Below are 288,358 nucleotides of genomic sequence, written 5' to 3' on the forward strand. Positions count from 1 at the left end.
AGCGTATTACTCACAACCACGAGACAAAGAAGGCCATGTGATTTAGATTAAAACACAATAAAAGGAAAAATGACTTCTTTTTTTTTTTTATAGCTAATGCTCTGTGTCAAAAGTAACAGGCACTAAAAAGCCAGAGGTGCATTCTTTCTTCAAAATGTCAATAAATGGCATAATGTAGTGAATTATTCACAGCATATCCCTTTTGTTTTTGAACAATCTGTTACTCTTTTCATCTAAAACCAAAAACATGGGGGCAGCACAAGCTGAAAATTGCACTCGTATTGAGTTCTTATTGCGAACATGTGAGCAAACAGATTTGGACATACTGCAGACTTGGTGCAGCAGCAGCATTAGTTTGGTTGTGTCCACCTGATGAGTCCAGTTCTCTCTGTTTTTGGTCTCCACCATTTCCTGGGAAACATATCTGCTTCTTTAGCTTTTATTCTGCACAGACTGTATAGAAAGACGGACGACACGACGGCTCCCCAAAAGTGAAGCCAAAACACCTGGATTAGTGTTCCTCATAAGTTAACTTAATTCGTTATTTGATGCTATAAAACGGGGATGTGACATGATGACTGACGGTCTGTGGGGACCATGGATGTATGAAGAGAAGTGGATGCACTGTTGGAGGCTCCGTTCATTCCTATGAAAGTTGCTCCAGTGGTGCGTGAAGTCAAAAAGTTTGACTTCCCAGGTATGAAAGCACCCGGATCTTGTCGGGGAAAAATAGGTAAAGGTCCGATACCGCAGAACGTTGGAACTGTTATCGGTATTGAAGCGCTTTGTGAAGCTGTGTTGTACCAAATAAATTCCCCCGAGGCTGCTGAAGTTGGTGTCTGGCTGATTTTCCGCATCTCAGGTCTACCGAGCCGGCTGACTGACTCCTGTTAGCCCTCCGCTAGAATGAATGGGAACAAAATGATTTAATTGTGCGGCTCTTCTAGACGTCCCAAATGTTATCGGACCGATAACTGCTGATTTATAGGCGTCTCCTTCACACTGTAAGTCTGTGGAAAAAAGTCTTTTTGGGCCCACGTGACAGACGCCATTGTTGTAATCACACTGTTTGGCCACTATCACACTTCTTGGAGGCTCGGTGGAGACACAGCATCCAACTTTATACGCAGTGTGTGACCTAAAGCCTCAATGGGAAGTACAGCAGCTACAGGAATGGAAGCTTGTGGACATGATTCTCTGTACATCCCGTACACATGCTCAGACACAACCACAGAGTAAAACAGAAAGAAAAGAGCATAGCAGTTTGACGGCTGCTTGGCTGTGAGGCGTCACACACCCCTACAGATGTTCTGGATACCTCAAAGCTTACATGGCAAAAGGCAAAAGCTTCAAACGCTGCAGCGGCTGCTTCTCTTCAAACGCCACCACCTTTTCTAATGATAGGGTTCCTAAATTGTTCCACACAGTTTCCAGGCCTCCGGTTTGTCCAGCTTAGCAGGCCACTGCACCCTTAAACATAATGAACAAACCTTTCAGTCCTTAACCTCTTACTGCCTGACTTTACTTACAATTATATGAAAAAATAAATTGTTTTAAATTTGTGTTTTTGCATTCAAGCAGATGCTAAATTAAGTGGAGATTGTTAATCTGAATATAGCATGGCATCGAATAGTATAATATAATAATAGTGTAATATAATATATACCAATCACATTCAGAATCATGTTAAATAGGAGTCAGTACACACCTGCCATCATTTAAAGTGCCTCTGATTGACAAATTGCCAAATAAAGTTCAGCTGTTCTTGTAGGCTTTTTGACATTTTCTTAGTCGCATCTTACAGCAAAAGCCTCCAAAGAGCTTCCAAAGTATCAGAGGGATCTCACTGTTAAAAGGAATCAGTCAGGAGAAGGGTACAAAAGACTTTCCAAGGCATTAGATATACCGTGGAACACAGTGAAGACAGTCATCACCAAGTGGAGAAAATATGGCGCAACAGTGACATTACCAAGAACTGGCCGTCCCTCCAGGGTAGGGTGGCAAGACATGAAGCCTTTTCTTACGGAGAAAAACATCCAAGCCCGGCTACATTTAGTAAAAACACATTTGAAGTCTCCCAAAAGCATGTGGGGAAATGTGTTCTGGTGTGATGAAACCAAGGTTGAACTTTTTGGCCATAATTCCAAAAAGTATGTTTGGTACAAAAACAACACTGCACATCACCAAAAGAACACCACACCCACAGTGAAGCATGGTGGAGGGCTGTTGTTCTTCAGCTGGAACTGGGGCCTTAGTCAAGGTGGAGGGAATTATGAACAGTTCCAAACACCAGTCAGTGTTGGCACAAAACCTTCAGACAACGACCCAAAGCACGCATCCAAATCAACAAAAGAACAGCTTCACCTTCAACCTTCAACTAATCTGACAGGTTTGGAGCGTTTTTGCAAAGAAGAGTGGGCAAATATTGCCAAGTCAAGATGTACTGATGCCGTGCTGATAGACTCCTGCGCAAAAAGACTGAGTGCTGGAATAAAATCAAAAGGTGCTTCAACAAAGTATTAGTTTAAGGGTGTGCACACTTATGCAATCACATTATTTTAGGTTTTTATTTTTACCCCCCCCCCCCTAAAAGATTTCAGTTTGTTTTTCAATTGAGTTGTACAGGTTATAGGTCACAGGTGGAAAAAGTTCTGAAATGATTTATCTTGGTCTCATTTTTTACATCACAAAAACCTGGTACTTTAACAGGGGTGTGTAGACTTTTTATATCCGCTGCATATGTATATATGCATCTATGTGTGTGTATATATAATATATACATAAAATATGCATCAACCAGCATCAGTGGGATACAGAGGCCACCTCAGCTGCATCAAGACCAGAAGAGGTTTGAGGCGAATTCGTGACAACAGTCTACAAGGGGTTAAAATGACAAATCATTTTATTTTCTTAGGAAAAAGGAAAACCTGGAAACTACTAACGAACACACCTTTCCTGTCTTTGCAAAGTGATTGGCTGCTGTTGGATTGTTTGAAACTGTCAGCTGTCCATTGTTAGAGAAATGAAGAGTTCACGTGTGTCAGCCTGATGTCTGCACGTGTTCAGTGTTAGCTCGACATTCAAGTCCACAACTTCAAAATCTTGCTATCTGCAAGTATCTTGGTATCTTACCCAGAGCCTTTCACCCCTGAGGTTCCTGTGGATCCTGGTCCTGGTTCTCCTGCTGTGGTTCTCTGGTTCCTGGTCCTGGTTCTCCTGCTGTGGTTCTCTGGTTCCCGTGGATCCTGGTCCTGGTTCTCTGGTTCCTGTGGATCCTGGTCCTGGTTCTCTGGCTTCATCTGCTGCTGCCACTTTTTACTGATATTAGTGCTGCTATTATTCAGATCTTAACTACTGTCATGTTTTCCACTCTGACCATATTGATCAGTACAATAGTTGCTGTGTGAAAACACAGTTGGGGATTGGTGCTGTATAAATAAAGACTGACTGATCGAAGTATGGGATGGAAAACATTTTGAGTCTACTTTTCCTTCCGTCTGATCTTTTGGACCCTGAAACCCACCTTAGCTGCACCTCACATTTGAGTTTGAACACTTTGGCTCCCCTCCCCGCTCACCCCGCCAAAATACTGACAATTGTCACAAACACAGGAAACCCACCGGCCGGGGAAACTGTTATCGAGTTATTGGTGCATGGGATCCGTATCATGAGAGTGGTGGTTAGGCCACTGCTGCGAGGCTTTCACGCTCCGCCGGCTCGCCGTTCGGAGGCCGACTACAGCAAACACAACTGCCTGCCAGGCCGGCCACTGGAGGACACATCCAAGCTAAATGAAAAAGGAAAATGTGCACCTCCCTCTGCAAACAGAAAAGATGGTAGTGTTGTGTTTAAGTGCTGTCCCTCTCACCAAACCACACCCCTACCCCCTCACCCACCTACAGCCATTTGCTATCATTATGTACTACTGCCCCCTACTGCGGGACCGCGGCTGTGGCGCCCCCAAGGTCAGTGTCTGGGAGGGGGGGGGTTTGGGAGGTGGAGAGGAAACCCAGGCAGGGGGGCTCTTTACTCCTGAAGAGGCTGAAACAATCGATGGAAAGCCTCCAGTCGCCATAGGCCCCCCCCCGAGGGCCCTCACAACACTGATATTAGTGGAGATGTCTTTCTCCATAGGGAGGAAGAAGAGTGGAGCCTGTTGGGAGTTAATGAGAGAGGTGGGGGGGTCCCATCAGGGACAGTCCATAAGCTTGAGGTCGAGAGTGGATGGAGGGAAAATGGACAGCCTGTCAGCAGCTTCTCATCTGTGAAATGTTCTCCTGTCCACGGAGACAGAAACAGAACTCTGATGATGATTTGACAAGTCTCACAACAATTTGAAACGTCAAAATACGACAGTATGACAACATCTCAGCAGTCGGACAGAGACGGAGGACAAAGAGCCGAATGAAGGGAACTGATTTGGATTCGACGGTGTCTATTCAGAGCATGTGATCATCTGTCTGCTCCAACATGAGCACGAGCACCGCTCGGCTCAAATGTCAAATGTCTCTTTTATTGGAGCATGCTGCCATGTTGCTATTGTAACAGTGTCCGCAGAGAACTCTCGTCTTACTATGAATGATGGGAGCTCAGAGAAGCAGCGGTGGTTTTTGGGGTATTTTCATTTTCAAACATAGTCCTAAACCTGGAATTCAGGGTCACTGCTAAAATCCATGGCCCAACTCCAAGTGAAACATCGCTTGGTTTCTTATGTTTTCAATGTATTTTGTTTGTTTGGGGGGGGGGGGGGGGGGGGGGGGGGTAGATCACTCTGGCTTACACAGTAGTTGGCAGTCATGCACCCTAATGCTGGTTTCCACCCTCCATAAACTGATGTGCTGTCAGACTTATCACTTGCACTTGTTCTGTTTTTATAGGTGTAATAGGTAAAGCATGTTGTCTCCAGGTGAAGTGAAAACTGACTTGGGGGGAAGTACATTTCTGACCTACTTGCCCACTTGGGCAAGTGACAAAATATTAACAATAAACCCTGGATAACTGACCCCCCAACACTGGTGTCATGGTAACACTGTGAATAAAAGGGAGTCAAAACTTGACTCAAAACCTCCCCGACCGTGAACCCTTTAATTAAAAACAAAAGATGGACAACTTCATTTCTTCTTTATTACAGTGGATCTGGCTTCACACAAACCAAATCAGGCTTCAACATCTACCAGTGAGTAACACATAGAAACCACCATAGAAAACTTAAAAAGGGACCTTCTTTGAAGAAGCAGAGGATGGAGGGAGGAGTGCAGACAGGTGGCTGCTTAGGAGCTGGCTTTCTGGTTTCGGTCAAGTCCGGGTGATGTCTGGGTGCCCCATCTACACCGGTCTGGGTTTGGGGACAACCCGTTTTCCAGTGCTGGGCGCCTTCCTCGGTTTCTGAGGCTTTTTAGGGCTTTTCTTCACTCCGTTCACTTCTGCAGGGGAATATTGATCATGCTTAAAAGACACTGCTTTCTTATACATCATTTTATTTGACACTGCTATTGTTTATGTCTCTGACGTCTGTCGGTCTGAACATACTTTATGGGGTGCTGTATCCCCATTGGTGCCAGACACCTTTGGTTTGTAACTACTACTGTTTGTAGGTCCTGCCAGGGCGTAATGGTTGGTCTGACAAGTGTCCAACAATCTTTTAGTTTGGGGCATTTTTATCTTGAATTGATGGTGTCAACTTTAAAGGCAGACATAAAATAAAGGAAAAGGAAGAGGGAAGAAATGGAACAAAGGCTCCCGCTTGAACCTAGGCCACTGTAATGTGACAGTGTGACATCGTTCTTAAGGCTGCTCTGGTCAACGCAGACGTATCGTACTGTTTGATCCTGTTGTGAAATCACACCTGAATCGACCAATCATGACAGATAACTCTGCTCAATGTACCTTAAACAACAATGGAGACAAATTAACTATGGCATGGGCTACATATTTTCATAATAACTCCTGTAGGGGAAAAGGACAGTAAATAAATTAAATGGATTTTGTAAATGGACAAAATGACCTGATCGATATGTGATCAGAGACAAAAAATACCTACCCTTTTTCTTTGTGACTCTCCTTTTCTTGATGGAACTTCCTTCAGTCTCGCTCTCTTCTGCTTCATCTGTTGCTTTCCGTCTCTTGGTGGTCTTCTGGAAGGAGAAAACGAGGAAAAGGCTCATCACCACCAGAGGGTGGGTGAACATACAGTATGGATGTATGTATGTGTGTATGTATGTAGAAGAATTTACTACCCAGCTGAGAGTCATGTTTGTCACACCTATTGTTCAGAACACACAAAGGCATCTGACAGAATGACAACATTTTGTTTTCAATCTCCATTTCTGAGACTTGGCAGGAAATGTCTTGATGGACATCAGTCTGAAAGTTATCCAAACTGCAAAAAAAAGGGACCCTCGTGCAACATACAACAGTCCTATTCAAATGTAAATGTCTTCAAATGCAGACTTTGTTGTTTCTAGCTTAAATAAAGAAGCAGAGGTTGTCAAAGCTCTCAAGGTCTTCATCATAATCCCACAGTGAGAGGGATGAAGAGATGAGGCCTTGACTTGGCAATGAGGCGACATGACATGTCAAAGCCCCCAGAGCAAATGTAATTATCACTGTGCCATCTCTCCAGCCAGCCAGCCAGACCTCTCAGACATGAATCCAGTAAAACGTCCCATTGTGTGTTTCGACCACAGAGCACCAAACAGAATCACTCTGGCCCTCATGTCTCCTGTGCATTTAAATGGTGGGGTCAACAAAGACGAAGGTTTCTTAGAATCAATGCTAGAGCTTTCCAGAAACTCTGGCTTTATTATCTCTGTCCTCTCTGCAGATACCAAGGTGACTGGGGGGGGGGAGCTGGGGAAAGAGGAAGAAAAGGTGGCCTCTGAGAGAGTTGTGCACTTAATGAAGGCAATCAACTCCATCCGTCCTCCTCCTTCCCAGGCCTCTATAATGAAGCTGCACTCTCAGCTTCATCCCCCCCCCCCCCCACCCCCCACCCCCCCCTTCCAGCCTTCCAATTTTTGCCTCCATTTTGACAATTGCTACCTCATGATCACCATGCGGTGCCCGCTGAGGTGAACAGATTAGCGCTATAATTACATACAATAACCAGCGCTGGGGCCCGGTAACCTTTTGGCTGGCAACACCATATCCCCGGTGGCATCTGCCATATGTACAGTCAGACAGAGAGCAGGAAAGAGATGAAGAGGCAAACAGGGAGGTAAAAAACGTAATGGAAATTTTCACTTGAATGTGTTGTACATCAAATCATTGTTAGAATAGATCAAAAACTGCAAAACGTTTTGTTAACTGTTGTCAAGTTACAGTCCAACAGGTCTCAGTGACAGCTTTAGTATTGTTCTTTCCCATGCCATGCCATGCATGCATACCATACATACATTACATGTATACCCTTTTGCAAGGTCATCATTTTATATCTGGTCACAAGGAGATGCATGGCTTTTGTAAATCTGTCTTTGTTTGTACCTCTGAAACATCAGTGACAGCCCAAGTACTATTCAATGTCCCCGTTTAGCCAAGTGCAGTCCAGATGAGCTCCATGTTTTAGCAAAAAATACTTTAGGAGTTGACCTGAGTGGACTTGGGGTATCCTAGTTATTAAAAATCAACTCTTACTGCTGATGGCCTTTATGATCATCATCAACTCCCATCAGAGTTGTTTATGATCTCAGTCTATGTACAAACCTCAAAGAAAGTGGCAATTATTGTTTCCATAGCTTGCATAATCTTATTAGAAAGACTGGAATTATGGGTAGTGCCAGAGCTGCATACATACATGAACTTGAAGGAATTCAGCTTGAACCTGAATTCCTTGATTTTTTTTTTTAACACTTGGGGGGAACGCAACAAGCTGTAAAAACAAAATATTACATATTAACCCCTTGTAACGTTGATACTGTAAACATGTAGGTGACAACTGCCCATTTACACACCTAACAGGCACCAAGTAACTTAATCATTCATTTAGAGTCATGTTTCTTACAAAAAAACCCCACCTGAGGTCCAAAGTCAGTCTCCTTTTAGCTTTGGTTTGGTCCCCCCCCCCCCCACCCCTGAAAAACTCTTCAACTGCTAAATGCTCCACTGTGTTCACCAGCTAGTCGCCAACTGTGTCTGTCTGATGTTTGCTGTGGAGCGGGTAGAGAACAGTAGGCTTCTCGGCTCTTTTTCACTGACAACACAAACAGCTGCCTGCTGCTTCTGGAAACGACTTTGAGAGTGGCGAGAGGGAACCAGAATAGTAAAGTTGGGCATTAGACAGCCAAACAAGTCACATGTAGCTCAGTAAAGCCAAGAGGAGCTGCAGGTTCAGCTGATAATGTACACATCGTCACCATAGACTGTATAAAAGAAGAGGATGTAGCCACTGTGATGTCCCCCATTGGTTTGTGACCTGCCGTTTTGAAGGCTTGGGTTCAGCTCTATGGCCGTCATCATCCCAAGATGGCATCACCATCTTGGCTTTTTGGAACCAGAAGTGTCTTTCGTACCATGAAGACCACTTCTGATTGATTAGCCACAGTCCTGCCCTAAACCATACCCTGCTTTAGCATCTATTCTCCTCTTAATGGGTCCATAATTTACTAAATGAACGTCCTGCTGTTTTGACGAAGACTGTAAACTAGCGCCTGAGACCATAAAGTCATTAGGAAAATGTTCACTGAGCTAATAAATCAAGTGAGATGTAGAGTCATTTTCCCGTAGTCTTCCATACAACCAGACGTCTTTATGCTACCAGCACAGTCGCCCTCTGTTGGCCATTTGAAAGAATCTCAGTCTAACACTCTTCCGCTTTGGCTTCACTTGATTACATGAAGCACTTGAACAAATTGATTAAAGCCTCCTTATAGGGCTCCAGACTGCAACCAATTCTATGGTTATATTCTATACAACCATTTCTTGTGAGAGTGTAAGTTAAAATTTCACGTGGTTGCATGAGCCGCTGGAATTTAACAATCTGCTCAGTTGTTACTGTGTTCCAAAGATGAAGCGCTCCGCAACGACTAAAGGCTCCACTTGATGATGGAGGTGCAGCAGGAGAGAACGGATGAGCCACTCAAGATGAAAAAAAACACCGCTTTCAACCACAGTGGCAAACGCTGGATTAGAAGCAGAACTAAATACACTCAAAGTAAAGATATGCAGCATTTTATTTAATTTCAGAATAACATAAATGATATTGTTGGATTAGAATTACTGATGCATTGATGTGCTTGGAACTTTGATGCTCCAACTCGCAAACTTCCCCTTGCGATAACACCTTATTGATATAATAATGAAAATTATTTATTGATTATATTTTGTATTATTAATGTGAATCTGTAAAAACTACAGATGTCAGATTAACGTAGTTGGAGTAAAAAGCACAATATTTACTCTGAGATGTGGTGGAGTGGAAGTATACAGTAAGAGTACGGTGTAAATGAACCCACTCACTGCTTTAACCACAGCCTCGACCTTCTTCTAGCATAAGGTGTAGAAACTGACCAGTTACCTGATAACTTTTGATTTCTTGTTACTGGACTATGAACCATATGACAAAAATGTCCTCACTAGATGCCTGTCTGATAGTGCTGTTGCCAAATTTAAGGAAGTGATTCCTTCAGTATTTAAGCCAGTGCCATGTCTTCATACAATAGAAGACCCTCATGCGAATCTTGGCCCCTCCCAAATTGATTATCTGGTCAATAGTGCTTCAGCTTCCCTGTGAATGACACTAGACTCCATCGCCCCTCTAAAAAAGAAGATAATTAAAGAAGAGACATGCTCCTTGGTTTAAGTCCCAGACTTGCGAACTTAAACAATATTAGCGAAAACTTAAAGGACATGGCGTGCCACCAAATTAGAAGAATCCCGCTTATTCCGGCAAGACAGTCTGAAAACCTATAGAAAGGCCCTCTGTAATGCCAAAGCTGCCTATTACTCCTCACTGATAGAAGAAAATAAAAACAGCCCTAGATTTCTGTTCAGCACGTTAGCCAGGCTGACAAAGAGCCAGAACTCCACTGATCCTTGTGATCCTTTAGAGCTCAGTAGCAACAACTTCCTGAGTTTCTTTAATGATAAAATTCTAACTATTGGAGACAAAATTCATCACCTCCAGCCCGCAACAGGGTCTGATTCAACCTCAAATTTAGGAACCATGGAAATAGCTGTTGGGCCTGATATGCATTTGGACTGCTTTTCTCCAATTGATCTTCCTGAATTGGCTTCAATGGTTTCCTCATCCAAACTGTCAGCTGGTCTCCTAGACCCCATTCCTACTGCGCTACTTAAGGAAGTCCTGCCCTTAATTAACACGTCCTTACTGGATGTGATCAATCAGTCTTTATTAACAGGCTACGTACCACAGTCCTTTAAAGTAGCAGTAATTAAACCTCTTCTGAAAAAGCCTACTCTTGATTCAGGTGTATTAGCCAACTATAGACCTTTATCCAACCTTCCCTTTCTCTCCAAGATCCTGGAGAAAGTAGCAGCCAACCAGCTGTGCAATTTTCTAAATTCTAATAGTCTATTTGAGGATTTTCAGTCAGGTTTTAGAGCAAACCACAGCACAGAGACAGCACTGGTGAAGGTTACAAACGACCTCCTAATGGCATCAGACAGAGGACTTCTCTCTGTACTGGTCTTGTTAGATCTGAGCGCTGCTTTTGATACCATTGACCATCACATCCTAATAAAGAGACTGGAACACTTTATTGGCATAAAAGGAACCACATTAAGCTGGTTTATCGGATCGATTTCAGTTTGGACATGTTAACAATGAGTCCTCCTAAAGTTAGACATGGAGTTCCACAAGGTTCGGTGTTTGGACCGATATTATTTACCTTATATATGCTTCCTCTGGGTAATATCAGGAAACACATTAATTTCCACTGTTGTGCAGATGATACCCAATTATACTTGTCAATAAAGCCAGATGAATCCAATCAGTTGCCTAAACTCCAAGTCTGCCTTAAGGACATAAAGTCCTGGATGAGCAGCAATTTTCTGCTGCTAAACTCAGACAAAACTGAAGGAACTGAGGAATCTGGGAACTTTGATCAGGATTTGTCCTTTAACTCCCACATAAAACAGATTTCCAGAACTGCCTTTTTCCATCTATGTAATATTGTTAAAATCAGGCCCATCCTGTCTATGAATGATGCAGAAAAATTAGTCCACACATTTGTCACTTCCAGTTTGGACTACTGCAACTCCTTATTGCTGCCCCAATAAGTCCTTAAAGACTCTCCAGCTGGTCCAGGTCCAAGAACTAAGAGAAGAGACCATATTTCTCCTGTACTGGCTTCTCTTCATTGGCTTCCAGTAAAATCTAGAAAAGAGTTTAAAATCCTCCTCCTCACCTACAAGGTTCTTATGGGTCAGGCTCCATCATATCTTAAAGAACTCATAGTACCGTACTACCCCACTAGAGCACTGTGCTCCCAGACTGCAGGCCTACTGGTGGTTCCTAAAGTCCTCTAAAGTAGTCATGGAGCCAGAGCTTTCAGCTATAAGGCTCCTCTCCTGTGGAATCTCCTTCCAGTTTGGGTTCGGGGGGGGCAGACACCCTCTCTACATTTAAGAGTAGACTAAAAATTAAGACAACTATTCATCAGCATGCAAACTCACTGATTAATACCACACTGTACCAATAAACAAGTGTGACAAAATCATGAGCTGGTGTGACCAAATGAGAGGGTTTGTAGTTTTTGTTTGTTCCAGTGTGTGTGTGTGTGTGTGTGTGTGTGTGTGTGTGTGTGTGTGTGTGTGTGTGTGTGTGTGTGTGTGTGTGTGTGTGTGTGTGTGTGCGTGTGCATGTGCGCGCTGACCTTGGCAGGAGGGGATAGTACTCCATTGACAGCACTGAAGTCCAGCTTGCCGTCATCTTTAGCTTGGATGGCCTTCAGTCCAGCCTGCAGGATGGAGCGTAACTTCTCGTATGCAGGTTTGTCGTGGTATCCCAGAGACTTAACCTCCTCCATTAACCTCTGGATCTCATCTGCAACACAACAGCGTGACACCATGACATACCACATGCCTCTATGCCTGTGCCACAATAATGTGATGTAGATGAATAGAAATGAAAAGAAAATATTTCAATGTTAAAGTTTCTGTCACTTGAGTCTCAGACAAACAGATCACATTTAAAAGAATGAGACAAAAAATACAAAAATAACCATAAGATACCATTTATCAGGAGTGAGTGAGTGAGTGGCTTTGGGCTCTGGGTGCTTTAATCTTTTCTGAATAATGCTCATGGTCTGGTTTAACCCTGTTGCCTGGTGAGCTGTCAGCTAGATGGAAATGACAAAGACACACATCCACCTGGATGCTTCATGTATTTCTGTACTACTGAGTCATGAAGCAGCTGGAGGAATTGGAGGGTCAAGGGTAATAATAGTACTTGCAATACTATTATGTATTGTAATAATTAGCCATCAAAAATCTATACTCAGCTGTTACAACACCGCCACCTGTGTGTGTGTGTGTGTGTGTGTGTGTGTGTGTGTGTGTGTGTGTGTGTGTGTGTGTGTGTGTGTGTGTGTGTGTGTGTGTGTGTGTGTGTGTGTGTGTGTGTGTGTGTGTGTGTGTGTGTGTTACCTGGCTTGTCTTGAAGGGAGAAACACTTGGTCATAAACTCAGAGATGTTTTCTTGACTCCTATAATTGAGAAACAAGTAGCACATTTGAAACTTGTCAGTTTAATAATACACCTCGACTCTACTTCAGAGGAAACTGCAAACTTGCTTTCTCTGACAGTTAAGTGGATGTAGCCGGCAACCTGAAGCATCCACTGACAGAACTCCGAGAGAGTCAGTAGTCAGGTGCAGGCGTGCTAGTCCCACCTGATTTTGGAGTCTCTGACGTAGAGGGGGTCCTGCAGCTTGTCCTCCCAGGGTAGGCGTCCACACAGCCACTGAATCATGCAGTAGTATAGGGTCTCCAGGTCGCTACGCCTGCACGCAGCTGGAGGCAAACAACCACATCAGCAGCTTCTTTTACTTCCTGGTATTAACAGCAATACAGTTATCCAGCTGTGAACACAACGTAACTTATATAACATCGCTCAAGCCTACAACAAATCCATTTGAGGACATGTTCCACATGTTGTAAAATACACGTATGTGCTTAGAGTGAGATGAAAAGATTAATATCACCTTCATGTCTGTTTGATAAGTATGAAGCTGAGGTCAGGACATGGCTTGCCTAGCTAAGACTGGAAGCAGGGGTAAACAGGTTTAGCTAGGTAGTTCACAAATGCATGTATCAACAGATTATAGCTTGTGAATTTGATCCATGCACAACCTTTCATCCTGATTTTAATCCAATTAAAGAGTATTACTGATCATCTCATCTCAGTCTCCCCAAAAAGATGAGGAATTATAACCAAAGATGCTTGGCAAAAGTATCCCAAATTAAATAATAGCAGAGGTAATGTTTAGGCACAAATCCCACCTGTCAGTCTATTCTATTTGTGTTGCACGGTTAGCTTGACCGCCAGAAAAACAATAAAATCGCTGTCTTTTAAAAATGGTTCCCCACACCACAAAATGGTACCTACATGTGCCTTTGTGGGCGTCGATGCTGGTGAACTCGATTGTACCGTCGTGGCACCTCTTGGGGTCTTCTTTGTACTCTTTTAGGACACCGCCTGGTGCGTACCTATATGCCAGCCCATAGTCTACTAGGTAAACCTACAATTCACAAACACACCCATTCAGACATGCACAAAGACACACACACACAGAACAAGAACAAGAACTGATTTGGAAATGTAGTTGTAATTCCACTGACATACGGCTTTGATAAAGAAAGAGTCAGTAATAAAAGCAAACCTACACCCCAGTAACTCCAGGGGAAAACATCAAAAGAGCATTGCTACTGAAAAACAACACAACCTCACCTAATATTAAAATCCCGAGGGGCCGATTTTTAAATTGTCATTTATAACTAGCTCTTTCATAACACCACCAATGATACATTATTAATCTTCAAATTAAATATTTGCCCCTGCCTTGTTTGCTGGAAAAAAAGCTCTTGGCTGCTGACATCTAATCTTCTCGTTTCACACTCACACACACGCTAAATGCTTAATTGAATCTAATGAAGCAGCACAAGGGTGTTATGATCAAAAAGTACAATCATCTCCCTGCTTTCAAGGAGCAGTGCTGGTGTCAGAGCAGCATCTTACTTTCCCAACATCAGGAAATTCAGCGCTGGTTGTTGAGGCACATTTCCTTTTCTGTTCCCCAAAATAAACCTGTGATGCTGTAGCTTCTACTGACCTGGTTGGGATCAGTGTGGCTCAGCATGAGGTTGGATGCCTTAATGTCAGCATGCACATACTCATGATCATGGATGTATTCCAGAATGTCCAGCTAAACAAGGACAAAACAGTGTCAGTGCAGGAGAAAATCCACACTGAACGCATTGTAAGCAGAGTGCAACTGCCAGATCTCGCCTGAGGGGGGCACGGTGGTCAGATCTCAGCCAGGTGTGAATTATGTCTACAGTTTGGTCACGTTCCCTACATGGTGAAAGGCCACCCAATTCTGCGTCTTCCTGCGCCCACACGGCAGCATCACCGCAGGGGTTTGTGAACGGGCTGAAGTAGCTCTAATAATTTCTTCAGGCAGTTACATTTCTATTCAGAGCTAAAATTCATCCAAATAATATTAGCATAAACAGGTTTCAAAAGGATCTCTTAATTTTCTAAAGCATAGCTACCAAGATGCATACTGAAAGGGAGACTCTACATTGTCAACTGCCAGTCTCCATTGGTTTGTCTAACAGAGAGCTCCGTTTCTTACTGCTGATACATATGCTGCTATATTGCGATACCCTAATATCGGTCTGTATATCGTCTAGCCCATTTACAGTGCCTTGCAAAAGTATTCATACCCCTTGAACTTCACAATTTGTCACGTCACAAGCACAAACTTAAATGTATTTTATTGGGATTTCATGTGACACAAAGTAGCGCATAATTGTGAAATGGAAGGAAAATGATACGTGGTGTTCAAGATTTTTCACAAATAAAAATGTGAAAAGTGTGGCGTGCATATGTGTTCAGCCCCCTTAACCTCTGATACCCCTAAATAAAATCCAGTGCAGCCACCTGCCTAATTAGTAAATAGAGTCCACCTGTGTGTACTTCAATCTCAGTATAAATCCAGCTGATCTGTGAAGGCCCCAGAGGTTTGTTAGAGAACATTAGTGAACAAACAGCATCATGCTGCAAAAGACTTGACACTGGGGCGGAGGTTCCCCTTCCAGCAGGACAACGACCCTAAACATACAGCCAGAGCTACATTGGAATGGTTTAGGTCAAAGCATATTCAGGTGTTAGAATGGCCCAGTCAAAGTCCAGACCTAAATCCTTTTGAGAATCTGTGGCAAGACTTGAAAATTGCTGTTCACAGACGCTCTCCATCCAATCTGACTGAACTGGAGCTTTTTGGCAAAGAAGAATGGGCAAAACTTGCAGTCTCTAGATGTGCAAAGCTGGTAGAGACATACCCCAAAAGACTTGCTGCTGTAATTGCAGTGAAAGGTGGTTCGGCAAAGTATTGACTCATGGGGGCTGAACACGTGTGCACACCACACATTTCACATTTTTATTTGTAAAACACCACAAATCATTTTCCTTCCACTTCACAATTATGCGCTACTTTGTGTTGCTCTATCACATGAAATCCCAATAAAATACATTTAACTTTGTGCTTGTAACGTGACAAATTATGGAAAATTCAAGGGGTATGAATACTTTTGCGAGGCACTGTATCTGTCAGGCTGCAGTCCTAATGCTAGCTCCTCTGGCTCTAGTTCGACTAGTTAGAAAGGCTACTGAAAAAGTAGCCTAAAAGGATACCCCCAGCTGTCTGACCTTCACCCCCCCCACCCCCATAAGAATTGAGACCATTTGATCATGACATAACCAACCAGTCGAAGACCGAGCTGCAGGACCAGTTTTCTGGGGAACCTCCTTCCACATTCTTCAAACTTCTTCTGCAGGTCTGTGCCAAGCCTATCAATAACCATGAACCTATACCTGGAAGATACAAAGATTACTTCTTTTGTGACTCTGAAGTGTCACACAAGCTCAGCATTGTTGGTATAACTGTGTTGTCATCTCCAAAACAAGCAGTAGACCCATGCTCATGCTACAGAAAAAAAATATTCACTTGAAAATTTCTAACATTTGGCAATGTCTGCACCATAGGCTGTATAAAAACATGGATGTAGTCTCAGTGACCCACAGGTTTCTGAAAAGCCCAAAGTGAAGCTCAGCAGGCGGCTCGAGCTGCTGTGCAGCCTGTGTGCTGCTCTCCATGGTGAGCCAACTGGCTCTGTGTGGTTGCTAGATGTGGAATGTGGGTTTTATTTGTTGGTAATCTGTGAAATGTTCTCAATTTTGTGGACAGTGCTGTAAAAAAACAAAAAGTAGACTGAATGACAGACAGAAACTGAAGCATTTTACAACATCGCAGTCAGACAGACTCCATGACTCCGCTGCAGACTGTAGAGGAGATGGAGGTTGGGTTAAAGTGCCAGGCTAGGCAACGTTACAGTCTGAGCTAATGACACAGCAGCAGGCTATAGCCCCTCGGCTAACACCAACAGCGCTGTGAAATCAAAACGTATTCATTCTAATGTGATCTAACTGTAGACTTAGCAGCTCAAAGTTAGCCCCGTTAAAGCGCCAGTGGAACTGTGCCAGAAGACGAACAGATTACAGACAGACAAAGGAGGAGGGGAGCTGCCTGCCCTGCAGCTCCACACTTCCTGCTTGTCTGCTCACAGCGCAGAGGAGAGAGAGAGAGACCCGGCGCTGTGGGCAGGAGAGCCGCTGACCAGCATGCATGGGAATCATTTACAGTAACGTTATTCTTCTCACCTTTCCCTCACTGTCTGGCTCTCGAGAAGTCGCTAGGTGAAGCCTATCAGACCGCTGGCCACCAGCCACCAAGCCTCCGTCACAGCATCCATCTGCCACTTAGAGCGGCCACACACTTCATTATGCACACATTTAAGCCTTAACTAAATTTAAAAAAAATCACTGCCTGTACAGTTATCATGAACGGAAAACTTTGCTCAACAGACCAAAACCATTTTTTGTGCCAGGCTGTAAACATATTCTTTGCTGCTGTAAAGTTGGCCTTTTTAACACAGGCACCAATGTGGATTGGCTCACTGTTGGAGCCAAATGCACACAATCAGCTGGTGTTTAACATCTGGGCTAACGCACACATTTTTGGCAGAGCTCTTTCCATTATGTGTGTGCCTGATTAGGCAGCAACCAGGGTTTTTTTCTTTATTAGTTTCTCTGTAAATTCAAGATCACAATCAAGTCCATGTCCATGATCGTGGATTTGAACTCCACCGACACCTGACGCTTAACATTTATCTGTACATGAGAATATGTACTTTTCCTCTGTTTTTATGCTGCAAGCATTATGTACTTGTTTGATTGCTTAAATGAATCCTAGTCAGTGTTTCCCCTAGGTTTAGGCAGGTCTAGGCAGGAGAGCTACTCCGGCTGCTACTCGCAGGAGAGTGAGTGTTGCCATCTTCACCACCCTGGTTTCAAAAACACAGATATTTTTGTCTGCTTTTCAGGTGGTTGACGCGACATATTTTCCGACGCTCTGTCCGCTGGTGGGAGTGTGCTCACCTGTGTGTGTGTGTGCAAACTCCTCTGATACAGAGAACAAAGAATTGTAAACGTGCAACCATGTAGAGATAGAAATGACGTGCCGTCGTGTAAATAAGATAAATAACAAGGGTATTTAGTTTGTTTAATAAAAGAACAAGGTATAGAGCTGTTCTGTAGGAAAGGTGACCTTAAATGACTTCTGTTGGGATCTGGCGCTATATAGAAAATAAAATGAACTTGACCTTCAAGGGGGGGCGGGGCACCCCCCTAATGTAATGGTAGGGGAAACACTGCTAGTATTTAAACAGTAGCATGGTGTAAGTCTTGTTTACCTGAGAGGAATAAAACTTGACCTTACCGTTTCCCTCCTCTCTCATGCAGACCTGAGCCCCAGTACCTGGGAACCCCCAGATTTTTCAGCTTGTGAGATTTCATCCAGCTCTGAACTGCAGCACAAGAGAAAAAAACAGACATGTCTATTTTTTCAGGCCAAAATGTCCTCAGGCTACGTGTCTACGTATCTATGAGATGTGTACTATGTTAATCAAAGGCAGGCAGATTGCTACAGCTTCCTGTAAACACACTGCTAACTGGTGCTGGTGTAAGTGGGTGATGGCTATGATGCTCAAAGTAATAAGAGTATAATTCCGTGAGGGGTGGGGGGGGCAGCATGGCTGCAAGCTAATCTGCTGCTGGGACAAATATTTACCAACAACGTGAGATTCCAGCATGAATAAAATATGAGCCTCTGGTTCCTTAGTAATATAACAGTTAATTGTCAGGGGAGATTGACATTTGGATTGTTATTATATAAAATGCAAAGCTGTGGCCTGGGGGCCAATAGCGCTGCCACCAAAAGCTTCCCTTCCTCTGCAGGGCCCCTCCATGTCTCAGCTACAAGAGATTGTCTTTTTTAATTAAGAAAGTTGGCTTTCTTTTATTTGTTTGCCCTGGTGGTGAGAGACTACATTGTGTTGTGATCACAAGGCTAACTTTGGCTTTGTGACATACTTCTAGGTGTTTGTGTTTTAATAAAGAATGGTAAGGTGGCTTACTGAGATCAGGCTTAGCAGCTCTCATGTAGAACTTGAGCTCAGAGAACAGGGGTCCATTGTCACTGGGCTCCTATGGACAAAATAACAAGTACAGTTAATGGGCGCTTAAACCACAAATAGCACTGCACAGTTCAAAAGGTCCAGTGGGACTGATACGTCCATGAGTTTGAAGGTTTTTTGAAGGACATTACAGTTTAGTTTTCTCTGGAAACATCAGTGGCTCAACGATCAGGAGGTAAACTGTAATCTACCAGGAGTGTGCAGCCCCTTTACAATGCATTTATTCAACTGACACTTTCATGCAAAGCAACTTACAATACGTGCATTCAATCATGTGGATACAAAGCGAAACCTGCAAGAATCCCACAAGTACATCAATCCCATCAAAAAGGATGAAGGCATTAGACCAAGGGGCAGTCTGCAGACTTTGTGCTGTCCTGTCGTCAGTGGGAAGCTCTTTGTGGATCCAAGACAGCAAACAGTGGTGGGTTGCTGGCGGCCGCTGTAATGAGGGAGTAGCAAGCCGTTTGGCAGTAGCTGGGCAAAGTGATGGGCGGGGGCTTATGGTTTGACCGGGTCCTGAATATAGGATGGGCCTGAGCCATTTGCAGCACAGTAGGCAAGTACCAGTGACTTGAATCTGATTGGAGCCACCACTGGTAGCCAGAGCAGGGTGTGGAGGAGCAGTGTAATATGGGAAAACTATGCAAATCGTAGGAGGCTCCACAGAATTGTGAGCAGGTCAGAGGACAATGTTCTTGATTTAAAAACTCTTCTCTTCCCCCTGTTGTTGTGGCATCCTTTCACAGAGCAAACTGTGCTGCCAATATAATATGTGATGCTGCTCATGTGGGGATTCTTGAATCCTTAATGTTGAATTCCTGAATCGTTGGGTCTCTCTCTAATTAAAGAGTTTGGTCTAGACCTGCTCTTTATGGAAAGCGTCTTGAGATAACGCTGTTGTGAATTGGCGCTATAGAAATAAAGATTGATTGATAATGTTTAACTTTTGACAAAGCTGGCTATGCCAGCAAAGTAATAGAACTTCTGCTCTAAAACAGAATTAAAATTTGTGAAGTGCACTAGTTCAGGCCAAGAATGAGGTGAAATTAAGTAACTTGTCAGGAATCTGTGTTTCCAATTTAAACTAAACTAACCAAAGAAAAGAAACTGAACTGTCTGGCTATTGCATGTAGGACTAAAAATAAGGAGAGAGCACACTGTGTGAGTGGGTGAACAGCCAGACAGCTTTGCTTCAGTTTCTGCTTTTGACAGCGATTTACCTCGGGATGTCCTAATCAAACTTCAGGTCCTGCAGGCTCATGGATACTTCTGCATATATAATATTTCTGCATAAAACTTCTTTCACATGATTTGGACATTTTAGTCAGCAGATATGATTAATTCACCACCTTAAAACACCTCTTCTGACTTGTTTGCTCTGTTGAGAGTTCACCGTCAGATTCCACTCTGATGAGTTTTGATTACAGCGGATGAACCTGCCAAACTGCTTTAACTAAGTCCAACGCTCCTGACTCCTCAGACTGGTCTTAGCTCATTCCACTCAAACGGCGCACTTGATCTTACCGATTTTACCGTGTCTAGCAGGTAGTATATTGCTATACAGGGAGGTGCGCGTACGAAGCACATGAAGGCACAAGCACGTCAGCAAGGAGGTTGTTGAGTCTTACCACTTTGATGACGTAGGGAGCATCCACAGTCACGGGTTTTGCAGAATTCTCATCAGCTGGAGAACAAGACAAGACATTATTTCACCACAGTAGTTTTCCTTTTCTATTACACTACTGCTGCTACACTTGACAGGCTGCTGGAAATGTCCAACTCTGCAGATGACATCTGGCACAGAATTAAGCTGCATTCAAATACACGAAATAGAGAAGCATTACACATGTTGGTGCCTTAGTTTAATCAGAGAAAAACTAAGTCTGAAGACAAATCTTCTACAGATGTCTTTTAGATCAGGTCATCAGCCTCCCACTTTATTCTTACCCAGATATAGGAGACCAAAGCCCCCCTGGCCGACAGGAGCCCCCAGCTTCCAGGCCCTCTTCCCGGTGTCTGTCAGGACCTCTCCGGGTGGGAAGTCCTCCGCCAGCTTCCTTTTAGCTGGAGCTCTGCCTTTCCCTGCCGCTTTGGCTTTAGGAGGCATCTGAAACGCAGTGAGAGCTAAGCTGTACTCTGTGACCACACCAACGGCTCCTCACATCACCCGGCTCATAAATGACCGAAGGGAGGTTTCACCTACGTAGCTGTCATCTTCTTTTATCTCCTGGCCAAGTTAGCTAATGCCAACCACATCCTCAGTTCGGCCGCTAGCCGCTTGAAAACATAGCTTTAGCACACACTAATTTAGCCGACGTTTGTGTGAGTGGTGGTGGGGGGGGACACTTTGAAACACAAGGCGTTTCCGGACAGAGTAGGTCGACAAACGGGCCTGGTAACGGGACGTTTTCTATTACCGTTAAATGTTGGTTAGCCGTTAGCTGTCATGCTAACCGCGCTGACTCGTTAGCATCGACATCTCACGTTAGCTCCTAACGTACGTGAGGACGTTTAATAAGAAAAGCTCCTGAACAGTAAAAACAGCCGCTTCCACTTTTTTTTTTTTTTGTATTAAAGTATGAGATACACACCTTGGCTTCGCTCTTCACTGCTAACTGTAGGTTAAGCTGTAGGACCAAACTTCGCGCAAAACTACCGACCAGGAAGTGGCGTCACGACACTTTGTTGCGCCATTGGTCCATTTGGCAGCGTAAATGACGACAGAGACGTACGTCCGTGAAGTGTCCATTGAGTGGGGGGGGGCTTTTTCTCCTCATAATTACACGCGGTGGTTACATAACTATATACTGAGGTTAAAATGGGATTTGTTTGTGTGTGTGTGTGTGTGTGTGTGTGTGTGTGTGTGTGTGTGATGAGTCTGAGATGAAGCATCCTGAAAGTTTGCACAGAGTCCTCTTCAACAAGTTTATGCACAGGCTTTATTATTATTTAGGTTTATTCAGGGGGTATTTTGGTGCAGCTGTGGGGCTCAGAGGTAGCGGGGGGGTCGTTCAACAATGGGAAGATAGGTTGTTCAATCTACTCCTCCAAGTCTGCAGGCCGAGGTGTCCTTGGGCACTGAACCTGAAGCATCGTGTGGTGTGTGAAAGCATTGTCTCCTTAGATTCCTCCGTCATGAATGATGTGTGAATGATTGTAGTGTAAAAGCACTCTGAGTGGTTGGAATGACTAGAAAGGCAGTATAGAGCATTTACCATTACCACTTTATGTATCAATGGATTTATTCCAGTATGCGCTTGGGCGGTTTGAAGCGGTTAGGATGAGAGTCAGCACCTCTGAGTCTGAGGCCACTCTGAGTCATGGTTCTCTGCCGGAAAACGGTGGATTGGCCCCTCCAGGTTGGGAGAGAGTTGCTGCCCCAAGCGAAGAAATCCAAGTATCTCTTGTTCACGAATCAGGAATAAAATGGAGCATCAGCCTTAGAGGCAGAGGAGCTCGGACATCCAGGAGGGTCTCGGATTAGAGCATCGAAAGGAGCCAGTTGAGACCCCGGGGCAGACCCAGAACTCGCTGGAGGGATCATCTGGCCCGCCCCCAGGAGGAGCTGAAAGGTGTCGCTTGGGAGCAGTAAGTCTGAGTGCCCTGCTTGACCTGTTGCCACCGCAACCGACCCCGGATAGGTGGAAGACAATGGATGGATGAGTGGATTTATTCTTTTAGCCATTTTCACCTACTGCCCTGCGGCCTGTTCACTCACTGAGAGAACCCCGGCCTCTTTCTCTACTTGCCAGTTTTGGTTCAAACAATCGTCAAAACTTCAAAAAAGCATTTGTGTTCGTATCCTACGGTTTGCTGCGCTAATATTTGTTAAAAGTGACATAGCTGCTTATGCTTGGGCAATTATTCATGTTAAGTTCATGTTAAGTTGCACATTTTGTAAATATATTCATATGTTAGCAATAGCAGTTTATATAGCAATAGTAGTTTATATTTATATTTTATTTTTTATCCTCTTCTTTTTTTACTCTTTGGCATTCAGTGTGGATGGCAAAGTAAGATTTTCATTGTACAGGGAAACCCGTTTCTGCACTGTACACATGATAATAAACGCTTTGAATCTTGAATCGTGAATCTATTAACATGACACCCAAACACATTAGGGTTTGGGTTAACACACTGGATTTACACACAAAGGGGGCAAGCATGAGCTGTGGGCCCCCGTTTTCCCTCTGTACACTATTCAGTAATTAGTTTGTGGCAATGAAGGGCACCTCATTCCATTCATTTCATATTCCTGTCCATACTTGTACATTTATGTCCAGAGTGTAAATATTTATTTATCATTACAACATATATTTATTTACTATTGCTCATTTTCTACTGTTGTTTTCTATATTCTTTCTTTTTTTCTATTACTTGTTGCTGCTGTAACATGTTGAATTTCTTCCTATGGGGGATCAATAAAGAAAAGTCTAAGTCTAGGTAGCTCTCCTGGTACAGTCATTTAAGCTATGTCCTAACTGCAACAGCCTGGGTTCAAATCCGACCCGTGGCCCCTTGCTGCAGGTCATACCCCCTTTACTTACTCTAATAAAGCATGAACATGCTAAAAAAAAATAGTTTGTGGCAGCATAATTAAGCACCAGTGTATTTTGTAAAATGCAGAAAATTATGACAACACTGAGATAATAAAGGCCTTTAAACTAGATTTTAACTCAGGGCTGCTTTACAGGATGTGGCCTCAACATTAGGTTATCATTCAATAATACAGCGTGTGATGTGCTTTAGTGGTGCAAACAGTATTACAAATAAGTTAGCAGTTAATCATACAATTCATTCAACAACTATTTGCTATATAAAGCTGTAGTGGAGTAAGTCACACTCCCTCTGTGTGTGATGGAATCCGAGCTTCAACATTTGTCTTCTAGGAAGATTTAGGCCTGTAAATCCTACTGTCTCATGGCCACAGAGGGACCAAGTCAAGACCAGCATCATTACAGGGAAAAGTTCATATGAACTGAATACAAACGTGCAGTCACAGTGAGACCCATCTGTGGTCACAGTAAAACCTTTCAGTACAGGATAGCAAGTTACCTGAATGAGTTTGTATTTTGTTAATGCCTTATGAACATGCAAATGTGTCTAACATTGGGGCCCGGGTCCATGTGAGTATTTCAGAGTCCACTAGTGTTTTTTTTTTTTTGGTAGATTTAGCATTGCTTACATCTTTACTGTTTACTTGTTCTTCATGCTTGAAGAGTTTCTCAAAATGTGATTATTGCCTCAGGTCCTTTTATTAGTGTGTCAACAGCTGATAAAAAAAAAGGGGAATACATTTGGGAACACTCAGGATGCGGTGACCTCAGCACTATTTTATATTTTATTACATTCATCAGGCATCAGGTTACATCTTGTATTTTCTATTTTTTTCAAATAACTTTTCAACCAACTGGTTGGATTGTCAGTTTAAAGGAAGGGGAGCATAGAGTTCAAATGTTGACTGACAGCCAATCGCATTTTCAACAATTTGTCGTCTCTGTTAAGGGTCATGGGGTACTGGTCGCCAGTCAGTCACAGGGCTGACACAATCACTCCTGCTGACAGCTATGGGCAGTTTAGAAAAAAAAAAAACAGGTAAAGTGGTCTTACCACATCCAGAGCTGTTGAAACCAGGCCTGAAGGTGCCTCTCAACAGCTGCAGTACTGCTTTAAGTCAACAAACAGCTTGAACATCAGGACCTAGAGCTGTGCTTGGATACATCAAATACTGCACCGTCACTGTGGACGAGTGCATCCAGGTTGGAACCCCGAGATAACAATGCCGCTTCTTCACCCGCTTTGAGGTGGAGTCACTGGAGGCAGCCACATCACACCCACCAGCCCACAGCATCCTCACGGTGGAGGAGCACAAGGTGAGGCGCACGGGTAGGGCTGTGAGGAAAGCTGTGGGCCCCGATGGCGTCTCGGGACAGGTGCTGAGGGACAGCACCAGTGGCTGTCTCAGGCTGTTGTCCCCCCCCACCCAGTTGACAGTTGAACCGCTTTTACTGTCAAAAACCAAAAACCCCAAAACATGATTATTCAGGATGGAAGGAGAAATTAATCAAAATGGATGATCACTGCATAGACCGGTCGTATTATTGACCGAATGCATGTTTTTGACCGGCAGTGGACCCTCCAGACCGCTGCAGACTGATGTGGACTGATAAAATAAAGAGGGGAAAACAAGGATAAACTCTGGTGGCTAAATGTTGAGTAATGTAGCGGTTATAGTTTAAAAATGAGAAATAACAGCACAGCTTCTGTGCTCCCAGGTCCTACAGACGTCCGACTGACAGGGAAAAAGACGTGATGCAGACACGGAAAGATAATCCTGTAGAAATACATTAGTGTGAAATTAGTGTCCATGAACATAAATGTATAGGTTAACATTTTGTGACTATTTCACGAACTTCCCTGAGAATGGGTTGTGTATTTCCTCAAATGATGGCCAGGGCTTTTATTTACCTCAACTGCAGAGAGTACCAGGCCTTTATCTGAAGCAGGCTCGTATTGGAGGCAGGTGTATATCTGTCAAACACCAGACTACCCCCCAGGAGACTTTCTTTATGTGACTAACGTCATTCATTTAACCCAAACCATCATCTTCTCCTAAACCTAACCACGTACCACAAACAAAGCTGTGACCATTTCAGCATGTTAACCACCTGTTCATTGTTGTCTTCCTCTCCATCATTATGTCTCATGTCAGCCAAATGTCTGCCTCTAACTTGCTATCTTCCCCGGAGCCTTTCTGTGCTTTCTCATCTCTCAGGTTCCTGTGGATCCTGGTCCTGGTCCTGCTGATGTGGTTCTCTGCTTCATGAATCACTGCTGCGGATCGTCGGCCACTTGTCATGTTTTTCAATAATATCATACTGCTAATCTTTTAGTCACACTCCTATTGTTAGTGCTATAGTCACTGTTAGTACGTTTGTGTTGTCTCTCTCTCTCTCTCTCTGTCCAACCTCCACCCAGCACAGACCCCTACAGAAGCCGCCCACATTGAACCTGGGTCTGTTCGAGGTTTCTTCCCGTTAAAGGGGAGTTCTTCCTGTCACTGTTTCCTAATATAATATCTGATGCTGCTCATGTGGGGATTCTTGAATCCTTAATGTTGAATTCCTGAATCTTTGGGTCTCTCTCTAATTAAAGAGTTTGGTCTAGACCTGCTCTTTATGGAAAGAGTCTTGAGATAACGCTGTTGTGAATTGGCGCTATATAAATAAAGATTGATTGATTGATTGATATTGCTACCATGATGAATATGGTCCAGCACGCTTGGGGCAGTCAGGGGACGGAGCATTTCATACACACACTCTGGGGGGGGGGTCAGTAATTTGACAGCCTGGGGATGAGAACCATTTGCAAGGGACGCTGGAAATGGTTGCAGAAGGGCACCCTTGTGTGACCTTTAATGGGGGGTACGGTATTTGACAAACGGGGATGAGAACGCTTTGGATACTAACCTCCACTGACTGAAATCACACAATAACACTGTGAGTAATTCAGAGCAACCTGGAGTTGAAAATAAATATATGAATGACTTTATTGACGGTCCAATGTTCAGCTCATTTGCATCTAGAATAGCTTTACTTATTTTAGTGTTCAAAAAACATTCCTTTTCTCACACTGGACGTGCCCGCTGCAGACCTTCCACACTTTCTCAGAAACGGCCCATTTTAGCTGCTGTCTCTTTAAGGTAAAAGCCCAGTTTGTGAAACTGTGTAAATCTAAACACGTAACGGCACAGACCAGTGATACTCACCATGGCAACCTGCCTGGAACAGACTTTAACCTGGAAGTTATCATGTCAGTGTAAGTGAGGGGATTACAGATCTCACACACTCACAAAACAAGATGTCACACCTCAAACTTCTGTTTCTGCTACGTAGCACTCGTGCCACGCTGGGCCCTGAATGTTGCTGTAAATGCTGAATTTGAAAAGGTCTTTAAATGTGCAGCGCCTTACCTATTTTTAATGTGTCATTTGACACACGTGTTGGGTTTCACTTGCAACCAGGTGCACAGCTCATGAATAAGATATTGTTTCTTTAGTGTCATCTTTCCAAGGGATCACAGAGAGGAGAGAGCTGCACCGTAGAGGAGGCTACAACTGATGGTGTGTCGGCTCCTGCACACTTTGGTGTTTCTGCTCCCTCTTTCAACTAGGATCATTGCGGTTGCCGAGGCTCCCGGAGGCGGTAGACATGAAGTGAACTGACCCTTTGCTTTCCGGTTCCAAGTGAAAGATCCATGGTGGAGTCGCAGCGATGACCCGCTGTAGTGACAAAGGTGAGCAGTGCGACGACGGAGCAGAAAAGCCCAACAAGAACCAGAGGAAGAGAAATAAAGGAGAAAAGCATGTGTCTTTCCCCCCTGACGAACAGATCGTATCTGGCTTTGCTGAGCACAGGAAGACTGACAGAGAGGGTAAGCAGCTGTTTAACCACGTTAAGTTCAGTACGAATCTGATTTAATGTGCTGATGATGTCAAGATCTTTGGTCCTCTGTATTTAAAGTTGCCCCCTAATTGATAATGTTTGTGTTTTTATATATAAAGGATAATGCACAGCGAGCTGATCATTACTGGACGGCCACTCGTTGTACACTATCCGGCTTATAACCTGGCTCCGCCCTAAATAAATCAACAATTTGACTGAATAAATTATTTGATTGGTTCAAAAAGGATCGTCTTGCTTTCGCTGTCAGAACTGCCTCCGTAGCAGGGGTCCAATCGTACAGCTGGACGGTGGCTTTAAATTTTAGCATTGAAAACACTGAAACAAACCCTGCACTGACAAAAGGACACAGCGGCACTGAAACACTCGCATTGGAGACAGACGACAGAAAGAAGAAGAAGAAACAAGTTCACACACACGTAAACATACACGTAGGCATTAAAAATGTTCTTCAGACAGTTTGTGCATTCGGATGTGCTTCTAGTGTCATCTTCAATCTTCTGATGTCACTCCGTCTTCAGTGACAGTTTTATTTTATACTCTTTTGTTAGTGACAGTGGTTTTCAGTTAATACCATAGGTGAACTGTACTGCACTTAGAGTGTGTGTGTGTGTGTGTGTGTGTGTGTGTGTGTGTGTGTGTGTGCTGCAGTGAGAAGTGAGTGGGACATGAAAGGCTGTCTGAACAATAAATCAACCAATCAGGCATCTCCTCTTTAACCACAGCCTTATGGGAAATTCTAGATGCGAGAAGAGACGACAGATGATTTGACGACAGAAACACATTTTGAACCTTGTGATTCCTTCAAAGGCTGAAATGTTGTTAGTTTAATACATTTTAAGGACGATTAAACAAAGACAAATAAAGACATGCTTCCGGTCGCGTCCGTGCATCTCCAGCTGCCCCCCCCCCCCCCCCCCCCCGAAAACAAAAGTGACAGAAAGTTAGTTCTGAGCCCTTGAAGCACTTTTGAGTGGTTGCGGTGGCTCACTGGGATGCAGACACATTAAAGCAGGGAATGACTGTGTTCCTCTGTTTCAGCTGACAGCTGCCTCACCTTGACAGAGGTAATGGTGGCCTACCAGCAGAGCTGCAGCAGACACCAGGTCCAACCCAGAGCACACATCCTGCAACAGCTCCAGGTACGCTGCCTCACAGATCGCCGTTAGTCTCTGTACGTGTCAGTCAAGCAGCACGAGGCGAGTCTCTTTGTTGGATTTACTGTTGAAGTTGGATTTTCTGTGGGTGGTGCTGTCGTCTATCGGTGGCGATCACAGTGCGCGCTAACTGCACTGTGCATGCCAACGCTGTGCTTAACTGTACATCCCCGAGGAAGTCGAGTAAACGTTTGAACTAAATCACGCGGATGTTAAGAGCTGGCAGAGATCACAAGACTTTCCCAAAGATCTGTATTAAGGTTAGGGTGAGGCAAATAATGGGTATGGTTAGAGTTTGTCACCAGGAAATGTAAGTGTGTGTGTGATACTGAACCCCAATTTGCTAACGTAAAGCTTTGTTGTGTGAATGTGTCCCCCCCGATCAGGTTGGTACCTTGTATGGTAGCTCCTGTCATCAGTGTGTGAATGTGTTAAAGTGCTTTGAGTGGTCAAATAGACTGGAAAGGTGCTCTACAACTACAGTTCATTGACCGTCCAGTCGGACCTCTGTGTGAAGCCTTTATTCATACAGTCTATGTTAACACGTAAAGAATAATCGGTACGTCAGGTTGAACATGAAGTGGGTCTGTAAACCGCATTTGTCTAAGCCATAGCTTTCCTTTAAGTTATCATATGTTAATGTGTTCACGCCCTGTTTTAATTTAGTTCCCATCAGTATGACGTTTGATGAACCCGAAGCCATAACTATTACTACTTCAAAAGAGTTAAGAATTAGTTTCAGTTCAAACAGTGGCAGCCGATCCACATGCCCGAGGTCCAAACTCAACATGATGAAACCTGTGAGGTGAAATATTGCTTCAAAAGACGTAAGTGTAACCCCCGTTAGTCTATGCAACATCAGCAACTCTGCTCATGAAATAACTGTACCATGCAGTGATATTACAGACAGGATCAATATCAACAATATAACCTGGTGCAACTCAAGCCCCATACACTCTCAGAGCACATCCAACTGCAAACTCAAGGCTTTATTAAACAAAGACACCTTCATGTAACAGCGCAAGCCTTCAGACACGCATAGATGATGATGCCGAGCACCAGCACATACTGTAGGTATATACACAGTGAGCGTGTATACACACACACACACACTACAATCCCTCGAATCATTTGACTCATTTGGTCCCATCAGCCTCAATCAGACTTATTGCTGCAGAGTGCTCACAGCATCTCCCCCCTAACGAAAGGCTAAGAGCCGGTTAGCTGCAGGGCTCAACTTAGTGTGAATGCAAATGAATTCACAGCTGAAAGCAACACACAGGCACAATGGAGTTTAACGCTCGATGCTTTGTGTCACGCGAGTTCATTTTGAGGGAGAGGCGATTATCAAGTTACCAATATTTATCAAAGCAGCGATTTACCTGATCTGTTTTCTCTCTTTCTGTAATTCATACTTGTTTCTTTTTTCATTCATTTCGACACACGCATTTACTGTGTGACATCAAAGTGCTTGTTTCGATAGAAAATACTTGCAGTCATACGCTGAAAATGTTAGTTTGTGTTCTGAACGAGGGCGCGACATCACGTCATTATGTTCAAGATTAAAGATTTCGGTTTCCACTCACTAAAGTACACTGCGTGTATTCTGGAGGCTGGACAAATGCATGTCATGAGGATTCTTGAATCCTTAATTTTGAATTCTTTTCATTTCCGAGCCCACTTGAGGTACCAAAAGGTACGGCCATCGTATGTTCCATCAGTCTACTGTTGTCTTTGATGGTTTGAGTTTGTATGATACACAGAATTGGTCATTTGTCACGCTGAATAAGTTAAGAGAGCTTGTCAGCCGGTGGCTGTGAACAGAGCAAAAGAGACCTGGGTTACATAAAAGAGACAGTCTTCTCATCACTACCCCATCACCTGAATTTGCATCTAATTATTCCCACTCATGTCTTTCCATTGGCTTTTGCTGTCTATAATATTTGCCTTGTGTTCTGTCAGAATATACCTTTAGAAAAAAAAGCCTTGTGATTGTTTTTACTGTCTTGAAATATTACCAAAATGTATCAGTATTTGCAGATGTCTTGCTCTCAGAATGTTTGATTCTGGATCATGCAGATATCAGAAATCCCACGTTGGTCTGTAACTCTGCACACACCGTCGTACTCCCGTCGCACTCCTCTAGTGCATGAAAAATCTCCTCCGAAGTGGCACACACTCGCATTCTCTCTCTCCCCAATAAAATAAACTCACTTATTCTCTTGTAGCCACACTTGAAACACACAGTTTGCCATTTTTAATTCATTTTATGTACATACTTACTTAGACCAGCCATGTTAAACCCCCCCCCCATCCCCACCCCTCGCATAAATTTTTGCTTGAGATCAAGGGGAATTATTTGTGGAAAATTAGAGACTTAGCAGTGCTTACATTAAGCATACAGCCGCCGTATTATCTCCGAGGTGCTAATGAACCCAGTTGCATTGGAAACGAATGTAGGTGGTCCTCCTGAAAGAGTAAAATATGTATGGTTAAGCATTAGCTAAGAGGGGCAATGTTTAGACCAAAAGGGCTGCATATGAATGAATCCATAATAAGACGATGCAAAACGAATAGATGAACGCCTAAAGAGCAAATTTATTAAATTAGGTCTTTTCAGGCGAGGGGCGATTCCCCCGAGGACCAGCGTTGAAGACTATTTAAAGCTTCTTTTATTGCACCCTTGGGCCCCTTTGCACTCCTTTGAAATGTTGTAAGTGGATAAAACAGTATTGCTGTTGGTGACATCTTCATAGGAGTGGTAAACAATAATATGTTGGAGCCAGTGGGGTCTAAGGCCGCCACGCTTAAACTCTTGATTTGACTGTGCAAACTGAGAAGTGCGTATATCCGCTTTATGTTTCTGTGTGGCTCACTCTGTCATTAGAAAGGTGGTTTGGATGATCAAGCCCCGTCTCCACACGGCTGTTTTGGCAAGAGGAAGGAGCTTATCTGCACTGATTTATATTCAGAATGAGAAATAACTCCAAAACACATAAGGAGCTAACTGAAGCTTTTCTCATGCCCCCCATCTCAGGGGAGAGGGGCATTCTCTGATTGACTGAACAATCATTATTTTGGTATGTAATTTCAAATGTATAAACACTGAAAACAGAAATGTATCCAAGTGCTTACCCAGCTACAAAATAATGAGTCGTTGTCAGAGATTATAGCGATGACTGAAAAGTTGGAGAATATAAAACCCGAGTTCATTACACCTACCCTTCCCACAATCCAACATTCACAGGGCTCTGTGCAGACAAGTTAGTTAGCATATGCAGACCCTGTACTGTAATGTATATATCCAGTTATAGACAGCACATATTCACAGATATCTACATATGTATATGCACATATACACAGGACCATATGCTGGATCAATGCAGACATACAGTACATGTGCCTGGCAGGCACGCTAATCTACTTCCTGCTACTTTGCATCAATGACTGGAGTGATGCTGTAACAGTAGTTGTTTATTTACAGTGGGATCCACATACACGTTCCCATCTGCTCGTAAAGACTTGTCGTAGTAGAGACCAAAAACACTCCTGCAGCGGTGAAACTTCTGCTCCTGAGTTTGAAAATGTATATTGTGCATCCTCTCTGTTTAAACTGTATATTGTTTTTCATTGTACACAGGTCTCTCTTGAAAAAGAGATCCCAATCTCAATGAGACCACTTGTTTAAAGAAAGGATTAACCCTGGGGCTGATCTCCAGTCAATCTTAGGGCCAACTCACTCACACTCACATCTACGAGCAAATTAGAATCACCAGTTAACCTCCATGTTTTTGGAAGCTAGAGTACCCGGAGAAAACCCATGCAGAAAGGTTCAAGGCTCAAACCACAAACCTGCCGGGCCAGTGGAAGGGTCTGTGAGGCAACAGTGCCAACCACCACACCACTGTGCTGCCTGCCACAAGAGGATTCCCTTCCTTAACAGCTCGTCATCCTCAGCAGCAATGAAGGGAAGTGTACTGAACAGTAAAGCTTTAAATCATCCCATATACACTAATAACACGTAGACTTGACTTCTTCAGTTGCAGCTGACTCATAAGAAATAAAGTTTAGAGAGCACCAAAGCTGCCTGTTTCTAATACTAATGGTAACGTAACTGAACAACACCCAGATCAGTTCTGTTTCACATATGATCCAACAGTACAGGCATTTTTAATGAGGCAGTCTCTTAAAACTTAAGTTTGTTTAACATCCATCCATCCATCCATTATCTTCCGCTTATCCGGGGTCGGGTCGCAGTGGCAACAGTTCAAGCAGGCACTCCAGCTCCTCCTTGGGGATCCCAAGGCGTTCCCAGGCCAGATGAGACATGTAATCCCTCCAGCGAGTTCTGGGTCTTCCCTGGGGTCTCCTCCCGGTGGGACAGGCCAAAGGGAGGTGCCCGGGAGGCATCCTGACCAGATGGCTGAACCACCTCTACCAGCTCCTTTCGATGTGAAGGAGCAGCGGCTCTACTCCGAGCCCCTCTCAAATGTCCAACCTCCTCACCTAAGGCTGAGCCCAGACACCCTACGGAGGAAACTAATTTCGGCCACTTGTATCTGTGATCTCGTTCTTCCCTCTCTCCTCACCACAAGGCCCATATGCTGCTGAATCAGCACCAATCCGTCTGTCCATCTCGCGCCCCATTTTCCCCTCACTCGTGAACAAGACCCTAGACCCTAGACCATACTTAAACTCCCCCACTTGGGGCAGCAACTAGTTCCCAATCCAGAGGGGACAATCCACCATTTTCCGGCAGAGAACCATGGCCTCAGACTTAGAGGTGCTGACCCTCATCCCGACCGCTTCACATCTGAAAACTGCCCCAGTGCATGCTGAAGGTCTGAGGAAGCCAACAGACGCACACAAGCGTCTGCAAAAAGCAGAGATGCAATTCTGAGGTCTCAAGATCCGATGCTCTCCTCACCTCAGCAGCGCCTTGAGATCCCGTCCATGAAAATCACAAACAGGAGGTTCTGAATGTGGTGCATGGGTGTTTTTAGAGGCAGCTCTACACTTAAGGGGTTACTCTCTCAATTTCGTTGTACTTGTACAATGACAATAAAGATTCTATTCAACCTCCTCCGGGAAATCCTACGAGAAATTCTTTCGGAGGTGGGAGTGAAGACCTCCAGGACAGGGGCCTCCACCAGACGCTCCCAGCAAGCCCTCACTACACATTTGGGTTTACCACGTCAGCTGACAGCTCTGCTCCTCTCTTCACCCGAATCTACAAGACATACGGCCGCAGATCCGATGACACAACCACATCATCACGACCACAAGATGGTCTGGTATCATATACACTTATGAACCACCCTGTGCTCAAACATGTGTTCGTTATTGTCAATCCAAGTCCAATAACAAAGCATCACTCTGGTTCAGATCACCCCCCTCCAGGTTTCTCCATCATTACCCACAAGGGCGTTGAAGTCTCCCAGTAGAACTATGGAATCTTCCAGGATACCATCCAGAGACTCCAAGAAGGCCGGATACTCTGAGCTGCTGTTTGGTGCATAAGCACACACAACAGTCAGAGCCGTCCCCCCCAGCAACCCATAGTCACATGGAGTTCACCGGGGAGAACTCCAACACAGTGGCAGGAATAAATTAAATTAAAATTAAGCAAAGTATGATAGAATGTCTAACCATTAGTCATGTGATATTTCTTTGATGAGTTCCAAAGTGAAGATCTATTTATTATTGATGTCACATCACTTCAACTCTTAATTTGGATGAAATCCTATAGACATAACACTGGATATTTGTAAGAGAAATCACAACACTTTTTTCTGAGAATCAGACTTTTATCAAAGTGGGTGGTGTCGGCCTAGTCTTCCCTCTCACTAACTCATGACAATAAATGATCCTTCCACAGATCACGTGCGTCAGTTTGTGTGGCGTTAAAAGGATGAATTTCCTCCATAGCTCCTTCTGCCCACATGTGCTGAGAGTGATTTATTGATTGGTTTAGTTCGGTCTACTGAGAAAAAAAATGGCCGTTTCTAGGTTTTAAGTGAAGCATCGTCCTTCCATGATGTTTTGAGAATAAGTTCAGAATTAGTTGCATGTTGGAAAATCCTCTAATGAACAGCTTAGTGGTTGTTTCCCTTGCAGATTATTCAGTTGAGTGGACTGAAGAGAAATCAGTTACCACAACTTAACTTTCAGAATTTATCCCTGTGTGTGTGTGTGTGTGTGTGTGTGTGTGTGTGTGTGTGTTGGGGGGGAAGGGGTGGTCCCTCCAGAAATGGAAAGACAAGAGAAAATCTGTTTTTCCAGACCACCGCTGCTTTCTCAGCACTTTTGATTAGCGTTAATGTTGCACTGTGGAAGTCTGCCGGCACAACTGTTATGGGCCCTTCCACACACACACACACACACACACACACACACACACACACACACACACACACATACAGAAAGCTATAGTACTCCGTGCCTGCCTAATTCTAAAGAGAACATTATTTTTCTTAAAAAAATAATGCATGCTGATTGTTATTACCTCCGCCCCGACCCCCCCTTCTGTGGAATAGGTAAATGTCACTAAGTGAGTGCCTCACTTTTTCCTTGGTGCTTGTTTGCTGGCTTTGCATGCAAAATAAAAGCACAGAGAGGAGGAGAGGGAGGAGTCTGCTCTTATCAGGACGCAGCAGGGGGGCCGGACATATGTCGCTCCTCTCCTTACACACACACACACACACACACAGTCAGCCACACCAGGCTTTATTTAAGACACACTCGGTCCACAGCCCCACCGACGTAGTTTTACATGATTTGGCTTTAATGCTGTTTGGGAAACAGCATGCAGAAGTGAAACAGGATAAAACCGCGTCTGTGTGTAAAACACTCAGTTTCACATTCTCTGCCTCTAATTGAATCTGGAGCAGCTGCAGTTAAAGTGAATGTGTGATGCACTAGTGGTGGTGCACTATTAGGCTGAATTGAATTTGCATGGTCGGGTGGCCGCACAAGTAATATGAGTGCTTCTCTGAGTAGGATAATATTACAGGCCTGGACTGACTCAGGGCTCACATGGCGGGGGGGGGCGGGTGACCACATTTTGATCATCATACAAGTCAGCACATTTACATCAGTTTACATCTGTCAGGCTCATGTGGCCCTCTTTACTTCAGGCAGTACAGGATCTGCTGAGGTTTAAAGGATCAGTTCGCCCACATTACAAAAAACATACAAGCTTTTCTCACTTACTTCCAGGCTAGACACCGAACCCCAACTTGTCCTCCAACCTAGATTCTTCCTGAATGATTGATGTGTGACTGGGGATGTGATGTAAAACTGCTTCGAGAATGACTAGAAAGGAGACATACAAATACAGACCATTCAACGTAGGTCACGTGATGACATCTTTATACCCACAGAGCAAGTAAAGTGCATCGAATGTCCGCGAGGAACTCCTTTAACTTGTTTGTTAAAAGGTATCGATCCCAGAACAATGACTCTACTGAGGCTCGCGTTAAGGTCCACGTCTTCAAAGAACGGCTCACAAAAGCAGTCTGTGTCCTTGAGGCTTGAGCTCAGAGCACAGAGGTTGGTCGTCGTCTACTGATAAAAAAAGGTCTGCTGACTGCTTTTCCTGTCCTGAAGGGACTGACCAAATCCTCCCAGTGCCGCCCCCAAACTGGTAACGCTGGCCTATGTGTGCATATTCACAAGTGGTTATTACACGTACACGTTTCATTTGGACAAGGTCATTTCCTACCAAAACTCCCAGAAAAGCGTGACGACATGTTCTGAGCTGCAGCCGCTGCCCTGCACACACACACACACACACACACACACACACACACACGTCTGCATGTGTCTGTAATGTATAACGAACTTTTATCTCCTGCTTGGATTGTTTGCTGGTTTAACATTGTAATTTATGGATTGTTAATTAGAAGCATAATAAGCGACATCTTCAGCCTACACCTTTTTGTTCATTGCTATAATCTCTGTTTAACATTGACTCATTATTTCGTAGCTGTGTGAGCACTCTGTCTGCTGATGATCCCTCAGCACAGGCTCCTCCCGTCACACTGTTTGAACTAAACACTGCAGTTCCACAGGGTGAGAGTGAAACATGTACACTGATCACAGTGGCCGGACTTTACTTAACATGAACTTTACATATGCACACATTTATCCATACGCTCAGGACCACAGGACACATGAGCCATATCTCTGGTCCGACAAGCAGAGATTTTGCTGCAGCATCCTCCACCGGTACACACAGTCCATCCCCGGGTCCCCTACCCCACCTCAAGAAAAAAAGAAAAAGAATTCTACAAACATTTCAGGATCATATGAACTTCTATTAATACTAAATGTCGAAAATAAATAGACGTTGCAGAGGGCTACCTGTATTCATCCGTGTGCCTCCATCACGTGGGCTGCCCTCTCTCGATAACGTGTGGTGGGACCCCCCCCCCAAAAAATGTCCTCATGTTGATGCCCTTTTTCTAAGGGAGGCAACGTAGATAAGTCAGAGATTCATTTAGCCACAATGAGCCCGCTGACCGCGAAGTCCTTATTTTAATGATGTCTTAAAAGGAAATTCTGTCCTAAATAATTCTCAATCTGTATTTAGTTCAAACCTGTGTTGAAAACCTGTGTTCTCTGCCCCCCCCCCCCCCCAACCCCCGATATGAACACTGATAAAAAAATCTCACAGTGAGAAATGTGCAGAATAAAAATCCAAAAATTCAGCTTCAGTTAAATGTACAACACACAAATAAGACAAACACACACACACACACACACACACACACCCTTCCAACCAAGCATTCACCTCTCAGCCCTGAATGTGTACTTTATTTTTGACATCAACCTTTTGAGGGGACAGCGTATTTTACTCAAAGTGGCATTAATTAAGCCGCTAAACGCACGCTATCACATATTTCAAAGCGAGCCGATGAACAAAGGCAGTGACAGTGGGAAATACTGTGAACGTCAATTAGAATTTTATGTACGTTTTAGATCTCTCTTTTTTAAATGATAAATGAAGTTGCTAATTTTGTCTGTGCTCTTTCTAGATGCTGCAGCTTTAATTGCTAATTGTTAACAGCGAATGAATACATTTGCATATTAATTAGCTCCCAATTTACATTTTTAATTTGCTGCCTTCAAAGGGTGTGAGATAAAAGGTCGTGTTATTTTAAATTATTTATCCGTTATTGCAGAAAAGATGCTAAAAGGAAAATGTGGGGGTGATTTTTAACCCCTGAGAAAGTGCACGTTAAAAATACATACAGAAAATATATTTATTTCTATTTTTGTCAGTTAATTAAATGGGCCGAGGAGAAAAATGGTGCACTCCAACAGTTTTTAATACAAAGCCACCCAGAGAGGCAGAGCAGCTGTGGACGGCTGAGTGAAGAATAGTGAATGCACCAGAGATGACTTCTGTGGAAGTCAAGTTTGGAAAGCAGATCCCCCCCTTCTATCTGTCTCCTCCTGCCTGTGTGTGAGACGCTTTTCTTTTTATCACTCCATTTTGTCCTCTCTCCCTCCTGACACATCAATTGATTTGGCAGCCAGCGCCTTCGGTTTCCGTCTTTCACCACGAAGCAGCGGCGAGCCGAGAGGGAACGAACGAGTTCAGAAATTCATTAAGATGAAAAACAGCCACCACTGTATTTCTTGTGAGGAGGAGGAAGTGCTGTGTGTGTGCTTCTGTGTGTGTGTGTGTGTGTGTGTGTGTGTGTGTGTGTGTGTGTGTGTGTGTGTGTGATACGGGTAGCCAGCCACTCATTCTTACTAAGCGTCGCTCATTGGCTCGGTGCCACAAACAAACTGGTTTCACAAGCAGTCGCCAGCCGGACGCCAGCACACACTGACACTTTTTTTGTTGTTGCTGCTGTTGTGACGGGCCAAACAGAAATTCACAGGCAGCAGAAACGCGTGCAAAGTTAATGAAAGAGATAAATGGGGCGAGCTGGACACCAACCAGCCGACACGTGCCTTTACCCCAGCTGGAAATGTTCAAACTTTTCTCGTCCTCGCGCTCTGAAGGCAGCTCCGAATCACTCGGCCTACCTGGGCTTCTCAAAAAACCAAAGCAAAAAAAAAAAACAAAAAACAAACAGCATCCCTCAGAGAGAGAGATGCTGATGCTGCAGCCAAACCCTTAAAGCCTTCAGCAAAACAGCCCTCTGCTGCGCGCCGTTCCCGAGGAAACGTTTGGAGATCCCGTCTCTACAATTGTAATATGTGGATGTTGTAATAACTGACGACATGTTTATGACAAATCAAACAAGGAGCTGAAGTGGGTGTCACGCCGACTGTTTAACTGCTTTAAAATCAAGAGAGTTAAAAGTGTGTGGCTCTCTGAGGGAGCATCACTGGTGGCTGCAGGAACCTTTGAAAAAATTCCTAAACTGATTTAGTGCGCAGTCAGTGATGGAGGAGGTGATGACGACGTCCTCAGTTTGGCTGTAGGTCTCACCTGTAGTGGTCCTGCAGAGGTTAGGGGAACCCGAGGGGGGGGCGGTCCTGGTCTTGCCACGCTGATGAACATTTTAGAATATTTGTCATCGGTGTAAGTTTCGGTTGGAAGGAGAGAATATGAGAGAATGGAGCCGCAAATATAATATTGTCTTTCTTACGCAGAGTGCAGAGAAAAAGGATGCGCTGATTTCTACAGTGTGTTTTAAAAACTTCTTTAATTGTATTATAATGAATCACATTCATTTATACCTTAAACTGTATAATCGCGTTATTATTGTATTATATCTATAAATGTGCGCGTGTCAGTGTGTGCGTGTGGATATAGAATGTGTATAAACTGCACATCTGAGTGACACCAATGTTCCAGAAAAGAATGAAATATAAGAAAGAAAGAAAAGGAGGGGAAAAAAAAAAAAGGATTGCTGCAGAGGAATGATCAGATGAAAACACATGATAAATGTGTAACAACACGTTATTGTAATTTTTTTTGGATCAAATGAGTATAAAGAATATTTAATCGAACTCAAGAGAGGTGAAAATACACCTCCACTCCGTCCCAGCACACACACACACACACACACACACACACACTGTCCCTCAGTGCACAAGTGTGTGTGTGTGTGTGTGTGCATGCAGAAACATGCATGAGCACATGTGTGTGTGTGTGTGTGTCTCAGTTAAGATGATTATGGGAGGAAATTCAACCACCTCTACCAATTACACACCAGCCTCTTGTATACATAAACAGTGCAATTTATGTCCCATTGATCTGTCTAATTCTTTCAACAGGAGCACATTATGGCCGCCGTCTTTTTGTCTCCTGCCTCACTCTCCTCTCTGCGGCGCGAGAGCCGAGCGAAGGGAAAGCCTTCCAAGTCCTTTTGTACTCCCCGTGTCCCTTTGAACAATGAATCATATTTAGCAACCAGAGAGGAAACAAGGCACATGCTCACAAAGGAAGAAGCGGCAATTCGGTGAGCCAGCCGAGATGAGTCCGTGCAAGGGAAAAGGGGGTGAGACGAGACCTTCTGGGGCCCAGAGCACAACTACTGGGCACCTCGCGTTCCTTTTCCTTTCTGCTGATGAAAAAATAAATACTGTTTAATTAGATATGATGAAGCGAGACTGAAGGAAAGCAGCCCCCACCCTCCTTTTTTTTTTTTTTTTAACTGCACTGTACATGTAAAAGCCCAACCAGTTGAAAATTAAACTCACATCAGCCTCCTGCTCTGTGTTGGAGCCATGTTAAACTGCACCATCCCTGTCGAATAAAATGAAGTAAACTTGAAATGCGGCGCACGTACAACAAAACCAGCGCAAACTGTATTAAAGCCGATGAACACACAAGTTTTTTCTTTATTAACTTTCAATAGATGTGTCTAAATGTCTAAATGAGCAACAATCAAAGGTCACGTTTTATTATTAATCTGCTTCATCTTGTGTGGCTGCGCTTCGACCGGATTAGACGACGGAAGAATGAAACGTTCCTGACTGGTGCACAAGAAATCTTTGACAACACCTTTTGTCGGCAGGGCCCCACCCACTTCAGACCCGCAAAAAAAAACAAAAAAAAAAAGACCAGAAAAGCAGGGACAAAAAAAAAAAGCCAAACTGAGAAACCAAAGTGGCTCCGGCAGAGTTCAGGTTCTTGCTGTTTCAGAACAAATCGCTGGCACTGAGAAGCTGAGTGACGACGTCATTAACACAATATATATTTCCTCCTCCTAAACAACTGCGGTTTGTAATATCTGAATGTGTAGAACAACAATCTGCTACAATTAAAAGCACTCCAATGAAAGGAATGAACCCAATAAAAACTTGAACAATCTGTTTAGTCCTCCCTGTGAAAAATGTCCACACTCTTCATATTTTTTAATTTGCTCACTTTTGGGGCCCCCTGGTGGTTGTGGACTGTCCCTCCCATTTGAAATGCTCATGCGAACCATCCAAACATCTCCCAGAGCTGCATTCTCACAGCGCAGATCTTCCAAAGAGCGTCTGAATCCAGGCTGGTGAGATTGTTTCAGGGCAGCGGCTGTATGATAAAGGTGCATTTCGGATACATTTCTGCCTTTCAAAATTGACATGAATAACTTTTTGGGTGGCTGTGGAGAGAGGAGAGGAACCTCTGTCATGTCCGAGGTGGAACACACCTCTATGATAAAAAGGCATAATGAATCTCATCTCACCATCAGCTATAAAAGGAAGCTTTAGAAAAAAAAAAAAAAAAAAAAAAAAAAAAAAAATCCCTTTCCAGTTTTTGCTTGACGGTAAAAAAAAAAACCAAAAAACAATCTGTGTTTTCCACCATCCGCACAAATCTGCCACCTCCGGTGATTGATGCAGTCAAATTAGATGTATGTGGAACACTGGCTCTGGCAAATGAACACATCAACTGATGACCAGCTGTTTCTAATTATTATACACTGGTTAATTAGGACGCCATGTCACCATCAACGGCGGCGGTAAACTGTGTGAAATTCATAATTCATGCTCTGGCGTCCAATAAGCCTCCCTGATCAAACCGGTAGAGTGTGGCATGGATGGAGAGGCCGTGCGGAAAGAGACTGGGGAGGGTGGATGGTGCACCGCTGTTGCCAAATGTGTGTGTGTGTGTGTGTGTGTGTGTGTGTGTGTGTTCACGCCTTTTCCTCACACCTCCTGCTTCTACCCCTCTCCCTGTCTCTCTCTCAGCAGGGTGTGTGTGTAGGTGGCAGTGTGAAATGTCTGGATCTCAAAGGTAAGCTGAACGCCTCACTCCATCATTATTAAATATGATTGAAGACTTTGTGACATTAACCAAACCACTGAATCATTCTGTGATGATTTACATTTTCAGTCAAAGTGTAATTTTAGAAAATATGTAATAAGTGACTAAAACATATATATCTGAGATCAGTTTACAATTTTTGCACAAAGAGTAAAAAAAGAAACAAAAAAAAAAAACTCCTTTATGATAAAGCTAACATGAGTTATTAACAAATTCTCTGTGTGATATTTTTGATCCTGTATCTCAATCTCCTTCACACACACACACACACACACACACACACACACACACAGTGTCTCAGATTGTTGACTGGTACCAAGCCAAGTGTGTTGATTTAGTGAAATTATCTTGTTAAACAAAATGAGTGCATATCCTTTGTTTGCCGCAGTTAATTACTTATTTTCATGTGTTTATCAAAAACACAACTTCCACTGGAAAGCTGCCACGAAAACCCTGAGTGGAGATAAGTGCTGGGCTGGCTCACCATCACTGGGCTCCGTGGGGTGGGACACTTCTTCGCTTTCACATTTTTTCAAGAATGCTCTAAAAATTGGTGAAAGATATGAAACAGCACAGAATATAACACTGGTGAGAACGTGACCGACGTCAGTAAGCCGCCAAAGCACCTACAACTTTTACTCTTGACAGAGCAGCTAAATGCAATTGTTGCCCTCACGTTTAAACTGAACCTGAACCGAGTTCAAACCCTGAGTTGCACAGGTGAGCGCTGAACGGACGCTCCTCTATCAGCGATCACGAGTCTAGACGCAGACACATCTGCTGCTCCACAGCAGCAGTGGAAAGTTGTGTGCGATGCCGTGATGGGCGTCACTGTCGTCACGCGCTGATGACATCTGACTGCGGGTGTTGCTGCCTTATTATCTTCCCGACGCAGGGCGGATTAGAAAAATGGGATTTCAGATGGCTCTCCCTTCCACCCCACACGCCCTCTGCCATCGCTCAGTTAAGTGATTATTGTTAAAACACAGGGAGAAAAAAAATCATTGTGGAAACAATTATGATAGTAATTATCATTTCCCCTTCTTGACTGGGGAGATAAGAATTAACCCAGGGAGAGAGAGAGAGAGAGAGAGAGAGAGAGAGAGAGAGAGAGACCCAGTCTTAAAAGTCACAGTTTGATTGAGCGTGGCTTCTGATCACAGCCCAGTAATCAGGATACCAAATCCTAACTGTAAGCACACACGGAGATGGAAGATTTTTAAGAGAGATATGAGGCAGTGACAGAGTAATCAGATTACAAAATTACAGTAACTGTGACCCCATCATCACCATCATCATCATCATCATCATCATCATCATCATCAGTCATCACAAAAACAACAGGATCAGCAGTCAGGTTACTAAAATAAAAAGAAGGACAGAGGGACGCTGACAGCAGCGTGTCTGATGGTGACCGTGGTAACAGAGCTTTCTCCATCCTGAAGGACACGTTGTGTCGGGATACATGGTCAAAAAAGACAGGACACAGTGTAAATACTGGGGGTGTAATGCAGCACTAAACCCAGGCTTTAGTAGGTGCCAGGCTTTAGTGTGTGCAACATAGAAAACAACATTCTTGTCATTTATTTTGAAAACTGTTTTTATGAATCATGACAGTGCTCGAACATTAGCGTCTGGTCAGTGAGAGGAAAAACAAATCCATTTGGTTAAATTCAAGTTTTGCACAAGTCCTTCAGTGCAGGTTCCAGCTGCCCAGGTAGTGGATAATTCCTGGATGAGCTTGTGCGTGGTAATACAGGGCAACGGGACGACTGAGACTTTGGTCACAGATGATTCAGATTCTGTGATTTGCGCTCTAAGAATCAAACCCACGGTCGTCCCACAGCGCCAGTCTCAGTCTGATCCACTGGAACTGACTCTGGAACGACAATACTCCCAAACGATCGACGATCCCACTGTCAGAACTTTGTGGGTGGAACTCACCCACCTTTAGAATTTATGTTCCGCTAGTGCGTCGTCGATGATTTGGTTTCCAGGGTTGAACCAGCAAACAGAAAGTCTCCTTACCAAACTGAACGTAATGTGACGCGCTCTTCCACCCCTTTACATCTACAGTGCCGACGGAAAAACAAGATATACACGCACGATAGAATAGACGCCATGGAAAAAATAAAATAAAGGGGGGTGCAAGGTACAGAAAAATGTGCGACAGGTTAATAAAACCAATTAGAAAGTTCCAAATGGAGCAATGATGAAATATGACAAGTGTACAAAAAGACTGAGAGGTGCTTGGGCGTTGCTGTATGTTACATCTGTATCTTACATATGATGCAGGGACAGAAATGAAAAAAGGAAACAGTGGATGATCTCTGCTGAAGGAAATGTACTCAGGTACCTCATGGGCTTTTGGAGGTAAAGTAATCAGAGTACATTTCAAGGTTTTGGAAGTTCAGTTGTTGCACACAAGGACGGTATTTTATTGATTCCAGTGTTCTGCAGGCAGCAAGTAATCAATGGACACTGAAGCATTCACATCTTGGAAGTCTAATCATGGAAAACTGCATCATCATTATTTCTCTCTCCTTCCTTCTGTCTCCGAACGTTATTAAAAGAAAACACGCTCGCACATAAACTTTGCCTATAAAGGAAGTTGTTTTGTCGTGATTTTTGCTGAAATGTTCATTTCAGAAAAAAGGATAAAGCACATTTAGAGCCGCGCAATTTTGCCTGTTAGCAAACAGCCTCCCAATTATCTTCTGTTTGATTGCCTGCCTCTATCAAGGTGAGCGATTAGACCACCGCTCCTGTGAAGCTCTGGAAGTCGTCCTGAAATCGCTGCACTTTGATTTCATCAATCTGCAGGCAGCCCAACTGGAAGAAAATGTGAGTTTTATGAGCAAAACTTATTTTCCTCATCTTCGTCGTCCAATTCCAATACCGTTTCATATTCAGGCCTTTCCCTGTATCAGATTAGAGGCTATTTTTTTCCTTCCAAAAGAACTTCATAACATTCCTGTCAAATTTGGGGCCTTGCTTTCTTCATTTTTTTTCTCCTTCACTATTTCTTTTTTTTCTCTTCCAGGGAGCATCGTCCTTGCTGGATATGATTTTGTACTATGAATCTACAACCCATCTTGACATTTCTGACAACGGCGGTATGGGAACATCGTGTTGGAAGGCCCTCGCTCATTTGATAAAGCAGGTTGGCTGACGCGGTGGAATAGTAATCTTTTCTTGTGGGCTTTCTCAGGGGGATAATGTTCATCCTAGAAAGTGAGTTTGTTGCACATTACATGGATTGAGGGCCGGGGCAGAGCAAACAGGGTGAGAACCCCCCCCCCCCCCCCCCCCCCCCCCGCCGCCCCCCACACACAGCGAGCGACACGAGCATAAACACATAAAAAGACACGCCTGGCTGCTTCACTGTCGCACCACACACAGCATTAGTGGGCGTAAGTGATTAGCTGTAAGGTGAGAAACAATTTTCTCTGAGTCCAAATGTTACTACCAGCTACTTCTGTGACGTGAGGACCTACAGTACGACTTTGGGATGGTCTGCGGCAGCCCTCCCCAGCTTTGTTCCGTCGTGTGGGTAGTTGTGATCTGATGCTTTAAAGAAAAGAAAAAAAAGATGTGTCAAATTGGCAAAAGTGACATTACTTTAGGATTTGAGTTGTTTCGGGCACCCCTGCGTAGAATAAATGACGTTCTTATGCAAATGTTCTGTGGAAGTAAATATTTTTCTAGTAAACATTCTGCTGAGCATATACTGAGCGTCTGGGACTTATTCACTGCCAATGAAAGTATGTTATTTTACGGTTATGTTTAAATCACTTGCGTAACGTCTCAGTTAAAGCTGCACTGATCTCCACTTGTTATTCTAAACAGGGAATCAGACGACTACACGTGGACGGTGTCAACCTCCTGCTCAGCCTCGCCTTTTTACAGTGTAAAAAGCTACTGTACGCGACGGAGTTAGGAAGGAGCCGGCGAACACGGCGCAGCTAAAGAGGCAGATATTTCTCTTAGGAGGAGGTGGAGACCAAACACAGAGCCAACAGAGAGAATAACATTCCTCAGGTGGACACAATCTTACATCAAAAACATCCAAAAACAGCGTGACCCAGACAACAGCCACACCTCCTCTTAACCCCTTGAAGGTCCTCAGAAATAATCACGTTAAAGATCCTTACACACATAAATGTGTATGCATAAAAACAAGCCATAAAAATGTTAAAAATCTTTCTTTTTTTTTAATCTTTTTAAAATAGTTTTTTAGACCAGCATCAGCCCTAATCATACATATCAAATTTTAATTAGTTTTTTAAAAAATTAACCCTTAAATTGCCATGTTTTTGTCATGATGCGCATCATTTTATGGTCTAAAATACACAAAAAATACATGAAAAAAATTGAGAACTCTGAAAAATTCACCATCTTGCAAAATTATAAGCAATATGCATGAAAAACTGATAAAATATGCTAAAAAATAAAAATCATAACACACTAGAAAGTGCTGAAGACCCTCAAAGGGTTAAACACTAGTGGCTTTTGTAAAAGATGAGGCGGTTTAATTGTGAATTTACAATTTACAAAGCTGAACTCAACTCTCAATTTAATTATTTCTTTGACTTTTAGTGACTTTACACAGTAGGTAGATTGGTCAAATCTCTCCTCAGTGACTTCCATTCTACCTACCTATAAAGCCCCCCCTCCGTCTACCAGCAGGACTATCCCAACCCCAACCCCATGACGACCCATGTGTGCCCCACCCAATCCTCCACACCATCTATAGCATCGAGCTGACCGTCCCATCACTGAACAGGCCTGTTCTGCTTCCTGCCTTGTTTCCTCTCAGTGTGTGATGTCACAGTGGACAGACAGGTGGTCCAGCATCAGAGTCAGCTCCTCCTCTTCCTCCTCCTCCTCCTCCTCTTCCTCCTCCTCCTCCTGCAGGCCTGAGTGAGAGAGGAGCTTTTCTTTCACCGTACATCCTCTCCTTTTGTTCTTTCAGAGGCAGATTCAACATTGTGATGTGTCTTTCTTTGTGTATTTGTCAGTATTTATTGTACTCAGTGTGTGTGTGTGTGTGTGTGTGTGTGTGTGTGTGTTTCAGAGTGTGCGTCTGACCAGACTGGATGTGTGTAATGTGCCTGTGGTTGACTACCCTGCCCAGTCTCTATCTAAAGCTCTGCTGACCAGCCGGCTCACAGTGCTGCACCTTCACAATGCCCAGCTCAGCGGCATGCCACTATACACACTGGGTATGACGCACACACACACACACACACACACACACACACACACACACACACACAAGCTATGCGTCTTCACTGAAACGCCCCTGAGCCTCTAAATATTCACTCATGATACACTGAGATCACGTTTTTGTTTGTTGAATCATTTTTCGCGTGCAAGTGTTCAGGTGTGTCTACATATTTGTAAATGTGTGTTTGTGTGCGTGGGTGTGTGTGTGTGTGCGTGTGTGTGTGTGTTTGTGTCCTGTGGCCAGCAGGACCAGATTTTGACCTGCAACCCTCTCTGCAGGTCTGGACCCGGATTAGAGGTCTAATCTCTTACCTGTCACTTTACACACGGCCGCACACATCTATAAAGGCTCTGGCAGCCAGGACACACAAACACACACACACACACACACACAGACAGACAGACTATATTTCCTTGTCATTGTACACACATCTTTACACACGTCTTGCTTGTACAGTGCCACTCAAAGTGCTTCAACACTTTACATCCACAGTCGCACACTATTCTTTGTCTTCTTTGGGGGGGGGGTCATCATCTTGCCTGAGGACACTTCGATATTCAGGAAACACCAACCTCCCGATTGTTGGATGACCCACTGCAGCCGCCCCTGTGGCTGAACACACCCACAGGGGTGTTTAATATAATAGGCTGAGGGGACGGAGTCAGACAGTAATGAAGCAGTAATGAGAATTAGTTAAGACAAAAACACACACACACACGAAAAGTTGTTTCAAAAGCTCATTTTCATCCTTAGATAATGAACGAAAAATCGCAAAAAAACTGTACTTTCTCAAGTTAATCTGTGATCCCTGTGACACGGGGATGGTAAAACAGTCCCTGGGTCTGACTTTCCGTCGATGAAAAAGAAATGAAAACAGTGAGGCTGCCTCTCAGCTGGGCGCACACACAGAACCAAATGGACACAGTATGCTGCCCACTCTTCCCAACACCAACTTGCTCCTCCAACATTTTCAGCCATTTCCTGGATCTCTTTGATATCTTAGGATACCATGCTTCCCCCCCCCCCAACACTCATCTCTCATCCCGCTACGTCCTCTCTGCCTTGACTGAGCCTTCCACCACCACCACCCCAACCCTCCCCCGCCCTCCCTCCTTCCCTCCCTGCAGGGGTCCCAGCTGAGGATCATTGCCTTCGATCGGAGGGGCCTCTGATTGCGGGATTGGGCGGTCGCGGTAGAGTCGACCGGATCAATCCCACCGATTCTAACATTTGGTTCCCACTGTGCCTGATGACAATGTTGGCATTCCACATGCAGCCCAACAGGCTTGATCAAATCTGCAGCATCGATCTGGATGCAAGGGCAGTGAGGGCCCAGGCAACACGGACACATATACACCACAGTACAGTACACACTGCACAAATACACATGGAATGCCCACACACGCACACACACACACACACACACACACACATATCTTTCCAAAACAGCGTTAAAGATGTGATCAAGCACCATAATGAAAAGGTTCTAACAATGGCGTGCACGCTGACATTTTGAAGGGAGGGCTTTGAAATGTGTCAGGTGTTTTGTAAGGTCTGCCGTGCTGAGGAGTCACATCTCGGGCTTCGACAATGGCTCCTCCGTGTGCCGATGGTGAAGGAGTGCCACTTGATCTTTACTGCAGTAATTGCAGGAAGCGGCGATTCCTGCTGTGTTCTCGTTTTCATGCTCAAGTTCATTCACCATCAATCAGTCTATCGCAGTTACAACCTGGAGGTGCCATGTTTGGCCCTCCGAAGACATGTCTGCACAACGGAGGGGAGGGGGGCTGCCAGTCCCTCTGTTGTTCTGGGGTTACAGGCAGGCAGTCATGTCACAGGGACATGAAGCTCCTGCATGTCCCTGTGGCAAGGACCTGATTCGCTTCCCACCACCGACCACTGCACCTGTCTTATCTGAATTAAAACCAGTGGAAGAGGACTCCTAGAAAAGAAAATGTTAATATTTTTCAACCCAGGTTTAATTCTCAGAACTTTGCACTCACCACCTCCATTATAGAGATTCAGACTCCAGCAAAACAAGTATGATTTCCAGAGTAACTTCAATGTCACATAAACAGTTTCAAAAGCTTGTTTCCAGCTGAGGCCAAAAGTGAACAAAGACACTGTATTCAGCAGGGCACCCAGGTGGTCCAGTGATTAAGGTGCACACTTCCACAGTAAGATCCCTGAACAAGGAGCTTTGTCGCATGGTTAAGGGAATCGTGTCAATTATGTACCCTGAATTTTTGAGCACTCCTTTCTTTTGTTGCTGCTTGTAGTTGGCGCACTGAAGTCAAACAAGGCTTTGCAGGAGCTCCACCTCACCAACAACCTGCTGAACAGCTACCAGGACGCCCTGCAGCTGGGAGACCTGCTACGCTACAACACCACTTTACAGACACTGGAGCTCAGCAACAATGCCGTAGCAGATGCTGGTAGGATCTTCAGCTCTGTCACCGAAGAAATATATTTGCACAGTGCAACATCGATATGTAAAAAGTCCTGTCTTCATCACAATGTGGGTCTGAAAGAGCATTCACTTTTGTCTGAATGCTAAATGGACAGTATTCATATCACGCTTTTAACCAAAGCACTTTACAGCTTTTGCCTTGTGTTCACCCATTCACACACACACACACTAATGGCAGCAGGCTACCGTGCAAGGTGCTGACCAAACATCAGAACCAATTCAGGGTTCAATGTTCTGCCCAAGGACACTTGGACATATGGGAGTTACATGGTAGAGCTGTTTCTTGACAATCCTCTCATCTCATTCTCTGAAATAAAGCACATAAATATATTTCCCGGAGAGTTGCACTATTCCCTTAAACCTGAGACACAATTGTTTAATCACAAAATGCATTTTCATCATTTACATCTACAGTGTTGTTGATTATTGGTAATAATTCGGCAGTTGGTTAAAGACTGACCCCCCTAGCTGTGCTCATGAGCAGCTTACAGGGAAAAGCAGCAAAGCCACAGGTTAGGTAAACTTAGCGGTCATCACACTGGAAGTTTGCAAACATGCACAGTCCAGCTTTAATATTATCTAATTAATATGTTTATGTGAAAAGGTTTATCACAAAGTAACCTTCATAGCTACTGGAGCTCAAATCACAAGCAGCACTGCAGCAGCACGCCCACAAAACATCTGTCAGTGCCATCGAGCTCACAAACAGTAAAACTGAACACATTCCACTAATTACCATAATTTTGTTCTTAGATTAAATGAATTGTTTTGGTTTGTTTGTTTGGCTTTTCACTGTCCAGGTTTGGAAGAGCTGTGTGATGGTCTGAGGCGGCAGACGGCAGGTCTGAGGGTCCTACTGCTGAGGAACAACCAGATCACGGCCATTGGCATGGTCCACCTGGCCAAGGCTCTGGTGAGGAACACAACAGCAGCTTTTAGTATGAAACGATCAATGCCAAAAAGTCAGCAAATATATTCCAACACGCCTGAGCAGCAGAGAAGTCTGAAGCTGCAGACTGGCTGTTGTTAGTCTTATACTTTCCATCCACCAGTTTTTATTCGTGAGAAGAAGCGCTGGAAAAATGGCACGAAAAACTTTTTCACACTTGGCTGAGGGGAGAAAAGTTAGTGTATCACTGAAAGCAAGATGCAATGAAGTATATTGGGAATAGCCTGAGTGTATAAATGAGACGCCACTGAAGAGATGAGAAATAGTGACAGACTTCAACATCAGGACCGTGTGGAGTGATGAGGAGGCTGTAATGAAGACATGAAAGTAACAGAAATGGCTGATATCCATTGTGGCAACTTCCTGGAGAATTGGGGTCACCTGCTGCTCATCTTGATGCACCGACTCCTAACAGCAACCTGACAGTCGTAGGTGGAAACAAGCATTCAGGCCCCTTTTCTTGTGTCGATTTTCTTGAAATTGGGTTAAAATTTGGGATACATTTGAAAGGAAACCTTGCTTTTGTCTAGAAGCAGAGAGTATGTGTGATGCGCCGGGCCTGTGAGATGATGTAAGGACACGGTATCTGCTTCTGGCTGGTGTGCTGGGGGTGAAAGTCAAACTGGATTTATAGTCAGCGCAAGCGGTTATCCTGTTTTCCCGTTGCTGACATCGGAATTCTCAGAATAACTTGGTTCTAGTAATTCTGGGGTAAAAGAATTAGTCACAGGAGCTAATTCATTCCAAAGTTCATCTGAAGCTAACTTCTTTTGAGTAACAGATTCTCTCTCTGTGTTAGTGTCCCTGCATCACAGCTCGGGAGGGGAAACGCAGAGAGAAGGAGTTTAATGGGCCCGTTACTTTGGAAGAAATCCACTTGATTCCGTTCGGAAATGAAGTGATCGCAGCAGTCTGTCAGACTGATACCTGCTCTCATCTATCCAGCGCTGAGGAAATGAAGAGCACTGGGCCTCATCCCAAGAATCCCCGCTCTGAAAACGTCCCGCCTCCACGCGTTTCATTGTACGCTCTTAATAACATGCATTCCTTCCGCCTGATTGGCAGCATAAACTGCACCTTCCTGTCATGTGAGTGGCGATTGTGGAAGTCAAAAGGCTAGAAATTAAAGGCCTTCCTTGTACGCACACACACACACACACACACACACACATGCACGCACACACACTTCCCCTGTCTCCTCCAATGCTACCAAAGAAGGAACAGTTTGATTAAATAATAGATGTGTGTTAAGGAGGCCTGCTCATGCAGCCTGCCAGTCAGTGGGATAAGTAGATGTCCTTGCAGGCCATAATGATGATAATTATGCCCGTAGCTGGTCGTGTCGAATATGATGACGAGGAGAGCTGTTATTAACCTTTCTGCTTGGTGTGTGTACTTTTCCTCTCTGTCCTCGTGGCTTCTGAAGGACTAAGATGAGGGGAGCAGATGTGGGCCACAGTCTACTTGACTTCCAATTGTAAAATTTGGCTAACAATGTCAGATTTAAATTTTTTTTGTTCAAAAAAGTTCTGAAAATGCATTTTTTTTTTCCCTTTTTGTTTAAAACCAGCATGTCATGTGTGAAAGCATACTGTGTTTTTGCTGCTTTCACACTCCTACCCCCCTCAAACTTCTCACTCCAACCCTCCCGTGGTTTACGTTTGACAGGCTTCAACCATGCTTGACTCTCACACACTCTCAACCACGCAGTCGCCTCTTTAATTGTCTGCTATTATCCCTTGTGCATATCCATTCGAGATGCTCTTCCTCCCTCTCCTCCTCCCCTCTTCACCAGAGAAGCTTCTCGCCATGCGTTGGATGTTGCGTTGCCTCTGTGCGCTGCGACTCAGTGAGGAAAAAAAAAAAAAGGGGGGGACCCTCTCAAGTGTGTTTGTTGTCACCGCGGTGCAAATTAACTCAGAAGAAGGCGCTCTGCGGGTCTGTCGTTGCCTTCCTGGCTTCCTTTCCACCCCCGCACTCCCTCTCTCTGAGCAGTGACCAGAGGAATTTAACAAGGGTGGCGAGGCAAGGGGGCAACTGAGGAGTGGGTGGCATGTTCAATTTCAAGCTGTTGGGCAACATGGGCCTCTTGTGCCCCAGACACCCCCAGCTTTACGCGCCAGCTTATCAGCCTTCAACGCTAATGTGGCTCTGGAGAGGGGAAGCAGAAGTTCTGAGCGTGTAACATGAGAGGAAACATTTTGAAAAGGAATAGTAATCACCGCATAATAATAATGATGATTAAAACTTGTCCGCCTGTCCACACTAAGGTAGACACTGAAAGGAGCGCGCTACACAGAGTCTACAGCGAGGCTGCACCATCCCATAAGGTCATTCTAAGTCACTCAGAGTGACGTACTGTCAAATAGCTTTTGGTACCAAAAGCCTGTGAGCCCACTGTGGACAGTGTTCCCGGCTGAGGTGGATGACCTCAGGATCCCTGTTTTGCAGCCCGTGCTGAAGGTCCTGCAGCTCCTGGATTTGGGTGAGAACCTCTTGGGGAATGAGGGCGTCCAGGCGATCAGGGAGCCTCTGATGGTGAACTGCTCAGTGCTGCAGCTCGGCCTGGCCCAAACCGGCCTCACCTGTGAAGGTACAACAATACACATGCAGTTTGTCCTTTACGTGCAGCGTAATGGTCGTGGTTGTATTTACAGCTGCAGGAGACACAAAGTCATTTCATCAGAAGGCCCAAAAAATCGTCCTCTTTTTGCTGGTCTATATTTTTGTATTTCTAAGATAATTTTGTTGATTTGGGTTGAACTTCGTTGACAAATACTTTTGCAAACATTCTCATTGCAACATTCTCAAATCTATGATCAAATAAATCAGTGAAACATGTCTGCTTTTACATCAACCACGTCTGAGACAGGGAGTCACTTCCATTATCAAATAATGGCGATTATGTTCCTCAATAATATTGTCCAATAACCAACAGTCCAAAACTCAAACACTATTTATTTGGAATTATTATTATTTAAAGTTATTTTCTATCAATATGATTTTCAATTATTTTCTGTCAATTAATGAATCAGCTCATCTTTTCGGCTCTAAAAAGAGATAACTAAACGGATGTTTAAAAGCACCTTCAGCCTGATGATATTTGGCCATGAGTGAAGCTGTTATCAGTAAAAACAGAATACTCCATAAGCATTCACTTTTCCTTTCCACACATGCTGCATTTCTCCTGATGGCTTATGATGACTCCCAGATGAATCATTTGAACTCTTCGCCTCCCTGTAATGCTCTTACAGCAGAGAGACGAGTATTTAAATTTTAGTTTTAAAAACAATTGAGAGGCAGAGCTGCTCAGTGAATGAGTGAGCTGAGAGTCCGAGGCCTTCTTAGAGCGCAGTGAGACACTTGGGGGGGGTAAAACAAATAGCCAGCGCTGTGTCTAACACCATGTCCTCGTCGGTGAAGGTGCCGTGGCGTTGGCAGAGTTCCTCGCGGAGAGTCGTCAGATCGAGCGGCTGGACCTCCGTCAGAACGAGGTGAAGCTTGGAGGTCTGATGGCCTTGTGTCTGGGCATGAGGATCAACTGCTCTCTTGTCGGTCTGGATTTAGACCATGAGCCCCCACTGGAGCAGGTAGGTGAAGCTATCACCACGGTTACTGTGTCACTGGATTGTCCTTGCATGATTTATACACTGATGTACACAGAGCGGTTAACAGTAAGATGAGGAAGCTACGCGGACACAATGTTGGAAGTTCATTCTTCACCTTTGTTGGTCCGTCAGTAGCTCTTTGGAAGCTTTGTGGGCCGCCCGCTCCACCTCCTGCCGCCTCATAGATGTTTAGACTTCTGGAAAGATGCCTGCACATTTAGCACATTTTTCTGAAGAATGAAATTGAATCTTGAGCTTTAATTTTCAAGCCAACATGGCCGATACGTCCCTGATGGACTCAGAACCCGGGAAACCAGAGCCTCTACTTGGTGCCGACAGTAGTGTTGAAAATGAAAACTCCGGAGCAGCTTGTGCTGAGACTGTTCTGTCAACAGGCTCATTTAAGGTAGAAAAACATTACCCGATCTGATGAAAGGTGATTTCTGACCTCACCCACCCCCCCTCCACCACACCCCTGCCTGGCGGCATCGGTGCAGGCTGCTGGTGCTGCTCTGCAGGCCTTTAAACCACTGTGGGTGCTTTCGTTTCAGTTTTCCACGTAATTCAGAATGAAGGGGAAGTGGTGATTTGAGGATTACTTATCCTTAACGTCTTCTGTATTATATTCAGACTCACTGTGGTCACAGGTTTGTCACAAGTAAGTCTTATTTCATCGCTTTATTTTCTCTCTCCCATCCGTGGCTGCAGAGGCCTGAGGAAAACGATGCCATAACTTTAATACATGCCCCTGCTGGATTCACAAAATAATTACCCACACTTGCCATCTGTTTGTCATGATTTTATCTCTGCTAACTTATTTGCATATTAAAGCAATAATTAAAATCTCCAAGGAACGGAATGCTTACTTTAAAATTAACTCTGAAGGCGATCCGTGCACAGCTTCCAAAGTTGTTTTATTTTTGTTTGCAGTGGTTTTCCGTTTGTCTGTGTGTTGTTTACACGATTAAGTCTGATTTTTATGAAATGTCTCCTCTGGCTAAAGTCAAGCGGCAAAATGTGCCAGATTTTGGAGAAGCAGCTTTTAAGCGCCACGCGAATGTGTGTCATTATAGCTGGGACTTCTTCTTTTTCCTCACTTTTAGCACATGCACCAAAGCCTCCATATTGGCGGCTCTGTATTCATGGTCCTCTAAGACGTGATTAGCATTTCCACCATTGGTGGGAGTTAGTGCGGCTGGGTATTTTAAGGGAATGGTAATAAGGGAATTTTTAAGCTCTGTCAGGTTTTGGAGTCACACAGCTGGGATTTGTCTTGGCGTGGCATATCCAGGTGGGAGGAGTGACGATTGTATTAAAAAGCAAATCTTTCCATCAGAAAACAGCGGGTGGCCAGATCAAGTGTTCTCGCTCAGTCACATTCCCCGGGTCGCCAAGGAATACGTGAAAATTTCATTCTTCTGAAGGAAAATAAGTGTGGGTATGAATGTGAGTGAGTGACGGAGGGGGCTGTGGCGACACTTTGTGTGTGTTTGACAGAGTCGCTGATATGGAGTTTGTGTGTTCATACGTGTGCCTTTTGTATGTGTGTGGTTTTATGGCGATGCGGGGGGGCGATTGAAGATGCGCATATTTAAAAGGCGAGAAAAGAAGGTGGCAAGGGGGGAGGAAATCTGGGTTCTCTTGTCTTTGTTTACAAGAGTCTGATTTTTCATGTCTGTTGCCACGCTGCTCCATTTGATCACTGGCCTGTTTGCCGTTAATTATTAATTATTTACCCATCTAAAATATTCATGCAGCCTGGCCCTCGTGGAAAGCAGCTTTTTTTTCCGAGGGGCAAGTTCTCTCTGTAGCCACTGCAAGGTGGAGTTGTTTATACATCCTTATCGGGGACTCTTGTCAACCCAGCTAATGAACTAAACTTCCCCCTGCCCGGCGCTCTCTTAATCTGGGATCGGACGGGGGGGGGGGGGGGGGGCCTCGCTGCCTGTTTACCTGTTTGATGCTTAAATATTTGGCTTAGGATTTGGCCAATGTGAGCATCCTGTCAGCTGTTCTCCAGCAGAGGAGTTCAGTGATAACAGTGGAGAGTGTCCTCTCCTGAATGTCGCATGTCAGCGAGGTGTAGCTGTTAGAGGGTGCTTGTCTCACTGAGTGATAATTACAGCAGCATGGTGTGTGTGTGTGTGTGTGTGTTTGCGCAGGAAGGAGAGGCAACAGGAAGGTTCAGTAGCTTGTTTCAGTGCTCCTGTGGAGGGGATGACAGGAACAGTTGTGGATCTTTGACAGGACGCCAGAGGGACAGCAAAGTATCTGAATCCTTAAAGGGTAAAGGCATTGCACTAACTTTACTTCTACTTTGTTCGACACTCAGTGGCCACTTTGTCACGGACACCAGGACACTCTGCCATAAATTCCACCTTTATGATGGTTTCTAAAGTTAATTTTTTTGTTGTTAGAAATGTATTAACTCAATGACATTCAGTTAAAGGCGATGTTGTCCTCACTCTTCACACGCGGCACACCATCACTAACTATGACCTCAATGCTAAGACAGAGAATTCAATGGTCATCTCTATGACAGACTGAACGTCTGACCATTATAGAGACCAAGCAGACCTCCTATTCTGGGATGCTATCCTTGTTATCTATCAGTGAGTGTGCTAATTTCATTTCACATAAACTTATTCAGCAAAAAGCTCCCGTAAGAGTAATATTACCTGGATTAACTTAGCAGACCTGCATCAAAGCCTTCATCATCTCGCTGTACTTTCATGCGAGAAGCTATGAAATTGCAATAACTAATTATGTAGAGGGTCTATGCCAAGAAACATAAGCAATGGATGTATACAATAAACTTCATCAGGAATCTGTGCTCCATTACATTTGGAAGTGCTGGATATGTGTCCCAGACACACCGGAGGACTGATGTCATTTGGTCGAGCACTAATTAGATTGTTTTGAAGGAGTGCTTAAATGTTTCTCAACCCAGATCTTAGTTTTGGTCAGTTGGATAGTTTAAAATCGACCTGGTTTGCTGTAGCAGAACACTTTTATTATGTTAATTTCCATCAATATAATGTATATATTGAACATAATTGCAAACTGTATACTTCCAAAATATTCATGAAACATTGTGGATTCCTGGTAACTAAAATGCGGATTTTTTCAGCCATGCTAGCAGCGTGCCTATTGCTCCAACACTTTGGTCCAATATCTTAGAAAGTGTTGGATGGATTGCCGTGGATCGGATGAGCTTTGATGACTTTTGGTGATATCTGATTTTTAATGTGGTGCATCAATTTTGGTTTCTGTCCAAATACCTGAAAACTTCCCCTAATAGCTAATGATATAGTTATATTGGGGTTGTGAGCGTGTTTGTTAGCAATTAGCTCAAAGTGCAGCTTCTCGGAGCTGCTAAGCGTGGATCTTGGCCTTTTTAAACCATGATTGATCTCCAGTGAGAAACAGCAGTTTGTTTCAAGTACTGGGTGCAAATGATGATAATTGGCAATCTATCAGCGTGAAATACAGCGAACCTTTCCTTTATTGAACCAAAGATCAACACCATAACCTCAAAGGCTACTGTCAACCCCCTGCCCAGAAACGCCGAGCTTTGGACATGGAGCCGTGAGATGGCAATGGAAATGAGACTGGCTGCTGATGTGTGAATGTAGTGTAAATGCACTTTGAGTGGCCGAAATGACCAGAAAGGCGCTGAACACCTCTCACCTGAGTTTAGTGTTTGAATGTCCATGAATGTGAGTGGGATGGGAGTGACATCTAAGGAAAGACACGTGTGTTTGTACGGGTCTGTGGAGAGATTACTGTGTGAAATGTCCTGCACAGAGGGCAGCATTTGAAGCAGCACGGATTCTTATTTTAGGAACAGCGTGAAACAAAGAGGTCTCTTGGTATGTTTTTGGGAAGCCTTCCTGTCACGGTCAGTCCCAGTAGGGTGGCTAGGTGACAGGACTGGTCTGACCATGCATGTAGTCAGCACTCAGGTTTCCGTAGCATCATGATGACACCTTTGCTCCTGGGAACAGAGTACGTGGGCAGACAACAGTAACCAGGCAGAACAAACCTCCAGCAACGCCTCAGAGGGCAGCAGGGACGGGCTCCGAGCAGGCAGGGGGGCTCACGCTGCTACCATATCAGCCACCGCATCAGTCAGTCACCTGCTGGAAGCACACCAGGCAATGCAGCTCACATTGGTCAGAGAGCATAAAGGGAAGACTGTTTTTAACCACTATTTAACCTACTGAGTAGCCAGAGAACATCCCTGATGACCCAGCAAAAGACATTTACCCTGTAAGGGAGAACAGGAAGAGATACTGAAGTCAACAGACTTTCACTCTTCACTCTTCACACCTCCACCTCCAGTATTTAATCCAGAATTTTATAGGGCACTCATTGAATTACTTCAAAATTCAAAATTTTAAGTAAAGACTTTTTTACTTTTGTGAATTTTTCAAAACAAATTTAAATTCTATGGTGAAAATCAAGGTCAGTGAAGTTACCAAATATGGTTTCTTGCCGGTCTGTCATGTAGCTTGATTGTCGCTGATTGGCTCGGAGAAATCTCGTAGTTCTACTGCCTCATGGTGAGGCAAGGGGGGGCATTTTGAACTCCCTCTTAAGTTACCAAATACGGTCCCTCGCCAGATAAAGTGTTAAATATGTTCCCTCTTCGTAATTAAAGCACTGGGGCTGATCCATTCAGATTTATACTTGGATTCTTTTATTCAGTATTTCATAGGGTCAGTTCACCCAAGTTGGAACCTGAGATTTCTGCCTCCAGTCCAACACAGTGGAGAGGAATGGAATTTCTTGTCCAGAACCACTGACCCTGTGATTCTCATCAATCAGAGACAAAACGAGATTTCTTCTGGATAATCAGTTTCCATAGGGATTACTCAGCCAGGAGCCCAAGGCCCAGCCCTCTCAGTAAGACACCAGACACCAAAAGTAAAGCAAAAAAACTTGTTTTAGCTTATTTTTATTTTTGCATTTTATTCATTCAATTAACTGTTCGGTTATATTCTCTGGAAATTCTATTTCTCAACATTGATCTAAAAGCTTTCTTCCAAGCCTTTTCAACACTGACAGGAATATACAGTAATTCTGCTTGGCACAGAATAAATCTTAAAAGTGGACACAATTGGTTAAATATACTTTCTGACCAGAATACCTGCCCCCAGGTTATCGCTGTGTCAGTCACTGTGAGGCAATTTCATTAAAAAGTGGAGGTGATGGGAAACTGTAGCTGGTTCTGAGTTCATATTGTTATCACACTGTAATATACCTTTGGCATATCCACACTGACCACATAGTGTTAACAAGTGTCGATCACAAAATCACAAAAACATCTTTCCACACTGTTCATTACTTATTATCGACAACCGATTGACACACAGTGAACCTGAGGGTTTTGGGGAACCGTGGGAGTCTGGAGCTGGACTATGTTGCATCCTTTGCCAGCTTTCTAATCCAGTGTTTAGTCCAGATTTGTAAAACCACAAATTTCCCATAAAATTCGGAGGGCATGAGCACAATGTCCTAGCTATAGCTACGTAGCTATAGCTACAGCCCTGATTCATTTATACTGGAGAAACAGTTACTGTGAAAACTGCTGCCAGGGAGGTCTGTGGTTATCCACAGTAACCAGGATGCAGTTTCTGAAAAGACATACTGCTCCTAAAATGTCATTGTTCAATGTTTTGAGTCAAGGCTAATCCAAGGTGGGATCTCAAAGCCTGGACAAACCCAAACTATCTGCATGGATGGATTATTATTGGTGTGTTTGGATGAACTGACCATGTAATGTAAAGTTTATTATTAATTTTAATTTTTTATTTTTTTTTAAGTTTTGAATTGCATTGCGACCCTCCGACCTAATCAGCCTTCCAGAGAAGTGACAGTACAACCTCCCAGACAAAGACAAGTTCTGAAACAAAGGAAAAGAAATAAAATGTGCTTGTCAGGTTGCCCAGACTGCTCAGCGAGTCTGAGTAACTGATCAAATCAAAGCAGACCAGCTCATACGAGCATCATATTATCAGCGTACAGAACAAGAATATTCAAAGCCACACAGTTCCTGTTGTGTCCCTGACTAAAATGCAACATTACTTGTTCGGAGAGTCGGCTTTTCCTCCTGATACCTCTGAAAGGGATATAGCTGGATGAGTCACTTCGGGGGGGCGGGGGGGTGTGGGGGGGGACTTTGCTTGCTGAGGGGAGTTGGTGGTGGTGGGGGGCAATCCCCTGTCTCTCGACAAACACAACAACAACAGCAGCAACACACTCCTCGCTGCACTCCTGATGTATTTTCAGGCAAAAACAGGCATATTTGCCAGCTGTGTAATTTACTGCAACTCTCATTTGCATATTAAAGCCTTAATTAGCCCCTCTGAGCGTGTGTGCCTGTGTGTGTTTGTGTGTGAGCGAGGGGTTGGGGGGGGGGGGGTGTAGTGTAATCACTTGGACGTGTAGTCAGGGGAAGGGGGGGATCAGCATTTCAGGGTCTGGATTGGGGCCGGAGGGGAATGGAGTCACTTCCCGCCCCGGTTCCCCCTGGACCGGCTGGTTCTGATACAACACGAGGTGGAGCTCTTTGATGAATAACACTTGACACGTCTCCTTGTCATTTTTAATCACCGCCATTCTTCCAAACCAAGAGCTGTGACCTGCGCCGCCACAGGAAGAAGGGGATGTGGTTTTACATCCTCTCAGGAAGTGGAGGTGACGGGAAAATGGGTGCTCTGTTTATTTAAAGAGTTCATATGGTTACAGTCAAGCTTATAGAAATCAAGTCGTCGCTCACAGTGTTCATTTGGGGTCTTTTCATACATGACAACATATGGAGAGAAAAAATTAAACTCCAGTAATTCTGTTCCGTCCAGTAAAACAATCACCTTGTCTCTTCGCAATTAGTACACTGCTAAGACCAGAGGGAACAAAGGGAAGCCTGACTCTGTCCAGTGGGAACAAATATCGCTGTGTAGCACCTCTAAAGTTCACTTATTCAGTCTTTGTGCTGAATCTCATTTTGTGTATTCTGTAGAAAAACACACAGCAATTTGTCGCTTCAAATTGTTAGTATTCATTCTCCTTGCCCTGTCCTTTTAAATTCAACAATATTGTACAACTGCTCATGTTAATGAGCTCTGATGGATGCAGACTGAAGCAATGGCTTACCTCTGACATTCACAGCTTTATTAAAGGGTTGATTCACCTAAAAAAAAAAAAAAAAATCGAGATTAAAAAAAACGTCCCTTTACATCTAGATATCCAGAGATCAGATTCATCTGTGGTGCTCTCAGCATTGAAGAGTTCCATTTCAAAAATGACATTATTACACGTACAGAACATTTGATGACAGCATCTCTTTCCAGAAACAATGTCCCAGCAGCTCTGGATAATCCACAAACCTTGCTGTGAGCAGTCTTCATTGAAACAGTATAGTCCCTACAGTAGGGACTATTACATTACAATGACCTCCATTGTACGGGAGTTGAGGCAGAAATCTCAGACTTGTCTTTAAACCTGGTCAAAAGTATCTGTATGGTAAGAGACCATTAGAGCTAACAGAGGAAAGATGTTTTTTGTAAGCTGGGTGAACAGACCCAGTGGTCATTGTCCATTACTGTACAGTAATGATGTTTATTTGTCTCTCATCCATTGACCTACAATACACCAAATGTACAGTTTCAGTGGTGAAACTTAGTAACTTAAGCAAAACTTTACTCACTTAGCAGCTTTGCTGACACACACCAGTCAGCGCTATTCAACAAGGTCGTTTTATGCAGAGGAGGCTTTTCTCAGTGGTCATAGCCCAGTAAGTCCACATTCCCCATTCAGACATGCAAGACGCTCGCTCAAACAACTTGGCATAATGACCAAAACACTGGAAGTTCTGCAATTGATATGGGCCTCCTCTGCATAAGGGGGCATATGTATATCAGCCCCGCATAAGTGGGGGTATCGGATCGCATCGCCTTTCAACGGGCATGTCCTGAGGCGCCACGCTCAAACAGTCACCCATCAGCAGCTGGCAGCCTCTCATCTGACTACCATGAAGCCCCATGCGTGTCTATCTCTCTCGCTCCCTTCATCCACAAGCCACATCCCTCTCACTTTTGAATGGCGGGCTGACTGCAGAAATTGCCCCTGTCCACCATGCGCACTGAATATTTAACTATGAATATGAAATGTCTTGGCAAGACTTCAACCACCTTCAAAAGTGAAGCCCCTCCAACTCTCTCGGCACACACACACCCTCCCAGTACCCCTCTTTTTTTTTGCACTCATGGATCGATCATCCCATCCCTGTATGGAGGGATGTCAGGAGAGGAAGTGGTGACTGATCCTCTCCGGTTGGGCACCAAAGCCACCGACTGAAGGCGAAACGCCCGACACTAAAGCTCCGTGGATTATAAGGTGAGAATCCTTCAACAGAGTGCAAAGTTCTGGTGGAAAGAGGAGACTGACAGAGTGAGGGAAAACATAACGGCTCAGGAGTTCTGCTTTGGCGGTTTGCCTCGCTTTCCTTTTCACTTTATTCAAGACCCTCCCTCCGTCCTCACTGCCAGACATGTTTCCCCCCCCCTACCCTCCTTCACCTTAATCCACGCAGGTGACAGCTGTGCTGATAGCAGATCAATACTGGCCTGCGATGATCAGCACTCAACATGTTCCATCCCAGACCATCAGTAGGAACCAATTTGTTTATGGAGATTTAATTGAGTTAATCTTTAAAAGCAGGACACCTGCTAAGTGGGTCAGTGTCTGCTCATGGGTTTGTGTTCTGTGAGCCTCCACATCCACCGTGAGTGATGAGGAAATAAAAGAACGACCTAAATGGGGCGACATGAGTTTGGGCACATTCATGGCCACAGTCAAACTGTGCTGTCTGTGCTCTAGGCCAGCGCTCCTCACCTGATGGCTCCTTAAGGAGGGGAACGCTTTTATTTGTCAGTGACTTAGCAGTGACTATCAGGATATTCAAACAGTGGTCTATTTGTTTGAGCCAAGAGCATTGTGGGATACTGTAGAATCTGGGAAGTCACTGTGTTTCATTTTCCCCACCGGCCATGACGCATAATGTGATGCACATCACTGATTGCTGTGGCACACAATGGATGTGCTGAACAGGCAGAAGAAGTCTATCTATCTATCTATCTATCTATCTATCTATCTATCTATCTATCTATCTGTCTATCTCTATCCCATCTGGCCCTAAAGAATCAGGGCATGTGGCCTCTAGACACACTTTGCTCTACTAGTAAGACATCATCAACAGGGTTGAGCACATTCATCCATCCAGACAGGATGAATCCTTTTAATTATGAAAACGAACATTTCTCTCACGTCACACAGAGTCATGTTGTATGCATGTCTTCGTGGTCCCCAGAGGACGGACCCTGCTGAGTTAGTTTATCCTGTGATTTAAACCCAGCTTTAGCCAAACATTAAAGTTTCGACATCCAAAATGAACTTGTCCTGATAAAGTCAATAGTTCAAGTTGATGTGTTACAGAATGAAAAATACAGTAAACCCTGGTGTATCATCCAGAGGCCAAACTAAAGGTCTTTACCTCCTCTTGTCCTACAGTCTTGTCCTGCGTGTCCCACTTCCTCTATCCTAGCAACATCCTACACTGTCCCATCGCCGCCCCTCCCCCTACTCTGGTCGAGGCACCATGGAGAGGAGGTAATTGGATTTGTTGTCACCTCCACTGGCTGGCAGGCCTGGCCTGTCTGCTCAGCTTAGTGATGAAGACATCAGTGTGACAGGGACCCTGGGAGAGGATCAGCTGGTGTCCTGGACACCACTAATAAAGCTGTGGTCATGCCACGGCCATGCCGCCATGGCTGCAGCCAGCTGTTACCTCTGCCACCTCTCCCCCAGTGCCAGTGCCCATTCCCCAGCCTGGGGAGTGGGGGGTGACATACTGAATGAAGAGTGGGCAGCGATATTAAAGCAGATGCTAGTCCCCCATTCGCTCTGTTGGAGAGGTCAGAGAAACACCCCCCAAACACTCCTCTGTGGTTCCGGGCAATGCTGGCACCAGACACTAGCGTCCTGGCATTCCCTGTGACGCACTGTGTCGCTAGGCATCTTATTAAAGCAGTGACAGGAGGCCAGCCAAAGTCAAGGTCTCTACTTTAGGCTTCATTGCAGTTGTCCCCTGGTTCACCCCATCAGGGATCAATGGGTTATATCCTCAGTATCCCGCAAAATCTGCTCTTTTTAAACAGCCTACTGATTAATGCATAAGGAAATTCTAGTTGATCTTCCTACAGATGCTTGGACAGTTTTGACAATTGCTGCGGCTTACATGTATGTGGATGTGAAAAAGATGTTTATGTGTTACAGTTAGTTACAGCGGAAGTTAGAGTCAAATTGAAGTACAAAAAAAGCAGCTAGAATGCATATATCTCTACAGCATCCTGTGAGCCTGTAGCATCTTCACACTACGCGTCATACTGGAGCATGAACGAGTGTGCTGGACGTGAGGCTGACCTGGCACCTGTGCAGCACAGTGATGACTTAGCATGGCAGTGATGGTTGATGGTTAAAGCTAAAGTTTAGCCTAGCGAGAGAAGAAGAAGAAGAAGAACTGAACTTAACAACCTGAACCACAAATAGACTGAACCACCACTTAATAATGACGCATTCACTTACTGGGGTGCAGACCGAAGTGGCTTTGAGCATGAGATTGATATGAATTTGTTAAGCACGGGGCTCAGAGACAGGGAGGACCCAAATGCATGAGGCGAGACACTCAGAGACAGATTAACAAACTTTTAATTGAACAAGATACTTAGAGAGACAATATACTTACAACTAACAAGGCATGGAAAAACTATGGCGTGGTTTAGAGAACTAGGGACCATTGATGCTCGGACAAGACAAGACAATCCGGCACAAGACAGAGGGAGACGCAGACTATTCATACACAAGGTAATGGGGAACAGGTGGAAACAATCAGGGCGGGGCAGACAATCACCAAGGCGGGACACACACAAGGGCAGGAAACCTAAAACAAGAGGTGAGTTTAGTTTTCAAAATAAAACAGGAAGTGAGCGACGAGACACAAGTGAACAAAAACAACTTAACAGACACGACGAGACATGACAGAAGTTCACTCTTGGAAGGAAAGCATATTTCCCAAAGACTTAAATATTGCATGTAACCAACCAAAAATCATGTACCACACTAAAGACTGGCTGAAATGAGTGGATTGGTTTGCTTTGGAAAGGATATACTTCACGCAAAAACGAAGGTTATATCCAAGAGGAGGGCTGTGTTCAGGTCTCTTCCTTTCATTCTGATCCTTCCTTTATCTCCAGTGGGCCTGACAACACATGTAAAAGAGCGAAAATACAAGAGGAACTAAATGCTAACTCTCCACGAAAACTTAAATGGCCAACAAAGGACAGCCAATAAATGGAAGAATGAAAAAGCCATATGAGAGCAGCATGAACAATGCATGTGCCCTTCAGGAGATGATGGTCTGTCATTATTTCTTTATTTGCTGCATTTATTACTTTTGTGTGTTTTATAAATTTAAATATGATTAATAAGGCGGAGACATTTTAGTCTATAGTGTGTTTCATAAAGGTAGGGGAGGGCTGCTGTCATTTCATGGTGTGGCTGCTTTATTAGATGCTCAGCGGATCAGAATCCATAGAAGTAAAAGAACACAAACAACCCTCAGTTTGTACAATGTGCCATAAATATTTTACATCAAAACGTTGTTATTTCATTTACTTATTATCAGTTTTATTTTTGGTTATTATTCTAACCAGATTAGATCGCTGGCTCTCCACTTTTTTGATGATTTATTCTGTATTTATGGCACAAAATAAAACAGGGGCACCTTTCTTACTAAACAGTCAAAGCCACTGGTTCTCTGAATGGCAGACAGGGGAAAGCAAATGTGGATAATTATTAACCCCGACCCTATTTTCCAAGATGTCCGGTACATCTGGCAACCTATCAGCAGAGATTTAGTTTTCATGTCAGAAAGTAGTGATGTGACCACTCCTTATGAGGATTCACTCTGTCCTGCTATATCACAGAGAAATATGGTAATCAAGTGCCACAAATATTGACAGCGACATTAACATTCATTTGATATTTTCTCACTGCTCGGTGGGTCCCAGAGTAGCAGCTTTTGACACGCTTATTTTGGATTATTTGAGAGATGGTCCGAATAAAATGGATTAGCTAGGTACTTATAGCCAGTTTAATTTGATTGAATCTTGAAAAACTTCATTCTTGATTCTTCAACCAGAGCAGCGGATGACATCACACGCAACAGCAGTGGGGAGAGACTCCGGACGAGATGCTGAATGAATGCGAGCCCAGCGTCAGTGGGTCAGTCATTAGTTTTAATTAGTGCTGTTACCACTGGAGTTCCATTCCCTGTATTGAAACAACACTGACTGGCTGCTCTGCAGGGGGAGAGGAGACGGTCCTGAGGCGGGGAGAGTTCCCCCAGATGGATATGAATCCTACTTGGATCCTTCCCCAATTTTAAAACTGGGGTCTTTGCATGTTTTCCCTGTAGGTTCCGCGTAGGTTCTGTCCGGGTACTCCGGCTTCCTCCCACAGTCCAAATACACTGTTGGCCATAAAGTTGGAATAATTGTTCAATCCCCCCAATTTAGTTAAAGCCTGAATACACAGTTTGCAAAGGTTCATTGTGGTTTAAGTTTCTCTGTGATCTGTTTGGAAGAGTTTGATCAATAAAGTTGAGAAGATAAACACTTTATTTATCAAGAATAAATCACATTGTCACAATCATTTCATGAGAAGAGCTAAAAAACATTTGATTCCAACTTTTATGGGCAACAGTGTACATGCAGGTTAGCTTATCCCTTTAGGATAAGCGGTATGGTAATGAATGAATGAATGAATGAATGAAAATGACACACATCACATCACTAAGTGGAGTCTCCATCTAGCAGTTAGTGAGAACACAGATCAAGACAGGTGGCTGCTTGATTGTCAGCAGTGATTAAAATGCTCTCTGACAGATGACCTGGCATGACTAAGGTGTAGGTGACCTATATTTCATTTACACATACACACCCACCTCACCAATAGGTGTGTATGTCAGAGAACATGTTGAGGGTGAAACATTTCTCAGCTTAGGTAGGACTCTGGCTGTCCGTCTACATTTTAAATACATTTGTGCGTGTGAGCTCTCTTACAAATTGCATATAGTACCCACCAGTATGCCACATCTACACATGGATGAAACATATTTGCATATGTTTACTAATGAGTTGATGAGATTATTTCTGTGTGCTGATGAATAGAAGCTGATGATACAGATTCCTCCCTAGTCGTCTCTGTCCTGAAGTAGAAAAAACAAACAAAAGGCATTTGAAAAGCCATCTTCTACATTCATTTTAGGGTAAGGTAACCGCCATAGTGCACAAAACTCGAGGGTGGCGCTCTGTTTTGCGTGATAAGTATGACTTTTAGAGTTTTAGACAGACAACACAGGGACTAAACTAGTGTTGAGGCAGTCGGTAGAGTTTGCCCTCAGGGAGTCCATTTGGGAAATGTCGTGCTTGTGGAGGTTTTATACTGAGCCATGGATTGCATATTCACCTGTGTAAAAGCCCAGTCACAGGTAGCACCACGGCCACTGTCGACTCACTCAAAGTCATTAAATGCCTCACAGAGGTGGCATTGAGTCTCAAGAGGAGACAAAAGTGACACAGTTGATGGTGACCAATGGGAGGAGCCTGAAAAAAGGGAGAAAGGGAGAAAATGACAAGTGCACCATTTGCTTTATATGTGTAGACGAGTGAATACATTAGTGAGGCACAGTGGTGCTTGGAGCTGGATGCTGATGTATAGCATTATGATGTTCACCGTGTGTTGTGCGGTAGTTAGCACTGTTGTTAACTGTTGCCACAGCAACTGTGGTCTGGTCAGTTCAAGCTTGGGGCTTTTCTGTGTGGAGTTTGTATATTCTACCTGTGCATGTGTGAGTTTTTTTTTGGTACTCCAGCTTCCTCCCACAGTCCAAAGATATGCAGGTTAACTGGTGACTCTAAATTGCCTGTAAGTGTGAGTGTGAATGGTTGTCTGTCTGTGTCGGCCCTGTGATTCACTGGCGTCCAGTCTTTAAACAGAGAAGATACATTTTCAAACTTAAAAAAAACAAATGCAAGTGTAATTGCGAGTACATAAATATAATTCTTTACAATGTTCAAATGAAATGAGAGTGTGCAATTTCATTTGCCTTTGTAGCTCATTCCATTTGAACGCGTCGTATTTGAAACCACATTTTCCAATTTCAGTGTGAACAAGAAATACAGCTAATGTTAAAATAGCCTGCTACATTGTAAGTGCTGTGTTTAAGTGCAACCAGAGAGCAGAGGTAACTGGGCAGTTTTTGCAGTAGAACCCTGTGCTCCCTCCTGTCAGTTGAAGAGAGCCAACAGACCTTTTCATATAAGATGCAGTGGTGGGTAAGAAATGTATCACCTAAAATGAAGCGCAGTGCACTGTGATGCAGAGTCAGTAGACATTAGGGTGGAGGGAGGAGCATGCATATATACAATATCACCATAATCAAACACAGACATGATTGTGGATTGAACAATTGAACCTTTGACCTCCAGTTTTCTAGCTAGATGCTCCACATGGGTATTAAAGGAGAGTCTGGTATCCAACCAGAGCCCAAAGTATTTATAATATTCCACAATTTTAATGTCTGAGTCCTGAAGGGTTCAGATATGGGCAATGGGCTGAATAAGATTTAATGAGAGAGATCTGAAATGTCAAATCAAAAAAATCAAAAGCAGATCTGATTAAGGGAGGGGCCAGTGGCATATAAAATAGTGTCATCTGCATAAAAATGTATATTACAATTTGGAATGGCAGAGATCATATTATCTATAAATATGGTTAAAAAAGAGAACCAATTCAATTCAATTCAATTCAATTCAATTTATTTGTATAGCCCAATATCACAACAGAGTGTCTCATAGTGCTTTACAATGTTCACTGAAATAAACAAGTGTAAGCGAACAAACAATCAATCAACTAAGGATGGGCCCTTGAGGTACACCTATGCTAACGTCACAAGGGCTTGACTTGGAACCACAAGAAACTACCTATCAGAGATGATCATGAAGCCGTTTAACAGATTGCTCGTCTAATCCAGTCAAATAAAGTTTTTCCAGCAGGCTACCGGGTCTATAAAAAGTGCAGCACAGTGTTAGTGATTATCCAAGGCTTCAATAGTATTATTAAGTACACATCTAAAATATACTCACCCTCAGATTTGTGAGGGTTTTAGACTGACTAGCTGTGTGTATACCTCTCCACGGCTAACTGGTCTAAAGGAAAATATTTTGGCTGGGTAGAGAATATCTGGTGTGGAACCTGCAGATAGGCAGCCAGCACTTAGGGAAGCAGTAGTTCACTGACTGGTAAAGATATTACCTGATGAAATAAAATGAAATGATGATAAAAGACCTCATACATATCTAATTGTTTGTTATGATTTGATTAATAAAGCAGATTTTAGCGGGGAGCAAAGAGGGGGAATTGTTTTTCTAGGATTTAATAATTTTAGAGAATTCACTTAGATTTCCATTAGAATTTGCAAGTGAGGACAAGTAGTAGTCAGATTTGGATTTCCTGATAAGATACAGTTTTTTTTTTCGCTGCCGCCTAAAATTCTGCCAGACAATCACAAGATTAGTAGTTTTGGCTGTCTTCCAAGCAGCATCTCTGACAATAAGAGCCTCAGAGATGTTTTGTGAGATACAGGGATTAGAGGGTTGTTTTATAAATCATCTAAAAAATTTAGCTCATTACTTCCAGGGCAGATGTACAAAACAATATATTCATAGCTCTTTGAAAGACTGATAGCAGCAACTTGACAGGCTGGTAAAGAGTCTCTGACATAGATCAATACACCACCTCCTTTAGATTTTAGCCATTCAAGGTTATTTCCAAGTCTTGGACTCTCTGAATAGGCCAGGTTTCAATAAGAACTAAAATATCAGGGCAGCATTCATACCAGGGTATGAACAAAGTCCATTTTTGGTAGAAGGCTCCTAATATTTAGGTGTAGTAGCCTAAGGCCTTGCCTTAATTTAAAATCATGCAGAGAAGTCATTTCAGCGGAGTGGTTGTGTAAGGGATGAGCGTACTCTCAGGAGACAGAGTATTGGCCTTTACAAGATTATTTAAAACAGAACCTCTTGGTCTAGAATGCAAGCGAGACAGGCAAGCAGCAAAATCAATCAATCAATCAATCTTTATTTATATAGCGCCAATTCATAACGGTGTTATCTCAAGACTCTTTACATAAAGAGCAGGTCTAGACCAAACTCTTTAATTAGAGAGAGACCCAACGATTCAGGAATTCAACATTAAGGATTCAAGAATCCCCACATGAGCATCATCAGATATTAGATTAGGACACAGTGGCAGGAAGAACTCCCCTTTAACAGGAAGAAACCTCGAACAGACCCAGGCTCAATGTGGATGGCTTTCTGTCAGGGTCCATGTTGGGTGGAGGTTGGACAGAGAGAGAGAGACAGAGAGAGAGAGAAAACAGCAACCAACATACTAACAGCGACTATAGCACGGACAATAGGAGTGTGACTAATAAATTAGCACTATGGTAACATTGAAAAACATGACGAGTGGCTGACGATCCTAAGCGGTGATTCATGAAGCCAGAGAACCACAGCAGGAGAACCAGGACCAGGATCCACAGGAACCTGAGAGATGAGAGAAGAACAGAAAACATGCAACGTTCCCAGAAAAGATTAAAATGATCTATTAAAATAAGTCTGCTGGGACTGGAGCCATGTATGCAGACTGAGAGGTGCAGCATCGGGCTCAGACCAGAGGTATAAAAACTTTAACCAAGTTAAAAAGAAGAGTTGCTGTTGTTCAGATTGTTGACGCCTAATGCCATTCGTACCTAAGTGTATCACACAAACTGATGTAGTGGGATGCTTATCCAGCAGGCTGGGGATTTTATCAGCTACATCACTGACTGTTACTCTGGCAGAACAAGAGGGTTTCACTGACTTTGCACCAAAATTCCTTATTATGGAATCCCAGGTTATCGGCATTGAGTTGGAGAAACTGAAGCAAGTGGAGCAGCAGCGATGGATGGATGGATGGATGGATGGATGGATGTTGACCGTGTTCTCCACCTTAAGTGGGTTCAAACTGAATTTGTATGAATCTTCTGGACAGTTTGTGTCGATTCGACCCAAACAGCCAGCTGCACAGATGGTTGCACTAAGCTTGCTAGAAACAGACACACTGACTGTGTGTGTGTGTGTGTGTGTGTGTGTGTGTGTTGAGGACCACCAGGTCTTTGTGTCATTTCCCTCAAACAACAATGAGAAAGTCTTTGTGGCCCTACATGGAAAGTCAATAGGATTCATCCTCTGGGGCCATGAATATTTGTCCAAAATGGTAGAACAATACTTGATGAGACACTAGTGTGCATCAAAGTGGAAAACACTCACAGAGCCATGTCAGTAAAAACACAAGTGTTCAGCTTGTTGTCTTGTTCGTGCACACTTCACAAATTCCGCCTCAACATTTCAAGACTTTAGATTTAAAGAAAGAAAGAGAGTAGTCGTCAATATCAACACTCGGTTTAAAAAAAAAAAAAGATGGAGTGTAATCTCCTGCAGACAGAACAGCCAAACAGCGTTTTACCTGAGCTGATTTAAAGAGAAGAAAAGTTCTAAAGTGTGAAGCTCAATTAGGCAGAATTAAAGCGGTGCTGGCTTGGGAGAGCATGGCCAGGGGTCTCTGCGGTGGTCTCTCCAGATAATCAGCAGCCCAGGGCCCTCCATAATCACACGGAGGAGTGTAAGCTTTCACACACCGCTGCTAAAGAGAGGGATTAGAAAGTGACACAGGCTGGTAAATACAGGCTGGGATGGTGTGCGCACCGGCAGGAGGGGCAATGGAAGGTCAGAGAGTAGCCGAATGTCGCCGGAGCAGTCGTCTGTTTATTGGAAAGAAACTAAACTATAAAAAATACCAAATTGAAAGCGTCGTTAGGAAAAGTTGGGGGACTTTTGATTGCAAAGCCAGACGTTGGAACGTTCCCATGCAGTGCTAAAAATGACTACAGAAGAGACGTCTTAGGTAGCATGATTGTGAAATTGACTTTGAAACAGGAAATTCAGCAGCACTAAAGTCACTGATTTCACCTGCTCCTTTCCACCTACGGAGCAGTATTTGCAAGTAGGATCGAAAGGGGATTACCAGCTGCCTTGGGGCCGCAGTCTGTTGTTTCCTTGTATCCAAGACCAGACCTGCGACCCCAAACCTGGGCCAAATCCAAACTATATTCGCATACTACTAGTTTCATTTGCTTAAAGGCTAAGGCTGATGTTATTTCATGTTTAGTGTGTGAATGCTGTGTGGCTTGTTGTCTGCAGTCCGTTGTGTCCAACAGCTGCTTAAATAAGACACAGTCATTTTCTAAAAAATAAAATAATATTTAACAAATTATATTTTGTATATATATATATATACACACACACACACACACACACAAACTATAATACACACATATACATACATATATATATATACATCCTGAATATTTCTCAGCCCTTTAAGCACATTTGACAACAACTGGGCCACAAGCTAAGCTGCTGTGGATCATTTTTTTTATATAGAAATTCTTCAACCAAACTGCAAAAAACCAGAGCAATTCAACAAAAGACAAAGCCCCCACCAAAATCAGCCTGTAATGCTAATGAAAAGCTGATTGAATTGGTTGGCTCACATGAGATATCAGATCTACACAAATACACTGACAAGAGTAAAAGTCATTTGCTGCAAGTGTGTGTGTGTGTGTGTGTGTGTGTGTTTATGCATACTGAGTCACAGGGATATTTGATGTTTTCCTCACACACCACTTCTGAAGCGTCTCATGTTCGGCCTCCCGTTTTCATGCCCATGACTCTAATTTTGACACTTTATTTATTCATTCTTTAGCATTTCTCTCCCGGTGAACCTCGATATAATTATCAAATCACAACTTCTCAGATGTGTTGATATTGTAATTACCAAAAATCACCCCCAACCTGTACAGGAAGAAGACTGCAAGCGTAGCTGGGTAACAACGCATGTGTATGTTAAAACAGAGAACGGCGCCACCCCCCCACCACCCTTTAAACACCAGCCGCCGTTCGAATGAATACTTGGGCTCTAGGATAGTGCACCTATTATTTGTGTGGTTTTGAAAACCATGTTGAATTCTGTGCGCTGTACCCGATGTTACACCACAAAATTAGAACCGAACAAGATGGAAAATATCACAGAAATATTAGAAAAGTGGCAGCTTTCATACCTTAGGATTACAGAATTTATAACATAACAATCAAGTTGAAATATGTCATGTAGTTGCATTGAGTTTACAGTCACGGGTTTATCTCTTATTTAAAGATCACCCAGCTGGATTCATTCTAATAGATTTCTTTTTTTTTTTTTTTTTGTTGTGCTGAACCCCCCTGTATTGTCAAAACTTCACAGTCAAACGCCTTAAATACGACGTAGCTTTGTTTCTCACTGATGAACATGAAAACATATTCTCTCATCTAACACACACAGACACACACACACACACACACGTCTCACACATTTGGTATACAACAGTGACATCTTCAGTCGGAGGGATGGAAGCCTGCAGACGGAGCGGAGGACGGACGAGCTTGGAGGAGGAACAATAGAGAGGCATCTTGACGCCGCTCTGTGTGTCTGTCCGTGAGGAAATGCTGGTAATTGCTGCCATTTATGGAAAAGGAAAAAGGGTTCAGTGAATGTGCTCAAAGTGCATTCATTAACATTCACTCAGCGTTATTCCACCTCCACTGACTAACAGTCAGCGCTCCCATTGTTGTACAGCACGGACTGTTTAAGGCTCCTGCTGTAGGAAAGCAGCTGATCCTCATTTCAGACTCCTTTAGTTTCCTTATTTTTTTTTTTTTACGTTTTTGTACATTTACACAACCTTTTTTTTTTTTTTAATTTTATCTTTATTCATTTTTCTGTGTGAGTGTATTCAGTTTTACACCACAGTTAATTTACATGAATACATGTCAACACACTGGACAGCTCTGACTGTCAAATGTCTTACAACAGATCATCCCACATCCAGCATTTATGTCTGGATACTGACTCTGAGAAAGGATATGATGTGTGTGTGTGTGTGTGTGTGTGTGTGTGTGTGTGTGTGTGATATACATAACACATCTTCCAAACATCTACAGTTTTATCATTTAAATGCAGGGACTATGTGCACGCAGACACACACGTATTATATTTTCTTATTTACAGGCTTAGAGGATATTTAACGATTTGGAAGTTCGGTTTCTTTTGTGAACTGAAAAAAAAAAAAAGGCTTTCAAAGGAAAACATATCCTTCAAAATAAGGCACTGAAAAAAAAGTTTTGGTTTGATATTGGTGCTGAAACTCAACAAATTATTTCACACGACTGCTTCCACACACAGTAAATATGGTTTATTTATGAGTTATTAATAGATGGTAAGTAAGAGTTATTCATGTATTTGTTGATGGCTGTCTTTCCCCATATGAAGCCTATAAATGTATATATATTTCTAATTTGTAATTATTATTATAAACTCATATTTCTAAAGTTTTAAACCAGCCTCTGAATAATTTGTTAATAAACGCTGTATAACACACTTCTTCATATCTGTAACCATAATGTTGATGCCTTTCTACCCCAGTTATGGCTTCATAGGAGGAGCTTTAATCACTGACAAACACGTGAATAAACTCAGGCTGTGTAAAATGGTCACTCTACTGTGGTATAAAGTGCATCCATGGAAATATCAAATAGACGTCAAAATAAAGTGTTCTCCCCTCACCTGTGGCCTGCCGGGCACAGAACCTCCACACTGGCCTTGCACTCCTCTTTGGAGTTGCTCGGGACACTTTAATTAAGCTTTTATTATCTTGCTGGCAAATCTTTTTTTTTTTTTTTAACTTTTCACTCTGAGAAAGCAGTGTTTATTAGTTTATTCTTTTTTTCATAGAATTAAATCTAAAAATCGTGGATATTTTTGTGTATTGTGAATATTTGGCAGTTAGTGTGTTCAGTTTTTCCCCCATCAAGACAAAACCTTTTTCTTCATTTATTGTTTTGTACATTTTGGTGATTTAATATGTACAAATTATCTCTGTGTAAATTAATATTTAATTTTAACTTTCCCACCCCGACAAGAGGCAAAATTCAGGGAAAGGCAAATCCTGGAATTCATTGGGAATGTAATATATGTGAGTCAGTAAACGTGTTGGCTGCACAGTTTTATGAGGAAACACTGAGCCGGGGACAAAAATTAATAACTTACACACCTCCAAATTTAAAGCACTTGCATTGCTGATCAGCCTCAACAATATGACTTTAAAAAAACACACAATACACCACTCGCATAACACTTGAAACTGGCATCTGAGATGTCATTTACATATATTAGCATATAAAGTAATTGGCACAGATGCCAAGGAAGCAGCCGCAAACAGATTAATTGTCATCGAGCAGTCGTGGTGACATAGTTAAAAATGAGCTCCTTTTAAGGCACCAATTATCAGAGAATTTCCAAAGTAACCTTTTTTCATCAGCAACTCCCTTCCCCACCGTTGTCATCTCTAACACACATACACACACACACACACACACAGTGGAAGACAGACATGTAATATGCATAGTATCAGCATCCTAAACGTATAAATATTGTAAATAGCTGTCTGTCGTCTTTCAAGTTGTGCCTTTGAAATGAGGCCGCGCTGCATCCCGCTCTGAAAATGAGCACATGTGCCTTTGTTTAGCCTGAGACGAGAACAAACGGTAAATTCTCACACACGCTCATTGTGAGAATCCGTAATGAATTTTCACAGATAGAAATAAGAGTGCCTCTGCTGGGGCGCCCATATGCTGTTTTCTTCTCTTTTCTCTTTTTTTATGAGCACATTGTGAGGCTCCGCGAGCCCTGGTTTAGGCGCAGGTATGGTTAAGCCCTGCGTGCGTGTGTGTGTGTGTGTAAATGTTGAATCTGAACCTGCGCATTCACTTTTGACATCTCCTTCCCTTCGCATTGCTTCATCTCTTTGCGCTGATTTTTGAAATAAGACTTTTTTTTTTCAGCGTGTACTGAAGACACGCCGTCCTGCGTGAGCTTTAGTGTGACCTCCTGAGCCTCCACAGTCCTCCTGAGCCAGGCTCACAGACTGGAGCCCAAGCTCCTGTCCTCCCCGCTGATAAGAAACGGGCAGTGGCTCCATTTGTACCGCTGTCTTCAGGAATGCAGAGCTAACAAATGAGCTGGTTTACACCGCCCGCACCTCAGAGAGCCTTTAAACGCTTGTTCCCGGCAGCACCGTGCAGCCATCTTAACTAATGCTGAGACAAGGGAGAGAGAGAGAGAGACGGAGAGAAGAGATGGAGGTAGAGGGAGAGACATGGCAGGGGGGGAGAGGGAGAGGGAGAGGGGGGCTCCTGCGTAGAAACACTGGGAGAAGACGAAGGAGCAGAGTTTTCAGTTTTCAAATCACAACCTTCCCAAACGTGCTGCTGTTGGAGCAGACGTTAGGCAGAGCTGCAGACAGAGTGGAGAGCTTCACCGGACCAGGTGTGTTGGTCAGAGTCACTTCAATGGCACGATCCATGATTGACATCATTTTTGAAAAGTATTACCGTCACTAACGGTGCACATTTGAAAGTCAGCAGGTAGTTCTGCTTCACTAACAGCGTGAAATAAAAACCCACGTGGTACTATCAGGGTATTAGCTGTCTTCTGCTGCCACCTTGTCTGTCTGTCTGCTTTCTTTAATTTCATCAGTGTGTCCTTGCTTTTTTTTTTTTTTGGACATTTACTCAAGTAGTGAACTTTAAGCTGCCGGCACTTGACTTCAGTATTTCTGTTTTCACAACATGTCTGACAGCTTTAGTTACGATTTACTCTGCAGAGTAAAATCACACGCTGAAGATCATCCAGTAAAACGCGACGAGGGCTCGTAGATCGACCTGCGGCGCCGTACGTAAAGCAGTTCACGTTAGTCTCACCATGACTAGATACTTACATTAAAATGCCGCCCTTATGACAATCCGTCAGTAATGATTATCTAGTTAATTATATGCATGTTGGCTGGGGTCAAAACTGCTACAAGAAAAAAAAAAAGTTTTTCCTTTAATGAAAGCACTAACATGATATTCATTGATATATATTTTGATATACACTGATGAACACACACAAACACTCACCAGAGCGCCACATTTGCTGCTGATGACAACAGTCCTCCCAAAATGATCTACTTCCTCCTGTTCATTCGCTGAAAACTACCGAGAGCAGCAGTTTGATCACCGAACCTTCTTTAAACATGAAACTACATATTTGTGAGGTATTTTTTTTAAAGATTTTCATCCTCAGGCTTTGGAGCAACATGGAGTAACACCAGGCTGATACTAGATAACTCTGACTTCCTGTCACAGGGTACATGTCTGTGATTTGGGAACCGTTTAGTTGCATTTAGTTTCCTCTTATTTTCTAATCATCTCCCGACCCCCAAGTTGGTAAGTGCTGCTATAAAAAAAAAAAAAAAGAGCTGCAGTAAAACAGGCATTTACTCTGCTTCTGATTGGTTGGTTGACACACAAAAAGCAGATTTTCTATCCGTATCTAATCCGTCTATCGCTGAAAGTGATCATTTATGTGAAGACACCTGAAACTGAAGGTGGTTGGAAAGTGGTGGATTAGTCTTCAATGGCAGTTTGGGGAAACAATGAAGCTCTCCTTTTTTAAAACGTCCCGGACATCAGACTGGTCGCACACTTCTTTGTTCCCTGAGCACCAGCACTTTCAGTACTGGCCATCAAAGATGTCTGTCAGCGCTGGTGGAAATGGTATAATAATAATAGAAAACACACACACACACACACACCAACCAGGTAAATGGAGCCCTTGACACTCACATTAAATTTATGACATGACAGAAGATGGAAGAGAATGTGAAGAAAGAAGTAATTGTGTGGTGACAAGAAAGGAGTTCCCCCTGGCACCGAGTCGGGAAACAAGAGTTTGTTTGGATTTCTAGGACTGACAGACAGTGTAGAAGTGTGTGTGTGTGTGTGTGTGTGTGTTGTCAATTTGAACTTGTATCCTATACTGATGTTGCAGAAGCAGCCATTAAAATCGTGTGTGTGTGTGTGTGTGTGTGTGTGTGTGTGTGTGTGCTCCCATGTGTGTTTATATTCCTTAATGACTTTCTAATTCGGGGCCAGCAGGAACCTGCCTTTATCTCTATTAGTTTAGTAGCCGCGCAAACAAAGAGAGTCTGTGGCCGTGGCACTGAGCCAGAGGAAGACTCAGCCGTAAAAGCACTTGTCCATCTGCGTCTCCTCCTCCTCCTCCTCCTCCTCCTCCTCCTCCTTTCTGGGTGTGAAACTGTCCTCCTCTTTGTTGGTAAAGGGAAAAAAAAAACTTCTTGATTCCAGACTCAGCAGTTCGTTTACTCAATCTAGAGGTATTGATTGTTCCGCTTGACGATCAAGTGCAAAAAAAAAAAAAAAAAAAAATGTTGTGTGGATGAGGGGGGTGGGGTGGGGGGGTTGTGTTTGTGAAATCAGTAAATGAGTTTTTGGTCGCTGAAAGTCTGGCACCTCTATTCCATGTAGTAACAAAAGATATTAAGGCATGACGTTCCCATGAGGTGTGCAGCGATTTTACACATGGAAATATACAAGAGGGAACCAGCTACTAAATCTGCTCACAATCTAATGTCATTAACAGCAAGTCAAAACTTTGAAGAAAATAGGAGAACGCGGAACACCGGGGGTATAAACGTTGACTAGACTGGCGTCAAAGATGCAAAGCTGATGTGTTCTTTAGGATGTAAGGGCGAAATGTGTGAATGACACCGACAGGCCAAATGAGTCGAGTGGAATTCAGCTGGATGGTGATAAATGGAATTCAAGATTAAAAGTAGTTCTTTGGACACAATATGGTAAAGAATAATAAACTTGAAATGCAAATGAAAAAACAGAGAAGATCAGAGATACTGACTCTACACTCAGACTCACCGAGCGCCCAGATGGGACAGTCCTGACCTGGACACCAGTTTGACACAACGATCTTAATTCAAGCTCCACTTATGAGCTTTTATTTATTTAATTTATTGTATTTTATTGTGTCTAAGTTTCTGTTCAATTTTGTATTTTAATATTTTGTATTGTTGTGACGACCTCTGTACCGCACTCTGGCACAACAATTTCCTCCGGGATAAATAAAGTCATTCTTATTCTTATTCTTATCAAAACGAGCTCTGACCTCTCGTGCTTTACTCAGGTCACATATGTTTCCTTTAGCCAAAGCACCCCGGACCTTTCCATGGGGGGGTGGGGGCAGCTTGTTCTTCGTGTCGGCCTCATTACATGGCATATGCTCCTCAACCACTACCACAGCCGCTTGCTATATGTTGCCCGTGTGGTTGATTTGAGCCAGAGCGCTGCCAAAGCAGTCCCTTGTGGCTGTGGAGACGGGCTGGGGACAAACCGACGCTTAATCCTGGGCTCTGACGGACGGACAGCAGGGAAGACGTGCTCTCCCCACTGCATGGGTGCATGCATGTGTGCGGGCGAAAAGAGAAAGTCCACCAACATGTCAGGAGGACGGCCTGGCCGGGTTTCTCTTCTCGTCTCTGAGACGAGGAGCAGTGGACACCAGACACCCTCCTCCTCCTCCTCCTCCTCCACTGCTCCTCTCTCCTCGGCACATGCAGGTCAAACGATATGGATGTGGCCCCTATACTAAGACAAGCAGAAAGGTTTGGCGTGGACTGACACAAATCAACAGTCCGGGCTTTGCTTGTGTGCTGATGTGTTGTGGTCATCACCCACTGGCTCGTAGCAGCATTCCTGCATGTACTGCCAGGACAGGACGTGAGCGTAGACATCAGCTGTAACCCAGCTCAGTGTTGTATCCTCTGTGTGTTTGTGCAGTATGCTCACAGACACCCAGCAGCGTGTGTGTGTGTGTGTTCCTGAATCTCCTCTGATCCCTTTGGCTCCTGGCACTGACATCCCTCTTTTTCTCCGTCCAGAAGGCAGTGGCTGTGAACTCTGACCCCTCACCCCCTAACACCACCACCACCACCACCATCAACACACTCCCACACCCACACAGACACACACACATGCAAACCTCTTCCACAAGCAGAAGGTTGCATTACTGTTCTCCACATGCCTTCCTCTCACCCATACACCCCCCCCCACACACACACACATCCTCCTCCCACTACCACCTCACCTACCCCCGGTGTTGGCAAAGGCATCTGTGTGTGTGTGTGTGTGTGTGTGTGTGTGTCAGGCGGGCTGCTGCGTGGTGAGCGTGCCCTCTGTCATTCACGCAGAGCAGCCCTGTCCAACTGTCACTTCCTGACAGGCCGATAATCAATCTCTTTATTAACTGCTCTGCTGCAGACCGCCGCCACTGAGGGGAGGAGGGTAGGAGGGAGGGAGGGTGGCTGGGGGTGGAGGGTGGTGGGAGGGGGTGAACAGAAAGGAGGGAAGGAGGAGGAAAAAGAGTTGAGGTGATGTTTTGTTAAAAGAAAGCTTCAGTTTGAAGACAGCTGAGATGGTTTCAAAAACTTTTATTTTGGAAGGATAAATCGGTCTTAATGACAAACAAATCTGCTGGCCCTAACATGGGGGCTGGGACCCCCTCTTTTTTTCTTTTGCCTCAGCTTTCTCTTGTTCTAAAAATGATTTATATTAAAACGATTTGAGATTGGTTCATGGTTCATGACACACCAGCCAAAAAGGTTGGCCATGTATGGTCGATGTTGCCAGGGGAACGTTTTTCTCAATGATTTTTGTGATTTAGTTAAGTTGAATTACAGCCATCTTCAGTCAATCTTTATCAATCTTTCTTTATATAGCGCCAATTCATAACAAACATTATCTCAAGACGCTTTCCACAAAGAGCAGGTCTAGATCAAACTCTTTAATTAAGAGAGAGACCTGGAAATTCCATTATTCAGAATTCAGGATTCAAGAAATGATATTTTATAACTAGGTTTGGGAACAATGACCATGTCTCAGTTCCTAATCATTTCCACACCTACGTTTCTCAGCTCATCATATCAGTTTCTTTCCCCCTTGACTCAGTGTTCACATGATTTGTGACAAACTTGCATCGCGATCACTCACCTCTATCGTGGAACAGGAGCTGTTTCTCAACCCTTCAGACAGCGATCCCTTCAAAGATCAGCTAACTCCTGAAGTTTCAGAGTCTCCTCCATCTCCTAACATCTCAACTTTTCAGCGTCCCAGGTTGTGCTCAGCCGTCTACATTCCACAGCACTCGCGGCTTTCATCGCGACTACTCCAGCACTGTCAGACCTTTGCCCAGCAACATCAGGGGAAGATCTTGGCGTTCAAGAGATGTCGCTCACTCCAGACGCTTCTCTCTGACCCGCTTGAGATCCAGGCACTCAAACGATCGGCGAAGCCTCCACGACCCAAAAACACCTCGCCAACATTCCAACCAACTCCAAATGTCTCCCAGTGGACTGTCGCTCACCTGAAGCAATCACTCAATCAGTGCAACATTCCTTTTCACCGCTCCGACTTCCATCAAAACAACACTCTCCCTCTCCATGCATCTCGAACCCTTCCAGGTTCCCAGCGCTGTGTCCGCGGCAACGTCGGTGATGTCACAACGCCCTCCACATCAGCCCTCCTGTTGTTAAAGGACCATCACATTATCTAGATATGATGCAGTTTGTGCGGAGGCTCACCCTGGTTTCGGCCCAGCACCAGTTCATTATCCGAGCCTTTCATACCCCAGGTCACAAAAACTGATTAAATGTCTCGCTTCTCATTCCAGAAATTGGCACCAGCTACCAACCTTTGTCCGGCCCCAGTCCCACTATTTTCAGCCACCATCTTCAACCAACTCCACAGCTAGATCGATTGGTCAACGCTTCCCAAGATGCAATCATCAACAGTGTTGCGCCCTCATGCTCTCATCCTACCTGAACATGGAATTTCATGGCATGGAACTGCTTCAAGGCCTTCCACGCCACACATGGCCTTTCATTCCCTGCGCTCAACGTACTGACCCTCACCAGCTTTATCACGTTCACCCATTCAATTCTCAGTATTAAATCTACACTAGTGGAATCAACTTCTTTGTAAAACTGTCCTCAGGTGCACCACGTCCATCCTTGCCTCACAACCACATCAGCATGTTAATCAAAGGCTTCGTAAGGCTGATCGGCATCCTGCACCAAAGCGTTTGCCCCTCACATCGGACTTCCTCTCCTGCTGCATCAGAACTCTCCACACAGGATATTTGTCTCCTTTCATGGACAAAGTCCAAAAATCCATGTTCCTTTGGTTTCCTGCACTGCTCTGAGGTCACCACTTCAACCTTCGACTATGAACCATCTCGTCACGCATCTGTCAGATATTTCAATTGATTCCTCACACTCATCTTCCACCTTAAACGCAGCAAGACTAACCACTCAGGTGCACCTCAACCCATCTACCTGTTTCAGTTCAACTCTTATCTTAGTCCACACAAACCCATACAAGACTACCTAAGACTAGCCAGTCAAGCTTCCCCCCCAAGATCCTCTGTTTATCCCAGAAATGGGTGAAGTAGCTACACGATTCTGGTTCCAACACCACTTTCGCCAAATATCATTCCAGTCCAGAATATCTCCTGAGCTTTATTCTGGGCATTCATTTCACATCAGAGCTGCATCAACCGCCTCTAGGCAGGGAGTTCCAGACCACATCTCATCATCCACATCAAAATCCTTGGTTGCTGGTCTTCTTCAGCATATCTCACCTGCATCTGCAATGACCTGATCGCCATCTGAAACACTCACATGCATTTCACCATCTGAAAAAAGTTTTTTGGGGGATCTTAGCTACCAGATGGTAGAATGGACAGCTCCCCCACCCAGAGTCTCAATGCCCTGGTTCTTTCCTGTCTTCATGTTGCCAGCCGACACAATTCATCTACGAATTTCGTCCAACAGACCACGACTTTGAGGACATCCAACCCTCACCCGTTCATTCCTTCATCCCTCCCCCAGACCCTCCATCCATCCTACCCACTTCAACTCAGCTCTGCTTCCTCAATATTAAATAAACCTTTCGAAATCAACAACTTTATTGGCAGGGCCTTTGTTCGTGAATCCCAATCCACCAAGAACCAATGGCAAGAAAAACTCCTTTAACAGGAAGCAACCTCAAACAGAACCCAGCTCAGAGGGGGTTCTGCTTTTAACCATAATAATAATAATCATGGGTGGCAGTGGCTCAGAGGTAGAGCGGGTCGTCCATCAATCGGCAGTTCAGCACTTTGGGTAGTCAAATGACTAGAAAAGTGCCATACAAATACAGACAAGTTACCAATAATAGCAACTATATAACCAATATGACTAATAATGAACCATCTACACAGCTGTGTTGAGTTTTGTTGCCATTCTTCTGGCCCTGGCACAGGAAGCTGACAACACTCTGATTGGGTCGGTTGTTGTTAAACACACATCTCATGGTCTGTTACACAGTACACCAGGTCCATTTGAATTGCCAAACAAATGGGAGGTTGTGGTGCTGATGCAGACCTTTGAAAACAGGCTATAGTTTGTGGGCCGTGAAACTAAAACAATGAGCTGAAAGAAGCTCAACAGAGCTGCACAGTTTGGTGATAATTCCCCCATCACTCTGCACAGTCATTTGCTCAGTTATTGATATAAAAGTATTTATTACGACAGCTTTGAAGTGAAATATGTGTATCAATCCTCAGGTCCACTCAGGGAAAGAACCTTTCCAATTTTAATGACCATAAATGCATATTTTCCAACTTGCAGGTCTTGTCGTCATAATCCATTTCCATGTGTTTAAAACGACAAAGCAGAGAGTGATGACAGAGGCTGTTGGCCAGACCTGCTGCTGCTGCTGCTGTTGCTTTTAGGGATGCTGGGCCTTCCTGACAGCACCACAGCCGCCATCACAGCCATAATTTATGAGGCGGGAAAGTGCATCAGTGATTCTGGTGACCAGCAGCTTGCCAGGAGAAGGCACATCGCCTGTCTTCTGCTCTGTCCTTTATCCCCCACTCCTTCATTTGTTTCCTCTGTCACTTCTTCTCTCCTCCTCTCGTCCTCCTCCTCACAGTCTGAGAATAACTGGAAGTCCACATACAACCTTAACGCACATTCTGCAAACTCTGCAAACTGTCCAGATACGTTGTGGAAGATGTAGGAAATCATAAACTAAGCATGCTGATACCATAGTGGATACCATAGTTTTTCCCTGCCCTGCCTGTCCTCACAACAACAAGCTATCTGAACAATCATCTGACCAGACTGCAAACGGCAAATTTGTGGACATTCATGCTCCCCTGAAGATGAATTGAATGATTTTAGTGATTCCATGACGTGTCCTCTAGTGCCACCATCAGGTCAAAATTTCTACAATAACACAGGAAATATAAAAATATAATGGGCAGGCTGCCGTGGAACTGATGCACATCTATTCTCTTCAGAGGACGAGCCCTTTCCACATTAGACACTGTGTGAACTTCAAGTGCCACCTTAAGGACAACACGTTAGTTTTGCTCACAAGATGATTTCTAATGTAATGAGCTGCATGCTCCCAGTGGGATGGCCCGTTTTCATTTGAATTAAACAGTGACCTTTCCTAAGGACAACACCAGGGTCCTATTGTCATAGTTTATCCATCCTTTCATTACTAGCAATAATTACACTTCAAGTTAATCAACTTAATCAAGTTCACTCTGGGAACAAGCATTAATTTCATCACATTTAGTGGGTCACAGTGGAAGGACCGCCTCAGCAGTATGCGGAATGCCTCACAGCATCCAGTGACCGGTGTTACAACCATACATTTGTCTTTGCTCACCGAGTTTGACTTTCGTGATGTGTTCAATGGTGACACAGCCCAAGTGGAAACATGGTAAAAAGAAAGAGGAATGATCTTGTTGGTGCCGTCAGATGAGGAAGCGAAATCCCTTCTGGTCCTAACGGATGGAGAGGGGTCCAATGTGTAGTCTGTCATGTCTCTCAGCGAAGTCACAGCAGGAGTGTGTAGCCATGTGATCACCTCATCTGACACAGTGACCACGTCAAAATGCAAAGATATGATATCATCCAATCCTCGAATGACAACTGTTGTTCCCTGACCTGTTTCTGTCGAAATCAAATCAAATCAAATCAAATCAACTTTATTGACCAAGTTTGAGCAGGCAAACAGGGAATTTGACTTGGTGAAACTTGACTCTCTATGTACAGTAATAAACAATATAGAACTCTTTTGTCAACGGTATATACAATGGAGGTAGAATGTAGAAATGACTAAAAGGAGCTATACAATTACAGACCATTTACCGAAAAGGAAATCCTGTTTATTTTCCATCATGTGTATATTTGGAATGGTTCCTCCTCAGGCTTTTTCGAACACTTTGCCCTCTACAAGCCTCTCTTGAAGATGTTAATGGTTGTGTTTTTGTGTGTGTTATCAACAGGATGAGTTTTTGATGGAGACACAGACGAGGCTCAAGTTGGAGATCACCCAGCGCTGCCTCACCAATTCTGACGCCAGCCGCCCCCACCTCGCCTCAGAAGCCTGTGAAATGTTACCCTCTGAGGCAGATGGACAAGCTGACAGCATGACAATAGTCTGAGCTAGCGAGCAGAGACACACAGCACACAGAGGAGGAAAAATGAACCTTGTTCAGATCACCTTTGAAAGAACTCATGGATTCAGTCACACAGACGCCGCGTCCCAGTGTCCCAAACCCAAACAACTGACTAGCAGATATATGGGAATAATAATTCTTTTGCAAATAATGATAACCATAAAACTCCAAATCTGGGTGATAAAGGGGAGTAGAGCTCCCTAATGAAACGCCGGCCTCCCTGCTGCTTTCCGCCTAATGTTGCCGCGAGCCGCTCGCCACTTTCCATAAAGCAATTTTGCAAACCCACTTCAAACGTGAATCACCTAGAAATGAAGAGAACTGCCCTCCACATCCCCCCACCCCTCTAAACTCTTCAACCATCAGCCCCTCCCCGTCCCACGACACTCACTAGAGCTGTGCGTGTGTGTTCTGTGTCGCAAATCCCTGTTTGCTTGTGCTCCATCATCACTTAATGTTCACAGTGATGCATTGACACTCCACAGAGGAGTGTGTGTGCGTGTGTGTGTGTGTGTGTGTAGGGATGTAGCATCATTACTCTGACATTGGTAGCAGCCATAGACTCAGCCAAGTTCCATCTCCATTAATCAGATGAGAAGAGCAGACTGTTTAGCAGCAATACAATGTGAAGCAGTTGAGCAGTGCAGAGAGCTCCAGTAAATAAGGGCGTGGGGGTGTCGGTCTGTCACCAGGTCTCCACACAATGCTGTAAAGGCAGAGCAGGCTGGGGTGTCAGCAGCAGCCGAGCCCACACCTACAGGAAGAGCTTTATGGACCGTTCATGTAGTAAACGTCATGGACGACACCAAGTTGAAGAGAACAAGAGGACACTTCAACACAGCTGTGCACCGTCGCTGTTATGTATGATGTCATATGTCATATCATACACTGCATTGCCTTCATTCATTTTCAGTCATATGTCTGTGTAGATTCATTTCTGTATACATACATAAGAATGGAAGTGTGGCCAGATTATATCAGGAACTAAAAGTACAGCATTATTGTTATGTTAAAAACACGAACCCCAAGTTTTCCTTCAGATATAAATCGACAAATGTGAATGCAGCATTAAAGTTTGGCATCTAGACTCCGACCTCATCATTCCCCACAGGGATACACCGAGTTCAGCAAAGAGCGACGATAAGAACTGTGGAACAAAACAGTTCCAACACTAAAAAAAAAACTCACGAGGACAGCCTCAAGAGTGACATCATGTCTACACAGGAGGCGTCGTGTGCGCGGAGCCGCAGTTTCAGTCGTTCGACTGACGATGCATTCAGGGACAGAAGCAAAACAAAAGTTATTCACTGATTTGTTCGCACATGTTCAAATGAGCCGCATTGCTTGTACACAGCCATTTTCGCACCAGATGTGGTAACTTCACGGGCTGAATTGACAGTAAGTGAGTGTCCTGCTGACAGACATGCTGCAGTCAGATGTGGAGCTCCTGCTCTGCGGGCGGCAAACTGAGCTGTGAGCAAACAAAGTCGACCTCTGTGCTGTGATCACTTTCATCACTCTCATGACTAACACATCAGCAGCAACCCAGCCCACATACACACCCCTTGTGAAAAATCCAGTGATTGACAGATGAGATCAGACAAGTGGATTTAGCAGGGGAGACCCCCCCCCCCTCCCCCACACCACCACACACAAGCCACACAGATGACTCTACTGCGTCAGAGCCAGAGTGAAAGGTGGGTGTCAATTTTTTTCTGTTTATGTGTGTGTGTGTGTGTGTGTGTAAGCAGACAGTAGCATGTGGCAACTCCCCCCACCTCCCTAAAACCCAACTTCACCTGATGTTTCAGCCCCTTGTCTTCATCCACCCCTACCTCCACCTCTTCCTTGACCTCCTCCATCATAACCCATGTGGGCATGGCCGCCTCCCAACCTCCCGTTCCTCCAGCCAAAGTGACACCAGGACTGGTTTCAAGTCCAAACACAAGCCCCACCCCCCCCACCCCCAACAACCCTCCCTGAAGCCTGAGCGATCTGAACCTGATCCAGTGTTGATGGCAGAGGCAGAGGAGGCAGATGCCCGGGCAGTGGGAGTAATGCAGCGTCCATGACAGGACCGGGCCTACTTCATCATAGTTAGGGAGGACTGAGGGCAAGGCATGAATATCAGCACACACACTCACACACACACACACACACTACAACCCTCACCCTCATATAGAAATGTTTTTACCTGGTGTATGGAAAGAAATCGAACAGAACGAAGTGTCCACTGTCCTTTGTTTTCTGTATTCACCTAAATCTCTTTATGTGAGTGCAAACGTGAGCTTTAACCCAGCAGCTCTCTGATTGAAACTCCTGAGTACTCAAGTGAAGGTGTTGTTACCTCACGATCATCTCTTCAAAGAAATCACTGAGGAAAAACACTGGTGTCACTCACTGAGAGAGGACAGGGGAGATGTTTGTTTTCCTCCCAGGCTGACGTCCATTCTTACCTCCGAGCTCAGGCCTGTACCTGCCAGCAGAGGAACACAGGTGTTGTGGCTTTGCATTATTTCTGGGGCAATTTGGCTATCAGCGATAATTAGGATCCAAGGATCCAAGATGGCGCCGTGAGAGTGGCAGCCAGTTACAGCAGCTCTTCCAAACTTTTCTAGTTTCTGCTCTATTTTCGTGCTTTTGTGAATTCCCCCCTATGGGGGATCAATAAAGAAAAGTCTTATTAATGATCATATTGATTAATAGGACTTAGAAGGGGGCACCACTTTGGTAAACAAAGGAAAAGATACATAATTTAACTGATTCATTCTTATTTAAAGATGAAATGATCAGTTTGGTATTAATAATTAACTTAACAACTACTACCAAAGTTACTATATTGACAGCTAGTTGAAGGATGACAGAGGTCTTGACAGAGTAGAGGTCGGCAGTATTCACTCTCGTACAATATTAAAGAAGACAGCATGTGGATTAAAACATCTATTAAAACACAACTAGAACAATAGGGAGTGTGTGTGTGTGTGTGTTGAATATGCAAAGGAACGAAAGTCTCAGATAGGAGAAGGACGACAGAAGGTGGGAGAATCAAAGGTGACTGAATACAAAATGGCTGCGTGGGTCATAGGAAGACGGCGACACGGGCCACGTGCTGAAGACGCACATCTGTGGCTGTTATCTTCGTCTCTATATCTGTGTGTGTGAGTGTGTAGGATAAAGGTGTGAGGTTAGGAGAGGATGGTTAGTCTGTCTGGGCAGAAGTAACACGAGACCAACCTGACCTTCAGTGTGATCGGCTCCTGATGAGCACAGTTCTTTCAGCAAGTGTGACACTGCATATCATCTATGGGGAAAAGTACAATGTTCATTACCGCCCCCCCGATAGGCCAGGAACAGAGGAATAATCCACCAGGCTGGAACTGATCCAAGAGACTCCTTCCTGACAGAACATTAAAGTGTTGGATGGGGAAAAACCTCCTGTTCTCAAGCCTTGTGAAGCTAAAATGTAAAGTTCTCCTCTGACGGTGGCGTCAGAGTCTCTCCCATCAAGACTCCATTAAAGCAGAAAGGGTTCATCCTGGTAGGCGCATGAATGTGATCTGAAACGTTCCCAACGTGCAAGTGGCAACTTTGACCTGATGGAGGCGTGAGAGGAAAAGTCACAGCTACCCCCCCCCCCCCCCCCGTGTTCCTGACATCATATTAAGACATATGACGTGATGTATGGCCCCGCAAACTGTGAAAATAAGGATCAAATGGAAGATGTATTTTCATGTATATATTCATATTTTGAAGAAAAAGGTGCTTGTTGGTTTGTGTATGTGTGTGTGTGTGTGTGTGTGTGTGTGTGTGTGTGTGCACAGAGTACGCTGTCTCCTCTTTTGTCGCTCGGGGGGGGGGGGGGATGATGATGAGGTGAAGTTTTCCTCAGCACTGATGGAGGAATAGGTCAGCGCTGGTAGTAATCATTCATCGCAGTCTGACATTATGGCTGAGCAATTAGGCAGGACAGTTGTGTACTTTACTAATGAACAATGGTTGAACGAAGCCTCCCTCAACGCTCCCATCCATCACCCACAAACATCCCTTCTTCTCCAAGCCCCCCCCCCCGCACACACACACACACCGCTGGCTCCATAACACATGAACATCCATCGCTCTCTCTCTCTCTCACACACACACACACACACACGTCCTGCTGTTGTTGGGCTGCTGGAGGTGTTTCCACCGCTTTGATGAGTTTCTGGCCGATGCTCTCAGCCTCCCTGCTGAATGTGTGGCTGCCTCTCCTCTTCCTCCCGCTCTTCGTCTTTCCCCCTTGTCAACACAATCCCTCCATCCATCCGTCCTGAGGCCCGGGGCCCGGCGGGGGCCGTTCCACCCCTCGCGGTGTCCTCTGGGTGCTCTCTGCTTCTCCTCTGGTCGCCGTCCCACTGCACACGCCTCACATACACACACAAACGTTTGTCTTTGGACGCAGTGAGGACCTTTGATTTATCACACGTTTTCTGAGCCCACATCCCGTTCCATAGTTTCTGCATCAGTTATTGTCTCTGTGCTCCCAAATGCTGATCTTATCACCTAAAACCAATCCAATCCTGACATCTCTGGTTCGTCAGTGACAGCAGTAGTTCTAACATGTGACATCCAGACTAAAAGTTAAAGCCCTTTCAGTCCCACTAAACACAGCGGTTATTTCTACCCACAACAGTGTTGGATGGAACCAACACCGTCGCACATTTGCTATTTCTGGAAAGTGATGATTCAACCAGCAGAGTTTCATGTCCGTCCAGCTGCCACCCATCTGCGCAGAGAGCCATCAGGACTTCCTCTTCCCACAGCCGTAGACCCAGGAATAACTCCCCCCGCCGTGTTCCTCTGTCGTGACCACTGGCCCAGTCCCAGACTCCAGCCTGAGGCCTTGAACACCCTGAGCACTTCTTCAGCGACGTCTCCTGGAGGCCTGGGAATGGTACGAACAGTTATTACTGAAACACATTTCCAGCACCTTGTGTGTGAAACTGGATTCTACAATCACAAGCAGGGACTGTAAAGGTTGTCATGAAAAAAGTTAAACAAGTTCACTCCACGGTTATTTGTGTTTGGGGACTTGTCCCATCACCCTAAGAACGCCAAAAGAAGTTCTATACAATTGTGACCACAGTTTACTTGTTCTTGACAAAACGGCATCATTAAGTTGAACGGATGATTGTTGACCTTTTTCTTTGGCTTCCCCTGGCGAACACTATGAACTATGGGTAATTCCCTGAGTCTGTAAAGCGAACATAAAGAGCTGAGAGAGTCCTCATGAATTGAACAGTTTCAGAAGGTCAGAAAGGTCTGTCTGACCTGGAACTGAAGCCGTTCTCGCTTTCCCTTCACTGGCTTCAAAGCCACCAGACTCCATTGACAAAAACAGTCCTTTTACCCCTCACTGTGCTACCAGTATCTTGATCAATAAACTTACACGTTAGGTTTGAACGTGTTTTTCACGTAGGTTTTTCCAAACTTTACAACACAAAAAGTTAACAAACTAACCGATGTGTATTTGATTGTGCATTTGGCTGTGTGTTGGTCTCACTATGCAGCCAGCGTAGACAAAGTGTTTCAGCTTCGCCAGAGGCAAACATGTTTGTCCTGAAGGCAGCGTTAGAGGAAAGAACAGGGGGTCACTGAAATCACAAGGATTCATTCCCTCAGCAGAAGCAGGAACCTGAACAGCAAAATTGAGGACAATCTGCTTCCTTGATATATGCAGTGAATAGTTTTAGAAAATTTCAACTTCTTTTTAAGTGTAGGCTACTATATTTATTTCATTCCATAAAGTGTGCCTTGTGACGAAGACTCTATCACTGATTGTGGACGGCACATGTTTCAGGGTGTGAAACAGAGCCGATGCATAGTGCTGGCTTATATAGAGGCTCCAGAGGTGCAGCAGGTGTGCTGATGGTGGAAGGTACCATCTCTAACCAGGTTCTAGGTGATGTTACCTAACTGATGAAGCTGTGTGTCAGAGCGTTGGGGTTAATCTAAGGCCTTTGACTGGGAAGTGCTGATGCCTATAAGTAGTGATATATGTGTGATATTTTTGATTCATGTAAGAACTGGCAGTGAAGCTGATTGTTTAAAGGGAAGATCATTGATTGATCAGCGGTTGGTTGGTCCAGGGGGAGGGGCTTAACATTTATAAGCCTCCGGCCACCAAAGCTCACGAGGAGTCAGTGTGAGGGCGGCTGTAAACCAGACAGGTGACTGTGGACGTCCAACTTTCTGTTTGCCTCACTGTTTTTTGTAAATAAAAGCACCTCAATAACTTTTGCAACTCAAACCATCTTTTGTTATCTTTTCTTAGACAGATGACCCACCCATTTTTGTAACAGCCTTCAAAGTGCTCTCTGAAATTAGACCCGGGATGCCTTGTGTCCATGAAATAAGAAAATTAAAACCGTATCATAAAGCTAAACCAAATACATCGTTGGAGAGGTGTCGGCCTGGAGAGTAACAGAGATCAGTATGCAGATTCCACATGGTTCCTGCTGTGTAATACTGACCTGTGAACCTTGACCTCAGTACACGCTTATAATTCAGCATCATGAGGGGTTACACACATGGAACAGACTGTTATAGAGAGCTCTTATTCTTCAAAAACTACAATTCCCTAAAGTTGCACAATGCAATGCCATATCATGCCATGCCATGCAAATCAGCATCACAGTTTAGGATTGCAAATAGGGTCGTGTGTTTATGTTGAGAAACGTTTAACAGGAAGTGGTGACGGTGAGGAAAAGTGGAGCGTCCTCGCCTCTATAGAAAGTGAATCGCTTTCGCTATTAAAAACTGGCACAAAAACATGATTATTCAGGATGGAAAGAGAAATATATTAAAATAGATGAGTATAGCATTAACCGATCGTATTATTGACTTATCGAACACATGTTTTTGACAGGCAGTGGACCCTCCAGACAGCTGCGGACTGATGTAGACTGATGTAGACTGATAGAATAAAGAGGATAAACTCTGGTGGCTAAATGTTGAGTAATGTAGGTTATAGTTAAAAAAATGAATCAAAAAATGAGAAATAACAGCACAGCTTCTGTGCTCCCAGGTCCTACAGACGTCCTACTGACAGGGAAAAAGACGTGATGCAGACACGAAAAGATAATCCCGTAGAAATACATTAAAAAGGTTAAAAAAAAATCTGTGTTCTGGGACACGAAAAAATGAGAAATTTGTGTCCACGGACGCAAATTCATAACCTCATAACATTCAAACATGAGCCCAACAGGTGATTACATGTTGTCTAGGACAGGGGACGTCAGGAGTAAGCTGTGTATATGTGTAGACAGAGCAGAATGTATGGCAGCCTACGCTGACTGCTCGCTCAAGACATTCTCCTTTGATAAAAGCCAAGAGGCTGCTGGTACTCATTAGTGGAGAAGAGGAAGCAGCCTGCTCCTCTTCCTCTTTCGAGCTGGCCTGCTTGTTGGAATGACACATGCCCATTCATTAGAGAGGAAATAGGGAGTGAAGAGGAGGAGGGGATCGCTTCTGAGGGCTCCTGTGGCTGTGCCAACTTCTGGGAAACAGACGACAGGAGTGGAAGCAGGAGCAGGCGACTTAAGGCTCCATGTACATTCCCAGTGAATCCAAAGTTGGCTCATTCACAAAGAGCTGCTGGATGTGGGGATGCGAGCAAATGTCAGCGTGCTCATGGAGACTCCAGGTCTGTTCATTTAAAGATGAAGGGAGCTCAAGGAGACAAGATGTGACACAGTGGGAGGAAATATGACACTGATGAACAACTGCCAGGGACGGAGGGACTGGGAGGCTGTGAAGACAGAAACGTTTTTTAGAACATTCGAGCTGAAGACCTGTGACTGGATGCGACCTCACATGGTGACTGGGCTGCAAGTTCATCCAGTCCAACAGTGGACATTAGCCCACATCACCTCGGGACCTGTAATTTGTAGAATAAATCCCACCATCCTGTGCCACTCATCCTCTCTGTGATTCGGGTTTAAAATGTAGTTTTTTTCAAGGTTTTTGTTTTCTCTGCATGATTTTCCTGCCTCTTATTTAATCATCTTAATGATATTATCTTAATTATGAGGCTGTGCTGGCAGGTAGATATGAAAGTTTTGAGCCTTTTGGGTGCAGATTCAGGAGGCTAATTTCACTGCGCAGCATGATGCTGATGTTACACAGAGCCTTGACATCAGTTCTCTCATGAATGTCAATAAATCTGAGCAAACTTCCCGTGCAAATGTTTTTTATTTTACATGCCTCAAACTGTTTAAATTGAGTGTGACCTAGGATGATAAATGTCGGTGGTTGGGGACACGTCTGTCCCTAAGCAGGGCTTTCTAAATCTGGCTCTGAAAAGCTCAGAGCCAGAGTGAACAAAGACCTCCGACTTATAGTGCAACATCCTGTCTGAACTTAGTGATCATCATTAGCAGTGGGGTTGTTCCTCTCGACTGCCTTTTTGTGGTTCATAGCTCTCAAGTGAGTTTTGTCTTTCCTCTTTTGAGAAAGTATATTCGGCCGAAAACACCCAAGGCCAGTGTCCAAGAAAATAACATTTGTAATATTTGTCTAATGTGAAAATGTTGTGTGATAGCTAAAATCTTAAAAATAGTTAAGTGACCCGAAAAAAATCTAAGAACTAAAATCATTTTGTCACAGATTATGTACAACATACACTTAAACACTTAAACATGTGGCAGTGAAGAAACCCAAATGATATATTTTACACACATGGTCAAATCCATAGTGAATATGAGTGTTTGACGGGAACAAAAACCAAAAGAAATCTGTTGAATCCGTAGAGCTTCAACATCAGCTTTCTCATAACCAGTTAACACAGGAGGAATTTAAGAGCCTGAAGGACAGAAACATGACCTGCTGTCATGACTGTGTGCTCAGGAGACGGGACAGCTGGGCGTCTGCAGAGAATCATGGGCGGATCTGAGCCTTCAGCGAGCTGATTGGTCGATCCAGCTCCTGTCAAAAGGTGAGAAACACTGTTAACTAGGCCCAAATATGAAAGAAACAAGGCCCTGCTCATGTTCACCTACATGAAGACGCACGACACAGGCTTTCAGATGAGCTGACGGTTAAAACGCCAAAAGTGGAGCTGCAATTATTCGTCTCTGTAAAATCTTAAAGGACATGGAAAATAACTGGTGGTTTATCTGTTTCTCTGCGTCTGTAGATAATGGTGTGAACTCACAGCGGGATAAAGGGGAACATCAGCATCTAAATATTAAGTCATTACTCAGAGGGAGAGCTTCCTGTATGAAACAGTGCCATGTGTATGTGCTGAAGCAGAGGGTTATCAGACAGTGGGGGGGGGGTGAGGCGGAGGTGTAATGCTGCTGTGGGGGCTCACACACAGATCACGGAGCTGATTTGGGTTCTTCAGCGAGTTATTGTTGTCATAACTCAGTCAAATCTTAACACACGTTTTTTTTTTATACTTTCCAAAGGATATCATCATGTCCACAGTGAAGCAGCTCTCAGAAACCATCCCCCGCCACAGAATCATCAGGACATCAGGGTTGGTTTTCTTCGGTAGTCCACAAGTAGCAGAGTCAGTCGTTCAGCAGCCGTACGTCTGTTCTGATTACACAAAACATTCGGAACATTTGAGACCCAGTGTTTGTTTTCTGTAGGTTTACTCCCATGGGCCCTTTGAACTCTCCCGCCTTTGTCTCTTCCCACATTGTGTGCTTCTGTCTGTTATTACCTCTTTTAACAACTGCTTTAAGGCTCACATCCCACATCCCCCCCCCCCCCCCGTGTTCCACATGACTCCGTCCAGCAGCAGTGTATTTCAGGTGAAGGCTCTCATACATTCACTCTATCCTGCCGCCTAAAGAAAAGCAACACGCTGCTGCTCCTAACCTTGACACCTGCTCCGGCGCAGAGGAGTCGTTTTGATGAATTTACTAAAATGAATTTATTAAAAGAGGTGAGGCGTCTGCCGGCAGAATCTGCCTTCCACCGCCTCTAATCAATGAAATCATTTTTGTGGGCCTCTGGAGAGCGAGTGGAGCCCAAGATAAATATTGGCAGGAAAGAAAAATGCGTCGTCCTCCCCAATGGAGGGGGACATAATGATAGTCAAAAGGAGACCCCCTGCCGAGATGCAAGGCAAACTGTTCCTAAGCAACAAAACACATTTTCCCTCTCCCAGAGCGCAGAATGAGGCTGGTGGCGGGGTTTTCGGGGAGGTGTGTGTGTGTGTGTGTGTGTGTGCGCGCGCTCGTGTCCCCTGACGACTTAAACCTGCAGTCTGATGTGTGTGTGTCATTCTGTCTTCCACAAGTGTGTCTTTGTCTGTTTGTGTACGAGTTTGTTTCAAGCCCGCGTAGGTGTGTGTTTGTCTGTCAGTTCTGTGTGTGAGCATGCATGTGTCTGCTTGATTCTGTGTGTGTCTGTGTGTGTGTCATCCCTCCGTGGATTAAGGGGTGTTAGGGAACAGTGACCAGCATCAGTGAGAGTGGATTCAGTCCAGATGCTGCCACACACTCAGACATACACGGCTTACTGCGGCTGATGGCTTGCATTAGGTGTGATGATGGAACGTGTATCACCTGAAGCCAAATGCCAAAGGTTCTCGCTGCCATGTGCTTCGGTGCTCTGGCAGGATACTTTGGTCACACGTTTGCCGTACATTAGTGGATAACAGCACCAGACCATCCCAAACTCCACTAAAGTTGCCCTGTTAAGTAATTATGGAGTATACTGAGTATATTATCCTGAGTACGCGTGAGATAAATTCAAGTAGCCTGTTCTCTACGACTGCAAAGTAAAGGGCCAGATTCTTTCCACAGGGGACGTGGACGCACTCAGTGTTCTATTCATACACCCTGAGTGGCTGCACGGACAGCCTATACTCCCAACTGCTCCTGCATGTCCACATGGACCCTCGCAAATGTGCACAGATGACATAATACTGCTAAAATCAGGCCCATCCTGTCTATGAATGATGCAGAGAAACTAGTCCACTCATTTGTTGGACTATTGTAACTCCTTATTCTCAGGCTGCCCCAATAAGTCCTTAAAGACTCTCCAGCTGGTCCAGAACGCTGCTGCTCGTGTTCTGATGAGAACTAAGAGAAGAGATCATATTTCTCCTGTACTGGCTTCTCTTCATTGGCTTCCAGTAAAATCTAGAATAGAGTTTAAAATCCTTCTCCTCACCTACAAGGTTCTTAATGGTCAGGCTCCATCATATCTTAAAGAACTCATAGTACCGTACTACCCCACTAGAACACTGTGCTCCCAGACTGCAGGTCTACTGGTGGTTCCTAAAGTCCTCTAAAGTAGTGATGGAGCCAGAGCTTTCAGCTATCAGGCTCCTCTCCTGTGGAACCTCCTTCCAGTTTGGGTTTGGGGGGGCAGACACCCTCTCTACATTTAAGAGTAGACTAAAAACCTTCCTTTGTGATAAAACCTATAGTTTAGGACTGGCTCAGGCCTTGGACCAGCCCCTAGTTATGCTGCTATAGGCTTAGACTGCCAGGGGACTCCCATGATGCACTGGGCTCCTCTCTCCTCCTCTTCCTCTCCATCCTGATGCTTCATGTCTCTTTAATGTCTGTTACTAACTTGGTATCTTCCCCGGAGCCTTTCTGTTACTGTGGATCCTGGTCCTGGTCCTGCTGCTGTGGTTCTCTGGTTCCTGTGGATCCTGGTCCTGGTTCTCCTGCTGTGGTTCTCTGGATCCTGTGGATCCTGGTCCTGGTTCTCCTGGACCTACCATATAGCTAATTTATTAGTCACATTCTCTCTCTCTCTGGATCCCTGAATCGTTGGGTCTCTCTCTTAATTTAAGAGTTTGGTCTATTCAATTCAATTCAATTTATTTTGTATAGCCCAATATCACAACAGAGTTGTCTCACAGTGCTTTACAAAGTCTGGACCTGCTCTTTATGGAACGCTGCATATGTATGTATGATCCATGCTAATTTAAGGTTAGAGATGTCCAAAATGCTGCTAATTAAAGAGGGATTTCATTAAATGTACACTGCACTTCCATGAAGTCAGGAGACTTTTCAGTGTTACAAACGTAAAACAAAGTCAGAGCTGATGCAGTGGGCTGAGCTGTTCTGCCTTTCCCCTCTTTGAATCAAGTTCCCGAACACTTGAGCCTGTAAAAGCTCAATCAGCTCACCCCTTAATGTTTCACCCATGTTTCATTTGTCTTTTCCTCATTCACAGCTGTTCAAAGTTCAGTGTGCACGGCTCACTCCTAATAGATGATCTGAGACTGCCACCTAGTGGTACAACACCAGTAGTAAAAGTGGCCTGTGTCAGCTGCGTTCATCGGATGGATCGGCAGCGTCCACATGTGCAGATGGTTTTATTTAGGACATCCTTTACAGCACAGACTGACTGACTTACTGTCAGATGAATGGTCAAAAATCTGAAATGAACCGTATCAGGAGGGAGTGTCCACCAAAGGGAGCGCTGGCTGCAGTCAGGCTCCTCAGATCGAGAGCCGTCCTGAACTGGTCACTGTTACAGTAACCATGGTAATATGTGAGCGTGGGAGGGTTTAACAGATGCTAAACAGAGGTGTGTTGGTCGTGTGCCACTTCATGTGTTTAGCTGTTTCTCATCAAAATGTGCAGACAGCGGAGTGAGCGCAGAGTAACCTTCTCCTGTAAACACACAGACCTCCTCGTGACGGATCAATCACTGACTTCTTTGTGATATTAGCAAAAAGAAGCTTTAGTGGTGGAAGCCAACTAACTGCTCTCTCTAGTACTGCACACTGGCACGGTTTTGACGTACTTGTTCTTTACTTGAGTCATTCCAATTTTCCTCTACTTTGTCCTCCGCTACATTTATTTTGCAGCTATAGTTATAATTCATCTTTCAGTATCAATATGTTATCAGTAAAACATGCTGCATCAGTTTATAGACGAGCCAACTACAGATCATCCACTCTACCTTGACAACATTAAAAAGCTGCTTACATGTAAAAATATTCCAATAACACACACTGTGTAAAACAGTCTGAATGTATACTGACTACTTTTAATACTTGAGTATATTTTGCTGCCAGTACTTACATATGCTTCTACTTGAAATGGAGTGTTCTTCATTGCAGTGATGCTAATTTTACATGTTTCCTCCACCACTGCACGGGGTTCAGCGAGGGGCAGCATGAGCCGTCCGTCACTGGTGATGCCGGATGTACAGGCAGTGAGTTAACCCTGTTAGTCTGTCTGAGGAAAACGTCAGTGTGACCAGGAAACAGACCTGAACTGAAAGGAAACACGTATCGTGGTTTTCCTTGGTTCGGTCCAAATGAACCCACTGCCACAGCCAAAGGGAACACGGAGCTGTTGACAGAACTGGAAGAGCGCAAATGGGAAGGCTCTTTTGTACTCTGGTCACATCCCGAGATCTTCAGACTGTTCATTAAGACACAAAATCATGTTTCAGATGACGTGAGACTGTGAGGATCTGTCGGTTTCACTTCCACGTCGCTCTGTACCTGGGCATCACAGATGGTGCACTCACATTGTCTTCCAGCTTGCGTCACAATGTTTCCCAAATAAACTCAACTAATTTCCCCATGTGGTGATTAAGTACGTACAATGAAATAATTTGGTGATCCGTCCTAACCAATTATGTACACTTTGGAGTTGCGAGTGGCGACATGAGAGACGCACAAATTAGCTGCCATTTGTAACATTTATCCTTCCTGGAAATCGGAAACCAAATCAAAGCAATTATGACCCAAGCGTGCCTACTTTGGAGTTTACCAAGTTCATTACACAAATTAACTTCCTAATTAGCTTTTGGCTTCATATGCACTTTCATCTGCTTTTTAGGGTGCTTTTAAGTAATGGCCAGCACACAAGAGCCCAGGCAAAGCTGTGTGTAAATACCACAGGGACAGGAGAATGGGCCACTTACCAATCAGACCTAATCAGAATCCCAGCATGAGACAAGGGACACTTGGTGTGTGACGGCTGAAATACTGTGACAAGACTAAAAGACTCCAGGTGCTTTTCCTCTAATAGAAACTCTACAAGTAATGGACTGTAGCCGCTTAACACAGTAAAGAGCTCAGGAAAAATCAGAGCACAAAAGGTATTTTAATTCACTTTTTTCCTACTTGCATCACATGTGAGGAAATAAGCCGGGCTTTCAGTAGCTGAAGGGGTTGTTCTTTAATAAGAACTCCGCCTGTAACGAGACACACCCAGGGATATGATCAGGCTCAAAAGCTGGTAAAGTCAGATGCAAAGAATTGGGCAATAAGGGTGCTGAGAGGAATACCAGAAAGTCCACGGGGTCCGGTGGGCTGGCTGTGCAGCATTCGATCAGACCCTGGGTCAGAGTGGGCATCACATGCTCCATCAGGTAGCTCCTCATCTGGACTGAGTGGGCCTCCAGGAGCTCCTCCTCCTGCTGCCGCACCTCCTCCAAACCCTCGGTCTAACACACGCACACACAACACAGCAAACTCAGTGTGCTGACACACTTCAACAAGCCACTGAGAAGAGCCGGAGGGCATGCTCACTTCCAAAGAGCTCGGGCTGTAAACTTTTACTATCGCACCTTGAGGTGGACGAATTATTTTGGCTCTGTTCAATGTGAGTTTTAATTTTGTAGTTTTGGCCGTCGTTTCTTTTAGTGATAACAACATTGTAGAAACAAAGTCAGACGGGCCGAGAAGCAAACAGACAGGTTGTAAACAGGCCAACTCTTTTTCACTTTGGATGTAAATCTGAAATCTCGCTGACAATTTTCCTCATTGGTTAACACACGCTCAAATGTCTGAACTGGAGCCAGAAGTGATTCTACAGTTCGTTAGTATGTTGAAATGTCCCACATGGTACATACCCACTCCTGCCAGCGTGCAGCCCGGTGCCTGGCCTCCTCTGCCTCCCTCCTCTCCTCCTCAGCTTTCTCCTGGGCCTCTCTCCTCATCCTCCCCTCAGCCTTCCTCCTCTCCTCTTCCTCCACCTCCTGGCTGCTGGAGCCGTAGTTCCTGGGCTGGCCCACCATGTCAAAGACCTTCTGCAGTAGCAGGAGGCAGTCAGGTTCATTGTTACTGGTGATCTCTGGACAGGATGACAAGGAAGAGGGAAATATCAGCATCAGTGAAGCGCTCGATCTCAGCTGATTCAGTTTTTGGGCTGATTTTAATACATTTTTTTTATGTCCGTCATCTAGTGCTCCCTATTTCACACACACATGCTTCATGGATTACCCAGGAACAGGAGGGGGATGTCCAGCTCATCAAAATAGTTGACAACAGTTTCCTCTTCCAAGTTGTTCTCTCTATATCTGGCCAGTCGTAGCAGGAAGTGCTCTTGCCCATAGTTACGCTCCTGTACCAGCCGTTCAGGCAGGTTCATCACCCGATCCTTCAAGAAGGCATCTGACGCATCAAGGCACAACACTAACTCTGCAGCACACACAAGAAAACCATTACATACACTACAAATACAGCACCAGTCAAAAGTTTGGACACACCTTCTCACTATAGATTAATACTGACGACATCCAAACTATAAAGGAACACATGGAATTATGTTGGAAACATAAAGTGTGAAACAAACCAGAATGTGTTTGATATTTTAGATTTTTCAAAGAAGCCAACTTCTGCTTCGATGGCAGCTCTACACACTCTTGGCGTTCTGTCAGCTTCATGAGGGCAATCAATCAATCTTTATTTCTATCAACCCAACTCATAACTATATGGATGGTTTTCCTTTAACACGTGTGTCTCGTCAAGAGTTCATCTGTGGAGTTTCTTGCCTTCTTAATGTGTGTGAGACCATCAGTTGTGTTGTGCAGAGGTCTGGTTGGTACACAGTTCTACTGTTCTAGTCCACATTAAGGCAAGAACCACTGAACTAAGTCCAGAGAAACAACAGTCCGTCATTACTTTAAGACCTGAAGGTCAGTCAATACAGAAGATGTCAAGATCTTTGAATGTTTCCTCATGTGCAGTCACAAAAACATCAAACAATGTGATGAAACTGGCTCTCATGAGGACCCCCCAGGAAAGGAAGACCAAGAGTTACCTCTGCTGCAGAGGATGAGTTCATCAGAGTTACCAGCCTCAGGAACCACAAATTAACAGCACCTCAGATTAGAACCACATAAATGCTTCACAGAGTTCATGTAGCAGAAACATCTCAGCATCAGCTGTTCAGAGGAGACTGTGGGAATCAGACCTTCACGGTGGAGCTGCTGCAGAGAAGCCAGTACTGAATAAGAACGAGAACTTGGGCCAAGGAACACAAGGAGTGGACATTAGTCCAGTGGAAATCTGTACTTTGGTCTGCTGAGTCCAAATGTGAGCCACCCCCCCCGTCTTTTGAGACACAGAAAGGTTGAGTGGACGGTTTCTACATGTATGATGGTTTGGGGGGGGGGGGTTGCTGGTGACACTGCAGGGAATAACAGGACACTACAGGGAATAACAGGACGGTAATGACCTGGCATAATCCTCTTGCTGTGTGAGGACACCTGGGATGGCTCATCTGCTGATTCCTCATCTTCAGCTAAAGAAGAAAGAAAAAGAAAACACACAGATACATTTGCATATAGAGTAAGTATTTACACCGAACAAAAATATAAACGCAACACTTTTGGTTTTGCTCCCATTTTTCATGAGCTGAACTCAAAGATCTAAAACGTTTTCCATTGAAGAGTGGACCAACATTCCACAGGCCACAATCAACAATCTGATCAACTGGCCTTTTATTGTGGCCAGCCTGAGGCCCACCTGTGCAGTAATCATGCTGTCTAATCAGCACCTTGATATGCCACACCTGGGAGGTGGGATGGATTATCTCAGCAAAGGAGAAGTGCTCACTAACACAGATTTGTGAACAATATTTGAGAGAAATGTTTTTTTTTTGTATATAGAAAATGTTTTAGAGCAGACACCCTCTCTACATTTAAGAGTAGACTAAAAACCTTCCTTTTTGACAAAGCATATATTTAAGGGCTGGATCAGGCCTTAGACCAGCCCCTAGTTATGCTGCTATAGGCTCAGACTGCCGGGGGACTCCTATGGTGCACTGAGCTCCTCTATTCTCTCTCCTCCTCTTCCTCTCCATCGTTATGTCTCATGTCAGTCAAATGTCTGCCTCTAACTTGGTATCTTCCCCGGAGCCTTTCTGTGCTTTCTCATCTCTCTGGTTCCTGTGGATCCTGGTCCTGGCCCTGGCCCTGCTGATGTGGTTCTCTGGTTCCTGTGGGTCCTGGTCCTGGTTCTGCTGATGTGGTTCCCTGGTTCCTATGGATCCTGGTCCTGGTTCTGCTGATGTGGTTCTCCATCAGCCAATGGATGTGCGTCTGTCCTAGGCTACAGCCTGTCCGTCCTTGGGAGCTGGATCTCTCCTTCACTGTGGTGCTCCCGGAGGTTTCTCTTTTCCCACTGGGTTTTTTGAGTTTTTCCTTCCCGAAGAAGGAGGGTCATAAAGGGCAGGTGATGCCTCGGACAGATCCATCGGACTGATCCATTGGCCTCATCGACTGCTGGACTCTTTATTAGATTGTTTGTTCGCTTACACTTGTTTATTTCAGTGAACTTTGTAAAGCACTGTGAGACACTCTGTTGTGATATTGGGCTATACAAATAAATTGAATTGAATTGAATCTTTGAGTTCAGCTCATGAGAAATAGGAGCATGCGTTTACATTTTTGTTCAGTGTATGTCATGTGCATGTCTGTGACTCTGACAATCACTACAGTGCAGTAATAGTTCTTTTTCAGTGTCTTACTGTAGAAGAGCTCTTTAGCTTGTTCATATGTCCTGGGAAAGCTATCCAAGACAAAACCCTGATTCCTGCATGGGTTAGACATCAGCTTCTGCTTCACCACCTTCACTAGCACCTGCTCATCCAAAACCCCTGAAGGACAAAAACAGATGGCATTATAATCTTTAAGGGACATTCCATTGGTTTTGTATTGCACTTTTATGAAGTCAGGGGATTTGTGAAAGATTAAAAATATAATGATCAAAACCAAATCAGCAGAGAGTGAGGGATCCTGGGATATCCCCAATAACACCGGATCACACACTTCCCATAATGCAGCCAATAATATAATAGTGTCAGTCTACCTCCTCCAAAGACCCTGCTGTTTCACAGGCTCTCTGTTACTCTGGGCTATTTTGCCAAGATATTATACACCTTCATCACTGGCGAGTGGTGAGTGCCCCTGTAACTGAAACCTCGCCTTACAAGCTTTGTTCAGAGTTGTTTAATGGTCTGTATTAGCTGCCACAGGACATCCTTGAGCCAAGTCAGGAGTTACAATCCAATGTATAACCACTTGTTATCAAGCCAACAGTAATGCCACCAGTCCATTTGCTGAAGAAGACTGTCAGATATGGTTGAAAGCTAACAAGTGAACTGCATTTGTTGCTCCTTATCCATTTCATTAGTTTATAGAAACTGTCGACTTCAACTTTTGGCAGCTTGTTAATACAAAGGTCTGAGAGCAGCAGTTCTGATTTTGGTAGAGTTTCATTGTGGACCAGAAGCTGGTGCATGGTTTCCCTTGTAAACAGTACACTTAAAGAGGCTGTTACACCTCAGCTGGTCAGCCAGATAGAGACTAATCAGTCAGTGTGTGTTTCTGGGGCTGCGTGGAAGTGGAAGTGGGCAAGTACCTCCGTGCTGCTCCATACTGTCCTTCAGGCTCTTCAGTAGCTCTCGAGTTTCTGCTGAAGAGTCATTCTCTGCATCTGGATCAGCATTCTTCATGTCGTCTTCCTAGAAATGTTATGTTGTGGGCGTTAAAAGATATGCAAAGGAAATGTAGGTCTATTTCTTTTTGTCTTAACACCAGCACGTGTGTGTCTGTGTGCTGTAAGAGGACTTCACCAGTTGTGAGATGCTTTCAGAGATGGTGTCCTTCAGTGTGATATGATGGAGTTTGTAGTGTTCACAGATCTGTTTGGACATTGTGGTCTTCCCCACTGCTGGGGGTCCCAGGACACACAGGCGGATGGGCTGGAGAGAACACACTCATATGGATTATCTGGTGCAGCTCAATCAGAACTGAGACATTTGGATATATTTCATCATTTTACGAGATGATCAGTTTCATGTTTCCTTTAACGGTGGTGTATTCTTTGGACAGGGACACGTTTCTGCATCAGTACCTACCAGCAGTCCCCTGGTCTGCCGGTATTCCTCCACTACCAGCTCTATGTTCTCCACCAGACCAGACCCACACACCCAGTTGATAGAGAACAGTTCCTGGAGATGGACAGCCTCCATGCGAAGGTTGGCCAGCATGCAATCAATTTCCATTACCTGTAAAGGGGAAATAATGTCAAGAGATCTTTCTCGGGTACTGAGATAAGAAGACTGATATCAATCTCGTGTCTGTGTGTTAACTATGGAGCTGGAGTCAGGATTTAGCTGCTGTTTCCTAAGAAATTGTTCCCATACCCCCTAAACAGCACAAATTTTCATTATTACGTTTCCTTTCGTGCACAGATTAGATATATAGACCAAATATAATGTGTAATTAGTATTTTTTACAGACCCAGGTACCCGTTTCGCCCTGCTTTTAGCTCTTAATGCTAGTCTAAGCTAACACCCTGACTCCAGCTCCGTACTTTATATCCAGACACGATACCGATATCCATCCTCTCATCTCAGTCTGAGAGAAATGGTATTTCTAAAAACGATGCACTCATAAAGGCTAAAACTTCGAGCTGGAAAGAAGTCAGCTTTCATCTCTGGTTTATTAGGAACACAGAATCAAGACTGAGAATAATCCAGCAAAAAACAAACTCTTCTAAGCATTGCTGCAAAGTAAGTATAAACTGGTACACCATACACTCAGTTCCTGTGTGAGGAAGGCTTCCTCAAATGGCTTCTTTCGGACCTTCCCTGGGCCGAGTGCAGAGGCAACCGCCTGGTGGAGACACAGACACGCATCATTACCTCCTCACCAGTATAAACCCACAGCAGATAAATGTAATAAGACCTGATTGTGTTTCGTTGTGTAAATCAATAAAGTCGATCAATGACTCTCAACTGCTTGTTTTTCCGGAACAGTATCGGTCTAAGGAGGTCGCTGCATGGCGAGCAGGCTTTATGACATGTTCAGTTGACACACACACCTTCACAATGTCCTCCATGGTATTGTTGGAATTATCCACAGCTAGCAGGTAATAAGGCTCGGGCTGGTGCTCAATCACATTCTGAATCACACTTGAACACAGAGAAATACCACTGATTATAACATTTATATTAATATTAACACGTGATTAACAAAGAGTTCATCTGTGGAGTTGGTACACAGTTCTATACAGTGAACAGTCCTGTTCCACTGCTGTTCTAGTCCACATTATGGCTCCACTGAACTAAGTCCAGAGAAACAACAGTCCGTCATTACTTTAAGACCTGAAGGGATGGATCCTATTACTTAAAGGTGCAGTGTGGTGCAGTTCCAAGCAAGTAGGAGAAGCTACGGTGGCCGATGAGGATTAACACTCACTAACACGCAAACTTCTTAAAACACAAAATGGTCTTAACTTTTTTTCTTCTTCCAACTAATGCATTCGATGAAAAAGCATGAAAAAGCAAAATGCCCTGTTTGTCTGCTGTAGAAGTATTGCAGACTTTGTGGAAGAGGACTGTCTCCAAATTTAGATATAAAGGGCTCTTTCTAATGAAGCTAATGAAAACACAACAATTCTTAGTTTCAGCACTGGGTAAGCTACATGTCCAACGCAGCCTAGTGTGAAGGTCACATTTTAAGGGCCACGCCAGCTGAGATAGTTCCAGCATAGGCAGAAGTGACAACTTAGATCTTACACCTAGCAGTGGGCGTAAAGTCCTCTGTACAGAAGAGATTGTCATGGCGCTTCTCTTTGAAAGGTGGGATAACTGAGTGAATTACACCGGCTGTTTTCTTATGTATTAGATTACGCCTCCGGGACAGTTAGGATTTTGATTTACGCTCGCACTCCTCACACGAGGAGATACAGAAGATTACTGGCCTACTGGCAGCAGACATGGACAGTAATTAATGCTAGCTATGTTTGGCATTTGTCTCTTTGATATTGTGTTGGAACGTGCTCAAAGACATTTGGGCACGAGAGACAGCATGGTAATAAATACTGACTGACCACGGGAGGTGAAAAGTCATTTGGACGTCTCCATGGTGAAACCAAACATCAGCACAGCTTTTGTATCAAGGACTTTGCAGCTTTAATTAAGAGAGAACTAATGTAGAGCTGGTACAAGGGTGATTATACACAACTGAAGGCAGAATTATTGTCAGTACATTCCATTTCTGACAGTAGATGCCTCGAAATCCTACACACACCACCTTTAAAAACTTTGTAAATCCGGGCTCTGTCCAACCTACAACCTCATATCAAGAATTATTCAAGAAAGCTATTGGACTGAAAGCATGATTGTGTGTGTGTGTGTGTGTGTGTGTGTGTGTGTGTGTGTGTGTGTTTAACCTTGCAAGATCATTGATGTGAATCGTGGGAATGAAGTTGTTGCCATCTCCATAGACAGGAATTTCCTGTTCTTGTCCCAGCCACGCCGTCTAAGAACACACAGTGTGTGAATTAGTTCCACATGTGATGTCTGTGATGGTGACGTTGGTCCAACCAACACTTCAAACACGTTAGAAAGAAAAATCTCATCTAAATCAGTGCTGGCAAAGGGGATGGGAGAGTTTTAAACATCAGATCTCCATCTCCATCCATCCAAAGCTGTTTTAGTTAATGATCCGATATCAGAGCATCATACTGATTTATTGTGTCTGACTGAAACCTGGCTGCACCATGAAGAGGATGTTAGCCTTAATGAAGCCCCCCCCAAGTCATATTAATACTCACATTCCTCCAGACTCTGGACGAGGAGGTGGAGCTGCAGCAATTACAATTCTAGCTTATTAATCAAGCCCAGACCTAAACTTAACTATAATTCATTAGAAAGCCTTGTTCTTAGTTTCTCTCATCCAACCTGGAAAACACTGAAGCCAGTCTTAGTTACAGTGTACTGCCCTCCTGGCCCGTACTCTGAATTCTTAACTGACTTCTCAGAGTTTCTATCAGATTTAGTCCTTAGTGCAGAACCAGTGATTATAGTAGGTGACTTTAACATTCATGTGGACGATGATGATGATGGTCTGAGCTCCGCTTTCATCTCATCTGCTTCTCCCGGAGTGTAAATGAACCCACTCACTGCTTTAACCACACACTTGACCTTGTTCTGGCTTATGGTGCAGAAACTGAACAGTTACAGTTGTGCTCATAAGTTCACAGACCCTAGCAGGATTTGTGAAATATTGGCCATTTTTGGGAAAATATGACTGATGATGCAGAAAACTTTTCTTTTATTTAGAGGTAGTGGTCAGGTGAAGCCATTTGTTATCGCATAGTTATGTGTGCCCTTTTTAAATCATTTAAATCATATGATTACTGAAATCATCCAAATGGCCCTGATCAAAAGTTTACATCCCCTTGCACGTTTGGCCTAATAATAGTCACACACGTTTAAATGGCTATTAGGGGTAAGTGTCCACAGCTGTTGTTTGATTGTAATTAGTGTCAGTGGGTTTCTTAGCTCTGGAGAGAGCCCTGCACATTTCATCCAGAGCTGCACAGATTTTCTGGATACTGAGCCATGGGGAAAGCAAAAGAACTGTCCAAGGACCTGTGAGGAAAGGTAGTTAAACTTTATAAATCAGGAAAAGGATATAAAAAGATATCCAAAGATTTAAAAATGCCAATTAGTAGTGTTCAAACTCTGCCACAGTCAGGTGGACCAACAAAGATTTCAGCCACAACTGTCAGGAAAACTGTTCGGGATGCAAAGAAAAACCCACAAGCAACTTCAGCTGAAATACGGGCTTCTCTGCAAAAAAGTGGTGTGGCTGTTTCGAGATTCACAATGAGGAGGTTCTTCAACAAAAATGGGCTGCACGGTCGAGTCGCCAGAAAAAAAGCCGTTACTGCGTCAACGCCACAAAACAGCCCCCTTACAACATGCCAGACAGCACCGAGACGAGCCTCAAAGCTTCTGGAACAGTCATTTGGAGAGATGAAGCAGGGAGGTGGATCTCTGATGTTTGGGGGGGGGTGTGAGCTACAACGGCACAGGGAATTTAGTCAAAATTGATGGTAAGATGAATGCAGCATGTTATCAGAAAATATTGGAGGACGATTGGCATTCATCGGCCCGGAAGCTGCGCATGGGACACACAACATGACACTGATCCGAAACACAAAGCCAAGTCCACCCTTCAGAGGCTCCAGCAGAAACAAGTGGTCATCAGTCTCCTGACCTCAATATCACTGAGCCACTTTGGGGATATCTCAGATGTGCAGTTCATGTAAGACAGCCCAAGGATTTACAGGACCTGGAGGCTTTTTGCCAAGAGGAATGGGCAGTTTTACCACCTGAGAAAGTAAAGGGCCTCATCCACAACGGTCACAAGCTGTCATTGATGCTAAAGGGGCAATACACAGTATTAAGATCTAAGCGTATGCAAACCTTTGAAGGGGGACCATCTCATTATTTTCTTTATTGCTATGTTTTGTTTAATGATTGTGCTATTCTGTGATGCCTTATAGTTTAATGTGAATCTCATTTCAAAATAAAAGAAATGTGTCTTGCCTGATCACTCATGTTTTCTTTAAAGAACAGTGCACATCTTACAAATTCTGCCAGGGGATGTAAACTCATGAGCACAACTGTAACAGTCTGTCCACAAAACTCTATTCTATCTGACCGTTACCTTTATCCATTACATTACCTGATAACTTTTGATTTCTTGTTACTGGACTATGAACCATATGACAAAAATGTCCTCACTAGATGCCTGTCTGATAGTGCTGTTGCCAAATTTAAGGAAGTGATTCCTTCAGTATTTAAGCCAGTGCCATGTCTTCATACAATAGAAGACCCTCATGCGAATCTTGGCCCCTCCCAAATTGATTATGTGGTTGATCAGACACTCGACTCCATCACCCCTCTAAAAAAGAGGATAATTAGATAAAATTAACATGCTCCCTGGTATAATTCCCAGACTCGCAAAATTCACGAAAACTTGAAAGGACATGGCGAGCCACCAAATTAGAAGAATCCCCATTCCTTAAGGAAGTCCTGCCCTTAATTAACACGTCCTTACTGAATGTGATCAATCAGTCTTTATTAACAGGCTACGTACCACAGTCCTTTAAAGTAGCAGTAATTAAACCTCTTCTGAAAAAGCCTACTCTTGATTCAGGTGTATTAGCCAACTATAGACCTTTATCCAACCTTCCCTTTCTCTCCAAGATCCTGGAGAAAGTAGCAGCCAACCAGCTGTGCAATTTTCTAAATTCTAATAGTCTATTTGAGGACACAGCACAGAGACAGCACTAGTGAAGGTTACAAACGACCTACAAAAAAAAAAAAAAATTGGTACAAAGGAACATTTTAAATTTCACCACCAGACTAAAACTAGCAAAACTGAGCAATTTAAAAACAGAAATAAATAAATGTATTAATTATCAAATGACAACTAATACTATTTTGTCAAAAGACTAAAATGAAATCAAAATCACGTTCAAAAATGAACACACTACTCGACCCATGAGGACAAAGTATAATCTGGAGCGGGCTGGACTCTGGTCCCCTGCTGGATTTCAGTAGAGAACCAAGTGGATCTCCAGCTCAGACCTTTAGTTTCAGTGATGGATCCAGCAGAGACACACCTGTGCAGTGGGAAAATAAGAATCTACAGCAGTCTTCAAGTCTCACCTTGAAAAAGAAGTGGAAGAGCTGCTCTCCCATCCCGTACTGAAGTCCCGAGGCCACCACGTACGTGGAGAACAGAGCCCTGTTCTGAAAGCAGCAGCCACATAACACTGGGTCGGTCACACACGTCTCCTACACAGCAGATCACAACTACGGAACCTGAAACTGACCGTTTTGCCCAGTTTGACCACCCTCTTCTCCAGGTCGATGTGCTGTGTGAAGTTGGGATGTGCTCTTCTTCTCCGGAAATTGTCATTGTTGAAAGGGAGCTCAGGATGATCCTGTTGGAACGAAGCATCCCAGTTAAACAGGAATGTGACACGGCCCGGGCTCGGTGTAAAAACAGATTCATTACACACATTATTAGAGAAACGACAGGTGCTAAACACATTAGTATCATTACAGATTAATCCGATCTATTAAGTCTTTATTTTCACTTCACTTGAAATAATGATATTCTATTATTATTATATTTGTATATACTGCACAGCTTTTTTATTCTATTTATACTCTACTTATATAGACACCTGTTGTTTTTTGCTGCTGCAAATTTGCAAATTTCCCCAATGTGGGACGAACAAAGGTTTATCTTATCTTATAATAATGAATAATCATGACAAATATTATGTCACCAGTCAAAAAAACAAATCATCAACTACAAATACCTGTTTAACATTAGCTGTTAAATACTCTCTAGAGTAAGGAATCAAATCTGCTGCTCTTTGGGTTTTTTGGCCGTCGAAAGAGAATATTCTGTAATGGGCAATTTGTGTGATAGGTTACAGATGACATACTACAGGAATAACACTAAATAAATGCACCCATGCGTTCCAGCCCAGTGGCCTCTACTCCAGTATGAAGTGAGCCATCCGAAGGGACTCAAAGAGGTAACATGTTGGGGCTATACCCAGCAGCTAGAGGTGCTGAAGGTGTCTACTTACCGGCTTGCTGCACGTCCAGGTCATCACAGTGGAGACGAGGATGAACATTTTTGGTCCAGAGAAACGGCCCATTTCATTGTGGAGAGCTACAAACGCGTCAGAAGAATGAATTACGGTGTTAAACATCCTTCATTATGTTCTGCTGGTTAAGTCCTGGACACAACAATAATCCAGAGTCACATCCGGGGGGCCCAGCAGGGTGCTGTCAGATGTGGCTGATGTTTTGTATTCTGATCAGTGGTGATGGGATGAACTAGCTCTGAACACCCTTGTTCCTGATGCCTGTATGTAACGGACTCCAGCTGACATGAGGACATGCAGGCCGTGATAATGTTGGGCCAGGAATCAGCAGTGTTCATTAATGTCCCTGATGGACATGGACTAGTGGGGACACACACAGAGACCAGTGACATGCCTGTAAACGGTGACCTTCTCCCTCAGCAGCTCAAAGGCTCTGAGGAGCAACAGTGTGACCGGAAGGAACATGCTGCCGACCTGACACCGCCCAGGAGGCCTCCTCCACCTGGCCGGCATGCTGGCTGATGTCGTAGATCACTACATCACTGTCCATCAGCCTGGGGAGCAGCTCCTTCCTGCTCCGGTGCTGGAGGACAGACAGACAGACAGACAGACAGACAGACAGACAGACAGGGGAGAGGAGACAAAGGCTGAGAGGCCTGAGGAGGTGAGCGGTGTTCAAGTGTAGGCTGCTGCTCACGCACAGCTCAGCTGGCCAAGCTCCGCTTTAGTATCAACTCACCGAGGGCTCCTGCAGCACGAACGGCCGGCTGTCCTCGTCCGGTGCGTCACAGCCGGCTCCCACCTCCCCCATCTCCCTCTCCCGCTCCTCGGCCTGTCCTTCAGGGCCAGCAGGTGCTCTCGCCACACATTCACTGAGAAACTGCAGAGGACGAAAACCGTGAGCACAGCTGTCCGCTGTGGCGCCTCTTCCTAGCGGCTACTGAGCAGTAAGCTAACCGCTGTCCCCGGCCCCTTTCCTCGGCCTGTCCCCGGCCCCTTCCCTCCTCCACAGCCACACTTACCTTGGCTATATATTTAGACGTGTAGGAGTTGGTGTCGTTGATGAAAACCGCTTTAGGAGGCCGTTTGCCTCCCCCCGTGTTCTGCTCCTCCATGGTACAAGGTGTTGTTGGAGCCCCGTTGCCATAGAGACGGCCGACACTCCACGAGGAGCCGGCCGTCTCTATGGCAACGGGGCTCCAACAACACGTGGTCCCGTGGGGGGGGGGGCAAACGGCCTCCTAAAGCGATTCAACCGGAAACTCTGACTCGGTGTGTCTGAAAAGAATGAGGAAGGTCTGATCCCAGCACAGGAGGCCTGGAGACCACTCTGACAGAGGAAGAGTCTGGACCCTCCATCTGATCCCAGCACAGGAGGCCTGGAGACCACTCTGACAGAGGAAGAGTCTGGACCCCTCCATCTGATCCCAGCACAGGAGGCCTGGAGACCACTCTGACAGAGGAAGAGTCTGGATCCTCCATCTGATCCCAGCACAGGAGGCCTGGAGACCACTCTGACAGAGGAAGAGTCTGGACCCTCCATCTGATCCCAGCACCGGAGGCCTGGAGACCACTGACAGAGGAAGAGTCTGGACCCTCCATCTGATCCCAGCACAGGAGGCCTGGAGACCACTCTGTCAGAGGAAGAGTCTGGACCCTCCATCTGATCCCAGCACAGGAGGCCTGGAGACCACTCTGTCAGAGGAAGAGTCTGGACCCTCCATCTGATCCCAGCACAGGAGGCCTGGAGACCACTCTGACAGAGGAAGAGTCTGGACCCTCCATCTGATCCCAGCACAGGAGGCCTGGAGACCACTCTGTCAGAGGAAGAGTCTGGACCCTCCATCTGATCCCAGCACAGGAGGCCTGGAGACCACTCTGTCAGAGGAAGAGTCTGGACCCTCCATCTGATCCCAGCACAGGAGGCCTGGAGACCACTCTGACAGAGGAAGAGTCTGGACCCTCCATCTGATCCCAGCACAGGAGGCCTGGAGACCACTCTGACAGAGGAAGAGTCTGGACCCTCCATCTGATCCCAGCACAGGAGGCCTGGAGACCACTCTGACAGAGGAAGAGTCTGGACCCTCCATCTGATCCCAGCACAGGAGGCCTGGAGACCACTCTGTCAGAGGAAGAGTCTGGACCCTCCATCTGATCCCAGCACAGGAGGCCTGGAGACCACTCTGTCAGAGGAAGAGTCTGGACCCTCCATCTGATCCCAGCACAGGAGGCCTGGAGACCACTCTGTCAGAGGAAGAGTCTGGACCCTCCATCTGATCCCAGCACAGGAGGCCTGGAGACCACTCTGTCAGAGGAAGAGTCTGGACCCTCCATCTGATCCCAGCACAGCTTTAAGTCACCTATTCATGGCAGCACTGGGTCGTGTGTGTCTGGAATCACTGTACAGGCATCTGTGACATCAAACACTATGGCTCCGTGTAAAATAGACTTCTTTAATTACAACAACTGTGGACTGTGGGCTCTCACACAATATGACATTGTTACAAAGCATTTCCTCAAAATAAAAACAATTTAAAAAATCTATAAAACCACATTGTGCAAAATCATTGACAGTGATGGCAGACAGTGGACAGTGCACGTCGCATTATGTATCCTCTTAATGTTTCCATCTGTCTGTGGTTAGCACGCTGAAATATTAAATCAATGCAACGATCAAGGCAATAAATTAATCACAGTGCGCGGAGCTCCGTGGAAATCACTTAGTTCATCGTCAGATCGTCACTCTGCCACCACAGCAAAGTTATCAAACTGAGCCAGTTCAAACGAGTGTGTTCCTATGGCAGCCCAGCCGTTCCCCGGGGTCAGCACCACGGCGTTCTTCCACAGGGGGTACCCGTTCAGCAGCCCCGACGCATACTGGCCCTGCAGGAGAGAGGTGCGCAGTTTCACCACATACTCTACCGAATTAGGTGTATTGGCTAAAATGTACAAACCTTCAGCTGTTCAATGAACAACTCAAAAAAGAACAACTGAAACACAGCGTGCAAAGCTGCCACCGAGGCAGAAGAATAAAACATAGTCTGGTTTGTTTAAAGCTTTGTTGGTTACTACATAATTCCATGTGTTCCTTCATAGTTTGGATGTCTTCAATGTAGAAAATAGTGAAAATGAAGAAAAACCCCCCCCACACACACATACTTATTCCAAAAACTAAAACCTTAGTCTCCACTTACTTTCACAGTGAGTGATAAGGTGTGCCAACTATATGCCCGGGTACCTGACTGCCCCTCTGCCAGTACAGTGTTTCCAGCTGTGGGCAAAAGGAAAAAACAAACAGTCCCATCAACAAGACGTACAGCTATGGCACCGATTCAAGCTCAGGCCTCAGTCAGGCTGCATGATATCTTTCAGCATAAGCTTCACTTAGTGTTTGGAGGGCTGTCTATTCTATGATAGCACATACTCACCGAGATCATTGGTCACTTTGTATGTTCCATCTGCAAACACCCAGAAGAAGACTCCTTGAGCACCGCGGATCGACTGGCCCCCTTTGTCGACCCGAGCTGCTATGAACACACCAGTCTTGACGCTCTCCATCAGGACGTCGCAGCTCACCGTCAGGTTCTGCCTGAAGAATCACAACACAGCACGTTAGTCTGCTGGACAGAAATCTGGCACGGTCCTGGATTTTAGACACTTGAGTCAGTGTAGTGACTAAGTTGTAGCGTCAGTGGGACTGTGGCGCTGACAACAAACAGGAAGAGGCGCCATGGGCTCACCACTGGTAGTCTCCCACGACACTGATGGTCTGGTCGGCGTCAGCCGCCCAGGTGACGGGTCTCTGAGTCAGAACCTGCCGTAGGGTGAAGATATGAGGTCCAGGGTCAGTCAGGTTGATGTAGTACTCAAACACCCCCGTCTGGTCTGCAAAGTCTGGAGCCTCTGAGAAGGGGGGGTTTCCTACAGGAGGCCGGGTGCACAGATGGAGAGGAGGAAGACTATTAAGGCCTTTTGTTGTTTCAAAGAGATCGGGCCAGAGTAGATACAAATACAAGAATTACATCCAATTTGTTGGGAATTTTCAGAAAGGTCATAGTTTAAGATTTCAATCATCTTTCCTGTTACAAGACATAATCACATGGTTTCCACTGGGGCTCTCTCCAAACATTTGATGACTTCAGCTGTGTTCAATGAACCGCTCAAACAAGACCATTTGAAACAGCTCAACACAATATTACAGGTGGTTTCTCCAAATTCAACACAATAAGCACTTTTAATGACTACTGCCATCTCAAAAGTATTTGTTCAGGGGGTTGGATAATGTTGACACTGCAGTAGTCATTAAAAGTGGCATTTTGTGTTGAGTTTGGAGAAACCAGCTGTAATATCAGTTATACAGAGCTATTCGAATTGTTCTTGTTTGAGTTGTTCATTGAACACAGCTGAGAGTTTGTGAATTTTGCCAATACACCTAATTTGTAATGTAATTTTGAGCGCAACTGTATGAGATATTTCAAGAATTCACTGACCAGATGTTGTACTTACGAACATTAAAGTCGTCCTTGTAGGCTTTAGGGAAGCGAGCAGAGGGAGGTGGCTCGGGGTAACTGCCTTTCTGTCCTGCTGTGATGGTGGTTAACGTGTAGACCTCATCTTCAGCCAGATTTAAGGTGAACGATCCATCTATGAGCTGAAATCACCAACACGTCAACATATTGAACAGTTAACAGTTATTTCCTCTTGAGTCTTTTTTGGAGTGCCTCTTTTACCTTTAGTGGAGCTAATTTCTCAAAGAAGGAGGGCTTTTTGGTTTTGAAGTTAAACTGCGACCGCCATACTTGTAGCTCCTGGATGGAGGCCTAGGAAAAAGAATCATCTAACATAAAAAAAAAATGTTTAAAATCGCTCACAAACTTTCAGAGGCAAGAAGAAGACCTCAGAGGAGCTTACAAAGGATCCCTTCAGCTGGAACGTTGCATTCTGGGATGTCACATTGAAGGGTGGGAGTGGAGGTCTTATGCACACTGAATGATCGTGAGTCTGTGAGGGAAATGTGGAAACATTAGTTTGCGTTGCTGCTTTAACAGTTACAACACTAAGGCTGAAAACAGCAGTAGTTCAAACTACAGAGGCAGAAAATGGAAACGTTAAGAGTAAAAAGACACATTCTAAATAGGAAAGGCTAACTTGCCATGGTTTCTAAGACAACGGTGAGGTTTCCTTTCCCATCAGTCAGGGCTACATAACTTCCACCCTGTGCCAGATGTCCAACTGTCTGCAGGTAGGTCCATCCTGGCTGGGTGAACTGTGTGCTGTGGGCTACAAGCACAAACAGTGCAGGTTCAGCTTTACTATTCATTTGTTAAACCATGTCATGACAAAGAGTTCAAACATCACATCTCTATAGGTTCAGATTAATTCATGTTTTTGTGACTGCACATGAGGAAACATTCAAAGTTCTTTGTTCTTTCTTTCAAAGTTGACATCTTCTGTATTGACTGACCTTCAGGTCTTAAAGTAATGACGGATTGTTGTTTCTCTGGACTTAGTTCAGTGGTTCTTGCCTTAATGTGGACTAGAACAGCAGTGGAACAGGACTGTTCACTGTATAGAACTGTGTACCAACCAGACCTCTGCACAACACAACTGATGGTCTCACACACATTAAGAAGGCAAGAAACTCCACAGATGAACTCTTGACGAGACGCAAGTGTTAAAGGAAAAGAAGAAGCTAATTGAGCTGTCAAAGAAGAAGGTGGATACTTTGAAGAATCTGTTTTCTGGTTTGTTTAACACTCTTTTGGTTACTACATTATTTTATACGTGTTCCTTCATAGTTTGGATGTTTTCAATATCAATCTACAATGTAGAAAATAATAAAAATGAAGAAAAAACATCAAACTTTTGACTGTCTTAGTGTCATTGAGCACTGAGAAAGCCTTTTTAGTCATTTTGACTACTCATTTACTACATATTTAATCATATACATTTTCCCCATAATGCGTCTTGTTACAATTGCACAGTTACATCCTTTAGGTGGCGCTCTGAGCCTGATGTTCAGAAGAAAGCACACTGACTGGTATGTGCTTATTGTTGACGAGAGCTTTGTTTTATTCTGAGACGAGTAATTGGCAGACTTACTACACAAAACTACATTTACCTGTACGCTATCAAACCATTCTATACACAGCTAACCATCATATTAAGATAAGATAAGATCAGATAGGATGCACCTTTATTCATCCCCATAAGGGGAAATTCACATATATACAACAGCTACATCAGAAACTCGAAATTTACAGCCATCTTGTTTCCGACCCTTTTTAGTTCTAATGATCATGACAACACTGTTTGGAGTTAAATGTAACGACTGAGCATTGACTGTAAAGCGGCACTAAAAGGCTGGGAACACACAGCCTACTTCCCGTAAGCATGGCGACAACCTCGCTGAGCCTCTGCGGCTCACACACAGATGTCTGCCCCCCTGCCTCTGTCCACATTAACAATACATAAAGGGATTGTGTCCACAGAAGCCTTTTACTTTGACAGAGAAAAAGGAAGTGTTTATCTAAATATGTACGTGACATATTCGACAGATATCACCGTGAAACTATAAAAAAGTGGTAATCTTGTAATGTCCCCAGCATGAGGAGACAGGACGACTGCAGTATCTAATGACTCCATTATCCTGATCTGTGATCAGCATTTAGAGCTCATGTTCATCAGTTCTCAATTCAAAATGGAATTGAAATCATGACACCCCCACTTGTTTGATATCAAGAGGAGTGTCTTCTATTTGCACAGCATCTGTCTCTAGGAGCAGGATGTAATGCAGACCTGTGATCCAGATGGGGGACTCCACCACATAGTTGCCGCTCCAGGGCTCCTCAGCTGTCATCAGCCCGTCTCTGCCGAACGGCAGCTCCTCATAGTAGCTGGACACCAAGTTCCAGGAGATGGTGCTGGAGGGAAATTCACAGTCCTCACTATGATTCCTGCTTTTTGATGACTTTTACACCTTAAATATTTATCATTTTCTCCTTTATTTGCTTAAAATAAACATATATAATAATGTGTAGTAAGAAAAAGTCAACTTTTCTCCCCCACAGGTTAAAAAAGTCATTCTGTAACATCTGACTTCTCTACATTTCAGCTTAATCAAACATTGACAATCAAACATTATTATGAAATTCTGCAGTTATACTGAAATTAACACATTTGGTCAGAAGAACTCATTGCTTTGCCGCAGAGTAGTGCTTGTGTGTTTCCTTACGCAGTCATGAGTCCGTTGACATAGTTCTGGTTGAGGATGCGAGCCCAGCAGCCTCCTCCGATGTCATCGTTCAGAGTGCTGTAGTCCTCAGACGACCACAGCTGCTTCTGCGTCTGCAGGGCATCCTTCACTGTGGTGGTGCCTGGGTAGTGGGCCCTGAACGTCACACACACACACACAACACGTGAGATAAAATAACAGAGGTATACTGACATGAAGGTGTTAATGCGAGGTCTGTGCTTACTGTGACACACACACACACACACCTTAATGTTAAACATTTTAGGCAGATTATTTTCCCTAAAGAAATCACTGTCAACAGCCAGAAATCTGGGGCTTCGTGGACAATATCAATATCACTGTCAGTACTCCAACTCTAGTCAAGATGGCACTTGGCGCAGCTTGACCAAATGGCCACTTGGCCCAGAATGACTTTCAAGCCCAGAAAATGAAGGAGTGTAGTGATCAGAAACGGGAGAACGATCAACAGGTTCAAGCTGATTGATAATGGGGAATCCATTCCATCAACCAAAGAACTACCACGCGCCTAAGTGGTATGAAGCACTCTGAGATGGGAACAACCTCTGCAGCACACAGAAGCAAATAGAGGACTGGTTGACAAAGAGTGAGCAGCACACAGCAGACAGAGGCTCAGGATGTCTCACTTCCAGCAGTGGGTGAGGCCCCATAGTCCAGGCACGAGGGAGGAACCTGGATTAGCAATGGAGGAGAGTCAGAGGTGTAAAGCAGGTGTCTGAAGGAACCTGGACAAGACCACCACTGCTTGCTAACGCGGGGATTCTTGAAATCAAAACAGCTGTGAAGATGGATCATTATTCTGTATTTTAATGGCTGGTTTTAATGCCTTTTATATTTTGCATGCCATTGTAATTGCACTATTTTTGAGCCTCTGCTTCATAATTTCGCTCAGTGTGCACTTCAGTGTATAACCGTGAATGTCTAAGAGTCTCCAGTCTTATTGGTCTCTCTTAATAAATTTGCTCTGAGCACATACGACCATGTCACCAGATGGTTTGGAAGATAAATCCAGACTGTTTGACCAAAATGTGGCACATAGAATCAAAAAGTACACAAGTTGACTTTATTCTACCTGATCTTCAGTCTTGTTGATCATAGTTACTCTTTGATCAGATGCTGCCTGATTTGATTATTAACTTTTATAATTAAAAATACACTAGTTTATTTAGCCAAAGTCCTTGTTTGGCTGCTCATGTTGGGAAAATATCAAACTCTCATGTGCAGGTGTTTCTCTTATTTTGTCCAGCCCATTTGTTTTAATGAGGTATTACATTCCAGTTGAATGTGCACCTCTCTGAAACACTAACTGAGTGTTAGTCGGTTTAGTTAGGGTGTACCTAATCATGACGTGAATCACAGCGCAGGTTAGACAGTATGATGTTCCGGATCTCTGCTTGATGAAAATCTGTCTGTCTAACTGGGCCTCTTTGAATTTTAACTGAGTCATCCTGCCCTAGACAGTATGAGGAATGTTCAACCTGCAGTCAGATCAAATGTCCGTCCATCACACCCACAATACAGTAACCATGTCAGGGGTTTTGCTAATAAGCAGGGCTGTGTATCAAACTAGTGTTCATACATACTTTGTGGTACTTCAGTAACCAAACAAATGATGATGATGATGATGATGATTTGTAATCTTGTTCACTAGTTCTTTGGTTAGGTAGGTTGTAATTAATATATCAAATTTAGAATTAAAAGTAGAAAAGCACATTCTATTTCACTTCTTAAAGTAACAACAAAGTATTGGTATTCACCCATGTGTGTTTCTAAAAATGATGTCAGCTCTACTTACATGTCTTTATGTAGGACAAGAGTCAATATAACATATATAGGGGGGGAATAAAGTGTAGAAATATATGAACCTACTCACATCAGCTTTTCATGTGTTGTTCTACATGTGGACAGACAATTCCACCAACACTACTATGATCTGAAAAAACAGGATTGGTGCTTCTCTAGTGAGTTAAAACCCACAAACACACTAGAAACGTGCTTTTAATGTATGCTCCCTCTAGATCGTGCTGATCCTCTGTCCTCACCCGGGGGACAACTAAAAGGGATAAAGACTTATGAGGAGGCAGCATTTAGTCGCCGTGGTCCTCGCCTCTGGAGCAGCCTGCCGGGACATCTGAGGGCATCGCAGTCTGTACTTTTAGAACAAATCGTTTTAGCTTGGTATTCCCTTCATTCATTTATCCTACCCTCGTCTACTGTGTCACTGGACTCTTGTCTTGATGCGTTTTTACTGTGCTTTTATTGTGTTTTTATGATGTTATGCTTTTATTGTGTAACTGCATTGTGATTGTACTGTTGTATTCTATCATTGTACTGCAAGACACAAAAGCACCTAACAAGAAAGTCTGATTTGATCTGAAGAATACAAGAAGATGCTCGTAAACACACATGCACGCACACGACCGGAACACGCCTATTGCTTTTGTTAATGCTGTACATCTATCAATTGATATCAGTATCAGTACCTGCATGTCTCACGTGTTAACAAGCATCAAAAGGTTAGAGACAGATTTTTACCACATCAAGCTGATGTTACAGCAACTGGTGAGAGAGCAGCGCATGCAGACATCAGAGAGGAGGCTCCTACCCTATCACGTCTACAGCTCTGCTCAGCTCGGGGTCTAGCAGCAGGGACAGGGCTATGGGCTCCCACAGGTTGTCACTGGCTATGATCCTGACCCCCTCCAGACCACTCTTATCCAGAGTGTACCGCAGCAGCTGGTACAGCCAGTCCCAGGCACGCAGAGAGATGGAGAGCAGAGGGAGACACCGATTCACAGCTGTGACAGTTACTACGTCTCGCTTTACAATATTTGCTGCAGCCGTGGAAAAACTGACTTGTTTGGAAATGAAGGAAACTGATTTTATAGCTGCGTTCATTCATTTCTTGGCCACGTTGGAGCAGCTAAATAAGCTGATAGCACAACATCTGTCATATCTTCATAGTGACTTGTACTGTATTGATTTGGGTAACATGTTAGCAAACCTTAGACTATTTACACACCCAGCCAACACAGAGCAACATCAGCACATATTCATCAAGTCCTCTGGAGTTTTTGTTTCTGAGCAACTGATTCTCTTTTAACTCTGTTGTGGTCTCCATCAAATCCTGAGGGAAGCCAAAGTCCGTCAAAGACACAGTCACTCGATCTGCTGACGTACCACAGATCAGTCAGTCAGCTGTGACGTGTGCTCATCAACTGGAATTATTCAGCTCAGTTTCCTGACTAATGTAGCCAGCTGTCATCTAAACTGTATTGTGACAGAAAATACCTTTTTTGAGCACGCTGACGTGACTTGTTCCACAATTCTACGGTACCATTTATAACACGTAAACACAGCCTGCATGTAACATCAAAAGCTACTGTACACATGCAGCGTTCACTGAGAAAAAAAAAAAGGAGAGATGAAAAGATGGGTGTTATGACACTGGATCATTCAATAGAGGAAACATTCATCGGATTAAATGTTTTTCTGCCCAGGCCCAGAGATTCTGGTCTGTAGGCATGTCGCTCTCACAGAACAAAAAAATGACTTCACTTGAAAGTATTTCTTGGGTGTAAGTATATTTTTTGACACTATGGCAGCAACGTGGTGTACAGTTTAATACGTCAAATGAGTTTAGTGGTAAAAATGTCATGCTTGAGGAGAATACTCTCCCATGCATATGGAGGTACTGTACAGAAACATGCACATATGAAGCTGATCAAGATAGTCTACGGTGTATTGATACTTTTCAAGTTCAACAGAGAAACAGCCACAAACATTCAGCTTTGCACGTCAGCAGTTAAATCAGCTGATGAGGAACACAAGCCCAAATGAACTGGACAAAGCTCACCATCTGTGCATCACATGTTAAGTCAATCAGTTGTTAGGGATCAATCTGCCTTCAGTGAGCTCATCGTGAAACCCCACGCCTTTACACTAGAATTGCACTGCCAGTGGGTCAAATGAGTATTTGTACACATTTTGGTGTCTAAAATGGCAAGAAGAACATTTTTGAAGACCAATGGGCTTTGTGTGACTTAACTGTTTTAAAGGGTTAGAGGCCCAGGGTTCAAAATAACAGAGTTTAGCAGAGTGTGGCTTCAAGCTAACTGTACTTACCCAATCACTTCAACAGAATCATTAAGGTATGGATCAATGATCATAGACTTAGCGATGCTCCAATCGCCGTCTGCTGCGATGATGCCAACTCCAGTTAGGCCCACTTTATCCAGCGTGTTGCGGAGCACCTTGGTAACAGAGACATGCTCTCATAGGAACTCAAACTGCATCTCTCACACGGGACAAAACTCAAATGTCTGTGGCTGTTTTTCTCCCGAGCTTACCCATAATCCACATTCGTAACTCAAATCAATGACAGGACATTGAAAAATAAGGGAGGTTTGGATTACCTTGATGTACTTGCTGTCGTAGTTTCTCTCGTTCCAGATCTAAACAGAAGAAAACAAAGTCCGTGTGCATTTGTTATCGCTGCTTAAACAGTGCACGATCACATGTTCAACTTCTTCCATGCAAGTGGTTACTAGTCTACTACTATTAGAGGCTCCACAGGCTCAGAAAGTACATTTTACAGACAGCAGTGCATGGACTTTGAATTGCATTATTGTACTAACATCACAGAACTTCCCACACCCGTAGTTTGTGCATATATTTGTTCATTCTGTATCTGATATCCGACATGAAGAGCAGTGAGAGGAAATGATTACACACCCCAACATACTGGATGTCCAGGTCATGATACTGCTTGGCGCCAAGGATCCAGTTCACCACATATGCTGCAGTGATGTCTGGGTAGTCGTAGGGCCAGTTCTTACCGTGTCCCACCCACCCAGGAAACGCCCAGGGCAAACCTACATGAAGACACACATACAGCGGGGCGCACGCGTCAGGCATGCTGTCAGACCGACACCCCCAGCAGTGCAGAGCTGTTTTCAGCATGCACGGAGACTGTGTTCGCTTGAGCACCGTGCCTGCTGACGTTGTAAAACTAAAAGCAGCGCTTGATATAGCATAAATGGAGAGTTCGGTGAGGCTCGTTCCCGTCATGACAGTATGTTCTGGAGCCATACATGACGAATGACTTCTTTCTTACCTATGAGTGTGATATTCGGGTTCCTCTTCTTGGCCTCTTTCATCAGCCACCACTCATATCCTCTGAAGTAGTTCTCATCGTTCTCATAGTGCATGTGTGACGGCTCTGTTCCATCTTTAAAAAAAAAAAATGATAATAATCATGTTCTTTCATTAAATCATCTATGGATCCAAAGTTTATCCATGGTGACGATGCAATACTGCTTCCCTGCCCGCCGCCCCCCCCCAGGTAAAATATCCAAACAGTCCTGTTACAGTCTGACAGCAAGTGCCAGAGCTCCCATATACGTCTGCACGTAGCCAGGAGGAGGTGGAGCAAAAGCAGTTTCACTACTGTCGGAGATCTATAAATGAGCACACCTGCCAGTTTTTCAACACTTCTTATTAGATCAAGAACTTTTCAGCATATTTTGGGATACATCTGGTTACTCCATTAGTAAATATCCAAGCGATTTATTAGTCGAGTGACAGAAAAATGAATGACAGCAATCTTCAGAATTGTCTTTAAGCTTAATCAAGCAAATATGTCAACCTTCTTAGATTCCACATCCTTCAAGGTTTGCAACTTTACTCAGTTTTACACCTGTGAAAATTATCTTAGGGCTTTTAGACTTATTCACAAAGCTGTAGTGGAGCTAAAGATGCTTTTCTCACCGGTGGTCTGAGCGTCTCCTCCAATCTCCACCTTCAGTATGTGCAGAGAGGCTCCAAAGTTTGGCTGAACACAGGAAAACATTAGAGACATACCGACATTACTGCTGCAGAAATAAGAACCCAAGCACACCAATGAACAGTCCCATCCACAGAGACACAGCTCTCTAATGTCTAGCTACCTGCTGCTCATGAGGCTTTAGTGGACGTCACACCCTACCTTGAACAGGAAGTCTAATATCTGGCTGCGGTACGGCTCAGCGTAGTTCACCAGCAACCGAGACGTCGCCTGAGAAGCAGCAGACCAAACGTTAACCACAGGAGAGGAGAACACTGAGAAAGTTCAGGCTGCTGACGGGCCGCCCGTCCGTCCGTCCGTCCGTCCCCCCTCTGTGGAGGCTACCGGACCAGGAAGTAGGTGCAGCCGGGCCGAACTCACCCCTCCGCCGCTCAAACCCCCAATTCCGTCGAAAACTCTCCCCAGACCCGCTCCGTCGTCCAGGACGTAAGTGTGACCGGCGCAAGGGTCCGAGGACATCCCGAGTGAGAGCACCCACACCGCCACAGACAGCCCGGCAGCGTCCATCCTCCTCGCTCACCAGCCCTGTGCCGTCTGCACGCGCTCGCTCACGCACGCACGCACGCACGCAGTCTGGACGTCACGTGACGCACGCTCCTGGGAGGTCACGTGCTCTTCAGGCCGCTCTTCTTCGCTGGAACACATTCAGTAGTTTATTCAGTCCTCCGATGACACCACGACCCTACTTTGATTTTTGCAGGTGGGCAGACCGGAAGCGGAAGTGAAGTGTAACAAATTCAAAATAAAAAGAGGATAGAGTAGCCATTCTGTAAAAGTGTAACAATATGCAAGCACATGAAACCCACAGGGCCACAATTAGTCACAATGCCCACAGTGTTTGAGGTGATTATGAAGGTTAATCTAAACGCCTGATCTATGGAGACGATGTGCCTTTTAGATCAGGTGTTTCGATGACATAACACCAAATGCTAGTAATCGCCTCAAACACTGTGGCCATTGTGACTAATTGTGGCCCTGTGGGTTTCATGGATTTAATTGCTCATTATTAGTCATATTCCTATTGTCAGTAATAAAGGCTTTGAAGCCAATTTTAGTGGCCAAACCATGATGTTACAGCAATGGCGCCCGTCACATGATGCCACAGAGACCAAATAGACTTACATTGTGAAAGAGACATCTGTAAATAAAAAAAAAATGTTGGGAGTCACAAACCTCTGAAATGAATTTGATCCATTCAGTACAACAACATTTGGATCGTCTCGAAGACGATCAATTAAATCATCAGTTACTGGATGCAGGATGATGATGCTAGAGATGCTAGTCCTCCATGCTCTATGAGCCCAACCATGTGGAAGTGCTTTTACTCAGAACTTTTTGGGGCTCATGAGCCACTGAGCAGCTTTGTAAGGAATGAATGGAGCATCCAACGCTGTATCCAGTTCTTTTCATACATCCATGGTTTTTGTGTTTTGTGTTGTGAACTTAAACACATCCTACAGACATGAATCAGCATCAATGTGTGTGTGCAGTCACACAGAGATGTCCTGGACAGACTCAGTTCGGCCAAAGCCTCCCTGTAGTTGGTGGATGAAAGGACCCTCACTCCTCACACTCAGCTCCCTCCATCTCCTACTGCAGGACACATTTACTGTGATTCCCTGACCCCCCTGTCACATTCATTTCCCTCTCAACTTCCGCCTTCAGGGTCTTCCTCCTCTGCTTCTCCACTGCCCTCAGCTCCTTTGAGAGTCTTTGTTTCTCTTTTTTTGAGGCCTTCTTTGCTTCTCTGAACATGCGTGTGGTGTAGTACCCTCTGTCATTCTCCAGGGTCATAGAATATTGACACTGAAATAATCCCTGAAATGCAAGGAACTGGCAGCATTTTAGTGTGGTGGTTGGTTGGGGACAGCAATCATTAATGAAATAGTTCGACATAAAAAAAGAAAGGAATGTGGTGTCTGTAAGGACTGTAATAATCATTTCAGTTGGTCTGAAATGACTGGACAGCCTGTCTACCTATGTACCTGCCTACCTGTGTGCACTCTGCCTGTGTGTTCTGTCTCATTGTGCATAACTGGAGTCTTCCACAAGTCTTAAGCTAGCGAGCAGAAAGAACAGAGAGCTGTGGTTCTTCAGTGTGTGTCCTGCCACAGGCTCTCATTTATATTTTCATTGGAATACTTCCAAAATCAGTCACTCTTGCTAGTTTCTCCAACGTTGCAGACCCTGCCATTAAATGTTTCATATGAATGATTACTTTAATTATTGATCAATCTGCTAATTATTCCCTTGTTTAGTTGATTGCTTGTTTGGTCTGGAAAAAGTCAGAAAACAGTGAGAAATCACGTCGTAATTACCCAGAGCCCAAACAGACATCTTCACATTGCTTGTCTTGTCCAGCTAACATGCACCATCGTTTAGGAATGTTTGTTGACCTGAGAAGTAACCAGACTACCACAATGGTAGTCAAGGAAAAGTGTAAAGTGACATGAAAGTGAAATACTCACGTACCTCTAATTTGTATTACTGTAGTACTTGTGTAAATCAGGTAACTCAGTTACATTCCACCACTGCAAATCACTGGGTCAACTGGAGTAAACAGGACCTCGTTTCTCACTGTCTGCAAGTGCTGTGGTGGAGTGTTTCGTTTCCTGCAGCGTCCTGCCGCATCCCACCACATACTGAATATTGTAATAATAAATCAATACCAAATCCTGCACACACCACCCTGCTGCCAGACATACTCACCAGAGCATCACATGTGGGTGCATCCGCTGTTGAAAATAGTCCCTGTGTTTGAGTATTCTTCTCATATTCGTTTCCTTAATCAAACAGTTGCAGCTGTTTAAGCAACTGATTCATTTTTTAAAAATCAAACAATACACACTGTTTATGAACCTTTAGGAGAACCCAGAGGGCGTTTATGGAAGTCACAAATAATGGAGTCATAGCCCACCATGGTAAGTGCACTAATGATTTACTTATATTACATAATGGTGTTCAGACATTGTTACAGATGCAGCATAATACAAGTTGCTAAGCTCCCACTATTTGTGGCACAAATTATTTCAGTTATTAAGACAAAGTGGCTGTGAGAGTCATCTTTAATACAAATGATTTATTCAGCAAATAAGCTGATTATAGCAGAAACTAGAGGACTATATTTTTCTTGGAAAACAATCCAACATAAACATCATCATTAAACTGAATCCTCTCCTTATTGAACATGGCAACTCTCTGGGATGCTCACTGACAATGTAATCAATACAGCAGCTCCGGCAACAGCTCTGAGTGCACCCCCGACAGCAGCGCCCCTGGTTACTGATACAGCTATCACTCCAGCAGAGATAAACTTGTTAAACCTTTCAGCCCGAGTTCTGGCTTCACACTCATATCTCCTGATCACCTGCTGCTCCTCCCTGCGGTAGGCCTCTTCTTCATATTTGGCTCTCAGTTCATCCAGCTCTTTCTGCCTCTTTGCCTCGGTTTCCTTCAGAAGTCGCTCTTTCTCCTTCTCTATGGCTTCCTCTGCCCTCTTGAACATTTCATTGGTGTAGTGGCTTCCACCATTAGCCATAATCATCTTGTCAATTTTGTCCATAAGCAGACTGATTTGTTTGAAGTCCTTGATTTTGTTGTTAAAGACGTGGTATCGATTGTAGCACGCGCGAATGATATCTTTGAGGTCGGGGCTCTCAGAAATAAAGCCCTCAATGGTTTGCTCCTCCAACTGGTCACCATGTGTGAACAGCACCATTGTGTATCTGGCTGCTTCCTCACCAAACACGGTCTGAATCTTCTTCACAGTGTCCTTCTCCTCCTGGGTGAACCTGTCCAGTTGAAGGACCACCAGGAAGACATGAGGACCAGGGGCGGACAGAGAGATGCACATCTTGATCTTCTTCAACACTTCTTCTTGGGTGAAGTTAGTGTCAAAGAGCCCCGGGGTGTCGATGACAGCGACCTTTCGGCCTTCAACGTCCCCCCTAGTTTTCTGGCATTCAGAAGTCAGGGAGGATGGAGACCGCTTAGACTTGAACGCTTCACTCCCCAGGATGGTGTTTCCTGCGGCGCTCTTCCCCACTCCGGTCTTCCCGACCAGAACAATCCTCCTTTCATTTGAATATGCGGCACCCCTGAACCCTGTCGGACACAAATACACCTCTGATCACACAGTGCTGAGCTGTCAAACAGAGATGTGGCGTGAACACATCCCAGTTGACTACATTTGTGAAAATGTAAGGGAGGAAACACTCCTCAGCACCGACAGGCTTTGGTTTAGCTCAGTAACAGTTCATTTCTGATGTTATCTGACATGTCAAATCATTTTGTCAACTGTGACATTATTCTACTTTTTCATTTAACCTAAAGTAACCAGGAGAAAGTCTTTCAAGGGACACCTGACCAAGACAGATGAAACACAATCATTTCAGTTTTAGCTCTCTTTAACTTCTTAGGCACATCCAACATTCACTGATACGTTCAGTGCACTCACTCAGTGCTTGAGTGGAATCATAGTTACCTGCTGACCTTGTTATATAAATCTGTGAATCCTCTCCATAATGAAATGAGATTTTGAAATATTTTGAAATGCATAAAATGGAAATATTCTAGTAAAGTACAAGTACCTCATCATTGTACATCAGTGCAGCACTTGAGTAAATGTGCTCACTGCCACTTATGAAACTGAGACATTCCCTGTTGTGGTGAGTGTGTGGTCTGCCAGGCAACATTTAAAAGAAGGAACATTAAAGGCCCTTCTGCACCAGCACTTTAAATGTGTTTTCATTTAATTGTTCTCAGTGTTTGGCCAGTTTAAGATTTGTAGGTTTATTTCAAAAAAGTGAAAAAAGTGTGCATTTTAAACACACATTCACACACTGAAGCTGCTTCAGGAGCAGGTTGGGGTTCAGTGTCTTGCCCAAGGACACTTCGACATGCTGACTCATAGCACGGGGAACTGAACCACCAACCTTCCAGTTGAGTGGCAACCCACTCTCCCTCTGAGCCACAGCCGCCCACTAATGTTAGCAAACTAAAACATTATGTTAGCAAGACAACTTTGAAGTCACTGGGAGGCAAAATATGTATTGAAATATAAAGAATCTCTACCATAGTGAAAATGAAGAATTGTACAGGAAGGCCCCCGACTCTTACCCTGATTGTAGCTCATGTTGAAAAGACAGAAGGATCCTGCAGCTGTGTGTCCTGACTGGCTGTGATCTTTTTTCTTTCTGACACTTGTCATTACATTAATGTCCTTCACCTCCACCTGGGCGTTCCCTCTCTCTCTGCTAGACGGGAATTTCTGAGCACAAGGAAGTGCAGCCTATTTTTAGAATGTACACTCTGAGGTCACACTTAAATACTGCCATTTGTTGTCTGATGTGTGTAAATCAGGAGCATTCTTTGATGAAAGCAAAGTTTGAAGGAGAAAATTATTATTTCAAATAATAATCATTATTTCTAACCTTGTCAATGTCTTGACTATATTTTCTATTCATTTTGCAACTCATTTGATAAATAAAAGTGTGACTTTTCATGGAAAACACAAAATTGTCTGGGTGACCCCAAACTTTTGAACGGTATTGTACACTCTGAGGTCACACTTAAATACTGCCATTTGTTGTCTGATGTGTGTAAATAAGCTCACCTAACAAACAGAAGCATCCAACCACACAGATGCTCAGCTTTGAGAGAAAAGTTGAGCGCTCTGTATGAGCACAAAAACCCTGCAGCGTATCTTTTCTCCATCAAAACCAGTGAGGCCCTGCTTCCACCCAGTCCCACGTCTGATAACAGCTTGTGTTCAGGGAGCAGGTTGAACTGGTGCGCCCTGGATGAAGAGAAAGCTGGAGTCCTTCATCAGTCACCTGACTTCTGACTTATCGGGGCTGCATACCTGGGACACTGATATTATCACTCACATGCCTGGTAGCACGGTTAACACGTGAGCATGACATGAATGTGAGAGATGAACATGAAAGATTTCAAGCAGCTATTGTCATACTAAATGAAAAACTATTTGTTAAACCCTTGTTTAGAGGAAATGAGGACAACACTCAGATGTCCTGTGAGCAGCGTTGTTAACAAGTGAGCAAAGTTAGAGAGACTGTGGTGTTGGTGTACATACAATGGTGCAAATACAACAAATAGTTTTTCATTTAGTATGACAATAGCTGCTTGAAATCTTTCATGTTCATCTCTCACGTTCATGTCATGCTCACGTGTTAACCGTGCTACCAGGCATGTGAGTGATAATATCAGTGTCCCAGGTATGCAGCCCCGACAAGTCAGAAGTCAGGTGACTGATGAAGGACTCCAGCTTTCTCTTCATCCAGGGCGCACCAGTTCAACCTGCTCCCTGAACACAAGCTGTTATCAGACGTGGGACTGGGTGGAAGCAGGGCCTCACTGGTTTTGATGGAGAAAAGATATGCTGCAGGGTTTTTGTGCTCATACAGAGCGCTCAGCTTTTCTCTTCCCCTGACCTCAGAGTGTACAATACCGTTCAAAAGTTTGGGGTCACCCAGACAATTTTGTGTTTTCCATGAAAAGTCACACTTTTATTTATCAAATGAGTTGCAAAATGAATAGAAAATATAGTCAAGACATTGACAAGGTTAGAAATAATGATTATTATTTGAAATAATAATTTTCTCCTTCAAACTTTGCTTTCATCAAAGAATGCTCCATTTGCAGCAATTACAGCATTGCAGACCTTTGGCATTCTAGCTGTTAATTTGTTGAGGTAATCTGGAGAAATTTCACCCCACGCTTCCAGAAGCCCCTCCCACAAGTTGGATTGGCTTGATGGGCACTTCTTGCGTACCATACGGTCAAGCTGCTCCCACAACAGCTCAATGGGGTTTCGATCTGGTGACTGCGCTGGCCACTCCATTACAGATAGAATACCAGCTGCCTGCTTCTTCCCTAAATAGTTCTTGCATAATTTGGAGGTGTGCTTTGGGTCATTGTCCTGTTGTAGGATGAAATTGGCTCCAATCAAGCACTGTCCACAGGGTATGGCATGGCATTGCAAAATGGAGTGAAAGCCTTCCTTATTCAAAATGACTTTTACCTTGTACACATACATCACATTACCTCCACCATGCTTGACAGATGGCATCAGACACTCTTCCAGCATCTTTTCAGTTGTTCTGCGTCTCACAAATGTTCTTCTGTGTGATCCAAACACCTCAAACTTCGATTCGTCTGTCCATAACGCTTTTTTCCAATCTTCCTCTGTCCAATGTCTGTGTTCTTTTGCCCATATTAATCTTTTCCTTTTATTGGCCAGTCTCAGATATGGCTTTTTCTTTGCCACTCTGCCCTGAAGGCCAGCATCCCGGAGTCGCCTCTTCACTGTAGACGTTGACACTGGCGTTTTGCGGGTACTATTTAATGAAGCTGCCAGTTGAGGACCTGTGAGTTTATTTCTCAAACTAGAGACTCTAATGTACTTGTCTTCTTGCTCAGTTGTGCAGCAGGGCCTCCCACTTCTCTTTCTACTGTGGTTAGAGCCTGTTTGTGCTGTTCTCTGAAGGGAGTAGTACACACCGTTGTAGGAAATCTTCAGTTTCTTGGCAATTTCTCGCATGGAATAGCCTTCATTTCTAAGAACAAAAATAGACTGTCACAAATGTGATGCTCCAGATACTCAACTAGCTCAAAGGAAGGTCAGTTTTATAACTTCTCTAACCAGCTAAACTGTTTTCAGCTGTGCTAACATAATTGCAGAAGGGTTTTCTAATCATCCATTAGCCTTCTAACGCAATTAGCAAACACAATGTACCATTAGAACACTGGAGTGATGGTCGCTGGAAATGGTCCTCTATACACCTATGTAGATATTGCATTAAAAACCAGACATTTGCAGCTAGAATAGTCATTTATCACATTAACAATGTATAGAGTGTATTTCTGATTAGTTTAATGTTATCTTCATTGAAAAAAAAGTGCTTTTCTTTCAAAAATAAGGACATTTCTAAGTGACCCCAAACTTTTGAACGGTAGTGTACATTCTAAAAGCAGGCTGCACTTCCTTGTGCTCAGCAATTCCTGTCTAGCAGAGAGAGAGGGAACGCCCAGGTGGAGGTGAAGGACATTAATCTAATGATAAGTGTCAGAAGATCACAGCCAGTCAGGACACACAGCTGCAGGATCCTTCTGTCTTTTCAACATGAGCTACAATCTTCATTTTCACTATGGTAGAGATTCTTTATATTCCAGTACATATTTTGCCTCCCAGTGACTTCAAAGTTGTCTTGCTAACACAATGTTTTAGTTTGCTAACATTAGTGGGCGGCTGTGGCTCAGAGGGAGAGTGGGTCGCCACTCAACTGGAAGGTTGGTGGTTCAGTTCCCCGGCTATGAGTCAGCATGTCGAAGTGTCCTTGGGCAAGACACTGAACCCCAACCTGCTCCTGAAGCAGCTTCAGTGTGTGAATGTGTGTTTAAAATGCACACTTTTTTCACTTTTTTGAAATAAACCTACAAATCTTAAACTGGCCAAACACTGAGAACAATTAAATGTAATGAAAATGCATGAAAACAATATATCAACATTATCACCTCTTTGATTTGTTATCGTTATCTATTGAACAGAGATAATTATGGAAGCAATGTAGAACAATGCTACTCAGGGCCATGATAACTTGCATGTGTTTTAGATTTATGTGCCATTGAGTTGGTCAATGGCACATATTCACCTAAGTTGAACTCCATGCAAATGTGTTGCACATTTAAAGTGCTGGTGCAGAAGGGCCTTTAATGTTCCTTCCTTTAAATGTTGCCTGGCAGACCACACACTCACCACAACAGGGAATGTCTCAGTTTCATAAATGGCAGTGAGCACATTTACTCAAGTGCTGCACTGATGTACAATGATGAGGTACTTGTACTTAACTAGAATATTTCCATTTTATGCATTTCAATGGAGAGGATTCACAGATTTATATAACAAGGTCAGCAGGTAACTATGATTCCACTCAAGCACTGAGTGAGTGCACTGAACATATCAGTGAATGATGTGCTTAAGAAGTTAAAGAGAGCTAAAACTGGAATGACCTTCTTAATCTCAGTGCAGCTCTCCTGGTTACTTTAGGTTAAATGAAAAAGTAGAATAATGTTGACAGTTGACAAAATGATTTGACATGTCAGATAACATCAGAAATGAACTGTTACTGAGCTAAACAAAAGCCTGTCGGTGTTGAAGAGTGTTTCCTCCCTTACATCTTCACAAATGTAGTCAACTGGGATGTGTTCACGCCACATCTCTCTTTGACAACTCAGCACTGTGTGATCAGAGGTGTATTTGTGTCCGACAGGGTTCAGGGGTGCCGCATATTCAAATGAAAGGAGGATTGATCTGGTCGGGAAGACCGGAGTGGGGAAGAGCGCCGCAGGAAACACCATCCTGGGGAGAGAAGCGTTCGAGTCTGAACTGTCTCCGTCCTCCCTGACTTCTGAATGCCAGAAAGCTAAGGGGAACGTTGAAGGCCAAAAGGTCGCCGTCATCGACACCCCGGGGCTCTTTGACACTAACTTCACCCAAGAAGAAGTGTTGAAGAAGATCAAGATGTGCATCTCTCTGTCCGCCCCTGGTCCTCATGCCTTCCTGGTGGTCCTTCAGCTGGGCAGGTTCACCCAGGAGGAGAAGGACACTGTGAAGATGATTCAGACCGTGTTTGGTGAGGAAGCAGCCAGATACACAATGGTGCTGTTCACACATGGTGACCAGTTGGAGAAGCAAACCATTGAGGGCTTTATTTCTGAGAGCCCCGACCTGAAAGATTTCATTCACACGTGCTACAAATCGATACCACGTCTTTAACAACAAAATCAAGGACTTCAAACAAACCAGTCAGCTCATGGAGAAAATTGACAAGATGATTATGGCTAACGGTGGAAGCCACTCATGAAATGTTCATGAGGGCAGAGGAAGCTGCAAAGAGGCAGAAAGAGCTGGATGAACTGAGAGCCAAATATGAAGAAGAGGCCTACCGCAGGGAGGAGCAGCAGGTGCACAGGAGATATGAGTGTGAAGCCAGAGCTTAGGCTGAAAGGTCAAACTGGGTTGTCTTGGTAGTCTGGGTTAGGGTGCACTGGGAACCGCAGGAGGTCCAATCGGTGTGGTAGTTGGAGTCGCAGTTGGAGCTGCTGTCGGAGGTGCAATTGGTGCTTTGTCAGTGAGGATCTCAGAGTGTTGCCATGTTCAATAAGAACAGCAGAACATTCAGTTTAATGATGATGTTTATGTTGGATTGTTTTCCAAGAAAAATATAGTCCTCTAGTTTCTGCTATAATCAGCTTATTTGCCGAATAAATCATTTGTATTAAAGATGACTCTCACAGCCACTTTGTCTTAATAACTGAAATCATTTGTGCCACAAATAGTGGGAGCTTAGCAACTTGTATTATGCTGCATCTGTAACAATGTGTGAACACCATTGTGTAATATAAGTAAATCATTAGTGCACTTACCATGGTGGGCTATGACTCCATTATTTGTGACTTCCATAAACGCCCTCTGGGTCCTACTAAAGGTTCATAAACAGTGTGTATAGTGTGAGTTTTAAAAAAATTAATCCGTTTCTTAAGCAGCTGCAACTGTTTGATTAAGGAAACGTTACTCAAACACAGGGACTATTTTCAACAGCGGATGCACCCACATGTGATGCTCTGGTGAGTATGTCTGGCAGCAGGGTGGTGTGTGCAGGATTTGGTATTGATTTATTATTACAATATTCAGCATGTGGTGGGATGCGGCAGGACGCTGCAGGTCTACGGTGCTGAACTCTGAAGTGCAGCTCTGACCTTCATGGACACAACGAAGGTTTGAAGACTGGAACGAAACACTCCACCACAGCACTTGCAGAAGGTGAGAAACGAGGTCCAAGTGGCTGCAAATTCCTGTTTACTCCACCTGACCCAGTGATTTGCTGCGGTGGAATGTAACGGAATACATTTACACAAGTACTACAGTAATGCAAATTAGAGGTACATCAGTATTTCCATTTCATGTCACTTCACACTTTTCCTTGACTACCATTGTGGTAGTCTGGTTACTTCTCAGGTCAACAAACATTCCTAAACGATGGTGCATGTTAGCTGGACAAGACAAGCAATGTGAAGATGTTTGTTTGGGCTCTGGGTAATTACGGTGTGATTTCTCACAGTTTTCTGACTTTTTCCAGACCAAACATGTGTTGGGCCTCACTACATGGTGAAGACTACATGTTTCTTTGTCTGTGGAACAATGGATATCCTCCCTGAATCCCATTCCCCAGTGTCCCAAGTTCCACAGATAGGTCTGCAATCACCCCTGGACCCAGCTTCACAGCCACCAGAACCTGCCCCAGAATCAGCTAGTGATGGGCCTCTGACACCCAAGGCTCCGACACATGCATGATAGCTCATGAAATAGTTGTATCGAACCACTGTGCCGAGACGTGGTTTGGTCACGTGACTAGTGATGTTTGAAGCACTTTAGTGACATCCGAAGCAGTTGAGTGACTTGGACGTCATACAAATCACCTGATTGGTTTGGTTTGTCATATGAATCACTTTGCGTTCATTAGAATACTTCTTTGCAGAGTAGGTTGGTTCGTTGCTCTGAGAGTTAGTAGTGCTTGTCAGATTGACTGACCTTCAGGTCTTAAAGTAATGACAGACTGTTGTTTCTCTGGACTTACTTCGGTGATTCTTGCCATAATGTGGACTAGAACAGCAGTTCTAGTCAGATTGCATATTTTGTGGAGAATCTGTCAATAAATCAATAGATAGTTAGATACACAGAAAGAAATAGATAAAATTACATAGTTACGGAGATGGATAGTTCTAAATAACATTAGATAAAACATTTTTCTTTGTAACATCAAATTGATTAACTGGAAGGGAGCACAACATCATTTAATCAAGAAACCACTTGAAGTTGATTCTGATTGTTTTGATTCCAATCTCAATTTGACTTTAATCCGAATTTGATTTGATTCTCCTTTTGTTTAATTTTGATACTGATTTTCATCTTAAATCTACTCTGCTTCTGACTTTGATCCTGATTCTGTTGCATTTCTAAATTTTGATTCAGATTCTTAGTTTAACTCTAACTTTAGAGTTAAATTTAATCTCTCCTTCCTTCACAACTTTTGAGTGTAACCTCTTTTAGATTTGTCTGTTTAGGTAATGTAACTCCGTCTCCTTGAGATGCAACTTCAATGTTGCGCACTTCCCCACGCTGTCCGAAATCAAATGTGCTTTTCCAAAGGCTAACCTTTCTGCTAAAGAGGGGAAATATGTGTCTGTGATCACATCTCTCATGACAGAATTCAGCCAGTTCTTCCAAGATTTTTCTATCATTGAGAGAAAAAAACCCCCAAAAAAAACCAAGCTGTTCTCCACTCCCTTCCTGTTGGATGCAGAAGAAGTGGAAGAGAGTCTGCAATTAGAACTTATCGAAATGCAGTGTGAGGATTCTCAGAAGGGTCAACATCAGCTTCTCTCTGTACCTGACTTCTACCGGAGCTTGGAAAAGGCCAAGTTTCCTCTGATGAGACGCCACGCAAAAAGAATGGTGAGTCTGTTCGGTTCAACATACATATGTGAGAAAACTTTTTCCTCTGTTAAATCTGAACAAAAGCAAATTGAGAACCAAAATGACAGAAAGCCATCTCTGTGATGTCCTTCGCATCTCAACCACCAAATTTACTCCTGACCTGCCAGCCATCCTTCAGTCCAAAGCGCAGCATCACTGCTCCCACTGAGTGCAACACTGTTCCCATTATAGGTAAGTTACACAATATGCATGTGTTAATAAGCCCAATTACTTAATAAATTCAGTCAGTTATTGGGCTTGTTAACACATCAACTAACGTTTGTCATCAACTTTAACTAATTTGCATAAAAAGCCTGAAATATAACCACTGTTATGCCCGGAGGCGAACAGAACTAAAACCCACACGCACGACTCAAAGTATCAAAATAAGCTTTATTAACCAAAAGACAAAATAAACAAGCATGGTGGCAATAAGCTAAGACTAAGGTAACAAAAGACAACTCCGTAAAAGCAGGAGCGAAAAATCATAAAACAAAATACAACAATCAAAAATACTCAGGCCAAAGGCAATCTGTACAAGAATGAGAAATAAAGTAAACAAAGGAAAAATATCAGACTAATCTATGTACAAAGTAACAACGAAAAGAGCAAGACAAAGCTTCAGAAAAAGTTTCAACACAAAGACAAAACTCACAGACAAGGATTCCAGACGAGGACCAAGGGAACAAGAGAGCTGGTTGTCAAGACAAAGGTACATGACAAAGAAGCACAGGACAAGAGGAGACGCGGACTTTAAATACACGAGGTAATGGGGAGCAGGTGGAAACAATCAGGGCGGGGCCACACAATCACAGAGGACAAGACACAGGAGGACAGGAAGTAAATGTAAAGGTATCTGAAATGAGAGGAAGACAGGGTATTTCAAAATAAAACCGGAAGTGACAAGACGACATGAGACGAGACAACAATAACTGAACTCAAGATCATAACACATACCCAATTTGCCAACCCTTTTTGAGACAAAATAAACGAAAGCCCATTAATCGAAAGATGTGGTGTAGGCTGTTTTTTTTCTTTAATCATATTAAATTATCAAGCATAATTTACCTACATTTGATTGATTTTTCTAACTTTAATACACTAGAGGTGAGGCGATGTACATCACCTCTACTGTATTAAAGTTAGCAATATAGCTCACTTCTAGTGAGTGGCCCAGCCCTTTGTATATTTTTCTGTATGTGGCCCTTCTATATGCATTTCTTATGTAGGAACACAAATGATGGATGGAATTACTAATGGTGATCAGCAGATCATCAATGAATCATATTTGTGACAAAGAATCTTAAATCAAACTCAGCTGAGTTTTACATTTATATTATGATTTACTATTTGAATAGGTGTTTCTGTGTGGAGTTTGCATGTTCTCCCCAAGCTAACGTGGGTTCTCTCCGGGTACTCTGGCTTCCTCCCACAATCCAAAGACATGCACATTAGGTTAATTGGTAAGTCTAAATTGCCCGTAGGTGTGAGTGTGAGTGTAAAAGGTTGTCTGTCTCTATATGTTGGCCCTGCGATTGGCTGGCGACCAGTTCAGTCCAGGGTGACCCTGCCTCTCGCCCAATGTCAGCGGGGATAGGCTCCAGCTCCCCCGCGACCTTTACGGATAAGTGGTATAGAAAATGAGATGAGATGAGATATTAAGACAGACAGGAAAACATATGACTGAACACATTTCAATTATAAGGCAGGGTCTTAGTTGTAATTTACACATAAAGATCTGATCATAAGTTATATTTGACTAAACATCCATCTGCATGTTCTGGCAGGAATGGATTTCCATAATTATCTCTGTTCAATAGATAACGATAACAAATCAAGGAGGTGATAATGTTGATATATTGTTTTCATGCATTTTCATTACATTTAATTGTTCTCAGTGTTTGGCCAGTTTAAGATTTGTAGGTTTATTTCAAAAAAGTGAAAAAAGTGTGCATTTTAAACACACATTCACACACAGAAGCTGCTTCAGGAGCAGGTCGGGGTTCAGTGTGTTGTACAAGAACACTTTGACATGCTGACTTAGAGGATTGGACTGTTGATCTTCTGAGTAGTGAACAACTCTACCTCTGCTGTTTTTAAAAACTGATTCATTGATATTTCTGATTAAGTTGTTAATTAACTGCTATCATAATAAATTGGCAAAAGTCATACGCCCACTAATGTTAGCAAACTAAAACATTATGTTAGCAAGACAACTCTGAAGTCACTGGGAGGCAAATATGTATTGGAATATAAAAGAGTCTCTACCAAAGTGAAAATGAAGAATTGTACAGGAAGACTGTACTGTACTCTACTAAAGAAGGGATATTCTGGGATGGGGAACAGGATAAGGAAGGATATTTGACTCCATTCAGTGCAAGTCATCATAGTAAGGTAGTGACCATAAATATATTGAATGTTCCAGTTACTTTTGTCACTTGTGTGCAGTATTGATGGTTCCATCACTGTTTGTCACCTCTGTGCATTACTTCTGTCAGTTTGGATGTGTAATACCAAGGGTTACATTAGTCTCTGTTATGCAGTGTACGCCAACATATATTGTATATATAAAGTATACTCAGTATATATAGAAATAAATATATGTTTAACATTTTTAATGTAGGTAGATCATTTTGACCTGCTCATTTTAAAAGTAGCTCACAAGCTGAAAAAGTGTGACCAGGTGTCCATGAGGTGCAGTAAAGCACAGAGGCACCAGGAAGCACTGTTGTCCACCTAAACCAGCTGTGGCTTCAGACTGAACCAGCTCTGCTTCTGTTGGCTCTGCAGTGATTCCCCATCTCATACATTCCTCCTGCCAGACAGTAAAAGCAGGACGGGACACTGACTACAGCTCAGAACATGTATTTGCAATGTGCTTTGTTAAATGTGCTCTTTGAAGAGGTGCAGTGAATATACACATATGTGCAGACACTAAGTATCATGAATTGACTTGATTCAGTGACCAAATCACTCACTGGACTGGCTGGATTGTCAGAATTACTTACCTGCTGATCCTGATTAGAGCCATGGAGGGACGGGATATCCCAGCATGCACTGCACAGAGGACACCATAGACACGTCAATAGTGTCTCAGGGCTATAGAATATAATATAATAGTTCCTTTATTAATCCTTCACAGGAAACTGCTTTGTTACGGCAGCAATACAGACAGACACCCCACAAGACACTTAAGGCACAAAAACAATAGTAAAAAAGGAAAAAATATATGAAAAATATAAAATATGTACAATCTAAAATAGAATAATATAGCATAAGACGAGCATACAATAGAAAAAATAAAAAAATATCTTGTGCAAATACAATGAAGACCATTTAGCAGTCAGTACTTGTCATTGCGTAGAGTTACTTGCTTTTTATTGAGTCTGCTGTACCGTCATCATAAATAAAGGCCTATATAGTCATTTGACTATAAACCTACAACCCCTACGCTGCAAAATGATAATGTTTTATTGCATCATTTGACTTTTTCTGTCCTGTTTTTACCGTAAACTTTGTTTAAATTTAATTGAATTCACTTATAGGTTTGGTGGTGAGTTTAATAGCATTGTGTTGCGATGCTGCTCCCCTGGGAAATACTGGATGAAAATGCACGTGCAAACATGTATTGCATTGATTGTGTGATGTGGATGTCAGGTAGTAAACATGTGAGCGGCTGTATTCTGAGGTCTAATTGTTATATAATAATATATATATATATGTATGTAATATATAAGACTGACAAAACTAACCAGCTGCAACTTTTCAAGTGGGAGATAGTTCAGTTTAACTTAGTCCTTTATGATTATAAACTGAATATGCTTGGGCTTTGGACATTCCATTGATTCTATCAGATTAATAAATGATGAAAACTGGTAGTTACCGTAAAGCCTGTGGTGCTACTCGGTCACATGATTGGAACGCTCTGGTGACCGATTTGTTTTCGCCTTGCAGTGTAAAGATTCAGGGAGACGTGAGCATGCCCAGACATATGCTACAAAACATTTCTAATGCTCAACACATCCTATAGACATGAATCAGCATCAATGTGTGTGTGCAGTCACACAGAGATGTCCTGGACAGACTCAGTTCGGCCAAAGCCTCCCTGTAGTTGGTGGATGAAAGGACCCTCACTCCTCACACTCCATCTCCTACTGCAGGACACATTTACTGTGATTCCCTGACCCCCCTGTCACATTCATTTCCCTCTCAACTTCCGCCTTCAGGGTCTTCCTCCTCTGCTTCTCCACTGCCCTCAGCTCCTTTGAGAGTCTTTGTTTCTCTTTTTTTGACGCCTTCTTTGCCTTTCTGAACATGCGTGTGGTGTAGTACCCTCTGTCATTCTCTAGGGTCATTCTGTCGATTTTCTCCAGCAGCTGATGGATCTGTTCCTGGTCTTCCACTTTGTTGTTGAAGACGTGATATCTCCCGTAGCACGCCTGAATGAGCTCTTTGAGCTCTTCACTCTTTGAAACAAAGCTTTCAATAGTTTGTTGCTTTAGTTTGTCTCCATGTGTGAACAGCACCATTGTGTATTTGGCTGCTTTCTCACCAAACATGGTCTGAATCATCTTCACAGTGTCCTTCTCCTCCTGGGTGAACCTGCCCAGCTGAAGGACCACCAGGAAGGCATGAGGACCAGGGGCGGACAGAGAGATGCACATCTTGATCTTCTTCAACACTTCTTCTTGGGTGAAGTTAGTGTCAAAGAGCCCCGGGGTGTCGATGACGGCGACCTTTCGACCTCTGACCTCTCCCGCAGCTCTCTTGCAGGTAATTGTCCAGGAAGAAGAAGACAGGTGCGATGGGAACTCTTCACTCCCCAGGATGGTGTTTCCTGCGGCGCTCTTCCCCGCTCCAGTCTTCCCCACCAAAACCATCCGGAGTCCATCGCTCTTCTTCTGCTTCGGAAACCCTGTACAACACAGCAACAGGAGCAGCAACATTAAAGCAACGTTCTTTCAGACAGACAGGCCGCACTGTGGGAGCTCTACAGGCCTGGACAGCTGACTGTCAAGAAATCCTTATCATCATCATCATCTTTATCTTAATATACATAAAGTACAAAACGCATGTACATCATACTGTGAAGGAAGCTGAAGCTGAAACGAACTAACTAACTAAGTAGTTTAAGGGAGTTTAATAGGATTCAAGGTTTTTTATTTATAATTGTATAATATCAGACAGATCCCTCCATGTTACACACACAGAAAATGTATTAACAGATATTCAAGTATTCAAATTATGTTAGAATATCAACAATGAAATAGGAACTGGCAGCATTTTAGTGTGGTGGTTGGTTGGGGGTGTGTAAGTTATTTCAGAGGCACTTGAAATATTGGCTGAAACACCCCGACAGCAATCAATAAAGGAAATAGTTTGACATAAAAAAGAAAGGAATGTGGTGTCTGTAAGGACTGTAATAATCATTTCAGTTGGTCTGAAATGACTGGACAGCCTGTCTACCTATGTACCTGCCTACCCGTGTGCACTCTGCCTGTGTGTTCTGTCTCATTGTGCATAACTGGAGTCTTCCACAAGTCTTAAGCTAGAGAGCTTGTTGCACCAGAGAGAGTGTGGCCAAAACTGAAATCAAGGATCAGCGACAGAGCAGTCAGCAGCAGGAAGCTCACGGCCACTGAGCCGAAGAACAGAGAGCTGTGGTTCTTCAGTGTGTGTCCTGCCACAGGCTCTCATTTGGTGGGCTAACCATACATCCATGGAGCTACACCCATTAGCTCAGAGTTGTTTATTTATCAGTCAGTGTGCACAGAATGAACAAGGAACCCGGCGGCTGCCACGGTGGCTGGTCTTCTCATCACTGTCGGGGGGGCTCGTCCTCCAGCAATAACCTTAGTCAAGCTCACGTTCATGTGTTTTGAGGGGTTGGCTTTGGAGGAAAGCCTGGGGGGATGAGGGGGTGGGATAATTTCGTTGGAATACTTCCAAAATCAGCCACTCTTGCTAGTTTCTCCAACGTTGCACACCCTGCCTTTAAAAGTTTCATTTGATTGATTACTTTAATTATTGATCGATCAGCTTATTATTCCCTTGTTTAGTTAATTACTTGTTTGGTCTGGAAAAAGTCAGAAAACAGTGAGAAATCACGTCGCAATTACCCAGAGCCCAAACAGACATCTTCACATTGCTTGTCTTGTCCAGCTAACATGCACCATCGTTTAGGAATGTTTGTTGACCTAAGAAGTAACCAGACTACCACAATGGTAGTCAAGGAAAAGTGTAAAGTGACATGACAGTGAAATACTCACGTACCTCTAATTTGCATTACTGTAGTACTTGTGTAAATCAGGTAACTCAGTTACATTCCACCACTGCAAATCACTGGGTCAAGTGGAGTAAACAGGACCTCGTTTCTCACTGTCTGCAAGTGCTGTGGTGGAGTGTTTCGTTTCCTGCAGCGTCCTGCCGCATCCCACCACATACTGAATATTGTAATAATAAATCAATACCAAATCCTGCACACACCACCCTGCTGCCAGACATACTCACCAGAGCATCACATGTGGGTGCATCCGCTGTTGAAAATAGCCCCTGTGTTTGAGTAACGTTTCCTTAATCAAACAGTTGCAGCTGTTTAAGCAACTGATTCATTTTTAAAAAATCAAACTCTACACACTGTTTATGAACCTTTAGTAGAACCCAGAGGGCGTTTATGGAAGTCACAAATAATGGAGTCATAGCCCACCATGGTAAGTGCACTAATGATTTACTTATATTACACAATGGTGTTCACACATTGTTACAGATGCAGCATAATACAAGTTGCTAAGCTCCCACTATTTGTGGCACAAATGATTTCAGTTATTAAGACAAAGTGGCTGTGAGAGTCATCTTTAATACAAATGATTTATTCAGCAAATAAGCTGATTATAGCAGAAACTAGAGGACTATATTTTTCTTGGAAAACAATCCAACATAAACATCATCATTAAACTGAATGTTCTGCTGTTCTTATTGAACATGGCAACGCTCTGAGATCCTCACTGACAAAGCACCAATTGCAGCTCCGGCAGCAGCTCCAGCTGCGACTCCAACTACCACACCGATTGGACCTCCTGCGATTCCCAGTGCACCCCCGACAGCAGCGCCCCAGGCTGCTGATAAAGCTATGACTGGAGCCGAGACAAACTGGTTTGACCTTTCAGCCTGAGCTCTGGCTTCACACTCATATCTCCTGTGCACCTGCTGCTCCACCTTGCGGTAGTCCTCTTTTTCATATTTGGCTCTCAGTTCATCCAGCTCTTTCTGCCTCTTTGCCTCGAAGTCCTTCAGAAGTCGCTCTTTCTCCTTCTCTATCGCTTCCTCTGCCCTCTTGAACATTTCATTGGTGTAGTGGCTTCCACCATTAGCCATAGTCATCTTGTCAATTTTGTCCATGAGCTGACTGGTTTGTTTGAAGTCCTTGATTTCGTTGTTGAAGACGTGGTATCGATTGTAGCACGTGCGAATGATATCTTTCAGGTCGGGGCTCTCAGAAATAAAGCCCTCAATGGTTTGTTTCCCCAACTGGTCACCATGTGTGAACAGCACTATTGTGTATCTGGCTGCTTCCTCACCAAACGTGGTCTGAATCATCTTCACAGTGTCCTTCTCCTCCTTGGTGAACCTGCCCAGCTGAAGGACCACCAGGAAGACATGAGGACCAGGGGCGGACAGAGAGATGCACATCTTGATCTTCTTCAACACTTCTTCTTGGGTGAAGTTAGTGTCAAAGAGCCCCGGGGTGTCGATGATGGCGACCTTTCGGCCTTCGACGTCCCCCCTAGCTTTCTGGCATTCAGAAGTCTGGGAGGACGGAGACAGTTCAGACTCGAACGCTTCTCTCCCCAGGATGGTGTTTCCTGCGGCGCTCTTCCCCACTCCGGTCTTCCCGACCAGAACAATCCTCCTTTCATTTGAATATGCGGCACCCCTGAACCCTGTCGGACACAAATACACCTCTGATCACACAGTGCTGAGTTGTCAAACAGAGATGTGGCGTGAACACATCCCAGTTGACTACATTTGTGAAAATGTAAGGGAGGAAACACTCCTCAGCACCGACAGGCTTTGGTTTAGCTTTTTGTTTAACTTGACATGTCAAACCATTTTGTCAACTGTGACATTATTCTACTTTTTCATTTAACCTGTAAGTAACCAGGACAGCCCCACTGAGATTAAGAAAGTTTTTTTCAAGGGACACCTGACCAAGACAGATGAAACACAATCATATCAGTTTTAGCTCTCTTTAACTTCTTAAGCACATCCATCATTCACTGATATGTTCAGTGCACTCACTCGGTGCTTGAGTGGAATCATAGTTACCTGCTGACCTTGTTATATAAATCTGTGAATCCTCTCCATTGAAATGCATAGAATGGAAATATTCAAGTAAAAGTACAAGTACCTCATCATTGTACATCAGTGCAGCACTTGAGTAAATGTGCTCACTGCCACTTATGAAACTGAAACATTCCCTGTTGTGGTGAGTGTGTGGTCTGCCAGGCAACATTTAAAAGAAGGAACATTAAAGGCCCTTCTGCACCAGCATTTTAAATGTGCAACACATTTAAAACAACAGACAGGAAAACATGATTTAACAAATTTCAATTATAATTGTAATTTACACATAAAAAACTGATCTCATAAGTTATATTTGACTAAACAGCCATCTGCATGTTCTGGCAGGAATGGATTTCCATACTTATCTCTTTTCAATAGATAGCGATAACAAATCAAGGTGATGATAATGTTGATATATAACACTGCTAAAAGACCATCCTGATTGCTGGAGACACTTTGTCACCATGATTTGAATATAGTCCCCAAATTGGAATAAAAATCTGCTCTGTATTTGTATATCTGTATATATAGTGTACACCTTTCTAGTCATTTCGACTACTCAAAGCGCTTTTCCATCACATCCTCATTCGCCCATTCACACATCATTCATTCAGGAGGAATCTTATTTGGAGGAGACTATTCTTTCATACACAAAAGCCTCCTCAGGAGCAGGTTGGGGTTCAGTGTCTTGCCCAAGGACACATCGACATGCTGACTCAGAGCCGGGGAATTGAACCACCAACCTTCCAGTTGAGTGGCAACCCACTCTCCCTCTGAGCCACAGCCGCCCACTAATGTTAGCAAACTAAAACATTATGTTAGCAAGACAACTTTGTCTAAGTCACTGGGAGGCAAAATATGTATTGGAATATAAAAGTGTCTCTACCATAGTGAAAATGAAGAATTGTACAGGAAGGCCCCCGACTCTTACCCTGATTGTAGCTCATGTTGAAACGACAGAGGGATCCTGCAGCTGTGTGTCCTGACTGGCTGTGATCTTTTTTCTTTCTGACACTTTACCTCCTTCACCTCCACCTGGGCGTTCCCTCTCTCTCTGCTAGACGGGAATTTCTGAGCACAAGGAAGTGCAGCCTGTTTTTTAGAATGTACCCTCCAAGGTTAAATACTGCCATTTGTTGTCTGATGTGTGTAAATCAGCTCACCTAACAAACAGAGGCATCCAACCACACAGATGCTATTTCTCATTCAGCTTTGAGAGAAAAGCATAGCGCTCTGTATGAGCACAAAAACCCTGCAGCGTATCGTTTCTCCTGATGTGCATCCACGTCTGATAACAGCTTGTGTTCAGGGAGCAGGTGGAACTGGTGCGCCCTGGGTGACGAGAAAGCTGGAGTTCTTCATCAGTCACCTGACTTCTGACTTGTCGGGGCTGCATACCTGGGACACTGATGCCATCTCTCACATGCCTGGTAGCACGGTTAACACTTGTGAGCATGACATGAACGTCCAGTTGTAGCAGGTTTGTCTGCCTGCAGGATTTTAGCCAACAGCATGATGCAAGATTTACTAAATGAAAAACTAATTCCATGTTTAGAGGAAATGAGGACAACGTTCCTCTGTCCTGTGAGCAGCGTTGTTTACCAAGTGAGCAAAGTTAGGGAGACTGTGGTGTTGGTGTACATACAATGGTGCCATTTGGGGGCTGAGGGGAGGGGATGGGACGGCCAACGTTAAGTATGGTGGGGACAACACCCCCAATACTGATGCAAACCATGAAAAAGACACATCCATTTACAACTATGAAGGAACACATATGAAATAATGTAGGAAACAAAAAGTGTGAAACAAATCACAATATGTTTGATATTTTAGATTCTTCAAAGTGACAGCTCTACACACTCTTGGTATTCTCTCCATCAGCTTCATGAGAGTTTCTTGCCTTCTTAATGTGTGTGAGACCATCAGTTGTGTTGTGCACAGGTCTGGTTGGTACACAGTTCTACTGTTCTAGTCCACATTATGGCGCGAACCACTGAACTAAGTCCAGAGAAACAACAGTCCGTCATTACTTTGAGACCTGAAGGTCAGTCAATACAGAAGATGTCAAGATCTTTGAATGTTTCCTCAAGTGCAGTCACGAAAACCATCAGACGCTGTGATGAAAGAAGAAGAAGAAGAGAACTGCTTGGGCCAAGAAACACAAGGAATGGACATTAAACCAGTGGAAATCACCAAGGGCTGAAGGAGGAGCTAGTGCCAGTGGTGATCAGAGCACTGGGGGCTGGGAGAGTGGCTCCAGCAGATTCCAGGTCCAACATCTGAGGTCTCTGTCCAGAAGAGGGCAATCTTAGGAGCAGCTGAGATACTGTGCAGAAGCCTCACACTGGCCTCTGGGAGACGACCTGAGGAAGACACACCATCACCCCACCCCACTGTGCTGTTCAGATCAGATGGGTACTTTTGAGCTGCTGCTCACAGTTGTAACAGTAGCAGTAGTAGTGATGAGTAGATTGATTGTGATTTACAACAAAATGTTTCATGTGAGAAGTTTCCTTCAGGGTTGAATTAGGGTTCAATATTCTTTTCAATGTTTTTAAGCCACTCTCAGAAAATGATGTCAATATCAGGGGTGGTTTATATTTAAGAAGTGGGTTTCAGGTAAATGCATTGCTCTCAGAGCCGGAATGGATTTCTGACTGAAGACCTGGAATTCTTACTCCTGTCCTGTCCACCTTGAATAAATAATGATACACCCCCTTCACTAATGAAACTGCAAAGCAATGAGTCTATTTGGTGATTTTAAGGTTTATTAGAATTCCTTAAATCTTCTTTCAAATTGTTCCAGAAAAGCCATCTTTACCCAATGTTTACTGATACATCGCACATATATATATGTGAGTCTGAGTGGTGTGTTACTGCTGGGTTCCACTGGCTTATGTCATTCATTTTGATCGTCATTCAACACTTTTCCTTGTGTTCCTTTAGAGCTCAGTAGCAACGACTTCATGAGCTTCTTTGATGATAAAATTGGAACTATTAGAGACTAAATTCATCACCTGCTGCCCTCAACAGGCTCTGATTCAACCTCAAACTCAGGAACCAGGAACGCTTAAGAAAAGACATGCTGACAAACCTGCTTAACTTGTCTGAGCAACTTCAGAACAAGTCATGATGACTTGACAGAAGTTGGAAAAAACACATTCTCTTCTCCACGTCTTTCTGGCTCTTCAATCATAGTTTAAGTACATTAATGCAAATCCTTTAGTATTATATCAGCTTCAACATCACAAGTACATCGTCATGTTCTAACTAAGTGATGATACACATTTGTTCTCGGAATCCCCTGAAGCCACTCTAGAGGTATGAGAAGTATGAAGAGTATGTGAAGACAAAACAACCTTTGTCTTTGTCTTTAACATCTTTCTCTTGTGCCTGGAAGTGGCATCAGCAACTGCAAACAGTTTTTTGGTAATTGTCCTTCCTGTAAATGGCATGATGCTGAAAATAAACCCCACCCCCCCCACACCGTGGCTCCTGATGAGCCGTTTCTCTGACTACAAGAGGCTGTTCAGCTCCTTCATGGTGAAACTCTTGGAAGTGACCACTTGATGTCAGTGTTGTCTGATAATTACAGAAAATGCAACAGCTACTGAATTCTGTCACCCACACACTCACACACACTCACACACTCACACACTCACACACATACACACACACACACACACACAATGCCCATTCATGTGTCCAGTATTTACATTTTGTAATTGTATTTTGTGAGACTGATTGGCTCTCCAGCCGCTCCACTGGATCCCAAAATGATTTACTCTGCACTGTGCATACGACGTACACCCAAAGAATGGCAGCCTCTTGAAACAAATTTAAAAGGGCCTGCACTCATCCATTGACAGTCACTGATTTAAAGAGCTGAGGATTTCAATATGAAGGCCCTCCCAACCGCACAACACATCAGGAACCCTTTTCCCCTTAGCACACAAGAGACTCAGGTGAATGTTTAAAGCAAATGAAAGGTGTGAGAGCGGCTTTCATGGCAACCTGTCAAGGAGCTGGAGTCTGTAGGTTGGCTCCCTGCATTAAGATCACAGCCACCCGGTTTAACATCGTTGAGCCTTTGTCGCCACATCTTTACTTTTTCGCAATAAAGGCTGGCTATCTTCAGCAGATAATGACTTTATCAAATCCAGTATGTCTAACATGTTACTATGGGGCTGTCCTGTCAAATCCCGTCTGATGAGGTAAGAGGCTGACGTTTCATTCAGAGAGCGAAGTAGAGCTGAGCGGCCGATGTTGCTCGTGCCAGTTTTCATAGAGATCGGTCAGTGATGGGAGTGATCATGATGAAAGGTTTTGGAAATGTTCATGCACAACACGTCTGTACTGTACTGAACCATCGATCTTTATAAGTCAGAAGGTTGCTATAAGACCTTTTTCTTTAATAAGTACAAAAAAATCAGTTACTTGATGATTGATTTGCTGACTATGTAGTTGTAGTTCAGTACAAACTAGGGATGGGCCATGATTTTTTTTAATATTCAAATATTCGTTAAATTATAAAAAATCAAATGGTTGTTCAACTATCATTTTGTTTTAAGAAGTACATTTTCCTTTGTTTTTGCGAGGGCCTGGTAGTCCTCCTGTCGGGGGCAGTAGATTGATCGGGGGCGCTGAGATGAGGCCAGGTCTCTGCATATGTGGGTCTCTGATTTTTCCCATTTCATGCAGCTGATCTTCCCACGACCGGACGTTAGCCAGAAGCAGCCTTAAGTGCTAGCCGGGCTAGCTTAGCTCTTGTCTCTGTCCTCTCCTCCCAGGGAGATCCCCCCCTCCCACTGTGGATGGAAGATGTCATGGGCAGTGATCGAATCAACGTCCGCTTTAATCCAAAAGTGTAATTCTGCTGCAAGTAAAACGTGTTTCAGCAATAAACACGTAGAGGACCACGGAGGGATCAGTGCTGTTTCTCATGTGTTTGGGGAGAGAGTTCCAGAGGGTGGGGGCAGCAGTGGAAAAGGCTCTGTGGTGTGGTACTTGGTCCTGAGTGGTGGGGACAGGAGGTTGGCGTCAGAGGAGCGGAGGGAAGGAGTGTGGGAGGGAGGGAGGGAGGGAGGGAGGGAGGAGGAGGGGGACTGGTTGTGGAGAGCTTTGTGAGTGAGCAGAAGGATTTTAAATTGGATCAGTTTTGGGATGGGAAGCCAGTGGAGGATCTGGAGGACAGGGGTGGTGTGGTCGTACAGACAGGTTTTGCACAGAGTTTTGGATGCCCTGGAGCTTATTGAGGAGTTTGGATGATGTGCCACGAAGAATGCTGTTGCAGTAGTCGATTCTGGATGTGATCAAGGCGTGGATAAGGGTTTCAGCAGCAGAGAAGGAGAGTGATGGGCACAGGTGAGCTGTGCTCTTGAGTTTTGGTTGATATGTCTTTACAAAGGAGAGGTTGCTGTCAAAAATGACTCAGAGGTTGTGGATGTGTGGGGAGGGGGACAGAGTGGATGTCAGAACTGGACCGAGAACCCAAAATGTGAACACAGGACCCAAAACCGAACTCAGGTTACACACGGATTTATCAACAAGAGAATATGAAAATACAAAAATGACGAGGCTGCCACTCCTCACGAACAAAAGGGGAACTAACTCAGGAAGTATGGCAGAGCGCAAAAAGATAGAAGACCAACTAAAGACGGAACAGCTAACAAAGCAAAATGACAAAACTTAGCTGCCGAGCTACAAGGGCTGAAAACCATGAACAAAAAGTGAACAGCTAACAAAATAACCAGAAAACTTAGCTGCTAGGTACTAGGGCTGATCTAAGCAATCAGAGTTCCAAAAAGGTTCCGAAGCTGGAATCCAGGACAGGCAAGACAAGGCAAGGCAAGGCAAGGCAAGGCAGAGCAGAGGTCTTAGCCAGGGTCTGAGGAGGAACAGCAGAGGTTACATACTGACAATGGGTGAATGCCTGAACCAGACTTAAGCAACAGGCAGGCTGATTAGTTGCAGGTGACTACAACAGCTGCCTTCAATCCTGCAATCACACTCAGAGAGAGAGACACAGAGACAGACAACAGTGCCACCTCTGGCCACAGGCAGGTGCAGGAGCAGTGGTCCTGACAGTGGAGTTGTTGATGGTGAGGCAGAAGTCCTGAGCGGTCTTGGTGAGGGATGTGGGACCCATGATAATCATATCAGTTTTGTCGCAGTTGAGTTTGAGGAAATCTTCTTGCATCCAGGATTTAATTTCAGCAAAGGCAGTTGGTCAGCGCGGAGTGAGTGGCAGTAGTGATGAATTTGGTGGAGATGTAGAGCTGAACATCGTCGGCGTAGCAGTGAAAGCAGAGACTATGGTGGCGGATGATGTTACCATGAGAGAGCATGTAGAAGATGAAGAGGAGAAGACCGGGAACCGAACCCTGGTGGACGCCCTGTGACAGAAGAGCCGTGGAGGAGGTGCAGCTGTTGTTGCTGATGAACTGTTGTCGATTTGAGAGGTATGACTTTACCTAGGGGAGGGCAGTGCCAGTGATGTTGAGGGAAAATTCAAGGCTGGAGAGAAGAATATTGTGGCTGATTGTTGTCTGAGGAGAGGAGGAGGTCGTTTGGTGACTTTTACGAGAGCCATTTTTGTGCTGTGAGCAGAATCTGGGTTGAAATGTGTCAAACACATCGTTGGAGACAAGGTGGGCTTTGAGCTGAGAGGAATGGGAGGCTGGAGATGGGCCAGAAATTGTTCATGATCTCTGGGTTGAGTCCACTTTTCTGGAGGACGGGGGTGACGGCAGCCAGTTTTAGACTGTGGGGGGGGGGCCTGTTCCAGCCTGTTCCAGCCTGTTATTTACCACAGAGTCAACACATTCTGATTGTTTCTGTGCTTTTTCATAGTCTTTCAATACATTTTTAATGAGGAAGTAACAAAGTGTGGATCACAGCTGCCTGACAACAGACTGTCAGTTGCTGTCAGTGAGGAGCTTCACTGCTATGAGCTACTGATCTGGGTCACTGACAGTAGCTGCATTCATATGGACCCTAATGTGCCACCAATAATGAGAATAACAGCCCAATCACAATGTATATGCCTGATGTAACCACCTCAAAATGAATAGGAAGTCATTTTCAATCACTTGTGCGGGGCAGTGTAAACCTTTAATAGGTCAATAGGAAATATTAGTGCCTGATTACTATGTAAACACTTATTTTATAGACCAGGCCCCAGGACTTGTGCTGGGCTGTGAAAGCAAAATGAACACTCACAACATAAAATTTTAGGACTTAATCAAAGCAGAGATTTTAGAGACTTAAGTACACAAAATGGAAATATGCATAATGAGGGTGAAAGATATATATATAATGCAATCATGTTGGAACTATTACCTCTTCCATGTTTGCAAATAGGTTCAGGTCTGATAACACAGGCTCACACACAAGAGGGGTCATAACAATTTCCTGACACTGCAAGCCACCACACACGCAACTTACACTAAGGGTAGGAGCAGATCACCACATACACACACACACACACACACACACACACACACACACACACACACACACACACACACACACACACACCATGTGAGCACGCCCAATCCAATACACACACATTGAGTAAATGACGCACTGTGAAGGTATAAAAGCCCCTGAAGTTGATCAGAACTTTGGAATTGTTATCGGTATTGAAGTGCTTTGTGAAGCTGTGTTGTACCAAATAAATGTGTTTCAACTGAACGTGAAGCTAATGTTAGAGGTGCTCTGACTGCAGATGTGAGTAGTCAGGAAAAGAAGTTCCTCTGGCTGGCACAACTTCAGGCCAGTCACACTGACACCTGCATATTTTAACTTTACATGTAAAAGCCCAACTTGGGATAAGAGTTGAAAATCATCAAGTCTCTGTGCAGTACATCAGTTTCATGCTCTGAATTGCAACTATGTTAAATTAGATTGTTACTATCAAATAAATTAGATGAAAAACAACTAATAAATGAAGAGAATACTTGTTGAAAATGTTTCAACTTAACCCTTGTATGGTGTTCGGGACTGTGGGACCCGTTTTCATTTTTTCCAGCTGCCATTGGGCAAGAGTCAGGGTACAGGTCACCAGTCAATCACAACACATGGAGACTGACGACCGTTCACACTCACACTCACCTACCAACTTAGAGTAAAAATTAACCTGCCTGTCTGTGGACTGTGGGGGGAAGCCGGAGAACCAGGGAGAACTCACACAAGCACGGGGGGGACCTCAGGTTCAAAGTGTCACCCGACAGATTTGCACCTGGAACCTTCTTGCTGTGAGGCAACTGTTGCTGCTGTGCTGCCTTACTAGATGTTACTTGGTACGCTAAATAAACTAAGTTGTGAGATATTGATGTCATTGCCGTAATTTAAATCTTATGTATACCAAATTTAACCCCCCCCCCAATTTCATAAGACCATGGAGATAGCATCAATACGGCTGCTCCTGCAGATGATTCTGCTGCACATTATGACAGTGTGACATGACTGCGTCCAGTAGAGCAGGCCTGATATCAGTGATACGTGAGGGGCCAGTGTGTGAGTCTGCACGGTGAGTCCCATATATGATGACTATATTCTTGAAATAGTCTAACCTATAATACGAGAGAAGTCCTACAGAGAGTAATGACAGATTGGCTGCTCTTCTATCCTCTAGTCTAGCGGCTGGGGAGGGAGACTGATCTACCGTTCCCTGTGGGAGGATGTAAGGGAAGTGAGTGGCGCCTCTGGACAGTGTAATGCACATGATGAGATACACTCATAACCTCCTGTGCTGCCAGTGCAGTCTGAGGAAGAGGCCTCTCTGGAACCTGAGGAGACTGTGAACGCTTCAGCGAACAGTATTAGGAGGCCTCGTCATTTGGGCTCATTTAGAAGTTACTTAATTACCATTTTTGACTTGCAAATGCAGTTGACGGCCATATCAGTAGCAGTAAATACAACTAGGGAATATGGATTTTCCTTTGTTGTGTCAAATTTGGCAGAAGAGCATGTAAACCCCTCATTATTTAATTCTAATGTAATGCTGTTTGGATATTGCACACCATCTTGATTTGACTTTACTTTTCAGTGCTACATCACTGTTCATTCAGAGTGCAGATTCCATTCATCGCTGGCAGTATTGGCATTTGCCATACTGATCTGTCAGCTTAGATGAACACTAAGTTTGATCATGGGACGGTTTTGTCAGGCATGGCGACTGTAGTTGGCGCAGTTGAGCGGTTTCCTCCAAAAAGACATTGGTACTGTCTATAAAGTAGCGTAATTTCCAGACTATTCAGCGCACCTGAATATAAGCCGCACCCACTAAATTTAAAAAGAAAAAAAAAATTGTACATATATAGGCCGCACTAGTCTATAAGCCGCAAGTGTCCACGTTGTAACATGAGATATTTACACAGAAAGATTTTTTAAGTTTTTAATTGAATAAATGCTTTTTTTCCAAACAGTGCCTGTAACACAGCAGTAAAACAACAGTAACATGGCTGGTTAAAAAAATAAGAAATACCGTAGCCTACCAGAAAAGTCATTGACCGCCATCTTCATCTTCCTCCTGCACACTAAATTCACTGAAGTCGTCTTCTTCAGCGTCGGAATTGAACAGCCTTTTTTTCTATCATTCATCCGTATGGGCTGGACTTGCTATGATGGGATTTTTGATGGAATGTTATTTTGTACAACGAATGAGAGGACATTGTTCATACAGTATCCTCAGGAGTTATCCTCATATTGGAACAAACGTTTTGGAAAGTAAGGGTGTGGAGACAGAGCTAAGTCAAGCCAGTTGTTCCCATTTCCACTGCTCAGGTCTTCTCGTTATCTCATTTGCATTTGTAATCAGATATCAATATGCTAATTGGGCTAGTCATAGTCAGCACTGCTGCTGTACGGGCTCTACTTCTCTTTCTTCTATCAAGGCTATGCACTGGACCAGGTAGGACCCAAAAGCAAGACACTGGAAACTCTCCGACAGATGAACACTTTAATAAGGACTGACAGGCTAACAATACTTACGGACTTGGGCAATGACAAAATACTTAACAAGATACAATGGTTACAATAGATTCCAAAGGCTTGACAAGATATAATTGGCAACTTGAACGCTCGACAGGACAAGACGATCTGGCACAGGACACAGGGAGACGCAGACAATTTATACACAAGGTAATGGGGAACAGGTGGAAACAATCAGGGCGGGGCGGACAATCACAAAGGCGGGAAACACACAAGGGCAGGAAGTCAAACAGACAGAAACGAGAGGAGAGTTTAATTTTCACAATAAAACAGGAAGAGAGAGACGAGACTAAACGCAAGTGAACACAGACAACTTAACAAGCACGACGAGACATAACATCTTCGTTAGTTAGGTGACAGGGCAGTATGGTGGTGCTGTGGTTAGCACTGTTGCCTCACAAGAAGCAAGAAGGTCCAGGGTTCGAATCCCGGTTTGAACCCGGGGTGTTTCTGTGTGGAGTTTGCATGTTCTCGCCATGCTAGCGTGGGTTCTCTCCGGGTACTCCGACTTCCTCCCACAGTGCACATTAGGTTAATTGGTAACTCTTAATTGCCCGTAGGTGTGAGTGTGCGAGTGACTGCGATTGGCTGACGACCAGTCCAGGGTGACCCCGCCTCTCGCCCAAAGCCAGCTGGGATAGGCTCCAGCTCCCCCTGACCCTGACAGATAAGCGGTATAGAAAATGGATGGATAGTTAGGTGACCTTTGGACGTGTCACTCGGCACAGACTGTGTTTACACCTGCTGAGAGCTCCTCATTTTTCATTTCACTTGAATTGAATTATTTTATTTATTTTTTATTTTATTTTGTCATTCATTTGAATTTGCAGCCCTGTGTGAAACACTTTGTAACTTTGGTTTTGCAAAGTTCTCTACAAAGGAAAAGTCATCCTTCCGTGATAATTCTAATGGGAATATGAACGTGTTTGTCACAGTGACCGAGACATAGCAAATCTTTACTCGCCCCTCTTTAGCTTGTTTTTCCTCATGTCCAGCTTCAGCAGTAGCTGTCAGGTTGTAAGTGTTGTAAACATCAGGCCACAGCCAACTCATGATGGTGAGTTGGCCCCCCCCTGAGTGCTGGAAGATGGGGAGGAGAAGGCACTGATGAGCCTCAGTGTAACTGCCACTGCTATAAATGCAGCAGATATTCATATCCACGGTGACGGGCACTTTATCAGGACAGATGTCATAGATTGAATAGAAATTTTTAGTCACAGACACAGACATGATGAATGTTCAAGTATGTTTAGAAGTTATCGTGATTGATAGTATTTGCAGTTAACTTTGAGGCAGCCGTGACAAGATTCTTAGTTCTTCAATGAGATTCCGAGCCAAAGCATTTGTCACAATGAGGGGCAGAGTTCGGGAACTACATCACATTTCAAATGAGCTTTTTATTATAGCACTGCTCTCATTTCCGACTGGAAAATGTTTCTTCATCACCAGGAAGCCACTTTTTCACCTCTTCTGGTTCTGTTCTCTGTGAATGTGTACTATGTATACTCAAACTATGCAATGTTATCTCTGTATTCTAGCACTCTGCAAGAAACTAGGGAAGCATCCTCACCCAGTCATGAAGTCAGTTTAACTTTTATTTGAGTTTTTTTTTTTTACTCTGACCTGGAGAAATGCACTTATATCCTGTAAATAATGTTCTGCAGGCGGTGAAATAGCACTGAATCATCTGCAGTCTGTTTAAAATGCAGCTTTTTTTTACTTTTGAAAGATAAATCTACAAAAACAATTAAAAGTGAAATTATGAAAAGCATGAATGACATTAGGTGTACAACATATTTTCTGATTTATTTTCCAATGATAACAGCGATTAATCACAACTTCAAATCACCGAAAATATCCAAACAATTGTCCATAAAGCGGATTTGGCTCCATGTCATGTCCGAGCCGCATGGCAAAGTGCAGACTCACATCATAATATGTAAATGAAATAAAATACAGTAAAATTATGAATGAATGACAAATGCTAATGTGCCACTCTGATCACACGACATTCAGTTATATTGTTAATAACATAACTGACATTAGGCTCAGCATGAATTATGATCATGATTTGTGTTTGTCACCATTAACAACACTGACATCCCGTGAAACTAATTCTATGGACAGCGGGCCACAGCTGGTATGAGGACTAAGCTGTAATACAATAAACCTGTTACATATCTGTTCCAAACAGAGCGAAGGGCTGTCAGATCGTCACGACAACACGTCTAACATGAACGGACATTCATTCGGTGACATTAATACTTACACATATCACGTATCATAAGAAATAATAATCAGAAAAATGGTTTCCTGTCATCTCCTCTCTGGTACACGTGCTGTGCATGTAGTTTTGGTTCATTCTCATTTCTCTTATGAAATCGCTTCCAGCAGCTGTTTTCAGAGGCAACGCTGTAAAAGCCCACGTACGTGCTCAGCAGCAGACGGCAGACAGACTGGGTCTGAGAGCAGCTGGTGAATATAGGGGGGGCATTCAGCAGCTAAAGAGAGAAACATTTCCCACAGGAGGTGGAGACCAAAAACTGAGCGAAAACAAAGAGAACATTGGACTGACATTCACCAGGTGACGCCAACAACCAAAATGATAATGTGGATCTATAACTGCTTGATTTGCAAATAAGCAATTGCTGACCTGAAATGTCCAAAAATACACATCATTGAAGATTTAAAGTTATAACCCATAATGTTTCAGTCCTGGTTGATTTGGCCGCACTCTGAGGTTAATAGTGACAAGGACAAGTGTGTTCTTCAGGCCTCAGATCCCTGTTCAGTGTCACACATGTATCAGCCTGTGTGGTTTGATACTGCAGCAAACACTCATGGAGCAGCAGTGTTGGTTACACAAAGTAACACAATACAGTAATACATTACTTTTGGCACTAACAAAGACTTATAACTATGTTGGAATATTATATAATATTAATACATAATAGGATTTTGGTAATAGTGTGATGAACTTCTTTGCAAACTTACTTGCAGGTACTTCTCCCACACAGGAGAGATGACTAATATATGATAATATCAAATGTGTAGAATGTTAATTGGTATTTTCACATTACAAATGAATTGTATTTGAAACAAATACATTTTAACACTGGTATTTTGTGTTTTATTTAAATATATTTGATGAGCAAGTATTTGTAATTTGTAACAAGGTGATGTGTTGAGTAGTCAACACTGGTTACTGAGGTTGCGCTAGCAGGCCACAGTTTAGTGCCGTCCCAGAGGTAGAGGTGCTCTTTTGCTTAGTGCTGAGGAAGGAGGCTCCAGTACATCACCGAGCCACTGTTTCAGCCACGCCACTCAAAAATGGGGAAAAAATGTTTAACTTCACAAGTCAGTAGTAAATTGTACGTCGTATATCAGATACGGTGGCTCATAGTGACCAAACAGGACACTCATTTGGCCAAAGGATGTACTAAAATCAAATCAAAGTGTTTAAACAGGGTTAGTTATTAGAGTATCTTTGCTTTAAATTCAGGGGAAATTCAGACTATATAGAAGAAGTGTTCGTATCTTCTGGGCCTGAACAGTGAAGCCGATGCTGAAGAGCCTTAAAGCTGCATCCTCTCTAGTGTCCATGTCTAGTTTACAGTCTTCTTCAGCACAGCAGGATGTTCATTTAGTACATTATGGTCGCATTTAGGGAAAATAGACCACCTGGGCCAGTGGCAAACCTGCTGCACAGCCGGGGACCGTTGTGGTAAATTATGTATTTATTCTTGCCTATCACAAATTACACTTCAGGTTTCAAACATAGCTGTTATGAACCAGTGGTCCTTGCTTTAGTCCATTCTGTATAACATGACCATTTAATGAATGGTTACTCACACATAAATTAAGCCAGTAGAAAAGAATTTGACCATCCTCTCTGAAATTGAATGCACTTGTGAAGCTCCTTTCTAGTCTTTTTGACCACTCAAACATAATATTCACAGTCCATTCATACACTGATGGGTCCACTTAAGGATCTGCATGTTGCTGCATGATGAACAACAACTTTCTATTGCAGTAATTCATGCATCAAATCATCAGAACTAGTAGAAAATAAGACATGAAATGTTACCAATCATCATATTTTATGGTAATGTGACAATTTTTGAAGTGTAGATAGGTCCACGTTTCAAGAATCCATTAATGCAAAGATACATTCAGCACATACAGGCATCACTAACAATGCTGCCGTTCAATATGACAGCACTGGCACAGTAGTAGAGGATGTCCACAGAAAGACACAGGGAAGAGTGATTAGCAGGAGCCTGTGGGATCATCCTCTGAAAAAAAAACATAATTTCATCGCAATCCAGCCCAGTAGATCAGTTCTCAGCATGTCCAGAATTGAAATGATTCATCCTCTGAAGAGCAGGAAGGTCCTCAGCACATTTTATGACAATCTGACTGTTAGATTTTGATATTAGTGTACATTTTGAGCAGACCTCAGTGCAAAGGTTAAATCTGACTTCATATAGACCAAACCACTGGATTAACTGACATAGTCTGGTACTGCTTATAGCACCTCTGCCATGTTTCTTTAACACATTTATGTCCTGCTGGACCACAGCCGGTCTAGAGCAGCAGCTACTTTTCACCCTGTTCCTGTCCTGAGCCACAGGTTAACTTCTTTCATTTCAAACAGCATGTCTCCTCCAAGAGGTGTTTCTGCTGTAAACGTTCCCTAATGTCTGGGATAGACCTTCACAAATATCATGATATTCCCTGACCAGGAGGAATGCTGCTTTAAACACCCACTTATTTTCTGCTTTTCATTGTTGTTGTTTCTGCCACCATCCATGTTCTTCTTTGGATGATCCTCTACATCCCTCTACAGTCTTTTTCCTGTTCTCTGCTGCCATACCCTCCTTTATTCTCCTAGTCCAAAAGGAAGACAATTTGCTGAACTCCTGTTTTTGTGCCCAAACCGAACCAAACCGTAACCATAAGAGGGCAAACCCAGTGCCCAAAAGCAAAGGTGCATGTCATCATAATACAATACAATATAAGCATAGATCTGATGAAATCAGTAGCCAAACTTATCCCCTGCATTTATTAGTCCTGAGTGATGGAATTTCATCACTTGTTTTCCTTTGTTCTTTTCCTCCCTTAGGCATTTCTCCCTTCTTTTCTCCAGTCTTCGTCTTCTTTGCCTCAGATACAATTTACGTGGACACAATAATAATAGGGCAGAGCAGACAGCAAAAATACAATAAACACAAGAACTTCAAATTGAGAATGCAGGAATGAATGGCTTCATCCAGGACATGTAAATAATATGATATAGAAAGGCAGACATCATTCAGCATGGAGTATATAAAACATGTTTGACTGGTTTGAATAATTGATCCATGAGTTTTATTGCTTATCTACTTAATGTGGTTTATAACATTGAGATGTTTTCAGTGAAAAAAGCCGATGGGAGGCATCTGACACTGGTGGTGAAAGAGACTGTGAGGGTCAGGTCATATTTCCCCTGTTCCTGCTCCCTATGCATATGACCTTTCTTGGGTCATTTTATCTTTCTTTTCATCCCTGTGTTTGCATCCTTTCATCCCACCAAACCTTCCTTTACCCTTCCCTCAGTCATCAACAACAGTACGGCCTCTTCCCTTCCAAGTTCAATGAAGAGAGACCCAATGATTCAAGAATTCCCACATGAGCAGCATCAGGCAACAATGGCAAGAAACTGTTGGCCCAAACTTCTGTGTGTGAGCGTCAATCTTCTCCTTCCACGTTCAAAGTTTTTCAAAGTTTCAAAAAATCAAAGAGTCAATCTTCCAAACGGGCACCGGAAGACTTTAGAGTTCAGCGCAGTAGAGATTTGTTGTCGACAACAAGCCCGAGACCCAAACAAGATCAAATCCTGAGCAGTTCTGACACACAATGCAAAGGTCCCTTCTTTTATAGTCCAACATCAGCAGAATGATCTCATCTGCCTGCCCCCTTGCACCTGCACCCAGCCAATTAGAATATATACCACACTTTACAAGGAGGAGTTTGCTCTTCTGACCTTAATTTGACTTGATCACTGTATTTTTATTTATCCTTCAGCACCTCCTGATGACACCATTAGCCTCTGGTTTTCCTCTGGTTTCGGGGGTAGTGGGCAGAGCTCAGCATCCAATATATTTACATTATGTGATATCTCAATATTTGAAACCACAAAACCAGGCCAACTAGGCCAAGTCCTTCGACTATCCCTCATCAACACCAGCCAGCCAAGGGACTTGTAGGTCCATAAAGTTCTAGTGCAACTATCCATTACCTCCACGGTCAAAGGATCTCCTGAGCTGCTCAGCTTTCCCTGAGTGAAGATCTGAGCTGGATGACTATCTGGCAGCTGGGTGATTATCTGGACATGGCTTTACCTTTTGGGGGGGGGTCAATTTGGAACATTATGGTCACATTTTTGCAGCTGGTAAATTCCTCTCCTGCTAGCTATGTGGCCCCCGCTTGAACCCCACCACAGCACACAGCCATTGCTCCCCCAACTCACACACATCCCCACCAACTGTTTATTGCCCATAGCACCCCATCCTCCCTTCATCATTGAGGTCATCGATATACACCCTTCAGTTAAGGTGTTGACAAATGGGGAGGCCAATTCTCTACCAGGGAGGCTCAATGGGGCGCAACAATTTTAACCACCTTGGCTCCACCCCCCCTACTACTTTCCACATAGCTGTTCTTGATGTAGAGGCGTCCATGCCAGTAATAACTACCCCCACAACCCAACCACACCTGCACACTGATGTTGAGGTAAGTATTTTACACACAAACCCATTATCTTCTGCTCTCCCACCTCTTCCCATCATCCCTGTTCCTCCACCTCCCTTCATCCTCTGCTCCCTCTGCTGCTAACTTCCTCTTCGCAACCAGATGCACCAACGTTAGCTGCTGGCCCTTCTCGGCCACCTAAACTACACCATGTATATAATCCCCCAAGCCACAACCATCACTCTCCCCATGACGTAGGTGGAATGCATCCTCGGCAACACTTCCTGTCTTCCTGGAACAACATTTCCATCACCTACAATGATTACATCCCTCCATTCCTACATGCTTATTTCTACAGATATAGCGGAGAGAGATGGTTCATATCCACTTTGCCTCCAGAGTTCAGACCTTCAAGTCAGAGTCATGCTTTCCTTCACCTGTGCTTAATGAGCTGTACCCATCATCATAGCTGCCAACCTTTGCGGGAACAAATGGCCTATGAAATCTATACCCTTTCACTCTAATAACAAGGCATTCATAGAAAGGTAACAGCCATTATGCAGTTAGCATGCAGATTCACATTAATATCTGCCCAACAGCATGTAAGCAAGGAGGATGAGAATCCAGGGATTGTGTTAGAGGTCAAAAGCTGGTGTCTCCAGCGCCTGAGGACGAGGGCAGCGTACATCATCCCAATGATCTTTCTCATTACACTCAATGTCTCGCTTGCCTGCCCGCTGCAGGAATAAATATGGCAACTGGACCATTGCGCTATGGACACAACATCCCCACAACACAAAATGATGTTTTAGGACTGCATGTCCTTTTGGCTGGCTGGGGTGATTGTGAAAGGTATACTTGAATTTATTGACAGAGATTTGATTGTACATGTACAGCTGGATGATGAACAGGCTTGTACAGACTAGATTCACTCTGCCTCTGCTGGAGAGCTATTCTGTACATAGAAGAGAGAGAGCTACAACTGGATTGCCTGAATTTACATCACAGTCTGTGTTGGTTTATGATTCAAGGACACGTCAAATACTGTCAAATACACTACTCACACAAAGTTAGGGATATTCGTAGGGCATTTAAGTAGAAGCATACACTGGTCATTTCTTCATCTTAAACAGTTTATTGAAAGAAAAGCTAAAAACAGTGGATTGTAAACCACAACAAAACATTCCAGTGTCTCAGTAAATTGGGATGTGGCCAAAGGACGTCCACTCCTCTCCTTTCTGTGACTCTTCCAGTCACTCTGTATCACTGTTACAACCTCCTGATGACACTCTGTGACCCTCTAAGCTCAGTGAACACTTCCGTCTGAGGACTTCCTGTTTGAAGCCTCCAGTGTTGAGGTGCTGCTGATCAACTGTTAGGTGTCGTCTTGATCTCATGATGTCAGAATGTGAACAGCATGATGAGGAGGACTGTTTAAATACCAATTCTAACTGAAGCAGGAAATGTATTGGTGGATTCATGGATCAAACCTGTTGTGAATGTTGCTGTTAAGCTTCTTGTTAGAGAACAGCAACCTGTGCAAAAACTACTGAGACACTGAACAGTTGGACATGTGCATTCAAAAGTTTAGAGAAGGTCACATTAATCCTGAATTAATTTCACCCTAAAGCTGAATATCCCTAACTTTTTGTGAGTAGTGTATGTAAACTCTGCAAACTCTCCACATCCTGCTTGTGGCTCGGTTAAGATAAGGGAAAGACTGTGGTTTTTATCACCGCAACTTTGTCAATATCAAAACAATGATATTTCTTTAATGAAGTGCTTTGAGTTGCTAAAACACAAGCATACAATTATGGTTTGTAGCCATCAGTGGATATTGTAGGAAAACCAGACAGAGACCAGTGTGACCTTTCAGGGTTCTTTAAAGAGCAAGAGAGAACATTCTGAACTCTGCATGAGTGTGAATGCTTCTTCAGCTTCCTCCTGCTGGCAGATTGGCTATGAATGGATGGATGACTGTAGTGTTAAGGCACTTTGAGTGGTCAAAAAGACTAGAGAGGTGTTATACAAGTACAGTTCATTTACTGTTTGTATGCTTGTTGGTTGAGTTTTACTCATCATCTGGTGTATTACCTATTATTTCTCTAGCTTTGATCCATTTCATAATAACTAGTTGTTAAATGAGTTCTGGAAGATCATACATTGTGCATCCCAAAGCAATTGCTGTGTGAGTATTCACCCCCCATTGCAAATTAGGTGTATTGGCAAAATTTACAAACTCTCAATACATTTGAACAATGAACAATTTAGATAGCTCAACATGACTAATATTACAAGTGGTTTCTCCAGATTCAAACCAAAATGCCACTTTTAATGACAACTGCAGTCTCAGAATTATTCAGCCCCTTCTTGACAAGCATCTTTAGTACCTAGTAGAGCACCCTTTAGCTGTTATGACCTGCTGCAAGCGTGATGCATAGCCAGACACTGGGTTCTGACAGCATTCCTGAGGAATCTGAGCCCATTCCTCATGGGCAACAGCTCTCTAATGTTCTTGTGTTTGTGTGCTGCAACCACCTTCTTCAAATCCCACCAGAGATTTTCTGTGGGATTGAAGTCAGGTGACTGTGACAGCCACTCTAGAATCTATGAGGGCTTTTTCTGAAGCCTTGTTGGACTTTGAGGTATGCTTGGGATCATTGTCCTGTTGGAAGGTCCAATGATGTCCAAGCGTCAGCCTCCTCACAGGCGGCATGATGTACCACTGATCCATAGACCCAAAAGGTTCCAGTTTTGTTTCATCACTCTGAACTCTGAAGCTTATGTGGCCAAGGGGGAAGAAATCTTGATCGAAGCTAAAGATCACTTGAGGGTCCAAGAAAATCCTGAGGAAATTTCACGGAAATCCGTCCAGTATCTGTTGCAACTGAGCAGAAAGAGTGATGAAACTGTGAAGTTACTTAGGAGTTAATTAATACCTGCTGTTCCCGAGCTCGAGCCCGAACGGGACTGACGGTTTGGACCTGTGATGAGGACCGGAGGCGTCTGTCGGCTGCACTCACAGAAAGCAGTCCGGCTGCAGTCTTGATCAGCTGGAGGGAAAGAACCCAGCACAACAGCTGCTTGAGGCTTTAAACTATCTTTAGCCTGCTGTACTGCTGGAACATGAGTTCAAACAGTGCACTGTAGGGTTTGGGAGATAAAACTCACTGCCCACGCTTTGTACTGTACCTCCCACAGTCCTCCACATCTCTCTTTCACTCCGAGGCTACGCAGTCTTCCTGTTTTACTTCCAAACATGAGGAGGTTCACTGTATCTTTCCTTATATTTGGAGGGCAGAATGGAGGAGGCTGGAGAGAGCGACACATGATCAACAAATAAATCCTTTTTGAGCCTAACGGGCATGTGTGTTGCATTATTGATCGAACATGGAGCTGATGGTGTGCTCATGAGCTAAAAAGCCTACACACACACGTTTTCCTTGATTTGTGTGAAATACAGTGATGCTGACAGAGTCAAACCATATCAGCTTTTTTGTCTTAAATTGGTGTGTGGAGCCACCAGGGCTCAGAGCTGCTTAGAGGAAACATCTTTTTCTTGCCACTGTTAAGTGGGGGGAATGTGTTCAAGCACGATGCGGTGACATTCTGGATCATATCTTACTGGATTTGTCTAAGAGGCTTAGAGGCAGTCGTGGCATCAAGGTTCTGCTTGGTATTGGCAGTGGTGAAGAATGTGTGTGTGAGACCGTGGGCCCACAGGGATGCAGCTGGACGAGCTGTAGACCGCATAGAGCCAGGAATCAGTCGGAGGCAGCTGTGTGTGAACCAAGCCCAGAGCACAGAGAAACAGTACTTCATTTAACAAAGTAAAGTCTGGATTAGTGCACACATTCTGCTGTTTCTTCATTGGGTCTTAATGGGTGAAAACTACCAAAAAAGGGACAGTACAAGCTAAAACTTTAGTGACTGGAATCAGATCTCAGACACTCAGCATAGAGGAAAGACCTTTTCTGAGTTTATACATTTCAGACTGTTCCCTCTTCTGATAAAAAAAGGATATTCGAAATGGAACTATTTGATTTATTCTTTGGTCACTTCAGGGGAGCATAATAAGCTAAAAACACTGTAGATGACATATTATGACATTGACATTCATTTGAAGTTGTGTCTCTGATTACCTGATTAATGTAAATCGAATCTTTATTTCCTTTTAGTTCTTTACTCCTGAAAAAGTACAATGGGTTTATCAAAGCTTTTTCACTGACAACAGCTTGTCTCATCTTTCTAGACACAAGGTCAGGTCAATGAAAGCAGAGTTTGAGGCTGAGTGATCTGAGGGAACCACAATTGTAATGTGAGCAAAAATATTCAAAAGGGAATCGACTCTAACTCAAGACCAGACCACAGAGAGGAAAAGTGAAAAGGTGCACCCGCTGCAGTTAGACCCACAGACTTGTGGTTGGTGTTGTGTGACACTGTGCTTAATTGCTAAATGTTGTTTTAATGCTGGGGGGGCTCGCAGACAAAAAAATATTGGTCCCTAATATGGTTTAACCCTTGTATGGTGTGCGGATTTGTGGGACCCGATTTAATCTGTTTTCATGTTCTTAATCAAAAGAAAAATGATACGATTAATAATTTTTTCAAACTCAGACTCATCAATATGAGCCAAGGCCAATGAGTCTGAGTTTGAAAAAAAAATTAATCATATCATTTTTCTCTTTGAAAAAATGAAAACAGGTCCCACAGACCCGAACACCATACAAGGGTTAAGCGCTAAAATGCTACATTTGGACTCCCACGTTTCCCATAATGCAACCATTCATGAGACCCTCCCTGTCTGGGAAATGCCGACATCTCTCAAACTCCACGTGCCCACTTTGTAGTGGATACTTGTGTTTCTGAAAGACATAAAGTTAATTCTCATCAGCCATCTGGCCCCATAAACTCTTTGCCAGGCAGTTTGGTGCCAGCAGTGAGTCTGGATATCACAGTAAAGACACATCAGACCAGAGTCAGCTGGGCTCAGCTTCTGACAGCCGGCCCTGGCTCTGACAGCTCACCTTCAACAACAAAGGCAGGCCTTGAGGAGCAGCAGTGTCTGGCTCTGGCCTCAGCCAAAATATTTCACTAACTTTAACGGACTCTTAAAGATGAGTCCAGGGCCATGGCAGTTACAACCACAGAAGCATGGAAACATACATTTATGTAAGTCTTTTCACGTCAACTAGAGAATTTCGCATGGTCTGAGACTTATTTGGAAGTAAGGAGCTAAAGAGTCCCTCCTCCTGTGCTAGCTGGCCTCTAGTCACACATTCAGTCTCTTATACACTATGTGGTTTATTTCACTGGCCTTTATGGAATGCCAAAAACAGTAGTACATTTGTCCTCCATGAGTTCATAATATCAAATAAATTCGATTTCCTCATGCTGCCTGAGACTTGGTGAAGTTGAATGATGGCTGTGTAGGGACTTATTATGCACTTTTTAATGTCTGTCCAACATAAACATGTGTCCAGAGACCCTCAGACTGTCTGAGTGTGTAGAACATGGCACGAGCATGCTGCTCGGCTATCATGGCTCCCCTTTGAAGCAGCGACTGAGCTCAGGAGACAGCAGAGGTGGTGCAGAGGTTGGTGGGCGGCGCCTGCTCAGCCCTGTGGGAACCGACCAATCAGAGCAGGCTTTTTGTGAGGGGGTTTCAGGATGAACCTAAAATGCATTCTAACCTTTCCAGGTGAACTTAATGTGACCTTCTCTAAACTTTTGAATGCACATGTCCAACTGTTCAGTGTTTCAGTACTTTTTGCACAAGTTGCTGTTCTCTAACAAGAAGCTTAACAGCAACATTCACAACAGGTTTGATCCATGAATCCACCAATACATTTCCTGCTTCAGTTAGAATTGGTATTTAAACAGTCCTCCTCATCATGCTGTTCACATTCTGACATCATGAGACCAAGAAGACACCTAACTATTGATCAGCAGCACCTCAACACTGGAGGCTTCAAACAGGAAGTCCTCAGACGGAGGTTTTCACTGAGCTTAGAGGGTCACAGAGTGTCATCAGGAGGTTGTAACAGTGATACAGAGAGACTGGAAGAGTCACAGAAAGGAGAGGAGTGGACGTCCTTTGGCCACATCCCAATTTATTGAGACACTGAAAATTTTTTTGTTGTGGTATACCTACCACTGTTGTTAGATTTTCTTTCAATAAATTGTTTAAGATGAAGAAATTACCATTGCATGCTTCTACTTAAATGCCCTACTTTCATGATATAAGATCACTGTAGCATTCACTTTTTACATTTTCTATATATTTCACCGAATATTCGTCGAATATCCCTAACTTTTTGTGAGTAGTGTATGTCACAAGCTTTGTGTTTCTGTTCCTAATGCATTGTTAGCTGTTTTCCACGTGGGTACACACTTATGACTGTTCACTAAAATATAACATTATTTAGAACGAGTACGACGAGTTTGTGATGAGATTTAAGTTTGTAGCGGCAAGTTAATTGCTTGTGAACGCATCATGACTACCTGACACATATGTTTGTTAAAGTTGAGGTTGGACCGGATATTTTAGTATCAAACGTCTGTGAGTTTCAATCAGACGGAAACTAATTTGAGTTCACAGTCTGCCCAAAGTGCTGTGTTTATTATACAGGCATAGGACAGACTAGGAATAGCCAAGAAAATATCTTTAAGCGCTTTTATTTATTTTAACACTAAGTTGATACCTCACGGAGGTCAAACCTCATCTGCCTGCACTATGTGACCTATTTAGGAAAGCAGCATTGAAGCTATAATATGCCTTTAAATTATTGGAAATGTAAATGTTTGTGTAAAAGTGTGGCGTAATTGGTTGAATTGCGTGAAGAGGAAGGAAAGCCTTTACTATTTTGGCTTACTGTGTATTTGATTTGTCATTATTTCTTTTTCTTTCATCATCTTTTATTGACAAAGCACGAACAGAGGACCAACAAATGGACATTCAAACAGAGACACTTGGGAGACAAGGGAGAGAAATGTTCATCATTTCCACGAGATCATTGCGGAAATAAAGCGAAGCAAATCCGGAGGAAAAACAAACGGTTCACTTCTTCATTCCTAATGTTTTGTTTACCAGTCAGTTTAGGGTCCAGCTCACAGCCTGGACAATGTGCGGAGTGCGGAGCTCTGACGCCGGCTTATGTGCCTCTGGCTATTAAACTATCAGCCTACTTAATGCCATCCACCTCCTGCTCCTGAAAAGCAGCATTGACTCTTTTGCACCTGCAAAATCAGCTGAGTCAAACCAACTCACAGCACACCCCGGCTAAACATGACACCAGAGACAAAGAGCAGAGGAGCAAAGCAGAAATGGAAGAAGAAGCATCTGGTGGTGTCATATGATATACGGCAAGAACTAAAGTCCATTTATCACAAAGTGGGAAATGAAGCCAAGTCAGAATACCATAGCCTCAGGGATCGTTTCTCAACCTTCACATTTGTAATGAACCCTCCTCCTCGTCAACAAACTGAAGCCTACACCATGAACAAAATAAAGGAAACCAAACTCCAGCTCACATCAGCCACTACAGTGGATGCTACTGCATCATCTCATACACTGACTGCTACCCAGTGGGAAGCCACTGTAAGTGGAAAAAAAAAAAGAGTGAAACCAAGATGGTGGACAACAGCCAGAAACACCAAGTTGCTCATTTTTTTCTGTTCAAACCTTTTATAAAAAGAAACCATGCAGGTAAGAAAAATATGGTGACATCAAGTAACATCTAAGGAGTCATGCAATTGCTACATTTTCCAAGTATTGATTTTATATTGGGAGGAAATTATGATTAATCACATGTCCACTGAATTGTACATATTGCATATATATTAGCCAACTACTGGACATGTAAAAATATTGGTATAAAAATTGAATTGAAAAAAAAAACAACCTTGTTTTTCATGTCTAGAAGATGAATAAAAACACTTAGTAAAAACATCCTGACTGAGGTCATAATTCATGCATGAATGTCACAGGGTACCACGAGTCAGTTTGTGAAATGTCTGCTTACCAGACCTACCCTGGTTACAGTGGGAGCACCTTGGAGCAAAAACAGGTCAGCCAAGCCAAGTGGTTCAGACCACCCACACTCGGAACAGGGCCAACAAGCGCTGAAACAACTAAAATCACCTGTCATCGATTGCAGCCCCTCACAACTTCACCTCACATCGCCACGTGAAATGCCCAGCGTCTAGCGTAAAGCGCTCTAAAGCAGCACCACAACTGGACTGTGGTGCAGCGGAAACGTGCTCTTTGATTGATGAATGCGGCTTCACTTCCTGGCAGTCTGATGGATTAACCTGGGTGAGGGCTCTGAAGTCTTAAGTGCGCAGTAGAGCAACCACTACTCAAGACACCTCGCCTTGAGCCTCTGGGTTTGAAACATTTCTAAATCTCTTAAGTTTTAGAGGAAGTTGATTACTTAAAACCGTTTTATGAATAATCAGTTTTTTTTTTTATTTCAATCAGGGCCATTCACGTAGCACTGCCAGCATTAAACAAGCAAATGATCTTTGACACCGTTAATCATTCTGTGGATCAAGACCACTTCTTTAGCTTTTCCTGCACACCTGTTGGGTGTCATTTGATGGTTGATGCATGTCAGTGCATAAGGACACACCCACTTCCTGTCTCTCCTCATGGGCATCACACACAGCATCAGTTCCAGAAAACTGATGGGCCACTAAGAGGCAGGTCATGTTGCTCTTATGCCCGTTAAACACCGGCCGAGGACCATCGGGCATAAAATAACACATTGAATTTGAGCAGGAGTGTCCGTTTCAAGCTGTGAAATCAGTCATATGACAAGTTCATTTTAACTGCTGGCTGGCAGAAATGTGGTTTAACACCATCATGCAGTTTACACTTTGAGCCTGGGGTCTTTCTGTGTGGCGCTTGCACGAGTTCTCTTCGATTTTGTGGTTTCCCCCCACAGTCCAAAGACATGCAGGTTAACTGGTGACTCTAAATTGCCCGTAGGTGTGAGCGTGAGTGGCTGCCGGCCCTGTCCAGGGTGTACTCCGCCTCTCGCCCAAAGTCAGCTGGGATTGGCTCCAGCCCCCCTGACCCTTAAGAGTAAGTGATAGAGAAAATAGAGGGATGGATAGATTTTAACTCAAGGTCTACTTTCTAACTTTTCCAAAACTTTCAAACGGCCTCTCAAGGTCATCATCAGGGAATTGACTTTGCTCAGTTCCATACAGTTGGTTCTGTTGGTTCAGCAAATGACTTAGAGTTAACTCATCATCAGCGTTATACTGCTGTGTAACACAGATTCAATAAATATGGTAGATATGTATTTTTTTTTTTTAGTTTTTCAACATAAGGAGCTACAAATGTGATGCACGCTGACATTCATGGGTTCATATATGATAGATACATTTAGCTACTGAGCAAATATACCAAGTCTTTCCTTTCAATGGATCAAAAGCACAGAAACATACATTTTCCAACCAGGCCTGAAGATAATCAGACCTCTGTGATCATATGTGGACAAATAAAATAAACATGCAAACACACATGCACGCTTGCAACGCAGCGTCTGTGCTTCGCTGGCTTACAGCAGCCTCTCTCCCTGCAGCACGGTACCTGTACGTGTTGTGTATGGAAGCACAGCTCCCAGCAGGAGCCTGCGTGATTACCTGCTCAAAGGCAGGAAAAAAAGCACTTACACACAACCCACACGCACACAGAGTGATTAGAGTTATTTACATTCTTTGTTTGTTTTCTATATATCTATTTGTAGTGTGTGTGTATGGGGTTATGATCTAAATGTGCAGCATAGATACATTATTAAAGGTAAAACCTTCTCAAATCAATATTTTCTTCACATGAATTAGCAGAACCAGTCTGGTTGAGATCAACTGAAGTTGGAAATTTAATTCAGAAATTAAAGTGTCCATTACATTGACCAGATGCAGGCAGTTAGTGGCTCAGTTCACGTCTGTTCCGTTTAATTTCAGTCAATTAAATATAAATTGTGAATGCAAATGAAAGGAAATGAAGAGGTAAACAAACCTCTTGAGTCTTGACTCAGAATCTGGCGGCAGAAAGTGATTTCAAACACTGGGAGGGGTGAGTGTGCGGCTGCTGTGTGAGGCTTATTTCATCTAGCAAAAAGTGACATACATGTTATGAATGGTGTATGAACTGACACGTTTTTTGATCCTGGAATCAAATAACTCCAAAGGAGCCTCTGCTCTCTGCCTCATGGTGGTGACAAGACTTCAGAAAATGACTGCACTGTAGAAGAATAATATAATGTTTTTAATAAGTGAGTTTTGGCGGTGCTGGTAGGTGGTAGGTAGGATCGACCATTTTCAGGTTGAAATGTCAATCCACCGCAAGATATTCCATCAATAACATGAACATTCATATTGCCCAAATTGTCTGAGCCCACGCACTCTTGCAAGTTGCAAGGTGTCATTCAAATCCTTTTGACGTCTTCACTTCCATGACTTAGTGCGGCTCTGTGAATAGTTAAACAATTGTTTGCTCTGTCTTACACCATCATTGCCTTTACTTCTCGGAATCTTGATTCACTTTAACCCTTTCATGCATAGAGGTCACTACAGTGTGCAGCTATTCAAAAGCTGTTTTCTTGTATATGCATGAGTTTTGATGGCATAGTTGCAGATCAGCCCCTACAGTGGATGCTACTGCATCATCTCATACACTGACTGCTACCCAGTGGGAAACCATTGCAAGTGAAAATAAAGAGTGAAACCAAGATTGTCGACAGACAGCCAGAAACACCAAGTTGCTCATTTGTTTCTGTTCAAACCTTCTATAAAAAGAAACCATGCAGGTAAGAAAAACAAGGTGACATCAAGTAACATCTAAGGAGTCATGCAATTACTACATTTTCCAAGTATTGATTTTATATTGGGAGGAAATTATGATTAATCACATGTTCACTGAATTGTACATCATGCAATCATGCATCAGTAGCTAGATTTCAACTACTGGACATGTAAATATATCTTTAGAAAATTTGGGTTGAAAAAAAAAAAAATCTTGTTTTTCAGCCTAAAGATGAATAAAAACACTTAGTAAAAAAAATCCTGACTGAGGTTTTCATAATTCATTCATGAAAGGGTTAAACCACTGTGTGCAAGTCTCTGTGACTTGTGGGAGATGAGGCGTGTGGCGTGTTTTGACAGCTATTACTCGGAAACAGTGGCTGCTAAAACTGTTAGGACATTTCCCAAAATCAGTTCCCACGTGGTTAAAGGTGAAGCACTGCCTCAACGCCGCAAAGTGTCAACCTAACAAGTTTAAAAAGCTGAACCACATTCAAAATGTCACCCAGAAGGTCAACATGTCCAATCAGATATCTGTCCTGAGCAGTTCATTTCACGACGATGAACAGAAAACACACATTTCTTGGCAAAGTGTGCTTGTTTGCCTTATGACCCAGTTTATCGTTCAATTTTCATTGCACTTTACAACCTTTACAAAGAACGCCACTGGCTCCCACTTTGAGATGGTGGGCTTTCAGCAAGTAGTGTTTAGCAGGGGCTCATCTGATGAGAAATGGCTATTGCCAGGCACCCTGGGAAGTATCAGCACTAATAAGCATTTTCATTTAAAATAATGCATCCTATTAATCTCACTGGTGAGGCCCCCGACTGCTCCAAAGAAAATAATATATTGCATGTGCAAATGAGCCCCAATACATAAAAAGCAACAGCACCATAGGAGCAGTTGTCTAAATTACACAGCACTCTGAATAACTCCAGCTGATGATGAAAAATAATGTAATTTGACTGTAGATGTTAATTTGATATGAAGTGTGTAAACACTGTGACCACAGAGACACGCTAAAACAGTCTCCCTCGCAATCTGCCGTTGGATAGACCTGAAAACGTAATAATCATAAAACCCAAACCCCAAACAAGCTCTAGGTTAGAAATTGTGAGCATGCCCTCCTGTGGGCAAGGCAAGTGTTATTTAACACTTATACTTTTAAATCCAGAAATGGTCTGTGTAATGAGTTTAAATTAGATCAACTGAAAATGATGACGTCACAGACTGATCCTGATATCCTAGTTCTGACAGAATTCTGGCTTAAACAGAGCATACGTAGGTAATACAGGTAGTATTTGTAGTAAGTATTTTTGATCGTGTCTGTTGGTACCTTGACTTTGTTGTTCTGGTACAACAGTAAACTGCACCTTTTTACCATCTGTTTGCCTCACGTTGAGCATTTGAGTCTGTCTCTTGGGTATGCTTCTGGTTGTAATAGTGCTCGAGTGTGACAGGCCTTACAATGGTATGAATAGGGACAGCTCCCTGCTCCCTTTTTTTTTTTTAAGAAGCGCTGCATTGGTTGGAGACTATTTGATATTTGCAGTGGGTATTTCAGGTAGCAGGACTTATGTGGGAGTCAAAATAAACTACAACGTGTATGTGTTCATGGTAACGAAGGAACAAGTCACCCGGTGCACTGACATGTTTTTAACAATGGAGCTTTGTAGGTAAGATGAGGAGGATAAACCAGACTTTGCTATGTGCACACAAAATAACAAATAGCTCAACTCTCTGCAATGACGCTTGAATAGTGATTCAGGCAAAAATTGACCTGCTTTTGCTTGCTTGTCTTGAGACATCATGTTTCTGTCAAGCTTGAATGAAAGCAGAGTATACAAACGCAAGGCATTACAAATCAATCATCAAAATGTAGAATTATTAACTATATATGAATTTAGATAAATAAATGTTACCTTGTAGGAATGAGTAGTTTGACTTACGAACAGGGCTTCTCCAAGGTTTTGCACCAGCAGATGGGCAATGTTCCACATTAAAGATAAAGATGGGCAAGATGAACCTCCACCTGGGTCACATGCATGAACCCAAGCAGACCTCACTATGCTGCCAAGTGATCGTTCATGAAAAGGCTTTAGGCAAAAGCTGCACCAGAAATATCCAATAGGTGTGCTAAACTAGGTGCGCTAAACTAGGGGTGCAAAACTAGGGGTGCTAAACAACAAGTGATTTATGATGCTCCTGCCTGGTGTTGTGCACAATATTGCTATAACATTATCAATCATTTCAAGGAAGTACTACAAACATCACATCACGTTCTGCAATAGTTGTTTATCTGAAATACTTATGGTGACGTAAGCGGTACTACTCCTCTACCCGCCTACTGAAGGATCTTCTGGTACCATCCTTGGTTGACTCAAGCTTTTTGAGTTCAACATCAGTGTCAGCTATGGCCTTGGCGACTAGCTAAAGGCTGTTCATTTCTTTTCACGTCTTGCCTGCTGTCTTGCCATGTCTCCATCTGTACCAGAATGCATCGGCAAGATGCTTCCACTGGTGTCAGTAGAGATCAGCATTCTCAAAGGGCACTGTGCTGAGAGTCTTTCTTTGTTCTCTCCTCCTCAACTTGTTGCATGTGATGCACTTGTGGACAATGCTGTTAACACATCTCTTGGTTCAAACTGTCCAAAGCTCACAAGGTCACAGCCACTGCGAAGGCAAGGCGTGATGTTTAACTATCATATGATACTAGTTTACCTGGAGAGTAGCAAGATGGCTGCAGCCAGTGAAGATGATGTAGACAGTGATGTTGCAGTGTAAGCATGTGGAATCCAAAATGCTCAAGATCCTGGAAGGATTCTTTCCAAGGATTCTAATCAGTTTGCAGGTCGGGGTGCATCCCAGGCAGAAGTTAGGCTGGTCACTTCTCTCAGCAGGACCTTCCCTTCAACAGCTACAGTCTTCTCTGGCAACATGGCTGTGAAATCTGGTCAGCATCTGCAATGATGGCAGCTTTGCTCACATCTGGACCTTAATAGCACCTGTAGCAGACGATGATACACAGAGCACTGGAATCCAACACGACTCTTATTTGACGAGGCTCACACGAGTGGTAATGATCACAGATGGGCAGGTACTAACATTCTTTGTCATCATTTACAGGTGGAGCCATTTTGGCGTGATTTTGCTTTAAATCAACAATATAATTAATTTGATAAAGAATTTTAAATTTAATTTTAGTTGCAGTTGCTTACTGAAAACTGAATTGGTTTTAAGCCACGTTTTAGTCTTGTTTTGTTTCATTCAAGATTTAGTCACTGGAGCTCAGTTTTACTTTTAGTGTAACTTTAGTCAGTTGTAGTTTTAATTTTTCAGTTTTACACTGTAATGGATTTATATATTTCTCCTGTCTGAGAAGTGAGGAGACCTCAAACCATCTGTTTATTCTTCTAGACACAGAATGTGTTACTGTCTTACTACTTAACTATCACATGAAAATGAATGGCTAAAGAAAAAGTGAAACACATTCATATTTCCGTCACAGGTCCTATTTATTCCTACATATATCTACAACACAGCAATCCTGTCTGACTTCTGCATATTTGGTTGGGCAAAACAAGCTCATCCGACATTACTGATGTCACAGATGTTATAGCAGTCACGTGATCAGCCTGCGAAGGACTCCTCCGTCACTGCGCCATGAGATGAATAATAGGAAAGGTCACAGCCTGCCGCGGCGTCATGGACGGACTGTACCCCAGACAGCACAATTAAACTGGACCGGATCAAGGCCAGATGTGTCATAGCGTCTGGTGCAGATCAGAAAAACGGATGCGCCCCAGTGTCTTTTTCTACTAAGGGCCAGTGGTTCCAGCTTGCAGATCTGTACCAGCTCTGGGCTGTAACTGGCTGAGCTCACTCACCCAATTTGCTCTTCTGGCCCAAATTTGGCACTTGACTGGTTCTGAGCCAGATCTCCTCTACAACACATTTTCTGTAATGTGTTATTTACATACACTGTCACACACATATTCTTTTATTTCTGGGTCCTGAATTTTAAAAAAAAAGCTCTTCTGGCCAAAACTAGCTGCAGGAATAGATCAAATCTATCTGTCCACCTTAATAGTATATAGAACCAGCTTAACATTATTAAAACATTTGTTTCATTCCTTTAAGCTAGCCTACAGTTCTGCAATTAAATGCAATTTTTCTCCAAAAGTGAACTCTGCCAGTAATAATGAAGTCTTCCATTAAACTGAGGTCATTCCAGGCAATAAATATATTTCACAGGTATCACTGGAAAATGGAATGCAACCATAAATAGTATCAAAATTTTTGTTTTAATGAATATCTGTAGGATTCAAACTTAAAGAACACATTTCAGGACATGCAGTGATTCAGGATTTTAATCTGTTGTACCTAAAGTGACAATATCTGTATATTAAGAATATTTTCACTGGTTGTAAATGATACAGAATTTAGATGCCATAGACTGAGGCAAACTTCCCAACTTTGCTGACCCACAGCTAATACCTAGTGAGAGAGTGGCTGCTGTAGATTGCAAATATAACTTTGGGGAATGCAAACACGTTTTTAAACAGCTTGAACTCTGCTGTCAGTGAAATGTATACTTTTTATAGTGATCCTAATTCATGCTTCTGTATGAGATCTGTGAAGTCTATAAAGTGAGTATTGTGGAAAAGGTTGTGAGGGTGTGTGCCTTGTACATCGTCATGCGTAATAGTGGAGAGGGGTTCTGTGGAGTTGGAAGTTGGAGTTGTATAGGAGTGTGTTTGCAAGGTTTAGTTAAAATCTTAAAATCTGTCTCGGCGTTTGTAAAAGTGTTTCACGTCTTGTAAATTTGTTTTCTCAAATGTAAATTTGTCTCAGGACTTGTAAATGTGTTATGGCAATGTAATTTTGTTTTCTGATTTGTAAAAATGTTTTCTAAAATGTAAATGTGTCTCCAGCTTTGTAAAAGTGTTTCTCGTATTGTAAAATTGTTTTGCACCTCCCGGCCACCGTACCTACTGGCCTGGAACCACCACTGCCGCCATTTGCAGAGTAGTCCGGCCAAAAAGGTCAAGGAAGGTGGTAGGCAGGCAGACTCAGCAGACTTCCTGTGTGCAAAAGAGGGGATTTTATTTTACAGTGCTCCATGAAGTTAAAATTAGATTATAAAACAATACAAAAAATATTTACAAAGAAACATAATTTCAAAACACAACTGCAGCTTCTCAAAAAAGAAACTATCACACTGTGGCAGCACAGCCCCACCTCTCTGTCTGTAAATCCCCCCAGGCAGCCAAATCCCTACTCCTTATATAGGGCATTCAATTCCCACCTTGGCTTGCTCCAGCTCTACCATTCTGTAACATGGTGACCTAGTCTGTACCCTGAATGCAAACAAATCTGCAACTCAAATCATTGTACACACTACAAACTTCCAGGCATTTCTAAGCATTTCCCCACAAGCTAAACAAGTGAAATACTAGTTGATGTGTTTTAATACCAAAAGAATCATTTATCAAAAGGAAAAAACCCTCCACTTAGTCCGACCCCATGATGTCACTCTGACATCACCAACACCATAAATTGGGGAAGTGCTGAGGAGAAATGAGCGTTCTCACCCACTTTGTCACAATTCCTGACTCATTTTAGAGATGTGTTCTGTTCATGTATTCAAAGAGAAGCCACACTCTGGCCACAGCCGCTGGGTGGGCGAGGGGCAGCGCTGTATGCTATCGTCCGCCCAAACAGAACAGACTATTGTGTCTTTTCTTTACCCATCAGGACATAATGAACTAACTTTAAACAATTTTTTGTTGTCGATACTTCCATTACCGTGTCATTTAGTCATGCAATAAATGGACATCAACAAATACTTAACATCAAGATTTTCATTGACAAAATTAACACTGGTCAAAAACATTTTTCATTTCAGTCTTCTTGTTGAGTTTGGGACCCAGAACATCAAAACAACATCAGAGCTTGGTGTCTGTTATTTGGGAGACGTGGCCTTGGTGAAGGATAAGGAAGCGGCACCATCCACGTGGACCGTGGACATTTGTATGCAATCAGCTACTAATATTAATGCAACAGTTAGCTATGACACTTACCTCGAATTATGGAAGTTAACGTTGTGAGCAGCAGCTCTGCAGTCTGCACAGTCAGGAAGCTCTCAGACTGATCCATCTCTTGCTCCTCTCCAGCTCAACCCTCTCATTCAAATACAGTCACTGTTGTCACTTCTGGCGCCACAAAACCAAGATGGCGACATCCATAAAGGCAGCGTTGACGGCTTCAAATTTAAACTCCACGAACCAATGGTGTGTCGTAAATATTTTATGCAGACACTTTAGTAACAGTAAGACAGCAAAATGTGATCTCTTCAATATACATTATACATTTTCTCCCACCAGTGCCCATTATAATCATATTACCTCCACACAGTGAAGGCATTACTGTAGACACAGACGCGTTTATGGATGTCACATACAGTTCGTGCATTTTCTTTTTGTGCCCTTCCATCTGCCTGAGGAGTCCTTTCGAGTGCCAAGTTCTTATTCCTCTCGTCATCGTTCTCAAGGAAGCACAACACTAAGGCTTGGAGGACGGTGGGATTGAAGTGGCGCTGATTTGTTGAGCGTCTAAACAATTAATCAGCAGTAATAATGGAACACATCAAGGCTTTCTGCTTTATGAATGGAAATAGTTTCACCAACTTGGCTTTTGTCCAAATCAAGGCTTCAGACTGCTCTGTTGTCTCACATCTGTGCGTCTCTGGCTAAACATGAATAAACAGTTTCATGGGTGAAGAGAGAGAACAGAGATCTCACATAACATCATTATCCTGCTTATTATATTGCTTTGCAGTGAAGAATGACGCAAAATATTAATTTAGAAATGATTTTATTGCTTCCACTATCCATAGCGAGAATACAGAAATAATAGACCATAGAATGCTGTAATTGACCAATCACAATCAAGTATTCAACAAAGCTGTGTAATAACTTGATAAACTGTTTCCATTTGGAGCTAGAAAGACTCAGACGGTAACTTCTATATACAGAGGCAATTATGGTACACAAATATGGAATTAAAGTTACAAATGATCTTTGATCTAATGAAAACTTCAAGTATCATCATCAGTGGGCTCAACCACATATCCTGACTGCATAAACTGTAAAGTGTTCAGTACAGTATGTAGTATACAGTATGTGCCTTCATCACCCTCCTTTGTCTTTGTCCGCTACCTTTTCTACTCCCTGTCCCATTTTTGCATTTGGTAAATGTGCAGCAGATTTGAAGGTGAACTTCCTCATGGAAAAAAAAAGAGGGCACTATGAGCCAGAGGGAGTAAATCGTCTTTTTTGGCACAAAGCTGCACTTTTCAGGATCTCATTAATGTTAAAACATGCAAAAAACTCTTGAGGCACAGTCAGGGAACAATACTGTTGCGTCTGCTCTTCGGGATAATTCCCTGACAGATACAGTGCGTCTCAAGATTCCTGTCAAGCTGAAACCTGTTTGGGAAGTTCGACTCCTCTTCCTTACACCACACGAACAAAGACATCTGTTCTATTTCAACAAATCCAAGTTACACTCGAGGGAGATTTAGACTACCAGTGTCCATGTCTGTCACAAAACGTGTACAGTTTTTTAAGAGAGTTCTCTTTCAACTTCACTTTTCCAACAATATCTCAATCGACTTGAGACTTCCATGGAATTTGCTGCAACAGATGTTCTTAAACAAAGGTGGATGCGAGACTCGAGATGGGCTCGATGCACTTTCCCGTCAAGCTTTTTCAAAGCAGGCGTTGACTTGACAAGTAAGGATGCAAGCATATACAAATGGTGCTGTCAGAAATCTCAGCAGTAACTTCCTTGTAACCTTCAGCCTTCTTTTCAGTTATGAGTGTAATAGATCACACTAATTGTCTGACAATACTGCTTTATGAATCTATTTCATAGAGATCCTACTGTGTTTCTATGAATATTCAGTCTGTAGTTTGTTTTAATAATTGATTATTAAAATAGTTTTGCATTGTTCTGATCACAATTTGTAAAAACTGAATAGGAGTAAAAGAGCAATGTGGCATGTTTTTATTTACAGCTGGGTTGTGGGTCCGTTGAGCATCTGCCTTGGAGAGGCAGAGGGCTGACAACAGCCACCACTGGCTCTTGGTAACAGCGATCGCGCATCCTGCACAGGTTAGCTATTAATACGTTGAAACTAAACGATTAAAAACGAGGCTCTGGTATTCAGTTCTTCTGTTTATGTCAGTGTACATTGCAACGCTTGGGCTGCAAACCGAAACAGTTTTCTAGCACTAGATGCAGTTGCGGCACATTCAGATGTATACGAGATGATTTTACAAGCATATTGAAGACATGTTTGCAGCCCATTGGTGATCAGCAGATACTTTGTGGCTGTACATGCTTCACAGGAGAAATAAAGTGGCATAAAAAGGGATTTATTTAGCCACAATGCCGATTCAGTGTGCATGGTGTGATGGAACACATGACAGGTGAGACATGTCAGCTTTTATCATGTGTCGGAACTGACATACACATGTGCTTTGCTGAGGTATTTCCTGGTTTAACCCTGTGCACTCTGGCAGAGTGAGGATGTTTTTTGATGTATAGTACTTTATTGAAACTGCAACTCAATATCACAGAATTCCATAGAATTGTATCTTTGATTGTGTGTCTGTGGACATGAATTTCTTATTATTTTTCGTGTTCCAGAACACAAATTTTTCAAACTAATGCGTTTCTACAGGAAATCTCATCTTTTTGTGTCTATATCACATCTTTTTTTTTCCCCGTCAGCGGGACTTCTGTAGAACCTGGAAGCACGAAGGCTGCCTTCTGGGGAAAAACATATACTGCATCTCATTTACACTCAGCGCTTCGTTCACAGAGCAGACATCATCAGACAAGACCCCGCTCGCGCTTGTTCACATTAATGCAGTGTGAGAAAAGAAAACAAAGACTACTCGGCTGTTAAACAGTTTTTCCCCAGAAGGCGGCCTTCGTGCTTCCGGGTCCTACAGAAGTCCTGCTGACAGGAAAAAAGATGTGATGTAGACATGAAAAGATGAGATCTTCTGTAGAAATACATAGAGTAGTAGAATATTTTGCTCTGGAACATGAAAAAACAGTAGCTCAATTTCCACCAGCGCCCTGTAGGTTAACAGCACTGATGTCGGCCTCGACCGATCCGGTATGGAAGTCATAGAATTGATTCGCATATTAACTTTGCCACAGTTTTTACGCAGGATGCCCTTCCTGATGCAACCCTCTGCATTTTTCCGGGTTTGGGACCGGCACAAGGAAGACACTGGCTTGTGCCCCCCGAGAGGCTCCATTCATTTTCACTGGATTTCCTCATAGTGTAAGATGATCAGCTGGATGTTGGCTGCTTCTGCTACCTGATCAAAATAATGTAGCATTATGAAAAACAACACATTCGATGTCTGTTACACAGAGCAACTACTCCACGGAGAAACCGCTTATTTCTTTCACTCTGGGTTAAGGAGAAAAGCACCCACGCTGCGACACTGCGAACACCCACAGCCTTTCTTTTTTTTTCCCACCGCCTACACACACCTCGGATACACAGAGCAAAAGGTGGGAGAAGGTTAAGTAGAATTAAAAGCAGGAGCACAAAGAGTTGCGAAAAGAAGGGACACGACCCAGCAGAGATCTGAACCTTGGACACCCACCGCTCCAACACATTTATTGGCAAGTCCTGCTGAAGGTCTCCACTCATTGATTCGGCACCATTCATGGCATCAATCAATAGCACTTGATCAAGGTGCAGCACAAACATATCAAGCTGTAAATCGGATGATTGCATGCTGAGCGGCTAACATCTCCCTCCATTCTGTCTGCTGCCGCCTCTGGTGTGATGCTGTTGTTTTTCTCTCTGTGTTAGAATAAAAAGGAGAGGAAAGCGATGGAGCAAAACCACTTTCCAACTTGTTCTTTCACCAGCCTCAGGCTCCGTGTTACAGCAGGCACAGGAAAATGTTTGGAATGAATATTATTAGAATCTCAAATCTTCCCAACATGGTGAAGAGAAGCACACAAAGTTTGTTTGCAGGGAGCTGCTGTAACTGCACCTCTTCTCCAGCTAAATGTTAATAACAATTACATTTCTCGCACTTTTAATTCCGTAAATAACACAAGCACTGGTGCGTGCTCGTGTAATCAGCCAGAAATGTTACTTTTATCCAGCTTCTGAATACATTTTTATAACTTTAAAAACATTTTCGTGACTTTAACTGTATCTTCTAACTGGATATAGGATCTACTATGGCTGTGTTTGAACTTTGCCAGCATCTGTCAGAGTTGGAGGTTAGTGTTGCACTCAAAAACCTCAGAAGATCCAACTTGAAAATAAATTCGACATTGTGAATGTGCAGGAATTCCCCCTGTCAAACAGGCTCTTCTACTTCGCCACAGGCCACACGACCTCATCGCTTCTCCTTTTCAGAGAAATATCCCCAGCCCCAGTGGGCTGCTGCTCCTGTTGCTCCAGTGTTTTTAAATCCGATAACCTGGGATTCCATAATAAGGAATTTTGGTGCAAAGTCAGTGAAACCCTCTTGTTCTGCCAGAGTAACAGTCAGTGATGTAGCTGATAAAATCCCCAGCCTGCTGGATAAGCATCCCACTACATCAGTTTGTGTGATACACTTAGGTACGAATGGCATTAGGCGTCAACAATCTGAACAACAGCAACTCTTCTTTTTAACTTGGTTAAAGTTTTTATACCTCTGGTCTGAGCCCGATGCTGCACCTCTCAGTCTGCATACATGGCTCCAGTCCCAGCAGACTTATTTAAATAGATCATTTGCATGTTTTTTTTTGCAGCATGTGGGATGCACACAAACCACTGCGGCTGAAAAATCATTCAAACACTCTCCAGGCAGTCTACATTTCTCCATGTGTGACTGCCCTCTGAGAACACCTGAGCTGCTCTGGATGCTTATACAGTCACTTCCTCTCTGCCCAGAGCCACCTCGTCCTCTGACGCCCTCTACAAATATGGACACGCTGTCTTGCATTTTCCAGGGAAACTGTAACACCACGCCAGTTAGTAGGCCCACTTGGTTGCCTATCACTGATTTTAATGATCTCAATGATGATCAGTGTTTTAATTTGTGTGATCATTACTGTCTCGCCGGCATTTTTAACCAAGAGGTTCAGTTTGAAAAGCTTTTGTAAAGGTCAGCCCCCCTGTGACTACGCCCACACCCCCTCCAACTGAAAACATGTGTCTGCCTGATTTTGAATTACGGCAGGGCCTTGGGGTAGTTATAGAAATATGAATATTTATAATATAATATATAATATTAGGATTCTTCTACCATAAATGTACTTTGCTCATGCCCTGGTAAATGAATGCTGCCCTTCCATTTTTCTGTTCACTGGAACTTTGCTTACTCATAGAGTCAAAGACTGGATCACTGATTACCTGACAGGACGACCACAGTACGACAAGCCCCACAGGGGGTCCACAGGGGCTCCACAGGGGACTGTTCTGTTCCTGTTCACCCTGTACACATTGGACTTTCAATGTAACTCTTGAGTTCTGACGCAAATATTCTGATGACAAGGCTATTGTGGCTTGTGTGACGTGACAGGAAGGGGGGTACGGGGACCTGGTGAGAGCCTTTAGAGACTGGAGTGATGAGAACGGCCTCCAACTGAACACCTCCAAGACCAAGGAGACCTTCACACATCCAATCCCCCACCGCCCCCAGTCAACATTCGAGGAAAAGGACATTGAGGTGGTGCAATCCTACAAATACCTATGTGTACACCTGGACATCGGACTGGACTGGTCCCTGAATACAGATGTCCTCTACAGAAAGGGACAGAGCCTCAGGAGGCTCACGTCCTTTGACGTTTGCAGTGAAATGTTGCACACGTTCTACCAGTCAGTGGTGGCAAGTGCACTGTTTTATGCTGCAGTCTGCTGGGGAGGGAACATGACAGCTGGGAACACCAGGCGGCTCTACAAGCTGGTTAATAAGGCTGTTTCAGAGCTGGGAAGGAGTCTGGATTCACCGGGGATGGTGGTGGAGAGGCCGTGATGGACAATGTCAGCCACCCTCTTCACCACACCCTGGCAGGGTGGAGGGGCAGCTGCAGCTGAGAACTGACCCTAACCTTAACCCTGGACGTAAAGACCCAGGACTTAACCCTTTTACAGTTATCTCAATTTACCATCCTCCATCTGCAAACTGTGAGGCCCTGAAAGAAACTGACAAATTAATATCTTCCCATGTCTTCTCTAGTAAAGAAAACGAATTTTGAACATTTTAATGAACACATTTTTGAATGATTTATATCACTCTGACCTTGATAAAATTGGAAATATTTCTGACTTCTAATTATTTGAACACAAATAAATGTATAACATGTCTTGAGTAAAACAACGTTCTAATCTCCGGTTCTCTCCAGAATCCATTTTTAGTACCACGTCCTCCCTTGTGAATCCTGATAGAAAGGAAAGTGAATTCTGGAAAATGATTAAATGCCTGAATAATAATTCCCACTCCTTGCTCCCCACTAAAACCTACTTTGAGTAGTTGTGTGAAGTCTAATCAAAATTTCATTTCATCAGGTGATATCTTTAGCAGTCAGTTCACTACTGTTTCCTTAAGTGCTGGCTCTCTAGCTGCAGGTTCCACACCAGATATTCTCCACCTAGACAGGGGGTTTCCCCTTACACCAGTGAGATGCACATTAACCCTCTGGGGTATGAGCAGTGTTTTTGCTATTACCGGGACCTTGACCCTCTCAATATATAAACGTGTAAAAATTCAGCACTGTGAGGCACAAGCAAGTATTTGATTTTTTTTTTTCTTATTTTTATTCTATTTTTTATTCTTCACTGTATCCATGAAAAAAATTATGCATTTTAAAATACTGTCTCAACATGAACTGTCCTTACAGTGATACTCTTAACCATAACACATGAAAGGACTCATAACCACTCTGATCCCAGTTTCATTTTCAAAACAAATTGAAAATAACTACACATTTTCTCTGCGGGGGTGTAAAATGTATGATTCTCGATCACCACCGGCTGCAGCTCCGCCTCCTTTGCAGCCACCGCCATGTTCATCAGGAGTCTTTGTTAGAACCTTCTTTACAATGAGTATGAGGCAACACACCGTCAGACAGATTACCATCAGAGCTACTACAGCTGCTGTTCCTAACTCCTGGCGAAAGAGCTCCCCATTGACCTAACTTTAGTTCTAGCCAATCCCATGACTGACCCTGCGGTGTCTGTTACCTCCCTCTGCAGTTCTCTTAGCCATAGCCATAGCTTTTAGCCTTAGCCAAGAGAACTGCTACCATCAGGCACAGTGTTGTCAGGAAAGTATGTGCAGCACTGTGTTCCAAACATGTAACACACTCAAACTTAGCTTTAAGACTAATACCATCTAGTACTACAACCTGACAGTGGTCAATATCATTGCAGCCCATGTGTATTGAACTCCTTTGTCTATTAATAATGGCTTCTCACCTACATAACTTCTGAACAGCCATCTGTTTGTGTGCTCGTATGTCTAATATCTCTCCCTACTGGCATGAGTTTTTACAGGTCATGAGATGGAATTTGGTGTCTGATTACATTTGGCAGCAGTGTGGTTGCATCATATTCATCTGTATCCTGTTGTCCAACCTCACGTTGTGGTGGCAGATTTGGACATTAAAGAGACATGAAGCATAAGGATGGAGAGGAAGAGGAGGAGAGAGGAGCCCAGTGCATCATGGGAGTTCCCCAGCAGTCTGAGCCTATAGCAGAGCCAGCCTGCAGAAGAAGAACTCTGCGGAGCCCAAGGGACGTTTGGCTTTGAGTGGTGGAGCATCGGTGTGAGGGTAACTTTATGTTTGGTAGGAGGTGCAGGATGAAGATCAGCTGGACTCACATAGTCACATGGAAGGTGGAGGAGACTGCAGGTCACAGCCAGCAGTGGAAGATAATGTAAATTAAGGATGATTCCCTTGGTGAATGTCATAGGATGCCATAGTATTAAAGGAGAGTCTCTTTTTCTTTTTATGGTCGCCAACCACAACTCAGGGCTTATAGGATGAGAATTTAGCACTGAGCCAGAGCCAGTGGTGGACCAGAAGCAGTAGCAGTAGCAGGTGGGGCACAAGTAGCAGTGGGCGTAACAGCAGAAGCACCAGCTAATGCAGCAGGAGCTACACCCTGAGATGTAGCAGCGTCACCAAGATACATAGGGATATGCAGATATGGAGCAGCGGCATCCAACTCTTCGGCGTAGGTGGCGACTTGTACAGGGTCGAAGGGGACGGCGTCCAAATGCCTCTCAGCCTCCTGGATTTTGTAGAGTGTGGAAATTCTTTGCCGTTGATTCCTAGCTGGTTGGTCCTCTTACTGAGGATGATGAAGCTCTCTCAGCCAGACATTGAGGTGAGTGGAGTCTTGGCTGGCTCGAATACTCCAACGTAAATGATGAATAGAAATATGGTGAAAAGTGTTCCAGTCAACCCTGGTCTCCTCTATGAGGCACTCAGTTCCTTTTCTTTCAGAGGGAAACATTGTGCTGGTTAGTCTGCTGCATTTATCTCTCAGCATGTTAATGGTTACTTTGCAGAGTAAGATTGTAGGCAATAGGTACATGCTCAACATTACATTACAATACGGTAATAAAAGTAATGGATATGGTTCATTATATATTTAATATCCAGAGGTGTAAGTAACTACAATGAGCCCCTCCCTGTAAGGACAATAAGCAAATGCTGGTATACTGTGTTGATAATCCCGCTTTTTTTTTCCTGCAGAGATGCGTGCTTTGATGCCGTCAGTGTGTGTTCCCATTAGCAGGCATTACTCACAAAATATGAAACCTGTCTGGTGATTTTTGGAATGAAGTTGGACTTCATCTGAGACTGTGTTTGTGGTGTTCTGGTCTGGAGAGGGAACGCCTGCAGCATGAAGCCTACAGGAGCCTGGGTGTGACCTGTCACTATTGCCATTTCTACATTGCGTTGTTACCACAGTGAAGTGCCCACTTGATGACCCTGATGATGTGCCCACACTCATTCACTCTGGACACGACAGAGTAGGTGAGACGCTTCTTTCAGGGTAATCTAACATGGCTTATAGGGATACACACATCGGATGTGCGGTGAGGTTTGTGGCTGGTGAGGCACTTACTCTTTCAGTCAGAGTCAGATTTACAAATATATGCACCCAATATATTTGCCAACTACCGATTGTGTTTCATATCTCATATCAGCATTCTTTCCATACACATAGCAGGTACATATTGGGCCAAGGAAGAATGTAAAATGTATAGCGGTTCAGTATGCCTCCCAAAAAACACCAAGGTGGATGCTACAGACAGCTATAACAAGCGGCACAGCACCACGGCGGATGCGCTCTCTCTCTCACTCACACACAGGATTCGCACATTGGTCTTACCTCCTATTGAACTTTATTTGACTACGTAGAAGAAGAGCAACCACCGAACAAGAAGAAACGGAGAAGAAGGAGGGCTCACGTACGCCCTCTTCATTGCGGCAGAGCTACTGCCTGCCTCACCTCATGTCTTTTCAGTGCGGCTTTATGTCAGATCCTAACACTAAATAAGTGATAGACATGCGTGGAATACATTACCTATTATATGGAAAGTGAGGACATATAATAAAAATGTCAACAATGTATAAAAACATTTTAATAAAGCATTACATTGGTAGCATACACTGAGTAAGCAAAAGGCATGCGCTCAACTCAGTTTGCAGGGGATTGCACAATCTGACGTGAGGCACAGCTCGGTGCTGCCTCACCTCACTGCCTACGCTGGAATTGAACATGAAATACCCAAAATACAGTGATTTTGATTATAAAAATGATTGAAATTGTTCAAATCATACAGAAATTGCATATATAGCACAGATCAGTGGACAAATTTTTATTTTATCATTTGTATACATCTCATGAGGGCAGGTGAGGATGATGACGGGTGAGGCACTGCCTCACCTGCCTCCCCTGACCGCACATCCCTGAAACATCCCACTGGGGCCACTGTGGCTGAAGAGACGAAGACACTGACAGACTCCATAAACCAAAAATACAATAATATGTCATTACCTTGGTACGTTTCATACCAATAGATAACCATTTTTCCCTCAAAAGTATTAAGTCTAGTTTAAAACTTAAAAAACAAGGTTGAGGAAATGGAAATTCTCTTTGATTTTGCCTTATTCTGCCTTTTAATTGAGGATTAAATACCAAACTTTTGTGCCAGCCTTTGATTTTAGACTTTGCTGCTCCAAGGAAAGTCATAGAGAGGATTATAAAAATATCCAGAGAATAGGATGATGTCCTGTGGCAAATGTGCCTCCACTTAGACTGCGATCAGTACTGCCTGTGCAGAATCGATGTCAGTATTTTTAAAAAAGACTGTTCCCATATGTAAGTGGGAAAACGCCATTTCTTCCAAAATGTATAAAAACATCTATAAATGAAATCTGCAGGAGACAAATTACATATAGCACAAATAGTTCCTGGACCATCTCAAGATACTTCTCCCAGAGCAGGGACTTTAGAGGTCCAGGATGGCTCAAGAACTAAATTTAAATCCTGGTTCTTCTGGTTTAAACAGGTTCCTGGTTTCCTTTCATTGTAAAAAAAAAGGCTTATAGACTATAGGCATGTATTTGGACATGTATTTGATAAGAGAAATAGTATTTATTCATTAATTCATGAAAGAAATAATGAGAATTTAGAAATTTGACATTGTAGATCATGGATAGAATTTTGAAATTCATATTTATTAAATTTCAATACTTAACAGGACTAATATTGCTTGTATTGAACATCATTATTATCAACTTTATTCACTGACATGTTTTAAAAACTCTCCTGACAGAGAGCTCAGTGACTGCTGTGTATGACTGTATATCCTTCCACATTTTTTTCCATATTTTCCTAACTCATACTTGGTGCAACTCCTCTGTGGTTAGCTGAGCAGCCAGTCAATATGTGGGCAGCAGCATTCAGGAGTTGGACAGTAGAAAAGTTACATCTAAAAATAATAGCTGGAAAAGCAGCGCAGGGAGCTGAGCATAAATCAAATGGCTTCTTCTGTCAGATGTGTGAAGACGAGGCGTGGGGAACGGATGTGTTATCGTCAGGCGGCGGACAGCACATCTTTGCAACAAAAAGCGGCATTTGCAGGGAGGTCAGCAGCGGTGCGGCAGAACCCCCGAGGCCTGTCAGGATGCTTCTATCACAGTGGAGGGAAGGGGGGGAGGGAGGGATAGCTGAGCGCTACACAAACTTCAGGCAGCGTTGTCAACAACACAGTTTAATGCTAACATTAGCCCTGCTTCCCATCAACTGGCAGCAGTTGTCAGAGAGCATTAGCACATCCTGAAGCGGCCCCTGTCATCAGCATCAGTCAGAAGGACAGTTTAGGGGTCTATGTTTCATGAATATAAAAAAAAAGAAAAAAGAACTGAAAGAAAGTTATATATAGGATGCAATTACATATCCTAGAATATTACTGCATCAGTTACTCTTATATTGAGAAGAAGAACAGGTGTTTTGCAGTAAGATGGATAGAGGACTTGCCAGCAGCAGGGCCATGGTTTAAGGGTTAATGCTTTGTTGTCTGGAACAATATCACACAACCTGCTAAATCCGATCCTGTGTCCTCAGATGCTGGAGAACACTTTGTGAATCAAGCCAAACTGAGCCGGTGCATCCTATAATAATCTCAACGCTACAAGAAGTCAGTGAATCTGAGGTGTACAGGTAATAACACTCGTAATAATATGCTTAATTTAATCAAAACCTCTTAAAGTCAGAAAAGTATTCAAGTGTTTTATTTCTATACAGAAGGACGATTTTTAATTAGTCGTTACTGGCTCTGTCCCCCAGAGCCTTCCTGCACGTGATATGTGGCTGTCCACGGACAAGCCTCATCTTTTTTAATTATCCAAACTGAAGCCGAATGCGTGCCATTTGTTCAGTCAGATATGAACAGAAGGAACAACTGGAAAAACCCAACTGAAACACATCCTAATGTAAGAGTAGTAGGTGTTCCGTACAGATCTGCAGAATCATAACAGCAGATCAGTGAGCTGTGGCTGTGGACGTGTATTGACTTAATAAAACTATTACGCATGCATGAAACAAATGGAAGTCTGCAAGACTGAAGAGCCCACAGGGACAGTGTTAGGGGGCAAAATAGGTTCAATCCTGATCATGAAATTTACATAATCAAATAAAATTAAATAAAAATAAAAAGAACTTGAGATAGGCAAGGTGTTATCCTCAAAGGCTCCACTGAGGGAACCAATCACTGGCCAGGAACCATATCAGCCAATCATATCATCCCACCTTCACCGACTGTATTAGACACAATCACAAGAGGCCAACAAAAAGACAGAGACACAAAATATAATAATACAGATGAAAAATAAACATTTTTGTTGTTTAAGTTCACGTATATGTCTCATATCCATCGATTCGGTCGTCAACCAAAATTTATTTGAATTGAAAAACTTTGCTTATTGTGTCAAATATTGCTATGCAATTAATTAATTACAAAGCCTCTAATTAATTAGATAAAAAAGCAGGTAATCGCGTCCCACCACTATATAGTATATATATAATATTTAATAATACAGTGTGTAGCTTTGAATCATAACAATAATGTGTCACTCTTACATTGTGACCCTCCTCGTTCTCAAAATGTGTTCGTGGCCACCTCTGGGAGGCATCTTGCAGCTGATGTATCTCACAATGTGAACAGTATTAACATGAGCCAGACCACCAAAATGGAAGTGTGAAGTTTCTTCAGAAAGCAAACTGCGGATATGTTTCACTGATGCAGAGTCTAAGGCTGACACTGAACAGACAGCTACAGAAAATTCCAAAAGCTTTAGCACAGTTTCTTGACAACTTCTTGGCACTCTGAAGTCCTCAGTCTGAAATTCTCTGCCAGCATAGGAGCTCCTGCTTCTGTCTCATATTGACAGTTTAGGTTTTTGCTCTTATCAAGGGGCATGATACCATATTGATTCAGATCTCTGTCTTGTTTATCCACATTTTCAGTTTGTCTTGCATACTGAGCTCCCTTCAGTCTGTGAGTCACAATCCTCTCTGGTATGGTGATCCTGAGCTCCCCCTGAGCCACCGAGCCGTAAGCACATCTTTTCTTTCACAACTCAAAGAGCACCCTCTCACTTATTCCTTTAATACCCTTCAGACAGAGGCATCATAAATATGGAACGTTTCTCCGCTCACCAGGCTAAAGGTCTTTCTTGACATGTCTTTAAATTACCCCACAAAAACCTCCGGTGTCAGGCAGAATTTTACTCCTGACCTTTTCTTTGCTACGATGTAGGATCCGACTATTAAAAGGCATTTACTGTATCTTGTAAAGAGAGAACCAGTGAGAGAGATGTATGAGAATCCTCCTGGAACATTTTTCAACGTTGAGGTAATCTTTTTCAAATGTATGACCTGCACAGGCTGTGCCCTCAGAGGGGGAAGGAAATATTCTGAGTCTGATGTGAAGCTGTCTTCCTTACACTTCAGACCTTAAAAATAACATACGGGTGTGAGAACGTATTAAACAATTTCACAACCCTGCTTCATGTCCAGCGGGATTTAGTGAGATGCAATCATACAAAGTTTCAGTAAATTAGTCGTTTTGGTGCAGCCTCCATCTCTCTCCAGTGTTAGATATTTCATGTCTATGTTTTTAGGTACACTGGTGGCAAGGCTCTAGAGACGGTCCTGTTGGGCTCAGCTACTTCGGTTTAGACCAAAATACCTTTATTACTAATGGATGTATTACTATGACATTTTTACAGACTCATGGTCTCCAGAGGATGAACTCAAAAGACTTTGGTGACCTGACTGTTTCTTTCACAGCACCGACAGGTCAAAGTTTTCCCTTCCAGTTCTAAACTTTTTGTATAGACATGTTCATGTTCAGATTCTCTGACTTGTCATCTCGTGCCATCGTCAGGTTGGAATTTGAATGTATCTAACATTTTGCTTGGTGATGAAATACCTGCAAAACTAATGACATTCCCATCCGCTTCAGGTCATTGTCATTGCAGGCATGTTAGCATACTGATTTTTCCACAGCATATCTAATATGCTGATATTTTGTGTTAGCTCCGTTCCGTTGTTACAACCTGCCCTCTACCATGCAAAGCTGTAACAATGAGAGTGAAGAACTAAAAACTGAGACCGTACCACTACATATAGTGAACTCTTGTACCTCAACATCTTCATGTTCACCATGAACAAAAACTGATGAGCTGCCATTGATATTTTTGAAGCTTTAGAAGAGCACACACTGTGCACTCAATGAAGAACGGTGTCACTGTCTAAGTCGAGCCTCAGAGAGCAGCTGTAGACTCTCATGTCTATATGTTAGATGTTCCCTCTCTGTTAGTTTTGCAGAATTTTTGTACACTCTGTTACAAAACAATTTAGAGATTCAGTTCACTATCCTGACCGGCTGCAACGTCCAAGAGAGCCAATAAGCAGACAAGCAATTATGCAGCAGATATAGTAATAGTGTGGTGTAATAGTGTGCTCAGTGGTAGAGTGGGTCGTCCCTCAATCAGAAGGTCGGGGGTTCGATCCCCAGCTCCTATGGGTCAACATGTCGTAGTGTCCTTGGGCAAGACGCTGAACCCCAACTTGCTCCTGAAGCAGCTTCAGTGTGTGAATGAGTATGAAAGAATAGTCTCCTCCTAATTAGATCCCTCCTGTATGAATGTGTGTGTGAATGGGTGAATGAGGACGTGATGTAAAGCGCTTTGAGTAGTTGAAATAACTAGAAAGGAGCTATACAAATACAGACCATTTAGTAATATAACAGACAGTAAAAGTATTACTACAGTACAAACAGATTACTTTATTTCATTTTTATTTAATCTTTATATAGCCAGGCAGTGTCATTGAGATTAAAATCTCTTTCACAATAGAGACAAGAAAAACACAAAAACACACAGAACAAAGCACGACAGAAATGTACACAATACAAAATCAAACAATGACAAGAATTAAAGAGTGGTTACCTGAAGCAGAAGAATCAAGAAAGACATCAGGTAATAAGGTTTTAAATTCTCTAATGGTGAGTCACAGATTATACCTCATTTCATTTAAAAGGTGTAAAATGCTTGAACCAAAAAACCACAAACCAGAACATTGTCCAGATAAGTCTGAGGAAGAAACTGAGGACGATGGGAAGCTGTTATGTTTGCCTAGGCCCAAAATGCATAGCCAAATTCTGCAGAATTTTGGCTATGCAGAGAACCACAGCAGGAGAACCAAGACCAGGATCCACAGGAACCAGACAACCACAGCCAGGAGAACCAGGACCAGGATCCACAGGAATCTGAGAACCATAGCAGGAGAACCAGGACCAGGATCCACAGGAACCAGAGAGAACTGAAAAGCACAGAAAGGCTCCGGGGAAGATACCAAGTTAGTAACAGACACATGAAGCATAAGGATGGAGAGGAAGAGGAGGAGAGAGGAGCCTAGTGCATCATGGGAGTCCCCCGGCAGTCTGAGCCTATAGCAGCATAACTAGGGGCTGGTCCAAGGTCTGAGCCAGCCCTAAACTATAGGCTTTATCACAAAGGAAAGCTTTTCCTTATTTTGAAAGTAGAGAATGGTTGGATGGAGACAGACAACCTTTAATCCTATACAGGAAACCCAGTTTGATTTTAAATTTTTGAGTCAAATAGTCTGCTGTCAAGCCAAAGTCCTAAGTATTTGTATGACTCAGTGAGAGTGATATGGGGGCTTTTCAAAGTTATAATGATAGTCAGTGCCAGTGGTGGAGGTGGAGAATAGCATAATAGAGAATAGTATTTTATGCATTTAAAACTGTTATTAATGTATAGTGTGAACAGCAATGGCCCAAGGATAGACCCCTGTGACACCCCTGTGAGTGGAACCAGTTATGTGCTGATGCTTCGAGACTCATAGACTGAAGTTTGTGGGGAGTGAGCAGCAGAGTCTACATTCTGCCGAAGAGTGGATGTCTGAACCAGTCTTAAATAGCAGGAGGTGGATGATGAAGTGCAGGTGACTCCACCTCCCACACAGCTGTCTCCACTCCTGCAATCAACACTCATTCAGCCACAGTCACAACCACACCCAGAGAGAGAAACATAGACACAGAACAGTCACTAGATACAGGTGGGGCAGGAGCCGTGGTCCTGACAGATTTCTATGCCTAATTAGATGGCCAGATTAGTACAGACCCAGCCCACCCACCCACCCACCTCTTACTGAAGATGTGAACCTTTAAAAACAAAGCACTAATACTTGGCTTCCAGTCAGGGATTTGTTTGCAAGAACAAATAAAGAATAAAAGCAGATGTGCTATAAGGCAGCAACAGAATATACTTCAAAGTGTGAGTACACAGAGTGATGCTGGGACAGTTAAATACAGATAAATACTGTTGAAAGATAATAAAGCAAGAGTCAAAAAGTACAAATGACAGGATGGGGAATTAGGACAACAGACAGCAAGTAGGAGTCCAAGAAAAAGAACGAGTGTGGAGGCAGCAGTTTGTTAGCTCTCCACAAACACAATGTTAATGTGAGGTGATGGAGTGGTTCAACAAGAACTACTCTACCTGCGGGTGTGTTCCCCCTCCTGCCCATCCCCTCTGCCAGCCTTGGCGAGGTAATTTGGAGCACAGAGAAGAGTGGCTGTGCTGCTCATTACTGCTGCTTTGTCCCTTGGCCCCTGTGGCCCCAGTTCAGCAGTCCTGCCCCCACCACTACAACAGCAGCAGAAGAATACGGCTGGGAGATACTGAATGTCCATCACTGAGGCCTAATGCAGGTCCCCAGAGATACACTACTCACAAAAAGTTAGGTGTATTCGACTTTCAGGTGAAATTTATGGAAAATGTAAAAGGTTAATGCTACAGTGACATTTATCCTTTTGCCTTTGTGGTAAATGTTTGGTCTTTGAACCAATAAAAAACAAAACCTATGGAAACCAGACATACCTGTCATCTTAACAGATTGTGGAGGAAGGCCGACTCATCCATGATGAAAGGCAAAACTGGCAGGACAGGTATTTATTCTCAAACCCAAAATTACAAATATATCTCTGACTATGCAGAAGTGACTCGACTGGCCATAGGTGTTATGACAGGAGCAAAGAAGGAAGTGATGCTATCATTGAGTAATGCAGTCCAGAGACTGATGACAAAACACCAGACTTTAAAATGGAAAGCCAACCTATTTTGTTGACTTGTTGGTTTTTATCAAAGATTATTTCACAGAATAAACAGTTCCACGTTATATGAGAGAATATTTTCATTTAAATGTTGCCAAAAGTTTCAATGTACAACTGCAGAACCAACATCTCAGCCAACAGGTGTGTTGTCTGATCTCATACCCTCAGTCCGGTGATGTGCTGCTGTTCTTCAAGTCCCACTCAAACCACAAAAATGTATCCGCCAAGTAAGTATGTGTATCTGTAGCCAAAGCCTAATAAATCTTATTCGTCTGTGCAGTGGTTAGGTCAGGTCAGGTCTTTTTTTTAGGGCTTCACAACGTTTACATGGACAAATTCAACACTCTCTATCCTGCCTACAAAAGCTTCTTGGTGACTAGAAACTACAGTACCCAGCTGTTTGAGGAAATGACTCCAAATTTTAACCCCTCCCTCAGCTTTTAGGATGTTAAAATCACCTAACTCCACTCTGACTGATTCATACACTTGATCCCAAGACTTCAGGCTTTGTCTTCAAGCCCAACATATTCTGAATGTGCTGTGCATCATGTCAAACATATTTCCCCTAAATTCAACTTGACTGCTTTGGTATCTTTGGAAACTCATGGAACGTCTGTGGGTTTGAACAAGCTGGCTGCACAGCATTGTTAAGACTGGCCCACCGATGCTTCAGTGGTGTTGTGGATGTTAAAATGAAGCTGTTTATTTGTGAGGTGATTTTAAACATTTATATCTCCAGTTTGAACTAATGGACTGAGAGCTGAAAGCCACAGACAGTAGAGAAGTCAGAAAGTATTGAGCGATTGAGTGAGTTGTTGGTTGGGTTGTTTGATATGATTTATTGACAGTGTGACTTATCATTTAAGGTTAGAGAAAGATTGTAGTTAGTAATGGACTTGTACCTTCACAGAGCAGTCCACACAGCAACAAACTTTCCTGTGTGCTGGTTTTTCTACTTTCTTGTGCATACATTTCCATCTCTCTCCTTCTTGCAGTACCATCAGTCTGCCCTTAACTTCCTCTGGCTCCCAAGTATCTGTGTACAGCTGTGTAAACAGCTCACTAATAAGAATGAGGGTGCAAACTCCCTGCAGCAGCCCGAGGGGTTGGAAAACTAATACACAGAGCTGGTGGATGGTGTCTGGCTGCTATGCAACCGCTGCCAAATGTTCCTCAGGATGTGCTGAGATAGTTAAAGTAAAATTACTGCCCCAGCCACCCGAGGGCTCCACCCCTGTGTTGTTTTGTTGAGTACAACACTTGCAATATTGGCCCTTTCGTTTGCCTTAAAGGCAACTGAGAAGCCTCGACTGGCTTTATTTGTTGTTGTGTTGTTTGCATCATCATCAGAATGTGGACCGTGGTAAAAGAGGGGCCCATAATAATTAACTGCAGTATTGATTTTACAGGGCTCCTCAGACATATACTGGGATCTATATCTCTCGGACACTAGCATGTCCTATTTGAGTTTGCTTGAAAGCAACAGCATACTAATCTCTTCTTCCTGCTAGCAAAGACACTGCTGCTGAGTTCTCACTGACACTCTGACACGGACACTCCTGTTAAATTGCATGAATTGCCATGAGTTTATGTATGAAGCTCTTCTGTGCATCTGACCACGACAGCATATAGCACATATAGTTGGGAAGAGCTGCTGAATTTCCATCTCAGATGTTCCTCAGTATTACTCAACATAAAAACACTTGGAGCTCCTGAGTAATGTAACAAAGCATGTTTCTAGTTATCACTCTATATTTTTCCTATTACTTTGGCTGGCTCTAACATTTTAAATCATTTGCCCATGGCCAATGATGATGACCAGAATCAGAACCGAAGCAAATTCAAAACAATTTGGGGTTGCAGTTCTGAACAAAACACGGCACCATATTTGCTGAATTTAACAAAAATGTATCGTCTGAAAGTGAATTGATTTAAGATACTATTGTTACTTTAGTCAACAGTGTAAACTTCTTCTCTCACTGACAGCGGCTCATGGAACAGAATATACAGAATGTACAGAATATTATGACCATTATATTGTTATGTTGTTGTTGTCTCACCACTCTCATAGAGTAATTTACAAAGAGAAGATCAACTGCACTCTACCTGCTCTACAACAAACAGCAGATAGGTTCTTAATGGTCAGGCTCCATCATATCTTAAAGAACTACTGGTGGTTCCTAAAGTCCTCTAAAGTAGTGATGGAGCCAGAGCTTTCAGCTATCAGGCTCCTCTCCTGTGGAATCTCACACTCTCTACATTTAAGAGTAGACTAAAAACCTTCCTTTTTGATGAAGCCTATAGTTTAGGACTGGCTCAGGCCTTGGACCAGCCCCTAGTTATGCTGCTAAAGGCTCAGACTGCCGGGGGACTCCCATGATGCACTGGGCTCCTCTCTCTCTCTGGGGAATACTGACCTGACGTTTTGGTGCCACCTGTGAACAAGCCTTAACAAAACAGACACAAATTTGCCCATTTGAGTCCACTGCCTTCAGATATGCCACAGAGCTATAAGCTGTTTTAGAGGCGCTGAAGAACACGTGCAATTCTCTGGTCAATGAAGGATTGTGGTTCTCAGTAGTTCACCTTAGGAGTTTGATTTTGGCCAAATGTTACCATAATGTCCAAGCTTTCACAGAGTCATCGGGAAGACAAGGGTCATCTCTGGAGGAGGACTTTAGCATGTGTGGTGAATGGGATGATGAACCCAAGGGAATCATACCGACAGGCCAGTATTCTATATAAATTGAGGGGGATAAGAGTGTGGTACTGTATAGGTTGGTGTTTGTACCAGAGGAACAGTTCCATACCAAATCATATACTCCTTTCCATGGGTCAGTATGATCTCTGTTAAGCAGCAGTTCAGTGCTCTATGATCAAGACTCTTTGGGTAGATGCTGAACCATTAAAGGGAGGTTACTGATGTACTGTCAAATCCCAAACCCACCCGCTCGCAGATGGTCTAGGAGAATTCTGGCCTGCTCTTCAGTGAGAAAACTCTGCAGACAGTTATACACATAGAGGGACTGTAGGACTAAAATTAAGACATTCTCCTGACCCACTACATGTGGAACCAAATGGCAGACCTTGACACTCATAGATCTCTACTGATACTCCACATCACATATTTCGCCATAGGATATAGAAGAGTGGTCTGTCTTCACCCAGTAACCTGAGGTTAGGATTGGACTAGAAATAAGTCATTCAGGATTTATTATTGGTATTGAAATGAGCAGTATAACAGCAGGCATTGTTTGCCATTGTGCTCCACCAGGTGGTGGGGTATATACCATGGTGTTTTCGGTCCACATCCAGGAGGTGGCCCCATGAAGACCAACAGAGTTGGCTGCAGTTGCTAATGGCATAGTTCACATCGAACCCTCATCCAATATTGCATATGTTTCAAAGTTTCCCCCCCTTGTTACTAAGCAGAACTCTGACTTTTTTCAAAACTCTTGTACTGCAGCTAGAACCGATAAGCCAAGAAGCTTAAATGCTTAAATCTCTTTGTGGCTGGTTCACTTAATGTAGGAATCCAAGGTGTTTCCTTTGCATTTTGGGGAAAATTTCTTTAAGTCACATTTCAAGAGTCTGTGTTTTCTTGTGCATCTCCATCTTCCCTTGCTTCTAACTTCTGATCGCATCTGTTAATAACGGATAAAAATCTGGTCAGATACTTAAGGGGTGGTCAGGGACACTCCAAAAGGGACATGTTTGACCACGACGAGTAGCAGACTCAACCACAGGTTGCTGAGTTTTCAAGGGTCACTAGATCCATGAAAATAGTAGCCACTGAACTGCTAGATTTAAAAAAGTTGGACTTTTTAGGTTTCCATTCCTCTGTGTACCCTTTAAGATTTTTACAGGCTTGTGTGGCCACAGCTTCACATTCTGCTTCCTCTTCTAACCAGTTAGAGAAGTCAACCAGGTTATGGGGAGCACCTGGTTTTGTTGCACACATGAATCTGGCAACATTCTCAGAAGGAGGTTTTCCCAGGAGCTGCTGTACATGAGGTGTACAAGACAACTCTGCATCTCCTTCAACATTCTTCAAAGACTGCTGCATCTCTGCAAGAGCTTGGACTCAGATAGCCAAGTCACTGAAACATCAGAAGAAGCAGAAGATTTGTAAGAGCCAGCTTAAACAAGGCAAACTGTCTGGGATCCTCTTAGGTGAAGTATGGAAAGGAGGGGGCTTGAAGGTATTAGACCTCAGTGCTTGCTGTGGCGTGTGCTGCAGATTTGAATGAGGCCTGTGAGTGTTGTCTGCACTTCCAACACTCAGAAAAGGAGGAACAATGTAAGGACACAAATCGTAATCTGCTGAAGCGTCCTGAGGCTGTGACGAAGGTCAATCTGCAGCAATTGTAGGTAGATAGCATAACATAAATAGCATTAACACCATCTACTGGAGAGCACTGTTTTTTCTTTTTTTCACATGCGGCGTAAAATTATATATTACCTTATTATAAAGTGGGTCAGAGCAGTTAACTTACTGTTATCTCCATGCATAACAGTATTGAATACTTAAAGATATAATACATGCAAGATAAATGAGTTAGGGCCAGCAGGTTTGACAGATGGGGATACTATATCATCAGAGTTTAGCCTGAGGCCTTAGCAGGTACACTTCTACTCTCCTGGAAGATGACAAGGGGAACTGGACCAAATTCATCAGCATTATCAAGGCCTTTGCCAAAATGACTGCCTGTTCTGCATCCTCTGAGAAAACACAGAGAAGCTTTGCTGTCAAAAACACTCAGACAGAGTTTTAAAGGTTCAGGAACTAAATAGAGTACATTTAAATGACCTTTCCGGTTATTTTGAGCATTATTGGCATGATGATTGTGTTTCCTTTCTTTCTTTCTTTCTTTATTGTTCCAACATGCAGAGAGGGGTGAAGACATGTTGGAAAAAGAACAGTAATGGGTGCACCGTGTAGACATTTAAAGGCATTTAAAAACTCTTTGAACATTTGCTTTTCCCCACCAAAAAATGATTTTGCAACAATGAAAGTATGCTGATATAATGATTACTGACTGTTCACCCATTAGGAGATAGCTGGAAGAGATTTTTGTCAGCAATGTTTTTCTGTTGACCTTCTGCAGTGAAATTCTGAGTAAATATGCCTACTCTTTGAAGGCCAATGGTGTCCTGGATGACTCCCGCAATAGTCCACCTTTGAGTAATGAACTGTTCTGAACTGAACTGTCCAAAATAGCAGCTGCATTAAGTAGCCAGTCAGAATACATGCAGATAATTTGTTGCAACTTAACCTGACTTGACTGACAACTTTTCATCCAGTATGACTCATTCTTAGCTTTACAATGATGCCTAACAGTTTGGTTTGTTTTCACCAAGGATTTCCTGATACTTGATTGAATCCATCTTACCCTCCAAACTCTGCAGGCTTCCAGTGCCAGAAGAAGCAAAGCAGAACATCACTGAGGTACCACCATGCTTCACTGTAGGCAGGGTGTCTGCCTCATTCTTCCTCCTCCAGATATACTGCTGATCCATAGACCTGAAAAGTTCCAGTTTTGTTTCATCGCTCACAGAAAAGAATCCTAAAATGTCTGTGGCTTACCCATATGGTTTCGAAATGCTTTTGGGTCAGCAGCAGTGCATGTCTTGGAGTTTGAGCATGGTGGCAGCCATTGATAGCTTCCTCTTTCTGCTACGTCCAGGTAGTGTCGCCAGTGTTCCTGGGCGGCTGTGGCTCAGAGGTAGAGTGGGTCATCCCTCAATCGGAAGGTCAGCGATTCGATCCCAGCTATGAGTCAACATGTCGAAGTGCTGAACCCCAACTTGCTGAAGTCACTGCAAGTCACTGAACCCAAACTTGCTCCTGAAGCAGCTTCAGTTTGTTCAGTGTGTGAAAGAATGGTTGAGCATGCCTTTGCATGCTAGAAATATGGCGGATTCAAAAAGTTAAGAGAGGAGATCATTGCCTTGCACAAATAAGGAAAAGTATACAAAATATAGCAACCAAACACTACTGTGAACAAACCCCTAGCCAGTTCAGGTATATGATGTGTTCTACCTCAAATGAAGGTCACAGATGTTGTTGAAACCAATGCTATGTGAAGAGTTTATTATTTAGAGGGAAATATTACAGTATGCTGCTGCATAAATATCCCACAATGTAACACAGTAGTGACAGCATGAGCAACAACATGATAAAGCAGTATATTTGACTGTCACTTAACTTCGCTGCGTGTGCTACTGTTACATTACATTTTAGAATTTAGTACTTCCCAGAATTGTTACTTGTCGCCACTGCATCAGCTGTCCAAAATGAAATGTCATGAAATCACTTTGTCTGATGATGAATAATTAACATGCTCCACTTACACTGGTTTAAATTCAGTAGATAGAAACTCTCCATTATAATTGTCTACCACAAGTCTTTCCTGCGTCTTAGTCTTAGATGCTGTGCAGCAGCTCCTCTGCTCCCCCCTAAACATCCCCATTTGTAACAGTCAAATTACATATTTGTGGTTGTCCAATTAAATGTGATTAGTCATGCTGTTGTTGAGGTATCTTACAGACAGTCTGCAAGGGACATGTCATCTGTGCTGTACTAACCTATTTTCTGCTCCAGTGAAATTGCTGGAAAGACATTTGACCGTGGGTTTTCTCAGAGTTTTTTGGCTTATTGTTTCTGAAATGTCAGTGGAGCACACTTGCTTTTGATTCACATACCATTTCCTCATCATGTAGTCAGTCCTCCATGGAAACTTTTCTGTCTCTGGATGTGATTTTTTTTCCTTTTCTTTTTCTCAGGCTGCACTCTGACTTTTTATTGAAGCATTACACAGTGTGACAGCACATTATCAGAGTACAGCCAGAGGGTCAGAGGCAGCTTTAACTGTTTAACAGATGATCCCCTGCAGTAAATGGTCAGGAAAACGGTCAATAGTGTGATTAAAAATTTTTACCTTCAAGCTATTTACTTTCACATCATAAACCACTTTGGAGAAACATTGTCATTTATAGCACATAAATATTCACCATCATGTAGGCAGGCCACTCTGGGGACCTGTTGTTATCCTCAGGACCACACAGAGGTCTAAACCTAGTTAGCAGTGCTGGTTCATTACAACTAGGGTTTCATGCTTAGCCCATTATGTAACACAGTTTTCTTCTGACTTTCATTTCATATTTCTATAGGTGCCTTTAGACTGTAACAGCAGTGTCACTTTCTTGCAGCTCAGCAATTCTTTGTCCTCAACATTGTTTTTTTTCACCTCCATCATTTTGGTTTGTGTGTATGACTATATGGGGTTTTTTTTTCCTAAACTTTGTCCAAAAATATATCACCAGCCAGTGTTTTCAGTCATTTCATGCTGTGTTGTTGATTGGTTGGTTTGTAGTCCTGAGTCATAGCAGCAGTCATATTGTGAGAATTTGGCCAAACAACCAAATCAGGCATCAGTGGTGTTGGACCACAAGTTTGGATTAACAACCCAAGATTTCATCACATTTCTATCGTGATTGTCAAGTTGTGACTCAAAGTCACCCAGTGTGACTAGACTGTAACACCCAGGCTGTTTGCTGTAGGTGCCATTTAGCTGGATGGCAGTCCAAACCAGTTAGCTTCAATGATTCAAGGTAATTTTACTGAGGTCCACATTAGTATCTTTGTGTGTTAAGTTCAGCGACATAAATTGTATTTCTTCAGTGAGGTTTGCCTCAGGACAGAGGCAAGCTAGAGGTAATCTACTTCACTACGCTAAATAAAGATCAAAGACCATTTATTGGAACTGGTTAATACAGACAAAAAAAAATAAATGTATTTAATAATACATTTCAATGTTAAATAGTACTACTAATAGTCAACTTTTGTCTCGTTGAAGTTAACTTGTGCCTTGTAAATTGACTTTGTTGTTCAAATGCCTACATATTCATGAAGTTCTTTATTTTGTACAAATTGATATATATCCCCCTTGTTGTGTCTTTCTAAAGCTCGGTACCTCTATCAGAGGCCTGAGAGTTTGAGGGTTCTGGTATTGCGGTCTTCTGGACAGAGTCTGGATCTGGAAATGCCACAGGATCTTAGCTCAGTCATGCTCAACCACTTTGGGAGGTGTCTTCCATTCTGACCGTGGGACTCCCTGCCCATTCTCTCTCCTGTACACTATGCCAGCCACTTTGTTATGGTGTCCTATGTACGCTGTTCTATCTAAATGGTCTGTATTTGTACGGCACCTTTCTTGTCATTTCGACTACTCAAAGCGCTTTTCCATCTCATCCTCATTCACCCATTCACACATCATTAATTCAGGAGGAATCTAAGCTGGAGGAGACTGTTCTTTCACACACATTCACACACTGAAGCTGCTTCAGGAGCAAGTTGTCCTGCACAAGGACGCTTCGACATGCTCACTCATGGCAGGGGATCGAACCACTGACCTTCCGATTGAGGGGCGACCTTCTCTGAGCCACAGCTGCCCTATCACTTGACGTGCTTATTCACTGTTGTTTTCTCCTTTGACTTTTGAGTCAAATTTCACTGTGATTCAGATGTGCAATTCACACACAACGATCAACACATGCCTACCTACAAAATAACTAATATAGAACAAGTAAATGCACGATAAAGGTTAATTTCAGACAAGCACCCAGCAGGAGCCTTGCAAGGATCAGCCATGGATCTACTGGGGCCCTATCGTGGCCCTGCTCTCTCCCGGCTGGGTGGCTGCATCTGAATCAAGGCATGTAGATTCTCACATCTTTATTCCTCTGAGCATTTTAAAGGGGAATTCCTGTATTTTTCTTCATCTCATAAATGTGATCACTCTGACTCCTAATAATTTTGGACTCTTGGAGATTCGTGGAACGTGATTCCAGCAAGAGAACGTCTATTGGTGAAGCAGGGCCGCTCTAAAAGCTCCAGATAAACTTCAGCTTTATATAAATCGTCCACTTTAGCAGGATCCATAGTCAGTCCATTCTTAACCACAATCACAATCCTCCTCAGCTCAGAATTTCGCATCTTTTCAAATCAAAAGTCTTTTGTGTCCTCCTTGTTCATCCCTCCGCTGAAGAGCTAGGCTGTTCAGCTATTGCTCACCTTGAAATGTTCATTGTGACTCCTACAAAGAGACAGGACTGGACTGGGATAATAATTCAGGCCAGGACTCTGAATACTGTAACTGTTTACAGCAATCTATTTGTCAGTTTTATTACTACACTCAAACTGATTCAAAAATATACAAAACAGATCAAAATAAAAGTTTCAGGAGTTACATTCAGCTTAAACTCCATCTAGAAGGAAATATTTCTGTGCATTATTTTTGTCCTCTCTTGGTGTGATTATTCTCCTCAGACCTCTGACTAGACTCTTGATCATCATGACGCTCTGGAGCTACTTCTACCATACACAAAGTTTGACTCTTTATTTTCAATACTTTCTCCAGGCATTCACCCGTGCAGCTTTCCTACTTTACACGATTAAATGTTGATGCCATTTATTAGTTTTTAAAACACAGAATCAACCCCGGAAGGGTAGTTAGGGTATTATGACTGGCTGACGACAGCCCTTATGGCGCGGTTGCCTGTTTTTAACACTAAGCATGTCACACACATGCAGGGTCTCTCAGCTCCACCTTTTTACTTGCTCTCATTCTCACTTCCTGCTCCATTAATTTCTTCAGCACACAATCCACACAATGACTGAATGTTGTGTTGAACTAACTAATGATGTGTGACTAACTACGCGTATGTAAGACTACACCATTAGGATAAAAGCAGGCTGATGATCTGCAGCTCTGATGGATGCCTATTTTGATTTTATTTTGGCTTTGTGGCCTGAAACTCTGGGCGCTGGGACAGACCGCCGGACATTCACCTGGTGCTCCCGATGGCCAATGCAGGCCTGCAAACACAAGAAGACTGTTATCAGTGATACCAGTCTTTACTTCTCCTGCCAGGAGATACGTTATCAGCTGAAGGAGAGAAGGTAACATAATGTAAGCAAAAGATTGAGGCCAAACAACTGCTGCTTTTCTTGATCATTGACGCTAGAAAATACAACAGGATTATGGTCTGTTGTGGGTTGAAGCTGCAGCACTGTTGCTGTGAAGTTTTACATAACAGCTACAGCTTGTTTTACATGTTGGAGTGCACTGAATGAACTTTGTTAAAAAGCAAAGAATTATTAATGCTTTCAGTACAATACTTTAAATGTCCTTCTATTTCTGTTGTTGTTAAAATGGGTCTGGGCTTATTCAAGTAATAAACCATCATATTTTCATGCATATAAGCCTGTTTTGCTACTGTTGCTGATAAAAGATGAGATAATTTAAAGGTCATTTTTAATTCTCATCAGCAAAAGTCATCATTTAGTCTATCATTTTTGGATTCAAAATTTCATTTGGTTTTCCAGCATGAAGCAATGACTGATTTCCTCTGTTTGACCACACACACACACACACACACACACACAGAGACACATACGCTTATACACACACACACTTCAATCTGTTTCAATTCTGTGGGTTTATAGGTTGCCTTTTAAATCTGCCCTCTGTGGTCTCCACTATGTGCAGGGCTTCAAATAAATAGACTGCCTCTCTCGGAAACAATGAGAGTTTCTTCGCCTCTGACAAAGATCAATCTTGGCTGCGAGCGAGGGAAGCTCAGTGTGTCTGCCAAGCGGGTGCACCGCTGCCGTGGCCTCTTATAGAGACAAACAAATCCACAGAGCTGTCACTGTTTTTCTGCAATGAGTTCTTGTTTTGTTGAGTATTTTACTGGTAAAGGATAATAGAATAATTCTGTTTTATAACAACTTCAATTTTATTTTGATACTTCTGTCCAGCATGTCAGTAATAATAAGATTGTACTCACCAAGTTCACTATAGAGATTCTTTTTCATTCACTTTGTTTATTGGATTTTCAACAAAGCTTGAAGTTATTTAATTTGAATATAAAACAAATCAAAACCTATACATCAAAAAAAAAAAAAAAAGGTTTAAAACAGAAATACATAAAAAAAAAAGGTGTTTTGATATTTAATATAATTTGATTTAATTGAGCATTTTGATGCAGTTTTTCTTACAGGTCAACTAAATCAGACAATACAATCCTGTTTAACCTCTTCTATGTTACACACATAGCATGCCTCCTACATCGCTGCATTACAAAATATAGATACACATAATATATGTACACACATATACATATATGAATATAATTATACATCACTCTGGAACTGCAGAGAAATGTAATACGCATGAAGAAGGGGAAGAAGATTTAGGTGTGTGTTTTTTTTTCAAGTCAAAATGGCTCTAGTCCATAGAACAACACAAGAGGATGTAGAGGACTACCATCTGAATAAAATCAATTGTCAAGCCAACAAGATGAAAGGCATTTACATTTACATTATTCACATAGTTGTAATGCCGGTGAGGAAACCCCAGATAATGCAATAAAAGGGTGTGGTTCAATCTGTGTGCGTGAAAGTGTGTTAAAGACGTCTTTCCAGAAATGAACAAGAGATGGGCAGCGGCAACATAATTCTACATAGTTTGCAGGTCATGAAACCTTGTTTTTGAGAGAAAGAAAGGCACTAAATATAACAATCAATATTCAGCCATTATCCAAATGAAGTGAAAGAGTTTTATCAAGACTGGAGTCAAAATTCACAAATTCACAAGTGATATACACCGTTTGAAAATACAGAGATGAGCATGTGCTAATGTGCATGTGGTCTTGTGCACTTAGAGACAGACGACCATTCACACTCAGCTCAGCTACGGGCAATTTTAAAGTCACCAATTAACCTGCATGTCGCACTCTGGCACAACAATTTAAATAAAGGCGGTCTTATTCTTATTCTTATGTCTTTGGACTGTGGGAGGAACCTGAGAGAACCCACACATGCATGGGGAGAACATGCAAACTCTACACAGAAAGACCCCAGCTTAAAACTGTTTTTTCAAACTCTGTTGAGTCAGCCGTTTGGGTTCTCCCGAAATTAAGAGACCTCGCAGCATTAAACAATTCTCAATTCAGTGATCTGTTACTCAAATTTTTCAACCAAATCATAGCAAGGAAGTGGAAGAGGTCATCTAACTCTGATATATCCCCTACATTTTCAGTATATAGAGACTGTAACGCCTTTTGAACGCAGCATTTATCCCCAAGTGCATTTGTATTGAGCAACATTTACAATTGCGTATCTACCACCAGGATTGGCGATCGAATTTCGAGCCGTTGACTTGTCTGCGATGGTGAGGAGCTCAGCACTTGCTGGCCCTCCCACATCACTATGGGGTAACAAAAGACTTTTCTAATGGCGTTTTCAGACCTGTCAGTCCAAAGCTGAATTTTTCACAGCACCCCTAATTTCCTCTGACTTGTGTGTGGATTGGCTTCTTGCAGTAAGCCACCCATTACAACAAGTTTTATTTTGGTTTGCCTGATGCTGCAACTTTCATTTGGACAGCGTATTAATGCTCACTGGGTTGGAATATCTTCCCTGAATGTGTTTCAGGTTTTTGTGAATGGGTTCTCAGACCATACTGAGACAAACCAGAACAGACGGTCTACCTGGAAGGTATGAAATCAATCTAAAAACGAAAATAGAAATAGAAATTATGAATAGAAATTGTGCCCAATTTGGAGTTATCAACTTCAACATGAGAACACCAATATCATCATTTAGATTTTATTTTGACAGGAGAACAGTCACACTGTCATGACAGTTATGGGACAGACTCATCACGGCTAATCGTTTCACTCCTCGCCTGTAGTATATATGCCCTGTAAACTCGAAATGAAACTAGCGGCCAGCAATCGGCGCGGGAAACACACAAGGGCAGGAAGTCGAGGGGCCTGAAACAAGATCAGATAGGTAGGCAGACAGTCCACTCCCTTCCCCCCTTACTGCTCATTGTGGGTACAACCCACAACAAGACACAAAGCATACATCCCTAGCTGGGATGTGACAGACTCAGACCTAAATTTCAATTGGCACATAAAAACCGATCATCAAATCAGCCTACTGCCACCTTAAAAATATAGGCAGATTTAAAAAATGTTTGTCTGAACAAGATGCAGAAAGACTCATTCACGCATTTATCTTCAGCAGGCTGGACTATTGTAATAGTGTCTTCATGAGTGTTAGAAGGTTTTTCTCATGTAACATGATTCTGTAGGAACTTGTGTCTTACATGGTATATATGTTACTCTCAAGTCAGCATACTACTCTTCCGACTCCGCTTTGTCTGGACAACTGGTTGTTCTAAGGAAAGATCAAGTCCATCTTGGGACATGCTCTCATGTATCTGAAACCAGATATAGTTTGTAGAATCCTATACATATAGCTTTACTCTGTATTCCTTAGTCTCATCTATGCCTGTGATGTTGGACTCCGAGCTCGTACACCTACATAAACTTCTTGAATGAATCTTAGACTCCTCTCTTCATTGCTACAACCACAGAAAAGCATCCCTACAATGAGAGCACATCCCACCAGTGGAGCACATCACACCGGTTCTTAAATCCCCCCACTGGCTTCCAGTGTGCCAAAGGATAGATTTAAATCCTATCACTTGCTTACAAAGTGATAAATGGTCTTGGACCCAAATACATCACTGGCTTACTTATAAGGTCGGAGGCGCAGTGGTGGAGCCGGACAATTTTCATAGAGGGGGGCCAGACTGACACCATTGCTCACACAGGGGTGGCACAGAAACTTTTATCTTATTTTTTCTATGTGGCAAGTTACAGCAGGTCTAGTAGCGTTTCTTGGTCACTCACTCATTTACTAATACAGGCAGTGACTGACTGTGACTGCCACATCACGAAGCCTTTTAATGTATTCCTAAACTCATTTTTTGAAAGATGTGAAATTAGGTGGTGATAAAACTCGCAAGATAATTTCAATTTACAATGCAAGAATATTATAGAAGGCTCTTATCAAACAAACCTACACAGTTTTATTCTCATGTTGATTCTCAGACTGATTTACAAATCACATTACAATATCACAGAACATAATCATGTTCGTATTCTTCTGCTTCTTCAGCTTTTAGTTTCTCTGCTCCCCGCCTATGGAACAAGCTTCCTGTACACCTAAGGTCTGCTAAGACCGTCAGTGCATTTAAATCAGGCCTTAAAACATTACTGTTTACTGTGGCTTTCCAATAATAGAGCTACATAACTCTCCTTTGAAATTGTTGTTATTTATCCACAAGACTTTATTGTCTTTTAATGCATCTTCTCTGAAGCTGTAACTATTTATTTGCTTGTACTTTTATTATTATCTTTAATAATAAAAGCACAAGCACTTTTTTTTTTTTTCACTTCAATTTTCATGTCTTGTTTTTATTGTGTCTTATGTCCCTGTAAAGTACTTAGAATTTTTTTTGTGTCTGAAAGGATCTACATACATTTCTCTCTAAAGCAGAGCGGCTAGATGAACAGTCATTGCGATTCAAAATATATTTATGCAAACAAAATTATTACTAAAATCTCAGCAGAACACGAAAAAAGACCAAATAACGTCAACAGAGTTAATAATGGAAAAAATATTTTGTTTCATATGTGAATGACACTTAGTGGTTAAGCTAGATAATGTATGATGTTAACGAGCTAACTGGCTGTTAGAGCTTTGTGTAATTTAAACCAATGCTGGTTAACGGTTAATGTTAGTTATATCTACCTACAGTATAGAACTAACTATGAGACAGAGGGAAAAATAAGTCAACCTGCATACCTATCGTTACCTCTCTCAAATGAAGTGACTACATTTGAAAATGTTTGATAAAAATAATATACTTATGTTTTTGATGTTGTTGTCAGATACTCAGATTTACTTCTCTGTTCTTTTACAACCACGTCCATCAAAAGAAAATGTTTCAAAAGAAAATCCGACTTCCCATTAGTCAGTTTTTTTGGCCAGACAGGTGTATTACTGTAAATTGGATTTATTTCAAAGATGAAGTCTTTTCTTTCCCGGCTTGATCTCAAGAATTTCATTCACACTTTTATTTATTTTCAGCGAGAGACCTGTGACTCAGGACGTATGCAGGATCAACCTTCGGCTGATACACAATGCAGCTGTTCAGCTTTCAGCAAGTACTAGAAGAAGAGATCGTATTAGCCCTGTTTCAACCTTTCTCCACTCGTCACTTTTAGAATGGATTCAGAAATCTTACTCACTTTTAAAGCACTTCCTGTTTCAACTCCCTGTCATTTCATTTCATTTCAGTGACCAATTTGATTTGTCTCATGTCCTGAAATGTTTTTAATCCCGTTTTAATCATGTAAAGCACTTTGTAACTTAGAGCTGTTTACATAAAGTGTAGTTATTATCATTACTATTATTATTGAATACAACATACATCACCTCCTTTATTCATGGCAGCATAAATTGATTCTAAGCTGCAAAAACTGAAAGCGTCTGTTCCTTCTAACCCTTACATACTGTTCGGGTGAAATTTGACTCGCTTTGACATTTGACAGCAGTAAAAATACCCTAAACATCATTCTTTTAGACGATGACTTTTCCTAAAGTGACCCAAGATACACAAAAATGAATCAAATCAAGGAAAATGGTGGTTTAAGGGAATCTTGAAACTGTGAAACTCTACAGGCCACGTTTGTGTGTATTTTTCATGGGACAGTGGTGACGGAGGGGGACTGTCACAAAAACTGTCTGTGTTCCCACCACATTTGCCCAGGTTCCCGCAGAGACAGACACCTGCTGATCTTTGAAGGGGCATGGGGGAGTCTCAAAACAGTGAAATAGCAAAACAGCATAGGAGTGATCATATATGGTGCACAAAGGGAACAGAAGTCATCCAGAGGTCGGAGAGTGCTTTGACACAGACACAAGATCTGCACCTGCAATATAATAAAATAGTTGAATCAGTTTGTGTTGGCAGGGTGGTGGTGGTGGTGGTGGTGGTGGTTGCTGCCATTTCAGTGACCGACATCATGGCAGCAAGACTTGGTGTGCAACGGGCCCTCGATCTGATCTTCCAAGATGAGGAGGCTGATAGTGATTTGGAGGAGGACGTGTCAGAGCAGGAAGAAAACTCTGATTTTATACAAGTATAACATAACATTAGTTTATAATAAGCATTATTTAATGTTGTGTGTTCTAAGTGGTAAATGTTGAATTAATGTTGATAATTATGATTCCTGGTGATATAGCAGTGAGGACAGCGTGTTGCGACGGTTAAACATGGTTATATGATATATTCCAACAGATCCAGAATGTTCATGCCATTTTCATATTCAATAAAATATATTTAAATCATTATGGCTTTTTATGTTTTTATGTCTTATGTGAAAAAAAATGTTTTTCTCCAAAAACGAGTGTTGTAAAACTGTACTCAGAAAAAATACACTCTCCCTGCTCCCTGAAACATTTATTAAAGATTAATTAATTAATGTGACAGAGGCTATTTAGACATTCTAAATAGATCTGTAGTTTCAAATTTGGTATAGACACTGACTGTGAGGGAATTCTTGGTCCGGGTCAATTTTGACCAGACTGTGATGGCATCAAACATGAACAGTATGTAAGGTTGTTTACTACAGATACAGGCGTCGCATTTAGCCAGTCCTATTTTCTGAGGGCAAAGCCTGCTGTACACTATGATCAAATTAATAATCAGGCAAGAAAGTGCTTGTCTAATTTTCTATGATTAATGGAGATGCTGGAACTGGAGAATGAGGCGCAGAGCAGAAACACTCTAATGCACTTACACTTCATTAATGTCAAAGCGTGTCTTCTTGGCTGTCAGACAGAATTACTCTGAAGAGCTTCAAATGACAAAAGGGGTTTGCGGAGATTAACAGCACTGTAAAGTTTGAACATCGTGCATGGTGTGTAGCACCTGTACAACTCCAGCATGTTGCAAACATAAACACCAACGACAAAAGCAAAGCCCTTATCCAGACCAACATCAGACACGGTGGATATGGCCTTTCAGTAAAGACTGAGATATAAAACTGGAACTGGACTTTGACTCGTCTGATCGAACAACTCGCGATAAAGAAAGGAAAAAATCAGAATCAGAATTCCTTTAATAATCCCCAGGGGGAAATTGCTTTTTGTTACACACAGCTCCAAAAGAATAAGAATAAACTTCAAACACAAAGTAATATATATATATATATATATATATATATATATATAATATATAATAAAGGATATATAATATAATAACGGATGCGCTGTCTTGTAAAACTAGTTTCATTTTCTTTCGGTCTTCTCAGCAAATGCTTGGTAATGTGAGGAGACACTATGAAACACTCCAGCAGCTCTAAACCTGCCAACGCAATGTAAATTCTACAAGACCGGCCAACCATAGAATTCCATAAGATATAAAATACTAAGGACGGGTGCCGAATGAAGACCTTAGGTGTTTTCTCTCCTCTCTCTTTCGACTAAGTGAAAGTTTAATTAAAAGATACAATCTTTATTCCGAGCCCACTCCTGCTGCGAAGTCAGGAGGTTATCTTCAGTGCTACTCAGGGACCACTGCGATGACTGTGGGGTGCAGCTCAGGGTGCGGACCATTATGTCTATGTAGGGAGTGTGCAGATCTGTAACTGACACTAACCAGTGAAAATACCTTGTTCTGTTTCTGCATTAACACGTTGAATGTGATGTGTAACAAGAATAGAAATGAAGAAAAAATTGAAACTCCTGGAGGACTCGGCACTGTCCTTCAAAGAAAAACGACAGCAATCAATCTTTATTTATATAGCGCCAATTCGTAACAGCGTTATCTCAAGACGCTCTCCATAAAGAGCAGGTCTACACCAAACTCTTTAATGGAGAGACCCAACGATTCAGGAGTTCTAAGGATTCAAGAATTCCCACATGAGCAGGATCAGATACCAGATTATCTTATCTTATCTTATCTTAATGGTTTATGATGACTGAGTATACGTAGGTTAATAAATGTGTTTTGTACTGCACAGTATTTTAACTCTTCAGAGTCACGGACCGCCCGTCGGCACAAAGAACACAAAGAAAGGTAAGCTAAACAGTTTTAATGGGAAACACAAAGGTAAAATGACTATATTTGCACTCTAATCATATACAGCCTTGAAATGCCAATGTGAAACTAATGCTTAGCTATCATTTTGTGCCACCCTCCAGGTTTAGTGGACATATAGACCTCACCTTTGATCTGAGAACAAACAAGCCTTTTAGCACCGTTTCAGAAATCATCTCCATCCATGTTTTAATCCACATGCTGTCTTCTTTAATGTTGTACAAGAGTGAATACTGCCAACCTCTACTCTGTCAAGAAATCCTTCAGCTAGCCGTCAATGTGGTAATTTTGGTTTTAGTTATTAAGTTAATTATTAATCATAATACCAAATTGATAGTTTAGTATTTTATGAGACTGAATCTGTTAAATTGGCTTTCTTTTTCTTCGTTTATCGAGGTGGTGCCCAAATCGAGGTGGACTTTACACTTTGTCCCACTAATCAATATTATTAATTATCTTTGATAATTATTTATTCATTCCACCTCGGGGCACCACTTTGTGAAACAAAGAAAAATACTTTAACTTATTTAACTGATTCAGTTTAGAAACTAACAGCACATCACCATAATCAAATACACTGATAAGGTTAAACCATTGCTTAGCCATGTATACAGTAATGCTATTCTGTATATGCCCAGTTAGAGTTTGTTACCAGTCCTCAAAAGGGAAGAAGAAGGTCCTTCAGTGTGCTGCTTTTTTAGATAGAAAATCTGTTGCTCCAGGCTGGAGAAGGGCTTGTGGTTCTGCAGTCAAAGCTGGTTCTTTGTCTTTGCTGTCCTGGCTGCATGTGCTGCTGTTATAGTCATATCCTCAGAAACCAAAGGCATGGAAATGTACACTAACGACTCATTAGCCTTGTCTCCCATGAGGGCTGGATTCTTCTTTGTGGAAAAAAAAAGAACCTCCCTGATCCATTTTTACTCCTTTTACTCAGTACCATCTGCTTACCGAGTTACCAAGAGTCTCATTTGGTATAAAGCTACATGGAGTGAAACTTCTTTTCCCCATTAAAAAACCTTCCAGCAGTTCACAGGAAACAATGGTCCTTTTCATGACAGGCTTTTAATGTGAAACATTTACACAAGCTTTGGGTAGCAAATATGCATTAGTAACTGGTCAGAATGTGTATAAGCACGTTGGTAGTTCTAGATGTTGAGACAAAGCCTTCTCACACCTCAGGATAATGGAATTTTGCTCATCATTCATCACGCTGTCGTACAATGTTCGATCGATGCAATCTGCCCAAGAAGAAGTCACACTGACAAGGTGAGAACATCGGACACCCCAGAGCAGAACTGATGATCTGACAGAGGTGAACCACCTTGCTAGGTTGCCGACTCTTCTGCGGATTTCAGCTTCCATTTGCCAGCGTCCCTCAGCTCAGCAAAGCATCTGTCTGAATCAATGAGGCCAATAACCACAGGCTCCAGACAGCTTGTCTGTCTGCCACTGTGTTGTCTCTGACATTCACTCTGTCTCTCCGTCTGAAGTTACCAGCCACTGAAAGCTCCCACTCAGCAGCAGACCAGCCGGCAGAAAACTTTATTAAAGGCTGCGGGCTGATAGCATCTCCACATAATGCGACGTGTGTGTGTGTGTGTAGAAAACACAGACTGGCATCTTGGGGGATAGAGGATCCAAAACAAGTGTGTGGATGTGTATGTATTGGCATTAAGTGTATCTCATTTAAAGCAGATTGATGATTTGACATCGTCTTGTGTGCAGTTGCAAGAATGATAATGAAAGTTGCTTCAGTAGGGCGACACGTGTCGAATCCAGTTCATGATTAAAAACAAAGTAGATAAAAAATAAAGGCCAGGATTCCCCTGGAGGATTATGCGTCCACTCATAAACTTCAACAAAATACAGAAAGGCAGGGCTGATGGGGGCCATGATGTAAGACCTGAGAAAGGCACCCTGTGAGCAAACAAAATCCAGAACGAAGAAGGTTGTCAGCGCGCAGGGTGGGCATGGAACACATTCAGCTTTCAAACCATTGCCAGATTTTGGAGCTTGTGAGATCCATCAGGCAGACAGTATGGAAGGCAGTACACTGCTGAGAGGAAGTGAACACAGCAAACATGAATTCCTCCATGCTGGCTTTTGGCTCACTGAGGCCCTCCCATTGCTTCTGCAGCAGTGACTGCACGGCTGAGGAACAGAGGGGTGAAGGAGCCGATGTGAGTCTCGTCTCCAAGGACTTACGGATCTTCTGGTAATCCCTGAAGCCGGAAAATGTCGAGGGGTATAGTACTGTCACCGTGGTGTGACTGTCGATGTCGATGTGATTCAGTCCGTACAGTCCATATGCACACGAGTGTTTGAGACTTCCATGGCATGGGGCTCATATTTCTTTTGTTTGGTTTTTTACATTTTGAATTTGAAATGTAATTTTTAAATGTAATTTTATTAATGTTATAAATAGTAATCAATGTTGAATTGGTGCCCATCTTTTTCTGTGGCTGATTATGCAGCATGGTGGCTGGACATGTAAAAATGTGGTAAAAACAGGCAAGCAAACAATTCAATAAATGGACACTTAAGTTTCTAATAATAGATGAATAATAGATTAATATTTGCCCTGGTTTAAACTGAACTTTTGTTTTGAAAAACAAATCCGTCAGATTACAAATCTTTTCCAGAAAATTACAGACCAATTGAAAATAAGAATAAGAATATAAATAAAACTAAATAAATAAAAAACACTAGCAAAGACTTCTTTGTGAAGTGTACTGGACTGTAATTCAGAGAGAGCCAAATTATAAGACAAAAAAATTTAACCTGCATCTGTCCTTCTGAACCACATCCACAGCTCTAGTGATTGTGTCACGTAGGCCTGTTTATGTTAGCACACACATTCCTCCCACTTTCTCAACATAAAATAGTTCCATATTGTTAAGATCAAAAGACGTTAACCCCTTACTGCCTGAATTTTTATCATATAAAAAAAATAAATGATTTGTGTTTTTGCATTCAAGCAGATGCTAAATGAAGTGGAGATTGTTCATTTGAATACAGTATGGCATAGAATAGTACAATATAATAATAGTATAATATAATATATATGTACATATGCATAAAATATACACTACTCACAAAAAGTTAGGGATATTCGACTTTCAGGTGGAATTTATGGAAAATGTAAAAAGTGAATGCTACAGTGATATTATATTATGAAAGTAGGGCATTTAAGTAGAAGCATGCAATGGTAGTTTCTTCATTTTAAACAATTTATTGAAAGAAAATCTAACAACAGTGGTAGGTATACCACAACAAAAAATGTTCAATGTCTCAATAAATTGGGATGTGGCCAAAGGACGTCCACTCCTCTCCTTTCTGTGACTCTTCCAGTCTCTGTATCACTGTTCCAACCTCCTGATGACACTCTGTGACCCTCTAAGCTCAGTGAACACCTCCGTCTGAGGACTTCCTGTTTGAAGCCTCCAGTGTTGAGGTGCTGCTGATCAATAGTTAGGTGTCGTCTTGGTCTCATGATGTCAGAATGTGAACAGCACGATGAGGAGGACTGTTTAAATACCAATTCTAACTGAAGCAGGAAATGTATTGGTGGATTCATGGATCAAACCTGTTGTGAATGTTGCTGTTAAGCTTCTTGTTAGAGAACAGCAACTTGTGCAAAAAGTACTGAAACACTGAACAGTTGGACATGTGCATTCAAAAGTTTAGAGAAGGTCACATTAAGTTCACCTGGAAAGGTTAGAATGCATTTTAGGTTCATCCTGAAATTTCACCTGAAAGCCGAATATCCCTAACTTTTTGTGAGTAGTGTATATATATTTATGTATGTATGCATCTATGTATATATAATGTATACATAGAATATGCATCAACCAGCATTAGTGGGATACAGAGGCCACCTCAGCTGCATCAAGACCGGAAGAGGTTTGAGGCGAATTCGCGACAACAGGCAACAAGGGGTTAAATGAATTCCAAACCTCTAACATCCCCCCAAATGTTATGTTGCTATTAGGACATTTTCTACATGTTTATTAATGTTCATTATTTTCAACATTTATCACTTCTCCTATGAAGACGCATTTTGAGTTATTACACCTGTGTTTTACTGTGCTGTCACTCATCATCTGTTACCATGGCAACACGGTGGTGCGGTGGTCAGCACCGCTGCCTCACAGGGTCTTTCTGCGTTTGCATGTTCTCCGTGTGGGTTTCCTTCTATATGCTCTATCTATGCTTAAAGGGAATAGAGCAATAAACTTTTCTATTTCTCGCTCCCCCTGTGGAATAACAGCACATAATCTGTACGTCTTGGAACTAGTTTTAGAAGGAGGCTATATGAACTCCTCTATCCAAACACGGTGAGCAAATATCAATAAACAGTAGACAGCAGTTAAAGCTGGTGAGAGCTGAGGCAATTAGCTAAGTGCAAAACAAGGCTGCCCCGGCACTCTGAGCCGCTGGATAAAAGGAAACACTCTCACCTAACATCCAGATCGATATATGTGTTCTCTGGTTGGCCGTGTCCCACAGCAATTATCTCACACACCACACACACACACACACACACACAGCGACATTAGTTTTCGAATCGAAGTACATTTGACCCACTTCCCTACAAAGTCAAATATAAGACCCGCTCCAGCCTCAGCTGCTCACACCACAGTGTGCACACACACACACACACACACACACACACACACAGTTTAGCTCATGGATTATAACAGTGTGGAGGTGACACACACAAATGTTCAAGTCATCATTAAAAAAAGGTTTTAATACCACTTACGTTTTCCACAGTTGTTCCCTGTATACAGACCGCTGTACCAACTGTGACTCCGTTGAAAGATTTAAATTTGGGGATAAAACCGCAGTGGTTGTGTTAAAAAACTGAAGCTGACGAATCAGCACAAAGGAAGAAGGCGGCGCAGTAAAACAATAAGCAGCTTAACCTTGAGAAATGTAAAGATAATAGACTTTGGGAGAGCCAGAGTTGGAGAAGATTTGAATGGCTGGAAAACCAGTTGAGAGATTAAGTGAGTTTATTTTTCTTGGCGATATAATCTCAACTAATCTCAAAGGATTCATTGAGTGTGTAGGGAAAATGTGGACACTGTGTGTAGATTCCTGTGAAAGCACATGGATTGAATGAGGACTCTCACAGTATTTTGAAGAGAAACATGTTAGATTTCAGATCACCTAAAGAGTAAGTGGGTTTGAGTGGGTTATGAGAGTACATTTGTTGTAAAGTAGAATTCACAAATAAAAAGTTCAGCAGCTGTTTAACTAAGGTATGCACTTCCTTCACTTTCTTTTTTTGGTGTTTTTTTTTTTCTACATGTGACACTAAATTGAAAGTGATATACACACGTGGACAAAATTGTTGGTACCCCTCTGTTAATGAAAGAAAAACCCACAATGGTCACTGAAATCACTTGAAACTTACATGTATACTAAATGTATTGAAATTTAAACAATCAAAATCAGCCATTACTTTTGAATTGTCGTTCAACAGAATTATTTTAAAAAACAAACTAATGAAACAGGCCTGGACAAAAATGATGGTACCCATAACTTAATATTTTGTTGCACAACCTTTTGAGGCAATCACTGCAATCAAACGATTTCTGTAACTGTCAATGAGACTTCTGCACCTGTCAACAGGTATTCTGCCCCACTCCTCGTGAGCAAACTGCTCCAGTTGTCTCAGGTTTGAAGGGTGTCTTCTCCAGATGGCATGTTTCAGCTCCTTCCACAGATGTTCAATGGGATTTAGATCTGGGCTCATAGAAGGCCACTTCAGAATAGTCCAATGCTTTTCTCTTAGCCATTCTTGGGTGTTTTTGGCTGTGTGTTTTGGGTCGTTATCCTGTTGGAAGACCCATGACCTGCGACTGAGACCAAGCTTTCTGACACTAGGCAGCACATTTCTCTCCAGAATGCCTTGATAGTCTTGAGATTTCATTGTACCTTGCACAGATTCAAGATACCCTGTGCCAGATACAGCAAAGCAGCCCCAGAACATAACCGAGCCTCGTCCATGTTTCACAGTAGGGACAGTGTTCTTTTCTTGGTATGCTTCATTTTTGCGTCTATAAACATAGAGTTAATGTGCCTTACTAAAAAGCTCCAGTTTTGTCTCATCTGTCCAAAGGACATTCTCCCAGAAGCTTTGTGGCTTGTCAATATGCATTTTCGCAAATTCCAGTCTCGCTTTTTTATGATTTGCTTTCAGCAGTGGTGTCCTCCTTGGTCGTCTCCCATGAAGTCCACTTTGACTCAAACAACGACGAATGGTGCGATCTGACACTGATGTACCTTGGCCTTGGAGTTCACCTTTAATTTCTTTGGAGGTTGTTCTGGGCTCTCTGGATACCATTCGAACTATCCGTCTCTTCAATTTATCATCAATTTTCCTCTTGCGGCCACGTCCAGGGAGGTTGGCTACAGTCCCATGGATCTTAAACCTCTGAATAACATGTGCCACTGTTGTCACAGGAACATCAAGCTGCTTGGAGATGGTCTTATAGCCTTTACCTTTAACATGCTTGTCTATAATTTTCTTCTAATCTCCTGAGACAACTCTCTCCTTCGCTTTCTGTGGTCCATGTTCAGTGTGGTACACACCATGTCACCAAACAGCACAGTGACTATTTGTCACCTTTTAAATAGGCAGACTGACTGATTATGAGTTTGAAGACACCTGTGATGCCAATTAAAGGACACACCTGAGTTAAACATGTCCCTCTGGTCAAATTATTTTCAATCTTTTATAGAGGTACCATCATTTTTGTCCAGGCCTGTTTCATTAGTTTTCTTTTTAAAATAATTCTGTTGAACCACAATTCAAAACTAATGGCTGATTTTCAATGGTTAGTTTCCAGTAAATTTTTATTTATTGTTACTTTTGTAAGTTTCAAGTGATTTCAGTGACCATTGTGGGTTTTTCTTTCATTAACAGAGGGGTACCAACAATTTTGTCCACGTGTATCTTAATGTTTGGAGCTAAAAAGTTATATTTCTTGCAGAAATCTGCAGTTAAACAGAGAAGTGTGTAGAGACATGTCTGGGAGGCTGCTGTGTAGTTTGAAACGTTGTACCTGTGGACTAAAAAAGTACACGTCAGATACATTTTTCACAAAGATGGTCTTTGTCTTTTCAGGTAGTAGAACATTAACGCTTGAACAGACGTCAGTGCGATACTGACGTCTGTTCTAGTGTTAATGTTCCTCCTATTCCTCCCATCCTATTTGATGCTATACAATGGGGATGTGACTGACAGCTAACACTAACCTGCAATTCATTCAGACGACTGTGTGAGCAGGACCTTATGCGGTCTGTGTATACATATTCTTTACAGTCTATGTTGGCTGGAGTGGTGCACGGTCTTCTCTTAAGCTTTAACTATTTGTTTTCTTGTGCTTTTATTATCTTTTACATGCAATCTCATGTTTCTGTGTAAATAAATTTGCCTTGCACATCATAGTGCGATTTTCTTCACAGCTGATGAACAGGTGTGGTCCTGCTCACGCAATGACAAAATGCAGACTTGGGTGCATCACAGGTGTCTCTGACAGTGAGACGAGAAGGTGTGTCATGTCTGTGTTTTTCAGTAACTGCGGTCAGAGCCTACCGAGTGTACTGCTGGTGGCGTCAGGATGTGGTTCACTGAGTTTAGAATGAAGGCTGGAGGCAGAGGCAAAGTTAGTCTGGCTCTGTTAATCATTATGCAAAGCTACATCCTGAAGACTTAGCACACTGGCACGAGACGGATATTGTCATGCACTTTTACAGTTTGATTTTCTTACTGAAATCTCCTTAAGGTGTGTTCTGTCCACCGTCCACTTCCCAAAATTCAGGCAAGAGCAAGGAGCCCCCTTCAGCGCACTGAGAGCAGCCCCTAGCCTAGCCAACACAAACACACACAATCCACACAGATGGAGGCGATACATGTAAATCCTTTAGGGGGCAAAGTGGAGCGTCATGACCACAGTAGTAAACAAACCTGGCATCTGTGGAGGGGCGTGTACCACTGTGAAGAAGACAACACAGATGGGATGTGTGTGAATGAAGAGGCGTTGACGTGTCTTAATGCGCTGATGCATTCAGACATGTTCAGCTAGAGCTTGGAAGCAAGAGCTTCGTGGTCGTATTGCACAGTAGTGAACACGGACAAGAGGGGCTCAGCTTCCTCTTTTGTTTCCTGCTGTAGAGCCTGTGTGGAGAACAATTTGTGAAAGTGTTCTTGTGTCGCTGGACCACGTATCTGCCCCTACGTGCAGCAGCAAGTGGTGCTTCAAGTGCGGTGCTAAGGATTTTGCCCCATGTTTTACCTCTCAGGCAACTGAATGGTTCCCCACTCTGAAAAGACCCCTTTAACAGGCCTCAGAAAGAGTAACACACACACTGAAATGTGTCATAATGACAAAGATTTTTTTTTTTTGGATAAACAACCATTATTGTCAAGTACAATTACCACTTTTCTCATAATTAGTCATTTTTTAGATTGATGTAAATGCATTCATTTTCATTCTCAAATGCTGAATTCATAAGAAGCGAGTCCCCTCACGTCTGTAGCCAAACCTCCAACATTGGATGTGGATCTTCTCATCTCACTCTCTGACAGGCAGTGAATAAGCTCATTGGTTTTTACATTGGTTATATATTATCATCATGCAGTGGACAGTGCTGACATGTAACTCGGGCATAACGAGTTCATTGTCTTTTTCTTTTTTTAATTGAATTTTATAGAACTTTTCATAAAAGATTATGCCTTTATACTACTTATGGTGAAGAGGAAATGATTAGAGGTGGTTCTTGGCTGCATTTAGTTTCTGAGGTGGTCTTTGGCAGATGGCTTTCTGTGTGAGAGGAGCCAGTGAAGTTTCTGCCAGTTTACTTTCATTCGTTTCAACAAATGCAAATGTATTCATGCAAAGGTACATTATCATGATAGCAGGTACAAGCCTACGTTTAACAATGTCCTATAAAATGAGGACATCTAATGGGGGTGGGGGTGTGTGTGTGTGGGCATGTGTGTTTCCAAGGTGAGGACACGTTGTGCTGTGTTCATCAATCATGCTTTTGGAAACCATTACTGTCAGTCTCTGTAACCTCGTGGGAACATGTAGGATGGAAGAGTCAGACACTCAAGGCTGAACATCCAACTGTGTTCATGCTACCTGTCTGTGTGAGTGTGTGTGAGAGTGTGTGTGTGTATTTAGCAGTGTTTGTAGTGTCTATACAGAAATGCCTTCCATCGACTTTAAAGCAAATATCAATTTTGAGAAAAATCAGAGTGCACGATATGCTTCCACTGAATGTTATCTTGAAAAGCAAGCTGCCAGATAAACACAGGTTTGTGGTGCCACTCTGCTCCAGACATTGGCTTCATGATTTACTGTGATTAGCATAACTGTTTCAGATCAACAAGACCAGTGATGCGTCCTAGTGTGGTTGAGAGGACAATCCTTTATTACCACACCCTTCGATTTGTATTCCAGCAAATGCATAGTTATTATGTAGTATAGTAAATATAGTAGAAAATGACCTCAGTTTCCTCTGATGACCATGTTGATGTATCCCAAGTCCCAAGCAGCCACAGCATCAGGACCACTGCTCCTGCACCTGTCTGTGGCCAGAGGTGGCACTGTTGTCTGTCCCTGTGTGTCTCTCCCTCCCTGAGTGACTGCAGGAGTGAAGGCAGCTGTTGTAGTCACCTGCAACTAATCAGCCTGCCTGGTACTTAAGTCTGGTTCAGGCATTCACTCATTGTCAGTTTGTAACCTCTGCTGTTCCTCCTCAGACCCTGGCTAAGACCTCTGCTCTGCTGAGCCTTGTCTGTCCAGCTTTGAAACCTGTCTTGGAACTCTGATTGCTTAGATCAGCCTTAGTATCTAGCAGCTAAGTTTTCTGGTTATTTTGTTAGCTGTTCACTTTTCTTTATTGGTTTTCAGCCCTTGTAGCTCGGCAGCTTAGTTTTGTCTTTTTGCTTTGTTAGCTGTTCCGTCCTTAGTTGGTTTTCCATTATTGTGCTCTGCCATACTCCCTTAGTTAGTTCCCCTTTTTTCGTTTGTGAGGAGTGGCAGCCTCGTCATTTTTGCATATTCGGTGATAAATAAACCCGTGTTTAACCTGAGTTCAGTTTTTGGGTTCTGTGTTCACACTTTGGGTTCTCGGTCTAGTTCTGACACACAGTGAAAGATCACTTCAAGTATACCAGTGAGAGTTTTATTTACAATATATATCCTGAAAACTGAGGCTGAGGTTCAGGCTTCAGGGTGGACAAAGGCCAAATTACAATCTACCTTTCCTAACTCAGGTAAACAGGAGAAAAACAATCACCATGAACAGAAAAGGCAGCCCACCTCTATTCCCTACAGCATATTACAAACGGAGCCCTCAGGGAAGTAACAATACACAGATGAGTCTGGCCGGTTGGGAGATAAGCAGGATGAGCCTATTGTTCTCTCTGCCCCGGGACCGGCGCCATCCTGGGTCTTCAAATAGAGGGCCGTCCTCCTCGGGAACCAATCACAGGTGAGAACCAGGCGGACAATCATTTCCTCGATTCAGCTCAGATCTGTTTGCATGCACGCGCCCACTCACACGGACTCCTCACAGGCGCTATGCAGACAGAATCATCACAATTACAACAAACATACACCCGCAGTTTTCTTTACAGATTTATTTTTCAAACATTTTCACTTGGTGTGTCTCTTTCCTTTCTTTCCTCCATTGTGTCCAGCTCTTTATGTTGCGCCTGCATGTTCACATCCCTGTAACTTCTGCAAAATGCATCTGAGATGAGGCCCGTGGGCTGTGACCTAGAATTTAAAACTAGAGGATACCATATCTACAATAATCAATATTGTTTCTTCAGTGTGCTCTTTGTTTTTCGTGACAGCACACTGGCAGCCTCAACCGGTCGGCTTTACATAAATGTTGGTTGTATGGTCTGGCAACAAAGATGATGCTGGCTGAGGTAGAAAGCACTAGGCTATGTGGGAGTGACCCCTGAGGCAAAATGTAACAATTGTGCTTTGCAGCTCTGTGGTTTACAGATTCATGGCCAACAGCAGCTGGATTGGTGACCTCCAGGCAACTGAAAACCACAGCAATCTGCATGAAATAAGACAAAATGAAATGGAACTTAATTCCCTGTGGAGGAATTAGGGGCTTGATCATGTGTGATGAATCGAGCAACTGAAATGTGAAAAAAGAAAAACTAATAAAATCAGCTAAATAAAATATGAATACAAAGCACATTCCAACATTCCATTAAACTCCTTAAAATAAGAATGAAAAACTGTAAAGACAGTAAACCTTTTGCTTTAGAATATGAGGGAGATGAGTGAGAACTACCAAACTCAGTATACCATATGTAGAAATAATGGAAAAAAGTGCAGTGCTGTGGGGAGACACTGTGCAATGTTCCAAACATCCACATCATGACATGGCAGCTGTACAGATGTGAATGTACTTCCAGGCTGCAGTGATATCAACATTACTGGCTCCTCCTGTTCTGCAAAGCTGTGGGAGACCAATAGCCACCTGTCCTGAAAAATGTCAGTGTCACACAGAGTTTCTACAGTACAGGAACATCCAATGCTCTGTGTTCATATTGAAATGGCTGATTATGCTGCCAGTGCTGACAAAAAAATGAACAAATTAATCTTCTCTTCGGAGATATTGTACGGTCTGCACTGGTGCATACTGCTTTCAGGAAATAGACCGTGACAAAAGCTTTCACATTCTTCTGCTCTCTACTATTTCAGAGGAGTTCCCGGCCATCCTAGGATTTTGGCACTGGCCCTCCACCATAACAAGGTAACACAACCACACTGAGCATTGTCTACTGCTTTCCTAAGGCAGTGAATTTTGCTGCATTATTTTCTGCATCTTATTCTCACTTCATGTGTTCTGTTCTGGCTACACAGAATCCCTCAGATATAGGTCCACAATTGGAGCTGGAGCCTTTCAAATCACATTCAACTACTCAAAGAGCTTTTACATCACATCCTCATTCACACATCATACTGTTCTTTCACACACATTCACACACTGAAGCTGCTTCAGGAGCAAGGGTTCAGTGTCCTTCTGATTGAGGTACTACCCACTCTACCTCTGTTGTTTTTCTGCAGCTTAACACCTTCCTGATACAAAACAATTCCCTCAATCTCATTCAGTCTTGTTTTAGACCACACCACAGCACTGAGACAGCATTTGTTTTAAATGACATCCATCTGAGTGGCGACACATCGAAAAGTTCAGTTCTAAATTCATTGGATCTCAGTGCTGCATTGGATACTGTTGACCATGAAAAACTGTTGGACAGATTAGTTAAGTGGGTGGGACTGTCTGGCGCTGTGTTAAACTGGTTCAGATCTTATTTACAGGATAGGGACTCCTTTGTGTCAATCGGTTGTGTCAATTTTAAGTCTGAGCAAACAAAAATAACGTGGGGTTCCTCAAGGGCCCATTCTTGGACCTCTTCTTTTTAATGTTTATACACTTCCCCTTGCTCAGATCATTGAATCTTATAACATCTCGTATCATACCTATGCAGATTACACACAACTCTACAGAACAGTGTCTACAGTCCCTTACATTTGCTAAACACATGTATCAAACACATCAATGAGTGGATGGACCAGAATTTCCTACAGCTAACAACAAATAATTGTTTTAGGTCCCAAATGTGAAAGATTAAAAGTCAGCTCTCATTCTTGACTCGACTCGACTTGACATGAAATTAAAGCCCACTCATCAAGTCAGAAATCTTATAATGGACTCAGACCTAAATTTCAATTCCCACATAAAAACAATCATCAAATCAGCCTACTACCACCTTAAAAATATAGCCAGAATTAAAAGATGCTTGTCTAAACAAGATGCAGAAAAACTCATTCACGCATTTATCTTCAGCAGGCTGGACTATTGTAATAGTGTCTTCATGGGTCTTAATAAAAAATCAATTAGACAACTACAACTTGTCCAGAATGCAGCAGCCACAGTCCTCACTAACACCAAGAAGGTGGAGCACATCACAGCGCTTCTTAAATCCCTCCACTGGCTTCCAGTATGTCAAAGGATAGATTTTAAAATCCTATTACTTGCTTACAAGGCAAGAAATGGTCTTGGACCCAAATACATAACTGACTTACTTATAAGGTCTGAGGCGTCCAGACCCCTCAGGTCATGTTGTGCAGGTCTACTCAGTGTTCCCAGAATCAGAACTAAGCAAGGTGAAGCAGCTTTTAGTTTCTTTGCTTCTGTTCTATGCTTGAACACCTAAGGTCTGCTAAAACTGTCAGCACATTTAAATCAGGCCTTAAAACATGACTGTTTACTGTGGCTACAGTGGCTTTCGAATAATAGAGCTACATAACTTCTTAATTTCTAACTATTTATACACATGCTACTATTGTCTTTTAATGCATCTTCTCTTAAGCTATTTCTTTTCTTGTGCTTTTGTTATCTTTTACATGCAATTTAATGTTCATGTGTCTTCTTTTTATCATCTTTAAATTCAATTAAACTTTGAATTGCCTTGTGTCTGGAAGGTGCTATGCAAAATTTATATATATAAAATTTCATCCACTCCACCTTCCTGTGAGCAGACATTAACCAGGAGAGGCAAGTCCAAGCTAGGTCATCTTAGCTCCTATCTGGCATGGTTGCACCACCCACAGCAGCATTTGGTCTCACTGGTGGTCATAAGATGCCATGGGAGGCAACTACCAGCTCTGCTGCTCTTAATCCTGGCCCCATGCTCCATTCCAGCCACAGCCTAGCAGAGATAATGACCAAAAACAAAATATAGTCAACTAAAACTAATATACATATTGAATAACACTGACTCATGCTCCAATTTTGAGAACAATGAGAGAACGCTGCTCCTGCTGTCAATATCAGCCTGAATTGACAGCCTGTGGAGGAGATGACAGCAATTAATTAGCAGCAGAAGACGCTGCTTCAATCGCTCACACACTCACTGGCCTGTCTGTTTACACACAGACTTTCACAGTAAGGGACACTCAGAGCAGAGTAGGAGGTCCTTCCAAGAGACAGGTCATTCACATATCTGGTTAAATCTGTACCAGGGAGCAAGAACAGGTTGATTCACATTTAATGTTGTTGTGAGTTTTAGGCATCACAGATATTCAGAGAGCTCAGTAAACCTAGTTTGCAGCTTATTAGCTGAGCTTTGGTTAGGATTACCACCTAAGGTGTTGGCTAGTATGACTGATATTTCCTCTCCTTTATGTAAGTAGAACTGTTTCTGGAAAAAATGTGATGTTGGCATCTTTTTACAAGGTGGCATAAAGAGAGAAATAAAGCTATGTCTTTTTGCTGACAGCTCTGGACATTGTTGGGCTGCCGTGGTTGACACGCCTCTTCAAGATAGATAGATAGATAGACTTTATTGTCTGCCCCAGACGGTGACAGAAATTCTCCTTTGACAAGGCTCTAACAATAAAAACAACACATATCAACACAACACATATCGGGGTTGTGGTCCCCATTTTCACTTCCGGGGTGCTGGACAGGAAGCTCCACCCAACTGTCGAACCTCAGACTCAAGAGGAACACATGGGAGTCCAGTCAACACGTGGCTTTGTGGACTTGGAAACGAACGGCCTATCTGCGAATCCTGTGGGGGGCACTGCAGGAGTATGGGGTACCAAGTTCATTGCTATGAGCCATCCGTTCCCCGTATAACCAAAGTTAGAGTCAGTGTCAAGCACGTTCTCAGTGGGTGTCAGACTCCTCCAAGGCTGTCACATGTCACGATCTGGTTTGTGATATTCATGGACAGTATCTCAAGGTGCAGCCGAGGTGAGGACAGCGTCCAGTTGAGGACCTCAGGATTGCATCAGGGCCTTTTTTGGTATGTTACCTTGTCCTCAGATGCAGATTCCTTGTCAGGTGAGAACGGCATGTCATTGTTAATGTTATTTCCAATGCTAATGTTATTTCTCCCCCATCACATTTCCTTGACTCATTTGAAAAAAAACATGACATCCTTTGCGGCTCAAGTGTTTGAGTCAGTTTGTGTCGACCTGATGAACATAAGTCCAATATTCTCTCTTTTTTTAGCTCTGTTGTTGGTTTCCACCAGCTCCTGTCTGGCTCTGCTATATTCACCAGCTTGCCAAACTACATTATGAGAGCTGTGAGAACATAGAAGTTGATGGCCGGACACCTTAACAATCAGCTGAAGCTCGTCCTGTACATGCATCACTACAAGTGACCCCTTTCAAACTGTCACATTGTTATCACTTTATTCATTACTGTCATACTGCATGTGTGTGTGTGTGTGTGTGTTTCCTGATGTGGGTTTAAGAGATGTGTTATGCCTGATGTGACACATCAGTTAGTAAGATCGTGGTTATGATCCTTCTTTGCCGTGCCAACAATGGCACTCTCCACATGCTGCAACTATATTCCCTCGTTGTTTTTGCTGTTAATAAAAGCATTAACAGTAACATATGGCTGCTGAAACCCAGGAGACGACTGATAAAAAACCTCCACAGTCAAGGAATGTTGCAGAAAGCAGTCATGGGAGCCAATTCTGCATTTAAATTAACAGCAGTCTGCCGGAGCTTCGAGCTTCCTCTCCTGCTCATTCAAGCATGTTAAATTAGACCCAGTGTTCTATTAAAAATATGATTTGCAGAAGTAATTGTGAGTGGATAGTGAGAGATTGGCTCAATTAACTGTGAAATGATCAAGCTGTGGACGCAGGTCCAGCCACGGTTTTTATGCAGTTGCATAGTGTGCATGCTACGCAGGTATACGTGATATACCCACAAAGAAAGCGCCATCATTTCCATATGGCCTCTTAAAAATGTGCAAGGATACTTAACAATATTGTAAACATTAAGAACTTTAACTGCAGCAACTTGCTTCGACAAACACCGGGTCAAGAGATGTGACGGCAAACTGAACAAACCTTATCGAACATGTGGAGACTCAATCGATTCGTTTTTTTGTGTTGTGTCCACAGTCCAAATTAAGTATTTAAAACACAGAAGTCACACAAAAACACACTAACTGATCATGGCAGCAATAGACCAGCAACTACTGTGAATGGAGTCTGGTGTGTGTGCAGCTTATTATATGTACACAGGAAAATGCTTCCATCGTCCCGTCCATGACTGTGATCGCGACACTGCTGCGCCTGTATAAAGGCAGTTCTATGACATATACAGGCCTTTGAAATGATCTGCTGTGATTCGAGGCTCTAACGTTAGCCAGCATTTACTACATAAAAATGGCCTGTAATTAACGGCAGCCTTTGACTGCAGTCAGCAGAAAGTTGAACTAATAGCATCTACATAGCCACTCATCACCTGCTTTAATGGTAAATCTATGGACCCATCCTAATGTAGTGTCCGCTGCAGCCTGGTGTAGGAACCTTTTGGTGTGGTTGTAGCGAGTTGGCTTGGCCACACATTTGTCTCCACACAGATAATACGCTCTGTCACTCCTCTGTCTCAGCTGTATTCACATGTTGATCCCGGTCTCCCCGCTGGTTGCCCTTGGTAGTGGCTTCGTATCTGCTCGGTACTTCAGCGTTGTCTGCCTAACATGGTCATGGTTTTATTATGTTTTTATGTGGTGGTGTGACTTCACAATCCCTTCCTTTGTATTGGTGTGCAGTGTCTCAGGTCGTTACTTTGTGCACTATCCCCCCTTTTTGGTGTCTGGCTGGGGGATCTCTATAGTAACAGATCAAATCTTGTGTTTTTGTATAATAAACTGTCTCTTTTAACGGAACCCAATGGTTTAACGGACCTGTGTGACCTTGATCCCCCTGCTCCGGCCACACTTACAAACCACAGAAACAAATTTAGATATTGCAGGACAATTAAGTTAGCGGGTTCAATCATTCAGACGTTCATGTGATCCTGATGCCATTTCGAAGGTTGAATAAACATGAACTGGAATGAGCTGCTGCCACAAGCCACTAACGGTCTGTTTTTTGGTTTTTTGTAGCGTCTGAAAAAGACGGTTATGGAGACATTACAGACTCTACCAAGGCCAGTGTTCAACAGTGTCACCTTTGCCTTGCCTGTGTGATAACTGCATGTGTACATTTGGTACTTTCAATTCACTGAAGGTACATTTGACAAAAACACATTCTGAGAAGAGAGTGGTACGTGGACAAAATCCAGTACAGCAGAGATGTCAAACTCAAGGCCAACTCAAGATACAATCCTATACGGCCCGCAAGATAATTTCATGTGACTATTAACAAAGGCCCGTTGGTAAATAGCGCTCCCACCTCTCATACTACAAATCCCACAATGCACTGAACAGCTGCCCCTGTCTAAAAATCAAAAACTTGATATTTTATTTATTGTATTGAGGAAATGTTGTTGAACTTTGGCTGTTTAAATTCATATTCCTGAATAAAATATATTATATTATAAAATAGTCACTTTTAGACTCGCTTGGCCCACGACTTAGACCGTGTTTTAAATTTTGGCCACTTCTTTGATTGAGTTTGACCCCCCTGCAGTGCAGCCTTCAGGTGATGATGAAGCTGCCGCAGTAGAAGGTAGTAGCAGTGAGGGTTTGAAAACTACAAGTTTTGGTGAAAAGATGGAAGAGGTTCTGAGGGCGTACGAGGAGCAGGTAAAAATATGTAGAATGCATCGTGGTGAAAGAATGACGATTGTGTCATCGCCCTAAACATTGAATGTTTGGTAGTTTGGAGCAGGGCTGAAGTTGTTTAAGAGATTTATGCAGAAAAAATATTAATCTGTAAAGTTTTTATAGCATGACTTAAGAGGGTAGTACATTTTTTTCACAGCGTTCTATTGATCTATTTGAAAAATTTAAATTTGAATTCCAAAATTTGTCGAGAGAGAGACTTTCTACAAAAAACAAATGTGTCACATGCACTAACAGCCAAAATGATGGCCAGATGAAGAGGGCAAATTTGCTCAGATGGACAAAAATGTCCAGAATGGTGCACGAGGGTTAATATGACTGAACCAGGCACTGAACCAGGGAGGACTCAAAAGCATGACACCAGTAGGCTACGCTTCCAGACAGGTGAACACTCTAATAAGGCAAACAATACTTTCAAAGACTTGACAAGATTTAGAGGCATGAAAACATGAACGCTCAGACGAGACGAGATGATCTGGCTCAGGACAAAGGGAGAGGGAGACTATTTGTAGGAGAGGTAATGGGGAACAGGTGGAAACAATCAGGGCGGGGCAGGCGATCACAACGGCAGGAAGTCAAGCAGCCGGAAACGAGAGGAGAGTTAGTTTTCACAGTAAAACAGGAAGTGCGAGACGAGGCTAGGCACGAGTGAACTAGACAAACTTAACAGACCCGACGAGACCTAACAGATCAGACACATCATGTGGGGGAGGGTGAAGAAACAGTAAGTAAGTAAGTGGAGAGGTTGGAGCTGTGAACATTGAAAGGCTATGTATTCAACACTGTAAACCCAAATGCTCAAAGTAATGAACTAGATTAAGTGGTGCAAACTTAATTAATAAAAAAATATTCTACTGACTTAAATATTCAGATTTTTTGATTAACGTGAACTATTTTGCGGATTAAGTAAGCACCACTCAAAAGTAAAAATTCAACCATACTTATTTCTATTGTTTATAAGTGTGTGCGTCTGACGTCAGAAACGTCAGTAACGGACGGGTGTGTGATGAGGAAGTGGGAAAGCGGGATTTTGCACACATCACCAATGCCTCCTGTGAATCTGCGCCATTGGTCTCACGTAAGTGTTAAATATTCATATTTCTTAACATTTCTTTTTTTTTTATATATATATATATATATATATATATATATATATATATATATATATATATATTTGTTGATGTTATTTGATGATAGATTGATCATGTTGAGCTAGGGTTGATGTTAGCTACATGAATTACAGTTAGCTAACATTAGCCAACGGTTGCCTCAGGTGATTCACAGAAATTCAATATTCACAAGGTTACTGTATAATGTTAACAAGTAGTTTGAAGTGTGTTTGTGGACACTGGTAATGCCTAAGTAGGACCATCGCTGTTGCTGGAAGTTCACATTTAGCCTTAAGCTAATTAGGCCTGTTGATTCAAAATGAGGGCAGCAGCCCACTTGAAGTAACGTCCTCAGCTAGTAACGTTAAGTTGCAGTAGTTACTTATAAAATGTTCTTTATGGAAAGTGACCTGCTAGCAAAGCTAGCCGTACCGAACGGGTGTTTCGTTCAAACGAGTGACCGTGTTAACTGGCGACCCTCTTACCAGCAACCATAAGGCATTCGGCCGACAGTCACCAGTTAACATGGTCACCCCTTAAACCGTAACACCGGCATCGTTAGCTAACCCCCGCGCTCCGCCACAGCTAGCTTTGACCGCCGCTGCTAAACTTTCAAACTCTGCTCTGGTGTGTTGGTGCGGCCACACACGTGACGGAAAAGAGCAGAGACAGGTATGGTTGAAGTGAATATTGCATTGACCGTTATAAACAGGCTCGGTAGTAACGCTAACGTGCTGGCGGAGTCGGTGCTTTAAGATGATCTAGACCAGCTCATTGTTCTCCGTGAAGTGAATTTTCTGGATTAAAGTAGCCCCGGTGTGTTATATCTTTCTGACAGAGTCAGACTGTGCTCAAAGACAGGTGTTAGAGCATGCATCCATCCATCCATCCATCCATCCATTCATTGTCTGTTCCGTTTATCCGTCAGGGTCGCGGGGGAGCAGGAGCCAATCCCAGCTGATTCCGGGCGAGAGGCGGGGTCACCCTGAACTGGTCGCCGGCCAATCACAGGGCCAACATATAGAGACGGACAACCACTCACTGTCTCACACTCACACCTACTGGCAATTAAGAGTTACCAGAGTTACCAACCCAGCTTGCATGTCTTTTGGATTGTGGGAGGAAGCCGGAGTACCCGGAGAGAACCCACACTAGCTTGGGGAGAACATGCAAACTCCACACAGAAAGATTGTGTCTTGCTGTGAGGCAACAGTGCTAACCACAGCACCACCATGCGGTGTCACAGCAGTTCCACTAAAATGTTAAACTAAAATATGGAATCTCAGTATAAATATTAGACTGTGTGACGCTTAGGCAGGGGGATCAACAAAAATAATGATCTCTACCACTCATGATCGGATTGGTTGCGCTGATAGAACACAATTCCTGTAACATTGTAATTATGATCTTTCCGTGTGAGCAGCATGGTGGTGCAGCTGCACAATGTAGTTTGAAAGTGAAACTTGTTTTTGCAGCAGTTCAGTGTTTAGTTACTTAGATTTGTTGAAGTAAGTGAAATAAAGTTGTTAAATGCTGTTGAGCCAAGATCCTAATAGATTTATGATTACTGTATTTAACCTTTAAATAACAAAACACAACATTACTGTATCACAGTGTGAGCTTACAATCACATCACTGTCTTTGATCAATGTCCTGACTTCAGCAAACGGAGGACCTGTCCGAACCCAGCCACCATCAATGGATCAGAGGTGGACATTTTGGATGACTACAGATACCATGGCGTTCACATAGACAATGAACTGGACCGGTCAGAAAACACACATGCCGTCTGCAAGAAAGGAGCCGACATTCAGAGCCGACTGTCCTTCCTCAGGAGGCTCAGACCTTTCCACGTCTGCAGAACCATGCTGCAGATGTTCTATCATTCGGTGGTAGCCAGCGCCATCTTCTACGCTGTAGTGTGCTGGGGCAGCAGGCTGAAGACAGCTGACGCTAACAGACTCGACAAGCTCATCAGGAGAGCCGGTTCTGTCCTGGGAGTCGAGTTGGAGTCTGCGGCGGAGGTGTCAGAGAGGAGGATGCTGGGGAAGCTGCTCAGCATCATGGACCACACCTCTCACCCCCTGCATGCCACCCTGACCAGGATCCACAGGAGCCTGAGAGATGAGAAAAGCACAGAAAGGCTCCGGGGAAGATAGCAAGTTAGTAGCAGACACATGAGACATAATGATGGAGAGGAAGAGGAGGAGAGAGGAGTCCAGTGCATCATGGGAGTCCCCCGGCAGTCTAGGCCTATAGTCCTGTCCATATAGTTTGTGTAATTTGCTGAGGTTTGATCTGTTTTCCTTCACATCTCTACAAATGAACTGGATCAGTGTTTTGTTCAAAGCGACACTGAAGTCCAGTAAAAGATTTTCCTGTACATGTTCTCAAGCTTAGTATCGGTCTATCTCCCGCCACATAGGTTCACTGGTATCTCAGCTGATTCCTGATAAAACACAGATCTATCTGTCAGCTCTTCATGTGTAGTCTGTTCACAAAGCAACTCTCAAAAACATAGTCCTGATTAATATATGAACAACTAAGAGTCTGAAAATATTACCACACACATTCTCAGAGCTTTGTTGATGTGTAGCAAGATTTTTTTTTTAATTTATGTATCTGATTTTTTTTACCATTTTTTACAACTCACTGGAAATACATGTTGACATAGACATGTTTGTACTCACCATGAGTTAGTCTGTGATTAGTATCTCTCTTTCATTCATTCAGGATGAGTCTGAGCCAGAGCTCGGAGATATTGGTGCGGCCCTCCTCACAGTCACCGGTGACGCTGACACAAGTCCACTTCACCACCAACCTGTGAAAATCTCTGTCGTCGTTGAAAGTGACATTGTGGGTCAGCCTCCCCAGACACGCTGATGCATTCCTGGTAATGTGCGGATCGGTCTATGCTCTACACCTTAGAAAGGACCGACCAACACTTTTGAATTCACACAGAAGATTTCACTGGGTTTGGAAGATGGTAAATTGTCGCCCCAAGTTGCAGACTCTTAAGAATGACGTGATGATACATGTGTGGAAAAAGGGATGTGAGGTTGGGCATTATTGAAGGTATTTCCCCTCTAGTTCAAAGCACTTTGGGCTGCACAACTGCACAATGGGCCTTCATACTTATTAATGTACTAGTAATGTAACACTGTTGACTATTGTTAGTGATAAGTGGGGCTGAGCAAAATCCAAATGTTCTACTTTGATTTTGTATTATAACTGACCACTGCAACAGTTTTAAGGTGATACATTTGTCTAACACTACCATTATTACCATTTCCAATCCAGGACCTGTTCTCCTATTGATTATATATCTACCTATACAGTATCTGTCTGTGTGTGTGTCTGTCTGTCTGTCTGTCTGTGTGTTTCTGTCTGTCTGTGTGTGTTTCTGTCTGTCTGTGTGTGTTTCTGTCTGTCTGTGTGTGTCTCTGTCTGTCTGTCTGTCTGTGTGTTTCTGTCTGTCTGTCTGTCTATCTGTGTGTGTCTCTGTCTGTCTGTCTATGTGTGTGTGTCTGTGTGTTTCTGTCTGTCTGTGTGTGTCTCTGTCTGTCTGTCTCTGTGTGTCTGTCTGTGTGTGTTTCTGTCTCTGTGTGTCTGTGTGTCTGTGTGTGTGTGTGTGTGTGTGTCTCTGTCTGTCTGTCTCTGTGTGTGTGTGTGTGTGTGTGTGTGTCTCTCTCTGTCTCTGTATCTCTCCATCTGTGTGTGTGTGTATAAAATATTGTGATTTCCCCCCCCAGTCCTTGCGACATGCCGTTTTCTGGTCACATCTCCTAAGATTTAAAACTTGTTGCACTTTAATTCCTCCAGATGAGCCAAAGTGCGCTGTGCATTTGATACTTGTCAATGTGATGTTTATTCCTTGTTTACTCCTTATTCTGATTTAACCACTTTATGTACTTTATTGATTTTTCTGTCTTTTTCTAGAATGTTTTCAATGTGAGAGGGTAAGAAACTACTGTTGAAGAGAAGACATTTAAGTTAGTGCTACTCAATTCAATTGTTTTGAAGTTTTGACGGACATGTTTTTCAGTTAATTAAGTCAATGTGTTTGACTTGTGAGTTATTAAAAAAAGAATGGCAGTGGAGACGACTAAATAATGAGTTCAGTCAACATTTTAACACTGTTTGAGCGCTTGAAGTCGTGTCTACTTAACCCAATGGGAGAGAAGAATTCAAACTTGTAAGTTACAGTAACTACAAATAACCCTAACATGATAATAAATAATGAGTTGAGTCTAAAAGCTGTATTTTACGACTTATTTTTTTAAGTTGTGTCAACTTCATCTTAGCATGGGATCCACATATTTGATCTTAAGCTTGGCAACGTTTGACTTGGAGGCAATGAACGATCACACAAATCAGTGATCAGTAACAAGTCCAATAATCAGGCCCCATATCATCATTCATTCTAAATCATCTGTGCGTCAGTAGGAGCCATGGAAACAGAACGGCCACGTGACCCCAGGGGGTATAAGAACCGAACGCCCTTTAAATCGTCCCTTTTGCACCTGGACCCGACGCGAGTTGACCTGTTGCAAATCTTGTCTTGCAGTGAACCTGTACTTGGCTAGCTGATCGACTGAAAAACTTGAGCTTGAACTTCTTGGACAACCACACCAGAGGAAAGCGAGTAGAACACTTGTTGTTGGAAAACTTTCCGATGGCGTTCCCCGGACCCCCCCCTGAGGAGCACCTGCTGCGCTGCTACCTTGCAGGTAAGACATCTTCTATTATCACGGTTTAGTTAGTCATTCATCGTTTTTGAGGTCTTTGAGGTCGTTGTTCTATACAAATTAATTAATTTGGTAAATTGTTAGATTTAAAGATGGATGCTCGGGAGAACTTTGAAAACTGTTTTGATGGAAACTGACGCACAAAGTCTGCGCGTAAAATGAATATGAGATGGTGCAATGGGCGGGTTGTCCCGGGACAATTTGTGAGCAGTGTAGTGCTTTGGAAACATTTTATTTTGGTTTGAGGGCGTCCGTTTTTGAAAATGTATCTTTTAAGTTAATTGTGGTTTTACTGGGCCATATTTCGAATAATGCCAACAAGTCCGTTATTGTTTATGCGCCATGGAGACGATGGAACGTTTAGGAGAGTGCGTTTTTTTTCTTAATGAGTATTTAATTTGCACCTTAAGATTTAGCATACAAAACGTGGGATCATATTACAAAACATGAGGCCTTGGAGTGCAGTCATTTACCAAAGGCTGCACTCTTAAAAAAAATATATATAACAGCTCAACTCAATAAAGGTGTAGTAACAATTTGCGTGGATCTTTTTAAGTTACCTCAACGAACCCATTATTGAGTAAATCCCATGGCACTTATAAAGCTAGACCAACTCAATTAGTATAGTACAACCAACATGATTTGCTTAGTTCTCTACATGTTTATTTGAGTTGAACCAGTTTAATTTTTAACTAAATGTTTTAGTTTTATTAAGCTGTCAAATTTGTTCATATAAGTTATTCTAAACCCTTTATTTTATTTATTTCTAATCATTTTTAATGAGGTAAGTAAAGTCAGAATAAAGGAAACATTACAACAGTACAACAAATAGCACCATACAATAGGCATTGTTGTAGAAAAACAAATCAAATAGATATGTTTGAAGGTCTGATCTCACTAGCAGTTCAACACTTCAAGAGTGTTTTAGTTCATCTGGGTATCTGAGGTTGAGTGCGTAGATTAGCTCCATTAGCTGGCACAGGCCCTCGGTACATCTAGGTCTTCCAGGACTTTTGTTCCTTCTAGCACGATGCTTGGCCATGACTGGGTCAGATGTGAGGGCACCTCTGGCTATGATGATCGTCATCACTTCACCACCATCCTGGTACAAATTAATCAGAATTAAAGTAAGTGGTTTAGGTTGTTGCATTTAAAAAGAGTGTAGCAGAGGGTCTAAAATGAGGTCTCAGTTTTACTTACCAACTGCTCTTTGAAAAGATGAAAGAGTGACAACTCTACATTAAGACAAGGCAATACATGTGTTCCTTAACCTTTGATATTACTACTAATGCTAAACAGGTCTAGTGCCAGTTAACATCACTTGCTGCTAATGTAGTGGTACAGCTAGCTGTGCACACTGGCTGACGGAGGTAAGTACGGAGTGTGTGCGGAAAAATATATTAGCTATTGTGAATAAAGCAAAGCAAAAATGACTTAATGATAAATGGGCTAAGCACATCGGCAAACACCCCCGTTTGTCCCTCTCAGTTCTTGAAAGCGCCGTCTGGCAGCATGGCAAGTCCGCTCAGTGACGAGAGGCCCTGAGGCTCCGCCCACACCCCTGAATTATCCAAATAAAAAAATGCTACTTGAACACAGAATGAAATATGAACAGATATTATCATGACAGAAAGTGTGTTTCTGTATTTACTATATGCTAACATAGATAAATATAGTTTTGCATTGTATTTATTCAATGTCTCTGAGTTGAATTTGAATTATTTCCTGTATTCGGGACGCCCGGCAATGATCTCTAGCATGTGACCGGAAACTGTGCTCTGATTGGCTCTTTTAAATCGGAGCTCGGCGCAAGTGGAAGTTAAACTCGCTTAATTCTTGTCTATTGTTAAGTGAACTCAGGATTGTTTGTTCAAAATCAGTGTATTATTAAGCAGAGACAGATTTCTTTGTTCCAAGTTTGACCGACTTGTTAAAACAACTCTTGAACTGAATTAAAGTTCAGTGTATGTGACAAACTCAATTTTTTTTGTTGAAAAACCTCTTGACTTCAAGTTGTACCTACTAAGCCCATGAATTCTTTTTTAGAGTGTGTTCACATGTTAATGCATCAATGATGATAATCCAATAATATAATATGGGATATTATCACTCACAGGAGCCATCCTGCTGCATTGTATCTATGCTTCCTGCCTTCCTGAAGGACAATTATTTACTTAATAATGTAATACTTCTGTTCTTACTTAAGTAAGACTTTGAATGCAGGAAGTGGAGCAGGTAATGCAGTATTTTTTGATTGTGGTATTGCTAAATTTATTGAAGAGACAGATCTGATTCTGATTGAGTCTGTGTGTCAACCCTGTGTGCTAACAGTCTGTATTTTCTCTTACACGTGTGCATGTTGTTTATTGGCTGAAGGTTTTATGTCAGATTCTTCATTTAATCAATGGGATGACAGAGTTTTTCCTCCAGTGGGTGTTTTTTTTCCTGTAAATAGCTTATTGGTTTGGGTGTTATTTTGTAATTGTCGGCCTTTTAACCTAAAAGTGCAGAATGTGACTGATTTTTTTTTATGCTTCTTTTTCTCCCTCAGACGGCACCGTTCTTCTCTTTGTTCCTCTTTACTCTCCTCCTGCTTTTCCTTATGCTCCCCCCTATGCTCCTGCTTTCGATGTCCCTTACGCTCCTTTTGCTCCTCCCCCCTATGATCCTGCTTTCGATGTCCCTTACGCTCCTTTTGCTCCTCCCCCCTATGATCCTGCTTTCGATGTTGCTTACGCTCCTTCTTTTGCTCCTCCCCCCTGTGATCCTGCTTTCGATGTTGCTTACGCTCCTTCTTTTGCTCCTCCCCCCTGTGATCCTGCTTTCGATGTTGCTTACGCTCCTTCTTTTGCTCCTCCCCCCTGTGATCCTGCTTTCGATGTCGCTTACGCTCCTTCTTTTGCTCCTCCCCCCTGTGATCCTGCTTTCGATGTTGCTTACGCTCCTTCTTTTGCTCCTCCCCCCTGTGATCCTGCTTTCGATGTCGCTTACGCTCCTTCTTATGCTCCTCCCCCCTGTGATCCTGCTTTCGATGTCGCTTACGCTCCTTCTTTTGCTCCTCTTAACTCTCCTCCTCCTGCTCCTTACTTTGTTTCTTCTTACAATCCTTATTCCCCTGCTTCTTACGGTTCTCCGTACTCTCGCCCCTCCACACCTTCTGATGCTTCGTCTTCCATTCCTCCTTCCACTCCTCCTTACACCCCTTCTTATGCTTCATCTTACAGTTCTCCTGACTCTTATACTTCCACATCTTCTGGTGGTTCATCTTTCGCTCCTCCTACTGTGTCTCCTCCTGACTCTCCTCCTTACTTTGCTTCTTGTTTCGCTTGTCATTCCCCTGCTTCTTACAGTTCTCCTGACTCTTATCCTTCCGCATCTTCTGATGCTTCATCTTCCACTCCTCCTTCCACTCCTCCTCCTGCCCCTCCTTCCACCCCTCCTCCTCACTCTCCTCCTTACTTTGCTTCTTATTTCGCTCGTCATCACCCTGCTTTTTACCATTCTCGTTACTTTCCTCCTTCCACTCCTCCTCCTGCCCCTCCTTCCACCCCTCCTTCCACTCCTCCTCCTGCCCCTCCTTCCACCCCTCCTTCCACTCCTCCTCCTGCCCCTCCTTCCACCCCTCCTTCCACTCCTCCTCCTGCCCCTCCTTCCACCCCTCCTCCTCACTCTCCTCCTTACTTTGCTTCTTATTTCGCTCGTCATCACCCTGCTTCTTACCGTTCTCGTTACTTTCCTCCTTCCACACCTTCTGATGCTTCATCTTCCAGTCCTCCTTTCGCACTTTCTCCCGCATCGTCTTCCACTCCTCCTTCCAGTCCTCCTTCCAGTCCTCCTTCCACACTTTCTCCCGCATCATCTTCCAGTCCTCCTTCCACTCCTCCTTCCACTCCTCCTACCGCTCCTCCTTCTGCTCCTCCTTTTCTAGGCCTTGGTTCTTCCAGGAGGAGGAGCAGAGAAGAGTGTGAGGAGGAGCAGGCTGCTGCGAAGAGGCCGAGGCCATCTTCCACTCCTCCTTCCACTCCTCCTTCTGCTCCTTCTTTCACTTTCTCTTCCACTCATCCTTTCGCACTCTCTCCCTCATTGTCTTCCACTCCTCCATCCAGTCCTTCTTCCACTCCTCCTTCCAGTCCTCCTTCCACTCCTCCTTCTGCTCCACCTTCCGCTGCTCCTTCCACTCCTCCTGCTCCACCTTCCGCTCCTCCTTCCACTCCTCCTTCCACTCCTCCTTCCAGTCCTCCTTCCACACTTTCTCCCGCATCGTCTTCCAGTCCTCCTTCCACTCCTCCTTCCGCTCCTCCTTCTGCTCCTGCTTTTCTAGGCCTTGGTTCTTCCAGGAGGAGGAGCAGAGAAGAGTGCGAGGAGGAGCAGGCTGCTGCGAAGAGGCCGCGGTTTGACTGAGCCTGCTTCCTCTTCCACTCCTCCTTCCTCTCCTCCTAATGCTTCCTCTTCCACTCCTCCTTCCTCTCCTCCTAATGCTTCCTCTTCCACTCCTCCTTCCTCTCCTCCTAATGCTTCCTCTTCCACTCCTCCTTCCTCTCCTCCTAATGCTTCCTCTTCCACTCCTCCTTTCACACTGTGGAGGGGTGTCTGGTTTTGAGCTCAGCTGCAAGGAGAGAGGTGCAGGGCTGGCCCAGGAGATGGTGTGGGAGAGAGGTAAGTAGCACCAACGCACCTGGGAACAGGTGCAGTAAATTACCTCTCTCCCCATTTAAGCAGTAGCACGCCGGGACCTGAGAGAGGGGAGTGAGACACGGCCGAGAGTGGCGAACCGAGCGGAGTGTTGGATCAACAGCCCAGGAAGGATACTGCCCTGAGGAGATAGGCTGTGTCGCCTTAAATAAGAAGGATTTGTGCTGGAACGACGGTCTAGTGTTCATGGCGTGCTGGGGAATCCACAAGAGACCAGGTCTCATGGCTACATTGGCAGTGGGGCCCAATGTAGCATGAGACCTGGTCTCTTGTGGATTCCCCAGCACTAGACCGTCGTTCCAGCACAAATCCTTTAAGGCGACACAGCCTATCTCCTCAGGGAGGTATCCTGCCTTCCACTCCTCCTTGCAGCTGAGCTCAAAACCAGACACCCCTCCACACACACCTCCTGATGCTTCCTCTTCCACTCCTCCTTTCGCACTTTCTCCCTCATTGTCTTCCACTCCTCCATCCAGTCCTTCTTCCGCTCCTCCTTCCACTCCTCCCTCCACTCTTCCTTCCGCTTCTCCTTTTCTAGGACTTGGTTCTTCCAGGAGGAGGAGCAGAGAAGAGTGTGAGGAGGAGCAGGCTGCTGCGAAGAGGCCGAGGCCATCTTCCAGTCCTCCTTCCACTCCTCCTTCTGCTCCTCCTTCCGCTCCTCCTTCCACTCCTCCATCCAGTCCTTCTTCCGCTCCTCCTTCCGCTCCTCCTTCCACCTCTCCTTCAACTCCTACTTCCGCTGCTCCTTCCACTCCTCCTTCTGCTCCACCTTCCGCTCCTCCTTCCACTCCTCCCTCCACTCTTCCTTCCGCTTCTCCTTTTCTAGGACTTGGTTCTTCCAGGAGGAGGAGCAGAGAAGAGTGTGAGGAGGAGCAGGCTGCTGCGAAGAGGCCGCGGTTTGACTGAGCCTGCTTCCTCTTCCACTCCTCCTTCCTCTCCTCCTGATGCTTCCTCTTCCACTCCTCCTTCCTCCCCCTCCTTTCACACCTCCTGATGCTTCCTCTTCCACTCCTTCTTCCTCCCCCTCCTTTCACACCTCCTGATGCTTCCTCTTCCACTCCTCCTTCCATTCCTTCCTCCCCTCCTTTCACACCTGCTGATTCTTCCTCTTCCACTCCTCCTTCCATTCCTACTTTTCTTCCTTCCTTTCATCCACCTCTTGGATAAAAAAGGTAAGAGCAAGTATCTGTTTAGCCATTCAATATGAACTTGTCAAAAATCACCTGTTTTACTAATTTCCTGTCTTTTCTTTCGTGTCACTCCACCACCTGAGCTGCTGCTGTTCCACTTAAAGCCATCCGCCTCATGGATGAAGAAGGTAAGAGCAAGTATCTGTTTAGCCATTCAATATGAACATGTCAAAAATCACCTGTTTTACTAATCATTTCCTGTCTTACTTTTCTCTTATGTCACTCCACCACCTGAGCTGCTGCTGTTCCACTTAGCCATCCACCTCATATGGATGAAGAAGGTAAGAGCAAGTATCTGTTTAGCCATTCAATATGAACGTGTCAAAAATCACCTGTTTTACTAATTTCCTGTCTTTTCTTTCATGTTACTCCACCACCCGAGCTGCTGCTGTTCCACTTAGCCATCCGCCTCATGGATGAAGAAGGTAAGAGCAAGTATCTGTTTAGCCATTCAATATGAACGTGTCAAAAATCACCTGTTTTACTAATTTCCTGTCTTTTCTTTCATGTTACTCCACCACCCGAGCTGCTGCTGTTCCACTTAAAGCCATCCGCCTCATGGATGAAGAAGGTAAGAGCAAGTATCTGTTTAGCCATTCAATATGAACGTGTCAAAGATCACCTGTTTTACTAATTTCCTGTCTTTTCTTTCATGTTACTCCACCACCTGAGCTGCTGCTGTTCCACTTAGCCATCCGCCTCATGGATGAAGAAGGTAAGAGCAAGTATCTGTTTAGCCATTCAATATGAACGTGTCAAAAATCACCTGTTTTACTAATCATTTCCTGTCTTACTTTTCTCTCGTGTTACTCCACCACCTGAGCTGCTGCTGCTCACCGTGGATGAAAACAGGAGTATCATCTCCTGACAAAGGAAGTGAGTGACCAAGGACAGTTTTCATTACAAACCAGAGAAAATAATATACAGTGTGTCATCGTCTTATCCTGTTTACTCATATACATATACATGCTTGTTCAATAATGTGAATCCTTTGTCTCAACCATTCACTTTGTCTTTCTTTGCTCTTCTGAAAGATGCATGGCACTTCTGTTTAGATATATAGAATAACCTAAATAACTTAAATTCAATCATTCAGAGATCATACGCCTTCCCTTTATTTTCTCTTTCACAGCGTCAACATTCCTAAAATCCATCCTGAGTTTCCTTGACGACACAGCAGAAACGACCAATCCTGACGTGACGAGTGAAGATGAGCGGGCACAAGATGGAGAGCAATGGATCCCTGTCTTCCTGTCCACTAAATAAGTAAGCTGCACATTAAAGGAATAGTTAAACTACCTCTACCTGTGACAACACTGGTTCATGTAGATTTATTTATGAATTAGCTATGACTCAATTAGTCTTTCATGGTCCATTATTATTAGTGACGTTTGGAGGACACTGACAGCCAAGAGACCAAGAAAAGGATCCATATTTATGACTTGGTTTTTGAGGGCACAGGACAGGACTGACACTTCCTGGGACCAACTGCATGCGAGGAAGCACCACAGAAGTCGACTGGACACAACGAACCACCTTCAGCACCAGCTTTCTACACTTGACGGCTTTGATGTCGACTTCGATCAAATAAATGAGTCAGACATGTCATATGATCCGATGTTGTGTGAGATTTCAAGCCATTAAGCGTCACTTTATAGATAATGCTTCCTCCACCACACACACACATAATACAACTAAGTCTATAGCAACATCTGTGGCTCTGGAACAGTCGGTACACACCATGAAAAATGGAAAAAGATCAAACATGACCTGACATAAAAGTTGAGGTTTGCCCTGAAGGTGGCGCTGGAGGACAGATCTCTACATGAGTCATCTGCAGGAAGTCTTCAGAGGTCGTTGCAGTCCGCAGTCAGACTTTCCACGTGTGTGAGACCCAAATCCAAAATGGCCACCCTCAGCCACGATTTCTCAGCTATGAAAGGTCATTTTTTTCTAAGTGGTCATAGAGCCTTCTCATTAGTCAGATGAAAGCTCTGCTCATGCTGGCTTAGAGTTACGGACAGTAAAACTACTAGTAAATGCACAGAGGTCATGTCAGAGGTCAAGAAGGTCAGTGTTTGTGGTGGATGAGAACTTTTTTTTCTCTGTAGTCATGGAATCAATGGTGCTGTCATTGGTTGAGACGTGCGATGACGCCCATCCTGAGCCAACACTGATCGACGTCCCACCCCTCCTGTGACCCACGGTTTGTCTGTAGGTGTATTCAGAGCCAGTGAGCAACGGACTTTGAAAATAATGAGAAAAACAACTGCGTTGATGCGCGCTAAAATAATTGTCGCCGTTAATTCATTAACACGTTAACTTCCCCAGCCCTAATAAATGTATGTTGAATATACATGAGTCACAAAATCCATCACTTCTAATCAGGGAAAATGATTTTTTTCTGCACTAAATCAGTGCATAGTCATTGTTGGTCTCTTCCTATTGAGGTATCCAGTGAACATACTGGACTGGATTTTTCTTTCTGGTCAGACCAAGGTCTTACCAAAGCAGTTCATCCTTTTCATTTGTGAGTATCAACACTTTGAGTTAGAAACAGAAGCACACAAGCAGCCTGTGTTTGCAATGTCTCTATTTTTCCCATCTCCTTAATCTCTCTGACCCTGCGACGCTCTGCCTACATCTTATATCTAATTCCACTACAGTCGTGGGTGCAGCAGAAAAGGTTAAATCCGCCTCACTAATGGTCAATGCCGCCTCGCTAGCCAAGGGTAGCTTCTCTCCAGAGGCCTTTGTGCTCATGCCCCGTTTGTGTCGTCAGCTTCCTGCATGTCCCCACTCTTCGCTTTGTTCTCGGCCTACCTGCTGATGTCAGGTTAACTGCACGTTGCTTCAGAAAGTATTGTGTATTACTGATCTTGAGCACATTACAAAAACACCAGTTTCATTAGTACACCGTGTCTCTGCCAAGATTAGCTTTGCCTGCTGGAATGAAAATAGGAAATTAGCTGATAATCAGTGTTGTTTGTGCTTCCAATAATCAAAAGACTAGATAGGGAAGCTTTTTTCCTTCCAGCATCTAAAATTGATTAAGGCCAATACCAGGTTTTGAAAACAAACTAGAATAACTGATAAATTCTTGTAAAAATCACACCGTAACCAAACATTGCCTGGAAGACACTTTCCTCACACCTCCTTCCCCATATTGAAATCAGTCATAATCAATAATCCTGCCTCAAAGTTAACATGCCGTCTGCAAGAAAGGAGCCGACATTCAGAGCCGACTGTCCTTCCTCAGGAGGCTCAGACCTTTCCACGTCTGCAGAACCATGCTGCAGATGTTCTACCATTCGGTGGTAGCCAGCGCCATCTTCTACGCTGTAGTGTGCTGGGGCAGCAGGCTGAAGACAGTCGACGCCAACAGACTCGACAAGCTCATCAGGAGAGCTGGTTCTGTCCTGGGAGTCGAGTTGGAGTCTGCGGCGGAGGTGTCAGAGAGGAGGATGCTGGGGAAGCTGCTCAGCATCATGGACCACACCTCTCACCCCCTGCATGCCACCCTGACCAGGATCCACAGGAGCCTGAGAGATGAGAAAAGCACAGAAAGGCTCCGGGGAAGATAGCAAGTTAGTAACAGACACATGAGACATAATGATGGAGAGGAAGAGGAGGAGAGAGGAGTCCAGTGCATCATGGGAGTCCCCCGGCAGTCTAGGCCTATAGTCCTGTCCATATAGTTTGTGTAATTTGCTGAGGTTTGATCTGTTTTCCTTCACATCTCTACAAATGAACTGGATCAGTGTTTTGTTCAAAGCGATACTGAAGTCCAGTAAAAGATTTTCCTGTACATGTTCTCAAGCTTAGTATCGGTCTATCTCCCGCCACATAGGTTCACTGGTATCTCAGCTGATTCCTGATAAAACACAGATCTGTCTGTCAGCTCTTCATGTGTAGTCTGTTCACAAAGCAACTCTCAAAAACATAGTCCTGATTAATATATGAACAACTAAGAGTCTGAAAATATTACCACACACATTCTCAGAGCCATTTTTTACAACTCACTGGAAATACATGTTGACATAGACATGTTTGTACTCACCATGAGTTAGTCTGTGATTAGTATCTCTCTTTCATTCATTCAGGATGAGTCTGAGCCAGAGCTCGGAGATATTGGTGCGGCCCTCCTCACAGTCACCGGTGACGCTGACACAAGTCCACTTCACCACCAACCTGTGAAAATCTCTGTCGTCGTTGAAAGTGACATTGTGGGTCAGCCTCCCCAGACACGCTGATGCATTCCTGGTAATGTGCGGATCGGTCTATGCTCTACACCTTAGAAAGGACCGACCAACACTTTTGAATTCACACAGAAGATTTCACTGGGTTTGGAAGATGGTAAATTGTCGCCCCAAGTTGCAGACTCTTAAGAATGACGTGATGATACATGTGTGGAAAAAGGGATGTGAGGTTGGGCATTATTGAAGGTATTTCCCCTCTAGTTCAAAGCACTTTGGGCTGCACAACTGCACAATGGGCCTTCATACTTATTAATGTACTAGTAATGTAACACTGTTGACTATTGTTAGTGATAAGTGGGGCTGAGCAAAATCCAAATGTTCTACTTTGATTTTGTATTATAACTGACCACTGCAACAGTTTTAAGGTGATACATTTGTCTAACACTACCATTATTACCATTTCCAATCCAGGACCTGTTCTCCTATTGATTATATATCTACCTATACAGTATCTCTCTGTCTGTGTGTCTGTCTGTGTGTCTGTCTGTCTGTCTGTCTGTGTGTGTTTCTGTCTGTCTGTGTGTGTCTCTGTCTGTCTGTCTGTGTGTTTCTGTCTGTCTGTCTGTCTATGTGTGTGTGTCTGTGTGTTTCTGTCTGTCTGTGTGTGTCTCTGTGTGTCTGTCTCTGTGTGTTTCTGTCTCTGTGTGTCTGTCTGTCTGTCTGTGTGTGTGTGTGTGTGTCTCTCTCTGTCTCTGTATCTCTCCATCTGTGTGTGTGTGTATAAAATATTGTGATTTCCCCCCCCAGTCCTTGCGACATGCCGTTTTCTGGTCACATCTCCTAAGATTTAAAACTTGTTGCACTTTAATTCCTCCAGATGAGCCAAAGTGCGCTGTGCATTTGATACTTGTCAATGTGATGTTTATTCCTTGTTTACTCCTTATTCTGATTTAACCACTTTATGTACTTTATTGATTTTTCTGTCTTTTTCTAGAATGTTTTCAATGTGAGAGGGTAAGAAACTACTGTTGAAGAGAAGACATTTAAGTTAGTGCTACTCAATTCAATTGTTTTGAAGTTTTGACGGACATGTTTTTCAGTTAATTAAGTCAATGTGTTTGACTTGTGAGTTATTAAAAAAAGAATGGCAGTGGAGACGACTAAATAATGAGTTCAGTCAACATTTTAACACTGTTTGAGCGCTTGAAGTTGTGTCTACTTAACCCAATGGGAGAGAAGAATTCAAACTTGTAAGTTACAGTAACTACAAATAACCCTAACATGATAATAAATAATGAGTTGAGTCTAAAAGCTGTATTTTACTAATTATTTTTTTAAGTTGTGTCAACTTCATCTTAGCATGGGATCCACATATTTGATCTTAAGCTTGGCAACGTTTGACTTGGAGGCAATGAACGATCACACAAATCAGTGATCAGTAACAAGTCCAATAATCAGGCCCCATATCATCATTCATTCTAAATCATCTGTGCGTCAGTAGGAGCCATGGAAACAGAACGGCCACGTGACCCCAGGGGGTATAAGAACCGAACGCCCTTTAAATCGTCCCTTTTGCACCTGGACCCGACGCGAGTTGACCTGTTGCAAATCTTGTCTTGCAGTGAACCTGTACTTGGCTAGCTGATCGACTGAAAAACTTGAGCTTGAACTTCTTGGACAACCACACCAGAGGAAAGCGAGTAGAACACTTGTTGTTGGAAAACTTTCCGATGGCGTTCCCCGGACCCCCCCCTGAGGAGCACCTGCTGCGCTGCTACCTTGCAGGTAAGACATCTTCTATTATCACGGTTTAGTTAGTCATTCATCGTTTTTGAGGTCTTTGAGGTCGTTGTTCTATACAAATTAATTAATTTGGTAAATTGTTAGATTTAAAGATGGATGCTCGGGAGAACTTTGAAAACTGTTTTGATGGAAACTGACGCACAAAGTCTGCGCGTAAAATGAATATGAGATGGTGCAATGGGCGGGTTGTCCCGGGACAATTTGTGAGCAGTGTAGTGCTTTGGAAACATTTTATTTTGGTTTGAGGGCGTCCGTTTTTGAAAATGTATCTTTTAAGTTCATTTGTGGTTTTACTGGGCCATATTTCGAATAATGCCAACAAGTCCGTTATTGTTTATGCGCCATGGAGACGATGGAACGTTTAGGAGAGTGCGTTTTTTTTCATAATGAGTATTTAATTTGCACCTTAAGATTTAGCATACAAAACGTGGGATCATATTACAAAACGTGATGCCTTGGAGTGCAGTCATTTACCAAAGGCTGCACTCTTAAAAAAAAAATATATAACAGCTCAACTCAATAAAGGTGTAGTAACAATTTGCGTGGATCTTTTTAAGTTACCTCAACGAACCCATTATTGAGTAAATCCCATGGCACTTATAAAACTAGACCAACTCAATTAGTATAGTACAACCAACATGATTTGCTTAGTTCTCTACATGTTTATTTGAGTTGAACCAGTTTAATTTTTAACTAAATGTTTTAGTTTTATTAAGCTGTCAAATTTGTTCATATAAGTTATTCTAAACCCTTTATTTTATTTATTTCTACTCATTTTTAATGAGGTAAGTAAAGTCAGAATAAAGGAAACATTACAACAGTACAACAAATAACACCATACAATAGGCATTGTTGTAGAAAAACAAATCAAATAGATATGTTTGAAGGTCTGATCTCACTAGCAGTTCAACACTTCAAGAGTGTTTTAGTTCATCTGGGTATCTGAGGTTGAGTGCGTAGATTAGCTCCATTAGCTGGCACAGGCCCTCGGTACATCTAGGTCTTCCAGGACTTTGTTCCTTCTAGCACGATGCTTGGCCATGACTGGGTCAGATGTGAGGGCACCTCTGGCTATGATGATCGTCATCACTTCACCACCATCCTGGTACAAATTAATCAGAATTAAAGTAAGTGGTTTAGGTTGTTGCATTTAAAAAGAGTGTAGCAGAGGGTCTAAAATGAGGTCTCAGTTTTACTTACCAACTGCTCTTTGAAAAGATGAAAGAGTGACAACTCTACATTAAGACAAGGCAATACATGTGTTCCTTAACCTTTGATATTACTACTAATGCTAAACAGGTCTAGTGCCAGTTAACATCACTTGCTGCTAATGTAGTGGTACAGCTAGCTGTGCACACTGGGTGACGGAGGTAAGTACGGAGTGTGTGCGGAAAAATATATTAGCTATTGTGAATAAAGCAAAGCAAAAATGACTTAATGATAAATGGGCTAAGCACATCGGCAAACACCCCCGTTTGTCCCTCTCAGTTCTTGAAAGCGCCGTCTGGCAGCATGGCAAGTCCGCTCAGTGACGAGAGGCCCTGAGGCTCCGCCCACACCCCTGAATTATCCAAATAAAAAAATGCTACTTGAACACAGAATGAAATATGAACAGATATTATCATGACAGAAAGTGTGTTTCTGTATTTACTATATGCTAACATAGATAAATATAGTTTTGCATTGTATTTATTCAATGTCTCTGAGTTGAATTTGAATTATTTCCTGTATTCGGGACGCCCGGCAATGATCTCTAGCATGTGACCGGAAACCGTGCTGTGATTGGCTCTTTTAAATCGGAGCTCGGCGCAAGTGGAAGTTAAACTCACTTAATTCTTGTCTATTGTTAAGTGAACTCAGGATTGTTTGTTCAAAATCAGTGTATTATTAAGCAGAGACAGATTTCTTTGTTCCAAGTTTGACCGACTTGTTAAAACAACTCTTGAACTGAATTAAATGAGTGTATGTGACAAACTCAATTTTTTTTGTTGAAAAACCTCTTGACTTCAAGTTGTACCTACTAAGCCCATGAATTCTTTTTTAGAGTGTGTTCACATGTTAATGCATCAATGATGATAATCCAATAATATAATATGGGATATTATCACTCACAGGAGCCATCCTGCTGCATTGTATCTATGCTTCCTTCCTTCCTGAAGGACAATTATTTACTTAATAATGTAATACTTCTGTTCTTACTTAAGTAAGACTTTGAATGCAGGAAGTGGAGCAGGTAATGCACTATTTTTTAATTGTGGTATTGCTAAATTTATTGAAGAGACAGATCTGATTCTGATTGAGTCTGTGTGTCAACCCTGTGTGCTAACAGTCTATATTTTCTCTTACACGTGTGCATGTTGTTTATTGGCTGAAGGTTTTATGTCAGATTCTTCATTTAATCAATGGGATGACAGAGTTTTTCCTCCAGTGGGTGTTTTTTTTCCTGTAAATAGCTTATTGGTTTGGGTATTATTTTGTAATTGTCGGCCTTTTAACCTAAAAGTGCAGAATGTGACTAATTTTTTTTTATGCTTCTTTTTCTCCCTCAGACGGCACCGTTCTTCTCTTTGTTCCTCTTTACTCTCCTCCTGCTTTTCCTTATGCTCCCCCCTATGCTCCTGCTTTCGATGTCCCTTACGCTCCTTTTGCTCCTCCCCCCTCTGATCCTGCTTTCGATGTCCCTTACGCTCCTTTTGCTCCTCCCCCCTGTGATCCTGCTTTCGATGTTGCTTACGCTCCTTCTTTTGCTCCTCCCCCCTGTGATCCTGCTTTCGATGTCGCTTACGCTCCTTCTTTTGCTCCGCCCCCCTGTGATCCTGCTTTCGATGTCGCTTACGCTCCTTCTTTTGCTCCTCCCCCCTGTGATCCTGCTTTCGATGTCGCTTACGCTCCTTCTTTTGCTCCTTCTTTGGCTCCTCTTAACTCTCCTCCTCCTGCTCCTTACTTTGTTTCTTCTTACAATCCTTATTCCCCTGCTTCTTACGGTTCTCCGTACTCTCGCCCCTCCACACCTTCTGATGCTTCGTCTTCCATTCCTCCTTCCACTCCTCCTTACACCCCTTCTTATGCTTCATCTTACAGTTCTCCTGACTCTTATACTTCCACATCTTCTGGTGGTTCATCTTTCGCTCCTCCTACTGTGTCTCCTCCTGACTCTCCTCCTTACTTTGCTTCTTGTTTCGCTTGTCATTCCCCTGCTTCTTACAGTTCTCCTGACTCTTATCCTTCCGCATCTTCTGATGCTTCATCTTCCACTCCTCCTTCCACTCCTCCTCCTGCCCCTCCTTCCACCCCTCCTCCTCACTCTCCTCCTTACTTTGCTTCTTATTTCGCTCGTCATCACCCTGCTTTTTACCATTCTCGTTACTTTCCTCCTTCCACTCCTCCTCCTGCCCCTCCTTCCACCCCTCCTTCCACTCCTCCTCCTGCCCTTCCTTCCACTCCTCCTCCTGCCCCTCCTTCCACCCCTCCTCCTCACTCTCCTCCTTACTTTGCTTCTTATTTCGCTCGTCATCACCCTGCTTCTTACCGTTCTCGTTACTTTCCTCCTTCCACACCTTCTGATGCTTCATCTTCCAGTCCTCCTTTCGCACTTTCTCCCGCATTGTCTTCCACTCCTCCTTCCAGTCCTCCTTCCAGTCCTCCTTCCACACTTTCTCCCGCATCATCTTCCAGTCCTCCTTCCACTCCTCCTTCCACTCCTCCTACCGCTCCTCCTTCTGCTCCTCCTTTTCTAGGCCTTGGTTCTTCCAGGAGGAGGAGCAGAGAAGAGTGTGAGGAGGAGCAGGCTGCTGCGAAGAGGCCGAGGCCATCTTCCAGTCCTCCTTCCACTCCTCCTTCTGCTCCTTCTTTCACTTTCTCTTCCACTCCTCCTTTTGCACTCTCTCCCTCATTGTCTTCCACTCCTCCATCCAGTCCTTCTTCCACTCCTCCTTCCAGTCCTCCTTCCACTCCTCCTTCTGCTCCTACTTCCGCTGCTCCTTCCACTCCTCCTGCTCCACCTTCCGCTCCTCCTTCCACTCCTCCTTCCAGTCCTCCTTCCACACTTTCTCCCGCATCGTCTTCCAGTCCTCCTTCCACTCCTCCTTCCGCTCCTCCTTCTGCTCCTGCTTTTCTAGGCCTTGGTTCTTCCAGGAGGAGGAGCAGAGAAGAGTGTGAGGAGGAGCAGGCTGCTGCGAAGAGGCCGCGGTTTGACTGAGCCTGCTTCCTCTCCTCCTAATGCTTCCTCTTCCACTCCTCCTTCCTCTCCTCCTAATGCTTCCTCTTCCACTCCTCCTTTCACACTGTGGAGGAGTGTCTGGTTTTGAGCTCAGCTGCAAGGAGAGAGGTGCAGGGCTGGCCCAGGAGATGGCGTGGGAGAGAGGTAAGTAGCACCAACACACCTGGGAACAGGTGCAGTAAATTACCTCTCTCCCTATTTAAGCAGCAGCACGCCAGGACCTGAGAGAGGGGAGTGAGACACGGCCGAGAGTGGCGAACCGAGCGGAACGTTGGATCAACAGCCCAGGCAGGATACTGCCCTGAGGAGATAGGCTGTGTCACCTTAAATAAGAAGGATTTGTGCTGGAACGACGGTCTAGTGTTCATGGCGTGCTGGGGAATCCACAAGAGACCAGGTCTCATGGCTACATTGGCAGTGGGGCCCAATGTAGCATGAGACCTGGTCTCTTGTGGATTCCCCAGCACTAGACCGTCGTTCCAGCACAAATCCTTTAAGGCGACACAGCCTATCTCCTCAGGGAGGTATCCTGCCTGGGCTGTTGATCCAACGCTCCGCTCGGTTCGCCACTCTCGGCCGTGTCTCACTCCCCTCTCTCAGGTCCTGGTGTGCTACTGCTTAAATAGGGAGAGAGGTAATTTACTGCACCTGTTCCCAGGTGTGTTGGTGCTACTTACCTCTCTCCCACGCCATCTCCTGGGCCAGCCCTGTACCTCTCTCCTTGCAGCTGAGCTCAAAACCAGACACCCCACACACACCTCCTGATGCTTCCTCTTCCACTCCTCCTTTCGCACTTTCTCCCTCATTGTCATCCAGTCCTTCTTCCACTCCTCCTTCCACTCCTCCCTCCACTCTTCCTTCCGCTTCTCCTTTTCTAGGCCTTGGTTCTTCCAGGAGGAGGAGCAGAGAAGAGTGTGAGGAGGAGCAGGCTGCTGCGAAGAGGCCGAGGCCATCTTCCAGTCCTCCTTCCACTCCTCCTTCTGCTCCTCCTTCCGCTCCTCCTTCCACTCCTCCATCCAGTCCTTCTTCCGCTCCTCCTTCCGCTCCTCCTTCCACCTCTCCTTCAACTCCTACTTCCGCTGCTCCTTCCACTCCTCCTTCTGCTCCACCTTCCGCTCCTCCTTCCACTCCTCCCTCCACTCTTCCTTCCGCTTCTCCTTTTCTAGGACTTGGTTCTTCCAGGAGGAGGAGCAGAGAAGAGTGTGAGGAGGAGCAGGCTGCTGCGAAGAGGCCGCGGTTTGACTGAGCCTGCTTCCTCTTCCACTCCTCCTTCCTCTCCTCCTAATGCTTCCTCTTCCACTCCTCCTTCCTCTCCTCCTGATGCTTCCTCTTCCACTCCTCCTTCCTCCCCCTCCTTTCACACCTCCTGATGCTTCCTCTTCCACTCCTTCTTCCTCCCCCTCCTTTCACACCTCCTGATGCTTCCTCTTCCACTCCTCCTTCCATTCCTTCCTCCCCTCCTTTCACACCTGCTGATTCTTCCTCTTCCACTCCTCCTTCCATTCCTACTTTTCTTCCTTCCTTTCATCCACCTCTTGGATAAAAAAGGTAAGAGCAAGTATCTGTTTAGCCATTCAATATGAACTTGTCAAAAATCACCTGTTTTACTAATTTCCTGTCTTTTCTTTCGTGTTACTCCACCACCTGAGCTGCTGCTGTTCCACTTAAAGCCATCCGCCTCATGGATGAAGAAGGTAAGAGCAAGTATCTGTTTAGCCATTCAATATGAATATGTCAAAAATCACCTGTTTTACTAATCATTTCCTGTCTTACTTTTCTCTTATGTCACTCCACCACCTGAGCTGCTGCTGTTCCACTTAGCCATCCACCTCATATGGATGAAGAAGGTAAGAGCAAGTATCTGTTTAGCCATTCAATATGAACGTGTCAAAGATCACCTGTTTTACTAATTTCCTGTCTTTTCTTTCATGTTACTCCACCACCCGAGCTGCTGCTGTTCCACTTAAAGCCATCCGCCTCATGGATGAAGAAGGTAAGAGCAAGTATCTGTTTAGCCATTCAATATGAACGTGTCAAAAATCACCTGTTTTACTAATTTCCTGTCTTTTCTTTCATGTTACTCCACCACCTGAGCTGCTGCTGTTCCACTTAGCCATCCGCCTCATGGATGAAGAAGGTAAGAGCAAGAATCTGTTTAGCCATTCAATATGAACGTGTCAGAAATCACCTGTTTTACTAATCATTTCCTGTCTTACTTTTCTCTCGTGTTACTCCACCACCTGAGCTGCTGCTGCTCACCGTGGATGAAAACAGGAGTATCATCTCCTGACAAAGGAAGTGAGTGACCAAGGACAGTTTTCATTACAAACCAGAGAAAATAATATACAGTGTGTCATCGTCTTATCCTGTTTACTCATATACATATACATGCTTGTTCAATAATGTGAATCCTTTGTCTCAACCATTCACTTTGTCTTTCTTTGCTCTTCTGAAAGATGCATGGCACTTCTGTTTAGATATATAGAATAACCTAAATAACTTAAATTCAATCATTCAGAGATCATACGCCTTCCCTTTATTTTCTCTTTCACAGCGTCAACATTCCTAAAATCCATCCTGAGTTTCCTTGACGACACAGCAGAAACGACCAATCCTGACGTGACGAGTGAAGATGAGCGGGCACAAGATGGAGAGCAATGGATCCCTGTCTTCCTGTCCACTAAATAAGTAAGCTGCACATTAAAGGAATAGTTAAACTACCTCTACCTGTGACAACACTGGTTCATGTAGATTTATTTATGAATTAGCTATGACTCAATTAGTCTTTCATGGTCCATTATTATTAGTGACGTTTGGAGGACACTGACAGCCAAGAGACCAAGAAAAGGATCCATATTTATGACTTGGTTTTTGAGGGCACAGGACAGGACTGACACTTCCTGGGACCAACTGCATGCGAGGAAGCACCACAGAAGTCGACTGGACACAACGAACCACCTTCAGCACCAGCTTTCTACACTTGACGGCTTTGATGTCGGCTTCGATCAAATAAATGAGTCAGACATGTCATATGATCCGATGTTCTGTGAGATTTCAGCCATTAAGCGTCACTTTATAGATAATGCTTCCTCCACCACACACACACATAATACAACTAAGTCTATAGCAACATCTGTGGCTCTGGAACAGTCGGTACACACCATGAAAAATGGAAAAAGATCAAACATGACCTGACATAAAAGTTGAGGTTTGCCCTGAAGGTGGCGCTGGAGGACAGATCTCTACATGAGTCATCTGCAGGAAGTCTTCAGAGGTCGTTGCAGTCCGCAGCCATAGACTTTCCACGTGTGTGAGACCCAAATCCAAAATGGCCACCCTCAGCCACGATTTCTCAGCTATGAAAGGTCATTTTTTTCTAAGTGGTCATAGAGCCTTCTCATTAGTCAGATGAAAGCTCTGCTCATGCTGGCTTAGAGTTACGGACAGTAAAACTACTAGTAAATGCACAGAGGTCATGTCAGAGGTCAAGAAGGTCAGTGTTTGTGGTGGATGAGAACTTTTTTTTCTCTGTAGTCATGGAATCAATGGTGCTGTCATTGGTTGAGACGTGCGATGACGCCCATCCTGAGCCAACACTGATCGACGTCCCACCCCTCCTGTGACCCACGGTTTGTCTGTAGGTGTATTCAGAGCCAGTGAGCAACGGACTTTGAAAATTATGAGAAAAACAACTGCGTTGATGCGCGCTAAAATAATTGTCGCCGTTAATTCATTAACACGTTAACTTCCCCAGCCCTAATAAATGTATGTTGAATATCCATGAGTCACAAAATCCATCACTTCTAATCAGGGAAAATGATTTTTTTCTGCACTAAATCAGTGCATAGTCATTGTTGGTCTCTTCCTATTGAGGTATCCAGTGAACATACTGGACTGGATTTTTCTTTCTGGTCAGACCAAGGTCTTACCAAAGCAGTTCATCCTTTTCATTTGTGAGTATCAACACTTTGAGTTAGAAACAGAAGCACACAAGCAGCCTGTGTTTGCAATGTCTCTATTTTTCCCATCTCCTTAATCTCTCTGACCCTGCGACGCTCTGCCTACATCTTATATCTAATTCCACTACAGTCGTGGGTGCAGCAGAAAAGGTTAAATCTGCCTCACTAATGGTCAATGCCGCCTCGCTAGCCAAGGGTAGCTTCTCTCCAGAGGCCTTTGTGCTCATGCCCCGTTTGTGTCGTCAGCTTCCTGCATGTCCCCACTCTTCGCTTTGTTCTCGGCCTACCTGCTGATGTCAGGTTAACTGCACGTTGCTTCAGAAAGTATTGTGTATTACTGATCTTGAGCACATTACAAAAACACCAGTTTCATTAGTACACCGTGTCTCTGCCAAGATTAGCTTTGCCTGCTGGAATGAAAATAGGAAATTAGCTGATAATCAGTGTTGTTTGTGCTTCCAATAATCAAAAGACTAGATAGGGAAGCTTTTTCCCTTCCAGCATCTAAAATTGATTAAGGCCAATACCAGGTTTTGAAAACAAACTAGAATAACTGATAAATTCTTAAAAATCACACCGTAACCAAACATTGCCTGGAAGACACTTTCCTCACACCTCCTTCCCCATATTGAAATCAGTCATAATCAATAATCCTGCCTCAAAGTTAATGTTGATCCTGGAGAGAAGGAGGAGGAAACATTAGCTTCTCAATGAGGGCATGAAAAGCACCTCGGTCAGATTTATGAGTGTAATTTACCGCGGACATGCCTGCATTATCAATTTAAATACGACGTACAGAACCAACAGGCATTTGCATAATGTCAGCTCACAGCTTTATGCTGACTGAGGCGATGAGAGGGTGCAGGAGCTTCAGGTCCACATGCATGAATGCTGATGTACTGATGCAGCAAAAATGTGCGTACACAGGCATGATGGGTAAGATATCTGAATCAGTACTGATCGTGCAGCAGAAGAAGGCTTCAATGGCCTTTTAGATAGTTATAGTTTTATCAGATATCTGCAATTTGAATTTGGTCTGTGGCACAAAGCAAACCATTGAAACTTGACAGCACTTGCACTACATTGTCCACAGATGTCACTGTCAGCTGGTTTCATCAGAACTGGGTTTGGGAACGCCTTGTTTGCCGCGTGGTTACAACATATGTCACGTGACCACATGGTCGCAACTGCCACTGGTTCTGTTCCAGCCAAACAGCCTCCTTTCTGAAGTCATCAAAATACCAAACAGGCGCAGGTGCAGGAAAAAGGCCCAGCAAGAGCTCTGCATCGTCACAAAGCCATAGGTCCTCAAAGACAGAGCGCTAATCACACTGGAACCTAAATGGCTGACAACAGCAGCTGCTCTGTTTCTAGTGAGTCAAGCCCGCTGAGTGGACACACTGCAGCAGGCCTGATTGGAAGAGTTTCAGGAATTCTACGCAGAGGTCAGACAATTAGCAGCAGGTCCAGTTGGGATTGCATTTACAGAAAGTCCCCATATAAAGAATGAATGTTAATACTTGGAATGAAGAGATTACATTTTGTTAGCACTGAACTGTCATTGTTACTTACAGTTTACAGCTCAACTTCTCCTGCTTCAACAACTGAAGTTTCCACCTTGTCCATTGATGATCTGCAGGACTTTTGCCATTTCCCTGGGCTCTGTCTGACGGGCTGCCTCAGTGAAGGAGGTGAGGGAACACAGAGGTCAGTGGCAACGCAAGCAGCACTGGCATGGGGCCTCGCTCCTTTATCACAAGCTGTCCACTGTGATTAAGTGGGAAGAAGCTACTGGTGCTCATTCAATAAAAGACTCATTTTTCTGCTTAAAGAAGTGAGGGTCACCTGCCACAGACTGCAGCTACAAGCTCCTAAATATCACAGCTGTCGTCAGACCATCGAGATGTGCTTTATCTGTTACAGGTAATATATTCATTATGGTAATGTGTGGTGTAATTTACAATATCCTTGATGAAAGTCAGGAATTACAGCAAAACACCCATTCCTCAAAGACCAATCCGTTTCTGCTCTTTTCTCATTGTATCTTCTGTCAGAAATGTGGCCAGAAAATCCATATTGAGAGATGTCTTGATTTTCGCCCTTAAAGTTAGCAGGCCTGAGGTCAATACTGCACTCAGGAAAGACACAGTGTGCATATCTAAACAGCCCTGTGGACGGGCAGGTGTGCTATTTCAACACTCCCTCTCTAATAGAAATTATTGATTACACATTAAATGGAGTAAGAACAAATGAAACTCAATCAATTTGGTTGCTACCTGGCTATATAACATCACTGCCATGACATGTTTTTGTACAGATAGTTTTGGTAAGATGGAAATGTTTGTGGGACATTTGGTCATTTTCTTTTTGTCAAACACATCTTAACAGCCGGCCAGATGTTCGTATATTCATACTCCCCAAGGGATGGATCCTGGTATGTTTTTTGTAACTTTCTGATCTGTGCTTTAGTACCAACATTAGACCTAAGCCAGGTTTTCTCCTCTTACATAATAAAAAGTAAAATGTATCGAGCAGGTTTGAATGAAATTCAGTGAGCATCCATGTTCCATAGAGGATGAATATTACAACTTGGACCAAGAATCAGGAAGGACTCAAATGCACGACACCAGATACTTTCAGACAGTTGAACAACTCTTTTAATATAACAATGACAAACAATACTTACTATGGCTTAATTCTAATTCACTGGCAACATGGACGCTTGGACAGGACGAGACGATCTGGCTCAGGACAAAGGGAGAGGCATTGACTATTTATGCAAGAGGTAATGGGAAACAGGTGGAAACAGTCAGGGCAGGGCAGACAATCAGAACGGCGGGAAACACAAGGGCAGGAAGTCAAACAGACAGAAACGAGAGGAGAGTTCGTTTTCACAATAAAACAGGAAGTGGGAGACGAGACTAGGCACGAGTGAACTAGACAAACTTAACAGATACGACGGGACATGACAATGAATCCTTTCCATTTTGAACACCAGATAGCCTAAAAAGTCTAATCCTTTCTTCAGTGCCACCCTCAGATTCAATATTCAAAAGTTATGTTATACCTCAGATTCAAATTTCCATCAAATTTGTTGAATTTATTCCCAAAAGATATAACCTTTTAAGACAGAGAGAGATTTGGTGTGAAAGAGAATTACTTCCTGAGTCAATGTGTATGTTTTGATTTCAGTAGTCAGTTAATTTACATTTAAACAGTTTATTTTATTACTAGAGGTAAAACTGCTAAAAAAAAAAGGTTTTTGAAGCCACCCAGTTCAGTTTTGTCTTTGTCAGCCCATAATCAAAGTACCGTACTTCACACCGGCGCCACGAAAGGCCGCTGCCTCCCCCTCTGACCATCCTTTCCCATCCATTCAGTCTTCACAGGTGCAACTACCAACCACAGTTATTATTGGAGACTCTATCATCACGAATATAAAGAAAGACGTCTGCAGTGACTTTCTGCTTTCCTGGCGCTAAAGCTGCTGATATCATGGGAAAGATTCCCACCATCCTGGCCGAGCGCTGTGAAGACCAAACCTTTGTCCTTCACATAGGATGTCTGAACCTCTGAAAAGAGACTTCATCAAACTCCTGGATTCTCTCATGGCCAACGGCAAAAGGATTTTTATTTCCAGCCTACAATCTACCTTTATTGCATGAAACGTAGCGCTTATTGACAATTTATTCATTTGTTTATTTGTTGTTTATCGACAGGCTTGTCGTCAAATCCAGAACCGGGGTCGGCAACAGGCAGGCGGACAGCGAAGCCAGGAAGGACTCAGGCGAAGCTCGTGGTCAGGAACAGAAGGCCGAGGTAGTTACCAGGGCAGAGACGAGGAGCGGTAATCAGGGGCAAACAGAGTGGGAACCAGGACATCAGTCCAAACAGGAGTGCCGGAAGGTCAGGCATGAAGCTAGGACGATCTGGCAATGAGGGAGTCTACTGCTGAACCTTAAACAGGCAGGGTGATTGCAAGTGAGTGCAGCTGGGGAACCAGGTGAGGGTGACTGCCACTGATTGGAGGGCGAGGCCAGGTAAGTAGGTCGGAGAGTGGAGAATTACCAGCAGCAGCAGATTGTGACAGAATGTAGCATTTATATTTAGAAAATAAATATAAAATGAGAAATAGCAGCACAGCTTCTGTGCTCCTAGGGCCTACAGACCTATCCCTATTGACAGGACAAAAAGGACACAAATGATCCATTCATAGAAAAGCAGGATTTCACTGTTGGACTTGGTTGAGGTGAAGCTCATTTTGAATCAAGATGCTTTTCATTGTTCTAACTATTTTCTCCATCTGTCCATTGATTGATTGTAAAAATGGTAAAAATAGTGAGAAATGGCATCACGATGAGCCAGAGCCCAGAGTGACTCCTTCACAAGTCTTGTTGTGTCCAACCAGCAGCTCATCAAACACATGATTACACGATTCAGATCCTTCAAACTGATAGGTAGTTTTGTGTATTTCATAAAATGTCCCTAAAGATCAACCATCCCAAAGTGATATTTTTAAGCTTTTACATAGGATGTACCCTCCCACCACCTGCCCCACCCCCACTAGGTTTAAAAGCTTCCATTATGCATAATTATGAAGGCATGAAATCCAAGCTAAAGGGAATGATCCCATGGGAGAGGGCACGGCTCGGTTAATAGGATTCTCCCTCCAACAAGATTAGAGTTATCAATTTGCCCAGTGTCACAGTAATGAATCCCCAGCAGCCCGGCCCATGATAAACCAGAGTGGGGTCCGCTTGCCTGGCCCACATAATCAAAGTCTGGATCATAACGGTCTGGGGAATCAGACTCACTACAGGTACTGACGGCGACACTGTTATTGAGATAGTCCATTAAAACCCCGATAGGATCTCATCACTGAATGGATCTGAAGAGATGAGATCAAGGTCGGGTTTCTAGAACTTACTCCTTGGACTAGGATATTATACCTGCACTTCATACTATCACACCTCACATTGCCTCTTGCTGCATTTGTTTTAACTGTTTTCTCGTTTAAGTTTCAGTCTTGTGAAGCTTTTGTTCCTGCCGTACTCCTTCAGGTCAAGAGTGTGCAGCCTTTTCATTTGATAGCACACACTCGTCCTGCGTGAGGTTACGTTCAAAACGTCCCTTTTTGTGCACTCAGTATATCAGACGGGTTAAAATCTTATCTCATTCAAACTTAGAACATTATGAAATCTTTTGTTATTTTTTTCCTTCTCTTACAGGTACCAGAGAGGGTACAACAGCAACAATAAAGAAATCTATAAATTACAGATAGAATGCAGCAGCAGTGTAGACACAGAGTGCTCAGTTAGTCACCCAAACTGCATCCCTTTTCAAACTCATACTAAAATACTCAATGCATAACGTTTCTCTGGGTGTCTCTGTTTCAGTCTATAACTGTATAACAAGTGCACAAAACATCCCTTGATTAAATGGTTTCATAATATCTCAGAGTGTCTTCACCATTTTATCCATTTCACATTTCTGGTGTGTTCTTAAAGTTTCTACTTCAGGCAACATTCTAGTTAACCAACTGTACTAAAAGCAAACAATGTCTAATCTGCAGTGTTTCTGGACGTACACACTTAATTAGAACACAAAAATAGAAGTTGCAAAAACAGTCAATTTAGGAACGTCACAACAATGTCAAGATGAATTAAACATAATGTGTTCGCAAAATGTTTGTCTGAAACAAATTTCCTTGATTTGTAAAATACAATTGAAGAAAACAGGAAAAAATGAAGAAAATAGCTAGAAAATATCATCAGTGGACATAGAAAAAAACAGCAACCTCAGAGTAATGAATAACTCATATATCAGGGATTTGCTGACAATAATAAAAATAGAAAATGGGAATATGTCTGTCTTATCTGGTCTTACTATGTTTTCAATTATCTTTAGGTTATCTTAGCTGTATAGTTCTTGATTTGTGGGTCTAACGCAAATTTGACTGTAAATAGACATTGCAATGCCTCAATCAAATCATACGTTAAATATCTGCATAGCTTCATATAATGTGCAAAATACTGTATTATTTATAAGTGGTTTTATGACCCACCTCAGCTGGCTGTCAGTGGCATGGAGAGTAGGAGGTTAATACACTGCTGCCCATAAAGTTGGAATAATTGTTCAATACCCCCAACTTTGTTAAAGCCTGAATCCACAGTTTGCAAAGGTTCATTGTGGTTTAAGTTTCACTGTGATATGTTTGGAAGAGTTTGATCAATAAAGTTGAGAAGATATACACTTTATTTATCAAGAATAAATCACATCGTCACAATCATTTCATGAGAAGAGGTGAAAAACATTTGATTCCAACTTTATGGGCAACAGTGTATATGAAATAACCACAAAACTTTCATCAAAAATGGGAACATTTTAGATACAATTTCCACTACAGCCTCTCTTTGGTTACTCTTGGTGTCAATGTTTTCAATGATACCTATAAATAGGTGGTATTATCAGTGAGAGCTTTTCCAAAAGGAGTAATAGCAAATATCTGGAATTATAGCTCTGAAATATCAGAGAGAATTTTAACAGAAAGGACTACAGGATGCATTTGAGAGCTACTTTCACAATGTAGTGCTAATTTGTTGTTGAAGGATGGACAGGGCAATACAATCAAGGCTCACTGGTCCCAATGTGGTGTCAGGTACTCCACATCTTGACAATTCAAGTGAAGCAACATCAGGAAGAAGGAACACAGGAAGCTCGAAAAATACGGGCTGAAAGAAGAGCCAGAGAAGATGTGGGGAGTATTTGTATATACACTGTTGTCCATGAAGTTGGAACAAAATGTTTTTTACCTCTTCTCATGAAATGATGGTGACAATGTGATTTATTCTTGATAAATAAAGTTTATATCTTCTCAACTTTATTGACCAAACTCTTCCAAACACATCACAGTGAAACTTAAACCACAATGAACCTTTGCAAACTGTGGATTCAGGCTTTAACAAAGTTGGGAGTATTGAACAATTATTCCAACTTTATGGGCAACAGTGTGTGTGTGTGTGTGTGTGTATATATATATATATATATATCGTTATATAAGTTATACGTTTCTGTGAGCCTGAAAAAGAATCCACTGATTCTTCCTCTGTTTGTAACATCCTAGTGTTTGTTTTATGGTATTTATGGTATGCAGACCTCACTATGATAAAGCTGATTCTGATTTTGACATGGATTCCGACTATTAAAGGACCCATCTGTTAACATTCTGTCCTTGCCATCAACAACTATCACACTCTGACCCAAACAAACACTTTGTTGCGTGTGTTTCACAGCCTGGTGTATCTTACTGCTGTGAGCCATAGAGCTCCATTGTTCAAAAACTAGTAAAGACATCAGCTAGTCTCACTGATGACCTACTCCTTCATCACCACGAACACACACACACACACTCTAGTTTATTTTGACTCGATCCCGCACACACACACCATCTCGCTGCCCCAAATACTCATAAGAGCACCAAATGTGGATTAATGCGCAACTAAAAATAGTCCCCAACAAATGCACTACTTCCTCCTGTTGAGTAGCTCCTGTTTTACAGAGCTTTCTTCTATATTTGTTTTGCATTTTATTTATTTATCTATTTAGATATTTACGTCTTTGGTATTCGCTGATGGGTTCAACGCTGAGAGCCACAGACAGGTTTGAGGGGCACTGAGAGATGAGGGTGTTTTTATTTTCATGTATGCTGTCCATTTTGACTTGGTAAAGCAGAGAAGGCACAGGTGGAATTAATAACATTCACGATGGCTGAATCCCATCCAGGTGAGCCAACTCCAGTGTATGCATGTTATTATTTAGCACACAGAGCAGCCGGGCGGGGATAAACTGCCCTGTTGCTGGACTTGCAGTGTGAGAGTGGGAAGCTGGTGTTTGCATGCGCAGTACAGTCTCACTGCAGATCCAATAACAGATCGATTTAACAATAATATCTTCAATGTGTTCGCTCTTTCTTATTCAGCACAAAAACGAAACTAACAAGAACTACAGGAGAGAGTTTCTGACATGTAATATACACTGCCCGTCCCAAAAAAAACAAAGTCGCACACTCTAATATTCTGTTGGACCGTCTTTAGCTTTGAGTACGGCACACATTCACCGTGGCATCGTTTCAATGAGCTTCTGCAATGTCACAACATTTATTTCCATCCAGGGTTGCATTCATTTTCCGCGGAGATCTTGTATCGATGATGGGAGAGTGGCTTGTACGGTCGGCACTAGGCATGATGGGTGCATCACTTCATCCGCCTCTCTTCTTACCCTGATGTGCCCATCACTCTGGAACAGGGTCTGGACTCATCAGACCACATGACCTTCCTCCATTGCTCCAGAGTCCAATCTTTATGCTCCCTAGCAAACTGAAGCCTGTTTTTCCAATTAGCCGCACCGATCAGTGGTTTTCTCAGGGCTACACAGCTGTTTAGTCCCAATCCCTTGAGTTTTCCTACGATATGATTTCACCAGACGTTTAAGTGATCTCCCATCACGATCATCCAAGAGTTTGTTCCGACCACATTTCTTCCTCGAAAATGATGGTTCACCACTATCCCTCCAGGTTTTAATAATGCGTTGGACGGTTCTTAACCCGATTTTAGTAGTTTCAGCAATCTCCTCAGTTGTTTTCTTAGCTTGATGCAGGCCCATAATTTGACCCTCCTGAAACAGATTAACATCTTTTCCACGACCACAGGATATGTCTTCTGACATGGTTGTTTAAGAAATGAGAAGCTCCTCACCGCATCAGCTAGGGTTAAATAAGTTGTTGCCAGCTGAAACATATTCATCACTGCAGTAATTATCCAATGGAGAGACTCTTACCTATTTGCTTAGTTAAATCCAGGTGGCCACTTCTTTTTTTTGGACAGGCAGTGTATAATGGTGTGTGTCTAACCTACTGAGCCTCCACAGAGCTCTCCTATCCCTCCTGTCTAGCACGCTTATCTAAACACCATTAGCCAATGGCATGCAGAGAAGAGTTACTTTTAACACTCCTTATCTGCTCGCAGGAGCCTTTGCACAGCCTCATCAGCCAATCAGCTGGCCTCATAGAGAGCTCAGTGGATTTGCTCAACTTCCCTCTCACCCATCCTAAGATGAAAGGCTCTATTGCCTTTCATTTTTCACCTCACTCAGGCATGATGGGGGGGAGAAAAAAAAGTCTGTCAGTCTCAGAGAGGAAGATATGAGGAGGGAGAGATGTCAGCTGCAAAGGATCATGGGAGACTCATTTTATGGGCATTTTTAATAGTGACACTTTATATACAGGCGCACCTCATATACTCTCTATTGAGCAGCGCCTTCTAAAAAGACATCAGGGAGTGTTAAAGCACGAGCTGGTGAAACGGAATTCCTCACTGTGGCCTCTAAGGTCTAGTAATAAAACGTTAACGCTCCTGTGATCCCTCGAGAGCAGTCGAGTTTTAGATTACTGTGTTGTGAGTGGATGGTTACCTTATTACAGTAGAGATACGGGCCCCTGGTGCCGAAACATCTCTTCGTTGAAGGTGTCACCGCCGGATTATCAGACATGTTCTAAAATGTGTACAGAGTCGATAAGTGCTTTGCGGTAAAAGTATCGTGTAAGTATAGCTAACACTCACATGATTGTGATTTTAACAATTTGAATTAAGTGCAACTAATTATGAGTGCGCTGAAAGTAATCAGTATATAATGGGTCATGGATCATTGGATGCAGAAATACTGCAATTTCCTGCCACCTTCAAGTGTTTGAAATTGTCATGGGTCCCCTCTAACATGTAAGAATAATAATAATAGAGTTTGATATTGTTTTCTTAGAATTACACCCTCGTGTAAAAATCCAGAATCTATGAAGAGATAAAAACGTGTCATTTCCTTGACACAAGATTTGTCCTAATTCCCTTAAAAGTCTGTTCTTAGTGTTTGTGACCTGGAGGAAACTTCCCCATTACACTTCCCACTGTTTTGCACTTTTAAACATTCTGGAGCCATTCATGAAATGTCAACTGTAGGCCAATTTATGAATCTAATTTGATTAATTGCATTGCAGTGATCATTTTATGTCTCTTTGTTAAAGTTATTTTATCCTTTTATTTATTATCTTTTTATTTTATGCTTTGATTACAGCAGCATATACTATACCATCGATTACATTTCTGACATTTAATAAAAGGATTAAGTTATCAATGGCAGTGATGGTTTACAGGAATATGTGATCATTCATGTGACTCTGGTGACAGGGCTAAGGCTAAGCTTTAAGATTACAACTCCCTGTTGATGATTGGCTCATTGATCCCCTACAGACCAAAAATACAGACCCAGAAGAGTCTTTTTCGGAAGCCAATTCACAGGGACAGGTGAACGGACGTCCTTTTCATCACCGCGCTGCTCATCTCTGCTGCAGGACGCAGGCTCCAGGATACGTTAGCTGCCACTAGCCTAGCATGAGCCAATCTGTGGCTCTGAGGTAGAGTAGATCGCCCGCCATCAGCATCCATCAGAAGATCAGTTTGATCCCTCCAGTTGGTGTATTGAAGTGTCCTGGTTTGGTTAGATTCCATGTGATGACACTGTGGTGTGTGAATGGATGAATGTAGTGTTACAGTTCATTAACATGTAATCAGTCCCTGACATTCTGAGATTCCAGGATGGTTTTAAAGACCGATGGAGAAAACAGAGGTATTGATATGCAGGTGCTCTTTCTTCCTCCTCTCTCGTCACGTCTCTCTCTCTCTCTCCATTATTTCCTCACACTCACACATACATGTACTCGTGTAAAGTGTGATACTCAGGATCTCCTTTTTGTTTTTTGGAATCATTCTTATCTTTGCGTCTTGTGGAAGTACCCATTCACTTACTACTGTTTATCAGCGGGGTTTTGAGACACTCAGTGTATATTATTCTGTGTAGACTCTTTGAACTACTCATCCAGGACAAGATGGACTCTTAGAAGCTTTCTTGAACTTGAACATGTAAATTAAATTTGCCAAACACCCCTAAGGCAGATAGAGAATACATTGTTATAGGTGTTGAAGGGAGAAGTCGTATAGACGTATAGACATCGTCTATAGTCAACACAAAGTTTTAATTGGGGAACTACAATGAGTTTTACTCATACATGAGGATATACCAGTACAGTGCTTAACACGCAGACATGAGAATAGATACTGGTCCTACTCTCAGAAAAGAAGCCAGTAGCTCATTTCCCAAGAGATTGAAATGTTCCATTAAACCTGGAAGCTTTACCATGAGGACAGGATTTGTTAGAGTTGCTGTGTGCAGTCGCTGTAAACAGCGATGAAAGAAAAACAACACAAGTGTTTTCTCTCTTCCATCTCTGCCATCCTTGGAAAAGCTTGTCACACCATCCCTGCACTATCTGCAAGTGTAATGGAGGCTTGTCATTTCCTTCACTTTGTAGCGTAATTCATTTACAGTCACAGAAACTCATTGTTCATGAGTTCACGTCGCCGCTCATCCGAGCTGCCTTGACATTTCTTGCTAGGAGTTGCATCACCGTGAGCAAAACTAATTTACACATGAAGGAAAATGTCAGTCACAATTATATTCACATCACGTTGTGATGAGATCTCAAACTCATCACATGTTCTTCCAGCTGGAAATAGCTTGTTGATTCATCAACTACATATCCTAATGAAACAGAGGGTGCACCATGATTCCCTTGTAGCATCCACCCCCTTACAATCAGCAGTGACTGTCTCAGGTGGGTGGGTGGGTGTTGGTGGGAAGTGACATGATACATCCAACTTGACACTGAAGCAAAGCCTTGCCAGTGGGCTCTTATGGTGTAAGGTGACTCCAAGGTTTCCTCTTTGGCTTTTTATTCCCCAGACCACCAGTGTAATCAGGCCGTCACTTCTGATTAGCAAACACCCCAATCACAGAGCCCGAAGGTCAGACGGATGCAGCCCTGCAGGGGTAAGCCATCCAATCACAACTGTTCCTCCGGGCGCCTCAGGATGTGTGGGCTCCCACTCAGACAGGGGGAATTAAATCCCCAAATTAGATTTAAGATCCCTTTACAATGAAGTTTTGTAAAGCTTTGTAATCTTTGTAAAGCAAACCGTTATTATCCCTGTCATGCATTAGGTCAAGTGTGTGCATGTGTATCTCTGTCTGTGGATAATCTCGAAAAATGACTGACTGGTCAGCTTAATATTTGTGAACAGTCATGCCTGTGTGCTCAACGACCTCTCATGGTTGTGGTGATTTACTATGTTTGAAAAATCTATTTTCTTGACGTTTTATAGGCAGTGACTGCAGACTCCTCACTTTGTTTAAAGGTGTTGGAGGATTTATTGGCTTGATGCCACTAAATCCTCCACCAACACCTAGTGAAGGCTCACCCCTTCCTAAAGAGTATGATCCTCCATTTGTCAAAAATTGGGTCCTCAAGCATCTCACAACACAGCATATTGTTCCTCTTCCTCCTTCTTCATTGCCCATCGTCCATATAGTGTCTAAAATTGTGAAAATGTTATTGCCTGTTTTACACAATCAATCAATCAAATTTATTTCTGAGGTCATTGAAATGTACAAAACTCTGAAAGCTTTGGAAAACTTCCATCTCAACACTTTGAAGGTGTAACTTGTTTGTGAAATCTGATTGGCTGCTGAGGTCAGTGAGCATAAATCGCATTGAATCCCCCTGATCGCTCAGTGACAGTGATAGTGAAGCTCACAGTAAGAGTGTGTGTTTAATGTTCCTAAAGTTACACATACCACAATGTTATTCTTGTCTCTGGCAAATGGCCAACTTCGTACAGAAGTTAAAATGAAGAGGAAACTTTTGTTTGATCCCAGCTTGGGCATGATGGAGGTTCTGTGTGCTCAGAGGCACAGAAGATAGTAATCAGCTAGTTCTAAAAGGTCCTTGCTGGAATCCTCCGTAATCTCTGAGGAAGACCACTATCAACCATAAAATCTTAATAGCTTAAAAAAAATCATCTGTGTGACCTTCAGGGATTCTATCGCTTTAGATGGGATGTTCTGGTGTTTGTTCTGCCCACTTTTCCTATGAAAAGAAAAAAAAAAAAAAACCAGCTCCAGACACAGTATGCTGATGTTCATCAGTGACTGCAACTACCATCATCAGCGATTCAGGGTTTTATCATTCCATCGTGTATGCAAGACAAACAAGACTAAAGATGCCCTAATCAGACTGGCCTTTATAGAGCTCTTCGCTAAAGGGCAGCATGAGATGAGAGGAAGAAGTAGGCCAGCCTGGACAGTAACAAAGCTTTAATTGAAAAGATGTGTGTGCATGCCACACAACCTGAGACAAGCCATGGATCATGGAGCTTTTTGTGTTGTATTGTAGCCATGAAGCCAAAATGAAGTCAATATTTCCATAATTATAGTACTGAATTAAGCATCTCGGGGAAGGAAATGAGTCCTCATCTTGTCCTACTTTCATGACTAGCAGTAAAAGTATTTTATCAATGTTTTGAATGAGGGAATCACAGCTATCTCAGCTGGTATGAGAGTCGCAAACACTCACTTCTACTTTCCCACACTGACACTGACTGACAATTTTGACGTCCTTGATCTGCACCTTCCTAAAGCCCATCAGTCCCTGGATGCTGCTCTAACAATATCAGGCACTATTGCACAAACCGTCCTCCTTACCATCACCATGACCTCCAGGATGTCCAGAGAGACTCAACTGGAAGTTTCCATCAACCAGCTGCTTGCGTTACTCCACCACCACCAGGTCTGGACTGCTATCTACATATGGAGCTATGCTTAATGAAGACGCTTCATGTCACAGTCTATCGTCAACATTTCTATCATTTTGCTAACCTTAATGCAATTAATTCAATTAATTTTGGTTAATGAACTTTTATTTGAACACAATCAAGTCCCCCTGGCTATCCCCTGCTTACATGTGATGAAGGATATCTCACCTTACACAGCTGAAATCCAATATAGGGTCCTACATTTGAAACATTCTATCCTCACCTTCATTTGAAATAACTAAATAAATCAAAGATATGATCATATTGTTCCAATATTATACCTTATCAATAAAACCTTTTCTCCGTCTGTGTAATGCCTATATGGTAACAGTGGGTGTAGTTGAAAGTGGGATTGAATGTGACTGGTAGCTACAGTAACTGGTAAGGGCGAAACGTTTTGGAATTGGTCCGGTCAGCTGTCTCAGCCAGCAGCCACAACACAAGCTGCAAAGTAATCCTTTGGGGTAACTGCGCCTGATCAAAGTACGTCCACTAAAAGGGCTTGTTTTTGCCTGTAAGTCTGTGTCAGATCTGAACTAACCTTTTAAATCAATTAATCGATCAATCAATCAATTAATCTTTATTTATGAACTAAAAAAAACTAATTAGCAGAATGCGCCCTGTCAGTATTATATTGCCATGTCATATATTATCCTATATCATGAGACTAATGATACCAGTAACATCTAGGGAGCATGTCCCTGTTGTAGAAGGTCAGCGCGGCATTGATTACAATTTCATACTACCAGGAGATTTAATACTTAGCATCGTCTCATTTTCTACCCTCCTCGCAGAGTGACTATAAAAGCGGTGGAGTAAAGAGCACAGAATGTCGCCCTGTTGTGGGAGCAGAAGTACCAAGAAACAGAAACACAAGCATCTCAGAACTGCACTGAAATGCTGTGCTTGAGTAAATATATTAGTTACCTTCCACTATCGCTAATATTTAAGTAAATAAATAACCCAAATGTATGAATGAATAAGTCCATTTGTACACCGATGATGAGTGCGTGAGTACAGAGCCCTCTCCGAGTGGGCGGTTCAATTCAAGCATCATCTGAGGAGCTGTAAATGCGAGCAAAATGTAAATTTATACGACTGCAGAAATCCAAATCATCGCTGCTGTAAAACTGTACCTTTTCATACTCTACTGCTATCGATGAACATTTGTCTGTCCATGTCTCTGCCTCCTCTAGCAACTCCAAACAGGAGCGATGTCCTCAGTTAGTAAAGTTGCTTAAATGCTTTTACTTCAAGGCACCAGAGTGTGCATCACTTTTAAATATAGACAAAGAAGTATGTAGGTCTTTTCCTGTGCACGTGTCTGTGGACATGAGAAATAAATAATCAGGCTTGACACAGAATCCATAGTGACAGAAAACGAGACAGAAAAGCTGACAGTTTCACAAACGAAGCCTTATTACATAAAGGGGGAAATTAGTGAGCTCTTTGATGGATTCTGTACTTTGGTGGAATGCTGAATTATTGTGCGGCCAAAGCATCGAGCCGTCATTGGTCTCAGTGAGGCACATGTGCTACGATATCAATCACAGAGCCATATGAACACAATCAGAAATCTGTCACATAGATGCCGTGGTTAACCTTCAGGATTAATGACCTATCTTCCCGGCCATATTCAGAAGGTTACAAGCTTTGGTAATAAATCGACATCCGCAATTACAACATGTGTAAAATCAAATACATCATCTGAATGGAAAGTTCATTCGAAGGCTGCAATCGTTAGATGTTGCCAAATAAATTGCCATGGTTATGGGACATTCAGCAGGGTTACATCATGTTTGATCACACTGAATGACGTCATGTAACCCATTCCAAAAGTACAATATTGAGGGAGGATGAACCCAAATAAGACCCACTTGACTGCTTCACGGCACACGGCACATCATAGCATCACACGAGGGCCACTTCCATCAAAAGGCCATCAATTATGAATGGCACCATATGGGTTGCCTTGCCCTTCCTTTAATTATGTGAAAGGCAAGAAAAATCCAATTTGCTATTTTGCATTATTAAGGAACGCCGAGCCAAGCATGTAGGCACTGCGTCTCAGAGCCAGAGTCACAGTCAGTCTGAAATGATGTTCAGACTGCAGATATGAAATTGATATTTTGATAGTTTGTTTTGTGAATGATATTGTATTTGTCTGTGAATATCCAAACCAAATCGACATCGACCACCCGCTGTGATGTGCGACTGATAGCTCCAGAAAGGAGGGACAGGAAGTAGACCTTAACTTAAAATGTATTCTAGTTTTCTAAAATAGTCACAACATAATAAGCAGTAAGTAGGATTCAAGATGAGCTAAAAGCTACACTGCACAAACTATCTCTCCTGACCAGTCTTCTGACTGACACATGATCCCTGACCAACAAAATGGACGAGCCAAGAATCAGGTAACATTGTAGCAAAGCACAAGACACACGTGAGCGAACTCCCAAACCGGAACCCTTAAATGTACTGCATGTTGGATGCAGCATTTTCATTTTCCTGAAAGGATTCAGCCTCCTGGAAAACTTTCTTTGACAGCTAACCATGAGCATACAGACAGCAACAACCTTAACACCACCACAGAGGTTGACTGACACACAACAGACCGATCAGTGTGAATTTAGACATGTTGTACGTTGTTCTTTTTTTTTTTTCTTTTCTAAAGGGTTTGGTAATACTGAAAACAAGTATAATATTGGAATCATTTTAATTGTAGTGACAACTTGGACAATTTTGGTGGTGAATATTGAAAACCCAGACAATTTGGTCTTTTAGATATTTGTTGGGACTCGGACATTCGTTTTGAAACAGTGACACTGTAGTTCAGTTCAGCACGGTCAAGCGTATGCAAGGCTGAACTGTAACACCCACTGGCTAAAGTCTCAAATTAAAGTGCTAATGTTCGCTGTGTTTGGTTAGGACCACAGTAGTGCAGCTGTTAGTTCTGACTGGGCCTGAATGCTCCACTGTGAAGCTAGCACTGATGCGAGAAAGGACTTCCTGTAAATTTCTCATAAAATCAAAGCTGGTCTATTTCTGGTAACCACTTAATAACACAGACTTACAACCACAGCATTTCAGTAGGTGGTAACAGTCTCAAGTTGTGTGCATGGACTGTGTGGTTGTGTGCTAGACGTGTGAAAGGGCTACTCCGATTTGTTTATATGACATAACGGCTATGGTAAGGATGGGACATGTAATGTTTAATTCACATTATACATAATACACATGGACAAATAGAACTAATTCTATTTAGAAATAGCAATGTCTGTTCAAAAAGTGGGGGTGCAAAAACATGTTTGCTTTCCCAGCCGCTCCGCCTGCTCCATTGCTCAGGCTCCTTTGACATCCTGCACATGTGTCACTATAAATGCATTTTTTATTGCGGTAACGGTCGATCTTTACTGTGAAACAGCAAATGTCAACAGTGCCATTTAAGTGCCGGTTACAGCCGCAATCATAATCAGTTACTCCAAGAGGTTTACAGTTTCTGCATTAGGGAAAAAAAGAGCATTGGCATCAGACCTGTCAGGGGTGGTGCAAGTGATGCAGCAGGGGATTGGACCCAAATGCAAACGACTGAATCAGAACTAATGCAGTTCAATGCGTAAATGACAGAAATTGAGGTACCTAATGCCTTAGTAAGGCAGGCAAATTGGGAAAGCAGCCAAACAAATCCAATAGGGGCAAAAGGGGGCCCACTGCAGCTTCTTGCCTGTCCTACCTCCCTCTTCTCTGGTCAGCACTCCTTTACACTGTCTTTACAATGCCCACCCACATTGATTGGGTTTGCCCAGGTGTGTTTTACTTCACAGGTTTGGCTCATTTGAGCTCTGGCCAAAGCACAGGCAAACAAAAACTACATACCACAAAACACACTAAAAGCTCAACACAATACATGCAAGCACTGCTTAAATATAAATGATATTTGTACACAAAATGTAAAGCATGCCACTAAAACCACAGCGGCCCAAAATAGAGCTGAAATGAAAGCAGAAGGGTAATAACAGGCTAAAGCCTTTTTAAAGGCAGTTTAACCTATTAGGTGAATCCGTTTTTTGGCAGCAGTTTAGGGAAGGCCGTTTGCTGTTCCAGCACGACTGCCAGGTCTATAAAGGCACGGTGGACCGCTTTGGTGCGGTGGGAAGCCGATGGCCTGCCCACAGCCCTAACGTCAACCCTACTGAACACATTTGGGAAGAATTAGAATGCTGATTGCGAGCCAGGCCTCGTCGTCCAACATCAGTGTCTGGCCTCACAAATGCTTTTTTCAGCTATAGAGGCACAAATTCCCACAGACACACTCCAAATTTTGGAAAGCCTTCCCAGAAGAGCGATGGCTGCTTGGAACCTCAAAGGGGAGTCTGACTCTTTATTTATGTTTTAGAACGAGATGTCCAACAAGCTCACCTTTACTGCTTCAACTTTTGTATTTTGTATTTGTATTGTGGCAAAATAATTGCCTTCGGGATGAATAAAGTTGATCTTATCTTATCTTATCTTACCTAGGCGTGATGGCCAGATGTCCACTGTCCAAGGCCTCGAAGAAGTGAGCAGAGGCTGGAAAAGCGTGTGGCTGAAGAGGGCAACGTTTTGTTATCCCAATGTGTTTCAGCAGAGAAAGGTTGGATCCATGCATCCTACTTGCTACATATTTTCTGTATATTCACTTAATATTTCCCAGTGTTTACATGTCTGTGAACTGTCGTACAGTAGCGTTCGGTAAAAATATTCCGACAACCTACTCTCCGTGAGGCATTGTAACTCACATGATTGTGAATTTGTTTGCTTTATCAAGATGATGTGGGGGCTGCTGCTGTAAAACTGTTACAACTATTAGCTCATGTGGCATCGCCGCAGGTTCCAACTCTCCAAAGACAAATGCACTCCAAACTGTTTTATCATCTTCTATTAGAACAAAATTTACCTCACCTCTTAAAAATATGAACATCATAATTGCTGAGAGACCACAAGGCAATATACAAAGATGTAGCCAAAACACTTGTTCCCAATTGCAAAATAATGAGCGGGATGTACCGTGCTGCTGTGATTAACAGAAAAATCACTACAGCTCTCTCTGCTTGCCTCCTGGAAGTTGCTGCCAAGCACACTGTATCTTCAAGACCACAGCTATTACCTCTGTCAGTGGCATGCAATTTATATGGCGCTCCCTGGGGAAATTAACTTTGTGGTGACATCTCACAAGATCAACAATTCTGAGAGGAATTCAGGCCATTCTTCTGCAGAAAGGAATACTATAATCAGGCCATGAACTTCAGCGCAACCCCTCTCCAGCACAGGACTTTTCTCTCTCTCTGGACTATTTATATCGTTTTGTTTCCTCCTCACAAGATCTGAAGGAACATTTGTGAAATGTCAGAACAAAGAATTTAACCTTAGAACTTAAAGATGTTAAAGGTTTCTTAAAGCGAAATGTTTCCTAGCTTTTGAAAGAGTTGTAAAATATCGACTGTCTACTTTTTGCTTATATACCCTGTCTTCATGCTGCTGAGTGGGGCTTTTGGCATCACGGGGGGAGAATTGTGCGCATACCATTACAAGACTAGGGCGACAGATATGCCCAGTTGCTGCCGACAGCCAAATGCATACCAATGGGCCGTGGAAATATACTGATATGCAGAGGGTCAGCGAGAAGATGAGCAGTGAACAATCTTGCCTGCCAAAGTCTCGGCTGTCTTGCATTCCAAGCGGCGTCCTGTTCCATAATGAAGAGAAGCTGAAGCACATAAAAACCACTAATCAACCAAGCTGTTATAGCTACACTTAAAGGAAATCCACCAGGGTTTACTGTATCTGTAATGAGCATCATTTAAATAAACAATAAATGGAAGATAGTCTTAACCCTTGTATGGTGTTCGGGTCTGTGGGACCCGTTTTCATTTTTTTATCAAGGGCAAAATGATACGATTAATTATTTTTTCAATCTCAGACTCATTGGCCTTGGCTCAAATTGATGTGTCTGAGAAAAATGATCAATTGTATCATTTTTCTTTTGATAAAGAATATAAAAACGGATTAAATAAGGTCCACAAACCCGAACACCGTACAAGGGTTAAAAAGAGATTTTCTCAACTATTGTGTCCATCTCATCTCATGCATATTCATGAGCATATTATTCTGGTGCCTAAACATCAATCAGATGGTTTCTATATGACAAAAGCTCTATATCACTGGACCCTCTGCAGTTCGCCTACCAGCCTCATCTTGGTGTGGATGATGCTGTCGTCTACCTCCTGCAGAGAGCGATCTGGATGGTGTTGGGTGCACTGTGAGAATCACATTCTTTGATTTCTCCAGTGCATTCAACACCATCCAGCCTTTCCTGCTGAGGGAGAAGCTGCAGGTGATGAGTGTGGACGCTCCCACCATCTCCCGGATCACTGACTACCTGACAGGCAGGCCGCAGTGTGTCCGACTGGGCAGCGCTCTGTCTGATGTGGTGGTCAGTGGTACTGGAGCTCCACAGGGATCTGTGCCGTCTCCTGTTCTGTTCACCATGTGCACCTCAGATTTTAAATACATGTTACTTACAGAAGTTTTCTGATGACTGTGCAGTTGTAGGGTGTAGAAGAGGTGGACGGGAGGAGGAGTACAGGGCTCTGGTGGGTGATTTTGTAGAGTGGTCTGGTCGGAATCATCTGCATCTCAATGTGGCCAAGACCAGGGAGATGGTGATCGACTTCAGCAAGAAGAGGACAGCTACACAGCCCCTGAACATCCTGGGAGAGGACATTGCCACTGTGGAGGAGGACAAGTACCTGGGCGTCCACATTGACAACGGACTGAACTGGAGGACCAACACTGAAGCTGTGTACAAGAAGGGGATGAGCCGCCTCTACTTCCTGAGGAAGCTCAGATCCTTCAACGTGTGCAGCAAGATGCAGGAGATCTTCTACCAGTCTGTTGTAGCCAGCGCCCTGTACTGGGGGGCAGTGGTCTGTTGGGGGAGCAGCATCAGAGCCGGCGACATCAACAGACTGAACAAACTGATTAAGAAGGCCGGCTCTGTGATTGGCTGCAAACCGGCAGCTTTCGAAGTGGTGGTGGAAAGGAGGACCATGAACAAACTGTTGTCCATTCTGGACGATCCTGACCACCACCACTTCACCCACTACTGGACAGACAGCGGAGCAGCTTCTCAAACAGGCTGGTTCAGCTCCGCTGTCACAAGGACAGATACAGGAAATCTTTTCTGCCAACATCCATAACACTCTGCCATTTAACACTAACATGGTACTACTGGACTTTAAAAGTTGCACTACAGTTTTTATTTAACTTGCACTTTGGTTTTACTCTGCACATTACATTTGGTACACTTGATCCTGTTTATAGTGTATATTACACTTTTTTATTCATTTACCTGCTACACACAACATTTTGTACATTTTTATTTTGCTTATTTATTGTTTGTATTCATGGTGGTGGTCACTTTAACTTCTATACTACTGTAACACCAGAATTCCCCCCCGGGGATCAATAAAGTATTTCTATCTATCTATCTATCTATCTAGTGATAGTAAGACCAGGATTGAATTCACCCACTATTGCTATGGCCCAGGGGCCAAAAAAAGCTGTGGGCCGCTATTGAGATCCTCACTCTTGTTTCTGCCACTCTTACAAAGGTTTTAGTTAGTAATAATGAATTTGTTTTTTAATGAATTAAACAAAGTTAACAGCCTACATACTAGGTCCATTCACTGAGGTACTGCTGGAGCTTTCAGCAGTACTCCATGGCTCTCAGGTTGAAAGCTGTGCGAGCTACACAAGTGGACCTTGCTTTAAAAATAGGATTTAAGAATAAAACCATATATACTTGTCCCCAATATTAATAAGGAAGACATTAATATAGTAAAATAACCAAAACTGTTCCAAATTTGGAAAAAAATTGTGTGCTCTTTGACGACTATATCTCTGAGAGCAAGGATGAAGCAAAGATAAAACAGATTTCCAGGGCCTCCAGTCCAAACCAGATAAGATGAAAATCATTTTATTTGATCTTGTGCTTTAATGGCTGACAGCGGTCAGGTGATGACAGCTGGTTCTCAGCCCTGCCTGTGGCCAGCTGGAACAAAAGGGCCTTCGAGACCCGGTTTGAAAAAAATCCTGTAAACCAGTACAATTCAAGCATATGTCGACCTTTAAACACCCCTAAATTATGAGCTCCACTTTTTACTTTTCATTGCAGTATGTGAATATCACATTACTGCTTGCACTGGCAATGTATAGTACATGAATGTATTTACTAGGTGACAGATTTGGAATCTTCTGAGTTTAGATGGACCCTAACCCAGACTCAGTTTGGCAAATGTGCCTTATACATCCTAACTCTTGATATGATGATGTCAAATGGGCGCTAAATGTAGACAGACCTATATGTTTTTTTTTCTCTAGCTACAGTTTGTACAGAGATTATCTAGTATGGTGTCTCAGTTTTCCCTAACAAAGCTCCTATGACCCAAGTGTCATGGCAATAACATGTTAAAAACAACAATAGAATTGTATTTAGGCTAAATCTATAGGTTATTTATACGTCCTTTATCAATGTGCAATTGTTCAGTGGCCATTGACATACATGGAATTCTTTCTTTCTGTCGCATTTCACTTTCCACTTAAACTTTTCCGAGTAACACCAGAAAAAAAAGGAAAAAAACCTAAATGATCTTCAGTTTTTTTTTCACATAGCAGAGGACAAAGTCAGTTCTTTCCTTGGCCAAACATCAACAACAAAAGACAATGAGTTTGTGAAAGGCAAACAGATCAATGCTTCACACTCCGTCAACTACACCCACCAGCTCATTCGGTCGGCCCCACTCTTTAACACCCGTCAAACACATTCAAACCTTGACACAAGTGAAGTATCTTTCCCTGTCACAGCCTGTGATGTGTGCCGTTCTGAAGTGCCGTTCTTGAGGCGGACGACCATTAGGAGGTACCCCACTGCTTTGATATCTTACTTTGTTAAAGTGTACTGACAGTAAATAGATTTATTCGATCTATATTTCATTTCCTGTGTGCTCTCCGGGGAGCCTTCCCCTGTCCTTGTCAAGCAGTGAGAAGTCACAGTCCCAGGGAAGCCGCTGCGCTCCTCCAGAGGCCTCGCAAACCCGTCCTCCCTCCACTTGACAGCATCATTGCCAACCATCCAATCCACCATAGCTCGACTGAAAGCATCAATCATGTTAGTTGCCTTGTGTTGCCTTGAGTTGGACGCTGCAGAGAAACAGTGTTATCAATATAATAAAACATCTTAAATCATGTTAGTGTTATGTGGCTGGCAACTTGACTTCTAATACAAGGCTGGCCTCAGAAGTTTTTGGAGTTTGTAAGTAACTTCAGAAGCAGTGAGCATTAGTAAAGTTAAGTTATATGTCTTGGTGTAGTTAACCCTTTAACCTTCTGCTCAGCCATATGGTAGAGCATATTCTGACTCACTATATCTTATTGAAAACATGTTTTACTTACGACATCTCAACCGTTTGGTAGAGGCCAATATTTCAAAAAATGTGGGGTGTGTTCATAAAAAAACATTGATTTTTGTAATTAGTGCCCCAAGGAAATAAAATATATAAAGAATACATTTTTTCATTGCTTTTTTCTTGGTGAGGACATTAAAGGGTTAAAAATAGAATTTTGTTCTGTTCTTTGTACCCATTAAAGTTATTTCTGATATACTGGAACATAGAAACATTGCTACACCAAATTCCAGTGGGACAAGATTATTATTATTAAAACAGATTATCTAGACTACTTTATTTGAATGCAAAATGAACAGGGAGGTTATTGTCGATAATAATCCCTTATATTATAAAGGAAAAATGTCTGTGCAGAACCTTCTTCTCTCTTTCTCACCTGCTACAACTTTCAGTAAATCCATGTGAAAACACATTGGTTAGATTTGGCTCTCTTTGTGGTGCCATGAGGTGTGTGATCATCCTCCGTCTTATCAGCAGGCCACTGAAAAATTGACTCAGTGGGTCCACTTGCTGTCCAGTGGAGTCCTTGCTGTTCTTGGTGTAACACGAAGACGTCAAATACAAGAGCGAAGCAGCAGATTGGTCCGCTCATCTATAACGGAGTGTTCGGACAGAGGCAGGAAACAGCTGCAGCAGGAATGTCTTCTATGAGAAAAAAACCTGCTCTAGCAGGACCTCCAAATACAAGTATGAGCTTGAAAATGAGCACAGTATGGGACCTTTAAAACAGACTGACTTTGAGTTTGTTTAGTCTTTAACATTGTTTTAATGGACCTGGGGCTTCGTTTAAATCCTACCTGATCATCTGAATGCTTGTGATTGTTGTCCCAACTGTTGTCAAGCTCCCAGGTCAGTTGGTAGTAATCTTATCATTAGAATAAATGATGCCCAAAAATACAAATGGTATCAATAAATAGTGTGCCATATGACAAATTACACACATCTGACATGTTATGGCCTTGAGAATCAATATGAATAACATAAAAGCACACTACTGCCAGTTAGATATTGGTTCTGGCTCTGGTTTGGTCTCCACCAGCACCCATGAGCATCAGGCTCACAGGTACTGAAGGTGTTACTAGTCTTATATTATATAACATGTCTCTTTGAACATATAAATATGCAAATTACTAAACATACATATATATAGCTTGAACCATTTTGAACCACATTATCATAATCATCTTTCTGAGTTGACATGACTCATGAACTTGGAGCACGTGACTTGATCCACTAACTTCAGACTGTGGACAGCCGATAGCTTCTTCGCCTGACGGTCTGAGCATTCAAATATTTAACATGCCCTCCTCTCTCAATGAGTTTTAGATGCACTGCGATGCCAAGAAGTTGTCAAGCTGTCTCATGACATTGCCTCCCGACCTGTGTATAGATCCTCTCCAATATACCCAGCATTCACTGCAGGTCAGAGCTCATTTCATTTATTGAGCTCAGCTGTAAGCAGTCCTGCAGTTTACAGATGACAGAAATACTATAGTGGTGCTTCATAATGCTGTATCAGAGGTGGCCGTAGATGGAGTAAAGCTTGTAGCTCTACTTTTTTACATTCTGCTCATAGTTGATCACAGTTAATAATACAGTAATTATCTAACCTAAAGTCCGTTCACTTATTTCTTTTTATTGTACTTCACCAAACACTTAGTCATTGTGCCATCTGGGCACGCATGCATCTCATTTCCACTTCCACAGTTCAACATAAAAGATTGTAGAAAAGCTCTTAAATTTCTGTCTGCAGAAAGATACCTGTGCCTACTCCACACACTCATTAGACCTGTCAACAGGAAGAAGAGCAGGGAAGAAGTGCAACTTTACCTGTGGAAGGTTCTCCAACAGCACCTGCTGTCATGGCGGTTATTACACATGCCTGACAATTCATAGCTCCGGTATCACTAATTCATTACCATCGTGACTTATATCGCCACAAAAGATGGTGTGTGGCGGTCTAAGTCATCAGCACTTCGCTTCAGAAGGATGATCAAGGATTCATTCATAACACTCATATTAAAACCGTCTTTAAAAATACCTCACGATTCAGAGTAAAATGAAAATAATAATAATAAATAGTTAATGTGCCTCTGAGTGATATTTTACAGAATGCTGTGTAGCCTGAAATGAATAATGTTTAATGATGTTTATGTGTGTAGCAGTCCGTCACTTCACTGAGGGTACATCATTGTTCTATCCCTGTACGGTCAACGTTGTGAGAATTGTCATTCTGAATGAATTGACATATTCCTAAGAAGTTATTTTGCAGTTCAGGGTTTGGGCACATTTTGGTTCAAATAACTTAAGGTAAAGTATTTAGTCAAATCTTATATGGTCAGAGACTAACATGAGCCAACTAGCACACACACTGCCGCACTTTACAAAACTTTCAGCTCGCTCTGGTTGGTCGAAGAAAATAACTTACTACTTCTTCTTAATATTATTATTGTTATAATAAAAATGATCACATTTTATCACATCAGAATAAGTACAAATACAATACAAATACAATGAATTGTGTGAAAGTAGGGAGCGAATGAAAAGGACTGCATGCAGCTCACCTATTCAGCCATCTCACACCCAGATTATCTGACCTCATTGAAGATGATTTCAGAACTAATTCTGACACAAGCAAAAAGCTTATCTTTGAAAATGACCTGATAATACTGGAGTGGTTGTGTCTGCAAACACACGCAGTTGCTTTGGCACATTCTCCATGAAAAAATATCAAAGCCAAGAAAAGGGTGGGCAAACAAAATAAAACAGTCTTCGGGTCCTTTGTGGATTCAATGCCTTGTCTCTCAGTTCTAAGAAAAACACCCAAAATGATGCCATCTGTAGAACACAGGCAACTAACTTATGGTGAAAAGAGTTGCTTTTCCATCACACTGCCCTGATGACATGATTAGCAGCTGACAATTTGTCACTTGCCAGAGCTGGGAGCTTACAGCCAGGCTTATGACTAGATCAAAGTCTTTCCCTGTTGCAAAATTCATTTCTACCCATATCGGCTCTCAAAAGCTGAGACATACCCTTGAAGTAACTATCATCCTGCAGCCTCACCACATCTCCAAGGAGAAAGTCTGACAGAGAGAAAGCGATTAATAGCAGCTGCAGGTGAGAGACAGCGAGAGATAGGAAGATTGACAACTTTGCACTAATGCCTCCCGACACCGGTAAAGGCTTTCTGAGCAAAATAAAGTACATTACACAAACAAGGTGCTGCAGCCTAATCCACTGCTAACCTGATTGACTGAGTGGGCAGCAACAAGATGCTCAAGATGCTTTGCAAAGCAGCGATAAAGACCGTCTATTGTCACGGTGATGCAATCTCTTCTCCCGCAGCTGTTTGACAGCTTGTATGCTGAGAGTTCAGGTGTGTTTGCTGCTAAGGCCGACGTAAATGACATCAGTTATCCAGGTAAACCGAAGTATTGGACAAACTGATGACTTGATGGCGCAAGAAAATGTTACAAGGTCACCAACATTATTACAGTTCACCCAGATGGGGAAATGGGAGCGTGAAGCAAATTTCACGCCAATCGATTCAACAGCTGTTGAAGCATTTTGCCCCCCACAGATGTCAGCATCACTGTGGCGTTACAGGGAAAATCAGGGGATCATCATAGTCAGTTAGGACATATTACCTGGGCACTATGGACACCTGTACAAAATACTGTGCCAAACCATGCAGTAGATGGATAAGTGAAACTCTGTCCTGACGACGGTGCCAGATAATTACTTTGGACAATACAAGCCCTGGTTCTTTGGTTTCACTAGTCTGAAACAAACCAATATTAGATGAAAGAAAGATCTAAGTGACTCATTTGCAAACAGCTTCAGTAGAGCAATCCAATCCAATCCAAGTCCACTTTTACATGGACGTTTTCGGCTCCATGATTGTCCACATTCGGCTCAGTCGTCTCAGGTACCTCCTCTCTGTAGGAAATCCATGGACATCCGCAGACTTGATGATCGTGTTGCTAACGGCGCAATAGCTGTGAGAAATGATTGGCTTCAGTTGAAAGCTGGCTTCAGATCAGCATGTCAACCTCCAGCTCTTTGGTAAGCTTTTGAGCGTCCTTGACAGCGGGCCATGAAAACAGGAAGGGGACACTTTGTGCAGACACCTCGTATGACCCTGACAATCTATTTCTGTTAGTGAGCGCTTTAAATATTCATCAGTGATTGCCTTGCCAAGGAGAGGATCCCTGAGCAAACAGGGCGATAGGCATTTGGCGTCGCTCTGTAATGATCACACGGCATATCTGTGAGATAATCAGAAGTTAAATAGAAACAGAGAGCAGGGGAGCGCAGCTACCTTCAGATGACTTTCTCACTGCTGTTTCTCTTCTGTGTGATCTCTGTGGGCATCGCACTCGTTCTCTGTTTCCTCTCTGTGTTCACTCAGATAAACTTGGTGCAGACAAGATGTATTTGAAATGAATGCCACAAAGACAAAGCTTTTCATTTATTGGTGTTTGAACAACCCCACCCCACCCCCTCCCCCAGCCGTGTGCTAATTGTGATAGCATTTGGAGAAACATCATTCATCAATTACATAAATATTTTAATTCATGGGAGGTAGAATAACTTACTAGCTGCTTGCATAATGAGACTGGAAAAAACTCAAAATATAAAAATGTTTTTTTTTAAAAAAGAGAGATGTATTGCAGTAGCTCTTCCGGAAGAACCAGCTGAAGTGGAAATATTCTCTTTAGTGAATGGTTTTCTGATCACATTAACTTTTACCAGCCTCAGGTGTACTTTATCTGCTCCAGCTGGAAGAAAGAGCAACTATGACCACACGATAAGAGTAAATAGAAGATTTAAATCAAACTTCCTGCTTGTTGTCGGTGATATGCACTTGAACTATAACAAAGATGGTGGAGTGTTCGGGGTCAGGGCTAAGGCTTGATGTGCATGAACACGTAGCAGCTGATGGATTGAATGTCTTTTACTGGTCAGAAACCATTAAAAAAATGAGCACAATTGCACATTGCTAAAAAAATTCATCATCATTAAATAAAACAAAACAGAAGTAGAGTTTAAATAAATCGGGCACTCTTGTACATTGACCAGGGGGAGGGTCGCCCGGAGACAGAGAGAAACAGAGAGAGAGTGATTGCAGATAAAATCATTAAAAAAATATAACTGAACAGTGAAGTTACTGAATACACTGAGGAAAAATATTATTCATTTAGAAACTTGTTTGATGGCTACTCAATTACATCCTGTATTTGGGGCTGCAATTTGGAAATTTGGCTGACAGGTAACGTAATACACAGTAAAGTAACAGGGGTGAGGTTTTGTAAGAGGAAAGTAATCTCCCTATAAATCGCGTCTGTGAACACGTTGTGTTCACTAGCACCCCGTCACTACACTGTCAGCAAGAAGGGTAGTGATGAGGTCCAATAGTGGCACAGAGACATCCAGTCCAGCCACAGTGTCTGACAAGGAAAACACAGCATTTCCACAAAATAACAACATACTTAAAAAAAGAGAATAAAAAATCATCAGTACGTTGTTTAGCAGCCTCTGCTTCCATGGTACACCGATCCTGCAGGTTTGCAGCTACATCTGATCTGGGTGATGGAGTGTGAAGGCTAAAAAAAGCTAACCTCTTCAATAATGCTCTTGTGAGGATACAATCTATACTATCTATCAATTAGATAGATAAATAGAAGACCTGATCAGAGTCTTCTGACTTCCTTATTCTGTCTGTGGCTCTTACCTTCAAGTCCCTTTGTTCCTACTGAAGATGTAAATCTCTAAAAACACCTTACAAACAAACAGTACACTATCATTAAAAAAAAGAAAAGGCTCTGTAGTTTCTTAAAATGGCTGCTTACTGTAGTTCTTAGCAAATGTTAGTGAACTACAGTGTGTGTGTTCGTAGCACTGAAGGAACATGTCACCTAGTGCAGCAGTGAGGATCACTGATGTGCTTTGAATCTCAGAGGAAGAACATACATCAGGCTGTGATGCACAGTGCTTGTTAACGGATACATTCACTGTTGGTTTGGGTCTGAGGGTTGTTACAGATATCCAAATTAGAACAGAAACGGTTGTTTTACTCTTTAAAGCACTACATGTAACATAATAGGTTTTGGCATAAAATAACCAACATTTTCAGAGTGTGTTCTTGATGCTGTCCGATCCACCTCGATGAAATGGTACACAGTAGCTTTTTGTAGCTGGTGACATCAGTCGATGTTGATCCCAGAACCTTGTGTGACATTGTCTCTGAGCAGAATCATTTCATGTCTGAAGCCTCAAGTAGAGCAGCCGAATGAAAGAGTTGAACAGATCAATTTGAAGTGACTCAATCCCTGACAGTAAGCAGACACAGGCAGGTACGGTGTAATGAAGCTTTGCCGAAAATTCAACCACGATCATTCATTATTTTCACTTTCTCTCCCTCTCTTCCAACTCATCAGCTAATTGTGGTCACATTTATGCACCAACATAACCCCCACGCGCCAACCGCCTCACAGCTGTCAAAGTTTAAAGCCGTCTCTCTATCTTTGCGCTGTCAACTGTCATTTTAGACAGTTGATATGACCCTCCTACACTTTGTGCACCTCCACTCCTTATCACAGTCAGCAGCCATGGATCCCTCCACTGTGCTCATCTGAAGCCTGCTCCACATCATTCAGTTCTCAGCATCACTCTTCATCACCAACCCCAGCATCTAGACTCTACCGGGAGGGAAATTCCTATGAGGATGTCATGTAAAAGTGCTTTGAGTAGCTGAAATGACTAGAAAGGTGCTACACAAATACAGACCATTTCTATTCATATTTACATGTATGCCGATGATGTGCCTGAACATGTGGCGCAGTGTGTCACATGCTGAGACATCGACAGCACCAGGCCAATTTAATATTCATTGAATTGGATTGTCATCAGTGGTTTAGACAGAATGGCATTTAGATGTGCAAAGCATGCAAACATCAACTTTATGAATGAAGCTCTGAAGCTTTGAACTATTCGGTATCGCTTATATATTAATATGTGTGGTGACCTAAGCTCTGTGGTAAATACGTCTTCCCCTGTCTGCCCAAAAGCTCCTCCCCAATGTACCTTTAACAAGTGCATTCTTGTGGCATTAATAGCGCTTACATCTGCCTACATACAGTCTGTGTTAAAGCGGAACGAGAAATTCAAAAGGAAATCACATAAGAAACTGAACTCTGGAATATATAAGCCAAGTTCTCTTTCAAGTTTCAAAGTTCATTGTCCATATTAATGTGCTTGTTACTACAAAAGAGCACAGTTATCCATTGTCCTGAGAGTGAGGAATGAAGTGTAAATAATTCAAATCTTCCACAGAGGCTCCACG

General features: G+C 43.1%; 6 protein-coding genes, 2 long non-coding RNA genes and 1 pseudogene across 9 annotated transcripts; 4 read left to right on the plus strand and 5 right to left on the minus strand.

The window, feature by feature from the left end:
- Positions 1–5,104: 5,104 nt before the first annotated feature.
- On the minus strand, positions 5,105–21,437 carry vrk1 (VRK serine/threonine kinase 1). Its single transcript, XM_070842350.1, is given in 14 exon segments — positions 5,105–5,360; positions 5,362–5,423; positions 6,041–6,134; positions 11,832–12,001; positions 12,604–12,662; positions 12,848–12,968; positions 13,564–13,696; positions 14,288–14,380; positions 15,945–16,053; positions 18,017–18,104; positions 18,714–18,783; positions 20,405–20,460; positions 20,724–20,883; positions 21,368–21,437. Coding segments are annotated over 13 exon segments (1,305 nt in total). The 5' UTR covers positions 21,368–21,437; the 3' UTR covers positions 5,105–5,270.
- Positions 21,438–27,049: 5,612 nt separating this feature from the next.
- LOC139211915 (protein phosphatase 1 regulatory subunit 37) lies at positions 27,050–85,608 on the plus strand. The gene is made up of 11 exons (XM_070842337.1): positions 27,050–27,209; positions 28,280–28,380; positions 41,542–41,587; positions 44,361–44,461; positions 44,661–44,780; positions 46,695–46,842; positions 49,127–49,282; positions 50,118–50,230; positions 52,718–52,859; positions 53,690–53,856; positions 85,450–85,608. Exons 1-11 carry the CDS (start codon positions 27,050–27,052, stop codon positions 85,606–85,608), a joined length of 1,413 nt encoding a protein of 470 aa, XP_070698438.1.
- A 14,080-nt stretch (positions 85,609–99,688) lies between these two features.
- Positions 99,689–111,343, minus strand: ak7b (adenylate kinase 7b). Its single transcript, XM_070842486.1, has 15 exons — positions 111,299–111,343; positions 110,528–110,638; positions 110,361–110,444; positions 107,066–107,154; positions 105,713–105,803; positions 105,427–105,504; positions 104,745–104,894; positions 104,460–104,588; positions 104,246–104,348; positions 103,353–103,481; positions 102,060–102,125; positions 100,823–101,020; positions 100,453–100,673; positions 99,886–100,044; positions 99,689–99,792 (listed from the first exon to the last, which is right to left on the minus strand). The coding sequence occupies exons 1-15, from the start codon at positions 111,320–111,322 to the stop codon at positions 99,754–99,756; spliced, it is 1,671 nt and encodes a 556-aa protein (XP_070698587.1). The 5' UTR covers positions 111,323–111,343; the 3' UTR covers positions 99,689–99,753.
- A 2,415-nt stretch (positions 111,344–113,758) lies between these two features.
- galcb (galactosylceramidase b) lies at positions 113,759–124,969 on the minus strand. 2 transcript variants are annotated; one of them, XM_070842787.1, is made up of 17 exons: positions 124,798–124,969; positions 124,579–124,647; positions 124,362–124,425; positions 123,709–123,822; positions 123,327–123,466; positions 123,008–123,046; positions 121,198–121,328; positions 118,554–118,709; positions 118,118–118,242; positions 116,472–116,599; positions 116,231–116,320; positions 116,050–116,139; positions 115,826–115,970; positions 115,060–115,240; positions 114,748–114,908; positions 114,514–114,590; positions 113,759–114,202 (listed from the first exon to the last, which is right to left on the minus strand). In XM_070842787.1, exons 1-17 carry the CDS (start codon positions 124,942–124,944, stop codon positions 114,059–114,061), a joined length of 2,001 nt encoding a protein of 666 aa, XP_070698888.1. In that variant the 5' UTR covers positions 124,945–124,969; the 3' UTR covers positions 113,759–114,058. The 2 variants fall into 2 exon arrangements, with proteins under 2 accessions (XP_070698888.1, XP_070698889.1); XM_070842788.1 differs by lacking the exon at positions 121,198–121,328 and adding an exon at positions 122,718–122,845.
- Positions 124,970–127,370: 2,401 nt separating this feature from the next.
- LOC139211688 (GTPase IMAP family member 8-like) lies at positions 127,371–146,313 on the minus strand. The gene is made up of 5 exons (XM_070842015.1): positions 146,268–146,313; positions 144,314–144,933; positions 141,326–141,894; positions 131,535–131,564; positions 127,371–128,534 (listed from the first exon to the last, which is right to left on the minus strand). The coding sequence occupies exons 1-5, from the start codon at positions 146,281–146,283 to the stop codon at positions 127,616–127,618; spliced, it is 2,154 nt and encodes a 717-aa protein (XP_070698116.1). The 5' UTR covers positions 146,284–146,313; the 3' UTR covers positions 127,371–127,615.
- LOC139211879 (GTPase IMAP family member 9-like) lies at positions 132,771–134,865 on the plus strand (annotated as a pseudogene).
- A 97,919-nt stretch (positions 146,314–244,232) lies between the features above and the next one.
- LOC139212478 (uncharacterized) lies at positions 244,233–245,159 on the plus strand. Its single transcript, XR_011585313.1, has 3 exons — positions 244,233–244,449; positions 244,706–244,839; positions 244,959–245,159. It is a non-coding gene; the product is annotated as an uncharacterized lncRNA (long non-coding RNA).
- Positions 245,160–252,709: 7,550 nt separating this feature from the next.
- Positions 252,710–254,810, minus strand: LOC139211918 (golgin subfamily A member 6-like protein 24). The gene is given in 3 exon segments (XM_070842342.1): positions 252,710–253,279; positions 253,457–253,702; positions 254,553–254,810. Coding segments are annotated over 3 exon segments (1,074 nt in total).
- Positions 254,811–255,994: 1,184 nt separating this feature from the next.
- Positions 255,995–256,766, plus strand: LOC139212490 (uncharacterized). Its single transcript, XR_011585315.1, has 3 exons — positions 255,995–256,092; positions 256,349–256,482; positions 256,602–256,766. It is a non-coding gene; the product is annotated as an uncharacterized lncRNA (long non-coding RNA).
- The last annotated feature ends 31,592 nt before the right edge of the window (positions 256,767–288,358 follow it).

Source organism: Pempheris klunzingeri, chromosome 13, assembly GCF_042242105.1.
Source record: "Pempheris klunzingeri isolate RE-2024b chromosome 13, fPemKlu1.hap1, whole genome shotgun sequence".
NCBI lineage: Eukaryota > Metazoa > Chordata > Actinopteri > Acropomatiformes > Pempheridae > Pempheris > Pempheris klunzingeri.

What these genes read in the sequence shown, in the direction of transcription:
- LOC139211688 (XM_070842015.1), bottom strand. An exon ending in TGTTCAAGAGGGCAGAGGAA is followed by an intron (nt 141,895 to 144,313) that starts GCGATAGAGAAG and finishes TTTCCGAAGCAG; the next exon opens with AAGAAGAGCGATGGACTCCG. An exon ending in ACCCTAGAGAATGACAGAGG is followed by an intron (nt 131,565 to 141,325) that starts GTACTACACCAC and finishes AACATTTGTGAG; the next exon opens with ACGCAGAACAACTGAAAAGA.
- galcb (XM_070842787.1), bottom strand. Translation starts at nt 124,944, where the DNA reads ATGGACGCTGCCGGGCTGTCTGTGGCGGTGTGGGTGCTCTCACTCGGG. An exon ending in AGAGCTGTAGACGTGATAGG is followed by an intron (nt 118,710 to 121,197) that starts GTAGGAGCCTCC and finishes TGTGACGTTCAG; the next exon opens with GGCCCACTACCCAGGCACCA. An exon ending in GTCAACGGACTCATGACTGC is followed by an intron (nt 118,243 to 118,553) that starts GTAAGGAAACAC and finishes ATTTCCCTCCAG; the next exon opens with CACCATCTCCTGGAACTTGG.
- ak7b (XM_070842486.1), bottom strand. Translation starts at nt 111,322, where the DNA reads ATGACCTGGACGTGCAGCAAGCCG. An exon ending in TGGTCAAACTGGGCAAAACG is followed by an intron (nt 110,445 to 110,527) that starts GTCAGTTTCAGG and finishes TGCTGCTTTCAG; the next exon opens with AACAGGGCTCTGTTCTCCAC. An exon ending in CAGTATGGAGCAGCACGGAG is followed by an intron (nt 103,482 to 104,245) that starts GTACTTGCCCAC and finishes TTTGTCCTTCAG; the next exon opens with GGGTTTTGGATGAGCAGGTG.
- LOC139211915 (XM_070842337.1), top strand. Translation starts at nt 27,050, where the DNA reads ATGACCCGCTGTAGTGACAAAGGTGAGCAGTGCGACGACGGAGCAGAA. An exon ending in CAGGAAGACTGACAGAGAGG is followed by an intron (nt 27,210 to 28,279) that starts GTAAGCAGCTGT and finishes CCTCTGTTTCAG; the next exon opens with CTGACAGCTGCCTCACCTTG. An exon ending in ACATCCTGCAACAGCTCCAG is followed by an intron (nt 28,381 to 41,541) that starts GTACGCTGCCTC and finishes TCTCTCTCTCAG; the next exon opens with CAGGGTGTGTGTGTAGGTGG.